The sequence below is a fragment of the Populus nigra genome, chromosome 4 (assembly GCF_951802175.1).
Source record: "Populus nigra chromosome 4, ddPopNigr1.1, whole genome shotgun sequence".
NCBI lineage: Eukaryota > Viridiplantae > Streptophyta > Magnoliopsida > Malpighiales > Salicaceae > Populus > Populus nigra.
In genome coordinates this window covers 23,067,449-23,354,191 of record NC_084855.1, presented here as the reverse complement: position 1 = coordinate 23,354,191, position 286,743 = coordinate 23,067,449, and the positions used below count along the sequence as shown (strand labels likewise).

General features: G+C 32.3%; 30 protein-coding genes across 37 annotated transcripts in view; 14 read left to right on the top strand and 16 right to left on the bottom strand.

Annotated features, from left to right (window-relative positions):
• The window catches only part of LOC133691247 (transcriptional corepressor LEUNIG_HOMOLOG-like), a 7,980-nt gene extending 5,492 nt beyond the window's left edge, over positions 1-2,488 (bottom strand). The window contains exons 1-8 of one of the 2 annotated variants that reach the window (XM_062111673.1): positions 2,262-2,488; positions 2,027-2,096; positions 1,858-1,955; positions 1,478-1,587; positions 1,084-1,376; positions 908-980; positions 685-796; positions 51-103 (exon numbers count right to left, since the gene is read on the bottom strand). In XM_062111673.1, the coding sequence (XP_061967657.1) occupies positions 51-103; positions 685-796; positions 908-980; positions 1,084-1,376; positions 1,478-1,587; positions 1,858-1,955; positions 2,027-2,061 (774 nt within the window). In that variant the 5' untranslated portion in view covers positions 2,062-2,096; positions 2,262-2,488. Of the gene's footprint in view, positions 1-50; positions 104-684; positions 797-907; positions 981-1,083; positions 1,377-1,477; positions 1,588-1,857; positions 1,956-2,026; positions 2,097-2,261 lie in introns of those variants that run through there. The other variant, XM_062111674.1, reaches the window with a different exon arrangement.
• Positions 2,489-15,743: 13,255 nt separating this feature from the next.
• LOC133692077 (uncharacterized) lies at positions 15,744-19,190 on the top strand. The gene is made up of 5 exons (XM_062112760.1): positions 15,744-15,896; positions 16,823-16,892; positions 17,017-17,114; positions 17,778-18,094; positions 18,514-19,190. The coding sequence occupies exons 2-5, from the start codon at positions 16,884-16,886 to the stop codon at positions 18,942-18,944; spliced, it is 855 nt and encodes a 284-aa protein (XP_061968744.1). The 5' UTR covers positions 15,744-15,896; positions 16,823-16,883; the 3' UTR covers positions 18,945-19,190.
• A 4,580-nt stretch (positions 19,191-23,770) lies between these two features.
• On the bottom strand, positions 23,771-26,042 carry LOC133690637 (probable serine/threonine-protein kinase PBL26). Its single transcript, XM_062110873.1, has 5 exons — positions 25,513-26,042; positions 25,127-25,341; positions 24,842-25,031; positions 24,372-24,763; positions 23,771-24,255 (listed from the first exon to the last, which is right to left on the bottom strand). The coding sequence occupies exons 1-5, from the start codon at positions 25,640-25,642 to the stop codon at positions 23,908-23,910; spliced, it is 1,275 nt and encodes a 424-aa protein (XP_061966857.1). The 5' UTR covers positions 25,643-26,042; the 3' UTR covers positions 23,771-23,907.
• Positions 26,043-29,941: 3,899 nt separating this feature from the next.
• Positions 29,942-30,686, top strand: LOC133692911 (basic blue protein-like). Its single transcript, XM_062114085.1, has 2 exons — positions 29,942-30,163; positions 30,263-30,686. Exons 1-2 carry the CDS (start codon positions 29,974-29,976, stop codon positions 30,463-30,465), a joined length of 393 nt encoding a protein of 130 aa, XP_061970069.1. The 5' UTR covers positions 29,942-29,973; the 3' UTR covers positions 30,466-30,686.
• A 635-nt stretch (positions 30,687-31,321) lies between these two features.
• On the bottom strand, positions 31,322-40,504 carry LOC133690986 (uncharacterized). Of its 3 annotated transcripts, none has more exons than XM_062111273.1 (15): positions 40,374-40,504; positions 39,823-39,954; positions 38,513-38,580; positions 38,136-38,229; positions 37,510-37,659; positions 36,942-37,042; positions 35,984-36,097; positions 35,209-35,432; positions 34,309-34,367; positions 34,039-34,224; positions 33,828-33,951; positions 33,546-33,592; positions 32,356-32,501; positions 32,061-32,225; positions 31,322-31,933 (listed from the first exon to the last, which is right to left on the bottom strand). In XM_062111273.1, exons 3-15 carry the CDS (start codon positions 38,549-38,551, stop codon positions 31,634-31,636), a joined length of 1,749 nt encoding a protein of 582 aa, XP_061967257.1. In that variant the 5' UTR covers positions 38,552-38,580; positions 39,823-39,954; positions 40,374-40,504; the 3' UTR covers positions 31,322-31,633. The 3 variants fall into 3 exon arrangements, with proteins under 3 accessions (XP_061967257.1, XP_061967258.1, XP_061967259.1); XM_062111274.1 differs by having other exon boundaries at positions 38,513-38,576; XM_062111275.1 differs by lacking the exon at positions 37,510-37,659.
• A 21,923-nt stretch (positions 40,505-62,427) lies between these two features.
• Positions 62,428-70,425, bottom strand: LOC133692503 (uncharacterized). The gene is made up of 9 exons (XM_062113504.1): positions 70,403-70,425; positions 70,057-70,223; positions 69,187-69,501; positions 68,803-69,025; positions 67,815-67,961; positions 67,614-67,738; positions 66,245-66,449; positions 65,562-65,812; positions 62,428-62,830 (listed from the first exon to the last, which is right to left on the bottom strand). The coding sequence occupies exons 2-9, from the start codon at positions 70,170-70,172 to the stop codon at positions 62,662-62,664; spliced, it is 1,551 nt and encodes a 516-aa protein (XP_061969488.1). The 5' UTR covers positions 70,173-70,223; positions 70,403-70,425; the 3' UTR covers positions 62,428-62,661.
• Positions 70,426-76,045: 5,620 nt separating this feature from the next.
• On the top strand, positions 76,046-80,519 carry LOC133692109 (guanine nucleotide-binding protein-like NSN1). Its single transcript, XM_062112814.1, has 10 exons — positions 76,046-76,168; positions 76,272-76,315; positions 76,405-76,649; positions 77,051-77,168; positions 77,239-77,412; positions 77,552-77,769; positions 78,032-78,296; positions 79,080-79,259; positions 79,369-79,580; positions 80,010-80,519. The coding sequence occupies exons 2-10, from the start codon at positions 76,297-76,299 to the stop codon at positions 80,379-80,381; spliced, it is 1,803 nt and encodes a 600-aa protein (XP_061968798.1). The 5' UTR covers positions 76,046-76,168; positions 76,272-76,296; the 3' UTR covers positions 80,382-80,519.
• Positions 80,520-81,276: 757 nt separating this feature from the next.
• On the bottom strand, positions 81,277-85,162 carry LOC133692113 (uncharacterized protein At4g13200, chloroplastic). The gene is made up of 3 exons (XM_062112817.1): positions 84,776-85,162; positions 83,629-83,783; positions 81,277-81,831 (listed from the first exon to the last, which is right to left on the bottom strand). The coding sequence occupies exons 1-3, from the start codon at positions 85,029-85,031 to the stop codon at positions 81,616-81,618; spliced, it is 627 nt and encodes a 208-aa protein (XP_061968801.1). The 5' UTR covers positions 85,032-85,162; the 3' UTR covers positions 81,277-81,615.
• Positions 85,163-88,810: 3,648 nt separating this feature from the next.
• Positions 88,811-91,717, top strand: LOC133692112 (vesicle-associated membrane protein 722-like). The gene is made up of 5 exons (XM_062112816.1): positions 88,811-89,164; positions 89,545-89,686; positions 90,336-90,456; positions 90,765-90,827; positions 91,362-91,717. The coding sequence occupies exons 1-5, from the start codon at positions 88,975-88,977 to the stop codon at positions 91,503-91,505; spliced, it is 660 nt and encodes a 219-aa protein (XP_061968800.1). The 5' UTR covers positions 88,811-88,974; the 3' UTR covers positions 91,506-91,717.
• A 556-nt stretch (positions 91,718-92,273) lies between these two features.
• Positions 92,274-95,324, bottom strand: LOC133692111 (pantoate--beta-alanine ligase). Its single transcript, XM_062112815.1, has 4 exons — positions 94,423-95,324; positions 93,569-93,682; positions 93,003-93,134; positions 92,274-92,718 (listed from the first exon to the last, which is right to left on the bottom strand). The coding sequence occupies exons 1-4, from the start codon at positions 95,017-95,019 to the stop codon at positions 92,602-92,604; spliced, it is 960 nt and encodes a 319-aa protein (XP_061968799.1). The 5' UTR covers positions 95,020-95,324; the 3' UTR covers positions 92,274-92,601.
• Positions 95,325-97,730: 2,406 nt separating this feature from the next.
• Positions 97,731-101,438, bottom strand: LOC133691954 (protein SULFUR DEFICIENCY-INDUCED 1). Its single transcript, XM_062112582.1, has 4 exons — positions 101,145-101,438; positions 99,821-100,033; positions 99,042-99,197; positions 97,731-98,330 (listed from the first exon to the last, which is right to left on the bottom strand). The coding sequence occupies exons 1-4, from the start codon at positions 101,280-101,282 to the stop codon at positions 97,917-97,919; spliced, it is 921 nt and encodes a 306-aa protein (XP_061968566.1). The 5' UTR covers positions 101,283-101,438; the 3' UTR covers positions 97,731-97,916.
• Positions 101,439-112,825: 11,387 nt separating this feature from the next.
• On the bottom strand, positions 112,826-116,420 carry LOC133691036 (uncharacterized). Of its 2 annotated transcripts, none has more exons than XM_062111343.1 (8): positions 116,142-116,420; positions 115,217-115,297; positions 115,018-115,106; positions 114,858-114,932; positions 114,415-114,542; positions 114,182-114,340; positions 114,016-114,078; positions 112,826-113,277 (listed from the first exon to the last, which is right to left on the bottom strand). In XM_062111343.1, the coding sequence occupies exons 1-8, from the start codon at positions 116,262-116,264 to the stop codon at positions 113,105-113,107; spliced, it is 891 nt and encodes a 296-aa protein (XP_061967327.1). In that variant the 5' UTR covers positions 116,265-116,420; the 3' UTR covers positions 112,826-113,104. The 2 variants fall into 2 exon arrangements, with proteins under 2 accessions (XP_061967327.1, XP_061967328.1); XM_062111344.1 differs by having other exon boundaries at positions 112,826-113,259.
• Positions 116,421-123,966: 7,546 nt separating this feature from the next.
• On the bottom strand, positions 123,967-125,717 carry LOC133691528 (uncharacterized). The gene is made up of 5 exons (XM_062112068.1): positions 125,537-125,717; positions 125,363-125,444; positions 124,771-125,249; positions 124,288-124,522; positions 123,967-124,199 (listed from the first exon to the last, which is right to left on the bottom strand). Exons 1-5 carry the CDS (start codon positions 125,540-125,542, stop codon positions 124,180-124,182), a joined length of 822 nt encoding a protein of 273 aa, XP_061968052.1. The 5' UTR covers positions 125,543-125,717; the 3' UTR covers positions 123,967-124,179.
• Positions 125,718-139,582: 13,865 nt separating this feature from the next.
• Positions 139,583-146,644, top strand: LOC133692908 (formin-like protein 1). The gene is made up of 4 exons (XM_062114080.1): positions 139,583-141,824; positions 143,962-144,155; positions 144,869-145,113; positions 145,509-146,644. Exons 1-4 carry the CDS (start codon positions 139,783-139,785, stop codon positions 146,334-146,336), a joined length of 3,309 nt encoding a protein of 1,102 aa, XP_061970064.1. The 5' UTR covers positions 139,583-139,782; the 3' UTR covers positions 146,337-146,644.
• A 644-nt stretch (positions 146,645-147,288) lies between these two features.
• Positions 147,289-150,734, bottom strand: LOC133690555 (acyl-coenzyme A thioesterase 2, chloroplastic-like). Its single transcript, XM_062110780.1, has 5 exons — positions 150,216-150,734; positions 149,328-149,505; positions 148,399-148,871; positions 147,868-147,996; positions 147,289-147,698 (listed from the first exon to the last, which is right to left on the bottom strand). The coding sequence occupies exons 1-5, from the start codon at positions 150,612-150,614 to the stop codon at positions 147,531-147,533; spliced, it is 1,347 nt and encodes a 448-aa protein (XP_061966764.1). The 5' UTR covers positions 150,615-150,734; the 3' UTR covers positions 147,289-147,530.
• Positions 150,735-155,475: 4,741 nt separating this feature from the next.
• On the bottom strand, positions 155,476-158,359 carry LOC133692424 (probably inactive leucine-rich repeat receptor-like protein kinase At5g48380). Its single transcript, XM_062113354.1, has 3 exons — positions 157,980-158,359; positions 156,792-157,773; positions 155,476-156,620 (listed from the first exon to the last, which is right to left on the bottom strand). Exons 2-3 carry the CDS (start codon positions 157,638-157,640, stop codon positions 155,604-155,606), a joined length of 1,866 nt encoding a protein of 621 aa, XP_061969338.1. The 5' UTR covers positions 157,641-157,773; positions 157,980-158,359; the 3' UTR covers positions 155,476-155,603.
• A 3,797-nt stretch (positions 158,360-162,156) lies between these two features.
• On the top strand, positions 162,157-167,057 carry LOC133692743 (FRIGIDA-like protein 3). Its single transcript, XM_062113877.1, has 5 exons — positions 162,157-162,358; positions 162,590-162,667; positions 164,382-165,432; positions 165,875-166,050; positions 166,454-167,057. The coding sequence occupies exons 3-5, from the start codon at positions 164,391-164,393 to the stop codon at positions 166,868-166,870; spliced, it is 1,635 nt and encodes a 544-aa protein (XP_061969861.1). The 5' UTR covers positions 162,157-162,358; positions 162,590-162,667; positions 164,382-164,390; the 3' UTR covers positions 166,871-167,057.
• A 971-nt stretch (positions 167,058-168,028) lies between these two features.
• Positions 168,029-171,284, top strand: LOC133692744 (rhodanese-like domain-containing protein 4A, chloroplastic). The gene is made up of 4 exons (XM_062113878.1): positions 168,029-168,700; positions 168,946-169,048; positions 169,905-170,150; positions 170,920-171,284. The coding sequence occupies exons 1-4, from the start codon at positions 168,075-168,077 to the stop codon at positions 170,965-170,967; spliced, it is 1,023 nt and encodes a 340-aa protein (XP_061969862.1). The 5' UTR covers positions 168,029-168,074; the 3' UTR covers positions 170,968-171,284.
• A 3,130-nt stretch (positions 171,285-174,414) lies between these two features.
• Positions 174,415-175,404, top strand: LOC133691141 (photosystem I reaction center subunit XI, chloroplastic-like). The gene is given in 2 exon segments (XM_062111494.1): positions 174,415-174,676; positions 174,802-175,404. Coding segments are annotated over 2 exon segments (651 nt in total). The 5' UTR covers positions 174,415-174,517; the 3' UTR covers positions 175,294-175,404.
• A 1,638-nt stretch (positions 175,405-177,042) lies between these two features.
• On the top strand, positions 177,043-179,522 carry LOC133691673 (putative pentatricopeptide repeat-containing protein At5g59200, chloroplastic). The gene has a single exon (XM_062112277.1). It carries the CDS (start codon positions 177,295-177,297, stop codon positions 179,197-179,199), a length of 1,905 nt encoding a protein of 634 aa, XP_061968261.1. The 5' UTR covers positions 177,043-177,294; the 3' UTR covers positions 179,200-179,522.
• Positions 179,523-182,801: 3,279 nt separating this feature from the next.
• Positions 182,802-183,936, top strand: LOC133691143 (uncharacterized). The gene is made up of 2 exons (XM_062111496.1): positions 182,802-183,126; positions 183,271-183,936. The coding sequence occupies exons 1-2, from the start codon at positions 183,119-183,121 to the stop codon at positions 183,839-183,841; spliced, it is 579 nt and encodes a 192-aa protein (XP_061967480.1). The 5' UTR covers positions 182,802-183,118; the 3' UTR covers positions 183,842-183,936.
• Positions 183,937-190,940: 7,004 nt separating this feature from the next.
• On the top strand, positions 190,941-193,518 carry LOC133692517 (protein FAR1-RELATED SEQUENCE 5-like). Its single transcript, XM_062113526.1, has 4 exons — positions 190,941-191,100; positions 191,270-191,652; positions 192,683-192,900; positions 193,105-193,518. Coding segments are annotated over exons 1-3 (588 nt in total). The 5' UTR covers positions 190,941-191,099; the 3' UTR covers positions 192,887-192,900; positions 193,105-193,518.
• Positions 193,519-193,691: 173 nt separating this feature from the next.
• On the top strand, positions 193,692-195,948 carry LOC133692516 (protein FAR1-RELATED SEQUENCE 8-like). The gene is made up of 3 exons (XM_062113525.1): positions 193,692-193,998; positions 194,419-195,024; positions 195,705-195,948. The coding sequence occupies exons 2-3, from the start codon at positions 194,470-194,472 to the stop codon at positions 195,921-195,923; spliced, it is 774 nt and encodes a 257-aa protein (XP_061969509.1). The 5' UTR covers positions 193,692-193,998; positions 194,419-194,469; the 3' UTR covers positions 195,924-195,948.
• Positions 195,949-198,046: 2,098 nt separating this feature from the next.
• On the bottom strand, positions 198,047-199,150 carry LOC133692966 (calmodulin-like protein 3). Its single transcript, XM_062114149.1, has one exon. The coding sequence runs from the start codon at positions 198,724-198,726 to the stop codon at positions 198,268-198,270; it is 459 nt and encodes a 152-aa protein (XP_061970133.1). The 5' UTR covers positions 198,727-199,150; the 3' UTR covers positions 198,047-198,267.
• Positions 199,151-205,044: 5,894 nt separating this feature from the next.
• LOC133690720 (uncharacterized) lies at positions 205,045-205,780 on the bottom strand. Its single transcript, XM_062110985.1, has one exon. It carries the CDS (start codon positions 205,715-205,717, stop codon positions 205,241-205,243), a length of 477 nt encoding a protein of 158 aa, XP_061966969.1. The 5' UTR covers positions 205,718-205,780; the 3' UTR covers positions 205,045-205,240.
• A 10,315-nt stretch (positions 205,781-216,095) lies between these two features.
• LOC133692456 (uncharacterized) lies at positions 216,096-218,078 on the top strand. 2 transcript variants are annotated; one of them, XR_009841893.1, is made up of 3 exons: positions 216,096-216,784; positions 217,061-217,403; positions 217,803-218,078. XR_009841893.1 is itself a non-coding variant. In XM_062113421.1 (2 exons), exons 1-2 carry the CDS (start codon positions 216,302-216,304, stop codon positions 217,121-217,123), a joined length of 546 nt encoding a protein of 181 aa, XP_061969405.1. In that variant the 5' UTR covers positions 216,096-216,301; the 3' UTR covers positions 217,124-217,581. The 2 variants fall into 2 exon arrangements, 1 of the variants encoding a protein (XP_061969405.1); XM_062113421.1 differs by lacking the exon at positions 217,803-218,078 and having other exon boundaries at positions 217,061-217,581.
• Positions 218,079-222,788: 4,710 nt separating this feature from the next.
• LOC133690854 (probable pectate lyase 8) lies at positions 222,789-228,261 on the bottom strand. The gene is made up of 7 exons (XM_062111122.1): positions 227,869-228,261; positions 227,547-227,600; positions 226,915-226,980; positions 224,260-224,902; positions 224,055-224,158; positions 223,818-223,956; positions 222,789-223,560 (listed from the first exon to the last, which is right to left on the bottom strand). Exons 1-7 carry the CDS (start codon positions 227,967-227,969, stop codon positions 223,339-223,341), a joined length of 1,329 nt encoding a protein of 442 aa, XP_061967106.1. The 5' UTR covers positions 227,970-228,261; the 3' UTR covers positions 222,789-223,338.
• Positions 228,262-241,231: 12,970 nt separating this feature from the next.
• Positions 241,232-243,252, bottom strand: LOC133691772 (uncharacterized). The gene is made up of 2 exons (XM_062112364.1): positions 242,935-243,252; positions 241,232-241,894 (listed from the first exon to the last, which is right to left on the bottom strand). The coding sequence occupies exons 1-2, from the start codon at positions 243,250-243,252 to the stop codon at positions 241,232-241,234; spliced, it is 981 nt and encodes a 326-aa protein (XP_061968348.1).
• A 2,705-nt stretch (positions 243,253-245,957) lies between these two features.
• On the bottom strand, positions 245,958-254,816 carry LOC133692862 (sterol 3-beta-glucosyltransferase UGT80A2-like). 3 transcript variants are annotated; one of them, XM_062114027.1, is made up of 14 exons: positions 254,455-254,816; positions 254,183-254,350; positions 253,646-253,888; positions 253,079-253,190; positions 252,245-252,415; positions 250,622-250,685; positions 250,395-250,452; positions 250,113-250,290; positions 248,410-248,540; positions 247,602-247,704; positions 247,381-247,457; positions 247,120-247,167; positions 246,886-247,035; positions 245,958-246,294 (listed from the first exon to the last, which is right to left on the bottom strand). In XM_062114027.1, the coding sequence occupies exons 1-14, from the start codon at positions 254,500-254,502 to the stop codon at positions 246,115-246,117; spliced, it is 1,731 nt and encodes a 576-aa protein (XP_061970011.1). In that variant the 5' UTR covers positions 254,503-254,816; the 3' UTR covers positions 245,958-246,114. The 3 variants fall into 3 exon arrangements, with proteins under 3 accessions (XP_061970011.1, XP_061970010.1, XP_061970009.1); XM_062114026.1 differs by having other exon boundaries at positions 253,106-253,190; positions 254,183-254,337; XM_062114025.1 differs by having other exon boundaries at positions 254,183-254,337; positions 254,455-254,815.
• Positions 254,817-264,003: 9,187 nt separating this feature from the next.
• LOC133691771 (protein transport protein SEC23 C-like) lies at positions 264,004-286,342 on the top strand. The gene is made up of 13 exons (XM_062112363.1): positions 264,004-264,084; positions 271,486-272,250; positions 272,368-272,541; positions 272,877-273,038; positions 274,133-274,275; positions 275,175-275,250; positions 275,336-275,535; positions 275,604-275,685; positions 277,279-277,356; positions 278,367-278,528; positions 278,637-278,900; positions 279,573-279,677; positions 285,988-286,342. The coding sequence occupies exons 1-13, from the start codon at positions 264,004-264,006 to the stop codon at positions 286,141-286,143; spliced, it is 2,448 nt and encodes an 815-aa protein (XP_061968347.1). The 3' UTR covers positions 286,144-286,342.
• Positions 286,343-286,743: the final 401 nt, after the last annotated feature.

The following is a 286,743-nucleotide window of genomic DNA, read 5'->3' as shown; positions in this document are numbered from 1 at the left end:
ATAAAAGGATGAATTGAATATCCAGCACAGGAAAACAAAAGAAAACTTACAGTTAGTGGCCAGCCCTTCAATGGAGGAAGACCAGTAACACCTTGATTTAGTCCTGAGTAAAGGAAGTAAAGGTAATCCATTTTAAGTAATGCAATAGCAATCTTTCCAGTTTGCTCAATAGTTATTTCATCTAAAGTTTTGAATGACCTTTATCAGAGCACATAACTTATTCAACATGTATTTCAGGACATCTTTTTTTTCTCTCTTTAATTTTTTTTTTTTGGGTGGGGTGCTATGATAGCACAGTAGGTGTGGTCCGCTCCCATCTATTTGTCAAACTGGTAAGCATTATTCAATCTAGGCCCACAAGGGGACACACAATAATAGTTTTACCAAGCTTGCACACCTGAAGGAAGGTATGATATTTCATGTGTTAAAACAAATAAATTAAACATTTAAGCTTCTACATCCAATGTTTCTAGAGATCCTGAGACATTTCAAATTAGGCATGTTGTGAAGCATCTTCAATTTCTAGCCATATAGGTCTTAAGTTCACTCCACCATGCCCCAGAAGCTTACAATATGATGAGATGAAAGATAATTGGCAAAAGAAAAAAACATGAATGCAAACGTGAATTGTACTTGCAATAACAAGGACAAAAGTTTTATATGAAAATCTCTTCTTGAAATTACCTGCTCCACCTAGACCAGACTTTGATTGCAAAATTGCTTGTCCATAGATGGATGAGGGATCCATAGGCAAACTTTTCTGAGTTGGGCCCAAATTAATCTCACTTTTGATGTCCTGAAAATTCAACATGTTAACAGGTAATGCATGGTAGAATGGAAATACTTGAAAGGAACAAGAAATTTGAGTAGCAAAAATGTAAGTGAAGGGTCAAGTCCAAGCAATTACAGTTATCAGTGGAGTTCGAGCCTGGATTTGCTGCAAAGCCGACATGTTCCCAGAATTACCCTGTGCTAGCTGGCTGAATCAGCAAGGACAAGAGAAATCCATTACCCACCTGAACCTTGTCAAGTGATTGTAAAATTAGAGATGAAATTCGCATTTAAAAATAGAAGGACATTTACCCTTGTTGAACAGTTGGTGATTTAAGCAGGGACAGCCTATTGGCATCAATTAGAGCTGGTGATGTCTCAGAGTCCATAGAGTGAGGGTGTTTCATACGTTCTTCATACATTTTCATAGCCAATACACTGGCTGATGGCTGCCCCATCATCCCTTCAGGGTTCATAGCATTTAGAGAACTAGAAAGAGCTGGATGACTAGGATCCCTTCGCTGCATCTGAGCATTGTGACGCTGCATGAGTTGCAATTGCTGCATTTGCATCTGTTGTTGCTCCCTTGTCTTACTTTGTTGTGCCTGTTTTTGATGGAAAGTTACATTCAGGTTAGTTGTTACATCTTCCCCACCCTTCAAAAAAAACCATTCAAATTACTCTAACTTGAACAACATGAAGGCACCTCTATATATGCCGCAGCAGCGTCAGAATGTTTTTCATTGGTCCTTGCTATAAAAATATCCCAGAAGACAGACCACCATTCAAACAGAAATCCTCCAGGTGCATCAATTGCTACAAAAAAAACACTCAAATACCTTGTACAACCTCTGCTTAAGCATACCGTTCAGTCTACTTCAAGTTACAAGAAGTTCAAAAAACCGGCAGAGCAAGATAAATTACGCAAATACAACAGCCATAGCACATACCGCGCGGTGCAATTTTTGCATTTTAAAAACAAAATAAGAATCAGTCAACAACAAAACAGCATATTGTTCTTTGAGGGTATATAAAGTATCAACAATTTGTTAAAATTACTGCAATTAATTAGCTAAACAACATTACCTACTGGATCAGTGGCAACCTTCCCTTCCGCCATAAAAGCTTTCGCAGAATTATGCAATTTTCTCTTCAGCAAATAATCATGAATATATACATCAAGCCTATACCAACAAAATAACATATATCAGCAAAAAAAAAAACAAAAAACAAATACTTATAAACCATCACATACATCTTATCTGCTTCCCAGTTACTCTGCTGCGCCATGTCTCTTCAATAAAACAACCGATCACTACTCCTTTCTGCAAGAATAGAATCGTTGCTTCAAATTCAATGCATCACAACTTGTTACAGGAAAAAACGAAGTTTGACACATAATCTTTGCCTTAATTTCCTAAAACAGAAAAATTAGATTAACCTAAAAGACTACGCAAACACAAAACCTAGCAAGACACATAGAGAAGAACCTGGAGATTCTGCACCGAATTTTGCTAGCAACCAAACAGACCTAATCCACACTTCCTTGAGCTCAAAATTTGAACAGCTACAAGAACCATCTCACAAGATCTCCGCACGAAAATCCTTAAATTCAAAGCAAAATTAACCAAAAACAAAAAAACCTCAATCACTAGAGAGAAAATATCGGTGCCTGGATTTTCTTTTTTGAGTGCAACTGAAGTAGACCGGCTTGCTCTAGTGAAATTCTCTGCATAATAAAGTTAGATGGTAGTTAGCCGGAATTTGTCCTTATATTATTTGGTGAGTATCTAGTATATCCCTATATTTTTAATTGTATATATTATGTCCTTATTTAATCAATTTTTTTATCTAAATTGACAAAATTATAATTTTATTCCAAAACTTCCCTTGAAATATTATATTTTAAAAAATAAATATTTTAAAATTACTCATCCAATTAACCTGGGTTTGTCCTTATTTATATAATTTAGTGATATATATATATATATATATATATATATAATTGTATCTATTATGTCCTTATTTAATAAATTTTTTATTGATAAAATTGTATTTTTTATTCTAAAATTACCCTTAAAGTATTATATAAAATTTTTTAAAAAATAAATTTTTAAAAAATTAATCAGTCAATTAACTTGAATTTGTCCTTATATAATTTATTGAGTATCTAACATACACTTGTATTTTTAATTATATCTATTATACCCTTATTTAAAAAACAAAAGGTTTCAAAATTGCCCTTAAGATATTATATAAAAATTTCTTAAAATATTTTAAAAAATAAAAAATTTCAAAACTAATTGGCCAATTAACTTGAATTTGTCCTTGTATAATTTAGTGAATATCTTGTCTTTATTATTTAGACAATTTTTTTTATCTAATTGACAAAATTATACTTTTATTTCAAGATTTCCCTTAAATATTATATAAAAAATTCTCAAAATATTTTAGAAATAAAAATTACTTGGCCATTGAGTTTTAAAAATATAAAAAATTCAATATTTTTGTGAAAAAATAAAATTATATTCTTGTATGTCTAAAGAAAATATTAAAAATAAAAAAATACAATTATATTAATATGGATAGAAAAAACTTGAGAAAAGTATATTGGAAAATTCTATATTGTTTAAGAGTATAATAGGTATAATTAAAAATACAGGGACTTATACTGAATATAGAAGAATTAGAGGACTGAACCGGGCAAACAGAGAGAAAGAAGCTTGTTATTAAAATATAAGAAGATTCCAGCCAGCTTACTTGGTCCCATGCGATATTTTTATTTTTATAGGTTTGGAGTTAGCCTCGGGTTGGGGAACAGTTCGGTAATTGATGGGCTTTCAGGTTTGGAACGCAATTACGGCGCCGGTTGACTGGATATGGGTCGACCAGGTTGTCGTGTGAACGGTGAAGAAAAACAGATCAGGCACACGCGCAATTTGTGGGCTGGCAGTTAGGTGATGTGACTTACGGATGTTTTGGAAATGCAGGAATTATTGTTTTTTAAAATATTTTTTATTTAAAAAATTATTAAATTATTTTTATTTTTAAAAATTATTTTTAATATTAATATATTAAAATTATCAAAAATCATTAATTTAAAATAAAAATAATATATAATTTTTTAAAAAATATTTTTAAAACATAAAAATAAATAACTTTGAGGGAGAGATATGTGTAGCTTTATAACATTTTTTTTAGGTTTTTAATACAGTTTGAAAACTAGGATAAATTATGTTTTATAAAATATAATTATTTAAAAATAATTTTTATATATATTTTTAGAATATTGAGATATGAGAATGTGAAAAATAAATTTTAAAAAATAAAAAAATATTATTTTAATATATTTTTAAATATAAAACATTAAAAAAAAACACTATACTATCTAATACTGCCTTTCTGGTAATGCTTCTGTGCTCTGCCGCTACATGGGCACTCGCGTAGAGCGCAAGTTATGTCAGGTGGGGTCCTTGCATTGATTTGGATCATACGGATATCGTTAAAGAAAAGCTGTGTAAATCGTGCATACATAAAATCATGGTTCTGATGAAAACAGAAAAACGATGATGATGGCGCCATTGTTTCTATTCAAAAAGCATGTATACTCCAAAAATGTATCCGTATCTGTATTGAACAAGTATCATATACGAATGTGTTGGGTATGGTATCGAGGGGATATGATAAAAAAATAAAATTAGTTGAAGATTTACAGGTGAATTGCTCGTGATTTATAAGTTTAATTTTTACATGAACTACCCTCCCTTTGATATATTAGCTAGAAAATAAGGTATAATTGAAACAATTATATATACAAGTACTTATTAAACACGATTTTTAAAATATAAAAACATGTGAAGGGTGTAACTTAATTGATCAGATTCTAAATTTGTTCCCTGGAGATCTCTAAATCGAGTCTCACAAACCTCAGAGTCAGAACCACTAGAAGCTTACATGATCGCTAACTTCAAAGCCCGTGAGATTAGTCGAGGTGCGCACAAGCTAACCCGGACACCTATGTTAATCTAAAAAAAAAAAGAACATGTGAGCTATTTATTCTATTTGGAATAAGAAGCATTTTCTACATCATATAACTTTTTTGTTCGGGGTTATTTGTTTTTGCGTTTTAAAAGTATTTTTAAAATTTTATGTTTTTTTTTAAATTAATATTTTTTGATGTTTTCCAATAATTTTGATGTGGTGATATCATAAATAATTTTTAAAAAATAAAAAAATATTATTTTAATGTATTTCCAAACAAAAAATACTTTGAAAAACAACTGTTATTATATTTCCAAACACCCTTTTAATAGAAAAAATAAACAAAATGACATATTGGAGAAATATCTTTTATTAAGAAATTAATTTATACAATTAGATATATAAGAATAGATTAAAAACTCACTCGTTATACAAGGACGAACCAAGCTATTTTCTCTTATATTGTTTTTTTTTTCTAAAATAGACCCAAATATTTATTTTTTATGAAAATGAGAATTAATGCAATCTTATGATACATTATGTCATAATATTTCACGAAAAAAGTTATTAGAAATCAAAACTTAAGCAACAAAATTTATTTGACTTTTATTACAAGAAGTGACAATTTTTTTATTATTAAAAACTATTTATTATCTTCATGTTAGGCAAGTCAATTATGAAGATCATCGTAAGATACCTCGTAGTCGATACATAAGATATCTCACAATAACAAACTTGAAAATCATGTCACCGTCTCATAACCTTGAATATCATGCTACGACTACATAGCATCTTTGAAAATTATAAAGCATTTGTATATTTAAAGTTATGTTATAATTTTAAATTCAAACTCCCCACGCCTACACATGTAGATAATTATTTTTAGTTCTTTTATAAAAAAGGTAACTAAATTGAAATTTTTTATATAAAAAACTGAAACTGATTCAAACCGATCGGTTTTGGTTTGATTTTTTTGGACAAAAACCGATTTAAACCGGTTTGGCTCGGTTTTTTTCCAGTTCGGTTTTTTCAGTTTCAGGCTTATAAAATCGAACCGGTTGATTTTTCCAAAATTTTAATCGATTTTTTTCACGATTTAGTTTTTTCAATTATTTTTTTTTAATTTTCTTGATTTAATCAATTTTTAAAATTTTTTACTCACCCATACACACATGGATCAATACAACACTATCTTGTTCATTTTCCTGTACATGACAAATTAAAAGAAAGACGGGTAGCGCTTATTAGATTTAAAAAAGAAAAAAAATGAAATTATGATTATCTTTCCATACTCGTATAATTATTTTAAAGATAATTTAATCTATAGACATCTAAATTTATTTAAAACTGCAAGGAAAACATAAATAACACAATCTCTTTATATATATATATATATACACACACACACTTTTATATATATTCTTAAATACAATTCACTGTATTGATTCTTTAATGTTCATTTTTATTTATTTTTCACCCCCAAACAAGCTTTGCTTCTTCTGTTTTTTTTTTTTTTTTTATCTCTATCTACATTCAGGAAACCTGGCACATGAAAAGTCTCTGGAAGGCATTGTTGCTTGAAAGGTGTTTATTATATAGCTTAAAATAGAGTTTTTATATATTTTTATAATGTTTTTGCACAACCAAGATTCATGGTAGAAGTTTTTTTCTTCTATATTAAAAAATAAAATTTTGGGGAATAATCCATGAAGATTTTACAAAAAAATCAACGAGTTATGTAAATTTTCTCAGCAATAATTATTTTTTTTCAAAAAGAAGTTCCAATTCGTTTGCACTTACCAAATACCCTATTGAAAAATGGAAAACATCCATGTAATTTTTTATTATTTTTACTTTACAAGGAGATTTAAACAATTAAAACTTGTTTTTATTCATTTTTTTTTATTAGATTCAACTGATGACACTAGAGCTCCCTATCGTATTGATTTTTGATAAAAATATCCCTGTGGTTTTTATTTGGACAATTGAAAAGTAAAAGCAAACATAAGCGACGAGACAAAAACTAAAGCTAATGGCAGGACAAGAACACTATTGAAAAAGTGAGTTTAATGACACTGTAATTTCTTATAGTTTCGATAGTTATTATCCTGGTTATTAAACCCATCTCGGTCTGACAGGTTGATTCAGGACCTGATTAAGACTTGATTTTTTTCTTTAAATATGGGATTTGAAACCCATTAGTATATATACCTTATATTTCCAAGAAAAAAGTTATGTTTTTTCAACGTGGGATAAAAAAACTTTTTGATTTAAATACTTCAACTTAAAGAGATAATATAATATCTTTTCAATGTGAGATTTGAAGCCCTTTCGTATATATACTATATGTTCTCATGAAAAAAGTTATGTTTTTTCAATGTGGGATTTGAAACACATTAGTATATATACTCTATGTTCATAAAAAAAATTATATTTTTTCAATGTAAGATTTGAAACCTATCAGTATATATATTTTATGTTCACAAGAAAAAAATATTGTTTTTTTAATGTGGGGTAAAAAAATTTTTGGTTTAAATACTTCAAATTAAAGGGATAACATAATATTTTTTCAATGTGGGATTTGAAACCCTTTCATATATATACTCTATGTTCCAAAAAAAAAAGTTATGTTTTTTCAATGTGGGATTTGAAACCCATTAGTATATATACTCTATGTTTCCAAGAAAAAAGTTATGTTTTCAATGTGAGATAAATAACTTTTTTTGTTTAAATACTTCAACTTAAAAGCTTAACATAATATCTTTTCAATATGGGATAATGTTTTTTAAAAATATTCTTTTAAACTTTATTATTTACAATATGTATAACTTATATTCACATGAATTTTTTTAAAAAAATTTCATCTGAAATATTAAAGCTTAAAATATATTTTTTTAATTTTTTTGGGTTGATCCGGGTTGACCCATGAAACCCAGGACCCTACCCCTTGGCTGGGTCAACCCCTGGACCAGGTTTAATAACTATGGTTATGATCACCAGGTAAAGAAGTCGAAGACAAATAACAGTAGGCACATAGCAAATATCGTTAGTTGGAACAACATTGTAGAGTTAATTAGTATGAAAACTAAGAAAACACTTGACTGCGAACAAACACATATTAACAGGTGATATGTATTAGTATTTAAATATTAAATTAAAAAAAAAAAGTTAAAACATGTGGAGGTTTCATTATAGCTCTATACATAAATTGCTGTGGATTGCTACAATAAAATTATCCTTTTACCCTTGAATGGAGAAAATATAAGCCTTTGAGCTGGGGTTTTTTTTATCTTTTTCTCTGGCCTAGTGGTCATTAAAAGATTATTTTGAGGTGTATGCGTATTTTTAAATTTTTTAACATGGTACAAATACTCTTTCACACCTTAGTCAACAAAATTTAGAATTGTTGACCAAGGACTTTATTGACTTTTTACAAGTTTCGTAACGGTGAAAATACTTCTTCACCCTTAAGATAAAAAAACATGTTGAGTTGCTGGACAAGGGTGTTTCAGGCTTTTTCACTTTCCATGTATAGTTAAAGAACATTTTTAACCTTAAAAAAAAGCTTTGCCTTTTGGGGTATTTTGGTATTTTCACACAGGTATTTTGTGTAATTAAAAGAGTTATGGAGTCATTTTGGTATTTTTCACATTTTGTTTTTAATTTTCTAATCAAAAAGTTGTTGGTGTGTGTTCTACTTTTTATGTTGGCGAGTGGGTGGCGTCTGCACCATTCAAGGGCGCGTGTGACGCCATCTAGTAGTCAAATCTAGTCATCCGCCATCTCTCTAAAAGCGCAGGAACAACATGGTGTAGCGTGTGTAGGCTTATAATAGTTGGATTACCACGAATGATTGATTGTTTTTGTTTTTTTTTCTTTTCTCTCTCCTAACAGCTAAAGTACATAATTATCCTATTTGTTTGTTGTTTTTCAATTTCAGTTATTGTTCTTTGAATTTTTTATTTCATCCTTTTTCTTTTTAATAAAAGTTTTTTTTTCAATTTTATCCTTCAATTATAATTTCTCATATGTTTTGCTTTTCATTTCAATCCTCATTCTTTTAATTTCTTATGTTGTTTTTATTTCTTTTATAGTTTCAGTCCTTATAAATTCATTCCTATTTTTTGTTAGTGTTTCAGAATCCATCCTCTTAGTTTTGATTTTTGATTTTTGTCTTTTTTCTCATTTGTTAAAGTTTTCTCTGTTTACAATTTAGTCCTTCAATTATAATTTGTGTATATGATGTTTTTTTATCCAGTCATTCTACTTTTGATTTCTTATTTTTCCCTTAACTCTTTTGTCAGAGTTTTTATAGTTTTTAATTTTACCCTTCAAATCAAATATATAGTTTTTTTTCAATGGTAATAATATTTATTTTAGTTTGGTCCCTTTTCATTTGATTTCTTATTTGTTTCATTTACTCTTTTGTCAAAGTTTTCATGATCTATGATTTTATCCTTCAAAACCAGTTTATGATTTTTGTTATTTCAATAATAATAATAATAATAATAATAATAATAATAATAATGATGATGCTAATTGTAGTGAATGTAATAACAATAACAATAACAATAACAATAACAATATTATTAATAATACTACTAATAGTGATTAGGGGTGAACAAAAAAACCGATTAAATCGAGAAAACCGGAAAATAAATAACCGAAAAAACCAAACCATGAAAAAAATCAATTAAAATTTTGAAAAAAACTGACCAGTTCGGTTCAGTTTCAGTTTTATAAGCCCAAAACTAAGCCAAACTTAAAAAACCAAGCCAAACCGGTTTGAACCGATTTTGTACTAAAAAACCGAACTGAACCGAACCAAAACCAGCCGATTTTGGTTTTTTTTAATTCAGTTTGGTTATTTTTTTTTATAAAAACCGAACCGAACCGAAAATGATCACCCCTAATAGTGATTATAATGTTAATGATAGTGATAATAACAATAGTTTATCATGATATTGACAATGGTGGTGGTGATTGTGATAATAATATTTATAATAATAATAACAGTGGTGGTGGTAATAGCAATAGTAGTAATAATAATAATGGTGGTGGTGATAATAATATTAGTGGAAGTAGTAATAGTGATAATGGTAGTAGAAGTAGAAGTAGTAGTAGTAGTAGTAGAAGTAGTAGTAGTAGTAGTAGTAGTAGTAGTAGTAGTTATTGTTGTTGTAATGACAATAATGATAATAATAGTTTATTATAATGATTGTAGTGGTTATGATATTAATAATTGTGGTGATGATAATAATAGTAGTAATAATTGTGATAATAATATTAATAATAATGAAAATAATATTAATAATAGTATAGTAGTAGTAATAATTGTGATAATAATATTAATAATAATGAAAATACTATTAATAATAGTATAGTAATAGTAATAATAATAAAACTAATAGTGATTGTGATTGTGATTGTGATAACAATAGTAATAATAATAATTATGGTTATAACAGAAATAATAATAATGATGAAGATAGTAATATGAATAAAAATAATGACAATATTAGTTATAGCAGTGGTGATAATAATTATAACAGTAATATAAACAACAACAACAACAATAATAATAACAACAATGATGATAATAACAACGATAATAATGACAATGACAGTGATCACGATAATAATAGTAACAATGATAGTTGTAATAATTATGATAATATTTGTAATGATAATAATAGTGATAATTCATCATTTGATGTTAGATTTATTGGAAATTGAGTTTCACTGCTTTTCCATGTATGATATTTTTGATATAATAGCTCGGGTTACTGGTTTGAAAAGTTTAAATGGCTAAACATTTTTTTTTATTTTTTACCTTATTTTTTTTAATTTTATCATTCAACATTAATTTTTAAAAATAAAAAAAAGGTCATCCAGGTTTCCTTTAAACCTATTAAAAAAACCAATTCACATCGAGTTATCAATTAAAGATTTAGCATCTTGCTTGAGTTTATAGCATTGCAACAAACTCTTCGCTCTCTTAATAACTTTTATTTTACATTTTTAAAAACATAGTTCGGACCGCGGTGGAGGGCGGACAAATAAACACTAAAAAAAGTACAAAGCTTAAAAAAATGACCCAAACAGATGACATGATAAAAACTAAAACGATCACAAAAAGAGATTTGTGATGACCATGATTTTTAAACCTCTAAACCCGGCCCGGTGGTCGACCCGACTTATGATCTGGATCACGAGTTTTGATCGAGACCAACCCCAATTTTTTTTATAAATCAAAATAACATCGTTTTTTGTTTAGAAAAACAAATAATTAATGGGTTGCAACCATGATTTTTGATCGGGTCACTTGAATTTTTTGCATTTTCTTATTTTTTCTTAAACCCCACTTGATTTTGGTTCCGAATCAACCAAGTCCCGGGTTGACCCACCAAACCAAACCAGTTTTAAAAACTATGGTGTCAACAAAAAAAAACAAACACCCATAAAACAAAGACATAATTAAAATATAAACATAACTTGATAATTTAGTGACTGGGTAAGGTGGTTGAAAACAAATAAAAGCAAGCACAAGACAAATATTATACTATACTTTAAAATACACGGAAAAAACACTGTGCATATATTGTGTACATAGACTCATTGCACTGTTGAAAACACTGTAGACATAGAGTGTTTGCACTGTGGACCACATTGTAAATGTTGTCTTTTCTACGTTTTATTCAAAAAGCACCGTGAACCACACTGTAGACATAGAGTGTTTGCATTGTGGACTACACTATAGATGTTCAAAGGAATATGGGGGGCGTTGTCTTTTCCATTTTTAATTTTAAAAGCTGCTGGTGCGTGTTGGGTCAAGGCATGACCGTCAGACCCAAGGCTCTTGGGTTTGGTTGCAATACTAGACCTCAGGCTATTTCGCTATTGGGTCTGCATGCCTGCCTTACCCAAAGCTATTGGAAGCTCTTAGGTCTGGCATGACCGTCAAATCTATTTTTTAAAAAAATAATTTATAAAAAAAATTATTTAGGATACTTCAAGGGTAGTTTAAATGTATTTTTTATAAAAATAAAAAACATTATAAAAAAATTAATAGCATTTCTGTTTAAAATACTTCAATGATAGTTTAAATGTTTTTTTATAACAAATAGAAACAATTCATAAAAAAATTATATAGGATATAAAAAATAAATAAATTATTAAAAAAAACTAATTAGCATTTATGTTTAGAATACATCAAAAGTAGTTTAAATATTTTTTTATTAAAAATAAAAAAAATTTATAAAAAACATTAATTAACATTTCTGTTTAAGATACTTCAATGATTGTTTAAATATTTTTTTTATAAGAAATAGAAAATATTTATAAAAAAATTATTTAGGATACTCCATGAGTAATTCAATTTTTTTTTATAAAATAAATTAATTAGCATTTCTGTTTAGAATACTTTAAGGGTAGTTTAAATGTTTTTTTATTAAAAATAAAAAAAAAGCATTTAGCATTTCTGTTTATGATACTTTAAGGGTAATTCAAATGTTTTTTTTTATAAAAAATAGAAAGTATTTATAAAAAAATTATTTAGGATACTTTAAAGGGTAGTTTATTTTTTATTATTAAAAATAAAAAAATAATAATTAGCATTTCTGTTTAGGATGCTTGAAGAGTAGTTTAAATGTTTTTTTATAAAAAAAATAATTGTGCTGGCACTGTGTACATAAAGTATTTGCACAGTGGACCTCACTGTTGATGTTTAGAGGACCACGAGGGGCTTTGTTTTTTCTATTTTTTATTTCAAAAATTATTGCAGCGTGCTGGGTCAAGGTACGGACATCTGACCCAAGTCTATTGGGTCTGGTCTGGCCGCTAGACCCAAGACACTTATAATATTCTCTGTATTTTTAATATTTTTTTTACATTTTAATTTATTCTTGTTATTGACCCGCTATGAAGCACGAGCAAATCTGCTAACTAAACTTAGAGGAGAAGTTATTGTAGTCCGAGACTCATCTTTCTATTCATTGTAATAATGTAATTTCTAATTTCCCTTTTTTTTAAAACAAAAAAGAAGAAGCAAAGAACTAGGTTTGGGAGGTGAGATTGTCTTCTTACCATTACACAAATATATCTAACATATTGAATAAGGTTATATTTGTTATTTTCTTTTTTAATGCATGGTAAAATTACAACTTTAGCATTGGAATAAATAATCCCGATGCTTTTGACTCGAGGGTGCTTTTGTTAGTTTACTTTTTCAAAATAATATAATTACTTTAGTGCTTTTGGAGACAAAAATGATGCAACTCTCTCATAAGATTTTTTTGATCATTTTACATTGACTTTGTTGTAGATCATGAGGTGTGACTTTTAAATATTAAATCAGGTTTAGAAGGTTTGTCTGAGTTTGTTTATTTGCTTTTATTTTTTTTTCGATGGAGTTTTCTTATATTGTATACTTTTTTTTTTGGGTTTTTCTGTTGTTATTTTTTGTGTTTTGCCTTTTATTGAGTTGACCCTTATAATTTTCTTTTAATTTCATCCATGTTATTTTTTAATCTATAAATTATTTATCAAAATGTCGCACGTGTGCGGCGTTACGACGAATATTCCACTTCATCGAGGTATCTATCTGGCAAATATGGAAAGACAATGAATTCTTATCTTTTATCAGTGAAAAGCGGAAAAAGAAGTCGCCACCTAGTATTTTTGTCATTAGAAACCCTAACTGATCTCAAAGATCGAATACGGGGGCTGGTTGCGTAAAGGAAATGTATTAACACCCCAAATACGCCCTACCTAAGGTAAGCTGCATTGTTTAATTGTTTGATAACAAACTAAGGTCGTGTTATATTTCTTAATTGTTGATCTATCTAAGGTTTAAGAAAAGTCTTCTCCGTAAGAAAATTTTTATCTTATCAAGTAAAAACCTATCCGTTCTAATATCTATATAAAAAAATTACCTTTTTAATATCAAAAATACGTTTTACATATAAATTCGTAATCCCAGATACTAAAAGAAAACAAAATATTTTTTTGGAATTTTTGAAATATTAGTCTAGTTCTCGTAACTCTAATAAGCTTGTTATTAAAGCCAAAATACATGCTAAAACATATTTTTGAATTTTTGTGTTTTCTGTATAAAAAAATGATATGATTTTTTTTTATCTTTAAGAGACTTGGGCCGTATGTATGAAAACAAAATATTTTTTTTGCAATGCTTTGATGAAAACCAGATATTTTAATACCAAATTTGTATCTTTATAATATAAAAATACAAGCCAATATTAAGCAAAATTAATAAAAAAATATGTGGGTAAATCATAAATTTTTGAAAGGATTTTTCAGAATTTTTGAATTTTTTAAATATATAATATCAAATATTATAATATTATAATATCATAAAATATATGGGTTGGTCCACCCAAGCTAACTAGGTCAGACTCAGCCTAAAAGGATTGGGTCGATCTCGGCCCAACAATCCTCTCTGCTTCTTTGGTCTGGGCCGGACCTAGCCCAGACATCAGGGTTGGGCCAGAACCGGCCCGACAAAGAAAAGGAAGGGGGGTTATTTTCCCCCTCCCGTCCTCCTGCATGCAGACGAATATATCGTTCTGCATGGAGGAGGAGATGAAGACGAAGGAGACGTTGGAGGGGAAAGAAAAGTTACTTGGCGTGGAGATGCTTTAGTCTTTTAATTTGTGACTTATCTCTAATTACACCCCTGATTGGCTTTAAACTTTCAATTCTGTTCAATTTCACACCTGAAGAACTTCAATTCAAGCCCGAGGTTTTAGCACCCATTTCCCTTTTGGTTATTGGTTTTGAATTTATTCAATTTGACTCTTAATTGATCAATAAACTTTTAATTTCTTTAATTTGACTTCTGATTTAGTTAATTTCAGTCTCTCTATTTATGCACATTTTCCAGTTTGGTTTCTGGTTTTGGATTTCTTCAATCAAGTCCCTAATTGGCTATAAAACTTCAATATTTATGCAATCAAGCCCCTGATTTGACCAAATCAACTCTAAAACAAAAATTCTAATTTAACCCCAGACTTTAATTTCTTCAAATTAAAAGCCCAAATTGACTTAAAAATTAAATTTTCTTGCAATAAAACCCTTCATAAATTCAATTAAACCTCAAATAGAATTTAATTGAGTCTATAAATATTTGTTTTTGGATATTTCTTCTTCAAATTGAATTTTTTTCGTCAACATGGCTCTTCATCTATAAAAAATATACTATCAAATTTTAATCTTTGAATTTTTGAGTCTCCTCAACCAATTTCAAACCATTTTCTGAGCACTCCGACATCCTCTTCTCACTGTTATTATTTTTTGGATTTTTTTTTTATTTTTAGTCCGAATATTTTTTTTTGATTTTTAGAAGAGAAAATGTGAATTTAGAGAATAATTCAAAAATAGATTATGACACAAACTATAATTTTCTTTCAGTTTCACCTCTCACGATTTTTTTATCTAACAAATTTGTTATCTATTTTGTTAATTACCATTTATTTTGTATAATTTTTTTTTTCAAATCTCATCATCCTTGCGCTTTTTTTTCTTATGAAGTTTTACCCCTATTCTTTTTGTTATTATCTTTTATCTTTGCAAGTCTTTTTATTAATATTTTTTCAGAATTTTATCATACAAAATTCAATATTAAAAATAAAAATAAAAATAAAAATAAAAATAAAAATCTAGTTTGATTAACTTAATATTTTATAATTTCTTTGTTATTTTTAATTTAAATTAAACAAAACCCTTATGTGCATTTTATAAAGTTTATATCTAATAAATACATTTCACTATTTTTTTTAATTGAAAAAACTTTAGAATTGATAAAAAAAAACTTTCGTCTAAAGTAAAAATGCTACACACATCATCGTTCCATATGTCAACTTCTAGTGTTTGAATTATATTTTTCATTTCATTTCGTTCTATAAAAAAAAAACGTGAGGAGGAAAAAACGAACCACCGACCGAATCCACGTGTCGAGCAAGAATTGGCGAGGGAGTTCTAGAAACTCATAGAAGAAGATGAAAAGAGAGGAAAGTTCTCGATTCGGAGGTCAATTGTATGGTATAAATTCCTTCCCCTGCCTTTCCTTGTATGCATCGTCGAGGCCAGGCAGAGAGGCTTTTCCTTAAAGTCGTACCTTTCATAAGGTAATCCTTCGGTGCCTTCTCTCCTCTCGCGTCTTCATTTTTCTTTGATTTATTTTGTTTCTTCTTTTAAGACTTGAATCTTAGGTTTAATTGTACGTAGATGCGTTTCTCTCCGTTGTTTTTGGCTCTTAGATTTTTATTTTTAATTATTTAATTTTTTCTTGTAGATCTGTGTAATTTTGAAGTGCTGCTGTTTAATCTTTTGTTCTAAATGACGATACGATTTTCTGTGTTTTTGTTTTCAATTTTTATTTCATTAATGAAATGAATTTAGGGTTATACTTTTATTTTTCTTCTTGTAAACTCTAGAATGTAGCATTGTGGGAACTGGGAAGTCCTCGTGCACTCGTTCGAGAAATTATTAGGTATACTGGGAGTTTAGGCTCTGTTTGCTTCTACGTTGCGGTGCCGCTGTGTTTTTTCCACCACAGATTTGAAAGTATTTAATATATAATATAATTTTGCTTTTAGAAACTCAGTGAGAAAAAGTTATAATTTGAAGTTATTTTTTTAAAGTTATAACCGTAATATCATAATGTCAAACATACACAAAAGAGCCGTTTGAAATTGTGTTTCAAATAGTATTTCTATAAAAATTGATTTTTTTTTTGTTAAAAATTAATTTATTTTTATATTTTTGGATTTTGGAGTGATGATATTAAAAATAAATTTTAAAAAATAAAAAAAATATTTGATGTATTTATGACCGAAAAATATTTTGAAAAACAATCACTACAATACTCTCAAATGCTATCAAGAATTCATGGCCCCATCTTCATTTGAGAGTATCGGGTGCAACTTTGGATATACCGAAGAAGTCTGACATTTCAAGTTATACCTTGAATTTTTTGTAAATTGGTATTGCTAATTTTGTATCATATTGGTTTTAAATGAATGCTTGTGCTGTTGGATTTTGACTGGAACAGATTATCATTCATTGGTTGACAGAACTTTTTGCTACTTATAGTCGGTGAAATATTGTGAGAGATGGCTGAGGTAAGATTTTGTCTGTCATGCTCTTTGTTTTTCATTGCATGTTGTATTAGAGGTATGCATGTGAGTTGTGGCAGTGGTTTTTTGCATTGGTTATTGAGTCAGAACTTTGATTTACTGATGGTAGGAGGGTTACAAAGTTACTTTGAATGTGTATGATCTCAGCCAAGGATTGGCACGGCAACTCTCGACAGCGTTTTTGGGGAAGGCTATTGATGGAATCTGGTAAGTTTCTCGAATGAGAATGATGTGTTGAAGATCTCGGATGCTTGAAATAACCTCCTCTGCAGTGAGCATGTATCTTGTACTTACTTTAATATAAAGTAGAATGCGAGTAGTGTAATTGGAATTTGAGCTAACCTCATTTTACGATACAAGTGTTGAGGTGGATAAGTGAAGACTAACTGTTTTGGTGGGTATTTGTGCTCTTTTTCCCCCTTATGGAATAATTTTAACAGTTTAGAAGTGAATTATGTGCATGCATCCCTTGCTGGGGAATGCCTAAGTGGCTTATTCAATTCATTTTTTAAATGGGCATTTATTTTTAATATATATATAGATGGAGAAGGTTTTGTTCTATCATTGGCATCTTCTGCCCTTAATCATTGATGACGTACCCAATTTAGCTGTATTTATATTTTAAAACTGTTTTGAGATATGAAGTAAATATGAACTTATTTTTTTCTTGAATTCTACTATGTATTTTTTGGAATTCCTTCTTTGATAACTTGTAAACAACATTTGGTACATTGTGCAGTCTATTATGCAGGGATGTAAAATGATCCTGAACTTCATTTTATTAAAGTCTTGCATGAGTTGTTATGAACCTTCAAGCTTTAGTGTTATGTGGCTTTGTATCTGACTTTATTGTTTTGTATTTCATCACAGGCACACAGGAGTTGTGGTGTACGGTAATGAATACTTCTTTGGGGGAGGTATACAACATTTGCCTTCTGGAACAACTCCATATGGAACGCCAATTAAAGTGGTTGATTTGGGTATCACACATGTACCCCAGGATGTATTTGAAGAGTATTTGCAGGAAATTAGTTCCCGTTACTCTGCTGAGACTTATAGTTTACTTACTCACAACTGCAACAACTTCAGCAATGAGGTTGCCCAGTTTTTGGTGGGTGTGACCATTCCAGAATATATTATTCAGCTACCCAATGAAGTCATGAACAGTCCAATGGGTGCTCTTATAAGTGAGTTGATCTAACTTAGTCTTGATTATGCAAGTCATTTACTTTCCTTATTCTGTTGAATCGAAATACAGATAGGGTGAGAGAGAGTTGTTCAATGAATTACCCTGATTCCTTTTCCTTTCCCTTTTTTTTGTTTTGTTTTGAATTTTGAATGAACTAGCGCAGGTCCATAGATGCTCTTTAACCCCTTTTCTTAATTCTCTAGGAGAAAAACCGTCTTTTGGGGTCATATAGCTGTAAATGACTTTCTTTTAGAGAACTTAGTAATGTGTTATGAAGTCTCAAATATCATGGTGGGTGGATTCAGACTAGATTTTGTCTGCCGACAAGGCTCATGCTAGTGGATAGCGATTGGGCATGCAAGTTTACTGCCCGTGGCATTTAACTCTTAACATACCATGCTTATTTTTATGTTGTAGTGCCCATGATACAAAATCTGGAGTCAACACTGAGAGCAGGGGCTGTCCCGCAAGTTCCACAATTCAGGCCTCCTTCTATGGCGCAGTCTTCACAGACTGCAACAGTTACTGTTGATAAATCCACGGCCAGTGGTCCTAGCCCTTCCACAAAAGTAATCGTTAAAGAGGCTGATGTCAAAGTCAAATCTGTTGATACCAAACCAAACGAGACATCGGACACTGTCAAATCTGCAGAAGCCAAGGGGAAGACTACAGTCAATGGAGGAGATCCTCTTGGGGATGCACGAAACAAAGTACAGGAGGAGATTGGCCGTGAATTTGCTGTGATCATGGCTACCGGCACATTTCGTGCAAGCGAGGCAGCAGCTTTAGCTACGAAGAGAGTAATGCAAAGATATGGTCATCTAAATGCTGCAATGCCACAAAGCTAGAAATTGTGAAAGGGGATAATTTTAGGTGGCGTGGTGGCTGTCATATGTTATAAGTCGCCACCACAATGATAACCTGATGATGAGATCTCATCTCTTGTGTAAGCAGATACTGTTAGGCCTGCACCTGATTGGAGGCCCGGGATCTGTTTTCCTAGTCAATATTTGTGGCTAAAACAACACGGCACATTGCCTGAACTTAACCATTGGATAATCTTTCTGCTGGTCAATATTTGTTACTTATTTCAATCATTGGTTTGGTTGGACTTCACCTGAATGTGACGGGTGCTGGTGTTTGTGGCTATTGCCAATGCGCTCGATGCTCAGGTGTTTGGTTGTGTAAACAGTTCCGTAGCGTCCGATTTGGCTCTAGGCTAAGCATGTTTTCAAATTAAAGCTGATGGGATTTGATAGGATAAATTCTAGTCGATTTGATGAAACAACTTAAGATCATCTAGGTACAATTTGAATATTTTCAACTCTGTTTTTTAGAGAGTTCAAAACAAAATCAGGTTGGGTGAAAATTTTTTGTGCTAGTATATTAGTCTGAGCGCAGTGTAAATGATATTTTTACCATACATCTTGAAACCTTGCGATCTATTTGTCTACTTTTAGGTAAAAACAATTATTAAAATAAAGACAATCTCAGTCTCTCAATATATATATATATATATATATATATTATAAAAATATATATTAAAAATAAAAATATACATTAACAATAATTCTATATAAATAAAAATAAATTATGTGGGTTATTTTCAAACTTTTCAAATATTAAATGATAAAATAAAAAAAAAACTAAAAACAATTATAGGATCATATTCAGTCAATAAGTGAACTTGTCAAACCTATGAATCGGGTAATTTAAGTAAGCACACCAAACTTGTAAATCGAGTTATGGATTCCATGAGATTATAATTTGTTTTTTTTTTCAAATATTATTTTTTATTTAATTAAATAATAACAAAAATATACAACCACAAAATCAAATACCAACATAATACTGAGATGTTAAAAAATAATTGAAAAATAAAAAAAAGTTAAACTCGTTAGATTTACGAATCATGTCAACCAGCCAAACCAATGAACATGTTCATTGATTTTATAAAATTTAATAATATAATTTTTCTCTCGAACTTTTTTTTTTACAATATAATAAAAGAAATACATGAAAAAAGTCAAGTTTAATAAAAAAAAGAGAGAAAAAAAACATACCAACAAACCGATTATGGCTATGTAGTTTTTTTTAAAACAAAAACAAAATTGAAAAAACTGAGAGACAAATATAAATTAAGATACTTAATATCGCATTACAGGTCATTTAATTGGTTGTGTTTAATGATTTTGTTAATTAAAATCAATTTAAAATAGAAATCGACACTATATAAGATTTATTGAATAAAATAAAAAGAAAAAAAATACCATGCAAAGCTACATATATTAAAAATATTATAAGAAATAAATAATTTTTATTTCTAAAAATATATTTAATATATAAGAAATATATAAAAATTATAATTGAATCATACTAATCTCTTAAAAAATTAAACATATCCAATATAATAAAAAATTATCACTATTTTAAAAAAGATAAATAAGAAAAAAAATCATAGAGAAGTGAAATACAAACTAAAAATTATTTTTTAAATATAAAAAAGTTATAAATTAAAAAAAAATCAAAACTAAAAAAAAAAGAAATGAATAAGGCCAGCCTAACCCGAGCCATCTTGGTAGACATGTAATATGAAAATTATGGGGCGACCTAGTCCGAACTAACATGACAAAGTTGTGTTTTAGGCCATGATATCAAGAAAATTCGATAGAAAAAGAAACTCAAGAAAACCACAAAACCATTTAAAAAAACAATATTGAATGACGATATTGAAAAAGAAAATAAAAAAAACGGATGTTAACCTTTTACCTGGGTCATCAGACTTGAAGCACTATACATGACATAATCATGAATCCTAATCCCTGGAAAATGAAAATTTGAAGCATGAAATCGAAAAAAAAAAATTACAAACAAAAACTCCAAAATTAAAAAAATAAAGGTTAAATTTGAAATAAAGAATAAATTAAAGGGCAACATTAAATTTTCATTTTGAGTTCTAAACTGAAAAGAACAAAAACATTAAGAAAAAGAAAACAAAAACCAAAAAAATAAGGATATAAATTAAAAAAAAAACAATACACTATCCACTTATATTGAAGATTGAAATTAAAAACATTTAACTTTTATAAAAAGGTTAATGAAAAAAAGAAATCATAAGAATAATAATTAAATTGAAAACACCTGAAAAAAAAAATTGAACAATATAATTTTTCAACGCATTTTTTTACATTAAAAAATCATAAATGTAAATTGAAAAATTTATGCATGCATCCAATTAAATAAATCATAAACTATTGTATAAAAAAATAAAATAAAAGTCATTAATGATAAATAAAATTATAAGTGGAAAAATTGAGAGACAAATCAAGATATTTAATATCGCAACACGAGTTATTTAGCTAGTTGTGTTTAATAAATTTGTTTATTAAAATTAATTTTTAATAGAGATCAACACACATATGAAATTTATTTAATAAAATTAAAAAATATATTATATAAGGCTGCAAATATTCAAACAATTATATAAAAAAACAATTAAATCTAAATAAAATACATTAAAAAAATTACAGATGAGTCATACTAATTTCTTAACAAATTAAATACATCCAATATAATTAAAAATAATTGCTATTTAACGATCTAGGTGGTGACCTGGTGGTAAGAGTTTGAGACCAAGATGTTTGCTCCCTCTGTGGTCTTAGGTTCGAGCCATGTTGTTGCTCATATGATGGTCACTGGAGGCTTACATGGTCGTTAACTTCAGAGCCCGTGGGATTAGTCGAGGTGCGCGCAAGCTGGCCCGGACACTCACGTTAAACTAAAAAAAATAAAAAATAATTGTTATTTTAAAAAAATCTAAATAAGAAAAAAACAATTTTAGAGAAGGGGTATTAATTAAAATATTAATTTATTTTTTTTAAAATACATATAAAAAAAATATTAATTAAAATTTTTTTTTTTAAAAATAAGGCCAAACCATGCTTCTGACCCAAATAGAAAGGGCATGTGCGCAGACCTGTATTATTTTTAGTTAAAGAGGCGGACAACATGCTTTGTTTTTAAAATGATGACATTTCGTTAAGGCTAAACCATGCTTCTGACCCAAATAGAAAGGGCCTGTGCGCATGCTTGTATTGTTTTTAGTTGAAAAGGCGAACAACATGCTTTGTTTTTAAAATGATGACATTTCGTCTAAGATCCTAGAAACCGACCTTTATGGTGGCTAGAAAAACAGGATCCATGGTTTTTTCCTTTCAAAAATCCATTTTAACCCGTTGTTAACCAAACACAATAAGTAAACACTCTAGTAAACCTGTTAACCAAACCATAGCCTTCAAAAAAGCAAAAAACCTGCCTAAAACCTGAAATAAAAAATCTTCCCGAGCTTCGATATGTTTTTAGGTGTTTTCAAGGTAAAAAAAACATCCAATCTTAACTTCTCTCATTATATGAAATATTTTGACATAAAAATTATACATTCTAATAGTTTAAATTTTTTTCAACAACAACTTTCTATCTCTAAGCCAGAATCCAGCGACCCTTTCCTCTCATCCACCCAAAAAAAAAGAAAAAAAAAAAAGTTTGATATGAGAATGTATTTTTTGAAAATTATAAAGATCTAATAACCTAATTGCTTTAAAAGATAGAAGATAAAAATAAAAATTTCAAACAAATTTCATACCTACCATCAATTTCACCGGTTTTTGTTCACTTTAGTTAATTTTTTTTTTAATTCAACCCTTACTCCTAAAAAATATGCAATTAAACTCTAATTTAGGCTCATAAAAACTTAATTATACAAAAAGAAAAACGGTTTAAGAATAAAAATTTTTCACTGCTCCAATCCAAATATTAAAAAGGATAAATAATAATTTAATAAACCACTAGTGAAAATACACACGTTTTAGCTTAATTGTTAATGAGCCTTTACAAGCACATGATTACATGCGGAAGGAGCTCCTTGTGTTTTCTGGTGTTGGTTAAGAAGCTCTTCCCTTCATTCACTAACTAGGAAGAGTAATTAAGACAATTTCAGTCGTGTTTCCATGTTCTAACTGAGCATTTCTCTCTAAAGGGCTGTTGTGTATCAACGGCGTAATGCCAACCGGAATATCTATATATTTTACCAGCAACTTGATGAATCAGTAGAATATCAAGACTCAGTTTTCTCTTAAACAAGAGTTCCTCTCTATACACCAGATCCCCTTACTTGATCGAGTGTATATTGTCTTTACCAAGATTTCTTTCCTTAATTAACACTGTTAATTCCATCTTTGAATCTCTTACATCAAAATCAAAATAAGTCAGCAACAGATGCGGGCAGAAGGCTTGCACTATTATTTGATGAATTTTCGTCTTTTATTCCCGTGTTTCTGGACAAAGACCACCAGAGACCTATACTATTCCCCAGGACGAAATTCAAGCCTGAGGTTGAAGAGAGTAGAAAAATGCAATAGACGTGTTAATAAAGTATAAGGATCATTCAATGATTAAATTGAACAATCACATCTCCTTGTATTGTCTCACAAGGGTGACATTATTATGCTTGCTCTGGAGATGGAGTGCAGTAACATGATGATGCATATTCTTGTATTGCATAACAGACAACAAGGTAGTTTAGTTACTGTCCTAAGATAAAAGAGATGGAAATGGCGAGGACATATCTCTGTGTACTTTATGTCAATCAAAGATGTTTCCATCTTTATCGGTAATTGTTCTTTCTGTCCCGAGACACTAATCAAACACAAACGAAAGAATAAAAGAATTGATGTCTTCCGAGTGAGAGTGAGAGAGAGGGGCATGAAGGAAAACAACCATATTGATTCATACAAAATCTAAACGGAAGAAAATCTACGACGCCGTAGCCCTTGGACTCTGCGACGCCATACGCCTTGAATTTGATCCCCATTCTATGGCTTCGTCCACAGCTAGTTGACGTTCTTTTGCACTGTCAAGGGTTTCCGTGGTTGGCGGGGAAGGAAAAGAAGCAGCTGGTTCTGCTCCTCCTTCTAGACCATCTCCAAGCAAACCAAGAGCAGAGACCACATCACTGATCAATGGACGAACCAATGGTTCCTCCTGGAGACACATGGCTGCAACTGCAACTGCTTGATTTAAGCCTCTAACAGGAAAATCACCCTGTAGAAGTGGATCGGCTAGTTCTGGGTATCTCCTTGGTTCCTTGAATACTGGTTGTGCCTGTGACAACGTTTTAGAAGCGAACATGTTGGCACACTTGACCCCCTTTCGAGATTATATGTTTAAGTTACTAGACTGACAGATTAAGAAGAGGAAAGGAGAGTGAGATTAGTTACCCAAGCAACTAGATTTTGCTCATTGTTTTGTCTTGTCGTGTCAATGACTCTCTTTCCAGTGATTAACTCCAGAAAAACGACTCCAAAACTGTACACATCTGACTTGACTGTAAGTTGCCCAGTTCTTTGATACTCTGGTGCACAATAACCGTATGTTCCCATCACCCTTGAAGATACGTGTAACTTTTCCCCAACAGGTCCAAGCTTTGCTAGCCCGAAATCAGAGAGTTTGGCATTAAAGAATTTGTCCAGCAAGATGTTTGATGATTTCAAATCACGATATATAACTGGGGGATTGGCCTTATCGTGCAAGTATTCTAAACCTTTTGCAGCTCCTAATGCTATTTTCATTCTTGAGAACCAATCTAATGGCTTTTGCTCAGGTGTAAGATCTGAAAATTGTACATATCCAAATAGTTATAGCATTCTGTGATGCAGAAAGAAACATGAACAAAAACTAGCTAGTGTACCTAGTAGATGGTCTTCAAGAGATCCCTTCGGCATGTACTCATACACCAGAAGTCTTTGATCCCCGTCTGCGCAGTATCCGACGAGATTTACTAGATTCTGATGGTGCAATAGACTCAACATTAACACCTCAACAAGAAACTCTCTGTTCCCTTGCAAACCATTCCTATCAAGTTGCTTCACAGCCACAACCTGGATAAAATAAAATGTCCCTCGAATCACTATTTATATTTGAAGCTAGCTAGAGAGTGTGCTGAGCTGACATCAATGGAAAAAAAACAACATACCTGGCCACCTTTGTCAAGTTTTCCCTTGTAAACTCTACCAAATCCACCTTCACCAATTAGACATTCCCGTCGGAAATTCTTCGTAGCCATGGCCAGCTCACGGAAAGTGAAGGTTTGTGCTGCAATGACATTACTGCTACCGTTGGCAGCTTCTTTATGATCACGAGCATCCTTGTTGTCATTAGATTCAGGTGGGGGTCTTGGCTTGCAATTCTCTGCTCAAGATATTAGAATTAGAGCTTTCAAAGGTCTATCTAATTGATTAATTCTTTCCAAAAGATAATTGATTTCATTGAACATGACATGATCATGCACTCGTCCTAAAATCCCATGATGTTTCAATATATATATAACGCATGTAGAGAGAGGTGTCCAAAAGAACCTACCCGGTTGTGGTGCAATATTATTGTGATCGTTCCGAGGAGGATAGGCAGGTGGCTGAGCTGATCTTCTTGAACCATTTCTCCTCCTATCTACATTATTCTCATTAGATGAAAAACAACAAAAGCAACCCATGTTTCAAAGCCAAATATGTCCTAAATTTATCAGCTTGAGCTCCAAGAAATATTTATGGTGGGCAATCACGTCGTCTCAAACTCTAAAGATATCAAAATTTTTTAATGGAGATAATCCTCACAAGAAATGATCATAATCCATAAGACTCGATCGATCAAGAAACCAAATTAACACCAAATTCTCAAAGAATACAATTAATTAACGCTGTTGTTTGATACACAAGATATCGAACATCATGGTATTTCAAGGATGTTGGGTGGTTAAAAACTCCAAACTTGATTAACTAAACCTAGGTTGCAACAACCTAAAATTTAACGATAAGAAAAATTTACCAAAGATAAAGGAAAATCCAAAGAGACAAGCCAGGCAATAGAAAATGACTTGGTTTTTTTTGGTGCCTCCGAGGAAAATGGATAGACAAGTACTGAATGATAGGTTTTGAAAGGTTTTTGTCCGTGCGTGGAGGGGAATGAGCTGGCCTGTGACGATTCTAGAAACCGTTGAAGTGGGATAGTTGTAAATTCTCTGGTTATGAAACCCGGCTTGGTTTGATGGGTTGCCCATCAACCCAAGGTTTTAATTGAACCGAGTTTTTTTCTAAACCATTTATATAGTTGATTTGGTGACTTAATTTGTAACCCAGTTCATCCAGTCAACCTTTTATTTTTGCCTAAAATAATGTTATTTATGTGTTTTTTTTTTAAAAAATTTGTCATGCATCCAACCTGTAACCTCTGCCTAGCTAGGATGAATGGACCATGCATATCAGGTTTTATATAATAGTGAATTGAATTTAAATAAGAAAACAAATTTATAGACAAAGGAGGCTAACTAGATAGATACTAGATTATTTTTGTCGGTGGAATTATTATTTTTTTGGACGAAAAAATATCTAGATGTTATTAATGTTTTTTTTTTATAAAATTTTTTAACTATTAACCTGATGTAACCTTGTCAACTCAGCAAATCCAAAGATAATTTTGATGACGAATAAAAATATAATTTGATTATAAAATTTTAAAACATTAAAATAACAATATATTAGATTGACTTAGATCAACTTGGGTTAACTTGCTAAATCTTCTTCACAGGTCATAAGACTTTGATAACCCTATAAAAATAATTTTTTTAAACCCAATTCAATATCAATCCAATGTTGATAGATGAATCGAAAACAAAATTCAACTTAAAAAATTAAGTCAACTCAGGTTAATTTGTCGAACATGAGTCATGAGATCATAATAATCCCATAAAAAACAGATCAAAATAAATTATGAAACTCAATTCCCAATCAACATAATATTAAAAGATGAAATTAAAAAAATCAATTAAAAAAAGATATAAAAAACCACTTGATTCAACTGTTCAAACTCGTGATTCGGGTCATGATACTGAGATAACATCATAGAATGTAAATTAAAACAAATAATGAAGTTTAATTCTCAATCAACAATCCAAAATTAAAGGATGAAATTGAAAATAAATTCAACTAAAAAAATAAAAAAAACCTGAGTCAAACGGCCTAACCCATGATTCGGATCATAAAATCATGATAATCTCATAAAAAACTAATATAATTTTTTTAATGAAGTTTATTTTTCAACCAACCGACTAACCTGTAAAACTCGCGATCCATGACATAAGATTATAATAATTTCATAGAAAATAAATCAATAAATTATGAAATCTAATATCCTATAAATCTAATATTAAAAGATAATATAAAAAAAACAAGTTTAAAATTAAAAAAATATATAAAAAAAACGTTAGCATTTCAGTGATGGCAACCAACGCAGAGTTAGGCACACACATTATTATTAACAATTATTAACATATACTGAAATTATTTGCATTTCACTGTTAACATTATTATTATTATTATTATTATTATTATTATTATTATGTGTGTGCCTAACTGTGCGGTGGCTGCCATCAGGCCATTTTAAACAAACCTTTGAGACATTAGCTGGCCATGGCCAGGCGATTCCCTGAGGAAAAAACAAAGAAGGGATCCCCATGCTCATGAATTGGCATGGCCTGCCCCGGTCTCCTTGTGTATTCGACGTGCATTGAACTATGTAGAGCATGATTACAAGAAGGGTCAATATTAATTATAATAAAATTGAAATGATAACTATAATATAGTTTTGGAGTGAATTTTTAACATTTTAAAATAAAAACAGAAAATATACAAGAATATATGCTCTTGATATAAACTCTTGGGCTCGAGATAGTAACCAAACACTATTTTAATCTCGATATCGTAAAAATCAATTTTACAACTATCAAAAACAAGGTTTTCAATATGATATTGTGAACTCAAATATGAATAATACTATGCAAATATAGGGCACAAGCAACATGATGCAAATTCTATGCTTTCTCATCGCTTCTTATATATGCTAAATGCAAGGATTTTTTTATTTTTTTTATTTTGTCTTGAGAAGAGATTCTCTTCCATCCATTTCCTTCTTCGGTTAGCATGTGAAGACACAGGAAGAAAAGGACGTTGTTGTAATTGGAATCTTGAGATTGTACTTAGTGATTGCAAAATTAAAATACTATGCTACTCCTGTCCTTGCCTTGCACTCATGCAATTTCAACCCACATTTATATAACAAAATAAATATTGCCTTAAAAAGGACAAGTATAGAAGGGATAAAAAATGTTAGGTAGGATGAATAAAAACAAAAATATAAAAATAAATATATTCTTAAAACAGTTTTGAAATGAATTTTTTTATTTTTTTAAAATAAAAAGATAAAATAGATAATATTTATATTTCAACTATTTCCGTATGTTTTGTCTCGAAAGAGTAACTAAATGCAATTTTATAAATAAAAATTTTGAAAATATTTAGCTAAGAAAGAGTGGAGGTAACCCATTGATTTTTCCAAATTCCTTTTCACTTGAGGGATGGGATCAAGAGAGCATGTGAAGGATGGTTTTGTTCATGAAGATATGAGTTATTATGAATGCCAAACACTCCCTTCATTCCTTAATGCATTACTTTCCAAATATAAGTAATAATTATATATTTTCACTTACTTTTCCTCGCTACTTTTTACCATTTTCAAAGTTTATTAATATAAATATAATTTTGGAAAAACAGAATAATATTTATAAAAAAATCGTAGAAAAATTCGAAGATTTTTTCATTTTAAAATAATAGAATCTGAACACAAATGAACTAAATTAGAAAAGAAACCACTTATATTTTCCCTGAACTTGCTATCATGCATATAGACTACCATTATAAATCTAAATTCAAAAATATATTTGTTAATATACAGTGATAAAGAAGAAATTACTTTACTTTTCCTCGTAGTTTTCTTGCTCTCTTTTTGCCATTGTTGTTGTGTTGCTTTGTCATTTGAAAAATAAAAAATAATAAATAAAATTTAATGGGTAACAAAAATACACTAATTTAGAGAACTAAATAAAAATCATAAGTGGTTTATTTACCCAAACTTCCTCGACTATATATGTCTTCACATGATGACATCGACCCACAAGCTATTAAAGAAATGGGGAAAGGTTCACGGGCGGGCATTTGATACCCAAAAACTGACCTTTCTTGCCTTTATGCAGCGTACAGCGGAAGAACAAAGTTTGAGTTTTTTAAGCCCTAATGTTACTTGTAATCATAAAGTATAGAGATAATTTTGTTTTTGGAGATTCTGACATTCAATCATTTATAAAATTAATATGAAAAATAACATACAAACTAGCTAGTTAAATCAACCTAATTAATTAAAATCAAATTAATTAAATATTTTAAAGCATATCTAGAAAAAAACAAAGATAACTAAAAAAAAAAAAAAATCCCTGGTTCAATTTAGGAATGTTTCTAATCTTGACTACCAAGATTTTACCCTTTTAAAGAGAATATAGTTAATAAAAATTAATTTTTATTATTATTGTTTTTTTTTTTTGTCAAAATTTACCAACGATAGGTGTGTCTTATATCTTGTTTGTTTTTGAGTTTTAAAAATATTTTAAAAAAAATTAAAATTTTTTATTTTTTTTCTTTACTACAAATTAATATTTGTTTTAGTATTTTAGATCATTTTGATATGTTGAAGTTAAAAATAATTTTTTTAAAATAAAAATATTATTATTTTAATATATTTATAAATAAAAAACACTTTAAAAAATAAACAACACGTACTTTCCAACAACCTAATCCAATTGATTTTAAAAAAAAAAACATAACATAATCAACAGTTCCTGTCTACAAAACTCTCTATAAAAATAACTCAAGCATGCACTTCAGGATTCACATAAAAATAACTCTTTCAAGAATCAATTAATTCTTGCTAATTGCTGAAATGGCTCGCCAGGGAAGATGCAGTGCGATCGGCGTAGTTCTGGCTAGTACTCTTCTTGTCATTCTATCACTCCAATTCAAGATCGCCATCGCCAAGGCAGCTACTTTCACCGTCGGTGACACCTCGGGCTGGACTTTCAACATCCAGAGTTGGACAGATGGGAAAAAGTTCAAGGCCGGCGACAGCCTGAGTAAAATGCTGAGAACCACCACATAATTATAATTATTTGTCTTCTATAATTGTTATGGTAACTATATTAACTTCAGTGCTGTGTTTTCTTGATGAACAGTTTTCAACTACGATCCTTCATTGCATGATGTGGCCACTGTAGATGTCGATGGCTACGATGGCTGCACAGTTTCTCCGAGCTCCAGCACTTACACAAGTGGAAAAGATACGATCAAGCTGAAGGAGGGACAAAACTATTTTATATGCAGTCTCCCCAGTCACTGTGACTGGGGGTTGAAAATTGCAGTCAATGCTTCCGCCTAGATAGAAATTGAATGTTGATGAATAAAAATATCATGGTGGCTTTCAGCTCATTGCAGCGCCGCCCCCTGTTCTTCATCTGAATCTTGAACGTGTAATTTGAGGTGAATTGAGTTGTGACTTTATGATGTGAAGATACTTTGATGAACATTTGTAGACGGATCAGAAGGGAAAATAACACATAATACCACCATCACTACATGGAAGCATGTTTTGAATAGTAACAGTAATTTGCAGGTTGCAGCAATGTTAACACAAATTGATAAATACCTTACTTGTAAAAACTGGCCTGGGTCGGAGAGGGCAAAACCACGTCATATTTATCATTTTTTAAGAAAAATTCAACCTGTTAAAGGTTAGATTTTGATCAGATCATTTCAGACTGATCAAATCAGCTGGTTAATCTGGTTTTTTAACCGACCAATCAATTTTTTTTCTTTCAAGCTAGACCAATTTAAGTTTAAAATCGGCTAGGTTTTAGGTTGACTTGTTGAGCTAATCCGGGTTTTTTTACAATGATTAATAAGATAAAAGCTTGTTGGTCTTGAACTGGATAATTAACCTGCGTGATCAAAAGCTTTTGCTAGCTTTCCAATCTCAATTCTCAATCACAAATTTCCACACAAAAACTGTCCAATTATTTCACATCCTCAATTTTACTACCATGGTCGACCTCCAAGTAGCCTGGTAAACTCCACTAGTGAGTTTGGCAGAGGATTCCGGGTCAACTCGTAACAGTAGCTTTCAACCCTCTCATATCACAATGTCAAACCAAGCTGCATCAAGCTTAACGAATCGACATCAACATTCCATTTGAAACATTAGGGTTTGACTAGAAACGATTTCAATTCTACAAGTGTTCACCAAATCCCATCTTTCTTTCTTTCTTTTCTTTCTATTTATGACCTGTTCTTCTCAGTACAACAATCAGATTGTGAACTTTGAATTCCTATCTATTGATTTTCCTTTTACATTTGAATTTATGACAAAAACACAACGACACAAGGACATGCCCTGCAATGGAGGATCCCTGCTAAGTGTTAATTTAATTTTTCCTCTTGCCCTCAGGAGGGTCTTGCTGTATGCATGAACGCAAGCTTTTGAGTGACAAAAGTCGAACCTTCCAAAATTTGTGACAAGGATATTCGCGTTTTCACAGCAGCAATCATGTCTAGAGAGATACATTGACTTCAATGGCAGAGTCTGTTAAGATGATATCTTTTGAATTATCAGCTTTTGGGTGATCCAGGGTATCCAAATTTATCCTCAAATGCAAGGGTTTCACAAAGATGAGGTCTCTCAAATTACAGTTCGATTTTAACAAGAGCTGAATGCATGAATCTTTTTCCAGTCCTTCACCTCTTCCAGGGTTCAAAATATCAGCTATCCTCGCGGCATGTTTCTGCTGTCCACCCTCTTCCAGATCAAGATGCCTTCTTAGTTTTAGATACAGTGCCGCATGTATAATAAGCTGTTATTGCAGATAAAATAAAGATATTAGTACTAATTTGAAACAATAAGTCAGCACAAAAAAAAAAAAATTAGAATGAAGGACATGTCGAAAGCAAGCGATCAAGCAAAGGACAAACCAAATATACCTCACTTGTCCCGGGACTAGTGTTGACTGCGCAATCAATATGGAGTCTCTCATCCTCGTAATTGACATCAGAGGTTGCACTATCCTCTTCAGTAGCCACCTCTAATCCAGGAGTTGAAAATGCCAGATTATCCAATTCATCATACCACTGTTGGGAAACACCAGCCTGAATACACCAAAAACTACTGAGGGACTGGAAGTAGAGGACTACTGCGCCAAAGGATCAAAAGCAAAAGCAAGATATGGAAGGTAAGGCAAGAAGAAGAAAACAAAAAAAAGGCTCTGCAACTAGGAACCTTCTCTGAGGATCCCACTACATCTTCTGCTCCTAAGATGACTGTAGCAGACCCTCTTGCCTGGCGCCATATACATCCTTCTTGTAATGGTTCAACAAGCTCGGTATCCATAGGGATGTCTATATTTAACCTTATGTCAACCCTTCCTGTTACATAAACCAGAAAACAAGCCATGGCAGATTATTTCGTGGTTTGTGGCATGAATATATAAAGGCACCAACTAGGGATGTAAATCAGTATAGCTCGCATGCAAGCAGCCTGCCTGCATGGTTTCCCTATCTTTATATGTTTGCGTGAGAACAACATAGCTGCCTAAACACAGCAGAGTTTTTTCGAAAAAAAGAAAAAGAAAAAACAAAACGAGTCTTCTTGTGATTGAAATATTTGTGGAATGGCAAACACAAAAGTGGCTCAGCTTCTTTGGATTTCAAAGCAAGCAAAGACATGTTTCATTTTTTAGGAGTGCAGAAGTATGCTGAAACAAAAATCAAACTGCCTACATCTTTGTTCCACCAAGATCATGATAAGTCAGTGGCTGAAAATTGAAACCTGAACCTTGCAAGCAGAAATTTATTTGATTTTCAAGTAAAATCAAGGTTGTGTCAAAGTGTGCACGTCATCCACAGAGCAGCTGTGGTTATATTATGTGTAATGCATTTCATTAGAAAATGTAGAAACAGTTCAACTATCATTTGTATTTTTAGTGTTAAGTTCAAGTTAAGTATTTTTAGTGTTGACGTATGACATGGAAAGCCAAGATGCCACATCATTTGAGAACTTTTATTCAAAACCAAATTCCTGAAGGAGATGTAGCGTGCACGGAAGCAAAATGAAACCTAGGGCAGTAGATACTCCAACTAAATTTTAGTCATGGAAAACTTTATTAACCCAAGATACGCTTATAAATGAACATATCTGGCAAAAGATCCTTGCAGCGCACATTGGAGATGGATGATAAAAGGGAAATTAAGATGGCTAAGCCAACAGAGGACCCTTGGTTTGGATAAGTGATGGTTTGACAGGAGGGAAGAGGGGAAGAGGAAGACCTAAAATAGCACAGATGGAAATGGTATCGAAGGATCTAAAATCTCTTGATATCGAGGTGGATATGTTTTATTATAGTGATGAATGGTGCAAAAGATTATTTCACATCATAAACACAGAAATTAATCAAACTAAACAGCAAATACCTGGTAACAAGCTGACGTGCTCAATATGATCGGCCGATGCTCCAGCACTAATCAGCCAAAAACATGGGCAAAAGAGGGGGGAAATATCAGTGGGGTGAAACAGGTCTACATGCAACTGGCATGTTAGCCAAAAAGGAACAAATATCACAGCATAAAAAATTGAAAGGAAATTCTCTTCAGCAAACTCACTGTCTTAAGGCAAGTGAAGTCACCATTTTTTAAGAAGAATTCAATTTGAATTCAGAAAGAAGCTACCTTGCAGAATACAGTACTCATACTCACACAGAATAAACTCTCTCCACAGGGAATGATAGCCAGAAAGGTAATCCAAGAATCCCAAAATTTGATAACTGGAAGTTCGAACAGGCACCGGATTCTCTACTTATTTTAAGAACTCTATGTGCAACTTCAAGAGATTAAGAGAGAAATGAGTAATAAACCAAAACCACAGCAGATGAACATCAAGATGAAGAAAATACAGAATTTGCTCTACCTGTGTCACACAAGACAATGTCATTCTCAAAGGTTGTTAAGTTTGATACGAGAGTAGCATATGGAAATTCCTTCAGTGAACAGTTGACATCAGTCTGCTGTTTCAAGTAATCAATTGGTAGCTGTTTCAAAAGGGATACTTTCCCTGTGATCAACTGTCCACAAGTCTCCAAAATGTTGGGAAATCCTTTACAGAATTTTGATAAGCAAATATTAGACATGAACATTAGAGTATTATGAAAAAATTAAAAAATCTAGAAAAACAACAAACCTTTGATGCATTCTTTCATCTCTCCTGACACTAAATCTATGACCCACAGAGCTTCAAAGCTGAAAATACAAACAAAACTTCATGATAGACTAGTTTACTTAAACAGAATCAAAATGATCATCCAACAAAAACTAAAGCTTCATATTTCTATTTAAGCAAAAATCAAACAGATAGAACCAACTTATAAAGTTGTGAATATTGTTCCCTGCAACGGTGAACCCTGAAACCTTCTAAAATTAGTTTCTATCAAGCACTAAAGTTTGGGATGGAAGTATGTGCTCTTTGGTTTGATGTGGTGCATCGACGGAGTACAATAAATAGATATGCTTTTGAAGACAATAAGATTCCAACTTGTAGAAATATTTTGCCCTCACCCCTCTGATCTGGCTAATGCATGAACTGTGGAGAGGGAATAACAAGGAAAGTGAGGCAACTTCCAAAAGCCCTAAAAGGGAAACCGAATAGTGCAGAGAGAGATCCAAGCAAACATTTATAATAATAGGGGTTTGCTTTGTTTCTCACTTCTTTTAGGACCTTTTTGACTGTTTTTCCTTAACCATGACACCTTGCATGTTCCCCCATAATGGTTTGTAAGCATCACACAGTCCCCTTGTAATTGGTCATTGCTTGTTTTGCTCAAATTAATTAGAAAACTTCACCACTTAGTTTCACATGTTTGGCTGAAAGAAAAATTTTGCATGGGCAAACAGAAGCATATTCCAAGGAACTACCAGTACATATCAGAGACACATTCCAAAGAAAAGCTTGCAGGAAAAAAAAAAGGCAAAACAAAATTTAAAGCAGACGGGGCAAATAAACCGAAAACGAAAGCAAAATTTTGAAAGAGGCATTTGTTGCTTATTATTAACAAGTAACCATAAGACAAACACCCTTCCTTACCTACGGCTGATGATTAAGAAAGTATTATCCACGGACTTCAACAGGTGCCAAGGGAACACCAGAGGCTGTGAATCAAATTCTTCAGATTTTGCATCAACATTAATTCTAGAACCCAGCTTATCCATAATCCAGGTCCAAATACTATTATTTTTCTTACTGAAGCTTTTTGGATAAACTGTCTCTAAAACCCGACTCTCCAGATCAGCTCTCCTGATGGCATGGTTCTTAACAGATAAGAACCAATTCAATTAAATAATAAGTGAAAAATCTAAAAATAACATAATTATATGTCAAACACTTTCTTGATAACATGTTGACAAATTTCGAGTCCGTTTATTTTGCGTAAAATATTTTATAGGAAAATGTTTAATAGATTTTCCCATGTTTGTTTCCAGAAAATATTTTCTAGTGTTTGTTCACATAAAATATTTTATAGAAAAACTAGTCAATTAGTTCGAATAGTAACTCATTTACAATATCATCCAATTATTTCAACCACCATCTAAATCTCACCACCACCACCACATCCTCTTTCACCACCACCACCACCACTAACAAATATTTTACATGGAAAACATTTTACAGGAATATATTTCTCAAGCCAAACATTGAAAAATATTTTAAGCAAAATAAAGGGGACCCTTAACGAGAAGTTATTATCTTTTCAAACCATGTTGATATTGAAATTCAATATTTAATTTAAACACCTATCCTGAAGGGCACATCAAACTTCACCATAGGATAAATCATGTTTCAAAAGCTTCTGAGTGCATACTTCTGAATCTACAATATACAGGCAATCCTCCTCATCATCATAAAAGGAAGCTGCAGGACGTGCTAGCTTGGCAGACTCAAATTCTCCATCCTCAAATCCTGGGCCAGAACCAATCTGGTGTATGAAAAATGTAAGTCTAAATTCAAGCTTTATCTTTACATTCATTTGAGCTTTTTACAAATCATAATGCAACTACAAAATAAGGATAAACAGGGTGCATTAGAGAAAGATGTGCAAGAAAATCACTAAAACTCTTGAGGTGATATCTTTTGAGTTCTGCAATGCCCAAATATCTACTGATGAAACTATTAAACCTTATCACTTGCATGACAGACACAGAAATGGGTTGAGTTATATATTGCCAGGTTTGGAAACCCTTGGGGATGGCTGATGAATATTATAATTTCCAACCAGTGAATAAATTCAAGTAGAATATCAGTCTTCAATCAACAAGATTTGTCAATCAATCAATATCAGTAATCAATAAAAATATGTAAAATGGAAACCTCGAGCATTGTAGAGCTTCCATTTTGCCAGTTAGACAGTTTTCCTCCTAGTAGATTTATGCCAGGTGTATCTTTTACAAGATATTCTTGCCATGTGTGCTCTAATTTTTCCCTCGTCCAAACAGATCAAAATTAGATTTATGTAAATCCATTAACAGTTTTTTTTTTTTTTGGTGGGGGGGGGGGGGGGTGTTGGTTTAGCAAAGTCTTATAACCATGAAAATATTTCACGATCTATTTGTTGCTATTTATTTTTACTTGAACTAAATGAAAATTCATGCTATAGGCTTTAGATTCAGATCCATATTGAATATATTTTATAAGTGTAAGACAACACAAGAAAGGAAAACAAGGGAAATGGATCAAATATCAGGTTAACCTATTTCAAGATCCCTTAGGTTATTTCACATTGCATCTATTTTTAACTCATTTGATGTAACAGTTATACATACCGAATCCAGAATCTTTCCATTGCCATCAGATACAATAATGCGATGATGATTGCTGTCAGAAAGGAACAGGCGGTTGCCACTTTCATCCGCAGAAACACATCCTATAGAAAAACAACATCAATTTTTAGAAAACAATAGTTTATTTTACAAAATCACTTTGACCTTTTTAATTTGCAAACAACTCAACAAATTATCATCTAAATTGTCTTATTATTCAGAATTAGCACCCTCTTGATTTGAACAAGTTTAATGGAGCAAATGACAAACATCACTTCTGTTATTTAAACATGTAAAATGTTTCTTGCATCTGAATGTAGTAGATTCCATGTCTTCCAACTTATAGCACTAATCTCATAAGCATCACTCCACTTAGCCCTCAATATTTAATCACTAATTTCATAAGGTCAAAGGGCACACACTTTGCTATTTGGGTCTTAAATCTAATAGATTTTCACCTTTTCCTACTTTGATATATATATATATAAGGGTACCTGAGTTATTAGATATATGGACACCATAATTAGAAATTGTGCTGAGGAAACAGAAACCATGCTAAGAAATGCTAAACCTGGGAAAAAAAGAAGTAGGTTCTGGAGAGGAGAGCACATGTAAGGTTCTTTGATAACTTCAGCTTGTTTTGCCCAGGTGGTTTTCAATTTGGGCCTAGAAATCCCTTTGTCAAAGTTCATGTTTTCTTGCACATTTAACTCCTCAATAACTACAAAAAAGAGCATCAAGTAAGTAAATTAACAATCAATTTACTTCTGAAAGCACTTGTGTATAAAAATGAACCACATATACATGTGTTTTTATATCAAACTGTGAAAAGAATATATCACAGCAAGGAATGAAGAAAGAAGAGGAAACGGTTAAAGAAGTCAAAACTTCCAACAACAACACCACACTTAACTTCCATTGAAAAATACTCCCTGCAACAACAAAAGACAAATCCAAATCCCTTAACATGCACTTCTCATTTGTCATCTTTTTATTCCTAAACCTCATCAGCCATTCACATTTTCTTACCAATTAAATTAAAATCTATAAATATCTATTCGTATAAAAAAAATTACGCATCTGAAGTGCAGCAGTAACTCTTGGCAGTCAAACAAAATCAGCAACTAAATAAAAATACTTGATCGCAACCATCACCAACAGATTTAAATGATTTCATGCTAGAGATTATTTACATACCATTTCTTTTACCACCGGAGACGTGAAAATCATTTGATAACCAACGCACCAATCCGGCATGCTCATGCCGCATTAAGCTGGAAACATTTCGTAACTGCCGAAACCACAAAAAATAAAAGTAAAAAATTATATATCATAAATTAATTAAAAACAGAAAAATCAGAAGGAAAATTCGAGTTTTCCACAAAATAAATACAGAAAATAAAAACTGAATCCTAAATTAAAAATCGAAAAAAAATTAAGAGAAAGGGAGGATGCATGCAATAAATTTTACACAAAAAAATAATCCAGAAATTCAATTTACTATTATTATTTAAAAATATAAAACATGAAACATTAAGCAAATTATAATAAAGAGATCTGATAAGAATAAATACCTTTTTTGAATGCTTAATTAGATGAGAAGCATACGCCATGACTGCTGCTTCTGCTTCTGGTTGGCTAACTTCAATTGACCAATCAATCAGTCAACTTCTTCAAAGCTCGAAAAGTTTAGGAAAATCATATGTTGATTTTTTAGGTTTTTTTTATGTTTTGTTCAGTTTGGGATGGATGGCATGGCTGGCAGAATAGAAATCACACTTGACTTTTTTTGTTTTTGAATTTCTTTTTTTTTTAATTTGTTGTAATAACAAATGAGTCATTTTTGTATATCAAAATGTATATATTAGCCCCTCAAATATTGAAACTGATTGAAAGGTTGTTTGAGCAGCGTTGATCATCCTCGATTTAAAGAGATGCCTAGGGATGACATTGGGTACCTAAGGGTCAAGTTTTGGAACTATCAATACCTGAACCCAAAACCACTATCTATACACAACCCAGAACCCGAAAGGTAGGGGTTTTGGATATCCAAACTCAACCTGATCAGTTTTGGTATCCATTTGGGTACCCATAGCCTGACCCAATACAAAAGTCTGCTTATGGCTCTTTTTTTTTTTTTTTTTTGATACAGATCCACTGATCACTTTGATGCACGGAACTGGGAATTAAAGTAGAGAAAAAAAGGAATGAATGGAACCTGAATAAAATTGCATGAAAGGATTAGGAAAAGAATCATCTAGCTTTGCCCTAAAGCCTTCCTAGAATGGACTAATGTTTTGGTTTTACTATCCCTCACTCCACATGTACTCTTCGCTACTCTACTTTATATGTTGGGTACATTTTAAATCTTCTACCTCCATAAAAAGAAACAAGCAAAGAAAGATGGCATGTCTCAATGTGCATCACTGCATTTACCGCTGCTGCTGATTCTACTTGTGATTTCATCAGGTAAATGCTTTCTAAATCTTTACCATTTTTACTTTTTATTTTGTTAATTAGTTAGTTAACTCTATTAATTAATTAGTTAACCAATAATATCATGTTATTATAAAAGAACAATACAAGCATAGCAAACATTCAAAGCACGGATGAAACACGATCAGCAGAAGCTAAGGCTGATTAAAAGAAAAACAAGATGACGAGCAACTGCAATCATTGATTATGAACAAACCATTATTCCTGGTCAAGTATAACAGTCATGGCTTCAAAAAGCTCCTGACATTGTCTCAAGGAGAGGAAGAAAGAGGAAGGTTACATGGGAGAAGTTGAATGACGATACTACCAATTTAAATTTAAATATGCAACAATAAAAGTTTAGCAAATCAACTAACAGAATTCATAGAATACGTGTATGAATTCTCACAGTTGAATTCTTGAAGAGAAGGAGATGCAACGGGACTTGTTAAGAAGTCTCGGGACTCCTTCGCTAGCTTATTTGTGATTCAAGCCTTTGAAAATTGATTTTCTGCCAGCAGCCACGTCGAATAGCCTTAAACTGGATATCAAAACAGAGGAAGAAACACTTATCAAGAAACTATTTTTTTTATATCAATCACCTGAAACAAAGCATAATGGATATCAAAAACCCACTCTAACAAACATTTCATCGAACATATCCTCTACATAATCCACTAAACAATAAGTTAGCGTACCCATTTCACTATTGACACCATATATGAATCTAACAATACATTCCACAAAGTGTTTCCATAAACAAACTACAAATCTAAGTTCAGAGGAATTAGGGAATGAAAATTCCAAATTAGAGAAGGAAAATAAAGAGCCAAACGCATCGTAGTTTTGGGTAATTGAAATAAGAATTCATTTTATTGTCAAATAGGCAATCGCAAGCACACAAAAACAAATGCAAAAAGGGCAGAGAAACAAAGCTAAGAGAAGAGATTAGTTTCCAACCTGGCTGGAAAGAATGCAGGTGCTACAATGGACTTTCCCTCTCGATTTCAAAAATCGAGACGAGAGAGTAAGAGACGGTCTGACAGCCGGCTGAAGAGTGAGAAGGGCGAAGGAGAAACCCTAAGCTTTCTATATATAATCTGTGGCATAAATGTAATTGTCTCAAACTTTAAAGATATTACTAAATTTTAGGTCAGGTACCGGAATTAACGTGGACGGGAATAATATTTTTATTATTTTATCCTTTAAAAAATTCATAAGTTAATATTTTAAAAGGTTTTGTTTTTTTTTGGATTTTCATATAAAATGCCAAAAAATTAACTCTTATATTATATCTTTATAATAAAGGATATTTTTATCTTTTTATTTTGGAAGGACGGTTTAAACACCTAATTACCCTTGAAGTCCAAATTCTTGTACCTTCAGTCTAAGGGTATTTTCTTTACTGCGCTGTTGATTTGTTGTGATTGTTGGGTTTAAATTGAGATAATTTAATATTTTAATAAATAAAAAATAATTAATTTTTTTTAACATGGATATAACAAGCATTGGTCATCTTGTTATTTTTGGATAGCACATCTGATTAATTTTGATGGCTAAAAAATCATTTCAGGGCGGCATTTAATTTATCTTAGCGTTAATTTCATGGCCTCGCGGACATCAAATGAATCTTTGGTTTGGTATCAATTCTTTTTTTTTCTTCTCTCTTCTCCTTAATTTTAACATCATGTCTTTTGATTTTTCAAATCAGCCCTTCAACTTCTCTTTTCTTTCAATTTAATCCATATTCTTTTCATTATTATTTATCTTATTTGAAATAATTCAAGAAATTAAAATTTTATTTCAATTTTTTCATTTGTCAAATTTGGTCTCTATTTTTTTAATTTCTATTTATGTAATTTGAGATGATTTTTACAATTGAATTTTTTTATATAATTTTATCATTCTTTATTTTTTTTACCTATCAGATTCTATCCTCATTCTTTTTATTAGTATTTTGTTTTTCTTTCGTAAATTTTTTAGATTGATATTTTTTTTATTTCATCTTTCAATATTAAATTGGTTGGAATTTAAGCTTCTTGATTAAGTCCGTGTATTCTCATATATTTTAAGTTTGAGAAATTAACTTAGCTATTAGAGATTTTCCCTGATTTTCACTGGATTTTTTTTTATCATTTAAGCTGATATTTTTTCAATTTCATCTTTCAAAGTTTATTTCATTGGAGGTTGGTCTTTTTTTTTTTTTTTGCTTTCTACGTCCTTTATTTTATTCTAGTGTCTTTCATATGTTTTTTTTATTTTTTTTAAAATAATAAAGTTCATTCTTGAATTAAATAGAATCAATTGATTGAATACAAGCATGAGATGCTCACTTCATTATGTTTTGTTCATTTTGCTTTTCCAAGTCGTTGCTCTAGTAGCCTATATGGTTTCTTACAGTGTCATCGTGTAGCCTTTTGTTGTGGGGTTTGAATTGTCTCGGTGAACTCTTATGGTGGTGAGCAATATCCACGGTGGAGTGACGATGAGTCTCCAGCAGACTTTTTTTTTCACCTCCCAGGTATGATATTGACAGTTCATTTTTTGTAGTTAATTATTGCCAAATATGTTTTTTTTTTTGCAGTTTATCTCTTGTCGTTGCCTACCTTTTAAATCAGATTATTGGATTACCTGATACTATTGCATCCAATCAAGTTAATTACTCGAGAAACAAGTTTTTTTTACTTCTTTAAAAACACTATTATTGCTTAAGCATCTTTTTTTCTGTTAAAAAAATTGGACTGATCCGCGTTGTAGCGCAGACCACCAATCTAGTTCATACCAAACTCGAAACCTGACTTTTTCCTTTCAAGTTTTACCCGAGACTGATTAGAACTCAAATTATCTATAAAATTCACTAACTATCCAGGTCAGTATCCAATGTGTTTGGGTGAAATTGTCATCCCTAATTAAAAGTAACCATGAAAAGGCTAAGTTATATTTTAAAAAAATCATTATAAGGATTAAATTGTGATTTTAATAAGATGTAAGTATCAAAAAATCTTATAAGGACCAATTTATAAATAAAAATAGAGACTAGATATTTTTTAAATTACAAGGACTGAAATGAAACCTTTTCAAATACTCCATTACATCATTAAATTTTTTACAAATGTAATAAATAATCTCATTGCATTACATTACATTAGTTATTTATTACATTACATTATATCATACCAATCACATCATAAGTTTAGTTTTAACCAAAGTTATTAATTTCAACCTATATTATATTATTGGTTGGGTTGATTGACCTCAATCAATCAAAACAATAAGGTATCAACTTAAAAAAAATTAACACGATATTATTTTTTAAAAAATAAAGAAGTTAATTTGGGTTTTGAACGGGTCAATTGAATTATGAGTTAACATATCAAGTTGCATGGATTTAACCGAATTAATTTTTATTTTTTTTAAATTCAGCTTAACAAGATAAGTTTTAGTTTAACTTGTGAAGTGGAGATAAGTTTAATAATATTAACACATTTTTCTTAAATGCCCTAGCTCCGGCACTGCAAGAGACAAATCTCCTGGACAAAGCTTTGATATGGTTCTTCAAGCCTGTTTAATATCATAATAATGATTATTTTTTAAAAGTACATCATCGTGAATATGATGCAAGCTTTTGCCGGTGATGATTCAGGCTATGTTTCCATGTCTGTGGGCCGTAAAAGGTGTTGCTTTCTTTAAACACAGCCTAACGAAAATAAATGAATAAAGATGGTCAATCATGCTGCATTTACACTGTAACCATGAACGAAGCCAGCATAATCATTCTGTGATATTTGTTCCTTCCACTTTATCGATATGTTTATCCAATAATACACTCTCCTTTATTGATTGGACAACTACACTAAATGCAGTAAATTTTGTTTGAAACTTGCAAGCTGTGCTCCAGCAAGGCCTTTGACATGACTTTCAAGTAGCCTCAATTGTGTGCGTTTTTTCTCTCTTTTTTAAAAATATTGCAATTAATTAAAATTTATTAAGTTGTGCTGTTTTCAAGCTTAGAAAATAATTAAAATAATTGCTATTAAGAAAAAAAAAACTACTAAATTGTTTGAAATCGTTAGCCATCATCCTCCTCGACCTCTACGATCTCTAGCTAGCTAGGGCAACGTCTGCTTCTGTGCTTTCCTTTACCCATTATTGCCTCTCCCTTCTGGTTGCCATTACTCCATCAATATGGATGCAAGCTGGAAATTTAAAATCCTCTCCAGTTTCATTAAACCTAAAGCTTAGGTTTTCATATTCAAGGCATAGAGGAGGGCCATATATCGCGTAGGGCAGTATTCGGACTGCAGTTTTTTCTTTCTAATTACTCCTAATTCACTATTAATGCAGAGTTGTTGCCTCGTCTCTCTGTGCCCCACGTAAGGTTTGTTTGTCCTTGAAGAAAATCTCGTGGGACAAGCTAATCTTCATCAACATGATTAATCAAGTCCACCGAGAAAAAAGTCTTTGCCTGTCATTAACCCAATATCATTATCAATGGAAGTTTTAATCTAAATGAGCAAGTTATACATTATCAAAATCTAGTAGCGTTTGGTTTAATTTGGGCAGTTCTGCTTCCAAAGTGGCCAATTTATGATGAAGAAAGTGATCATAGCCAACTTCAAATCTTCAACATGCTTAGTCCCAGCATGAAAATTAGATTAAAAGACAAATAAATAATTTCAATATTATCACATAAAAGCATAGATATTAATGAGATAAATAAAGATTAAATTTCTTTGACCGTGTCAAAGTAATTAAGTTTGACAGCCCCATCAACTGTATAGATTAAGCAGAATGACCCTTAATAGGGTTTCATTTTAAAAAAAATAAAAAAGTTAAAACGATTTTATTTTAATTTTTTATAAAAAAGGTTAAATTATATATTTTGATTAGGTCAACAAGGTTTAAATAAATTAACTTTTATATAGTCTAATTAAAAACTCGTTCGACCGAATCGGGTTTAATATTAACAATAGTATTTAATTAGATTCAGTACTGAAATGTTCACCAAAGTATGAAAACTACAATTATATTTCTAAGCACATTGCATCAATGTAGAGTTTGGTGTAAAAACCATTCAAAAACCCTAAAGCAGATTCTACAAAAACATGATGTAATGGAAAGATTGGTAAAATGGTCAATCAGGCTTGTGGAGTTTGACATTCATTACTTTCTTAGGATATTGGGATCCAAGCTTAAGAACTATAAAAACTACTGATTAAAGGTAAGGGATTGACTCAAGGAAAGGAAAAGGTTCTTCATCGAGAGGAGCCTATAATACAAAAGAATATATACTCATTAGCAAGCTTGTGTTGGATGTCAATGGTTTGAAGATTTGCACCGCAATTCGACAAAGACGCAATTCGACAAAGAAGCTGTGGAGGAAGTTTTGACCAATATCGATAATTAAGGTAAAGGAAGTTTGTGTTGGAGGTAGCTGCTACACTACTTCACTTGAAGGCTTGAGACAAAATTAAGCCTTTGACAGATATTATTACAGATCAACAAAAACGGGAAAATCTGTATGGAGAATCATAATCTGTTAGTTTGTATGGTATCCCACTGACTCTAATAATCGAAAATTTGACTACAATAGTTTTGCCTCTAATGGTCAAACAGAAGTTGCGAACAAGTTTATTTTAAAGGGAGTCAAAACTAAAATACTCGAAAAAATTGGTCTAATGATCTCCTTGGAGTCCTCTGTGGACATGTATAACCATAGCAAAATATGTGATAGGTAAAACTCTTTAGGCTTTGACTTATGAGACCGAAGCTTTTAATATTGTAGTTAATTTGTATGGAGTGTTTTTTAAAAGTATTTTTTACTTGAAAATATATTAAATAACTTATTTTTTTAATTTTTTACATCAGTACATCAAACCAATCGGGAATAAACACAAAAAAAATCAATTTAATCATCTTTGAAGCTAAATGTTTTTTTAAAAATACATACTTATATATAGTTTCAAACGCAAAAGCAAACGTAAGTCGGTCTTCCAAGCTCAAACATACTTTTACTCAAACAAGGCAAATAACGAGCGATTGGGTCCTCAATCTAGATACATTAATGTTGTTATGAAACTCGTTCAACCTATTAGTTTGATCTAGAAACTCTCCAACTCATGTTGGGTTTAATTAGTTTAAAACCAGATATGTAGTTGATTTAGGCAAACTTCGATAACTCAACACGTCAACTTTTTTTTTAATCTAAAATTAATGGCATTTTGAAATATATATATATATATATTTAAAAATAATTAGCTTTTCTAACTTTTAGCCTGAGTCCTGAGTCAAGTCATATATAAAGCGGGGTTTTTATAACTATGTTTACAATAGACACTAACAGATTTAATAATTTTATTGATGGAAATTTTTGTTGGTATGTTTTAAAAAATCAATCCTACATATTTAATTGAAATTGAACAACAAATTTGAAAAAAATAACAACAATTAAACAAAATAATGCAAAAATTATTTCAATAACAACTAAAATTTAACACATTTATTAATTCATAAAATTATTATGAACATAAAATCAAACAAAAATAATGAATAAAAAAATAAAAATAGTTAAAAAAAAAACACAAAAAAGGAAGAAAAATGAATGAAAAATTCTTACTTTAATGTTTAGCTGATAATTAAAAAAAAAAAAAGAAAAAAAAAAAAAGAGATTGTTAATAAACCAACAAAAAGAAAAATAAGAAGAAGAAAAAAGACAACAGACCTTATGATGAGAAGAGAAGAGAATGCTTGATTTTGGTTGAGAATGAGAGAAATAAATGACATTGTAAGAGAGGAACAAAGAATAAGAGAGAAAAAGAAAGAAGAAGATGAAGCCCTTTTTTTATGATCAGGTCTTTTAATTTAGTTTTACCAACAAAATTATTGATGGTGATTCTGTTTGTAAAGTCAAATGAAAAATTTTAACTTGCATGAAATTTTCAAAAAGCCCTCCAAATATTACCAATGACTTTTCATTTCGTCGATAATATCATTGGAAAAAAAGTGAGCAGTCAAAATAACATTAATTATTAGCTTATTGAAAAGTGAACAGTTTTTATAGTCACTGGAATATACTGTAAGACATATTATGTCGGTATACCTATATGTAATGAACACCATGAACAGTGCTAGAGAGAAAGGGAACAATTTCTATAGCCACTAAAATATACCGACGGACACATTCCATCAGTATTCCTGTATATAATGTACAATCCGTCAGTACTTTTATCAATGTAAAACAGTGTTTGATGCCAAATTATATTAGTATTTCCTATCTATCCATCTTGCAAATATTTAAATTCACAAAATCCATTGTTTACTTAGAAGGAAAGTCAAGTTGATTATTGCCTTCCTCCATGGAAAATGTGTACTTTGTATCGCCCGAAAGTTATATAGACAAAACCCGGATCAAATCAATAAGAACAAAAAATGTTTTGTACTTTGATAGGGTAAGCAACCCTTAAACCAAAAAAAAAATGGATGGAAGGCCATCTTCTCTATATATTTGTACATCTCATTCTCCATTGGACCTATGAACTTTTTCAAAAATATTGTATTGAAAGCAACATAAGAGTTTATCACTAGGTATATGACTAAATAGGACTGTATAATTTCTATAAAACCTATCACTAAGATATCCTTAGATGAGGAATAAGGTTAAGTGGAGCAAAAAGATTTTTTCATGTGATGAAAAATAAAAACAATTCACTCCAAACGAGGTTTGTGAATAAGTGATTGTTTGACAATATTCAAAAAAATGCCTATCTTTTTGCTAAACATGGTGTATTGAATTCATAATTCATTAGATTTTTTTTGTGAATGCCAACTAATATTATAAGTAAATTGCTCTTGGCTCTTCAATCATTTAATAACCATAGTCATTTGATAAATAATTACCATAGGTCAGACTTAATAAAATTTTATAAAAAAAATTTTGTCATTAAAATGAATAATTGAACCAAGAATCTTCTTTCTTTATCATCAATCAAATAATTTATAAGTAAACATCTTTTTTAAAATACAAGAAGCATAAAATCTCTCTAAAACCCAAACCTCAATTTCTTACTTGTTATCCCTCTTGTTTAGCCCTTTTTCTAGGGGCTATGGTGTAACAAGTGTATAATATCTATTAAAATATCTATGAATTTTATCAGCAACTTGATGAATTAATTTTAAGATATAAGGTTTTCTTATCATATCAGGATGCTAGCTCAAAAAAGATTTGTTTTTCTTCCATCAAATATTCTATTTTTGTTTTAGCATTTAGATTCAAATACTCATAGATTTGTTGTTGGTTTAAAATGCTATGTTGAGAGCCAACTACATAACATCTATATTGAAAATTGAAGTATTATATATGTAATTAGCTTGATCTTTTGTAGAAATCACTTTAAATAACAAGCTTTGTTTGTCATAAAAGATTTGTTATTCCCGCCTTGCATCCCCTAATTAATTGTTATTTGAACAGTTACCCTCTTAATTATTATTTGAACAGTTAAAAGTTATGTGTTGGTCCAAGTAGAGATGGCATTTCTCTCCTACACGTCGATGGAGTTTCAAAAAAATCCAAACGTACGTATACATATAAAAAAGGAAAAGGAAAAGCTTTGGCTAAAAAAGAATAAAAAATAAAAAAACACATAGAAGTTGCTGCCTGCCAATGGAACTTTCAACGATCATTGGTCAAAGTAAAATATTGAAAGCACAAAGGTATGCCAAATGCTACAATACTGCAAGTTTTGCCCGCTTTACAACCATAAATTGAGGTTGAAGATGGAAAAGCTTCGCTCTGGATAAAACAGCCTGACAAAAGTCAAAAGGAACGGTTTAAAGCCCTCTCTCTCTCTCAACAGGAACACCATCATAAAGCATATCATTGAATATGGCTCCTTAATCATTCAACAATATAGCCAATGATACTGTTATCATCGTCAAAGCATGGGGCTACCTAGTTCTGTGCCCCTCTCATGACTTATAATTAGTTGTTGATTTGGCCTCTCATCTCAGCTTTTTTGGATGGTGTAGTGTTTTAGAAGACAGTAGCTCAAGTCCAAAAGCAAATCAAACACTTTCTCAGGGAAAACAAAATGCCCTCTGTGCCTGTTGTGTCACACATCCGACACAACTATACCGCACATATATTCCTTTCTTATCTGCCTTTCCCAGCCTGGCATGAAACCCCGTTAGGTTGGAAAGGAAATCCATGCAACTATACGCCCATGCTAGCTAGCTAGATCTTCTTTCTGTTCTTATTTACTTCCTCTTGTTTAGCCTCTTCATCTTTTTAAGAACAAGTTTTTTTATCATCAATTGATCAGACTCAGCAAATTCTTGAGGATCTGAGACCTTTTTCTAGCAAAAATGGTTGAAATTAAGAAGTAATCCATTGACTATGAGAAGCATATGAACAAATTAACGACTGGATCGAGTTGAAATTTATATAGTTTCGATGACACTCATAAATTTCAACTTAAGAGATCTCCTCGATGATCATCCATGACCTTAATTTCTCAAGATTTTAGCAATAAATTATTAATCCTTTACCAAAATAAAAGGGCACCCACAAGATTATATATGTGACCTAAAGCACTCATCAGATCATGCATAATGCTTAAAAAAAAGGGACAAAATCACCACCACCACCATATATATATATATATGAATCAAATATATAGATGGGAACATACATATACCAAGATATATAATTATATAGAGTTTTCTCTCTTGCTATACATTAATTTCTAGTAAGGAAAAAAGAACCCTTCCCAGTTCCCACCTCAAAACAAACACCAAAAAAAGATAAGAGAAAAAAGGGTAAGGCTAAGGATGATGACACAACAAACACGGTAACAAACCTCTCACTGAGGACAAGCAGTATTAATGGTGCACGAAAACAATCAAAATAAAGATGACAAATTCATAATAACTTCACCGTTGCAATTCTCTAACTATCATCTTCAACAACAGGCTCTCATGGCAGTGCAAGTTTTCTGTGCTTCATCATGATCAACTTAATTAATTACCTGTTCGATATAGGGTTTGGACCGCTAGGAACTTCATGAGCCTGAGCTCCAAACTTCTTTCGCGTGGATTTTGATGATGGTGGTGATGATGAAGAAGAAGAAGTGCGCGTGCCTTGCGTATGTTTTGGATGCAAGTTCATGGTAGTAGAGGCTGGTTCTGAGGATTCTAATAGAAGCCTTTTGATGGAAATTGATGCAACCGTGTTTGTTGGGTTTATTGGCTTGCTAGGGCTAGTGAGTAAAATAAAAACGAAAAGAAGTGCAAGGAAGAGAAAGAAATGGTGTGATCTTTTGAAGGTTTCACTGACTGTTGACTGTGATTTTGGTGTTGCCATGCAAGTAATAGAAAAAAGAAACCACCCCCCAAGAGCCCACAAGGGTTCAATATCCATGAACCAGCACCAAGGCTAGCTGAAGAATTAGGAGAGAAAGAAAGACAGAGAGAAAGGGAGAGGAGGAGAAGCTTCAGCAAAAGTGAATGGAAAGGAGGATTTGAAATTCGATACACATTAATTTGTTGAGGAACCAAGGACCAACTCAACATTAAAGATGCTGCTAGCTACGAGTCTGTGCATTTACCAATAAACCCTTTTCGTGGATATGAATAATTTTTAGCTTAACCCTAGCTTCACAAAGGGATATATGATATATCATATAGTTTTTGAAATCCCACTAGTGTTTTTAGCATGACCAAAACGCCCTTCCAGGTTATAATTAAGACTGGGAAAGGCTGTTGCTAAATATATATAGGCAACTATTCTGCAATTAATATTAGCCCAACCGACTCATTTATTGATATTCTTCTGGGGTGTATTTGATTAAATATCATGTAATAAAAAGAAAAAATCGTGTTTGTTGGGAAAAAAATATTAAAACATAAAAATGAACTTGTTCTTATAACAATTTTAAAGTTGATTTTTGCTAGTAATTGTTGATGGAATTACAGGGATTGGTGCATTGGATAAGGGTGATGTAGTCTTATCCCAATTAAGACATTAATGCACTAAATTTAGTGATGGAGAACAAATATTAAAGAATCTTGAAAGGTAAAGCCAGCACAAAAATAGAAAGAAAGAGAAGTGGTGGAAGGAGGGGTGGTGGCTTTTCTCACTTGGCCGGTTCCCTAAGAAATATTTCTTTGACTTGGAGAGAGAGAGAACCCTAAAGGAAAATTATTTATTGTGATCTTCTTATTTCATCACTTTTTTTCCGCCAAGAATTGGACTGTCCCCCTTTATTTGGCGCGTAGATGATACCCTCAAATCATATAATTGTGTGTGTGTGTAGTGAAATCAATGGATTAATGCAATAATCGGTTTATAATTCACACTTCATCTTGAAATCAATGGATTAATGCAATAAAAAAATATAAAAAAATCATCTCAACTCAATAACTTAAACTATTAAACTTGATATTTGCATAGAACCACACTATTTTATACTTAATTGTTATCACATAAATAGAGATAATTAATGAAATTCGAACTCATGATCGCTTGGTCATCAAGGCTCTGATCAATATCATGTCAAATAATCATCTCAACCCAATAGTTTAAGCTACTAGGTGAGGTTCTAAAATATAATTTATATTATTCTCTAATAAAGAATATTAAAATATTATATATAAAATTGTATATTACAATGTTTGTTGATCATATCCTTTAGGTTTTTTTTGTTTAGTAATATAGATTTTAGGTGATTATTTTTGTTAGAATTATGCATCATATAAATAATTTTAATAATGTTCGGCAAAAATATCCCTTAGAACACAGAACAATTATATATTTGTGAAGGGTTCGGAACCGGATAAATTTGGAGAATATCATGTACAACGCCTATGAACGGCGTTAATTGTTTTTTTAACTTAAGGGGTGTTTTTTATTCATTTAAAACGGTATTTTTATTAATTATATTAAATTATCATGTGTTCCCTATGTGACCTTTAATTTTAATAAAAATAATTGATAGTGGGGTATATATATAATGGAAACAAATTAAAAAAGTATGATTGAAAAATCATGTAATGTATTTGTATTTTGAGTAAAGACGTACGTTATCTTTTTTTGAAAAGACATTATACTTTTTAAGAAGAAAAAATAGAAATTAATTCTACTATAAAATAAATTATTATTCTTGTACAACATTTAGAGAAATTAAAAAATATATATACTTGACAGCACCAACAATGCTTAATGATAAAAAAAAAATATTATGAAATTCTCAACTCTAGATTGCCTATATATAAAAATTGGTTGTATATATCCTATGCACATAGACTAATCTTGTGAAACTGCATCGCCTAGCCCTTCGATCGGTTGAAGTCAAAAGGAGTGAGAAAAATTTATATGCTGGGAATGATTTGTTCAAGGAGCCCGACTGCGTTATGGATTGATCGAATTAAATACATAACTGTGTTGGTAGAGAGGTTGCTGTTGACGGGAGGCATCCACGGCAGCTAAATACATAACTGTGTTGTAAGAAAAACTAGATTTCTAGGGTTTTTTTTTGTAGAGAGAAGGGAATTGTACAGTAGTCATGAGAATTCCTCTCGCAGATCTCGATCAAAGATAATAATAACGTCACGAGGATATTGAAACCATTTGTGACTTAACCTGGCCAAGTTCAGTGCTGATGACATTTCCAGGGTTTTTCTCTTTTATTTTTTGGAACACAATGTGTGATCATGGAGCTCAAGATCATCAGCCAAGGAGAGTAAGAGGAAGGGCTGCTTGGAAGGAGAGTGGGTCTAAATTTGGCAGCGCCTTCGAAAAACAGTCGTCGGAGGAGGCGTAATTGTCTTTGTTTTCAGGAAACAAAAATAGGGAAAAGGGGCAAACGGAAAGCAAAGCATCGAATTCTGTTCCAAGTGAACACGCTGCTGCTTCACTCATGCTTTGATAGTTCATAGTGAAAGGCCGATCGAGAAATGTGTCTCCCATAATGGGCGATGCATGGGTCCCTTCTGCCTCGGTAACTTTCAGGAGACGAGAGGGACTCTGCGTTTAAGGCCAATTTTGTGACTAGCTTTCCTCGATCACCCACCAAGCTTTACAGGGGAGTATGATTGAGTGAATCATTATCGTTCTATATGCTAAAACGTGTAAAAGCATCCCCTCAGCGATCTTTTTTTTGTTTATTGACATTTTTTGTTCTTTTAGATAATTCTAATGTGTTTGTGTTTGGATTATTTCTATATATTAGGTTTTGGTCAACATTAGTGATAATAATTTCTTGTTTATATAATTAAGTAATGATCAGAAGGCTTTCCATTGACATTTGTCTCATAATAACATTTTGTCTTCCTTCAAATTTGTTGAAATCTATGCCATTAATATAGAAGTAATTAGTGTGCCATACTTTCTCCTTGTAATTATTAACTACTTTTTTCTCACGAAAAACCAACGTGACCATTTTCAGCATCGTCCCTCATGAAGTCAATCCAATCTTTTGTACATTGTTTATATATATAACACATTGAAGTAGAAGAGTACATCATATAGCCATAATTTCACCTAAATTTAAGCTATTGTTTGTGATCAGGTTATTATCTCACATCAGCTAGGAGGCGAGGGTTAATTTAGTTATTTATATGATATCAAGAACATCTTTTTTATTATAAGATGTTTTTTAAAGAACAAAACTTATTGGAAGCCATGTGAGATAATATCTCATGACGGGTCTACCATGTTGTGGATATGAACACGCATCATTAGTTGGCATCGTCTATGAGAACGAGTCATGTGCTCTACCCAAGCCTCTCGTCTGGGGACTTTCTAATGAGGTCATTATCCCACATCGGTTAGGAGACGAGGATGTTGATTGCTTACATGGCACCAAAAACATATCTTTCATTGTCAGGCACCTTTTAAGGGACAAAACTCATTGAAAACCATGTGGGATAATATCTCGTGGTGGACCTATCATGCTGCGGATATGGACACACATCATCAGTTCAGTTATTGTTTTAAGATAAAATAAGTGAAAATAGCCAAGATAAAAAAAAATTCCACTTTAAAATAACAAAAACCCACTTTAAAATATTTATAAAAATAAATTTATTTTATGATTTTGTTTTTATTTTCTAACTAAATATATTTTTGTACGTGGTCGAGTAATGAAAGCCATCAAGCTATTTAATTACGCTAATCAACTTGCTAATTAATCTCTAGTCTTAAGAACAATGAACAATTTATTTTTTACTGGTTATTTGACGTGATCATTTTCTATTTACATCTGTGCGTGATGATAATCAGAGGTGCAGTGTAGTGCTTAGCTAGAAATTAATATATAAAATAAAGCATTTAATTAGCTAGCACGAGGCACCAACTATCAAGCGATTTGACCTTGTTGAGGTTAACTTTCTACCTGCCAATCTTGTCAGGCTAATCAAAGCCAAAAGTCATGGTTTTTGCTTCTCAAGAAATTAATGTAAAGGGATGACGAACCAATAATACTCCTTGCTTTAATTAATTATATATAATTGAAAGGAAAATCAATTCTATATTAATTTGTTGTTGGTGGTCGACAAAACCAGCTTCATCACCAATCTTGTGCTCTAATTGGGTCTTCAAAGCCAAAAAAAATCACAACATTACATAACTAGTTGTTTATAACATTCAATGAATTTCAGATAATATTTTCATGTGTTTTTAATTTTAAATAAATATAAATTTATTTAAAAATTATTTCATAAATATATTTATGTTTATATTTGTTTTCATCGTAGAACGAAACATGTTTTTTTTTAATTATTATTAGTGTATCTATTTTTTTATCCTAAAACATAAACAATTATTAATCCAATAAATTCCCTGATGCTCCATGTATTGGTTTGGTTTGACGAAGATTTATTTCTATAATCAATGAAGATAAAAGAACTATTTTTTTATGTATTTATCTTTATTCCTCTAATTAAATATATATTTAAAATACTGATCAAGTGCAATCTCAACTAGTATTCATCCAATAAATTTTACAACACTCCCATGTGGTGGTTCCACGACATTTTGCTAGCATAGTCAATGGAGACTACCCTACAAAAACTCAATTTAATTACTCCTTGTCTATTGTCGTCAAACCCCCAAAAAAAAAAAAAAAGAATCAGGAGTGATTTCACCGTCCTAAAGCAAGACAAGAGCTCTATAAATAAATAAATAAATAAATAAATGCATCTTTTCTTGTATTAGGTAAGCTGTGAGTTAGCAGCACAATCTCCACCATAATATATTGTGGGCCAAATTTGTCAACAGATTGACGTGAGCTCTCAATCTGTATAGTTAGGTTTCGTCAAGCTAAATTGGTGAGCAAGCCTCGTCATGCTCCTAGTTACTTCTTAATTACTAGGGGTGCGTGGAGAAGAAACTTACATGCTCCCCTAGTTTTAACTTCTTGATTAAGATGATATGGTGAGCATAATCCGATACTTCCAATTTCTTGATTGAGGCAAATGTCTTCTTAATTTGTCGAATAGTGAGAAAGAAAAAGTGTTTTGTTCTTCTTTTTATTCTTAATATAGAGCTTGTTTGGCAGTGTGGTTGCGAGTGTTTTTCAAATTACTTTTCATGCCAAAATGCATGTCAATGATTTTTTTTATTTTTTAGAAATTATTTTTGACATCAGCACATCAAAAAGATCCAAAACGTACAAACCATATTAAATTTTAACAAAAAAATTGATAATTTATTATTAAACTTAGTCCGACTGAGTACAGTAACTTGATAATTGATAATTTATCTTCTCATATTGAATTTTAAATTTATAAAACTTGACTTGACTAGACACGATTAATCATGAGAAGTCAATTTAAAACACGATTAACCCGATTAAAAATTAATTTGATTTATAAAAAAAAACTCAAAACTATATACATTATTTTAAAACATTTGAGCATGTGTTATTTTGAATTAACTTAAATCTAAATTAACTCATTTAAAACATTTAAAACATGAAACGGATTTAGTAACTTTATAATGTACACGCAAGGATTAAGTTCTCTTTTCTTTTAACAACTAGAATAAATTGAAAAAGGCATGGAACCGTGGTGCATTGGCATATGCGTTTTGCCGGTAATCATATATAGGCATGGTATGTTTGCCTATATATATATATATATATATATATATATATATATATATATATATATATATATATATATATTGACCCATCTCATTAGATCAAAAGCACAACAAATAAAAAAACTACAAATCTCAATCCCCAACAAATCAAATACCAAAAGATGAAACTGGAAAAAAAATCCATAACATAAAAAATTATAATTAAAAAAAATGAGAGAATCAAAAGTTTGAGAATGAAAATAAAAATTAACATTAGATTGTTAAATTGAAAAGAAAAGGAACTTTAACAAAAGAAAAGGAAAGTCAAAAGAATGACAGCTAAATTGAAAAAACAACATAAACTTTGATTAAAAGATGAAATTGAAAACAACAAAACTTTAAACAAAAGAGTCAAGGAAAAAAATCAGAAATTAAAAGAATAAGGATCAAATTGAAAACAATAATCCATGACAAATTGTAATTCAATGATGGAGTTAAAACATTAAAACTTTTGCAGAAGAGCCAAGGATAAAATTGAGAAATGAAAAGAAAAGAGGACGAGTGTACACTTTTGCTGGGAGAGAGAGAAAAGCAGGAAGGAAAGAAAATGACCACCGACAAAAAACCATCCATTGACCACCACCACGCGCCACACCATGAGAAAGAGAGCAAGGCGAAGCTTCTAATGATACATCAAAACACCATTTTTAGCCACAGCGATACACTGCATGCGCCGCCAGAAGATCGTCGACACATTCTTTGATTTAAAAATTAATTAAATCAGATCGAAAAGTATCAAGCACCTCTCGTGATTCTGGCATTCACAAGATAACATGAAAAGATGAAATCGCCCTTATACCTTTTTTTTATTTTTTCTCGAATGTAAAGGCAGAAATGTCCTTTCATAATCTTACAAAAAATATAAAGGCATAAACACCCTTTCTCGGCAGTTTATTTTTTTAGCTCGGGAGCAAATAAGTAATTATATTGTTTTGAAAAATTGAAAAGACAAAAGTAACCCCTGGGATCCTTTAATGATCAATTGGTGTTTTTAAAAAGATAAAATTACCCTCGACATTCTCTTCAAAGAAAAAATTCATCACTTATACTACCACAATTCATGATGTATTATCTTTACTTCTACAATAATTGATATAGTAAAAAAGGTAAAAGAGCAACACCATCTATATGTTTGTTAAATAAGTTTCCTTTACAAATTGATTCTCATTCAGAAGCCCTAACTAGAACAAACTAAATCACTAGAATTCTATTCATAGATTTACTCAATAAAATATTAACTCGAGCTCTATTATTAGGTAAACAAACCGAGCTTAATTAATCACAATTTTGAAACTTAATTATTTTCATGAACAAGCTCGAATAATTTACTATTCAATTCGAAATGCGAGTGAACATAAGATATTTTTTATAAAAGAATCTTTTGAAAAATATATTATTTAAAAAAAGATATTATTTTATAGTGAGTAGAAAGTAATTACATAACACACATAAAATGAAGTACAGTGTGAATTTGACATTCAAATTAGAATATAGTACTGAGATAATAGAGTTAATTTTTTTAAAAAAATGATATTAAAAATATTTATATCTATGAACAAGTTGGATTGAAAAAGGTAATTATCCAAGCTTAATTACTATTTTAGAGCTTGATATAGGTGTCAAGCTACAATAAACACACACACGAGTTTCAGTTAGTTTCCAATAATTGGTAGTATTTGAGAATGGTTGTTGAAATTATGTATTTTAAAATTTTAATTATTTTTTTAAAATAAATTTTTTATATTTTTATATCGTTTTAATGTGCTGATGTCAAAAATAATTTTTTAAAAAATAAAAAAAATATTATTTTATATATTTCCAAACAAAATACACTTTGAATCGCAATCGCTACTACACTCTCAAACACCCTCTTAAATCATACAGTTAGTGCTGCTAACAATCAAGTATGAACACTAAGATTTTCATCACGAGAAAGGGTCAAGAATTCATTCTTTGTTCTAGCTAGGGCATCAACGTACCTTACAGGTATATTTCAATCATGAAATTAAAATGATCGAGCTGCGTTCGAGAAGAAAAGCTGGGAATTTCAAGTTTTTGTTAAGGAATCACTTTGCAAAGCATATAATTATTGCTTTTGATCTCTCTCTGTATATATTCTTTTATCCACTTTCATGGCTGGTAATATAAAGCAGTCAAGCTGGTATAAAAAATATATTGTTGAGAGGAGGCATATAGCATATTAATTTTTTAAAACCATTTATTGCAAGGCCCCACTTGAAGCTAAATCAATTTATGGAATCGATAAAGCGTAGAAATGTTTTCAATTTTGGACCTTCAAATTATCCTCCTCCACGTTTAATTTCTAGGTTACCCTAATGGCTCCATTTTCCCATTTTGTCCTTACCAAAGAAATAAACACAACCCCAGGGGGGTATCTCAGTTCGTTAAATCTTGAATGTGCTCCGCAATGATCACCGGTTTAAATCTTTTCAGGGATGGTTAAAGGTTTATCTGGTCATTTATGGTAGGATTTAGTGAAATTAGTTAAAGTATTTGTAAACTAATTTAAACATTCATGATTATTATAAAAATATAATTATTTAACTTGGTCTAAAATCAGGATTATATATTTATTAGTTTAATTCTAAAATAATATTATTTTAATTTTTTTATTAAAATTATGTTAATTTAAATAAGAAGTTTTAAAAAAAATCTTTGAAATTAACCAAACTGAAATTAATTCAAATTTCACCGAGAATCTCTAAACTAATTTCAAATATAACTTAGATCACATTATATTTTGGATATACGAGTTATGTGATTAGTTTATTGGGTTAGTAACCCTACTATCTATCGGATCAAATTATGTTTTAGATATACGAGATATGTGATTAACTTGTTGGGTTAGCTGTTTGATATCACAATAATAATTATTTTTTAAATACATTCAAATAATATTTTTATTATTAATTTAAATTTATTTTTAATATGAATATATTAAAATAATTTAAAAATATTAAAAAAAAAGAGAGAAAAAGTTGCAAAAGTAAAACGGTCTAGTTTGAGTTAGCTGTACCCAGCAGCGCAGACCAGTTTGTAGGGTCACTTGTAAGATTAGTAATGGCTGACATCAAGAAGTGAGAGCCCAGTAACCCTGCTATTACTATCTACCTGATTTTTCATCAAATCTTTGCTGCTGTTACTGTTTCGGATATTCAGCTTCACTGTGTTATCCTCAAAACAATCCGCAACTAGCAGTCGATCCGTACATCTTTGAAACTCATGCTGTGTAACCCAGCAAATTTTACTTTATTTTTTCATATAAAATAATTGAAAATTCAATGGGGTATATCAAACAATTTATTTTCAATAAATTTATTTATTTATTTTTCCTTGCCTACCAGGCCAATCGACTACTATCAACTGCCTCCTCATAAACAAGATTGGAAGATATCCGTATTTGTAAAATTTGTTTCTATGAAAATCATTTTTTCTTTTGATTTTTGCATGATTATGCTGTTCATTGAGAAGGGTGAAGCATCAAGGCTGTTTTCTTTTGAATAGTTGCTTTGTTGAGAGTACGATTGTGATTGTTTTTTAAAGTATTTTTCACTTAGAAATGTATCAAAATAATATTTTTTTTATTTTTAAAAATTATTTTTGATATCAGCACATCAAAATAATCTAAAAGTATCAAAAAAAAAATATTAATTTGAAACAAAGAAAAAAATTAAAAAAAAATATTTTTTTCAAAAACGTTTTTAAAACGTAAAAACAAACAGGTTTTCCCTACTCCAAGCACAGCTGAAATAATATTAGAATTTTAACTCTCTAATCCAAGCTACAAATCTTTAAATTTTAAATCTTAAATGAGCCTAACTTTTGCAATTGTAATTTAAAAAATTTAATTTTTTTTTATTAGAGCGAACGACGAGGTTATATAACCAAGCCTTAATATCTTAACTTATTTAACCAAGTCAATTTAGAATCATAAGAGTATTTTATTTCATTTGCATTCAATATTAAAACAATAAAGGAGTACAACATTTCATACTACATGAAATTGTTGAACTCTTTGAGTCTTTTGTTAGACCAAGCTAATGAACCATGGAAGATGTTGTTCATATATTTTCAAGATCGGAACAATAAAAGAAGCACAAGATCCCGTTACAATTAAATATCTTGTAATTGATTGTGGATCTTCCTCGTCAAGAAACCAATAAATTCAAACATCTACACGAAATTGCTTGTCATACGTTGATATGATTTGTCATGGTATAATCTAGGAAAAGACATGTCAGTGATTCATTTTTCAATACAGAATACTAATATTTTGCCTCCGATTTACTATTGTATGTTGATTGATTTATACACTGTTGTGGAGCATGTAGCTATGCAAAGGACGGCTAAAATGCAAAAGCAAAATCAAGAGTTTATGCAAGATGTGTCTTCTAAGATGCTTTGGAAACATTTTTCAATCATTTCATTTACTGATTGGCTTTTGGATAGGTATGAATTATAGTGATTACTTTGGACAAGACAAGAATGTGATTTCTAATTATCATTTGAAAGGTAATGCTATGAAAAAGGTAAAAAACGAGTTTTAGGCTAGTGGGTGCCGTTCATGTGATAATTTTTTCAATCATAAATTTAAAAATATTTAATTAATCAACATACATCATAATTTTACATCTAAAAAAGATGTAGGTTACATGAAGAGTGGATGAGTTCTGTGGCATGGAGGGTATATAGAACACTAATCATATTCAGTTTTTAAAAAAAAAACAAAAAAAAACACTTTGGGAACTATCCATATGCATTCATACAATAATTCAAGCAATTTAGTTGAAGAAAACAAGTGACCCAGTACTTGTTTTGAACAAGACAGAATAAAGAAAGATTTCCCACTCAGGAGCCGCACAAAAGGGGGGTTAAAATTATAGCATAAACTTGCATGGGCGCCTAATAATTGAATCCATCAAAGGTCTTTCCTTCATTTCCCTATCTCAATAAAGTCATGATTAATTATCCATATCAAATCACTACAGTGCCATCTGCCCGGCTACTCTTTCCCGGAGGGTTACTCTCACTGCTGAGCAAAAATACAACAAAGAAAGAAAAGTCGACATGACCTTCGTGGCCCTCCCATTCCACACACACACACACACACACACACAAAAGAAATAATATCCAGCATCCTTCATAATTGTCCAATGATAGCATGTAAAAAGAAATAATAAATTTGTATGGTGAAAATATGCCACATGTGCGTATCCTATACTAATTACAGAGTGCCTTAAAATAGTTTTCTTTCTTTCTTTTGATTTTTGGACAGGGATGCATCATCAGCCCTCTAAGTATGACTTTATGTTTGTTGTATTTGTGTTTTTTCTGCCTGTCTTGTCCACTTCAGGTCATTGATGAGACATACTACCACGCCCATACAGAGACCAACCTTGGAGGAACCTCAAAAGAAGAAAGGAAGGAAGAAAAAACAAGGAGGAAGAAGAAAAGTTGGCATAAATCTCAGAAAATTTAGACATATAGAGCATGCAATTAGGGCATGCAATTCAAATAGGCAGCTCCGAAGTGGTAGAACTTGCTTTATAAAAAGGTGTGGACACCATGTATTGATTAATGTATAATAAGAAGTTTCTTACTAAAAGAGATAATCATGTAAAGATGGTAGGGCACAAGTATAATCTTCTGAAACGTACTTTTGCTTTTGAAATCTTTTGAAAAGAATTACTACCTACGTGCTTGTCACTTTCTCAATGTTTTGTGTGCCCACCATTTTCTCCATAGACATTGAAAACTAAATTATACATGCAAAACAAACATGCACAGCTCCAGGCAAAATATACTGATACGATCAACCTGAGAGAGATGGCTCCATGTTTAAGAAAATGTCCTCCCTCTTTAGCCCCACTCGAGGCCAAACCTCTAACCTGATTATAATATGCAAAATATTCATGAATCCCTCCTACACTTTCTGTTTTGAAAATACATATATTCACTCAAAAACATATTTATTTTTATGTTCTCGTGTCTGTCCATTCAACCAAACACGTTTATATCTTTTATGTATATGTTTCTTCTATCCTAGGACACTACAACCTATGTGAACAACCTGGTTTTAATTGAATCGGAAAGATGAACTTGGTCTTGGTGTGAAAAGACTGCCTCAAAGGATCCATCTAGCCATTAAACCAAGCTACTACAAAAACAGAAATATCAAACCAATTCACCATCACCATCTTAAGATAGCCGATGCATGTCATGTTTGCATGAAGGGAAGAATAAAGAATTTTCAGGCTGTTGCAATCTTAATTCGAACCACTATATAAGAGGGGCATTTTCCTTTGCAAATTTGGTTCAGGCCAAATACAATCTACCCCTCAATTGGACCACCCAGGCCCCTAAATGCCTAAGCTTCAGCAGCCATCTCACATGCCCATGTCCCCGCAGAGGACTAGAATTTCAATATTATTGCATGGGGGAGGTTTGTCCCTGGAGCTTGACAATCGAACATGTTCTTTGTGACTGGGAAATCCAAGACCTCATGCGTGAACAAATATTATCAAAAACACAATGCAAATAATGCTCCCTCTTCTCGCATGTGGGAAAGCACGTGGACCGAACCCAGTGCAGAGTGCAGACACCCCTTCCCCCACTCAATCAATTAAGTAAATGAAAAGAGAAGGAAAAGAAAGGACTCTGGGTTCAGCACTCCCTCCACTTGAGTTCAGAGGTTGCGTAACTACAGAGAAAGGAAAGCAAAGGGCATAAAAAAGGTACTAGTGTACAAGTACCTGTTGTTGTGACATGCACATCTTTCACAAAGGGACAGGTGCAGACATCCCATGCTTCCATGACTTGCATTTTCTAAATAATTATCATGAACTTGAAATGATACCCTTTGACCAGATGAAAGCCAGTTCTTTAAATGAAACTGGTGAAGATTCTGAGATTTATTAAGAAACGATTTAATAGAGGCCTCAAGTGGCCAAGCAAAAATTCCAAGGTTCTAATGACACGTCACTGTGATACTGATCTTCCAACAGCGACTGCTATATCCAAAAAATAATAATCCTAATGATAAAAGATGAGATGCAAAATTGTAATTAAAACAGAAAATGTACCATTAAAATCTCACTTCCATCGCAGGGACTGCCTAATTCCAGTGTAAATGAGTCCTAATGACCTCCCAATCAACGTAACTAGGAAGAATGAAATAGCATTGCTGACTTTGTCAATAACAGCTCTAACCAGTGGCATCATAATGTCAGATAACTCAAGGTATAGACTGAAGTAGTATCTCCTGCAAAATAACAGTTCCAGAATAGACTTTGAGAGCACATCAAAGATTGTTAAAACATACAAGCATGGATTAATCATACAGAATTGGAAACATCGACTTCCTACTGCTAGACTGGGAAGCAGGATGTTCCTACTGCCCATCATGTACGTGTTCAAGGTCTTAGTTAGCCAGGCATCACTGAAATTGCAATGAGTGCTAATAACATCGACTTCCTATGACTCCATAAATCTCCTACTGCTTGGTCTTCACAATAATATTTTTCCCTTTTGCAGAATGCAGAAAATAGGTGTTTAAGTGCATGCTACTGTAAGACACCATGTCACATGATAAGTGCTAATTGTAGTACAGTAGCGGGTTGGTTAGGAAGGAATCATCTGCCTAAAAGGAACCCAGGTGATTCTCCCAACTAGACCAAATCCATTATTAAAACACCCCATCAGAATTGAAACTGAAAACCTAGCAAGACTGCAAAAGAAGAAACAAACACAGAAAATGGTTAAGGGCATGATACATTTGAGCAAAACTGTAAGAGATAAAAGACAGCAGGGTTGGTCCACTCTCTTTGTCAAGGAGATTCACGGGATGAATGTGATTAATCTGAGGCTATTTTTCACAATATACCAGTACATCTTAAATGCAGATTGAGTGAAATCTCAGAATACACTTGGGTGCTTTGAGTTGATGAGTTGCACTAGCACATCGACTCACATTTTCACACCTTTTACTAGCTATATCCTAATTCAGCAATAGCCAATAAACTTTCTCAACAAGCACTTCAACTTATCACTTGCAGGGTTACCTCAAAACTTTCCCAGAAGCATCAGTTTCTATCTAACAATAACAGTTTCATCCGTTCCATCATCTATTCTACCGATCAAGGTTGTTAAAATGGCGAGTTGACTTGTAAATTAAGATTTTACAAGTCAATATATACTTATTGGCAAAATCACTTAAAAAATCAAAAAATGATAAAATCATACCGAAATCATGTAAAATCATGCAACATCGATAAAATAGGGTAAATTCACAATTTTACGACCAATTTTATGATTTTACAATAATTCCAAATTCCAAATTCTAAATTCTTATTGTCCTCATTGCATATCCTTGTGTTTACTCACTAACACACGAGCCCCACAAGCGCTTGTATCTATGAATTCTTTCTTTAATCAATAGTGCAAGGATGAAGGAAACATAGTCATGTGTAAACCCTTCTTGACAAATACAAAATTGTCTATTATAGGGCAAGACTTTGAAATATCTTATTGTATAGGGATATCTTTACGAACAAGAGTGATAGACTATACTCTAAAGTCTGATCCACCATGTGCTTATACCTAAATACCGAAGTTTTTTCAACAAGTTTACAGCATTGTGATTTCTCTATAGAAAATCTCATAACTTGTCAAAGATATGATCTAACAAGGAATTAGACTTCAAGATTAGAAAGACAAAGAGGTCTTAATTTGACTTGTTTGATTCATTTGTTTTAGTTTATACAAGCCTACAATTCTTTATTGGTCCACTTGTTGAGATTAATGGTGTGTAATAAACAATATCTTAAACTTATGAAAGAATAACAATAATTAAAAGAAAGCATAACAATATCAAAGAGTTATGTAATATTCATCAAGGCAAAAGACATCAGATAAGCTAAAACTATCACTACAGATGGTTATGCATTTGGAGAGAGCATTGGAAAGGGTGTTAGCCAACATAGGACCATAATTGTGAAGACATAGTTGTTTTCAAAGTTTTTCCTTTCAACGTAGAGTCTTACCAACAACTTTGAACTTTTTTTCCTGGAATCTTGCATGGTAGGATTTTATCATGCAAGAACAAGTACACTACATCTTTGTTGATGGAATTGCTTATTGTTTGTATGAAACATGTATGAAAAAAAAATTACTTATGATTTTACGATCCGAGTTTACAAAAAGTCAAAATGCATTTTTGACAACCTTGCTACCAATACACGGCAAATCTCATTTGCTATGGTCTGCTTGGTGTGCTAGTAAAAGTCTTGCATTTGCAATCATGAGGGCACAAACTCAACTCTTGAAAGCAGGCATTTTGTGCAACAACATAAAACAATAACGCTTTCTGAATTTCATCTCAAGACCACATTTCATTGGGATTGGGACCATAACTTGGTAATGGTTCCACATTCCCAATATAATCAACTCGCATGACAATGAGTTACCCTAGATAACATCCCTAGTTCAGCAACCTTCATGTTCTAACCCCATGAAAACATCTGATGCGGCCTAGGGATTTAGCTTTGGTTTGAGGCAAATATTTGAGCTCCAAGCTCTAATTATGTGGGGTATAGCCAATTCTTTGTGGGAGTTAGTTAAAGTTTTCCAGAATGCTAAACCGACTCCCAGAAAGAATGGACTAAAGCCTATATCCCACATAATTAGAGCTCAGAGCTCCAATATTTCTCTCAAGCCAAACCTTGAGGGTAGAATATTTGTCTCCTATTGTTCCTTGCTTTAATATTTTCCCGAAGTCAAAGCCAAATCCCTAGGCTGCATCAACATCATATACATGTTAAAGTGTCAAATCAGTGATATCGTCCAGGGAGTGAACTTGGGAGGTATAGAAAACAAAACAGAAACAACCACCTTCTAAATCTACCATAGAAAGGCATGCTTATGCTATATGCAGCCAAGTGTATGTGCGCTTGTCAAGGTGGGTGGAGGGGGGTTTAGAAAGCATAAAGACATACCACCCTGTCAAGGCCCTCAGTTCCTTTGTCCGCTTTACAGGCATAGAGAAGTGGCTTATGGCACTAAAACATGAAGATTGCATCATTATGGATTTTCTCAGAGTAAGCTTCTTCCACCAAGGATGCTTTTCAATCTGATTCTCACAGGGTTCTTCAATGAATTTTAATTGAAGAGTACACAGGTCAAATCGGTCCTCATACATTGATACAACTGCCTCCACATTTTGATACAGCCACTGATTCAGAGCTACCTGTTAACAATATTCTTTAGCGAAAATTCTGCATATTCAGTGGCAGCTTATAGTAAATAATCAGATAGAATTTCATTTTTTACTTCTTGGAAGAACTAAAACAACACAAAAGAAGAGAAAGAACGAAAGAGGAAAAGGTATAGAAATTGCAAATCTTTTCAAGAATTCAAAGGTGACATCCCTGACCGGCAACTGAAACAAAAGCATAAGCCAATGACAGAATAGACAAGAAAGTTAACTGAATCAGAAAAACAAGAAGCCAAAATTTTATGACAAGCATGCAGTTAGCCCTGTATCAGGGACAGGGAGTGTGAGGGGGGGGGGGGGGAGATTTTTTATATATAAAAAAAAAAAACATGACAACTATTCCAATTAATGAACCAGCTGTGCAATAATCATACTCTCAAGCTAACCCAAAAAAACTAAATATACCTCATTGCGTAATCTCTGGAGTGCTCGGGTTGACATATTACACATAAACATATCCAGGCTGTTCATTTCATTCGACAAACTACCATCAACAGAAATAATCTCCAAATAAACACTAGCAATCCCATCCGCTAAAGTTATCACCAAATCTTCCAATATGGAATCTCCATGCAAAATAAACAATCTACAATCATAACAGCAACTCTTCCTGCCAAACACAGATAACAAGTAAAGCAAATATCTCGCCATGCATAAATGAAGATAATTATACAGTGATCCAACAAATAGAGGTAAAACTAATTTGAAATCCCAGACAGGAAGTGCCAAAGGTTCTGCCAGAACACCATATGAAATGTAAATGTGATGCGGTTTGTAATTAATTAAGATTCACAAGCTTCTGTGAGAAGCTGATAATGATATGTCCTATCTTAGTAACACTGCCATTCGATAAGAAAATATATGTGATCCATGAACTTCAGGCAATTACATCAGAAATGCATATGTTGATTTTCCAATTACCTCTATGCTCAGGCAACCTCTCCCAACAATAAAAACAGCACACTGGAAGGAGATTTTGAAACCGCATCCTTTTCCTTTTAACTAATCAGTACACAATTTGCTGGGTCCACTGATACTGTGTATCAGTGCAGAGAAAACTCATAGAACACACCACCTCTGTAGCATTTGTCAGCGGGAGCTTATTTTAGAGGATTTTTTAACTCATTTTTTACACTTCAGGGCAATTTTAGGCTAACATGTAATAGGGGTTTAAAGAAAACAGGATATTTTGTTAGAGCAATAAACAAAATTTAGAAACAATGCTTTATCCTGGCCCTCGGAAATTATAGAAACAACTATTAATCAAGGTGACAGCAGTACATTCATTTGAAACTGAACACTATATGTTAAATATGGTTCTCAAGGATGAATCAAGCAAATATACATTAGGAGAGTTGATCAACACCATGGCTTTCAATTCTTTCTCGATCAGCCAACTTTAACAGAAGCTCTAGAAATGCACCAATGGGTATTTAGCCAAACAGTACTCTCGTCTTTGCAAAGAACGGGAGAGGAAAGTAATCATCAAAGAATCCTTCTGGATAAGACATATAAATTTGCTGTTTTTCCAGACTGGAAAAAAGAAAATTATGTTCCTTTCTTTATTTTTATTTTTAGAATAGTAACAAGATATCATGATTCTTAGTACTAAAACTGAAAATGGCAGAAAAATGTTATAACTGTCCCAATTAATTGCACTCAACTCAAATTCTAAAGGATTCAAAATCAAGTTTTGTGGAAGAATGAGATGAAAATTCTACAGTAGTTTAGAAGAGGAGAAGAAACAAGGCAAGAAAATCCTTGCAGGTTTTACCTGAGAGAACCAAATCTAAGAAAGTATAATAATTCTGCATAAAGATCCTCTTTGCCCGACTTTCTTATATTCTGTAAAACAATATCATCTCCTTTCAATTTCTCAATCATCAAAGAAACAAGCTCCTGAAAAAAGAGGAGTTATATCAGCAAGATAGGTGAAAAAAACTTCAAAACAATACTTCAAGTTTATCCAATCTACCTTGTCAGACTTCTTGTTTTCTAGCTGAAGCTCCTCTACCAGCCAAGCCATGCATACGGGGTGACAGGATTTTTCAATAATTTCAGGAAAGATTGCCAACCAATCATCCATGCTAACAGCCTCACTATCAGCAAATACGTTCTTTACCTGAAACCAAATTTATGAAACCCTAAATCATCAAAATGCAAAAATTATACAACAAATTAAAATCAGAGTTAGGTCTCTATACAGCAAGAGGCTGCAGATTCATTTAACGAAGTATGTTAACAAAATTTGTTTTTAATCATGCTGCGATGTAGTTTGCAGATAACTCCCAACCTCTCTATAGTAGTATCTGAATAACATCCTTAATTTGAACAACTTCCATAACTCAAACATGTTCAAATTAACCTAAGATTTGCAAGTTAGATACAAAAAATTCAAAAAAATCACAACAAAGAGTTAAGCAAAATCGTTATAAATAGGTCATTCCAGAAATGCCAGAGTGGCTTGCAACTACAAGGCTATGGTTTGAGTCTTGGGAGAAACCACTTCATCAAATGATGCTATGGGAAGGGGTATCTCCAAACTTTTTTCTCTTACAATCCTGGTAAGTGGGATAATGACTTTAAAAGAAAAATAGGTTCCCGGATGTTCAATCAGTAAAACAAATAGAGATTTTCACAAACCATTACTTTTAACTGGTAAGTAAAAGTTATACTAAGTTCATAAGTAAAGTAACTTTAGAATACCTAATGTAAAATGCCACACAATCTTCTTTTTTGTGGAAAATATGATTGATCACCTATCTTGCAATTAAAAATTGCCATTATATCAAACTTTTTTCTTGTTTTCCTTCCCCTGATAATGCCTTTTGAACTAGCTTAAGCCTTCATCTAGCTAAATGAAAAGCAATGATTTACTCAAAGATAACAAATTAAGCGAAAGCAATTCCTTTATCAGCTAATGGACAGTTATAGAATGAAGAGACAGTTGTGGCAGTGCCTGCCTCTTCCTCGAGCCACTGAAAAGAAGTCCACAGTAATCGCAACTTTGGGCTGTCGGGTATAGCAAACAAACTTAAAGGTCGCTTGGCATGTTGTTGCTCAAATTGAAGGAATTTGTTTCCCAAGTTGCTCCTGCGTTCTATAGCATCTAGAGAATCCAAAAGTTTTTCCTTCACTGCATCCCAAGCATGCTTTAAATTAACATGGTCATCTTTCTTCCTATAACTGCAAACAGAGAAAATATTTTCACTAGCTAAAAGAACTAAAGCATACATAAATAAGCGCATTGCAATCTTTTCTTCACTAATTAGAAAAGCAAAACAGCTTGTTACTATGCAGAGTAAAACATCTTTCAAAATTGAAATCTCCATTCTGCTTACCCTTACCTACCAGAAGACGTAGAGCCTTCAACAACCACATTGTCCTCCATAAAATTCTTCTGATGAGTGTGATTGGAGTTGTGTTGGGGAATTACTCCAGCCATATACGTAAGAAATATACTAGCCATCAGAAGTAACTGATCGCTGACAGAAACCCAGCCAGACACCATTGCACCATTAGGGTCCACCAACGATCCCAGGCAGCAGCACTTGACGGAATCCTTCCTAGTAACAGGGCTTGCTTTGAAACTTAATAGCCCATCAAAGCATGTTTTCAGCGTAGAGACCTGGACAACTTTACAGTTTCGGTGGGAATACTTTCTACAAACACAAGTAAGAGAACATTAACACACGACTCACAAAAAATCTAATTTTTACTTTAAAAAGAAAAGAAAAAAAGCACATTGTAACACAATTGCAGCCCACATTCTCAGTCAAAATCATTCGAAATCCATGAAAATACGCAGAAAACAGGGAAATAAAATCACAAATACAAATAGTATTTTGTGATCTCCTCGGAAACCAATTCTGCACAAAACAAGTTTACTGCCAAAATTGCAGCCCTAGGTAAAACCCTAAAAAGTCAAATTTGATGCTTCTTCTTAACATTGGCTGCCTGTCAGCTTCTCGAATCCAAAAATATTAAAAATACAGGGTGCAATAGCAGCAGCCCACATTCTCAATCAAAATGCATGAAAATACTCTGAAAATAGGGAAACAAAATCACAAATACTAATAGTATTTCCACCTTATCACCCTTGGCAAAACCCTAAAAAGTCAAATTCGATGCTTCTTGCCTATCATCTCCTCCAAGTTTCAAAAAAATCCAAAAATATTTAGAGAAAAAAAAAGACTGAGACAATAATGAATGAATACCTTTGTGAGAACAAATTGTTGGGGGTAAAAGAGGGCGTCGTCTCCTTGACACGGTTTCTCCTCCACATATGCAAATTGCTAAATGAAGGTGAGGAAGAAACTACATACTCTGCCATTGCTACTCCTCGGTCAACAACGCATGGCGTCCATGTAGTATTCCAAATTTTCTGCACTAAATAAATAAGATTAAATCCAACCGAAGATGATCGATTTTATATCATAACGACAGCGTATATTACTCTACCTACAGAGGAAAGGAAAATATTTTGATTATTATTCTTTTATTATTATTATTATTATTTTAAGATGATGAAAATGAAAGGTTTTGGATTGGAATTGTATGAACCTCGCTGTTGTTAACTAGTAGCCAGCCACTGGCTCCTGCCCGTTTCTATTTCTTTATTCTTTTTATTTTTTATTTTTTCTGCTCATGATCTAATCTAAGGTACAGGTGGTTGATTCGAATTTATGTTGTTTTTAAAAAAAAATTAAAAAAATATGTTGATCAAAGTATTGAATAGGTGTGGATTTTAGGTAAATTCTCTAATCATTTCAAAAGTAAACATGATTTAAGCTCCATGCCAAATTAACCAGTTATTTTTAATGAAAATATTGTGTTAAATAAAAATATTAAAAAAATAATATAATATAATTTTGGATAAAAAAAATTAAAAAAAATTGATGAGCAAGAGCATATTAAATCATATTATTGATATACATGATTATGGTTATCTTTTGAAAACAAACTTGACCTGAATTAAATTATAAATTAGTAAATAATTTGATTATATAAGCCTAAAAATATTTAAAAAAAAAAATTAGATTATTACTCTAATACTCTAGGAGTATATTTGATGTTTTGTCATAAAAAATGCTTAAAACAACTAAATAAGAGCCGGTGATTAAAATATGGAAAACAATATAGAAAAACTATTTGCATTTTAAATAATTTTACTTTTAAAACCAGAAAGAGCATTTGCAATGTAATATGTTTATGATTTTTTAAAAATAATTACGTGCATTCATGGTCATGGATTGTTCATACAAGTTAGTTTCCTTGGATTTTAATTAATTGCTATTTTTCTTTGATCCATAAATTATTTCTCAAATACTAAGCTAAAATACCAAGGTAATGAACAAATATTATATCACAAAAACATGAAAGGTATAACTTAATTGATTAAGTTCTAAATTTACTCTTAAATTATTATTAGTTTGAGTCTTACAAAACTCATAGCAACTAAAGACTTACATAGTCGTTAACTTCAGAGCTTGTGGGATTACTTGAGATACGCACAAGTTGGCTTAAACACCCACATTAATAAAAAAAAAATTGCATCACAAAAATACCAACTTTTAAAAACTTTCCATTACCTATTTGTATTTTAACACCACACAATAACTAAAAGCGAATGATATGGTTTGTTATAAATAAAAATCTTAAAAATCACTAACATTAACAAAAACTAAGTTTTTAGATTATTTTATTGTTTCAGTTTTACTATACACTTCAAATCACATTACAGATTGAAAAAAAAAAAATTTTAATTCTAAAATTGATCCTTAATGTTTTGTTATGTACAATTAAATCCTTTAAGGCTCAAATTAATAACCAATCATTTTTTTTCCAAAGAGATGGTGAAACTCAAAAATAATAGTCAAAATGAAAAACACAAGCAAAATAAATAGAAGATTATAATTTCATTCAAAAAAACTAGTTTAGCCCCTCATTTTTTTAACTTAATAGGTGACCAACCTCTATGATTATTCAAATTCAATTTTGATATCAAATTTTATTTTTATTATTTATCAATCATTTTTTTTTGTAAGGAGAGAGAGAGCTAGCCTGATTATGATGTAGAGAAAAAAAGCTCATCACTAACACCTATTCCGACTACTAAAATGATTAAAATTCACATCAAAAAGTTTCATAAGATAGAGAGAGTCCTATTGTGATTGTTTTAAGTCCCAATATAGCCTAAAAAACTAGATCTAAGTCAATGACGAAGTATTTCACTCGATTTGTTTTGTGGCTCATACTGTTTTTTTTGTTGATTAGGTTGACAGTTTTGTTTTAAAATGTTTTAAGGTGCTTGTAGGGTGTTATTATTGAGTTCAAATGAGTTAAAAAAAAATGTTTCTTTCAAGAAAAAAACCTCGTGACCTTGATTTTTTCGTCAACCATGATAGTGGCTAAAATATGGGCTAGCAAATGAGACGTCATCTACTGTAGCAGGTAACCTATTGTGTACTTATTTTTTTTATAAAAAAAGATATAAGTGATAATTTGTCTATCCTTTTAAAAAAATTACCAAACCCTTATTTTGAGCTTTTCCTTTCAAAGGCTCAGGGCACTAGATAATTGTGCCGTATTGATGGGCTTCTTTTCAATTATTATTTTAATATATTATGGTTAGGTATAAATTTATATAAAATTATCTTAAACCCAATTAAATCTTTAACTTAAATCACAGCTTTGATGTGTTAAGCTACATCAATCAGACTATTTTTTTTTGTATGATATTTTTTTTTTGTCCTTTATTTTTTTAAATGTAATTTTTCTCTTTGTTATCGATGAGCTAATTTTTGTATTTAATTTAAAACTAAACAAAAAGCATTTTCATCAATTGTTATTGATGTTCTGTTTTTGCTATCTTGATCTAATGTTCCTGTCATGTTCTTTTTTTCTTTATAAAAATGTTTCGTATAAAGAAATTAATAGGTACTTTATTGTCATGTAAATGTATTGAATGAAAAATAATATTTGGAAAGATAATTATTGAATTTAATGGCATGCATGATTTGCATCACAAGTTTGGTTGGTTCACTTGAATTCACATGGTATTTTTAAAAAAACCAAATATTATTTTTACTAGTTTCATCATTGAACATTTAGTTAACTAAATATCTAGCTTCATAGTTTATTTTTTTCAATATTATCCCTATAAGTTTTGTATGTCAACCCAGGTTGATCTAGGTAGATTCAGTATGTTTCTATCCTAATATCGAATAAAAACATTGTTCACCGCTCAATTGATTTTAAATTCATTATTAAAATTTATTTTTTGTATAAAAAAAATTGTTAACAACACCTATATTTTTTTAACACACTTCAAGAAAAATATTTACTATAATCTACGACGTAGTGCATGCTAATGAGCTAGTCATAACTATAACTATAGAGAGACATTTGAAATATTTAATTTTTTTTCGTTTATTTTCACTTGTCAAAAACTATTATAATATTTTATATATAAAATTAAAACTATAAAACCTATTTCTATCATATAGGAACTAAAAAATAGGAAATCTATTAATTTCAAACATTAAAACTAGGAAAGCTATTGACATTGAATAGAAGAATAAAAATAGAAAAGAATGAAATATTTGAATCGGAAAGGAAGAAAAAAAATAATCAAGGAAATTTTTTTTATTTTTCATGAAGCTCATGCACCAATCTCCATTGATTATAAGGAACGTGTCCTCAAGTTCAGCTTGTTTATAGAGTAAAACCTTCTTGTTTGAAATTTTTCAATCATTAAAACGTCCAATGTAATGTTTTTCAAATGTGACCTCCTTGACTAGAAAACCAATAACTTTTTCACATGCAACCCGCTCTATTATGAGTCTCTAATATCTTTGAACAAACCGCTCCATTATGGTTATCACCACTAAAATTTATAATAACATCGCACATCAACTAATTATCCGAAATCATTAGGCTTTTATACCGAATAACATAACTTCAACACAAACATAGTCGAGAGCCCATAACAATGGTGTTTGCTACAATTAAAAATCCTAGAAGATCAAAAAACACCATAACAATAAGTAGACACCTGAAATATCTAATTTTTACTCTTTAAAATCTCATTTTCCAAAATACTACTACAACATTTTTATAGGGAAAAAAATAGAAAATCAACTAACATCAAATAGAAAATAAAAATAGAAAAAATATTCCCTTTGGATGAAAAAGAAAAGAAAAGATGAATAATATTTAACATGGAAATAAAAATAGATAAAAATTCTACATTGAAAAAAATATAATTTTTTTGTTTTTTTTCAAATCAAAACTCATCTATAATCATGAAAAAAGACTAATGTTCATAGAATTCTTTTTTAAAAAATACCAATTCTTAAAGAAGATAGGATAATAATATATTTTTTCATATTCATACACCACATTATCTGTATACTAAAACGCGTGGGATTTTTATTGTGCATTTGTCACCGTGCAAGTTTTTTTTCAGTTTGGTTCTCAAACTTTGTTTTTTGACCAATCAAGTCCTTTTTAAGGAGTAATTGATTTCAAATTCTTATAAGGATGTGATTAGAAAAGGAAGGACCGAAATGAAAGACACAGTCCCTCAAAATTGTTCTAATTCTATTTTGGTATAGAGGTTTATTTTTGTTATTTTTGGTCTCTAATTGAGAGAAGAGAAAGAGGGGGGTCGTTGGATTCCAACAGTGAAAAGAAAAACTTGTTATTGGCACCGATTTAGGCCATCAAAATGAAATATTTTCGTGTCAAATTATTCCATTTGATGCAGGGAGTTTATATTATATGTTTTTATATCTTAAAATTTTGTGAAAAAACAAATCCAAACTTGGGTTGATTTTTTATTTCAGGTTGTGTTTGGGTTTTAGAGAGATATTTAGGGTTTTTCGAGGCCATAAATGAGTTCATGATAGTTTATAGGGTGTTTTGTGTAAAAAAATGTGTTGCAAAACAGGTTTTTGGGCCAAAAAAGTATAGACCCTATTTTTTTAGTCATTACAATGATCAGAATTTGGGCAAAATAGGTGACACGTCGTTTGCCTCGACAGGTGATGCATCGACTGTTGTTAGCATGACTATCAGACCCAAAATCCCTAAGTCTCGCATGGTTACCATAAAAATATAACTTAAAAGAATACAATTGAAAAGAGATAAAGTGTCGTGACAGGTTCAAAAACTAAAAGCAAAAAAAATAGATAAAACCTCGTCTCTTTTACTTTGTTCAGATGAACTCTTTTGAATAATATTGATTTTTTTGTTATGCATTTAATTTTCAAAGATATTTTTATGGTTCATCTATGGTTTTATTTTTATCTTTTATATAAATAAACTATGTTTTTTACAATAAAAAAATATTTATTTCAGATAATATTTTTAATACGTGTAGCCTTACATGTTATTTTTTTATTCAATTAATTTAATGTTATATTTTTCAAGATTAAATATCTTAATCTACATCTGTCTTCTGGTTTTTCAAGTTTTGTTTTTAAGTGTTATTAATGATTTATTTATTAACGCACATAACTCTTAGTTTATTTGATTACATGTGTGTATAAACTTTTTTATTTGTTAAATTTTTTTAATTATAAAAATACATTAAAAAATCAAAACCTTGCACATATATTTTTTATGAAAAATAAAAATATTTAACCTACGGCGAAGCATGGACAAGTAGCTAATAAAACCTTAACAATGTAAAATGAGCTTGTGGATCACTTTCAACCCATATAGTTTTATATTGACACCTTATTTTGAATATAGAACTTTAAAAATGCTTAAATAAGAAATTAAATAAAAATCAATAAAATCAAAATACAAAAATAAATTAGATCATGGTTGCTTTTTATTATACGATCTTGTATTTTTTACTTTTTTAGACAAGAGAATTCACTAGGCTTGCATTTTTTTTAAACATATTTTGCTAGTATTGAAAAAATTACTCAGAAAATAATAATAAATTTTTTATTCATTTTATATGTTATTAATTTATATTCATAACTTATCAAAACAAGTAGATTCATAAAGGATATATAATATTGGGAATTTATTTTATCTTAGATTTCTACTCGAACCAACCCGAACCTAATAAGATCTAAAAACTTCCTATTCACCCGGATTAATATCTACTGGGTTCGGGTGAATATATAACGCCGAAGCCACTACTTTGCCACCAGGTCCTCTCAGTTGGGCTTGGGCCTACATACGGTGCCGAATGGATTATCGTTTCATTTGACCCATATACAAGCCCCCCCTCTCAAAAACCCTAGCAACCTCTCCATTCTGCTGGCTGAACCCTAAACTCCAAAAGAAAACAAGCAGCTCCTCTTCCAGGTATTTCTCCATAACTCTCAACGCTTGCTCTTCTCTTTCTCTACCATCATCAAGGTCTGAAGATATTTCTTTCTCGGTTCTGCATCTTATGCTATAATTTCAGGGTATCAGACCTATAGCTATCAAACATGGTGAAGAAGAGCAAAAGTAAGCAAAACCCTTTTATCTAATGTCAATATCCGCACAAAAGATTTTATTTGTCTTGATTTTTTTTCGTGTGCTATGTTTTTCTGTAGAGAGTAAGAGTAAGAGGGTGTCGTTGAAACAGAAGTATAAGGTTATAAGGAAAGTGAAGGAGCATCACAAAAAGAAGGCCAAAGAAGCTAAGAAGTCTGGCTTGGATAAAAAACGCAAGGTTGAGAAGGACCCTGGTATTCCTAATGAATGGCCTTTCAAGGAACAGGAGCTAAAAGCTCTTGAAGCTCGCAGGGCTCGTGCTATTGAGGAGTTGGAGCAAAAAAAAGCTGCCCGCAAAGAGAGGGTATTGTTTCCATTGCCTTAATATTTGTTTAGTACTTTTTTTTTGCTGGTCTGGTGAATTCACATAGATGGTCTTTTAGTTTAGTCAACAAAGCGGTTTGTATCTGTAAAGATTTAGATAAATAAGCTGCTGCAGTCAGCTTCTTTGATGGGTTCGCTTGGCAAAGTTTCTACTGTTTGCAGTTCCAAAACCAGCTCTGAACATGCATACGTAGCCTTTTTTACTTTTCCAATTGCTTTAGGATCGACCTAGGCAGAATGGTTTGGTTCAGAATCGATTATAAGAGACATTTTAAATAGGATTGTTCATTTTCCAGGTTGCTATCTTTTTAAATAGGACTTGCAATTTTGTCTTGTACCTTTCATCCATTACTAGGAACACATCTTCTTATGTATTTTCAGGCTCAAAAGAGGAAGCTGGGGCTGTTAGAGAATGATGGCACTATGGATTCGGCAAAAGAACAAAATACTGGAGACCAAAATGGTGGTGTAGAATTCAAAGGAATCACGAGAAACCGAGGTAATGAAGAATCCAAGTTAACATGTGTAATTTTTGCTGTGCTTTTATTTTGACATTTATTCTCGCGCAGAAAATTCTGATAGGGCATTCTACAAGGAGCTGGTTAAAGTTGTTGAAGCATCGGATGTCATCCTGGAGGTCCTAGATGCACGAGATCCTCTTGGTACACGATGTGTTGATATGGAAAAGATGGTGATGAAATCGGGTTATGATAAGCACCTAGTGTTGCTTCTAAACAAAATTGGTAATTTCTCTCATTTTATTACAGTTTTGCGCGCTCCTTAAATATATTAAGAATGCGATGAGGCAGGTCGAATGCTCCATTTTCCCTAAACTTTTGCAGTTCCACTGGTTACTTATCTTTATTGATTCTTCTATTCTAGATCTTGTCCCTCGTGAAGCTGTTGAGAAATGGCTTAAGTATCTTAGAGAAGAATTCCCGGCAGTTGCATTTAAGTGCAATACGCAAGAGCAGAGATCAAACTTAGGGTGGAAATCTTCCTCAAAATCAGCCAAGACGAGCAATCTTCTACAAACAAGTGATTGTCTTGGAGCTGAAACTCTTATTAAATTGCTGAAAAATTACTCAAGAAGCCATGAGGTATGTTAGGGCAACTTTCTTTTTTAAGAGGGTGCTGAGGTTGAAGTTTAAGGAGTGCCTAGATACCTGCATGATATTTGGTTTTCCACTCATTTGAGCAGTGATTTATTTACAGTTTGTTTGGGAAAAAATGTGATAGGAGGGGAGGGGAGGGGATGGGAAATTTTTTATTTAATATATGCTAGAGTTTTAAGTTGGGTGTTGAAGCTGTAAAATCTTGTTCTGGCAAGTAGTAATCCCAGCTATACCTTGTATTTTTCAGATCAAGAAATCTATCACAGTTGGTGTAATTGGTCTGCCCAATGTTGGTAAGAGTAGTCTAATTAACAGCTTGAAGAGATCCCATGTTGTCAATGTTGGCTCTACTCCAGGATTAACTAGATCAATGCAAGAAGTTCAGCTAGACAAGAATGTTAAATTGTTGGACTGTCCTGGTGTTGTAATGCTTAAATCTGTGGAGAGTGATGCGTCTGTAGCTCTTCGAAACTGCAAAAGGATAGAGAAGTTGGATGATCCAGTTGGTCCAGGTAAATGATCCTTTCTTTCCTGTTAATATTTCAACAGTGTTGCCTTTGTCTGGGACCAGCTGCTTTATTGCTTAGTTTATTTTATTTTTATTTTTTAATGAGTGTTTACTTTGATGGAATTATGGATCTCGCAAGTCTGGTTAAACATGGCTGTTGTATTTCTGTAACATAAAGAGGACAAGGTAGATGAGCAAGCTGGAGTTAGGGGTTAAGAGGAGCTATATTAGCATTTTCAATCTTACTGATATGCTTATTTTGAAGGATTATTTTTCCTTGGAATGTTCCAGTCTTGCAGATACCATTTTGTTGCTGTATGCTTGCCTTTCTGAAAGGATCATGTTATTGATTTATTATAATCATTTACTGGCTAGAAAGCAATGCATGTTCATTGTAGATGACTGTCTAGCAAATAGCTTTTGATTTTCTTTGAATTTGAAATTTAATGTTGAGAGTTGTGTCCTTTTTCTCCTGTGGAAGATAAATGCAAGCATCCTGGCATTTCTTTGCTGCTTTCTTTGCTGCTTGTAGAGAATGTCTCATTGTGACTCTATTCCCTGGAAATGATTTTTAAACATGTGAAAAACGAGTGTATAATTTAAGTGATATGAGCACTAAAGTTTGTATGAGTTTATATCAGACTGCAGAATTACAAATCTGTAAATTTGAAATCCATGGCACTAACGTTAAAGAAAATTGAGATGCATTATTTGTTTAGTCAGAAACCTTCATGTTAGGAATATAATTAGCATACTAATGCATGTTACCTTTCTGTGGACAATGCAGTGAAAGAAATTCTCAAGCTGTGCCCAGATAGACTGTTGGTAACGCTATACAAGATCCCTAGTTTTGATTCAGTTGATGACTTTCTACAAAAGGTGGCTACTGTAAGGGGTAGACTAAAAAAGGGTGGTATTGTGGATGTTGATGCTGCTGCTAGAATTGTTCTGCATGACTGGAATGAAGGTACGCATTTTTAATGAAATTTTACAACAAACAAAGACATACCTCAAAGACACATTGCATATGTAAAAGAAAGAAATTCCTACTTAGGTATATATTTAATATTTTACAGGTAAGATACCATATTACACAATGCCCCCAGCCAGGAATCAAGGGGAGCCTTCAGAGGCAAAGATTGTTTCAGAGTTAGGGAAAGAATTTAACATTGATGAAGTTTACAATGGTGAATCCTCATTCATTGGAAGCCTCAAGTCTGCTGACGACTACAATCCTGTAGAAGTTCCTCCTAGTTGCCCTCTCAATTTTGATGAAAAGCTGATTGAGGTTTGTGTCTTTTTATTGGTCTCAGCATTTGAGAAGTGTTAACATTCTTAGGCTATGAAGCGAGCCAGTTTTGCTCTTTAAACTTTTTCATTGCAAATGGTTTCTGATGACTGCATTGTTGTTTTTGTGACTGGTTTATTCATCTCTTGATGTTTCACATGAAGCCTTCCCCAAAGAAAGAATTTATATAACCGTTGCTTTTGGCTTTACTGTATAAACCTTATCTTTTACAAGTTCAATATCCATATGGAGGGGAAAGTTGCAGTTTCCCATGTGAAAACTGTTTATAGTAAACTTGCTATTACTATGCTCTTCCTATAATTCAATGTTTATAAAAGATTTATTTCTCGAGACATCTAATTCTTCTATCTCAATTTTTTTTAGTTCTTTCAATATTTTCTTCTGATTACATTTTGGCACACACATCAGGGAGATGGAGATGAAGCTCAACCATCAACTAAAGGTGATGAAAGCTCCAAAGAACTGGTTAACAATGATGACGAGCCAATGGAGTCTGAAGATGACAATGCTAACAAGACTAAGGCAAAAACTGAAATTAGCAGGCAAAATGAGAAGCTCTATTCAGCAGAAGGTATACTGAATACAAAGATGAAAAGAGCAGAGAAGAAAAGGAGGAAAAAAGCAGCTAAAGTGGATACAATGGATGGTGATTATGACTTTAAAGTGGATTATAAGAAAGGTTCGGCCATGAATGTTGAAGACAGGAGTGGTAAGATGGATGATGATAGTCCAATTCCTGCTGTGGTGCCCATGTCTGGTATTCAATGTGATGATGAGTAATGAGTTAGGCTTTTTTTTTTTTTTTTTTGGGGGGGGGGGGGGGGACCGTGGAAATACAAACTCTTTCTGATTCAAGCAAATTGGAAATTTTGTTAAACAACAGAGCGAGATTAATTTATTTCATATGTGCTTGTACCATGCCTCGATATCATGAATTCCTTTTGGTGGTGGGTGGGGTGGGGAGAATTAGAAGAAAAGAAATGCCTTCTTTCTTCTTCCCCCATGCACAAAATTCTTTCTCAGATAAATTCCGTGTTTTTTTCTCTACCACATCTTGATGTAGCATAGAAATTATCCAAAAAAAAGAGAGATCTAAGCATTGTGTCAATGCTCAATCAGCTAACCAAACAGTGCTAGTGTTTGAACACAATCGAAGCTCACAATCAAGCTTTGATCTTTAATTTTTATTCTGGGTTTACATCTTTTTACAACAGCACAGTCAAGTGCAAAAAGCTGAATCAACCACATCTGATTGTGCAGCTTTGAAAATGAAAAATCTAGTTGTTAAAAATTAAAGATGAGACACTGAATTGTGAATTTTGATGTGGCTTAAGAACTTAAAATCGTGTTCTCTTCGTTCCTCTTGAGGCCCGACGAACTTGAACCTCCCAGTCTTGACAAAAAATTCTTGATGGCACCAAAAAAAGGATCCACTAGAGGCACCGTCACATCCGGACCATCTCTAAAACCACCTTCCTGCAATCAAGATGCCATGCCAGATGCAATACCCAAAAGGCTGCATGTAATTCTGCCTTTCACAGCCGCACCTCCAATCTTGAATAAAAATGAGCAACTGTTCTCTTTATTTTATCATTTAATTAAAATATGCATGAAAGGAGAAAATCATGATTGCACCTGTGGCAAAAAAAAATCAAAAGATTATAGACTCAACAACTTTATCAAATAGGATATTGAGTTTATAAACTTGTAAGTATTACATTCAAAGTGTCGAAGTATTAAAACACAGCTTCATTCGGGAGCTTGATGTTTGACAACGCAATCATCAGAGCATGCAAGATTTCCTAATTCCTAAACGACAACAACTGGTCACTAGATCTTATGGTGATGGTGGTAATGATTCTTGGAAGCATTGCAGTCCATTTGAACAGGTTCTGTGGTACTAAACGTTTAGCAACTAACTAATTAGCAACATGTATGCCATGCTGAGAGACAACCCATTAATCGCATGGAAATGTATTAACACTCAACACACATAGAACACAGAGATAGATGCTCAGTCATCACTTGACACCCCTAAAACAGGGCCCTTGGTGGCAGGATTTGAATCTGTCTTGACAGCGTTGGCTGTAGATGGTGAAGGTGTTTGGCTAACACCTTGGTTGACTGATGTTGTTTCTACTGTAGTAGGCTTGGGAATGATTCCTTGCCCTTCCATGGCTTCACGAGCTGCTTGCTCTTTGGCCTTTTTAGCCCTTCCCAACACATCTTCCTGCACATGATCAAATGGTTTACAGATACATGCACCAAAAAATTGGAAGGATAAGAGCAATAAAGCTAAAAATGTAAGGAGCAAATGACCATGACTGGTTCGAAGACTCAAATCTCTACTAAGGTCGAAAACACTGGCTGTAAGATGTATGTACACCATTCTAGGTTACATGGAAATAATTTCAACTACTTGAATGAACTAAATAACACACAGCCACTCATACAAAAGACAGCATGAGAAAGTTAATCCCAGCCCATATAATCTACATTGCCTTGAAAACAATTTAGCAAAAGGGAAAATATATAAATCAAGAACAAGAAAAAGATCTTGCAGCTATGCTATAGAATAGAAATAAAATGAATATACTCACAACTCAAGTACACTTGGCAAAAAAACATTTTAATAAGCTTAGGATAGGTGAGTTTCTTCATATAAGACAATATACTCTAACCTATATGTTCAAAAATAGAATCAATATCAAATGCACACAAATCATGCCTTAATCCTCTTTCTATAGCAATTGATCTATTTAAAAAAAATTTAAAAATCTTTGAATGTTATCACATTGGTAAAAATATGATCATGATAAAAAAACAACTTTTTCTATCAATGTTTAACTTCCATTTTCAAACGCTTTGAGATATAGTTGACGGGTACGAATAGAACACCATATTCCAGGTGCGAATACACACACACACACACTTCTCTAACTGTAACGTTAGCAAGAGAATCCAAACATGTATTATATACAAACTATTTTAAGAGCAAAATAACTTCAAAATCATCAATCCTTAATTATATATTTGTGCAATCAAACCTTCATACTACAAGAGTATACATTCTCATTATCACTACACTTAAACACTTTTTAGTCCTATATGTGCTATCTAGTGAGATATAGAGATACTAAAATTTTCAATTGTAACACCCATTCTATCAGGAAAGTAAATTCATGATTAAAAAAATCACATTTGTAAGCCCTTGAGATTTAGAAAAAAAAAACTATTGACATTGGTGAGGTGTTTTCACCAAGAGAAATCTTGAAAAGAACATATCTTCAAGTGAAATTTTTTTTGAAGAGGGAACATCTTTAAGTGGTGTAAAAATCTTGGTGTGAATTCATCAAGTGGTTATTGTACTCTACAACTTGGACAAGTAAAAGACTGCATTACTCAAGTATGGTTTGGTACTTACTTGAGGTGTGGATGTAGACTTGCCGAACCATGTTAAGAGTCGAGTTTGCAAATTCTCTGCCTTACCTATTTTTTTTAAACACTTTAATTATATTGTGTTTATTTGAGTTAATTTGCATTATTTGTTAATATTAGTGATACACCTATTTCACCTTTTTTTTAGGTGTTATAGTTACTTTAATCCTAGAACAGCACCTTCTTAGATTTCTTGATTGATTTCTTTATGAAATCCTTCGTGCTTGTTGATATAATCTTTGTATAAAACATGTTTAACACTTATTCTCAACAAAGCATATTATTTGTCCAATTTTCATTTTATTGTTATCATTAAAACAAATAAAAACACAAATATGTAACCTAAAATTCAACATGTAATGCCACTATAATTATAAAGCTAAGAGAAAGTTTTTAAAGAATATCTGCTGTGACAGTTCTTGAATCTGAATACAGGTGGAACACAATTAAACATCCTCCACCCTGAACACATCAGCACGAATTTGCTCAAAGAACCATCCATTAATAAAAGAAGGAACGTAAAAAGGAAGTACTCTTTGACTATAAATAAAATTAATATAGACTGATAAAAATACGTGTAGTTTACTACCTGGAAGTCCTGTATTTGCTTTTGTTGCTCTGCTTGGAGCCTGCCAATTGTACTTAAAAACTCCCCAACTGCAGATTCAACACGCTCATTAAGTGCTTCTGCTACAGCCTTTCCCAAGAAAAATGCATCCAGAACACTCCTGCTATCACTGTCACCTGCAAAATCAAGTATCTCAATTGTTTAGCAACGATGAAGCAACATCACATGATGCTACAGTTGGCATCCTGACACTTAATATTTCCAATATTTCATGATCTTGTAGGCCCGAAATTCATTAAGTGGTTTACACTTCACAATTCTCCAAAATGCCGTAATTCATAAAACCCAACAGTCTCTCTTTACATCATTCATTATCAAAGATTCAAAGAACTTTTAAGAGTTTAAGCATCAAATATAAATGCTTCTTAATTCCTACAGTAACTGCTTGTAGGAAATGTTTGCTAATAATCAATTTTTTCCACAACAGATGCGCCACGTTAAGGAGTCAATCACAATTTCAACAAATAAAAGATCAAGGGCAACATCTTCAGCAAAGTATTTGAAATCATAATGAAACTTGGCCACTAGACTATACATCCTCTTCAGCATTGACAAAGTCTCGTGATAAAATCACACAATACTTTCACATCCATACACAATCACTAAAAAAACTGTTGCACTTACGAGCCTAAGTGGCACAAAACTTGACATTCTAAAGTCATTGTTCACATTAGTTACACCGAGAGTCCCTTTATGTTTCAAGAAATTCTCTACGAAATCCTTAAACCACAACTGACCCTTTGTCAAAAATATTTTGGAGGACTGATTTCTTTCCAAATGGATTTGGGTAATCGGATTTATACACAGGCATTCTGACACCATTTGTTTCACATGATTAACAACAAATACAAACAACTATTCCGCATGCAATATTTTAACATGGGCACAGCAGTAGTATACACTATCTGGGAAGTGTTTGACCAGCAAATTTTTTGATACTAAAAACTAAGATCGTATCAGATTCAAAATAAGATAAAAATCCAAATTGATATTCACAAAATCCAAACAATAAGGAGCAAATAAAAAGATTTCTCTCAAATCACCACCAAACAATATAATATCTATCAATACATAGACCAAAAATAATGAGAAAAAGAAATCTATGTACCAGAAGCAGAACCAGGGCCACCAGGTCCACTGCTGCTACTGCATCGTACATTGATTTTTTGACAACCTCTCAAAGCTGTTTCAAACCTCAGACCTAGATGGGTTTTAAGCTTTATATGCGATGATGATGAAGAAGAACATGAGATAAGAGGAGGATTAACAAAACTAAGCTCTTGCTTGGTTTGGATTTTAGATTGAAGATTGTAGAAGCAATGAGATGGTGGGGAAGCTGAGGCAGAAGCAGAAACCCCATTCATGGCTAACGTTAAGCTAGTGTTGCTCTCACACAGTATCTGCCTCCGACCGTCTATCGGTTTCTCTCTGTTTCTACTTGGTTAATGATTTTGTAAGAAGGAAATGTTAGGATAATTAAATTTGTAGGATTATCTGATTTCGTTGGATTTGGGCCTAGCTTGGGTCATTAGTATTTTAGTTGCCTGCTTCGGTTTTTCATCTACCCTGTAGTGTTTCTTACTGTAATAATATTATTTTTTAAACTATTTTTTTATTTAAAAATATATTAAAATAATATATTTTTATTTTTTAAAATTTATTTTTAACAATAACACGTTAAAACCATACACAAATATCAAAATTTTTAATTTAAAACAAAAATATAAAAATTATTTAAAAACATGATTGAACTGCAAAAACAAGCATTACCTTATTAAAAACTTAACTTTGCTTGGTTTATTTTTGTTTTCATTAAAGCAAAATATGGCAATAAATTGTTAAAACATTTGAAAAAAAAAAGGTTTTCAAAAGCTTTCCTCGTGATTCAACTGGGATCAAATTCAAAACGCTGAGGTATCTGTGGTTTTTAGGGTTGTGTTTGGTATTGTGCATGGTTATGTTTTTTTTAAAAAAAATATTTTAAATTATTTTTGAATTATTTTGTTATGTTGATGTTAAAAATAAAATTTTAAAAAATATTATTTTGATGAATTTTTAAATAAAAAATACTTTTAAAAAATTATTATCATAATATTATACAAAATTCTTGGTGTCTAAAAGTTAAGTTAAAATCAAGTTCAAAATGCATATGACAATTAGAAAGGGAGCGTTCAAAAATTGGATCAAGATTGGGTTTGAATCGGGTTTAACATAACCAGAGGTCAAGATGATTTGGGTCTAGGACATCCAAAGTTAAGTCTAAAATGCTTGTAGTCAAGCAAATACTAGGTTTAGGGCTCCTCGAATCAAGAATGGCATGGTTGAGTGTTTGTAAGTATAGTAATAATTATTTTTTAAAGTGTTTTTTGTTTAGAAATATATTAAAATAATATTTTTTTAATATGTTTTAAAAATTATTTTTGATATCAACACATTAAAATAATTCAAAAATAAAAAAAATAATTTTAAACTAAAAGATCAAATAAAAAAAAACACAGTTACAGACAACCTAGAATTAATGCCCATACCATTTTTATCTTTAAGTATTGGCATATAGATGATATTGACATTCCTTGGTATTCTAAAAAATAACTCTCTTCCTAAGCCATTTAATGCCACCAATATTGTTCTTGGACCGAAAAGTTTATGCGATGTAATTCTGAAACTGGTGGCCAGATCATCTCTAATCACCATAAAAATTGTTAATTATCTAGGTAGTGGTTTAGTGATAAGAATTTAAAATCAAGAGATTTACTCGCTCTGTGGTCTTAGATTCGAATCCTGTGGTTGTTTATATGATGGCTACTAGAGGCTTACATAGTCGTTAACTTCAGGGTCTGTGGGATTAATCGAGGTGTGCGCAAACTGGCTCGAATGCATAATCTTTAGATACTAGAATAAAAAATATATTATTTTAAATGTTTATAAATTCGTTCAAGAACCAGTTATATATTAAGTGAATTTACTCAAGTAAATTTAATAATAATAATTTTAATATTATTTTAAAAATATTAAAATAATATTATTTTAGTTTTTTTTTTTAAATCAAACTAGATTTTGATTATGTCAAATAGATTTGATCTAATCAACTTTTATTTGATTTAATTTAAAATTCAGCTCAAGTTATATTCTGTATTGATGGTTACTGGGGTTGACTTGCGAAGCTAAATTTAATTACACTATTATAACTAAATAAATAAATAAAACTATATGAAAAACAACATGGTCTATCGAGATTATCTACAGAGCATTTGAACTAGAGAAAGTTTGTACTGGAATATCGATCCTGTTGTAACTCGGATTGTACTTTATACGTATAAATCCAATTTTCCATTCACAAAACACGTGTTCTAGCTAATTTTTTAACAAGTCACTTGCTATTTTTAAGGTATTATTTAGTTATTGTGTTTGAATAAAAAAAATAAAGACAAAAAAATTAAAAATTTATTTGATTGAAAAGACAAAAATATAAAATAAATATGTCTTTCAAATAATTTTAAAGCTATGTATTTTTAAAATAAAAGGTATAAAAAGATATGTCTTTTTATTTATGTTCAGAGATTACAATGGGTATCAACAATTAATTTTTTGATATCCATATCTACTCATTATCAATCGAGTAAAAAATTTAAATATTCATAAATTATTCATCGGATTCTGAGTATTTATTATCTACTATTATTTATTGATCAATAAAAATAAAATAGTTAGTGTGTGTATATGTGCGCGCACAAGTGTGTTTTATATCAATATTAAGGTATATATATATATCATATTGTATTAAAAAAATAAATATTCTACAAATATATATATATATATATAATTCGAGTTAGGTTCGGTCGGGTTTGCAATATTCATATTCTATTTATTATCCATCAGGTCCAAAAACTTTATCTATTCAGGTCAGTTCGATATCTATCATATTTAAATTTAAATTATTATACCTATCTATGTCTCAATTTGGAAGTTGACTAATATTTTGATAAATTAAAAATAAAAACAAATACTTTTGAAGTATTAATATGGTTGCATATGAAGAAAAATCCGATTTTTTTTTTTTTTTTGGAAAAAAACCCTTTATAACGAGCTAGTGGAAGAAAACAAAAATAGAATGAGTTTTGTTTTATAAACTTATAAGATAAATCTGCCATGATTTCTGTCGGAGGATTGAGATTTGGGGAAAGTATTGTTTTATTTTTTCAAACAGGTTGCATGGAATTAATTTCTAGTGAGTTTATTATAGTTTATTTGTGTATATTATAGATTTTGATGTAGGTGTTTTGTATTATAGTTGATAAATCTGATCTAATTTATTGGATTGATCTAAGATATTTATGATCTAAATTTTTATTTGAATTAAATTTTTAATTAAATTAGATTAAATATTAATTCAATAAAACCTAGTTAACTCAATCCAAAATTTATAAAAGACAATATTATTATTTATTTTTTAAATATAATATTTTAATAAAAATAGCTTATAGTGATCAAACTCTTTCTCAAGTTAATTGGATCCACTTTATATATAACTTTGTTGATTTTTTACCTTAATTAATTTTGTTTAAGATCAAATTTAATTTAATTTTTTTTTAATATTCTTAGCATAAGATTCCTTAGATTTTTTTAAGACGTGGATAAGAATCTTATTGAATCATGCTATAATAATAATAATAATAATAATAATAATAATCACAAAAGGTTTTGAATTCGTATTATAAACACTTAAACAATGATATTCTATTGAAGGCCGGGGATGGCATATTTACAGTGTAGTCCTTATAATTTTAGTTTGTATAATCTAGTCCTTATAACGGAAAATGAAAAAAATACCTCAACATATTTTCTAATTTATTAATTTTAAAAAATATTTTAATGCAAATATATTCCATTTCCTGATTTTCAATAAAAAAATGTAGAATGAAAAAATAGAGATGAATTTTCTTCTCTTCTAGAAGAGAAGAAAAACTCATAATAAACGACCTTGGTACCGCGGAGAGGAAAAACTCTTCTAGAAGAGAAGAAAAACTCTTCGTAAAATATCAAAATCAAATAAAAAAAAATTCAAAACCAAACTTCGTGGCGTTTTCCGAAAATAATAAAAAATTCAGAGGGTGGTTTTGCCGATAAATAAATAAACAAACAAAACAAAAGCTACGGTACGCTGCCTGCCTACCTTGAAGCTTTCTTCACCTCCAAGCGATAACGAAATCCTCCCTATTTCCTCTCTCGTCTTCGAAAATTCATCTCCGCTTCTGCTGCTACGAAACCTAGCTTCTCTCCCAGGGTTAGAGCTTATTTCTGCAGTAGATGGGGCAACAATCGTTGATCTACAGCTTCGTGGCTCGAGGCACGGTGATTTTGGCTGATTACACCGATTTCTCTGGTAACTTCGCGGGCATAGCCGCTCAGTGTCTCCAGAAACTTCCTGCAACTAACAATAAGTTCACTTACAACTGCGATGGCCACACCTTCAACTACCTCGTCGATAACGGCTTCAGTATCTCCCTCCCTCCCTCCCGTTGATTAATTAATTGATTTACCGCTCTTTATGATCTGATCCATACGTTTTGCTGTGATCTTTTTATGCCTTTGCGATTTTTGTAGATGATATTTGTTATTTATTTCATACAATTATAGATGATGGCTACGAAAGGAAACATTTGAGAAAAAAGAAATATTTAATTTACTAAACTAGAATTTTCTTAGCTTTTAATGATGATGTAGATAGTGATTATTGATGTTTTATGAGCGTATAATATATCTTTTTATTTTATTTTAAGCTTTAGAATTGTAGAAATGGATGTACATAAGTGATGGATTTAATTAATAGCAATTAAAAGTTTCCAAACTAACGGTGGCATCTCGGAACTTTTGCAGCTTACTGTTTAGTTGCAGTGGAGTCTGTGGGGCGACAGATTCCGATTGCCTATCTCGAGAGAATCAAGGAGGATTTTACCAACAGATATGGTGGGGGAAAAGCTGCAATAGCGGTTGCTAATAGTCTGAAGAAGGAATTTGGGTAATTTTTCTTGTCTTTTGTTTATTGGATGCAGTAATCATGCTTGTAAAAAGAAGAAGAAGAAGAAGAAGAAGCAGTGTCTCCTTGACAATGACGAAAATAACACGAGACAGTAGAAACACAATAATTACAGGAACATGAAATTTTCAAAATAAAGGATCACTAAGAAATTGTTTCTTTTCAGATACTTAAATAAACTTAAATGAACAAGGAAATCAAAATCTAGAACGGTAACTTCTAGATTTTATTAAAAGTCTCTCAAATTATTATAAAATTTTAACCCTGAATATATAAGATAATATTTGTTTTTGTGATTGTACTATGCCTTTAAAAATTTTTGAATTTTTTTAGCTTTAAATTATTATATTTTTGTTTTTGAATTGTTTTGATATGTTAATTTTAAAAATATATTTTTAAAAATAAAAAAAATTATTTTAATTCATTTCCAAACAAAAAAATACTTTAAAAAACAATTTTTACTATAATTCTAAACATACTCTAAATAGAGCCTGCAAAATTTTCTAACAAAATTTTAGCCCCATTCAACGATAATAGGATAAAAAATTAAACCTATTAATATAAAAAAAATCTCCTGCATCACTGTGCTATAAATCTATTTGTTGTCACAAAGCTGTCCTTTTTGACTTAGGCCGAAGTTGAAGGAGCAGATGCAGTATTGTATGGACCATCCAGAGGAAGTCAGCAAGCTTGCCAAAGTGAAAGCTCAGGTTTCTGAAGTGAAAGGAGTTATGATGGAAAACATAGAGAAGGTAAGGCATTGTTAATTCTTTTTTTTTATAACCACCAAAAGGGATTACGGAAATTTCTATTTTTTTTTTGGGGATTATGGTTTTACAGGGAAGATTCTGGTTTTATATTAGTGCAGATCATAAAAAATAAGAACAGAGTTGTGGAGCTATCATGTTGATTAATTAAGTTCATTTCATATTGTATGGTCTTGTCATTTTTAGTTTAATTTGTTTTTACTGGGAAGATTCTAGTTACATGTTAGTATATCATAATAATTAAAAACTGAGACATGGAGCTATGTTTAAGAGATTGAAGTTCGTTTCTGCAGGTTCTTGATCGGGGAGTGAAAATTGAACTTCTGGTGGACAAAACAGAAGACCTTCACTCTCAGGTAAGCGGGTAGATTTATCTTTTCTTATTTTCCCCACAAAGCAAAATTGACCATCCCCTTAACCATACTGGGAATAGATGTAAATGGATAGGTTTTTAGTGTGCCAATGGCTTACTGATTCAATTTCCTAGCTTCCAGCGAAGGGGTATGATATTTTCAGGCATTAGGCAACTTACCGAAGCTCATCTGCGGACATATAGTAATGAGATTGTAAAATATGCAGCTGTACGGTTTCTTTATACATCTAGTTATCATCTGTATCGAAGCATGGACTGGCATTAACATTTCAACACGCTAACAGAATCCATATTACAAAAAACATGAACATCGCTTGGTGGCTACTGGTCCTTTCATTCATTGCTAGCAAACTTACCCAGAATCAAAGGATTTCCATGCTAGGCTAGGCTAGGCTTGGTTTTGCATTTGTGTTTATTATACATAATTATGGTTTATAAATTGTATTTGATCATTGCTGTTGCCTTCTTTTTGTTGACCAATGAACGTATCCTTTGTTGTGTTGTCCCATTGTCCCAGGCACAAGTTTTCAGGCAGCAAGGGGGCCAGATAAAGAGGAAAATGTGGTGGCAGAACATGAAAATAAAGCTGATAGTGCTGGCGATCTTGATTGTCCTGATTCTCATCATAGTATTGTCTATTTGTGGTGGCTTCAAATGCTGAAGATGATCTACCTTCACTTTTTTGGGGGTTACACGTACCAGGTTCTGCTATATAGTTTTTGGCTTCAAATGACTGTATCATACGACAGTGCCTGTATAGTTTTTTCTTTTTGAATTATTTACAATTTCTTGACGTGTGCGGCCATTCCTTGTTATTCATTTACTACTCGATATGTTCTTGGTTAAATACAACGAATTTCATTACCTCAAGAAGTGGATAGTGGCAGAGTGGAGATAGCATCTTACCATATTTCCCATCTTTTTGGAGTGCTCTGAAAGACGTTCAAACATGGGGGTTTCAAATTTTCCTGATTATTCAGTGTACGCAGACCTGTTTACATTCAAAATAATTATTTTCAAAGATCTTGTTTAGGGATCACATCTGAATGTGCAAGGAACATAAACGGAAAAGAATTAAATCCAAAATCAACTAAAAATTCACCAATGTTTTCTCATTTATTTTGTCTATTTTAGTGAGAAACCAGAAAAACACACTTTAAATGCCATAAAATTTACATGGCTAGTGAATTTAGCTAGTTATAAACACCATCACGGTAACTTAAAACCTAGCCTGAACTAGGTTTTATTTTAGACTAGATTTTTGAAAATAAATTGAGTTAATTTATCTGATTCGTGGGTTAACTCAGGTTAAATTAAGATAAAAAAAGAAATTGTTAGGGACACAGTCAAGAATCTTATACAATTTGGGGGCATAGCTGAGGTACATATGTCGAAATATCTTTGTGATACACTTCAATAGTTCAATGCATTAGCCAAGAACATCATTTTGAATATTTTTGAAAGGTTGCTTTTGTCAGAATTGCAAGAGTATTCAATACATTCAAAAAGAGGTTCCGTTCCCGCCTCACAAATTCTACGCCCTTCTGAAACAATAGTGAAATCGCCAAAAAAAAGCGCCTAATGTTCATGGTTGTCAAGCACAGTGAGAAGAAAAACAAAAATCTTTCATTGATTGACTGATCTTAACGTTATCTATCAGCCTGACCTTCCCTAACCAGGCAGTATCAAGAAACACCCCAGGACTATTGATCTCTTCCAATAACTCCAAACTTTTGGTCTACAATGGCAACGGGAACTCACAGCTTGATTTCAATGTTATCTATCAGCCTGACCTTCCCAAACCAGGCAGCAATACAGAACACCACAGGACTACTGATCTCCTCCACTGCCTGCAAACTTTCTTGGTCTACAATCTAATAGAAAGAAACAATGCAATTAGAACGTGACGATTCGGATCGGATTGATATAACTAATAGTACAAGAAAACTCAGATTCCAATCAAGTCGAGACAATCTAACGTTCATGCATTTTATTCCACTTCGTATTTAAACAGACGGTGTCACTGTATTATCATCAGTTTCAGAAATACCTGCTGCTGTAATTAAGAGAATAGAAGAAAAAAAATGTTCTGTTTTTGGATCCATCAGAATAAAGTTCAAATTGCAGAGTTAGGGAACACAAACACTGCACCCCTCACCTCAGCGTAATCAATTCTTCCTCCAGCTTCACTTACAGCTTGGATAACTGAGTCTCTTAATTCTCTACAATTTACGTGGCCATTCTCTGCTGATGATTTAGCACCCAGCAATGACCTGCTTATGGACAAAGCCTGCACAAAGCATAAAAGCACGTCTACTCTTTAAAAATTTCTGCACAAAAAATATGATTGAACCATTTCAGCTAATATGCATATGCAGAAGTAAAACATCTACTCTTAAAAGTACATGTTGAAGTATCTGAAGCTAACAATTTTTCTTTTTTAATCTACTTACTAAGCAGCAAAAGGCCAGTGAGAGTTTTCTCCAGCAAAATGCAAATTTATTTGTGAACGCTGATCATCTATAATCGGAAGTTAGTGAAAGGGATTTTAACAATCAAAAGTATGCGACAGAGTTCTTGATGCTGACAATTCTTCTTTTCTTAACAAACCAAGGGATAGAGGTAATTTAAGTTTCCTCATGCTGAAAGTAGGACTGCATGCAATAAGCAAATCTACTTCTATCGAAATTGAAAATCAAAAGTTCCAAGGATCATTTGAAGAACCTTTCTCCTCTCTTCTGCAGAGAGGTGTACATTGCGAGAACTCATTGCAAGGCCATCATTATCGCGCAAGATCTCTGTACCTATTATTCTTATGGAAAAATCAAGATCACGAACCTGCAGGAAGTCAACCAAAAAATACACCAGTTGATGAAAATGTCACTAAAAACAAGAAGGCTGGGTTAACCTTCCAAATTAAGAAACCAAACCAGGTGTTTCAGAAGTATTATAAGGTGAATACTGAAAAAACAGATCAACTTGAAAACCAAACCAGGTCACTAATGCTAATGTGGTTCTGAATACTAATATCTGTCAAAAGAATAAGAAAAATGGCTCGATACTCTTCTTTTTTTTTTTTCTCGAACCGAGAGATCCATGAACTGGGATCCTAATTCAAGTTGAGATAGAACCATAAAATCATTTTTACAATGCATGAAGACATTGACATGTGTTGTTTTGTTCTACCATCCAGTTACAAGATACACTTGAAGCATTGAGTTGATGCAAGATTGCATAACACATCCGAAACTTTCTCTATTATAATAAATCCTAACAGTGAACGATAGAATCTCCTGCATTAAGAAAAGGCCATTGTCCCACTCAAATGGGGTCCGTGAGAGAGAGAACATCATCATCCTGTGCTAAACCTCATGAAATATTTGAAAAGATTATTGAGAAACGCACAAGTACTTGAGACAAAATTTCACAATCTTTGTCAGCAACCAGCAAAATTTTCTTGCAAACAAATGTTTTCAATCGATTCACCAAAGTTTACTTCTTTTCTGAGAAACGTGAAGGATTCCTATTTCTTAGTCAATCAAAAGAAAACCAATGGACAAAAAAAGGAAAAGTCTTACCATTCTTTGAACAATTCTCCACTGCTGGTAATCCTTCTTACCGAAAACAGCAACATCAGGCTCGACGATATTAAACAATTTAGTGACAACAGTAGCAACCCCTCTAAAGAACAGAGGCCTGCTCTTCCCACACAAACCGTTTTCCAATTTCTCCACTCTCACCCATGTTTCATGCCCCATCCCCGACTCCTCCAAACATGACACCTCCTCCCCTTTACCCTCTAAATTCTTGCAAGCGCCCTTATCATTCTTATTTCTTTTCGTGTCATTTTCGTAGTCATAAAGATTATGGGGGTGGAAAACAACATCAACACCACCAGGAACAGACATGAGCTTGCTAATATCACCATGGAAGTCAGATGGGTATGTGGAAAGATCCTCAGAGGGAGCGAACTGACCTGGGTTCACATAGATTGAGACGACAGTGAGGTTGGTGAGCTTTAGAGCTTCTTTGACGAGTGATATGTGGCCTTGATGAAGGTAACCCATTGTGGGCACAAGGCCAATGCTCTTGCCTTGAGATCTCATAGTTCTTGACCATTTCCTCATCTGTTCTTTATCTGTTATTATCAAAGGCTCTTTCTTTGACGCTTCCATTCGGACAAACTATCAGGGATTGTGAATATTTCAGCGGTGGAGATTTAGATAGAAAGACTTGAAGGGATGAGTTTTGGCAACTGGCGTGGCTATGTCAGAGGAATATTGGTATTAAGGTTGCAATCTGCAAGTGGCGGTTTGGTTCTTTCTGTTGATCTATTTTTTTAGTTGAAAGAAAGTGTCTTTCCAGAGCCTAACGGTGTTTGGTGGTTTGCTGTGTGCAAAAGGTCCATGCTTTTTAGCATATGATAGATCAAATTGTTGAGCTCCCTCCACCCATGCTAACATTCTCTGTATCCAGTCCAGTTAACTGCATAACATGGGTGTTAGAAAAATTGATTCAACAGTAATACTTGTATTATCAACATGAATATTATAAATGATAATGAATTAAAAATTAAAAAATAAATATCACAAATTAGGTAATAGTTTGAAATTTTTAAAACCCGATCAACCTCAACTAATCTGTATATTTTATACTTATTTTATCTTTATATCTGATAGCAGGTGAATATAACATTTATTTTTGTTTTATGTAAAAATATATCTACTTAAAAGTTATTGTTAACTAGTTTTTTATTAAGTTTATTTAATGTAATAAAAAATAATTAGTTTTTTATTAAGTTTATTTAATGTAATAAAAAATAATTTGTTTCTTTGTTGAAGGGAAAGAAGAGACCACTGTAATTTAATGATAGTATATCGTATAAAAATTAGATCTAATTTTAAAAATTAGGTTGAATATAATCTTGTACCCAAAACCAGGCCAGCCACATCCATCAATGCCCCTTCTACATAATCCTATTAATGAATTTTGTCAAATGCTAACTCCTCCATTGGTCCGCACAACTCATTACTAGTACTTAGTTGCGTGATTATTATCTTAGAGCAAGCCTAATAAAGTCAAACAAAGTTGACTAACAAAAACAAGTATAGTTTGGGCTGAAATTTCAGGAGGATGTTTTACTTTTCTTATTTTTTGATATTGGCTAGCGAGAGCCAATATCAAATCATGCCCAAATCAAGTTTAGAAATTGCTATTGGAATTTTCTTTTATTTTCCATAGCTATTTTACTTTTCTTATTTTTAGTTTAGATATTCTAATAAGATTAGTATTGGCTAAATCTGTGCTCGTGCTCCGCAAGCTGGCTAATTATTTTTACATAAAAAATAATATTTTTAAAAAAATAGTAAGAGTCTCGGGTCATTAATTTAATTGATGATTTAAATAATATAAATAAAAAAATACAATAATAGCAAATGAACTGACAAAAAAATTATAATGGAAAAAAAGATAAAAACAACTTGACATGAGCCCTTCTGAATTATTAAACAACCCAATGTTTACGAGTGAGACTATAAAAAATAATTTAGAAAATAAAAAAAAAACTAGTTAAATATGGTTAACTCGTAAACTTTGCTACCATAGACATAAGATTGAAATAATTTCACGAAAAGAAAAGCAGAAAAAAAAGTTTGAAAGTCAATTTCTAATAAATCAATTGAGAATGTGATAATTCTATAGAAAACAGAATGGAAAAGTTGAATCTCAATTTCTAACGAATAAAATATTGAAAGATAAAAATATTAAAAAGATTGAAAAAACTTGATTAGAATGCAATCTATAAAAAATAACAAAGTAAAACTCTAAAAAAAGAATTAAAAAATACCTGCTTAAAAGAAAGGGAAAAAAAACCAACAAAACATTGATGAATCTCTTAAACATAGTCTAATCTCTAAAACTCGTAACTCGTGAAGTCTTTGACTCAATTTCAATTAAGAAGTTTAATTCCCAACTAATTTAATTTTGAAGAATAAAATTATAAAAAGAAATATCAATTTTAAAATATTTCCAAAGCAAAAAATATTAAAAAAATAGGGATCAAATTGTAAAAAGAAATAATGTAAAAAATTATCTCAAACAAAACAAATAATAAAAAAAAGATCAAATTTGAAAGAATAAAATACAGGAGGTGGTGAAATTGAAAAACATTTGTATTTTTATATATTATTTAAAATAAAATAAAATAATAAAAAATATAAGAACCAAATGTAAATAAAAAATAAATTAAAAGAGTTGGTTTAAAATGTTGGAGGTTCTTACATGGAGCTCACGAGAAGAGAGAGAAAACCAAAAAAAAATAGTTGTTAATGCCACACAAGAGTTGCGTTTGGTGCGCCCATCGTCTTATTATAGAAGGGATGCTAAGACTTTTTAAACGATGTCGTAAAAGGCGGTGCTTAATGACCGGTAACCTGGGAAACACCTCTTAGCAAGTGGATGATAAAAACAATATAAACTAAGAAGCAGCCTCTCTCGGTCAAATGTTCAAACTTCAAACTCAAATAAAACCAAAACGCCGCCGCCGCCGCCTCCTCGATCAAGAAGTTGAGAAATTGGTTTTGCCCATATATCTAAACTGTTCACATATTTATTAATTACTTACAAAGAATTATCATTTTCGTAATTGGTATAGAAACAACATGAACATGAACACCTCACTCATATCTTCTAAAACACACGCACAACTAGAGATTAATTGAGTAATTTTTAAATTTATTTTCTAAAAATCACTAGTTTAAGTCTTATAAATTTTAGAGTCACTGAAGACTTATATAGTTATTAATTTCATGACCTGTAAGATTAGTCAAGATATACACAAGCTGACCCAAATATCCATGTTAATAAAAAAACACGCACAGCTAGAAAATTATTTGTACTAAAATAATATTTGGTTACTTGAAATAAAAAACAGATCTTGAAGACATATATTTTAAAAATACATTTCAGAACAATTTTATTTTACATTTTTATTCTTATCTTTTTAACCAAACAGGTTTTTTTTTTTTTTTTTCCTATCCTACATTAGCCAAAAAAGCTACCTAAATATACAAAATTAACAAGTCAACGGGTCCCTAAATGAAGAGATTTCTTCGAAGATTGGAAGCCTTTTGGATCTAGATGGGGCCCATTCACTCATCAATTTCTCTAGCCCTTTCACAAAATCATCATCCTCATCAAGATTAAAGCCCAGCATATCCGTTAACTCATCGGGGGTCTCCCTTGATTTCACTTCCATCAACAATTCCTCGGCCCGTGATCTTGACTTAACGTCACCGGAACCGGGAAGTCTTCCCTGTGAGACATCGAGGAGAACAGAACGAGCCTCGTCGTATCGAGCTTGCTTGATCAAGCAGAGGGCTAAGTTACAGGCCTTGTTAGCATCTGGGTCAATCATCTGGGCTTTCTGATACACTACCTCGGCTGCTATGTAGTTCGGCTTTTGCATATAGGCCCAGCCTAAGTTTCCCTGCGCCCATAGAAAACATCACTTAAAGCATCCATCTACTTCTAAGCTAATACCAATAATAATAATAAATTTGGGTTGTTTTTTTAAATATTTTTATTTAGATTTGTATTAAAATAATATATATTTTATATTGTTTAAAATTTATTTTTGATATTACCATATTAAAATGATCTAAAAATAATAATAATTTAAAACAAGAAAAAAATTTAATATTTTCAAAATCATGTTTTCATCACAAAAACATACATATCCTATAAAAAAAAACTTATGGTATCATTTATTTTTGCATTTGAAATTTATGATATCATTTATTTTTTCATTTGAAATTTATGATATCATTTATTTTTTCATTTGAAATTGTGTTTAAGTACATTTTAAAATGCATTTGACTTTAAAAAACATCAAATTAATATATTTTTAGTGGTTTTTTTTTTTATGGTTTTGATATGTTAATATTAAAAATAAAAAAAATCAAAAAAAATATTATTTTAATACAATCTTAAAGGAAAAAAATACATTTTAAAATCATCAAATTGATTGTTTTTAGAGTTTTTTTTAATGATTTTGATACGTTAATGTTAAAAAAATTTAAAAAATTATTTTAATACAATTTTAAAAAAAACACATTTAAAAAACATCAAGATTAATAAAAGTTGGAACCTATAAAATGTAAAGCCCAATAATAAATAAATAATATAACAGACACCATACCAGCAACCTGGAGGTCTCTTGCTTAACAGAAACTTGGAACTTCTTTCCATGGGAGCGTGCAGTTTTTGTGGGTTTGCCATTGAATGCCTCTCCTTGGTATATTAGTCTTAGCTTCCTTTTTATCAACTCTATCTGCTCCTCTACTTTCCCACATTTCTGCAAAGAAAATTATATATATTCGGATTAACCATTTTATATTTTTTAATAAAACCATGTTGTTTTGAAAAGAAAATATTAACCTTATATAAATCTCACTCGTGTTTTGGTAAGTCAATCAGATCAGTTTAATCAGGTAAGCCGATCAGATTTAATATCTATGCTAAAAAAATGTTTGAAAATGTGATAATTGTTGTTTCTTCAAAGTATTTTTTAATTAGAAATATAGTAAAATAATATTTTAAATTTTATTTTTGCTATTATCACATTAAAAATATTCAAAAACATTAAAAAACAATAATTTTAAATAAAAAAAAATTAAATTTTAATCAATCTCTATTTGGGCCACCCTCTTAGACGCAAACGCCAACGGGTCTTAGTCTAACCTTAATGTCATTTCTTTACTATATATATATATATATATATATATATATATATATATATATATATATATATATATATATATATATAAAAGGGATGAATTCTATAGGAAAAATACTTGAAAAAATAAATTATAAATTTGCAAAAGGGTAATTTTTCGTGCAAATTAATAAATTACATGATGATTGAACTGAGGACATGGCATGAAATTAAAAGTACAGTGAGTGGCATTTGAAGGGTACCTTATACAAGTCAATAAGAACGTTATCAAGAGATTCCTGGGCTTGCTTTGAGCAACGGCCTCTGAAAGACTTGACAGCTTCAATGGCTTCTTCAGTTCTGTCTATTTGCTTCATGACGACTGCCATGTCCTTCAGAGCACTATCCACTTTGTCTCCTGCATTTATCGCCTTCCAGAACCAAACTATGGCTGCTTCTGGGTCTCTTTGTACCAGCTGAAATATACACATATTACTGTATCAATATGCTGTCTTTTAAAATGTTTTCGAAAACAGTTTTTTTTTTAATTAATGTGCTATTTTACTTCTAGTATTGTCGAGAGAAAAAGCACGCTCTAATTCCTTCTAGTATAAATGTGTTATTTTACTTATCAATTAACTTAATCCAATAATTAAAATCTTTAAATGGTATGCGGATTCCACAAAATAATCAATTTAAATATGAAATTAAACCACTAATTCGTTGTTTTTTATCTAGTTTAATTAACAAAAAAGGAGTGAACACTTAATTAACACTGTTAATCTCAATTAATTATTAGATTGCTCTCAAATTAAATTTGAAGGAGAAGCAAGGGAAATTAACCTATCATGAAACAAAACACCTCCAAATTAAGAACAAAACATCAAGAGCTTGATTATCATGAAGAGTTTTCATAATTTCATCTATATGTTGTTGGACCACCTAAGCTAGCTAGACTCTGCGTAGGATCCAGTACTCTATCATTTTTATCAAATGGTATGTAAATAAGTTTGGAAAGTGTTACATAAAATCGATCCTAAAACAATAGCAGAAAAATCAATTAACTAAATAATTGGTATTTAGTGATAAATTTTATGGTGTTCACGCTGGAATTACTAAATATTTACGGTGTAAACATCTTAAGATTTTCTGCACCGTTTGATTAATTTTAGTTTGAAATTTTGTGGTTTTATACATGTGAGAAGAAGGTCTAGAATTACAATCAAAAGAGTTGTAGTGTTGAAGTTAATTACTTGTGATAATTAAGACTTGATTAGCTAATTACCCATTTATTACCTCTTAATGATTATCATAATTATCATTGGATTAATGGGTAATTAATGGAAAAAGGAACAGGTAGCTAGTCAACCATAACATTGCAAAATGCTTATCACGAAATATTTATATATATAATTGCATAGCAAATCACGGGAACAATTTAATAAGCTAATGTTTTGAATCTAGCTAGCTAGGGTTCCAAGCTGGGTAGATGGACTCGAGCTCATGGGTTGTAAAGAGCTTCATCGATCTGCATGGATGTATGAGGGAAAGAACAGCATGAATATGGGAAGGTGGGAATTAACAGACCTGAGCATGCTTGGCTTTAACATAAGGGCCATCACCAGCAGGAACCTTGTGAATAACATGGAACAGATCCTTCTCTTTTTTACCACCATTAGCACTGCACTTTCTTGAGCTTCCTGCTGCTGCTGCTGCTGCTTCCATGTCCTATCTTTCACTCCTTCACACGCTACTAAACTACACGCACTTCGATCATATGACAATCTTAGAGAACCGGAGGTCGGTTTCTTTCTCTAGAGATCGAGCAGACTGTCGCATAGAAAGTGGGTCCGAATTTATATGTACGAGAAAGGAAGTCTGGAATGAATGTAGACGTGTTTATGGATGTATACTGATCAACTTAAATTGTCAGACAAAATATTTTTACATCGATATATCACGTGTCGTTTTGTGGTTCATTGCTTCCTCTCCTCTCTCTCTCTCTCTCTCTCCCCCCTCCCCCCTCCCCCCTCCCCCCTCCTCTCGCCTTATCATCTTATTTGACAGACAAGCTCATGATTCAGAGAACTGTGTTCTAAATTTAACTAAAAGAGATATTGTTTAATGAAATTCAGTTAATTTGATAGAGTTTTAAGTGATACGTAAACCCCTGAATAAAATACATGAAATTAATAAATAAAAAAACTATTATATTAAATAAGTAAATTGAGTGCTGGAATTAAAAATGTGGTTTTGAATTTTGGGAATTTGACATAAATGTGATTTTAGTTTAGAAAATAAAAGTATGAAATAGTAGAAAAATAAAAGTAAATAAAAATAAAATGGAAGAGATAAAAGGAAAAAGCGATGTTCTGGGATAAAGTTTAATGAAATTCAATGTGATCAGCTTAAACTTGGTATAAAAAATATGTCTAAATCTAGAAAATATAACCCGACGAACATAAAAGATACAATATGAACCCATAACCCTAAAAATTTATAAAGTAGTGATTATTATGGAGATTTTATATATATATAAATATGAGATGAAAATACTTAGAAAAGTAATTTGGAATCTTTAAACAAATTAATGTATGGTTCTATGCACAATTAACTTTGACCGCCGATATAAGTTTGCGTACAATCGCGCGGTTTTAACCTGTTAATAGATGAAATTTGAGGAACAAATCTATTATAAGTTTGGATATAAGTCCCTAATGAATTAGTTTGTAAATACTGTGATTTAAGTAAGTAAAATAATACATAAATTCAGATTTTGGTGTAAAAATTAACTACTTGCTGGCTAGTTTCACGCTATCAAAAATAACTCTCAACGTGACTATTAGATCAAGTTATAATTTTACAAGTAATCTCCTGACATATCATTATAACCTGTGTTAAAATTTTAAGTTAATCAGAGTCTAAAAGACCTCATAATAGTGCTGGAGTTAGGGTAAAATAACATATAGCCAGTAAGTAAGGGTAAAATTGGAGTTTAACTATAAACTCTTCTCCTCCCCCTTTAAAAACTGATGTGCAACTATGAAGGGAGGGAGAGAGACTAAGAGTCTTCATCCTTTTTTTTCTTTTTAATTTCTTCTTTTTCTCTCTTGAGAGATGGTGTGAGGGGATGTTAAAGAAAGATTAAAGGGAGATGAGACATGCATGAAGGCTGAAAAAAAAGAACTTATTTTTTTATTCTGCCAATTGAATAGAATCATAAATGGAATCGGATTCTATCTAAGAAAAAAAAAGAGATAAAGAGAGAGAGACAACTGGAGATAAAGAAAGAGAGAGAAGATTGGAGGAGGAAAGAGAAATTGCAAACATTGATTTGCAAAGGAAAGGTAAGCATCCATCTTGGTTGGTAATGCATTTTTAAACCCCAACGCTCTTATTAATTTAAGTAGTTAGTATGTTAGTGTAGAATTTCAAATTTTTACCTAATTAGGGTTCTTGAATGATTTTGGAGGGAATTACAAATTACTTGTGAAATCATGTAAATAGGCTAGAATAACTTAAGAATTATGTGAAATCACTTGTTATTGAAGTAAGAAGCTTGTTGAATTAATGGGCAAAAGGGCCAACTAAGTAAGAAAAAATGGAATGATGAATTTAAGTGGGTTCAATCTTTATAATTATGTATTGTAGCATAATTCATATAATTATTGAAATAAAATTAAATATTGAAACTGAATATGATTGAATGATATATGTATTTTGATGAAGGAATGTTGTCATCACATAGTTATAATGTTAAATTTTAATATGATTGGGTTGTCATTTATGAAATATATAATTAGTGATAAGTTAAAGGAAATTGAGACAAATTATATATAAAAAAAACTTTATTTTTATTAAGTCAAGGGTCATGCTGAGATGAAAATGTGAAGTTGTAGAGTCAAGTGAAATGTTTTCCTATTCATATGTGTTTAGCAATGCATTGATGTTGTTCAATGAATTTAAGTATTTTATATAGTCACAGTTGAATTAATCTCTATTATATTTTGAGTTGGGATTTTAAGATGAATGGATGAGATAAATAAATTATAGTTATGTTTGGTTTGTGAAATGTATAATGAATATTGATGATGTGTTATGATTTTGACATAAATGAGTATTGTCACAACCTGAATGTCGAGTCTATGACGGGCAACACAAGAGCGGTGTTAAATGGACACCTCACCTACGCTAAATCTCAGAACGGACATATCAAAAGAACAAGTTATTTAAAAATACGCGGCATTTTATAATCTTCAGAAATATTATATTATTCAAAACAAATGAAACCAAATGATAGTTCAAAATTTTTCATCAGTAATTAAAACAAAACAATAATCCATAATATTCATTACATTGTCAAAATCCAAACTTAATTAAAACAAGGTAATAGTGGAGCGTCTGAGATATCAAATAAAAATTAAAAGGAAAGTCTCATGAAATAAACAGGACATATCGACCAAAACTGAAGAAACAAGAACTCTTAACAAAGTCCACTTGCTAACAGAAACTAAGAACCTGAAATAATATTAAAAATGAGGGGTGAGTTTAACCAACTCAATAAGAGAATAATATTTAATATATATTTTAGATATTAATGATTTGCAAGATAATATATATATATATATATATATATATATATATATATATATATTAAGCATATTATCATAAAGTAGTTGAATACATGTTAAAAATTAGATAACACCCGAAGGTGATCACTGTGAGAGAATTAGTCACCACAGGTTGATGTCTCTATCACCAACTAGGTATACATAATATTATGTGCACATATGCTAACTACTCTCTGTTAGTATGGACTCACTGACAAGTCCTATATCAAGGCATAATAAATATTCATAGAATTATCAAAGCAATGTATATCATATTGAATAGAATTTAGTTTAACAGAATGTGAGTGCAAATTCAAGAATAGATGAGTATTTGAAAAATAAAACAACATATATAAATATTCAAGAAATTAACTAGTCATACTCATCATATAATCAACATACATATTATATGTATGTATATTGCATGCATATTAAAGATTATTTCACTCACCCAAAAAATATAAAACTAAAAGGAATATCATATGAAAGACCCGAAAATCTCATTGAAGATCGTTAGGAGAACCTACAATAAATATATTAAATATACTAAAAAAAAACCTAAAACAACACAATTTAAAGATTTCAATGCATACAAGAAAACCAAGTTTAGTCTCCTAGATTTAGGTACTAAAATGATAATTTTCCAGAACAGGGATCAAAATTGGAGGATGAAACTGTAAATACATAACCATACTGAAATTTCATCCATAAACCATCCTCAATTCTGTCTAGAAAGAACTAGGGACCAAATTGTAATTTTTTTAAATTCCAGGGACTAAAATGTAAATTCCCAAGACTGGGGACCAAACTAAAAATATTCTAAATTAGTTATGAAACTGAGATTCATCATCCTTAATCTCATAATAACACTACCTAGAATCTCAAAATACATTTAGGGGTCAAATTATAATTTCTCCAAAGTTTAGGGACTAAACTGTAAATTTCATAAATCAAGGACCAAATAAAATTTTATCATGCTCAACCTTGAGACCATTCTATCCAGATTTTCCAACAAAGTTGAAATAAATTTCTTAACCTATAAAAATCAATTTAAACAAATAAACTCACAAATCCTTATTTCTAACAACACACCCAAAATCAATTACTTAATCTTAAACTCCTAATAATCATGAATCAATCTTAACAACATAAACTTTAAATTCTTATAAACTCTAATCTCTTCTTTAGTCTTTTCATAAGAAAATCATAATTAAAAGTAATTATGATATCTTCTTAACCCATAAAAATCAATTTAAATAAATAAACTCACAAATTCTTATTTCTAACAACACACTCAAAATCAATACCTTAATCTTAAACTCCTAATAATCATGAATCAATCTTAACAACATAAACTTCAAATTCTTATAAACTTTAATCTCTTCTTTAATCCTTTCATAAGCAAATCATAATTAAAAGTAATTAACCTAAGAGAGAACCACTTACTTGCTATTTCCACCTTTCTTGAACCCCAAAAACTCAAGATCAAAAAATAAAATCCTTGGTTTGATGAGAGGAGGGTCACAACGGCCATAAGAATTAGAAGAGAAAAAAAAAATCTCTTGCAACTTTTCCTTATATACCTAGGTTAACATAGGTTGGGTTTGGGCTGACTCAAGCTTGAATTTTGATAAAAAATTTAGGTCTTACAATTATTGTGAGAAATATTGAGAAATTGTATTGTTTAATTCAATGAAATTATGTATGGATTATTGACAAATCAAATTAATGGATAGCAAAATAAATGAAAATGGTGTGGATTTTTTATGGAATTGAAAAGTATAAGAAGTAGATGATATACATATAAGGTCGGCCATTTTGAGGAACTTGAATTGATTTTTAATTCGATACATATTAAATGGAATTTAGGTAGAGAGAATGGTTTTTTTTTACAATTTCATCTTATGAGTAAGTTGAATAAATAAAGTATGATTAGATGGAATGAAATTATAAATGAATAATAGTTAATGAATTAGTGGTGTGAAGAATAATGAAAGTAAGATATAGTAGCATGTTAATCTTATTAAGAAGCTATTGTTAAATTGGAGGTTGTGTTTAATGGTGTTATAAAATATATGTAATGAAAATGTTTGCTTTGAATGATGAAGAGATAAATGAAAATACCTGGTTGCATGTCAAAACCTTAAGCTAGAAAACTGGATAGTTTCATCACCTAAGTTCCAGACGAGTTTAGGACTTAAAAATAATAGAATTTGAAATACATTTCTTCACAAAAATTATATATAGGGATGTTAGCTTTTAAAAATAATTAACTTTGCTTAATTTGGAGTATTAAAACTCTAGATATGGATTAAGACCTAAAGGAGGTTGGACTGAACCTTACTAGATATATTTAAAATATTGCTATAACGGGTAGTTTTTGGTACATTAATGGTAGAACTCAGTTTTATTCCCTTTATAAAAGTTGTAGCTTCATATCTTAGATTCCATAAGAGACAATCCACTCTTAAAAGCAAATTATATAACTTTAGTTATGATTAAAATATTAAACAGTGTTCTTGAGTGATTAAGTTAATCGGCTAGAATTAGCTAACTTCTAATTTGTTTAGAATTGTTCTTGATGTAAGACATAAATTATGGAAGTTATAAGAATGAAATTTAAGTGTATTAGTGTATACGTATGTGTGGATCATAAGAAATTTCTCTTGTTAATTAAGTCAAGAATGTGGAGTGAATAGGAAGTTGAAATGGAATTTTCAACTTAGATTGAATGAGTATAAAAGAGGTCATGGTATCATAAAGGCATTAAAAAATCATGATTAAAGCTTAAACAATATGTAGGTGCTCCCACCTCATTTGAAATTAAATATCATTTAAGTATTTTATTTTTGAGTTATTATATATTGTTGATGTGATGTAAAAGTGAAGGAAATAATAATAGTATGAATTTGATAAATGCATTGATTAACAATCAAATGAGTTAGTCAGAGTTATGATACTCCTAAAAGATAGTCAGATTGATTAGCAATAAAGTGGGTTAGCTGAATTTATGATATATGTAAAGGATAACTAGATTGATTGGCAACCAATTGGGATAGAAGGAGTTATGATACCTATATGGGATAGCTAGATTGATTTAAAACCAAGTAGGTTCACCGAAGTTATGACATTTGTAAGGGATAGCCAGATTAATTGTCCAACCAATTGGGTTAACCTGAGTTGTGGCATCCATAAAAAATAGTCGGGTTGATTGGCAACTAGATGGGTTAGCTGGAGTTATGACATCTATAAAGAATAGCTTTATTGATTGGCAACCAGATGAGTTAGCTGAAGATATAAACATTTAAGTGGGATGGTTGAAATTAAGTGGACTTCAATTATGCAATCTGTAATTATTAAATTGTTGGATAAAAGTGATAGGTTGTATAAGAATAAGAATAAAAAAAAACTTTGGTTAGTTTATTATATATGTTTTAATACCTGTAATGGTATTCAGACATTTATGATATTGATTACTTTGGTTAGATAGAAGCAGGGGATCATTAATAGACTATCTTTTTATAGATGAAAGTAATGTCCATGTGTATATAATTATCTAATGAGTTAGTATACAACTGACTTTGTATGTTGTAACATGTATATTAAGTAATGTTATTTGGAGGTGTATACAAATTTGAATTGTAGTATTTAACTGTCATTTATTATTATAATTGTCTTGTATGTTAATTTTATCATTTAATATGAAATTGTATAGAATGTTGGAAGATTGATTATGATTAAGTGTTAATGAAGTAGTTGTGTGGTTGCCATAAAACCATGTTAGAATAAGATCTAGGATGATCAGATCATAAATACATCTTTGTGTGTGTGTGGTTTACAAGTTGAGGAAATTTAGGAATGATCTATTTAAGAGGAAACATTGCTGAAATTGTGGTAGAGATATTGATGATCTTAAAAGAGTATAAATATGTCACCTAGGTTTAAATTGAGATAGGGATTTTTTTAAAAGAATGAATATAGTTGTTGAAGTCAATGAATTATTCATGAATGCTGAGAGAATTAAATGAATTGAAGAATCTATAATTAGATTAGAGTACTATCCATCCAAAGGTATTATTGGATTATTACATCTATAGTTAAAGTCGACAACACTAAGTGAGTATAAAATGAATTGCAAAACATTGGATATGAAAGATATTAAGCCATTGTTATTAAGGGTGAATCAAGGGTTGATGTAAAACTATAAATGCGTAGCTGATTGTCAAATTAGAAAAATATAAATTGATTAGTTAGAATTTGAATGTGGTTATTGGATAGAGAAATTATGATAATTCCTTGAAATCAATTGAATTTTTAAGGATTTTAAAATAAGAAAATTATCAACATGTTTAATTACTAATGGATTTCTTTTTCAAATTAATTAACCATTTATCAGTATGATAAAACGAACTATAAAGCTCATAATTGAAGGAATTTGAGTTAGAAAAAATAAAGACTATGATGGTATATCATGATGGATGAAGATAGAAAAACATAATATTTTAGATAACTATTGAAAGAAATTGTGAAGTTGTATGGAAGAAATATATTTGAGAAAGGGTCACAAGGAAGTGATTATTTCTATAGTTGATTTAAGTATTCGGTCAATAAAGGTGCATATATATAACTTGATTTGTTGTGTTTAAGTTAATAAAGATTCTAGTAGTGAAATTTATGGATATTATTGAGTGGTGATTTATATTAATTATATGTTACATGTATTTTTTTCTTGAAGATCTCAATTTCTTTTAAATTGTCACCGAGCTAATTAGACTTTCATGTTGAAGGGATTCTTGTATTTTTAAATGATTACCTTAAGAACAATTTATATGTATGTAATTGAGTAAGTGTTGTAATTAAAAATGTGTGGAAATGAATTTTGTATCATTGTAGTAATTTTTGGATGGTGAGTTTAGATTGCTCTTCTTCTCATTATTATTATTACAAAAAAAATACTTGAATTTTATATCCATTATCAATGAACTTATGTATAAATGCATGAGAAAGTGTGGGGTGTTATACAGTCAAACTCAACCAGGTCAATATTAAGAATATCTTTTTTTTAATGAAACGATACCATTTTAATAAAAATAATTAATAAGGGTCAACCCAATGACCCACGGGTTAACTCGATTACCTAATAAACCATAACCTTTTTCAAGTAAGTTTATGAGCTCCGACAACTATGATTTCAATATCTTTTATAGCTAATCTTACCAAATTTATTTAACAAATCCTATTTGCAATCTTATTTTTTTATAAAAGAAAAAAATAAAAAGAAAAACTATAGACTAATGTCTACAAGAAAAATAATTATATATATTAATATTGTCTTTACAATATTACATTGATAATGTTATAAAAAATCCAAGTAGGTTAAAAATAAAGCTTATGTGTTAGATAATTAGTTAATCTCTTGGTTCTAGCAATCTAATCCATTCTTCTTACTTAAGATGGTCGATACATGGTACCTGTAAAAGGTCCTACTTGGTGGATTTGGGGATTCTCTTATGCTTAAGTATCTTTTTTAGAGAAAAAACAATGATATTTTAAAAAGAAACTCTGAAAATAGATACACAATAAAGAATGAAGATCGGTACCTAATAACTTTGAAGGATTCATAGGGTTTTTATAACCTATGAATCTTTTTTTTTTTTTTTTATGAAGATGAAGAGTTAGAATGTCATTTTACATAGATAGCTTTAAAGATGAATAAATATCATTTTTACTCTATTAATGAAAAAAAAATATTTTTTACACGTTATTAATAAAAAAATATATACCATTAGAGATGCACTATAAATTATTTTAAAGATTCTTATATATCTAAAAATACAGAGATAAGTATCGATTGACCTTGTAAATATTTTATGTTAATGATTTCTTAAAAAAAAAAAAAACAAGCGGGACAATAATTGATATTTCTCCTGAATACTTGACGTAATTTCAGGTCGATTCATTTAAATAGTGAACCTGGACGACAAAGCTGTCAGGTTCATTAAATTTTGATGCACCCACCACAGCGTTGGACACATTTGTGAGATTTGTCTCCATTTTTGCAAGAGAGCAGGACAATAATTGATGCTACTGTGGAAGAAATAAAACTCTCATAACTTAGAGTTTTTTATATTATTTAAAAAATAATCATTGATAATTACCCTACATGATAAATTTAGATACAAGGAAGAAGAGTTAAAAATCTTATTTGTGAATTTAGGTGGGAATCATGAAATCCATTGTAATTTTTTGTTGTATTTTTGTTTTTATTTTTTAAAAATTTATTAATAGAGTAATTATTGGTCATAATTAAAAAAAAAACATAAATTCCCTCAACTATTATTGGTCAATTTTTATTAATTTCATGCATCTTTTAAAAGAAAAAAGAACACATGTTAAATATTATTGATTCCAATTCAAGAAGAGAGAAAAGTTAATAAAAAAATAAAAATTTTAAAAACTATAATTATTTTTTTTCAATTATTTATTAATTTATCTATCATGCAATATAATTTCCGTTTGAGATTTTCATTCGCATTGAAAAAGGTTTTAGATTTTATACAAAGATGTGAAAAAAAACATAGATTTTATTCTTGAGGGATTTCTTTATTGATTTTTAACTTATTTTTATTTTCACAAATTCATTAGTTGATATTATAATGATTATTTGGATCATGTAAATTGAAAGATGATTTAACAATATCCAATGAAGGATAAATATATAAAAAAATAGCATTTTTCTAAATCATTTTAATTTTCTTAAATAAGGCAGCAAAATTTCACAAAATCAAATTAAAAATTAAAAAAAGATGAAAATACAATTTTTTAAAAAAAATTTGATTTCACAATGAAAACCAAACCAATACATGTCCCTTTCTTTGAAAAATAATTAAAATTGACTTGACCATGGATAGAGGAACTTCTATCCTCCAACAAACCAAACCTAACAAGGATGATCTTATGAAATATCCATATCATAAAATCTTTTATATCATAATCTTGATTAATTATTGAGGAGAGATTCAAATCAAAGACTTTTGCCCCTGCAATCCTTGTTTTTTATATGATTGAGAGCATTGTTGATTTCAAATTAAACATGCTTGAGTAATTAGGTTATTAAAATAATAAAATATTGTTTAATAAATTAATATTTTTTATATAATTGTTATCATTCATCAATCCATTAATTCTCTCCCCTCTTCATGGTAGGATCAATCCATAAAAACAAACAATTTGTCCAGAGTTTTATACAATTCATCAATCCATTAATTTTCTTTGAATTTTGCTTTTTACTTTTGATCTCTTCCCTTTATTGTAACTACTTTTTTAATGAGAGGTCAACTGTATTAAATATTTAATCTAGCGTTATTTAAGAAAATTAACGTAGACTAATCATTCTTCCCCTCCTCACTTTTTTTTTTTAAAAAGATTTAGCTTTTTTATTAGTTATAAGTTTTATCATTCAATATTATATTTGTTTATCCCATCTCATGATTTGACTCATAGATTTAAAGAGTTAATTCAAGTTATTTTATGTATTTTTTAAGTTAATTTTTTTTTAATTCAATCCTTCAACATTTGGTTGATTTGGAATTAGACTTCATAATTTTTTTTTGTTTTGTTTTCTATAAGATTATCACGAACTCATTGTCTTGGTCACAGGTTGGCAATTTAACATGGCTTGATTCAAGTTATTTTTTATCTTTTTTTAATTGATATTTTTTAAAATTTTATTTTTCAACACTGGATTGATTGAGAATTGAACTTCATAATTTGTTTCAATTTACTTTTTATAGGATTATCCTGGTAATATGACTTAGGTTGCGACTTTGACAAATTAACTGTGTTGACTCGAGTTGTTTTGTTTTTGAATTTTTTTTTCAATTTCATCCTTCAATATTAGTTTTATTGGTAATAGAGTTTTATAATTTGTCTCGATTTGTTTTCCATGAGATTATCCATATCTCATAATTCAGGTCGTGAATTTACAGGTTAACTTAGAGCGATCCAATATGTTTTTGTCTTGATATATTAAAAAAAAAGATATTGTCTTAAATCTTTATAGTCAAAATATATTTTTAATAATTATCTAGATTATTTTTTAATCTGTTAAGTTGATCAGGTCACATTATATCAATCTACACACATTTTTTTCTACTAGAAAACCTATTAATAATACTTAAATATTTTTTATATTAAAAATAAATAATCTGACCCGCGAAACAATCATCCTTATTTATTTTAAATAAAGTAATTTTAAAATAGCTAAATAGTTTAACCCTACTTTAAATAGGCTCGAAGCATAACCCAAACTGCCAATATTCTTCCGAGAATCTAAATATAACTAGGAAATTGCAGGCTGTCATTCCTGTCTGCTGCAGGGGCTGCAGGCAGTGGAATCGCAACAAACAACATGAGCACAGCACAACGTGTCTCCATGGTTGGTTCACTTCGAAGGTCTTTTTGCACGAACATTCTTTTGAGCAAAGTGAAAAGTTATCTTGCACGGCACCCCAGCCCTAAACCTAAAAAGATCATGAGTTGCTTAGCTAGGTCATCTTCCATCCAAGTTTTTTTTTTTAAAAAAAAGTTGAAAAACTGCCCCGGGCTAGTCATAAGTCACACAGATTTGGATATGAACATGAAGAGGAGCAAAAAGGCTTGGAAAGGAATAAAGAAATATAATAAGATAATATGAACAGGGTAACCACGAGGGCAAAATAATTACAGCATTATAATAAAACTCCTCTTGCTCATGGCTAAATGCAAAAACCAAACGGACAACCTCGCCCAAATCATATGATAGAGAAAATTCAAAACAACTGCCTGAGATCGCAAGCCACATTTCACGCCATTAACACAAGTATTGGGATTAAAATCCAGCCCACTGGCCTAGGCAAGCATTTCGCTGAAGCAAAAGGAGAGAACACCATTCTCTTTTTAAGCTTGGTTGCCGTTGCCGTTGCCACTGCCACCGCCACCACCACCTCCGCCGCCACCTCCGCCGCCGCCGCCCCTTGAGCGATTGGCCATCCTTCCACGACCTTGGCCATAGCCTCTGCCCCCTCCGCCTCTGCCTCTTTCATATCCAGTTCCTCTTTCATATCCAGTTCCTATAACAATCATGTCATCAGTACAAAGGCATATGAAGCACGTCTAAAGTTATACTGCAGGAATTAATTCCACCATCAAAGTGGAAGATTCACATTTAGCATTAACACGTGTCAATCAAATGCCTAAAACATTATGCTAGCATAAACACATTTGATGCCAGCTTGAGGCAGACAAAAAAACAAGCAAAATTTTAAAAAATAAAATTGCAGACTAGGGTATTGATGTAATTTCAAGATTTGCTAGAAAATCTGGAAAATTGTCTGGATCCAGGCTTTATTTCTGTTTAGTCTTTCAATATTTGCATTACTGTTTACGAATAGAATTCTAGTAACTTTCCTTTCGATATTTCGACTTGATCTTCCCACGTGACTCCTAAAAACCCTAGGCATGAAGCTTAGGTTTCTCTACCTCTAGGTGTCCTAGAAATCATATTAGTGTCTCTAATAGTTTCTACAATTTCTAGCAACTTATATCCTATTTTCCAACCATCAGACAACCTCCATTGAATTCCTAAACATCCACATGTTCAAGCCCCATCAATCTATAGATATTGACCATCAAAAGATCTACTCAAACTCTAAAAGTACCATTCACACCACTATTCATAGCCCTAAAAAGTCCCTGCAACTCAGTTCCAGAACAGCTTCCTAAGCTGTGCTGCATCACAACTCCTAGAATTCACAGCCAGTGTCAACATGATAGACAAGCATGGGTATTCTGTAAAAGAAGTAACTTACCACGATAACCCCAATTCCTGCCCCGACCCCCACCACGGCCCTGATTTGAGTAACCACCATTATCTATTGGAGAAAGTGTGAATTCAAGGTTATGATCTGCACTCACGGACAGGTAAGAGAAAATAAAAGCCATCACCATCAATAACTCGATGTTCATAACTAATACCTTGATAGTTTCCATGATAGTTCCCGTGATAATTTCCCCGATAGCTTCCTTGGTAGTAGTTACCCTGATTGTTTCCATATCCATATCCACCCCGGCCCCAGTTCCGTCCTCTCCCTCTACCACGTCCTCGGCCATACGAATCACCTCGGCCATATGAATCTGAAGTTTATAATTCATGTTAGTCTAAACCAGACACTTCAACATTGACAATAGTCCATTTGTTTTCAATTTACCTTCAGGAACAGCATTGTAGGAGCCACGTGCTTGTCTAGGTTGCTGCTGGTGCTGCTGCTGCTGCTGCTGCTGCTGCTGCTGCTGATCTTGCTGCTTTGGTTGTTTCATGGAGTGTGGAGCTTGGTACCTGGTAACAAAAGATATCCATTCATACAAAGGGCTACAGCAGTCCAGTAGAAAAATCAATATATGTGCACAGTATGCATCAGTTCATACATGCTACTACTGAGATATCCAAAAGGCAGGTCATGGACCCTTAACTGACTAAAAACATTTCTTTGATTGGTCTCCCTGAAAATAGCATATTCAGGCAGAACTTTGAAATCCCCATGCCATGAAAATTAGAAATGGAGAAAAATATTTTGCGTGGTTTTTTCTGGTCCATTGTAGTAGCTTCCCTAATCTCACTATAGCTAAAAACATGATGGATTAATGAGCTTACCCAGGAGACATTTTGTTTAGCTCTCTAAAAGATAAGGTGATAGTAATCATTGAGACCTGGCGCGTCTGTTCCACACTGTTACAGGTTTTTGCCACCACTGAAGCATCAAGTACACTCAAGCCAGGAACTGGATAGTATAAAACTGATTCAAAAAACTTACGGTACAAGGCCCTCTTCTAATGGTTCCCAAACATCAGTTATGCTCACTGAGCTGATGGCAGTATCTTGGTGCAAACGAGGATTTCTCCGCTGAGTTAGTATTAACAAGGCTAATTAGTTCTGCATGTTTCTTTACAGGGGGAGGGGAGCAGGGAAAAGTATTGGTGACTCAAAAATATCAGTCTGAAAGGCATACCCACCTTTATACCTTCTGCAACAGATACTGTCTTGCTGATTGCCTGTCCCATGGCTTTCAAGACAATCTCCTTAACATGTTTCTCCTGGTAAAATATCACAAACAACCATCATAAAGAAGTCAACAACATACCCTAACAACGATGCAATGAAAATAATTGGACCAAATTGTTATATTTATGGACGCATAGTACCTGAATGAAGAAAATAAAGACAAGTGCAGTGCAAGAACAAATCCCAGAAAAGGCCAATAAATTATACCAAAAACAAAAGAAAAGGACAAAGCCAAATCGTTATAACGAAAGTTATCAAATCATTTTCAACTCATGATTATTGCACTTTTCTATTTAAGGATCCAATTTGTTTAGCATTTTTCACTTGCAAATGATCAAGACAATGCCTATAATCGCTAGGTAACATTAGCATCAATTAGCCAAAAGTACCAATTTAGTACTAAAAGCATCAATATTTGAGCAAAATGAACCCACTCCGAGTTCTTAGAACTCTATCAAACATGTTATTGTGTATGATAGCAACTTATCATCAGGTCAGAAGATAACTAAATCCACAGCAGAAAATGCTCGGTGCTGCAAAAAAACATACAACCAGGCCCATTAAAGAGAAAACCAGAATGCACAAAAATCAAAACCCTCTTCAATGCTTGCTCAACTGGGGTTTCAACAAAATGATAATCATAAGAACCAACCTAAGAAAACACAAAAAGATTAGAGAGAAAACAGAAGGAAACAAGCAATAAAAATACTAAAAACCCTACACAGATACAAAATGCCCCAAAACCTAGAAACCCCATTAAACCAAATCAAGTAACAGCAACGAAATCATTATTATTACGACTAATCACAGCAGTCCATGTATAATTTTTTTTTAAAAAAATAAAAAACAAAAAGAGGGAGGAGGACGAGGTGGTACCTGGAGAAGAGAAGTGCCATAGCTGATATAGTTACGGAGGGGGCCACCGGAAGTGATACGGATCTCATTCTCGTTTATGGGAGACTCGGGCTTTGGCTTTTCGACTCGGGTGTATCTATCCATGGCTTGTCTTGTTCAGATTATACTAGTGCTCTAGTGGTGGTGGTGGCAGTAGTAGAGAGAGAAACCCTTTAAAACCCTAGGCAATTAGCAGAAAATGTTGCGTTTCTTACTGCTCTAATTCAACTCTACACCCAAAATAATATAATATAATATAGGGGAATCCTCTTAAAAAGCCCCTGATTTACATGGATAATTTAGGCCCCCCATGTATTTTTTATCTCAATTAAGTCCCTGAAATATCGATAGATGTTCAATCGAATCCTTCTATTAGTTTATATTAATATAATGGTTAAATAAAACATGTAATTTATATTTATACCATCACGAAATAAGACAGATTATATAAATAAATGTAAGAATATTATATATATATATATATATATATATATATATATATAATTTGGTGATTTTTGCAGATTATATAATAAGTCGTTATTTAATCTATTATTTTATTAAATATTCTTATTTAAATTGATAAAAATACTTTTACATGAGAAATCCAAATTCAAATGTAACCTAATTTATTATAAAATAACTATAAAAAATATTTGAATTTCAACACCATAAGGAGATTTATTTTCAGTTTTAATTTTTCTTTATAAATTAAATGGATTTTAGCATCTGGAGTCATTTGCATAAAAGATTTAATGAGGAGATAGATTAGAGAATAATCTAAGATATAAGGTTAGATTTATGAAAACAATCTAAGTATAAAATATAATAATTAGTCGAGATAATTCCTCTATTAATTTAAATTAAAATTAAAAGGAGAGTGAATGTAATATAATTTAATGTTACTATGCTGTATTACTGTTGACTAAAGGTAGGGGTGTGGTAAAAACCTCGAGGCCGCTTCTATTTACTACGTTGCCATCGGATCTTGCAGTTGCGGGAGATTGGGTTGCGTAGATCTTCCATTTGCGTAGCCCTGAAGCAGATGACGGGATGCTTTTTCTTTCTTTCTTTATTTTTTTTATTATTACACGGGATGCTTTAACAGGGAAAGAAATACTGTAGTCATGACTAGTTTATCCTAACAAAAGCTAAATATTATGGAGATATTATTATAGATTAAAAAATATTTTATTATGGATTATATAATAATTTCATTTTTAATTTTTTATATTTTCATGCGAGACTTTTCTTTTTCTTTATTTTTCTTCTCTAACAAGTAGGTGGTGTCTCTGCTATTAAGAAAGTGGTTATGACAAATAGGCTGCGTCTAAGCCAGTGACCCGGCTGTGCAAAGCAGCAATGGGTTAATAAAATTTGCAAAAGCAGGGGAAAGAAGACTTGCCTGGGCGTGCTGCTGGAGACGACAACGGGAGGTGATGGTCTCTTGGGCGATCAATGCTTCCCTCTCCCTGTTTCTATTCTTCCTTTTTTTTTTTCCTCTGATCTTTCTTCTCTCTGGTCTCTCTCTGTCTGTCCCTTGCATTCGTCGATCCCCTGCGCTCCCCTTTTGTTCTCTCTGTCTTTTCCTCTCTTTTTTTCTCCCGTCTCTCTCTCTCTCTCTCTCTACTAGTCTCGTTGTTGCTAGTGCTGAGGAGGGATGGCTGCAACCGTGGTCGAGGAGAAACAGCTGCTTTTGCTCACGATGGCTGCTGCTCAAGCTACTGAAGTCTATGCTGTCACTACTGAGAAGAGAAAGTCGTTGCTGGCAGTGCAGGGTGTAGCTAATGCCGGTGGTTGATGCTTTAGGCAAGGAGGAAAGGAAAGAAGGGTTCCCTCTGTTGCTTCTGGCTTGAACTTGCTCACGGTTGCTAGAGTTCTGGACGACGATGCTGCTATGGTTGGTGCATGCTCACGGTGCATAGAGGAACTGTGACTGTTGGTGATGGCTGCGTGTTGGTGCAGGACGCAGAGAAGACACATCGCTTGTATTGATCCTTCTCTTTTTTGGGTGAATGAGAGGAAGAGCAATGTCTATGGCCTGGATGATGTGGGGTGGCTCAGAGATGGTATTGGCTACACTATTGTGCCAAGGGGTTGCTGGAACCTTGTCGAAAAAATGGCGTCCCTTGTCTTGTGTGGGGTAAGTCTGGTAAGGGAAGGAGAAAATGAGGGTGTGCCTCCAAAAAGGGAGAAGGGAGGCGTACGGGTGCGAGTCACGATCTGTGACAGGGAGCCTTGTTCTCCTTTGGCAACAGGGAAAAAAAAATGAATGTGAGGAGTTATATAGCATATGAAAAACTGAGTTTCAAATAAATTCATATTTTTTTAAAATTTAAATTTGATTAAGAATCAACTTTTTGAAAAGAATAATTATTATTATCTTGGTAATAAGAAGAGGAAGATAAAAATAAATTATAGTCTTTAATTTTCCTATAAGTTAATAAATCACACTTTTTATCAAAATAAATCCATGATCTTTTAATTTCAAATTTTAATCCTCTTAAAATTAAATTAAAAGCAAATGGGTCAAAATTCCTGTTAATTTTTAGAACAATTATAAGTGAACTCTCATATTATAAAAAAGAGGCACTTTGGTCTGGCATAATTGCCAGACCCAAACGCTTTGGTTAAAAATAAAATTAAAAAATATTAAAAAAATAACAGTGCAAAAATGAATCTATATCTATGTTTTGAAATTTTAAGGAATCTATATCTATGTTTTGAAATTTTAAGGATCAATTAACTGGTTTAATTGAACAAGAGAAGAAGAGAATAAGTTATAATTAATGCTTTCAAGCTCATTTTTTGCTCTTTAAGCATAGATATCAGACTCAACCCAGCCCAACAATTCAATCCGGGGCTCGGGTGACCCAACAGAACTTGGTAGAGACCCTTTCTTTTTTAAATATGTTTTTCCCCCTAGCTAGAGACCCCCCTTTTTTTATCATTCTCAGTTGGTTACTAACTCACATCAAAGTCCACTATATAAATACTAAAAGAATGTTTTATTTTTACAATGTGAGATTTGAAACCCATTAATATATATATATACTCTATGTTCATAAGAAAAAAATTGTGTTTCTTCAATGTGGGATAAAAAAATATTTTTGATTTAAATATTTCAACTTAATAGGATAAGATAATATATTTTCAATGTAGGATAAAAAAAAACTTCTTGAAATAATCTTTTAGCTTATATCCATACGAATTGTTTCTTATTTTTTTTTCATATGAAATATTAAAACCTCAATTTTTTTTTTAATTTCCCGGGTTGACCCAAGCAGCTTGGGTCTGGCAACCCCATGCAAGTGTACTGTGGACCAAAACACATTCCATTATAAACTTGCACAGTGAATTTTCCGATCTAAAGGCTTGGGACGGGGCTAATGTTGTCTTTTCACATAAAGTTAAATTTTTATTTTGCACTTTGGTTGAAAAAAATTGAAGCTCTGGTTGTGGAAGTATTTCAGTATTTTTCATAGACTCATTGATCATTAAACGTTTCAACAAAGGTATGATAGTTTTTTCATGATTATATGCATAATAAAAATATTATTCTACTCCCAAAGTTAACAAAATTAAGACTTATTGCCTAGGGATTTTTTGACATTTCACAAACTGTTCAATGGTTAAAATACATCTTTAGTCTTGGAAAAGACAAAAAATAAGTTTTGCATGCGGGGGTATTTTTGTTTTTCCACACTATTTTTTGTTTAATTTTCTATAATCATGGGGGATATTTTGGTATGTTTTATTATTTTAAAATTTAAAAAGTTGGGCTGAACATTTATTTGAGTCCGATAAACAAGCAAGACCCAAATTACTTGGATACTAAACCCAAGTAATGTGGGTGTGGCATAGGTGCTAGATCCAAAAAAAAAATAGGTCTAACATGACTACCAGACCCAAAATGTTTGGGTTTGGAAAGGCTGGTAAACCCAAAAATTTTGATATTGTTTTATTATTTTGAAATTTAAAAAACTACGCTAGACCCACATTTACTTAGATTTAGCAAACAAATAAGACTCAAATTACTTGGGTGTCAGACCTAAGAAACGTGGGTCTGACATTTTTGCCAACGTGAGTCTGATATGTGTACCAAACACAAGGAAAATAGGAATGGCAGGTGCCCAGGATGCTTGGGTTTGATATGATTGTCAAACACTCTTAATATATTTTTTATATTAAAAAAAATGATATTGACCCGATGGAAGTGCAGGCCAATATGGTCTTAAGGTTTAGAATGGGCGCAGACCAAAACCCACGGGCCGGGCTTCTTGATAGGAGACCAGTACGAATGGGCAAAAAACAAATGTCCCAACCTTCCCTTTTTTTTTTTTTTCCCCCTTTCTTTCTAACCAAAAGGGATCTAAAACCCAAACCCATAAACAAAAGACGGGGAAGCTTTTTACATTTCAAGGATCAAAACCAAACATTGCATGAATTTTTCCTAGCACCTCGCTTTTTCCAGGACCCCAAAACATGCCTAAGATTCTTCTTTTAAAAAACCAAAAATCCTTGCACCTGTCGAATCATGCATGATAGAGAAAGATAAAAAACATGTTCATGGGTAGGCCGAAAACTATGCATAACTTAGAGCACTGTAGAAAAATCATGCATGATAGTCATCAATATTGAAGATTTCCAAGCATGGTTCAAGCATCATTTTTTAACAAGGGTTACAAAGCAAGGTAGTTATCATCTTATGTCAAAGAAACGCTTAAGCAAGATAAAAAATGCAGCCCAAACATGGCTTATGTAACAAACAAAGAACGCAGAATATTACCTTAACTCCTGCAATCAGCATGCATAAAAGACTTAGTCCCCCTACTCTCTCTAACCTTGGCTGTAGCCGACTCCAGAGAGATCAGAAACAAGAATGGCAGGACCAACGAGCTTGAAGCTTCAAATGGCAAAAAAAAAAGAGGCAATGCTTCTTGACTTCTCACGGTTGGTGAGAGCCTGCACTACTGCTATGTTCGGCTAGAAAAGGTCACGATGGCTGGACTAATTAGAACCAAGATGGAGCTGTGCCATGAAAGACGATTGACATTCTACAATAGAGGTCACGGTGCAGCTGCTGTGTTTGGCTTGAGATGCTGGTGCTCACGGTGCAACTGCTGAAACTTGCTGTTGGAGGATCTGAGATGCTGTTGATGGCTCACATGCAGCTGCACTGCTAGTGGAGATGGAACGTTGGAGGCTCATGGTTCTTGTGGAGGAAGAGTTACTGGAGCAGAGTGGCAGGAACGCTGCTGGATCTGGAGAGGCCGCGCTGCTGTCATTCGGCTTCAAGAGGGGCTGGACCGTCGGTGGGAGGTTGGCAGCTGTGGGTGGCTGTTTTACTCTGGTCTCTTTGGTTTTTGAGGGTGCAGTGGTGTTTATGGAGGCTGTACAGTGGGAGCTTTGATTTGGCTGAAAACAAAGTTGAGTTTTCAGGTTAAATGGTTATTGTCATGGCTGGAAGGCTTCGGGTTGTTGAGCGGGTTGTGATGATTTGAGGGATATTTGTGGGTTTGTTTCGTGCTGACAGTCTTGGGTTCATGACAGTGTTCATCTCCCTCTCCAGCTAGTTGGGGTCAAGGTTTTTGAACTATTTTATTATAGGACAAAGGAGAAGGATTTAGATCCTATAGGCTGGGTTATTTTAAACCATTGATATTTAGAAATATATCCTGGCCATTGATTGAATTTAAGAACAAATGCTTTTCTAGTTCTGTTGCTAGTAAGTGAGCACACCAGGCTGTCTTGACAGATTGAGCAGTGTTGGCTAGGGTTTTTGGGAGATAATCTGCAGGTCTTTCAGAGCAACAAGAATTTGCATTTTTGCTTAAAAGTGAAGTACAAGTCATAAGGTACAAGGTGGTGTGAAGTTTGTTTTGGTAAGTGAAGAGACGATGAAGAATCAATTTTCCTTTAATTAATTCTTTAAATAAGTTAAATAAACCTATTAAAAATTCAATTAAATCTTTAAATTCAATTAATTCTTCTAATTCTGATCAAATATAGTTTTCAATCTTAATTTCTTTTTATTAAGTCTTTCTTCATCATATCTTGTCAAAATATTTCAATTTAACTATTCTTTTAGCTTTTTAACATAATATAGCTCAAAAGCTTATTTTCTCGTGTTCTAAAAATATTTTTGAATTTTAAATTATATTTTTTTATATTTTTAAATAAAAAAGTATTTTTTATATAATAATTTTAGAATTTTAAAATTAGATTATGACAACTAGGATCCATTTGTAACTATCAATTTTGCCCAGGACAAAGAAGTCTTTTTAATATTTTTATAAGATAGTCGAATGATTTAACTACCTTTAAAGCATAATTAATTGAATTGTATATATAGCTAGGGCTTGTTTACTTTTCCAATTTTTTTAAACAACAAAATGATGTATTTTCTCATTGGATTAAATTTTTTTAAAGTGATGGTTAAGTGTTTTGGTCATTTTATATATATGGTCATTTTCTTGATAAAAATATATTATTTATAGAAAAAATTGGTTGGTGTGAGAGGTTTCAATCAATAGTTGTCAGGTGCATGTTCATAAATGAGAAATAGTTAGGTTCCGGTAGACTTTCCTCCCTTTCTCTTTCTCTCCTTGGAAAACTTCAAGGGTGTCCTACCATTTGTTTTTTATATTTAATTTGATCTTTATTCTTTTGATTTCTATTTATTTTGTTGTTTATCTTTTGTTGATTTTTTTTTCAATTTCATCTCTTAATATTTAGTTTAATTTGATTTTTATATGAAACTTGGTCCTCATTTTTTTTATTGTTATTTGGTTTTTTTTATCATTTTCATAATTGATTTTTTCTTTTAATTTCATCCATAAACATTTGATTTTAGTTTTTATATCCGATCCGATCCCCATTTTTTTTATCTTTTATTTTATTTTATTTTATTTAGTTTTATTTCTCGATATTTTATTAATTTATAATTTTGCTTCGTTATTTTTAAGAATTTATCTTCTATGGGGTTAGTTTAGGACTCATGACCTCCCACCGGTTCAGAGGTTAACATGGTATCACTTTAGTTTTTTTTTTTTGGTCATGTTTTAAAAACAATTTTTTCTAATTTTATCTTTTAGCATTTAATTGGCGGTTGGTCTTGAAGCTTTTTTTTTACCTTTCTTTTCCATGGGTTTAGCGGTTTATTTCGGGTTCACTCAAATCTTCTTTTTTTCATTGCTTTTTTTTTTTAAATTGTATGTTTTTTTTTTGACCTTCGAAGTTCTTTTTATTGATATTTTTTAATCCTTTTTTCATTACTTTTTATTTTTTTAATTTTATCCCTCAATAATTTATTGGTTTAAAATTTTGCTTTATCTCCTTGAATTTATTTTCTTTTTTAGGGGCACTTACGTCTACTTGGAGCCTTTTTTTTATATCGAAGAATCTAGACCAGCCCGCAGTGTAACGTGGCCCACCTATCTTAGGTGGCATATTGAGTTTCGTGATTTTCTTCGATTTCTTTTCTGTACTAACACACTCGAGACTTTTCTCATAGCAAATCCATCTCACGTCTAAACTGTTTTTTATTTTAAAAAAATATCGAATAAATATTTTTAATATTTTTTTTATAATTTTTACAGTACAAAATATTTTTATAAAAATAATTTGCACCACGTCACTAAATTAACATCCCACCCATAATGCACTACCTACCTAACCTAAGCATTTTTTGTGGTCTTCATTTCCTCCATTGAAGCTCCTTTTCTACTCATGTTCTTGCTCTAAAGACACCATCACTAGACTTCCTCACTTCATGCCACGCATTTATCTCACGCCAACAAATCTATAATTGAGTGGAACAAGACATAAGCTGATCGCATTTCAGATCATATTACATTGATATTTTACAAGGAATTGATCGACTGATATCTCAAAGGAAAAATAAAGGAAAGACAACGAAAGAAGGAAAGAAAAACAATCTAGCTGTGATACAAAGCCTAATCGAACAAGTTGATTCAATTCAATTTCCATGGAGAATGACCATCGATCCTTGGGCTTTTCTTCATAGCTCTAGCACGACAACTGTCCAATATCAGAATACCATTTGGAAGTGTTAGTAAATTTGAGGGGGGGTGTCAAGAAGGGATAGACTAGAGGGAGATGTTCTTACACTCGGAGTCTGTTGTGATCCAATTTCCTTTCCTGTCATGAACAGGAGTGGAACTCAGTGAAAGCATGTTGAGGTCCATATTCTTGGAAGAAGCCTTTGAAATGCCTGAGTAGGCAGAGGAAGTGGTTGAGCACCTTTCAACATCCCATCTAAAACTGATTTTGGGAGACTCGATGCTGAGTTCTTCATCATCTGGTACTGATTTAAGGCTTGCTCGGCTTCTAAGCTGTAGAACCTGAAATATCACAGAAAGAGATCATTTAAACAAGCTCGTATTGGCAGCTCGATTTTACAGTCTTGAGAGCAGTATTGTAAAATCCGTATCATGCAGCACCACCTGCTTGAACCCTTGTTTTAATATGGCCAGAGAATGATACTGCATGCACTTAATGAACTCAAACGTCCAAACATGCCGAGAGGAGAAATTTTAAATTTTCCGGTTCAGGGAGAAGATTAATGACTCAAATATGTTAAAAAATTTACCTTCCGGCCGATATACTTTCCTGCTTTCTCCGATTTTGCAGCGGCAGCCCATCTCAATAGTTCCTTCATTCTCGATATGGCTTTGGCTTTATCTCCTTTAACCTTGTCTTTCTTCTCCAACGTGCTACATTTTTCATTTGTGCTGGCTGAGGACGACAATGTCGTGTCACTTACTGGTAAAACTTTATTACCAGCATGAGCAGCTGGATCCACTTTGTTACTCGTGACTTGTCCTCGTGCAGCAGTCTCTTCTTGCTTCATCTTCCTAGAGCGTATGCAATGCTGCTGTCTAGTACTGTTGTAGCTACTAATCCTTTTCAGATCAAGTGTGCTGTAGAAGCAAGCTTTTGCAACATCTTTTCTGCATAAAAATGCAAATGGCCAGGAATATTTGAAACCAAATTTATCACTTTCTCTGACCCTTTCTGATCTTCGATGATTCCCACTATCCTTCAACAAAATTATCTCTCTCCCTTTAGCTGCATAAAACGAAATTTGTAAGGAAAAGAGCTATGCATATTTTATAAACAGATACTAATGTGCAAAATGTTTAAGAACTAGGTGCTATATATGTACTGATAGTATTTCTCACCATTACTGTTGTTTTTTGTGGCAGGGATGGATGTATGTTCTCTTGCTTGTTCATGTGTTACCCTGAAGAGCTTGTGGAATGTCTGCTACATTCATTCAAGAGTGAACATAAGCTTTGATGTGAACTCTACACATCTCATTATATGATATTAATGTCAAGTTCAACAAAGCTAACCTGCATGTTGTGCTTGATATTTTTTATACCCTTACTTATATAGGAACATGCCTCTGTGTTTTCTTGAGTGAGCTGAAGATTCCTGTCTGCAATAAAATAAGCCTTTTTGAGAAGATGAAGACAAAGAAATTAGTGAAATGGATCTAAAAGAGATAGTGAGACAACTAAGCAGTGAGTGGTGGAAGGTTGGCATGTGATTCCCCGTAACATGGAAACTGTTTATAAAGATGATCATGTGGTGGGTGTTAAGGAAAGATTTGAGTTAATGAAGAACCATGTTTAGCCACGTGGCATTTCTCTTGCCGAACACTTGTAAATCTGCATTTCATCGATCAAGGTGGACCCTTTGATTGACACCACTATTCAATATGTGTGACATGTAATCATCTAAGTAGTGGTCAAATGATAAGAGTTTGGGACTAAAAGGTTTGTTTTCTATATGATCTCATGTTCGAGTTCTATAGTTACTTATGTGATGGTCACTGGAGACTTACATGGTCGTTAATTTTAGAATCCGTGGAATTAGTCGAGATACACACAAGCTAAAGTTAAACTAAAAAAAAATATATATATTACATGCTTATAATATCTAGGGTTTGGCTAGAATTAAGTTAATGAAAAAAACTCATTTTTTATATTAAAAAAACTTTGACCGAGTATTAACCTGCTATGATTAGAGGCTGCTAGCTGCAAAAATCTGCTAAAGTAGTAATTTTAAGACTTATCTCTTGATTGTTATTGTGTTTTAAAAGGCATCGGTGTAAACTTGATTTATATATTTATTTAAAATTAATATTTTATATTTTTAAATTATTTTGATGTGTTGATATCAAAAATAATTTTTTAAAAATAAAAAATTATTATTTTAATATATTTTTAACAAAAAAATATTTTAAAAAATAACTACTACTAAAATCATAATTGATTTCAACAAGTTAAGTTGGGAAAAGAATAGCTTTGTATGTTTTGACAGATTGAAGAAAGCAAAAGAATATGCTTGGTGCAATCTAGTGGCGTTAATGGGTTTAAGTCAATCATTTTGCCACGAGGACTAGTCAACTGTTCATGATAATTAATAATTAATTAAGAATCGGTGATGCATTGAATATTTTAGATGCTGTACATCTCTACTCTCCTCTTCAGTGAACAAAGACTAATTATTCTGCCACTCAATGCTAGCTCAAGATGCATAAAAAATGGCTGCAATTATACATTTTAAGGAGGCACAGAGTTTCCATGACGATAAGACCATGTGTGACTTGGGAGAGCAGAGTGCAAGGGTTTTAGCTTGAACAGCAAAGACTGGAAAAAATAAAACACAAATATCCAGCAAAGTATGTTGCTAGCTAGAACTCCTCGCTCGAGCCAGCAAATAAAGACATATTGGGCAAGCTTTACCAACACCATTTCGACTAAACAAAGAGTTTATCATATTATTAATTGACTCTTTGTTATACAAATACTGATACACAGAAGAGCATGTGAAGAGGAAGATGCTCTCATTAATTGTTAAGAAATGAGAAATTCTGCAGTAACGTAGTGTCTCGATGTGTTTAAGATAATAATAAAACGCAACCCTAACTACCATGAACACTGGCCATACATGCTGGGCAAGCATGGAGCCGAGCCAGACACATGCTCTGATAGTTCTTATTCAAGATGTCCACTGGTTGTTTTGTCCTGTCGACTGTGTTAGAGCTTTCTCATACATTTCCTTCTGACCCACCGGCAATGATGGGAACCCAGGTGACCGACGTGTAACCCCTCCCTTCCACTGTATTTGATGATGACGTGTCGTTTTCCCGACGGTTTAATATCTGTGTCCCCGAGAGAATGGAGGAAGCTGTCCCCGTCGACGGAATAAGGCCAAGATAGTGAAGGGTGGGTGGTCTGTGATAAATTTCTCGAGGCCACTGTTTCCTACTTCCGACTCCATTTTTGGATGCTATTGTAGCCCTCGCACGTCCGTATGGCGTGATTCTTTTCTCTTGTGGAGTGCTTGTCGACAGTATCTTCACCGGTTTCGTTTGTTTGCGCTGTGCATCACAAAAAAACAATATTTTTTTTTTTGTTTTTTATGCGATGCACTGTACAAACAGACAAGCTCTTCCATCGGTATAACCTTGCCATCGTTTTATCCTTTATATCATTTATGACTAAAATATCCTTTTTTATGTCTTCAAGTATTTTCAATGTAAAAAGATTTCCATTCATTGCTAATTTTCTACTAATAAAAAATTAAATTATATCGAGGTTAATTTAATATAATAAAATTAATTTGATATAATCTAATTAACTTATTAAATTTAAATATAACTTAAATAATAGATAAAAATATAATTCAACTAAAAAAATTAAAATAACATCTTTTTTATTAAATATATGATGACAATTTGCTGGATTAACCATGTTAGTCAAGATTAATCTTTTAAATTCACGATCCGAGATATATAATTATGATAATTTTATATAAAATAAATTATAAAGTTTAATTTCAAATTAACTTGATGATGAAGGATAATTTTTTAAAAAATAATTAAAAAAATTAAGTAGAGTCAACACGAGTTAATTAACTTGTTAAAGCACTCACGAACCAAGTCATGAAATCAAGATAACCCTATAAAAATAATCTAAATAAATTATAAAGTTTAATTTCTAATAAACTTAATTTTGAGTGATGAAATTGAAAAAAAATTTCAATTGTTTTTTTTTTATATCAACACATTAAAATAATTAAAAATATGAATTTAAATTTTTTTAAAAAAAATTAATTTTTAAATTTTAAAAAATACTGTTAGATATAGATGCACGTTTTACAATTTCCCTTCTCGCTCTCTCCCTCCTTGTACAACCATACCTACCCTCCCTCTCCGTATCAAATCCCAGTTCATCACCTAACACATGGCCCAATGCCACAGAGAAAGTGTTGTTAATGTTTAATTATTTTTATGTTTTAAAAATATTTTTAAAAAAGTTTAAATTTTTTTATTTTTTTAAATTAATATTTTATAGTGTTTTTATATATATTGATATTAAAAATAAATTTTTAAAAATAAAAAAAATATTTTAATATATTTTTTTAATAAAAAATACTTAAAAAAATAAACATTCTAAAACAGAAAATTTATCTCATAGCAGAGCAGAATGCAGATTCGAATATGCGACGATGAATTTTATAGAATGTGAACTAGTAATACCTCCTCTTTTCAGCTTCAAGGGTATTTTTAGAAATTAAATCTTACATGCCCCTACTGTCTCATTTTTTTTTATTTAATGCTCATAAATTAACTCTAATTTTGTTTCAGAGATGAAGATAAAAATAAGTTTTTGCTCTCGTCTGTCTCTACTTGTAGTAGTCTATGTCCCTTCTATCCTATAACTAGAACAGAAATCAAACATTATCTAGCTAGGTAGTTTCACAATAATTTTAATGAGAATAAAAACTTGTAGATATAAATTTTAAATTCATAATTTATTTATCTAAAAAAAACTAATAAAATCCATCCTTTAAAGATTTATAAAACTCTATATTTACTAGAAAACAATTAGAAATATAAACCACCATGGGAATTAAAACAAAAAATTTAATTAAACAATAAATATAAAGAAACCTAGGTAAATTAATAAAATTAGCCCAAACAGTATCATCCGAACCAAGATTCTAATTTTAAAAGATCCAACGGTCGAATAAGCAATGCAATATCTTCCTACAAGAAAATTCTCCGTAGAATCACTAGGAAAACATTGAGCATGATCTAATAGCTAGATTTCTTGATATTTTTGTTTTAAGAAGCTAACTCATTTTAACACGATTAGACTTTTTTTTAGATCTAAACCTATTTCATTAGCTCATAAAAACATTTGTTATTCCATTTATATAGTTTATCTTGAATTATATTTTCATTTTCTCACTATCTTTTCATTAATATTTTATGTTGTACAGTGAGCTAGTTGCTATTATTAATATAATTTGTGTTAGAAAATGTTAGATCATGGACTGGCAAATGCTATTAGATTTTGAAGCAGTTATTACCATGCTGATAATTAAACGATTAATTTCGGTCTCAATATTTTTAGTAAAATATCTCCATATATAGTATTTTGCAAGGGTGTAGAAAACTAGCAAATGAACCAGGTTCATGCTATCGTGGACAGCTTCAGCAAGCCTAAAAAAATTAAGAAACAAGCAAGAGCATCACAGCATAATTACACTGCCTGAATGCTCTAGTGTGTCTATATATATATATATATGTGTGTGTGTGTGTGTGTGTGTGTGTGTGTGTGTGTGTGTGAAATAAGCCAAACCAGCATGAATATCGATCATTTTTTCTGACATAGTTGTAAATTTAATTCAGAGCAATTTTTTATTTAAAAAATAAAAAAATAATTAAAAAAACTCGAGCAAAGTTTATAAATATGCTCTTTAAAAAGGAAAAACATGGTCGACAAGTCATCTTTAGAGCCCGTTTGATTTTACATTTTAAAAGTGTTCTAAAAAAATTTTAAATTTTTATTATTATTTTTTTACTTTAAATTAAATTGTTTTTTGTATTTTCATATTGTTTTAAAATAATAATTTAAAAAATATAAAAAATATTATATTAATATATTTTTAATCAAAAATATTTTTAAAAACACCCGTGATCATGTAATAACAATTATACTCTTGAAAGTTGAAAGGAGAAGATTGTCAACTAATGATGCACGTTGGGTAGATGATGCAGTGGAAGTGAATCCTAACATCTTTAATTATGCTAAAATTTAGTAGTGGAATCAAATCGAACAAACCCAACATAATTAAGAACTTGAAAAACAAGCATGCCCTCCTCCCTCGCTAGTTTTTCCACCCACACCATAAGAAACTCAGAATCCAAAAGAAGCCATTAATTAAAGTGGAATTTATATCAAATTAATTACAGAAGAGTTTTTGTAATTATCCCTTCTTTTTTTTTATTGTACTTATGTTTTCCTGCTCAATCTATTTCCCGTATGATCTTGCCGGCTAATTAGTTGGAGCAAGCTTAATTTAGTATCAATTTTTTTACTTTTTATTTACAGATATAGACTGATCCACGATGAAGCAATTAAAGATAATCATTTTCGGTTTGGTTCAGTTTTTATATAAAAAAAAGGTAACGTAACCAAATTTTTTTTAAAAAAATTGAAACCGGTTCAAACCGACCGGTTTCAATTCGGTTCGGTTTGGTTTTTTAGGACAAAAACCGGTTTATACCGGTTTGGCTCAGTTTTGACTCGGTTTTTTCAGGTTTGGCTCGTTTTTTCTAGTTTTTTTTGTTTGGGTTCGGTTCGGTTTCAGGCTTATAAAACCAAAACCGAACCGGCCGGTTTTTTCAAAATTTTAATCAGTTTTTTTCACGGTTCAATTTTTTCAATTATTTTTTTTATTTTCTCGATTTAATCTATTTTTTTGTTTTTTTGTCCATCCTTAGAAGCAATAACTAAGAGCTTCCAATAATTGAGAAGGAAAAATTGCAGCATGGTTACGGAGATCAAGCTAGAAAACAAGAACTGAAGATCAACTAACAAGAATGTAAACTTCTTTGTTGAATTGAAAACAGGTTCTACAAACAAAATTGAAAAAGAATTGTTCGTTCATAGAGAAATCCAGGAGGAAAGATTACACAATATGCTAGACAGCCTCCTCTGCTAATTTGTTCCCTTCTTATTCCTAATTCACAATTATCGGCAACTTCATCCCTTTTGGATTGAATTCAATTCACCTGTTTGTACTTGCAGAGATCAACTTTCCAATAATTAAGAAAAAAATTATTCAATAATATAGGCTTGAGTTTAATTTCCCAATCAAAATGTGATAAGTTCGATTATTTTTCATCAGTATTTGATCATGTACTTGTGTGAACCGTGTCTTGAATTTGATGTTCTTGAGTTTGTATTTGGTGTTTGTTTTATTTAAAAATATATTAAATAATTTTTTTAAATTTATTTTTTATTTTTAATATCAACATATTAAAATTATCAAAAAAACATTAATTTAATATTTTGTTTTTATACGAAGACAAGCTCAACTTCTAAATCAAAGTGTTCCCTCCCTCCAATTCAAAGTACTATCACTGCTATTTGTTTCCATGGTTAAGTAGCGCTTTAAAAAAAATAATTTTTTTTATGTTTTAAAATTATTTTGATGTTTAAATATAAAAATAAAAAATATTATTTTAATATATTTTTAAATAAAAATATTTTAAAAAATAATTATTACCATAACATAACAACACCGTACCAAAATCATATTTGATATAAGAGATTTAACAAACAAGCATTGACAAATCATGCCTCGCACTCAAGTTAATAATTAAAGATATAGAGTCACAAATCGTACTATTTTTTTATATGATCATCAAAACTTTCATAAAATAATAAATTGAAAAGGCATGCTTATGAAAAAAATATACATTTACTCCATCAAGTGTGTCTCATTAATAAATTTTTATATATATTTTTTTTGCTTTCATCGAATATTATTGTACCTTTTGATTTACAAAACCCAAATGATCACGATCACATTTGCTAATTAGTTTGTTATAAAAAAATAATCAATTTTTTTATTTTTATTTTTAAAATTCAATATAATTTTTTATTAATCTTGATTCCGTACAAGTGATGATCTAAAAACATGATACATGTCATGAAAACACATGATTTGTTTTTATAAAAAAAAAATGAATGGAAGAACAAAAACCTGGATAGAAGGGTATATTTTTAATCAAAAAGTAGTCTATGATACTCAAACAAAAAAAAAACAAAGTTTAGGAGTTAAATTCTATTTAATTATTATTTGAAAAATAAAAATGAACAAATTTAAAATATATATATATATATAATTAAGATAATTATAAAATAGATCTTTTCATGGAAAAAAAAAAACCTAATTGACTAATATTTTGTCTGTAGTTGCCAGAAACCAGAAGACCAACAGGAGAAAAAGACAATAAACCATCATAAGCTTGATTGGGCAAATGGAAACAAAAAACCAACAGTACATTTGTTTGCCCTAAAAAACAAACAACAGTGCAACTTGTAATAATAAGCATCCATGATCCACCTCAATTTGGTCTTAAAATAATTAGGTCTGGTCCACTTCCTTTCTCAGAATTGCAGCCATGATCCTGATCGATTTGGTATTATAATAATTAGGATCCACTCCCTTTCTCAGACGTTCTTACGCATTAATCATCATACGAAGGAACTCATGGAGCCGTCTTGATCATTTTTGCAACAACTCCCTTCGACAATCATTGTTCCTGCAATCCAATCAGGTTTCCTTCTCTTTTTCTTTCCTTCTCGTCGAGAATCTAGCACCAGACACAGAACACTGATCCATGCCGCTTTCTGGCTGTGTAAATCCCCCATTACACAACAAGATCAACACACAACAACTCATGACATTGTCCAGGACTCGGATCATCGGTTAACTCGTCCAACCTAGCTCATAATCCGATCTAAAACTCGAGATTGCAGGTTAACTCACAAGTCACTAGCTTAACATGGGTTAATTTGTTTTTTTATTAAAACAGTGTTATTTTAAATAAAAATAATAAAAAAAAACAGAATAATATTATTTTAAAAAAATAAAAATAATAATTAGATTTTTGGTTGGTGGATCAACCCGTCTTGCCGGGTTTCATAGCTGCAATACCCAAACCTATATACAATGTTTTTGTATGTTTATGTATGCGTGGACAGTGACAGACATCTCTAGCAACTTGAGCACTGTACTGCTTTAGCAATCGAGCTACCGTTCACTCTTCTTTTCTCTTGTCAGGGGCATTCAAAAAAGTTGATTCCTTCAAGATGCTCTTTACCAAAAGCGAGGGAGTGAGACAGCAAGTCCACACCAATCACGAGTTCTTATCCAAGCTGCAAGCTTCAAGATCATACCATTTATGTGCAAGTAAAAAAATTAAAAAATTAATTAAATTAAAAAAATTAAATCATTCAAAAAATCGATTAAAACAATTAGAATATGTTAAAAAATATTTAATTCAGTTTGGTTTCAGTTTTATAAACCTGAAACTGAAAAACCAAACCAAACCGAAAAATAAAAAAACCAAACAAAAAAAATTGAACGAAACTGAAACCAAGTCCATTAGAAAATTTAAAAAAACCCAAAAAAATAATATAGTTTTTGATTTTTAATATCAAATAAATAAATAACCAAACCGAACCGCACTACACCAAAACTGAACAGAATAGAACCGGTCAATTGAATTTTGATTTTTAATATAAAATAACTTAACTGGTCGGTTTGAACCAATTTTATTTTTATGTTTTATATTTTATAAAATTTTAATTTGATTGTTTTTATAAATAAAAATAAAAAATCCAACTAAAAATAATTATCTCTAATATCATTGGAGTGTTATGTTAAACTTTACAGTAAAAACATCACGTTTGCTTCCCAGAAGCAGAGGGTATCCTATATATATATATATATATATATATATATATATATGCATGTTACTTAGAGCTTCCTTTTTGTTGTTTTCATGATCTGATTCTTCATTGAGAGATGCTGTGCCCAGAAGACAAAAAAGGGGTCAGAAAATAAAATAAAAATAAAGGCTCACTTTGTGAAATTCTAAAATCTAGCAGGAACTGTTCCGTTTTTCCTGCTGGAAATCCCACTTTGAAAGCTTATGGTGCTTTTATATAGTTTTTTTTGGGTGGTTACGGGTGTTTTTCAAATAACTTTTCGTGTTAAAATGTATGTTAATGATATTTTTTTATTTTTAAAAAATTATTTTTGATATCAACACATCAAAACGATTCAAAACGTACAAATCATATTAAATTTTAGAAAAAAAATAAAAAAACATTTTAAATTTTTTAAGAACATGGATTGAATCGTGTTTCCAAACATGATGCTCTGACTCCTGCAAAGACTACAGTATGAGTGGAAAATTCCTAAAGATTTGGAAAAAATAATTATCATTGATTGTTCGAAAGCTAATCCAAGAGAAAAGGAAGGGTTTTATTTGTAATTAATCAGTGAATGCGTAGGAGAAGCAGACGCAAAAGTCAATCCAGCATGCAGGCTCGCATGATGTGCTGGTAGCAGTGTAGCCATCTCATGTAACAGCCTGGGAGGCTGTTTGATATCGTTTTATTTTTTAAAATATTTTTTTATTTAAAAATAAATTAAAATAATATTTTTATTTTTTTAAATTTATTTTTCATATAAACATTTTAAAAATTCAAAAATATAAAAAAGAATTAATTTGAAGTTAAGAAAAAAAATAAAAAAAATTATTTTTTCCAATCTCTTTTCTGAAATACAAAAACAAATGAACTTTTAAATATGAAAATAATAATTACACCAAGTATTCTTCCTGCAGCTAGATCCAATCTCCTTATCCTTGCAAAAAAGAAAAAGAATTTCACGTTCTTTTTTTAAGGAAGGGAGGGTTAGGAAAATCCTATTGATTGCAGCTTTCTCCAGATATTTCGGAAAAGCATGAAAATAAAAAATTTTAGTTATAGTTTTTCTTGTGATATTTTGGCTTAGGAGGCAAGAAAATATATGTGATACAAATTTCTTTTTTGACCTATTCATTTGTTTTATTTTAAATTATTAATGGTTTAATCTGAATATGATAACTATTTCTTTTATGATGATAAAACGGAGTCCTTGCTATAAACTATAAAATGCTATTCAAATAATGATATCGAGATAAGCTATTTTTTAATTTAATGATTTTTTTATGAATCCATGGTACCTACAAGTCCAAAATAGAAATCAAGTATCCATTTAAGATTATGATAATTTTTGTTTTTTATGTTTTAAAAGTGTATTTCATATAAGAAAACATTAAATTAATTATTTATTTATTTTTTTTAATAATTTTTGAAAACCACTTTAAAAAAATACCATACAATACAATGCCAAATACAATTTTAATGTTGGACCCATAAATAAATGGACCTCCCATGGCCAAGTATGTATCAAATACATAATGATGACTGAGTGTCATAATCATGCAGCAGTACTATTTTGTTTGTAAAGGAAATGATGGAGCGTGAAGTTGGAAGTATTGAGACAGGGAGGGAACGGAGTGTTTTGTAATTAAAGAAAGAGATAAAATTAAAAGGTAAATACTGCATGAAACATTACTTTCAGGCGTGTTTGGAATATTAGTTCACGCTAATTTCTAAAATAGTTTTTTATTTTAATTATTTATATTAATATATTAAAATTATAAAAAAATATTAATTAAATATCATTTTTAATTAAAAATACTTTACGCATAAATATAAATATCTTTATATTACATTGTGCTTTTATCAATAAGCATCTTTATATATCATAATTATCTAATTTATCCTAATATTAAATGGATGGTGGGTATGGCTGAGACTTAGATCATGGATTTAAAACAATATCAGTCCTGAAATAAAATGTTTTGTTTTTTTTAATTAAAACATCGTTATTTTTAATGATTTTTTTTAAAATTGATTGAATGAGGTTTAAGGCTGATTAAGGCCTCTTTATTTTTACGTTTAAAAAATATATTTTTTTAGCTTTAAATAAATATTTATTGGTATTTTCATATTATTTTGATTATATGCTGATGTTAAAAATATTATTTCGATGCATTACAAAACGAAAAAACACTTTAAAAAATAACCGCTACCACGCTCCTGAACACCACTAATAAAAGTTTGAAATAAATGTTAATCAAAATAAGGTTTCAAATTGAGAAATTTTCAGAACAATTTATCGGGGCCAGATAGAATTTAATAAATATAATTTATGTGGTGTATCATGGTGTTGATATAAGTTTGAAATAAAACTCAACCATATTATAAAGTCCACAAATTAATATGTCAATGTACACACACGCATGTTCCTCCTCTTCTCCACGACATGTACAGCAGAGGCGTTGCAGGGAATCAGGAATCCAAGCAGAGTCTTTGTGGTGGCAAAGAACCCCAAAAGTCTATGGGTTTTAATGGACACGTATGTTCCTCTTCTCCGTGACACTTCACCTTTTTTAACTTCGTTGTTGCTGCCAGCGAACAGACAATAATGGAACACTGTCAGTCAGTATCAATATCAATATCAATGAACATACAACAATATCATGCAAAGAGTTATATTATCGTTTTTTTGTGTGCTAGTGGGTCGAGGAGGTAAGTTCGTAACAGTGAGAAGGTTTTTATTAAAAAAATATATTATTTATTTTTTAAAAATTTATTTTTGATATTTTCATATCAAAATGATTAAAATATATAAAAATATTCATTTAAAATAAAATATTCATTTAAAAAATATTTTTAACATCTACGCATTATATTTTTATTTTTTTAGCTTCTTGTAATGGTATGTTTGAAGGGATGCAGCCCCCATTTGGGATTGCAGCCCGAAAAATTTGATATTTTCAGTTTGTTTTGTTGTTTTAATATTAAAAATAAATTTTAAAAATAAAAAATATTTAAATTAAAATTATTTTAAAAATAACAATTATATACTCTATAGCACTAATATTTGTATTTGGGTGGGAGATTTGGTGAGTTTCAGTTATTTGATGATGTTTTTATAGGCTTCGACACTCTTAAAATCACATGTTTTTGATGTCAGAATGGAACAGAGTAAGCAATTTTTATGGTTAGGTAACGGGCTGTGACTGGCATTTATCGAGAGGTTTCCGGTGGATGGAGGAGGAAAATGGTAGCAAAAACGCATGGATGGAATCTTTTTTTTTTTTTTTAACCTGGGGTGTCCGGGTCAGTTTACGCGCACCACAACTAATCCCCGAACTGACTGAACACCCTGCAAGCCCAGTAGATAGGTAAAACACCGCTAGGATGACAAACGTGCACGCTAAGGCTAGAATCTAGGTGACAGAAGCAAGGAAACCTTGCCCTTGCCACTGGGCTACAAGTTTTGGTGCTGGATGGAATCTATTAATACTATGTATAATTGCATCATTGATTTTTATAATTGTATAAAAATTAAATTTTTTTAGAAAAAAGACTATCTGTAATATCTTAAAAATACAAAACAAATTATTCGAAATTTTATTTTAAATATGTATATTTATCATGTGATTTTTCTATTAGTTTAAATAAAAAAAAAGTAATAGAAATGTGTCGAGGAGGCACTAAAATGAGACAATTTCATGAAACAAAGCAAAATTTGACCGAATGTATTAATGTACTATATAATAAGCAAATTAATGAAGGGGGACTTGCTCTAGGTTGTGTGATGTAGTGAGAAGTGAACACGTGTACTTTTTCATATTTTACCACCGTCGGCTCAATCGTGCCGAGCAAGACAACCTCGTCTAAACAATAAACATATGTAATTACATAGTTCTTGTCATCTTGGTCCCAACAATATTTTGAAAAGATGGTTATGTAGACGAGTATACAATATAAAATTAAGGAATATCATTAGTGACATGCATCGACATGGGCCGTACACACTAATATATAGATTACATATTTCCAAAGTTTGGAAGTTACGATGATTTTTTTTAAAAAATATATTAAAATAATAATAATATTATTATTATATAAGATTTATTTATATTATTACTATATTAAAATAATTCAAAAAATTCAAAAATTAGCAAGACATACCTTCATGTCTTAACTTTACTATGTATTTACTATTCATTAATTTTCCATATTTTTTGAATTATTTCTAATTATAAAAAATCTAATAAAATATTCTACAAAGTTATTAAATCCAAACCAGTTCATGACTATTTATTTTTGTGTTTTAAAAATATTTTTTTAAAAATTAATATTTTTTTGGTGTTTTTAGATCATTTTAATACGCTAATATCAAAAATAATTTTTTAAAAATAAAAATAAAATTATTTTGATATATTTTCAAATAAAAAAACACTTTAAAAAACAACCGTAACTACACTCTAAACATATATTTAATTCAGAATTTAAATAAGAGTTGGGTAAATTAATTCTTAACTTGATCTAAAATTTGAAAAATTGATGTAAAATTATATTATTTGAAGATTTTTTTAAAAAAATATTAAAAAAACATTGTCACAAACTGACTCACGGAAAGCCAAGCAACGTTTAATATCACTATTACCAACTCCCACGATACACTTGCTATTCACTAATTTGCAACGTTTTTTGAATTATTTTTCAATGATAAAAAAACGCAATAAAGTGTCGGTGCGTCAAGGTCCATGCACATGTGCCAAATGGGGAAGGGAGCTGCTGTTTGACTTGTTGAAAAGGTTTACACCTACCAAAAAAAAAATCTATTTATACCATTCACACAGATGAGAGAAAATGGGATCATTATACCTTCCAAAACATATGATCATGGAAATGTTTTAATTAATTTTTAAAATACTTTTTATATTAAAATAATATTTTTTTATTTTTTAAAAATTATTTTTAAAATTAACATATTAAAATGATTTAAAATATATAAAAATTTAATTTTTAACAGAAAAAATTTTGAATTTTCATAAAACACGATTTAACTGCGTTTTCAAATGATATAGCAAAGACTCCATGTATTAAAATGAAGAATTCATGAAAAATATTGCAGCACTCTTCACACAGTGCATAGAAAAATTGAGGTTTATTATTATTTTTTAAAATAAATCTTAAAATAATACAGATCAAAGTTCCAGGAAAAAAAAAAACTTTAAGACTTTTATTATTTGTTAAACCTGTCTGATAAATTAAGTTTCAAATTAGACTCAAATCAAATTCTTACTTAAATTAAGCAAGATATTAATCTAATAAAATTTATTCTATTTAGTTAGAGGTTTAATGGTTTATTGTACCTACTACCTAATCAAATTTGATTAGATTAGTGGTAAAAAAATAAATATAAATAAATATTAATGTAATAAAAATAATTAATTTAGATTAATCTAATAATTTATAAATTAACCTGAAAATATGATGAAATAATTTTTTTTTAAGGTTAGTATTCAAAAAGCACTAGTGCATGGGAAAGAAACTAAAACCTTACAGTATTTACTTGTAACGTACAAAAAGCACGCAGTCTCATCATTTTGAGGCCATCCTCGAGTGTCGAGGGCCCCTTCGCACTTCACTAATAGCAGGAGCAAACAGAACACAAAACCTTCAACGGCAGAATCATAGCTGGATGCTCCTCCTCCTCCTCCTCCTCCTCCTCCTCCACTTTCCTTCTCTCGACCCTTTCCCTCTCCCTTTCTTCTCTTTCAAAAAGGCAAGCAGAGAGACGCCACAAAATGTCAACCTCCACCTCCATCACAATATTATTATTCTTCATCTTATCCTACGCACCCGCCCTCCACTTCTCCTCCACCTCTTCTCCTCATAACCGTAGGATCCTGCACCAACCATTCTTCCCTGAAGGCTCCATTCCTCCCACCGAACCTCCATCTTCCTCCCCACCTTCCCCGCCATCTTCAACAACTCCCCAAATCCCATTTTCCACTTCTACCCCTAACCCACCCCCCTTTTTCCCTTCCTACCCTTCTCCTCCACCCCCTCCTTCTCCTACCACATTTGCATCTTTCCCTGCCAACATCTCCTCTCTTATCCTCCCCCAGTCTTCCAAGCCCAAACCCACTTCCCAAAAACCCCTCCTCGTCGCCATCTCTGCAGTCATCTCAGCTCTCATTGTCTTGTCCATTACTATTATCGTTTACTACGCTCGTCGCCGGAGAAACCGCAGTAACTTCTCCGATGGCAAGACTTACACTGGATCCAATATCAGCAACAGAAATGCAGACACGAGAGTAATTGGGACTAGTAATAACAGCTATAAACTATCAATTACTTCAACTAGTTCCAACTTTCTCTACATGGGCACTTTAGTAAATTCAACGAGGCTAGACGAAAGCTCCGATGGGTCGGACCGTCGGAAACTGGAGTCCCCGGAGCTCCGGCCGCTTCCACCACTCAGCAAGGAGAATTCCACGCAGAAGTATGGAAATGGAGAAGTTGGGTATATTAGTACTACTACGACTAATAGCAGGGATGGGCGTGAGGAGGAGGAGGAGGAGGAGTTTTACTCACCGCGAGGATCTTTAGGCGGTAGAGACAGCCCCAGCGGGACAGGATCCGGGTCTAGAAGAGTGTTTGCTGCTGCTGTAGGTTTTGATGAAAAAAGTATTGATTCTTCGAGCTCGTATTCGTCTTCCACTTCAGCTTCTCCTTCTCGGTCCCAGTCTCTCAGTATATCACCGCCACTAAGTTTGACTTCCACACCAAAATCACACACTCTATTTGCTGCTCAATCACAGCCGCCGCCACCACCACCAATGATGGATGTTGATAATGAGAGGAAATCTCCTTCTTCGGCTTCATCTCCAGATGTTTCGCCTAGAAATGTGCTGTCTTCGGCTTCTACTTCTCCTAGAGTATCGCATCGAAACAATGTGCTTATGCGGTCTCCATCTTTATCTCCAGCTAGAATATTGAATAACAATTTGTCCCAAAATACACCGTCCAGTTCACCATCTTCAGTTTCTTCTTCACCTGGTAGAGCACTGAACGATTCAGCTCCATTTAACGCGCAGTCTCCGTCCTTGTCCTCTGTTTCTACATCACCTGGCAATGGAGTTTTGGAGAAGACCCCGCCCCTCATAATATCATTTGGTTTGGATCAAACTGCTCAGTCTCCTTCACTGTCCATTGCTTCTACTTCACCAGAAAGAGGTCTCGAGAAGAGCCCACCTCCATCTCCAATAGTTTCAAATGTTTTGGGTCGAATTCAGATGATGTTTCCTTCATTGTCAGCATCCAAGAGCTCATTTTCATCTACCAGAATTTCGTATGTTTCGGATCATGATAAGATGTCTCCTACATTATTATCTTCAGCTTCTTCTTCGCCAGATATAAAGAGCCCAGATGCATCACCAAGAATGACTTCTAGTGTTTTAGGTCTAAATGCAAGAATTAGTAATGTTTTGGAGCAGCCTACGTCAGGTCCTCCACCACCACCACCACCACCACCACCTCCTCCTCCTCCTCCTCTATCAATACTGCAACCACAGAGACAATGGGAAGCTCCCAGTGTTGATGCATCATCCACACCAACAGACCAACCAATTTCAAAGCCCCCAGCTCTTATACCGCCCTCAAGGCCTTTCGTATTACAAAGCACAACCAATTTGTCGCCAATTGAGTTGCCACCTAGTTCTAAAACAGTTGAGGATGCCGAGGAAACTCCTAAACCAAAGCTCAAGCCCTTGCATTGGGACAAAGTTAGAGCAAGCTCTGATCGCGAAATGGTGTGGGATCATCTCAAGTCTAGCTCTTTTAAGTAAGACGCTTAACCCTCTGTTACTTATTTTCTTATGTTTTTTTTTTTTTTTTAAGTTCTAACTAAATAGATGATCTATCATCGTGGGACTTTTTATCTTAGAAAAAAAATATTACAACAATGAAAATATTTAAAAAATGAAAAAAAATCTAAGATTATAGTCAAAGAGCAAATGAAATTAATAAATTCAGTTAATTTAATAATACAATTAATAAATAATACATCGGCAGCAAATAAAACGGAAAAAAAAAACGATGCAATGTAAAAAATAAATGCATATTAATATTATCAAAATATATCTTTATAATTTTCTTAAAATGTCTTAGTCAATTTATTTGTTAAAAAGTAAAAATTAAATTAGAATGAGATTATTGCATAAAAAAAAATGAATCTCAATTCCAACAAACAAAATGATGAATGACAAAATTAAAAAGAAAACAATTTAAAAAACGAAAAGAAATTGGCTCGAGTATTTCTGAGCTATGACATACATGAATTCTAAAAACTACATCCTTTGAAGGAACCAAACATGAAAATTTTTTATTATCCGATTTTAGCAAAAATCAAACCAAATCTATAATCTAGTCGTGAGATTGTGATAACTTCGTGGAAAGCAAACTAAATAGAATCATGAAGCTCAATTCTTAAACCAGCCTAACATTGAAGGGCCAAATTAAAAAAAAAAAACTAAAAAGCAATGAAAAAAAACCGAGTCAACCCTGACGAACCTGTTGTCAATGACTCGAGACATAATATCGGGATAACTCTATAAAAAGAAAAGGTAAAAAAACAAAGAATATCAATTTTCATCAAACCCAATGATGATGGATGAAATTAAAAATAAAATTAAAAATGATCGAAACCAATCCGGTCCAACTTTCAAAACTTGTGGCATGAATCATGTGGTCGGAACACAACATAAAATGCAAACAAAAAAAAAATATAAAATTCCTAACCAACCAAAATAATTAGGGGTAAATTTGAAAAAAACAAATTCAAAAAAGAAAGGATAAAAAAGAAAAAAATGTAGATTTGAAAAGAATGAGAACCACGTTTGACATAAAAAATCATAAGGAATGAAATTGAAAAACAATTTCAATTAAGAAAAGGATAAGAAAAACTAAAAATAACAATAAAAAAATAAGGACTAAATTTGATATAAAAATAAAATGTTAGGGGATAGAATTGAAAAAAATAATTTAATAAAGGACTCAATATTAAATACATTACAATTAAAAGAATGAGGATCAAATTTGATATAAAAATCAAACATTAATTCAATAAATGACTCAAGACCAAATACTTTGTAATTAAAAGAACGAGAACCTAATTTGAATGAACAAACAAATAACTAGACTTTTTTTTTTTTTTTGCAATGACTAGTATGTTTTTCTAGGAGGGGGGAGAGGAAAGAGGGAGGGAAGAAAAAACGTGTTGACGAAGCTTAATCGCCGATCTTTTTATTGCACGTGTCTCACCACCATAACGGGGGTGGTGAGGCGCATTGAATGTCGTACCTAACAGCAGTGTTCAGAGTTGTTTTGATGCAGTATGCGTCACCCGAAAGGCGTGGGCGACGTCCACTTGTTGGAGCGTGCTAGGCACGCATCAACCACTTTTTAATTAAAATATTATTTTATATATAAATATTAAAAGGCCTAATCACCCCTAAACCCTTTATAAGAATAACAAAAAAGCTATAACAAAATAACTAAAGTGTCCTTGTATTTAAAACCAAAAAAATTTATTTTTAGGAACATCTAAGTAATTTTACCCGACAAAAAATTCAAAAAACCCAAAAAACTTCTTGACCCAAGGAAAAACATTTTTTTTCCTTTTGGGTGATTAAGTAATTATATTGTGGATAAACGATGTAAAAATACTGATTAACCCCTTCTTTTCCTATAATGACTAATAGGTTCAATAAAAACAACCTTCCTATCCCTAAATTCAAGCTTTGTGAGTTTGCCGACTAAGGGTAAACTAGTAATTTTCTTATGTAAATCCACGGTGAAATATGAGTGTATGCACATTAAATATACGAGCTCTTTTAGTTTTTTCTTTTTTTTGGGTATAACATGTATTATATTCTCTCTTCTCCTGTATGAATTGGTTGGTTGAATTGGGTGTTTCGCAGATTGAACGAAGAAATGATTGAAACACTGTTTGTTGTCAAAACACCAAAACCAAAGGCAACTACTCCTAATTCAGCTAGTCCAACAACTAGCCGAGAGAACAGGGTACTTGATCCCAAAAAGGCACAGAACATTGCAATTTTGCTCAGGGCACTCAACGTGACAATTGAGGAAGTCTGTGAAGGCCTTTTAGAAGGTAAATGTCCATTGATATGGCAGACATGCTCCAACAGTCTGCTTATTGTTGTGCTGCTTATTGGTTTATTTCATTTATCCGGGTTCTATCTGGGAATGAATTCCTGGCATATCTCCTTTGTTGCAAGAAAATAACCTTTCTAGGCTGTTTTTCATAACATATCTGATAGTTCGGATGAACCAGTATTTTATTGCTGAAGTCTCCTTTGCCCTGCTGAACTTAGTAAAAGATGTTCAATTGTTTCTGGCCTCCGGAAGTACAAAGCATTGAATTTTGCTTCTGAAAGTCTAATTACAAATGACACTCAGGTTAAATTTAGTTGACAATGGTGGATAATAGAGTATTGAGTGCTATGAACTAGAGCCTGGGCATAAATACTGGTGGAGATGCTTATTCCTGCTTATAGATTTATTCATTCTCTGGCACTGCTTGATATAAAATAAACTTGTTACGGATATGTTAGACTGCCTAGAGCAATTTTCTTACCAGTCTATGCTCGACCGCATCTGGGATTTGCCAACTTGTGGTTCTAATTCAGTAAATGCCTCATTTTGTCATTTTGTGCTGGATATGTTTCTTCCACCCTCCACTACTGCTTCTGTTGGAGCTTCTTCTTTTTGTCTCTTTTATTTGTATATCATGAGCGTGCAGTGACATTTCCATTTTCTGAATTACTGTTCCAGCAACTAAAGCAAGTCCCGCTTGTTATGCAGGTAATGTTGATACTCTTGGAACCGAACTTCTAGAAAGTTTATTGAAGATGGCTCCTACCAAAGAAGAGGAGCGTAAACTGAAAGAATACAAAGATGGTTCTCCAACGAAGCTTGGTCATGCTGAGAAATTTTTGAAGGCAGTGCTTGATGTGCCTTTTGCATTTAAACGAGTGGATGCAATGCTTTACGTAGCCAATTTTGAGTCCGAGGTTGAGTACCTCAAGAAGTCCTTTGAAACTCTAGAGGTAAATATAGTATTCTAATCCTTTTCCTTCGATATTTTTGTTGCTTCTTTTTGCTTGTGGTATAATTGTAGTCATCAAGCCTACAATTTATGTGCTTGGAAATTCATCAAAACTTACAAACATTTAGTATCCATATGGCTCTTCACTTATCAGGATAGTCTGATTGAACTTATGGTGGATGATTGTCGAATCACCTAAAGTTGCTACCTTGTCAGCTATCCAATAGAAAATTCTGTGCACTACTTCACAAAGCAACCACCAGTCCCAGTGCTTCTTTCTTTACTCTAAATTATTCCCTGCGAATTCTTGTCATTATTGTTTGGTGAAGCTGGTCGTATGGTGTTGGTGGATCTGAGATGTCATAGGCCGCATCTCATTGATTTTTCCTTTTACAGGCAGCCTGTGAAGAGCTGAGAAATAGCAGGATGTTTTTTAAACTTTTAGAAGCCGTGCTCAAGACAGGGAACCGCATGAATGTTGGCACTAACCGGGGTGATGCCCATGCCTTCAAGCTTGACACGCTCCTTAAGCTTGTTGATGTCAAGGGTGCAGATGGAAAGACCACACTCTTGCATTTTGTTGTGCAGGAAATTATAAGAACGGAAGGTGCTCGTCTTTCTAGTACCAACCAAACTCCAAACTCCATTTCCAGTGAAGATGCCAGGTGGAGGAGGCTTGGCCTGCAAGTTGTTTCTGGTCTTAGTTTAGAGCTCACCCATGTGAAGAAAGCAGCTGCTATGGATTCTGATGTGCTTAGCAGTGATGTCTCCAAGCTTTCTAGAGGCACTGAGAATATCAGTGAGGTGGTGCGATTAATTGAAAAACTGGGGATGGTGGAAAACAATCAGAAATTTTCAGAGTCAATGACAATGTTCATGAAAATGGCTGAGGAGGAGATTATAAGGATTCAAGCCCAAGAAAGTGTTGCTTTATCGCTAGTAAAGGAGATCACAGAGTACTTCCATGGTAATTCAGCCAAGGAAGAGGCTCACCCTTTCAGAATCTTCATGGTGGTGAGAGACTTTCTAAGTGTCCTTGATCGTGTCTGCAAAGAAGTTGGCATGATAAATGAGCGAACAATTGTTAGTTCTGCCCTTAAATTTCCAGTTCCAGTAAATCCAATGCTTCCGGTTCCTGTAAATCCAACGCTGCCACAGGTTTTTTCTGGATCCAATGCAAGCAAACAGTATAATTCCTTTGATGACGAGAGTGAATCACCTTAATATTTGTGGCTCCGGTTCTATCAGGGTAAACTTATTGTTGCATTTAGCCAGAAAATGCCTATGGTAGGTGAACTGGGCGGGTTGGGGTCATCATGGACCGGAAGCTGCCTTGCCTGATTTCTGTAATTTATTTCTCTTCTGTGTATAAATCCATGACAAAGATTTTGTAACTTGCTTGTCATATAGATAGTATACGAGGAGGTTTTCTTGTGCAACAAGGCAATATGCTGACTCGCTGTCAACAATGGCAATATCATGTAAGCTTGTCAGAAAACTTCAATTATAGGAAAGCTGCTGAGTTTATACAAGTCATGACCACAAAATATATTCCTGTTACATAGAAGAAGCTCTACTGAACTGTATAACATTGTCTGTTTTAGTAATTTTGACCTCATTATACTTCATGTCAAATCTTCGGCAAAAGCATTATATTTACTTCAAATCTCATGCAGGCATAGTAATGAAACTTGGTCAGGCCAATTACCGGTTGAGTTATAGGTTGGCCGGGTTGATTTTAATCCAAATAATATTATTTTTATTTTTTAAAATTAAAATAATGTTATTTTAATTATTATTATTTTTTAAAAAAATCAATCAAATATTATTAAATTATTTATCAATTTGAATTTTTAATTAAATTATATTGAGTTAATTTCTAAATAATATTTTTTAAGCCCAATCTAGGTCTCGAGTCTACCTCTGGTTAATTACTGTGCTTACAAGACTAGCTAGGACAACCTCCAAAAAGCTTGAGAATGAATATAGTTAACAGCCTTACCCTCTTATGTAGCTTTTGTACTCCGTTTTTTTTTATAAAAAAAATCTTAATGGAATTCTACATTCAGTTGAAAGTAGAAAATGAGCTGCTATGCTTTGAAGTTAGAGCCAGATTTCCATGCAATTACTATCACATTTTCTTTCCCTTGCAAATAAGTAACAGTTAAAGCGAACATTAAATCAGGCAGGGGAAGCATTTCTTATTTTCCAGTAATGTACTGAAATACAGGCGGGTAAATTTCAACCCAGGAGTTCATATCCTCGTGACAGGAATACTATATTTATCAAGAAATCTTTACAAATAGCAAACTTGACTAATCTTTATATCAAGTGATATTGATTGCCCCTCCAATGCTTGGAACTGGACACCTGCCAAATACTTGGCAATTTATTGTCTTGAATTTGTAATATATATTCCTATTTGCTTTTGCCTTGGTTGGATTCCAAGGACTCCGCATCCATCCGCTTTAAAACACGGCGTGCTTCTTCCTCAGTTGCAGGAACCACTTTCCGGATCCTAAATCCATTATTCATGGCCTTTGCCTCTCGACGCACAGTGAAAGTGAAGTAAAACGTATTGGATACCTGTTTGAAATATGACAAATGCAAATGGAAACATACAAATCAAAAGGATAGGTAATGTGTAAGGAAAGTTTCACGTGTCAATTAAGTATCAAATTCATACTGTAAAAGTTTTAGCCAGGGGCCGTTTTTAAGGAGCAGCAATTACTCTGAAAGGAATATGGACACCTACCTCACTGGACCTCAACTCAGGCCTGGTAACATGGGCAACAACTTCAATGTTGATCAGTGGTTTTTCTGAGTCTTCATGTTCTGTGTAAAGAACACAAGATTTGATACGCAGGAAGTCTCCAACATCAACCTGTTCATCAAACATAATTTCTTGATGTAAACTATGACTTAAAATTGACTGCATGGACTATGGAGATGGCAGTTTGCATATGCAGCTTCTGTAGTTGATATATACCTATGAATTCTCTCTCTCTCTCTGAGACTTACCACACACGCACAAACTCAATCACAACCCATGCAAAGAAATCACCATCTGCATTTTAAATTTCAAATACTATGTAGAAAATTGGGTGTTTCAAATTCAAGACAAATATATGAACAAATCATGTCTTAGCTTCACATATAGCAAAAATTGACACTCTGTCAGTAATGTAAGGAAATGATACTAGAGGGGTTTGGAGCAGTTGCTAATATTTCATGAGAGAGAAGCAAAAAGCTTATAACTGGTGAAAGAAAAGATGCTGGCACTCACAGGTCTTAAGAAATCAACATGATCAACTTCAAGAAAGTAAGGAACCAATCCAGCAAAGGCATAAGCAGTTGAGAAAGCCAACTCAAAAGCCCGATGCATCAAGAAACCTCCAAAGATGCGACCATGGATGTTCCTTTGCTGTGGCTGGCAAATCAAAGAGTTTTCAAGGTGTGTATCCCTTAGAAGAATGCTGTCTCTATCTGCTAAGGCTGGCATGTCACAGAATATTCGTCCCTCAGCCAACAATGCTTCAAGTCTATTTACCTCCCCATTCTCAAATTCCTTCTTTTCTTCTACCTTCTTCTTCTTCTTTCTCAGCTTGCTCCTTGCTTCAGCTTCTTCAAAAAGTAACTTTTCTTGTTCAGTTTCAGGTGACAGCCGATTCACTGGAGCAGCTTTCCCAGTCTTAGAGTCACGGGCTACAAATATGAAGTTGGCTATCAAAGCTACTGAGTCTGAAGTGTCAGAGGTCTCTGCAAAACAACTGAGAAAATATAAAGAGCACAAAAACAAGACGTTTTATTGGATTGTCAAGAACACATTCAATAAGCAAGATCTTAAAACTTCCAGGTAGTTTGAGATAATAAAATATAATTGGCATCCTGAATGCATTTCTTCCTTCACTTCTTCAAAACATAAGCTGAAGTATTTTGATTGAATGATCACACAAAACATATTTTCGCTACAAGATTCATACTAATAGTATAACTAGAGGGCTTAACACTCAACCAACTTGAGAAAACTCCATCAGGATCAATTCTAACTTTACCCCTTTTTTCTCTGCCAGTCAAGGAATACTACATCTAGAGGGCTTGGCACCCACTTGAGAACACTCTATCGGCATCAGTTCTGCCTATTATTCTCTCTCTCTCTCTAAAAGTCAAGGAACATTACATCTTCAATCTAAAGCTAGTTCCAGAGTAGATTACCTTTAGCAGACTGAAGGACCTCCAGTTGAATGTCAATTGATGACCAGCCAACCCATATGGCAGAACCAACTATTTTAAGATCAATGTCAACACTAATTGGCTTCTTTAGGACAATCTTATCAACAGAAGCAGTGACCAGCAGCAGTGGCCTTGTTGTGTTATCATCATCGCAACAGTGCTAATACACCAATAAACATTCAAGCACAAAATGAAATGAAGATTTAGTGCATGGTTCACTACGATGAAAATTTCATCTAAATTACATGAACTAGCAATAAATTTCAAAATATTAAAGCATTGTAGGAAACAAGTTCCTTTTCTTTTCCCATAACTGAAATTATCAGGTTTGAAAGTTTACTCAACTAACAAATGCAATCATCCAAAAATATAATGTACAGATGGGGATTCCACATCAAATTTCTTTGCAAGTCAAAAACTATGATATAGAAGATTAATGCATCTACAGAAAATCAACAAACCAAGCATATGATACAGTCTATTATCCATTTTCCCCGTGTCCTAGCCAAAAACCAATTTACCCACACAACATTGCTAACTCTAAAATTATCAAAAAGATTAGGCATAATTTTGCTTTGCAGACTAATCAAATTATGGTCTATAGGTAGAGAAAAAGGTTGGAACTTTCACTACTGCCTAATCCACCTACAAGACCAACAAAAAGGGATATCTACAAAACGCTCCAAACCCATGATACATTACACCACTGAAACTCAAAATTCATCAAATAACATAGCAAGCAACAATTCAACAGCAGTGCTATTATTCCAGAAAAATTCAGAAAACCCAGTTCAGAAAATTAACTTTGAAGCACAACCCAGATATTATTTTTTATTGTTATTATAAAAAAGAAAGGAAGAATTGGAGTACCTTAACAGAGATGGTGCCAGCCAAAGCATCAAGATCCTCAAGCAATTTACCAATCCTGACCTCATTCCAAGGATCCCTATACTGCTCTCTTAGGATATGATCAGCAGAGAAACTATACAAGATACTAGTACGGCTCTGTTTTGGAGTTTTTGTCAACAATTCACTCTGTGGAGGTGCATCTTTAGGAGGGTCAAGAAATCTTTCAAAGGTCTTGGACCTTGTTTCCCACAGAGCATTGGTTACTGGTGAATGGTACATCCCTGGCCATAAAGCTATGGGCTTCCGTGTTTGGCCGTTGACACCAGTAAGGGAATTGGTGTCGTCGTAGTTGTTGTCAAAGGGGTTGGCAAATGTGGAGACTACAGGGATGGTTCTTGGAGAGGAGGAATTGAATTCCATTTCTTCCTTTCTTTCCTTCTAAATTTTGGGAATTGGATTCCTCAAATGGGTTCTTTGATTCTTAGATCAAATAAGACCAAAGGGTTTTGCTTTTGGTGTTATAGTTCGGTGAAAAACTACACGGTCTCCTCCACTAATTATGTAACTTCCAATCGGTCAAATATTTTTATTTTTCTTGAAAATAATTATATATACATATATTTTTAATTCAAAAAATTTAAATATAAATAAAACAATTTTTACATTCATATAATCAAATAAACTAAAAATTCGATATACTAATAAATAAATAAAAAATTATTACCGACACCTAAAAATAAAATTTAAAAAATCAAGAGATAGATGTAGATCAAAATATTTAATCTCGTAAGAGGATATATTTACCGAATCATGTTTGTTAATTATTTTTTATTAAGATATTTTTTTATTTAATTAAATGATAATAAAAATAGACAAATATATTAAATTGATTAAATAAAATAAAAAGAAAACAAGAATAATATGCAAGACTATACATATTAAAAATATCATCTGAAAATAAATATTTTTTATTTTAAAAAATATAGTTTATATATACAAAAGATAAAAAAATATCATAGATAAATTAGAAAAATCTCTTTGAAAATTAATTGCATAACCAAAATATCATCATCATTTAAAAGAGATTTTCTAACCAAAATAAAAGAGAAAATGGGGTATTAATATAAAAATAATTAAGTTTTTAAAATAAAAAAAAACAATAATTAATTTTTTTTTAAAAAAAGTCAGACGTTATTGGCCCCCATCTAGCCCATTTCATTAGGGCCTACATGAGGGCCTCCAAAATAATAATAATTAATGGACTTAACACATCGATAGAATGGATGAGTTCCATGTAAAGAGTGAGTTTTATAGCTTAAAAAATTTGATTGGAACATTGATTTTTTAAAAAATTTAAATTTGGTTTTTAATTCTTTTTTTTTTCACAAATCAGCTTTTTTGAGCCCAAATTAGAATACAATGGCAAGTTTTTTTTAAGAGATGATTGAAAGATAAAGAATCAAAGTGGAAAAAGCAGGTAAAATAGGTGGCGACTTTAAATTTTATACAAAAAGTGTTTTGGTTTACAGGTGATTGATTCTTTTAGCTTTTAAAAATTCAATTTCGGTATCAAAATTCATTTCCCTTAATCCTTTTTTGCAAGAAGAGAGAGAAGACCGCTGAATTCTGGAAAATAGAGAAAAAGTGATCATTGATGACGATTATAACCACTAAAATGGTTGACATTGATGTCAATAAGTCTCATTTCATAAGAGGAGTTTCACCTAGATGTTTTTATGCTTCTCCAGTTTTCCTTGCCTAAGGATGCAGTTATAAGTGCAGGAATATTTTTGGATTCAAGTTGGTTTTTTATTTTTGAGCTATTTTTTGAAGTTATAGATATGTTTATCAATGTGTTTAAGGTGTTTTTTAGGTGTTTAGAGTAAAAAAAATTGAGTTTTATACCAAAAAAATAAACACTTTTTTTTCTGATGACCTCTGGTCACTGGATTCTGCACAAAACAAACGATGCATCATCTGCTATCTTATTTTTTTTTTTAAAAAGTTGTCTACCCCACTTAAAAGTAAATCTAGGCATAGAAGCGCAGGCTGGATTGGTTTTTTTGGCCGAGTGTGCTTGGGTTTTTTTTTTTCTTCTTTTTTAAGTTTTGTTGGGTTAAAAAAATTAATAAAAGAAATCGTTGAATCTAGTAGAGTTTAAGAATCGGGTCGCAAGTTTAATGAGTTCATTCATAATATTCGAGCTATTATTTGTTTTTTTAGTACTTTTTTTGTTTCTTGATTTTTAAAAATATAATTTCACCATTTGTTATCGATGATTTATTTTTTTAATTTAACTCAAAACTAAAAAAAAAACAATTTCACCTTTTGTTATCAATGATCTACTTTTCCTATCTCAGCCACAAGCATCTATCACAATTTTTTCCTTTTAAGAAAATGTTTAATGCAAAACAATTCTCATGTTTTTTTATCTTTGTATAATTAAATAAAAAAGAATCTCTAATATAAAAAATTTTATTGAATCCGATGACATGCATAACTTACATCACTAGTTTATTTAATAGACTCGAGTTCACTTAATAATTTTTTAGTTAAGTTGCTATTTTTCAATACTTTTATCTTTTAATATTGAGTTGATTGAGAATTAAGTTTTTCATTTTGTTTTTTTCAAGATTATTTTTATGCTTTTGCATATCAGCCCAGGTCAAATATATTTACATTTTAATATTAAATAAAAATATAATTAAATAAAAACACGTCATCAATGCTTTGTTTTTTTCTTGTTGCATTTAGAATTTTTTTAAAAAATTGTTTTTCCTCCAACTCGCTACTTAGTGCAGACCAATTGAATACTAATTGCCTAAACGATGATAAACTGAATGCTCGTTATCTTTCCAACCAAAACATCCATGATTTAGAGTGTGTTGTTTTTTTAGGTATTTTTTTATGGTTATGATTTTAAAAAAATAAATTTTAAAAAATATGGTTAGCTGTGGTAGTTGAATTTATATACGTGTTTAGTAAAAATTATAGTTGAAGTTTATGTATAGCAAAAAATATGTATAAAATGTTTGGTGGAAGTGTGGTTACGGTTGTTTTTTAAAATGCTTTTTACTTGGAAATGCATCAAAATAATATATTTTTTTTATTTTTTTAAAATTATTTTTGTTATCAGCGCATCAAAATGATCTGAAAACATAAAAAATATATCAATTTGAAAGTAAAGAAAAAAATAAAAAAAAATTAATTTTTTTAAAAGTACTTTTTAAACACAAAAACAAATAAGATTTTACAAAAAACATGTAAAAACTGATGCATAAAAATTATGTTTCAATCTTAATTTTTTAAAGGACTCCGTAATACAAAAGACAATTTAATTGGTTACAAAAACCTTGTTATGTTTGTTTCACCGTAAATTTAAAAGGTAGTGTGGCCGACCGAATGCTTAAGGTTGTTTTATTTAACTAACTGTTGGGAGCTCGAGCTAATATCTTCGGGGATCACTTCTAACCTCCGTAGCTTTTGGCAATGGGGTGCTGAGTAGAAGGAGATTCAAGGAGAGGAGCAATGGCAGCGTTTCTGAGCAACAAGTCCTGTCTCGATTTCGTATCCTAATGAAATGCCCTTTCTAAACCTAACTAATTATGACATAGCAATAGCAGATATGTCTGATATAAAGGCTCAGTCATTCTCAAGAGCCCTGAGCCTCGAATTCATAGTTATCTAACTCGGTTAATCAATTCAGTCCGAGGTTAAGTTAACTTAGTCAAACTCGAATGATAAACCTAGGTGAAACTTGATCAATGATTTTAAAAAATTTATCTAAAATGATGTTTTAATTATTTTTTCCCAGCTCAAGACTGGGTCTCGAACCAGTTATCATAACCATGCTCGAATCTCCCACACGACACAAGAATTCCACTGCCGGGTTGCCTTAAGGACTTGGTACTGAGAGTTGGTAGTGTATATTTAATAGGGTTTTGCTGTATTGAAGGATATATCAATGAATCGAAGACTCGAAGTCTATATCCATGAGGGGTCGCTATGAGATGAAATACTTCCTTAACACATTGGAAAACGCACCTCAGGTGGTATTTTGCAGCTTAGAACACCTTTTCATCTGTGATTATCAGGAGTTATATCGATCAGTGGTTGCTATGTGATGAAATACTCCTTAACACGTTGTAAAACGCACCTCAGGAGCCATTTTGCAGTTTAGAACACCTTTTCATCTCTGATCATCTGGAGTTCAGGAATGCATGGTAAAGCAAGATGAAAATGCTACAGGTTGACAAGTGTTCCAAGCTGTTGAATATGGTGCCATCCCATCTGTTACAGAGTTTATAAAATCTCTGAAAACTTTATTGGCAGCTCATTGTGATTAACTGATTCATTCCTTTGAATTTGAAGAGCTAGATAAAATATTTACTTCCGGGGCGTGAACGTAACTGGCAACATAATACCATGTTTTCCACCAGATCAAAGTTTCACTTGCACTTCTAACATTCATGATTGAAAAGAGGGATCTAAAGAAGCACAACGCCAACTGTGAATAGTGAGAACCTAAACAAGGCATGCAGATCTGTGATCCCGGGTTTACTATTGCAACGGGTTTCATATTCTAAGGGAAGGATGAGTTCCTCACAGAGAACTGTTTACCAACTCGGTTACTGCAATTATGCGTGTTTAAGAGTGATTGTCACCATCCAACTAAATGCAGAACTCAACATAATATTTCAAATGCTATGAGCACAGCTAACATGAATCTGAGAAAGAAAAGAACACATATTTAATACACAAGATAGTAATTCCAAGAACAATTATGGAGTTATTACATCTTCCACGGGCTGTGGAACAACCTGTGATGAGAAATCCTATACTCAACCCATGAAAGTAAAGGACACTCTTAAAACAAAATTGCGATATTGAGAACTATTTTAATGTTACAGCAATGAAATGGAGCTAGATAGATATGTTGATGGCAAGAATGTGACTTCTTAATTGGAAGAGAAAAGGCCATTACTTAGTTAAGATCCCACAAAAGTGGAACTCCTCGTGATGATTATGAGATGATCATGTTTTCAGCACTTCTGCACAAAGTGGCCATTGGAAGACTCAAACTGGCAAACCCAAGGTATGACCCATTACTAAGGATGCGATTGGTTGGTATCCCAAGATAAAATAGACAAAAACATATTTAGTTGGAGAGACCAAGATTGTCTCTAACATGGTTTGGGAGTGAATTTTTTCAAAACAAATAGGAAGTACAAGAGACATGTCTCCACTGTATTCATCTATATAACCAAACACTACCACGCAATAGAGTGCAATAATAATAATAATAATAAAGCACATATGTAAATATTAGAATTTATTAAAACAGACAAAACAAAAGATAATTACATATAAATTATGCAAGAAGTATTACCCTATCTACCTCGTACCTTTCTAATAATTTTCCCTTCCTTCTCGAGAAACAATAAGTTCCTCCATATAATCAGCGCCACTAGCATCTGAAGGCATCAGAATCTCATCCTCAGTGGTAAAATGGTATTGCTCCCCAATTGCCCTTAGAAGCTGATATACTTCGAACATAGTGGGCCTCTCTTTGGGCGTTGGCAATACACAATTGCATGCAACTTTAAGGAACTGGAAAATCTCATTATCAACACCCATCCCCGCCAAAGATTTGTCTACAGCATCTTTAAGTTGAGAATTGCTTGAAAGCTGTGTGATCCATTCAACCAGACTCCCCTTGAAGCTTGCAGGAGCTTTAGCCACATGGGTAGGTTTCTCCCCTGTCACCAGCTCAAGCAGCACAGTTCCAAAGCTGTAGACATCCCCTTTTGGAGTGGCCACCAAAGTTCTTGCATACTCTGGAGCAACATAACCCAAATCCCCAAATTCTCCATTCACAAATGTACTCAAATGTGTATCAATTGGATTCATTAGCCTGGCCAGTCCAAAATCAGAAATTTTCGGCTCAAAATCAGCGTCCAACAAGATGCACTTGGAACTTATGTTTCGGTGGATGATGCGAGGGTTACAGTAATGATGGAGCCATGCAAATCCTTTTGCTGCCCTTATACCAATTTTGAGTCTCAGAGGCCATTCCATTGGCTTCCTGCTTTCATCTGCAATATGTATGTGATCATAGAGAGTGCCATTTGGCATATGCTTATAAACCAGAAACCTTTCCTTATCAGCCACGCAGTAACCTAAAAGAGGAACCAAATTAGAATGTTTCACACTCCCCAGAGTAGCCATTTCAGATACAAATTCTTTTTCCGAGTGCTGAGTATCCTGCAATCTCTTAACCATAAGAGGAGTCCCATCCTCTAGCACTGCTTTGTACACAGCCCCTGTTCTTCCTGTCCCGATGATATTCTCTTTGTGGAAGTTATTGGTAGCCTTCAAGAGATCACTCATTTTCATTTTAGAAACTGATTTCTCAAACATGGAAACCTGGAATCACAAAATCTTCTTAATCAACACATAGCAAGTCCACAAGTATGCCAAGAAGGAATATAGGGATGGTCATTGCATTTTTCAACATAGAACACAGGATCTCAACTGACTTGAAGAGATAAAATAAAAATAAAAAGAATGAAAGAAAAGTATGTTAGAATAACTTGCCTTGATGCCTTTTACTCCCTTTAAACTCTTAGCCCATTTATTCCCCTCGGGATCATCATCCTTCTTCAGCTTCCTCATCATAGACATTCTACGGTAATAAAAGAACATACCAATTGCCACACCTATTGCTGCAATGGTAACCCCGCCAATTGCTGCTCCAGCAATAATTCCAGTGTTGGTTTTCTTTGAAATGGACGGGCAAGGGCTAAGAGGCTTCCCACAGAGTCCTGGATTGTTTGCAAAATTTTCTTCGGTCAAGATAGTGGAACTGAAAGAACTTGGGATTGGCCCAGACAAAAGATTATTAGCTACACTAAAAGTTTTCAAGCGCTCTAGAAACCCAATTTGTCCAGGAATCTGGCCTGTCAACTTGTTGTGGTCGAGCTTAAGGATATTCAGAAAGGAACAGTTTGCAAGACCTGATGGAATTTCCCCCGAGAAATTGTTGGAAGAGAGGTCGAGAGACGTGGCAAAAGCAACTATTTTAGAGATATTTTGTGGAATTGATCCAAAGAGCTCGTTGCTAGAGAGATCTATGCCCGTCATGGAGGTGCAATTTGTAAGACCAAGAGGGAACCTGCCCTTGAGACCCATATCCGGAAGTCGGATGTTCAAGACCCTATTCTCATTAGGATGCCAACATTCCACCCCCAGAAAGGTACAGATGAATCCTTCGGTAGCGTTCTCAAAGTTCCATGAAGAGTTCAAGTAATTACGAGTATCTTTAAGAGAATCTTTTATGCTCTTCAAGCAAGCAATATCAGTGTCGGTGCCATAGCTCAGACTACAGCTAAGCAATAACCAAAGGCAACTAACAAGAACTACCTTAAAAACTCGACTGATCAACATCGTTTCAACGAAGATTTCCTCAAATTCTTGTCAAAAAGAGAATGATAAAAAACCCCAAATAGCTATAAGTTGCATATATCAGAGCTCCAAACCAACCGTATCCACAAAGTCCTAGCTCCCATAACAGTAATACCTAAAACAAAGTCAAGATCAATGCAAGGAAGAAGCAAAAATTCAGGGTCCACCCCACATAAAAAATTCAGCTTCCATAACAACAGATAGAGATATCAACAGCAGCAGCAGTAGCAACAAGAAGTAAAGCAGAGAAACTGAAAACCAACAGTGACCCAGATGGGTTGACTTGGATATATATGTCGATAAAAACAATAAAAGACGCACCTGATGATAAAGATATTCACGACCCCTCAACCCCAGAAGAGATCAAAGAAAAGGACAAGATTCTTCAAGCTTGAGAATTTTTTGCATGGCAGAAATATTGGAGCAGCGGTTTTTCCACGGAGAAAAAGAAGAAAAGGACAGTGACAATCAATCAGGTCTGTAAATATATGACAGGATTAAGAGAAGAGAGCAAGCAGGAAATGAATACGGATGGCTAAACGCGAAAGCAATGAATTTTAAGGCGTGTGAAACTGAGAAATGGAGGAGATTGTGAACTCGTTTTCTTGGGTCAACCAAGGACGGCCATTTTTTCCAAGCTTAATCCATGTAATTGCGAGTACAAGGACTAGGCGTTTTCAGTTTCTTTGACTTGATTACTTGATTTCTTTTTCCTCCTATTTAATATTGTATTTTTCATAAGCATTATTTCATGTAATTTCCTTTGCCATCGGATTCCTGCCGGTTTTTTTTTTCTCCTCTTATTAAATCCGATCCAATTAGGTCGATAAATTTAGTAATTTGTTAACTCAGAATCTGGCTTAAATTAAATTTATTTTTGAACTGAGTCCAGGTATTTTTTTAATTATTTAAAATAATATTATTTTAATTTTAAAAAAACATTAATTCATTAAAAAATTATTGAAAATGATTGCTATAACCATGCCATAAAAATTTATTTTCCTAAATTCATCAATATTGCAACCATGCCATTAAAATTATCTTTTAAAAAATAATTTTAATTAATGTTCAAACTTATTTAATAATATCTTTAATCGCTGGTAAAAAAAAAAAAAAAATTGCTGCAACATCATCGTGAGACACAAAATTGAAGTTGGAACCATCAACGGTCCGATTTTGGCCACGTGATAAATAATGCCTTGCAATGATCTTATATTTGTTCTTGCCATTTTCAAATTACTCCTCATGAAATAGTATAACTGAACTAGTTGAATAAACCTATTTGTGCTGGTAGAAAGCTCTTTCTTTCACATGGTTGGGTTTGAGGAACTTGTTAGTCATAAAGATATAATTGCATAAAATAAAATAATACAAATAAAAATGTATTTAGTTAAAAGATAAAAATAAATTTATATTTTAAACATTCATGTAGTAAAATTTTGTATTTTTAAAGTATAAAACATAGGAGTGATCATTTTTGATTTGGTTTGGTTTTTATAAAAAAAAAAAACCAAATTGAAATAATTTTTTTAAAAAAATGAAAACCGGTTCAAACCGACCGGGTTTGGTTTGGTTTTTTAGAACAAAAACCAGTTCAAACCGGTTTAACTTAATTTTTTCCGGTTTTTCTGGTTCGATTCAGTTTTTTAGGTTTCAGGTTTATAAAATCAAATCAGTTGGTTTTTTTAAAATTTTAATCGGTTTTTTTTCACGATTTGGTTTTTTCTATTATTTTTTTTTCAGTTTTCTCGTTTTAATCGGTTTTTCAGTTTTTTTCTAACCCTTAATAAAACATAAAAAAAAACATGACAAGTCTTTGTTATTCCTGGATAATAACTAGATGCTATATGGTAATCCATTGAAAAAAAAAATAGAAGAAAAATAGAAACAAAAAAGATACACTCTACTTCTTTCCTCCTCCACAAATAAGATGATAAATAAGATGGGACGAATACGTGTGTTTTTGTTGTGTGCGCGTGAAGTTTTCGTAAAAGTTCAATTGGTGTTTGAGAAAATTTTCAATAATTTATTTTAGTGCCTAATTTCTATTTTATGGCATTTATTTATTTATTTGTTTGTTTCTTATATGATATCTTCATTATTAATAAAGTGTTAATCTAGCGATTAAGATAATATATCTCTATAAAAGTGAGGATACAGATTCAATCATCAGAAAATACATTTATTGGAAGGGTAGCCACAATCCCCGAATGAAATTAGTCTCATTCTTTAAAAGGCTGTGAGGATATCCGGGTAAAAACAAAAAAATATGATATCTTCACTTGAATTTTTTTAAAAAATTAAGATCATGCTTAAAGATTTTAATTTTAATGAAAATATAGGTAAACTTGGTCAATTTTTATTCAGATAAATTAAAAAAATAAATGAGTGATAAATAGACAATTGGTAACGTAAGATGATTTCACAACTCGTTATTGTTTTGTTTTGTTTTGTTTTATTTTATCTCGGTGTATAAATACAATCTTAAAGGGATTTGATTAGAGAATTAATTTCACCCATCAACTCCTTAAAAAAAAAACGTGTATATTTTCTCATATAATTTTTAACTTCTCTATTGAATAATTTTATGTTACTAATTAATTTTTATTCTTTAAAGAAAAGACAATAACTACCCCGTATTTGTGTGCCATTGTGTGGAATAGTGGTTTAATTGTGCTTTTAAATTTTTTAGTTTTAAATTATTTTTTAGTGTTTTTTAGATTGTTTTTATATGTTGATATCAAAAATATTTTTTTAAAAATAAAAATATATTATTTTAATATATTTTTAAACAAAAAATATTTTTAAAAATAATTTTTATTACAATCATAAAAATAAAATGAAAAGTCTGTAAATCGAGAGGTTAAAATTGAACATAATATTCAAGGTTTTTAGATTAAAAAACTCATAAAACACCAAGGTTTTTCAATGGAAATTTTTTTTTTAAAAGCTAGACACTAAATTAAAAGCAAAAAAATATATATATAAAGAAAAGTCATGGGGAAAGCTAGAGAAAACAATAAAACTATGAAAGTAAATTGCATAAAAAATACAGCAGAAAGATGAAATGGAAGATATAGATCACACGAAACAAAAAGCAATAGGTTGTGAATAAAAATAAATTGTAAAAAATAGAGTTTAATAGAAATAACTTGAAATTTACAGATAATGGCCAAACAAACTTGGATAAAAAACTAAACTAATTAATAATATAGTTTTTGCTATAATATTATTTTCCTAAATAACGATCTACAATTTAAACTCCAATAAAAATGCCTAATTCCATGGAACATGATGCCAAAATACTTTCCAAAACTGTGAAGTTTGTCATGTCTTTCTACAAATTGATCCTTGTTGTCCTTCCAAGTGTTGAATTTAGTCCTATTCATAAAGCCTTTGGAAATTTTTAAATCCTGTTTGTTTTTACGTATTAAAAACATTTTTAAAAAACATTTACGTTCCAAAAGTATTTTTGAAAAAATTTAAATTTTTAAATTTTTTTCTTTACTTTAAATTAATATTTCTTTGGTGATTTTAGATTATTTTTATACACTGATTTTAAAAATAATTTTTAAAAAATAAAAAATATTATTTTAATACATAAGTGAAAAACATTTTGAAAAATAACTACAACCATAATTTCAAACATACTATTACGATTAGCCCAATCAACCATGTTCAATCAAAAAATATTTATTTTGGGCATCAACATTTAATTAGTTTATTTTGGTTGCTAAGAAAACTTTATTTAACAAAGTATCCTCACTCTATAATGTTGGTCCACGACTATTTTTTTATTAAAAAAAATTAAAAAATAGATTATCCAAATGTAGGAGCACTCTCCACTGTACGCTCACAGTAAAAACTTAAAATTAAATAACTAGCACAGTAAAAAAAGAAAAAGGTGAGAGTATAGTTGTTAAAATTGGCCTGTACAGGTTAAAAAACATAGTCTAAAATTGATCAGGCAGTGTTCGGGAATAGCGTCGGAAATGTTTTTTTTTTAATTTAAATTTTTTTATATTATTTTTATATGTTATATTAAAAATAATTTTTTAAAATAAAAAAATATTTTAATATATTTTCTAAAAACAAACTTTAAATCACAATCATAAACAAACTTCCAAACACCTTTAATCTTCATCTGAAAATATATCACCTAACTATAATTTAGTTGATTGGATCTAAATTTTAATAATTTATCTGACTTGATTAAATTTAATAGTGTTAATAATAAAAAATTATTTTAATTTATATAAATTAACCAAATAATTTATAAGTTAACTCCATAATCTAGATTTTTATTTGGGAGAGGCTAATGTTTGGTATTGTTATTTAATTATACTTTAAATTTTATTATATATATATATATAAAATTAAAAAATAATTTTTACCCAACTCTAAATATGTCTTTTTCCCGACATCGAGTTTGACAGCATTGTGTCCACTAGACGTGAAGACAAAGCACACATAGTAGTGCAAATAGCAAAAAAGGGAGTGGACAAGAAAAAGCGAAGGCTGCGATATCACACACTGCCTTTTTCCTGCCCCCTCCTCTCTTAACTTTCCTCTCTCTCATTTCTATTCTAGGGATTGAAGGGTTAGCAGCCAAAGCTAGCCTAGCCGTACCCACACCCAAAACAATCCAATCCAATCCAATCCGCCATGGATTGATTGCTTCGCTGCTCGATTTCACCCAGGCAAGTAACTCACTATTTCAACTCTCATCTCTCTCATCTCTCTAGATTGTTAGATACAATACTATTTCTAGATCGCCTTTGTTTATTTGCACCAAAATTAGCTCTGGAATTTCTCGAATTTCTATCCTTTCAGCTCAGATGTGCTTATACTTGGAAGACGATTAACTGTTACTCCATCAGGGTTTGAAGTTTCTGTTTGTTTTTCTGATGGTAAAGGCCTTTTTTCTTCAGGTTTCCAGGCGTCTTGTTAGTCTAATTTTGCACCATCTCTTACTTGTGGGTCGATTTCAGTGTGCAGCAGAATCAGCGGTAAGCCCTCTTGCTTGCCTGATATATTTTGAGCTGGCGTTTGCTTTCGCTTACTGTTACTATACTGGGAATCAAGTCTTAAACATTTCAGAGGTTTAACTTAATGCTGTTTAGAGTTTCGAGATATCTGGTGGTGTGTGTAGACATTTGTGTACTGAATTTAACTTAATCACACGCTAGACTACTGACCGATGTGTTAAACTTCTATTGTGGAGTTGTTTGGCATTCAAACTCATGAAAAATGAAATTGTGGGCAACATTTTCTTACTTCAATTTGATATGTAATTATAAGACCTTTACAATTTGTGCTAGACCATTAAAGCTCTGAAAAAAGTGATCCAAATATGGATTTTCCCTAATGTTTCAGGGTATGTCCGACCAAAGACTTTACTGGATCTTCACGTGTACTGTCAATTCTGGTTAGGAAGAGAAGTGTCAGAGATTGTAATGTTATTTTCGTGTGTCATCATTTTAGGTTACAGAAATTACTTTATGAACCTAGATTGGCCTGTAATTGTTTATATAATGTGTTAAAAAGTAATATAAAATCTTGGCACGGCATTATATTTCTTTCTAACAAAGCTTTTTGTGGGGTTGTTGTTACTTTCTATTCACTTGGATTTGTAGTCTCTAATGAAATTGACACCGAGTTAGCATGGCGGATCATTCGAAGGATTTTTGGTTTATCTCATTCAATAAATTCCTTGTAGTTCAAAGAGAATAAGAAATGAGGCTTAGCAAAGCACCTTAGATGGTTCCATCTACTATCTTGGTGCTTTAATGATTTTAAATTGTTAGTTTCAAATTAGTTTATAATAGTTTTGGAAAGCTATCTGTTTAAGTTTGTAGGCCTGTTCCTGCACAATGCCTCCAACCTCAAACTCAAATCAGCATTTGTTTAAGTTCTTTGATAATGATTTTTGTGCTGCCATTCTTCCGTTCCCTGGTCAAATAAAATGTCCTGAAAAATGATAATAGAAGAAAAAACTCCTTTGACAACAACTATATGCTCTGTTTGAGTCTGGTTCCCCTCTAGTGCATCAGAAGCAATGGTTGGAATGATGTATTCTGTCTTATTCTCTGTTTTTACTTCCTCAGATTGTTTGAGTCTGTCGATGGGAGAAAGCTGCTCTGTAAGGGGGACTTACATGTTATGACTATCATATATACACTTACCCAATGCATATTATAGCAAACCTGAAAGTCAATGTGCTGGCATTGGTTGTGTATGGAAGGTAGTTCTGATGCCAGTGTCCAGTTTACAGTGATTCATGAATTTAGCCATGGCATTTGTTGTACATGTTGTTTATTTCACATGACCGAGTAGGCATGTAACACCCTAGAGTAGAACTTAATACCCAAAACTTGCAGAATTCTGACATCAAATTTCATAATTTGGTCTTCAAAGATGTTAGAAAGAAATGTTGCTACTGTTTTAGTATGGTGACTGATGAGCAACTTTATGTAAGTGCCTGGCTTGTCATTTCATGTGAACCTTGATATATGTATTTCTTTTTCTCCAGTTTATTGTTTCCTTGTAGTTTGATTGGTTGTTTCTTCGGGCATTGCATTGATCTGTTCTGTTTATCAGAAAGCCATCTGCATCATCTAATGTGTATGATAGTTGTCATTATACGTCCTTTTTCCGAAAAAAAATATCATAAATAACCTTTCTTTTGTTTTCTAACATCATTTCTCTCATTTTCCTCCTCAGCTTTCTGCTATGGAAGATACTGAACCAGTTGCAACACTCATGGACTCTACAACGTCTAAGATACAGCAACTTCAGAAAGCATTTGCTGAACTTGAAAGTCACCGGGCTGTAACACTCAACCTGAAATGGAAAGAACTTGAGGAACATTTCCATGGGCTTGAAAGATCTTTGAAGAGGCGGTTTCATGAGTTGGAAGATCAAGAAAAGCAGTATCAAACCAAAACTAGGAGAGCCAGGGAAATATTAGAGAAGCGGGAAGCTGCTGTTATGGCCAAGGAACAAGCTTCATTGGAGAAGCTCCAAGAGAAACAAGATGCTGCTGTCTTTGCCATTGCGAATGCTCTACAGAAGCACAGGAAAGTATCATCTGCAGAACCTGCTGTGCTGCCTTATGATGGCCAATGTGAGTCACCAACTATTGATGACCAACCACCTGATGCCATGACTGCTGAAAGTAACCTAGGAGAAATAATAGATCCTTCTGAAAATGGAAATTTGGAGTATCCACAGTTAGTCAAACTATGTGAACAGATGGACTCAGAAGGACTGCACAAATTTATATCTGATAACCGTAAGAACCTTGCTGTCCTCAAGGAGGAAATCCCACTTGCTTTGAAGGCTGCAGTAAACCCAGCCCAGTTGGTGTTGGACTCTCTTGAAGATTTCTACCCCAAGGAAGTGGCAAATGTTGATGGAAAGAAAGATTCAACCTTATTGGGTCTCCGCCGAACCTGTATCATGTTGATGGAATGCCTTAGCATTTTGCTAATGTATACAGATCTCATTTCTGTATCTGACTTAATTTCAGAAGATGTTAAAGATCAGGCAAAGGCAATTGCTGAAGAGTGGAAGCCAAAATTGGACTCTTTGGATGTGGATGCTAACAACGGGAACTCCTTGGAGGCACATGCCTTTTTGCAACTTCTGGCCACATTTGGGATTGCTTCTGATTTTGATGTGGAAGAAATATCCAGGCTAATACCAATGGTTTCTCGTCGTCGCCAAGCAGCAGAACTATGTCGATTTCTTGGGCTATCAGAGAGAATGCCAGGTTTGTTGAAATCCTGCTGCACTTTAATCACTGTAGCAGGAAGCATATCATGGTTTAAGTTTGAAAATGTAGATGATGCACAGAAATTGTGGCACCGTCGTGTTAAAAACCTTATTACTGAAGAGAATATGAAATCTTCCCTTACAGAAAAAATATAAAACTGCCGTGTTAGATTAGAATTGTGATGATTCAATGACTTCACTTTGGTATTATTAACCTAAGCATCTAAATTTTCCTTTTTTGGATTCTTATATAAAGCAACCTTGCATGGATCTTCTTGGCCTTTGCTCAATTGTTAAGCTCATGACTTGGACAAATAATTTTTTTGCAAACTACAAGGAGTATAGAAGCTATTTGTTTCCTTTGTTTTGTCAATTCTTCTACTTCTTATTGCTCATTGACATTCTGTCATTTTAACTTCTCCTACACATCAATTCTTCAGGTGTAATTGAAGTACTGGTGAATAGTGGAAGGCAAATCGATGCAGTTAACTTGGCTTTTGCTTTTGACTTGATGGAACAGTTCTCACCAGTACCTCTACTGAAATCATACTTGAAGGAGGCGAGAAAAGTTGCTTCACCAGGCAAGCCTGGAAATGCATCTCCCACCACTGTGCAGGTGCGTGTTCTGTCTCAGCTACATTAATTGAATTGGCCTTTCCTTTCAACAATTATCTGTTGGCAATTTGATGTGTGCTGTTGTGTATTTTAAGTAAATTGTTGTTTCCTTTATAATTTGTTGTCTGATAATTCCAACTTATTGCTATATGATCGGTATAGATTGCTAATGCTAAGGCCTTTCCCCACCCAAATGAATTATAACAAATCTTATGCTTGCTACACATGAAAAATGGGCTTTATAGGTGGATGTCAGAAAAGGATAGATGATTTTGTTATGCATACATGTTGAAGAACAATTGCCATTGAAACCTTATCTTGGCTTTTGTTGTAAAACCACATTCATGCAACATCCCTTCTGGGCACTTTGGAGTTTTCTTTTAAGGATTTTTCTATCGCTTCAGAATGATGTCAATGAACGAGAGCTGACTGCCCTCAAGGCTGTGATCAAATGCATTGAAGAGCATAAACTTGAGGAGCAGTATCCTGTGGATCCCCTCCAAAAGCGCCTTCATCAGCTAGAGAAGGCCAAGGCAGACAAGAAGAGGGCAAATGAAGTTGCCAAGCCTCAACCCAAGAGACCTCGTGCCAGCGGTGTCGGATGTGGGCCCCGCGTCACTAACAATGCTCCTGAGAAGATTTTCTATCCCAGAGTACCTGATAGGTACCCACAGTACGTGTATGACAGACCATATATTTACTCTGGACCCGCTGACAACCATGTTCCCCCACTCATGAGTTCTGCGACTTACAACTTCTCTCCCAGTCATGGCAACTACTTTGGAAATGGCTACCAGTATCAGACCCCGTATCTTCACTAGTTAGTAAAGATGGCGAAAAGGTGACCTTGATCCTCATTTTAACTGCTAGCCTTAACCCTTCAGCTCGTTGATGTTGTATGAATGAATTTAGTATCTAAAAAAACCCAAAAAAAAAAACCCTGCTCTGTTAATTTGCTGTGCTAGAGATAATTTGATCCTCTAATATATGCACTCTGTTTTCTGTGTATTTTCTGTTTACAATTTTCTGTCTTGTTTTGTTCTCTCCAGCTCTCTTTTTTTTACGAAAAAATTCATTTGAACACATCAATTTGGGGATGACTATGGTGTGCATGAAGTGGAGCAATCTGGGAGACAAATGAGTAGAAAAGGGATAGAGCGATGAGCTCCATTGTATAACTTCAATGGAGAAAAAGCAGCAACCAGCTGTTGCTTCTCCTAGCTAATATCGTGAATGACGAAGCCCATCTAGATTCCAGCCCCCCACTTCACTCTTCAACTTGAGGGAAGCTTACTCGCCTCTCTCAGCTCCCTTCTTTCTCTAACTCACCCGAGCTCCTGGGATCTAACCCGGATAATAGTTCAGGTCACTAAGAAAAGTGTTTGTTTTTTTATTTAAATAGTGTTTTTGAAGATTTTTATTTTATTTTTTGTTTTAAATTATTATTTTTTTAATGATTTTATATCAAATTTATGAATTTTTAAAAATAAAAATATATAAAAAAACACTTTTCCATAACAAACATAACAATTTAATTGGATTAAAATCTATTTGAAAAAAAAAAATTGGCCAAACCAATTTTGAATCAACAAATCACTATTAGTTACCAACATGATTAAGGTTAAGATTAAAGATAAGAATATGTTTAATATTATGGTAGTGGTTATGATTTAAAATAATTTTTGTTTACAAATATATTAAAATAATATATATTTTTTTATTTTTTAAAAATTATTTTAATATTAATATATCAAAATAATTTGAAAATATTAAAAAAAATTTAATAATTTTTTTTTTTTAAATTTAAAAAAACATGACAAACTCTTATCTCGATAGAAAGTGACACTATAAAACCCCAATCAAGATTTAAGAACATGGTTTGTTGTGTCGATTTGTTCATTACCAAGTCCAGCCCATAAACCACAGCCCATTTCAGAATCTCAAGTCGTAGCACCGGTCCTTTATCCTTGTTGGCCCAATCCATTGGCAATCGCCCTTATCTCATCTCTCTTCCTCTGTCCTCTCATGGCGATCATGGAGTCTCTTTCCATTTTACTATCTTCTTCTCCACCCATCCAAAACAACCCTAAAACCCTAAAACCTGCTACCAACTCCAAACCCAATTCTCATCTAAGCAAATTCACTTTTTCCAAAGAGTCTTCTCTCCAAAATCGTCTCTCACTTGTGTCAAATAAGACCACTTTCTCTTTCACTACCATTCAGCTCTTCACTTCTCTTCCTTGCCTAGCTTCTGAAACTCTAACCTCCCAAACTGAGCAAGTCTCAGACAAAATAAACTTGGAATCAATCTTGGTCTCCATTGATGACTTCTTCAACAAAAACCCATTTTTTGTTGCTGGCTGTACATTCATTTGGCTTGTAGTTATACCTCTTACTGAAGAGTACTTGAGAAAGTACAAGTTTGTCTCTGCCATTGATGCATTTAGGAAACTACGGGATAACCCGGATGCTCAGCTTTTGGATATTCGGGACAGGAGGAGCGTGGTCGCGCTGGGGTCTCCCAATTTGAAGATGTTCGATAAGAGTGTCGTTCAGGTTGAGTTCCCTGAGGGAGATGATGGCGGGTTTGTGAAGAATGTTTTGAAGAATTTTCAAGACCCAGCAAATACCAGCTTGTGTATTTTGGACAAGTAAGTGCTATAATCAATGCCATGGTAGTTCTTTAACTTGAACTTGAATTTACTGCTTTATGTAGATACAATGGCAAGATTGGTGTAGCATTAAATTCTGCTTTGCGTCTTTATTATTCTACTCTTCTGAATGTCGACTGAATTATAGAGCTAAGCACTGGAGTTTCTGATTTAGTCTCTTTTTTCTTTTGCATAAAGCATGTCTTTAATGTGTCTTTTGTTTCCGCTTCTTGCGTGTAAGGTAGTTTTGATGGTGATTCAATGAGAGTGGCTGAGTTGCTGTTCAAGAACGGATTCAAAGAGGCTTATGCAATCAGGGGCGGTGTCAGGGGCAAAAAGGGCTGGTTGGTATGGTTCTTTTGTTATTTTTTCCTCTAATGTTTTCTTATATTTTAGCTTTGAATGCTTACATCATAGTTTCTGCTCATAGAGCTCTGTTTTTATTTAGATTTAGATGATTTTATATTTGTTACCTGTTAACCCGTAATTATAGATTTCTTGTAGCCTATGAAACATTACCTTGGATTAACATTGGGGTCACTGTATCTTTATCTCCCTATAATTGGAGAGACTGGCTTGGATTACATGCATCTGCATGGCATTTACAAGCTTTCAGCTCTTCGAGACAGCACTCGGAAAATACCTAAGATACAAGAGTTTTTTGCTTATTGAATTTATGGCATCAATTTCAAGCCAATTCATAATAGTAGTCTGTGAGCATGAAAAGGAAACAATTGTTATTTTGCTGAGGATTTATTGTCCGGACAACACTTAGGTGTTTGAATTTTACATATTATTGTTGGAATCCTACTTGGAAAACTTGAGAACCACATAAAAGGTTGCCCCTGTGAGGTGAACAAAAGAGAGTTGACACTTGACAGAGAGCAATTTTATCACTTGGTATATAGGTTTGACAAACCTGTCCTTCGATGACATTTTTCTGGCAAACCTGATACTTGCTTCCAGTTTGTTTATTGTTTCCCTCAGAGTGAAGCCTTAAAGATTTCTCATTTAATTTAGTGCACAAAGGCGTGTGTATGAAGGCCTTCTTTTTCTTTGTATGAGCAGATGCGAATGTTTGTTCTGTGCATGTATTTCTTTAGTAGTCCTTATTTATGTGGAAGAAGATGAAGAGAAGGATGGAGAAATCTGCCTTTGGAAATTGCTTGTTCTTCTATTCATAGATTTGTGTTGATTTATATAGGAAATACAGGAAACCCTTTTGCCACCTTCTGTACATATGAAGCCTAAGAAGAAGAAAAAGAAGGCTAAAGTTTCACAACTTGGAGTTAATGGAGGAGTTACTCAGCGAAATGATGGTGAGGATGGCATGCCCTCTTCTACTAGTTTCCCTCTGGAAGGAAGCCAAAGTGTGGACAATGGGCATGTAAACAAGCCCATGACATCCACACCTCATGTGGAAATCGATTTCAGATCTCCTTACCCTAAGGTAAGACACCCTCCCTCCCTCCCTCACCCACACACACACACACACATGTGCAAACACACATGGAAATTGATTTCAGGTTATCTAACCCTTATGTACGATTGCATAAGAACATGAGATGAGCATCACAACCCTGTTTAAAGTGAAAAATTAGCATCCGTAAATCATGTTGGAGCCAGTGGTTTGTAAGCATAAATGGTGATTTTCTAGCTGGAGTCCTGACTTGATACATTACATGGTATGACTAGTTGGAGTGAGAATTGGAGAAAAATAACAAAATTTTATCAGAATTTGGCCTTGAAAATAAAATAAAATAAAAAAGTAAAGGAGGAAGTATCTGATATTCCTGTTGCCAATTTTCGCACTAGTTCCAATATCCAAACAGACCTAATACAAATATGATCTTACAAAATAGCAGGGAATTCAAATGTCTAAATAGGGTGTTTCTTTTCTATAGTTTTAAATGAGTAGCACTCAAGGCAAATATAGTATCCTAGTAAAACAGCAATTCAGCAACCCATGTCTCACTCCAGTTTGATCACATTTTGAACCTCGTAAAAGTGTATTTAAATCTCATGAATTCTGATGTGGTGCCCATATCCACAGTGACACAGTTGTCAATTGTCCTTTCAAAAAGGGTGAAAGAAACAGGTGGAGAATGCCTGCAAATGTTGCCAAGAAGCAATATAACCATCAGGCAACTGCTTTTGCGTTTAGAAGCAATACTCTTTCTAGTGATCACTAATGTTTCTTTTTAATTTTTTCTGTGCAGTACCCAGATTTGAAACCTCCATCTTCCCCAACGCCGTCAAAGCCATGAGATTGATGCAGCAAGTTCGTTGCTTTGAACTGCCTCCTCCTTTTAGGCTGGAACTCATTTTAGATCTACGAGGGCAACTCTTTGTATCTGGTATTGTTGTCAATGCATTTAATTTTTTTTTTCTCAATTTTGGCAGCCATTGATTCTGTACTCTGTAAAAGCATGAGGAGACCATTTTCCCCCTCTTCAGTGACAAGTCAACATTTCATTATGCACTCCATCGTCTCGCACCAAGAAATTTTATCACGTTGATAGTGTCATATTGATACAACAATGGGATTTGAATTTTGATTCCAATATCTCCTTTTCTTATGTTATTGTTAATGTGCTATGATCCCTCATGTATTTGATATGATTATAGGACCTCTGTGTTACTGTTTGTCCAATGGCATAGGTTTGAAATATCAGTAGCATGTATTAGAGTGGGAGGTTGAACCACATTCTCCCCCACTGCTTCGTCTGTATACTTCCATGGCAGCTTCAGAAATTGTCTCGAGTCATTACCAATGATATGGGTTGTAAAAAGCATCATATTGCCATTTTTGGTTCTTTCACCGGGTAATATTTCTCGTGCACAATGTGCAAACAAAAATGATTGACATGGATTTACCTGTTGATCTAGTGACGTAGGCTTTTTTTTGAGTGAGTCCTCGAATGAGTATGACAGCTAACCTCTTGATAAAGCTAGGGGATCACAAGTTCTCGATTGTTAGCATGTGCTAGGATCACTTCACCACCCTTGTTGGTGCAGCCATCGCCGTGGCCACCACCTTCCTTCCCATCATGGTAAAAAAGTAGTTTATGGTTTTTAAATTAAAAAATATTTATTTTAATTTTATAGATATTTTGTTGAAATGAATGAAATCGAAATGAAAATGAAGAGTGAGAATGTGATCGAAAATTAAACGTTTATTCCATTTCTAGAGGGATGATAATAAAAATAAAGAAGGTAAATGTTTTTTCTTAAAAAATGATATATTATTTTTATTTATTGTGTATCAAGTATTTCTATCACCATCATCGTTGGTGGCGATGATTTTTTTTTTATTTCATCTATACTTCGTAATTGTAAATTACAATGTCCATTTTATCTATGCTTTTTATATCCATTATTTTTTATTGGAAAAAACAAGACACGGATGTGAAAAAATAAAAAAATAATTAAGTTCATTTTTTTTACAAGAATTAATCAATCAGATTCTATTTTCCCATAAAACATTATTTAATTTCCTAAGATCTTTGTTTTGAATCTCATGAACTTGATGTGATAGACAAAATTATATATATAAAAAATACATAAAACCCTTGTGTATTTTTCACGACATAATTTATTAAGCATTGCTATATTGAAATTATTTATTTGCCCTTGAGTGAAGAAAAAAAAGCTTTGGGGGATGAGGTTGTTTTGGTCTTTTACATTAGCTAATTGATTATTAAAAAATTGTTCAAGAATATCTAGATTTTGTTTTAGTACAGTAAAAATACTCTTATTCTAAGAGTTAACAAAATTTAGAGCTGCTAACTAAAATGTCTTTTGACTTTTCATAAACTTTTAACCAATAAAAATATTTCTTTATCTTTGGGGTCAAAAAATTATTAGGCTATTAGTCAAGAGTTTTTTTGGTTTTTTCATTATTCATGTACACTTAAAGTATGATTTCAGCATTAGAAAAGATCAAAAATCAAGTTTGTATTTGAGAGTATTTTTGTACTTGTACATGGTTTTTTTGGGTAATTACCAAGGTTATGGAGGTATTTTACTATTTTCACATTGACTTTTTAATAAAAAAAAGTTGTTGGCGCATGAGTGACGTCTGTGTCATTCAAGCGGTGCGTGTGACACCATTTAGTGGCCAAACTTGACTTTTTGCCATTTTTTACGATACACCACCATGTCCTCTTCCACTTAATATAGCGTGTAACGACGTTTGATGTCCGGATTGTCATCGGTGGTTATTCCTTTTCTCCTCCTTCTTTTCTCTTTTTTGCAAAATAAAATACACGATTGTCCTCTTTTTTTGGTTCTTTCAATTTCAGTCCTCATTCTTTTAATTTTTAATTTTGTTCTTATTTTTTTATAAAAGTTTTATTTTCAATTTAGTCCTTCAATTACAATTTCTTATTTGCTTTATTTTTCATTCTAGTCCTTATTTTTTTGATTTTTTTTCATGGCTCTTTTGTTAAAAGTTTTTTTAGCTTTCAATTTCATCATTCAATCAAAGTTTTTGTTGTTTTATTTTTTTCAATTTAACCCTCATTCTTTTGATTTTTTTTCCTTTTGTTAAAGCTATTATCAATTAAATTTAACCCTCCAATTGAAAATTCTTGTTTGTTCTTTGATTAATTTTTTCAGATCATTTTGTGTGATTTTTTTTTTACTATGGTTTCATCTTTCAATATTTTATTTGTTAGTGATTTAATTTCGTGCGATCTTATCATTTTGCATTAGTTTTTTTTTAATATTAGTTTTGTGGTTTTCTTCAATTTTTTTCTATGAGTTTATCTCGGTCTCATAATCTAAGTCACGGGTTTTGCATGCCTTTTTAGAATATAAATGTTTTTCAAAATTGTTTTGTTTGTGTTTGATTTTTCAAGATATTATTCTAAATCATCTATAATTTTTTTTGTTTTACACAAATGAACTTTGTTTTTTAAAATAAAAAATATTATTTTTTAAAATAATATTTCTGATGTGTTTAACCTTGAGTAATATTTTTTTAGGATGTGAGTCTATTTATTCAGTTTCATTTGTCTTTATCTTTTAGGTCACAAGTTTTTTACGATGTAAATTTATCTTTTATTGATTTAAATAAATAAGTTCAGTAAACACATTCCGGTGAATGTTTATTTTGTGTGATTAAATATCTTGATTCGTATTCATCTCTCAATTTCTTCGATCTCTCTTTTGGTTATTGTTAATGATTTTTTTTGTTTTATTTAAATAGATGGTTATCGATTTATTTAATTAGATGATTGTATAGGCTTTGAATCTTTTTCATGTAAAAAAACACATCGAAGTAATTTGTATACTTTTTTTTATAACTTATAGCAGAACGCGGGTTGAATAGCTCATGGGTATACAAGTATGTTTGTGTGTGTGTGTGTGTGTATATATATATATATATATTACATGAGTACTTAACAATCTTGTAGATCAAAACTACCAAAAAAAATCTAAATGATAATTCATTAATTTGTTGAAGACCTAATCGAGATTGCCCCATACATTAGGGACTTTGTTGTGGTGTGCCCAAGATATTTCCTCCATCCAAAAAATAAAAGGAAGAAAAATAAATAAAGCAATCTCCTTTTGCCTTGCCACGTCAACAAGTTTTGCAACTGCCGATAGGATAAGGTCACAAACGAAATCCCTCCAATGGAAATCGAACACGTTTGACACCTCACCAACAACAGCCACAAGTTTGTAAGCAAACGACACTCTTTTAGCCTAGTCAGAAAATCAGATTCCTTCCTTCCCCCTCGATACTTGCATAACTGAACGCTCTATTCTCCAAGCTCTTTTAACACAGGAAGAAGAAGGGGCCATCAGATGGCTACTGCTGCTTCTCCAATGGCCAGCCAGCTCAAGAGCAGCTTTGCCTCATCTTTAGCAAGGAGGCTTGTCATTCCCACGGCCATAGCTGGAGCTCCATTTAGAGTTTCACCCAGCAAGAGAAGCTTCACTGTCAAAGCCATTCAATCAGAAAAGGTGACAAATTCTGTTTTTCTTGCCTGCCTGCCTTTCTTGGTGACCATGTCTAGCTTACTGTTGTTGTTGTTTAGACAAGCTCATGTGAAATCATGATAAATATTTCCCTTGTTCAAATCTTGCAGCCAACATACCAAGTGATATAACCAATCAATGGCGATCCCTTCATTGGAAGCCTTGAGACTCCCATCACATCAAGCCCACTGATTGCATGGTACCTGTCAAATCTGCCCGCCTACAGGACAGCAGTCAGCCCACTTCTCCGAGGAATCGAGGTTGGACTGGCCCATGGCTTCCTCCTGGTAGGACCATTTGTCAAGGCTGGTCCACTGAGGAACACAGAGTATGCAGGTGCAGCTGGATCTTTGGCTGCAGGTGGTCTAGTTGCGATACTAAGCATTTGCTTGACCATGTATGGAGTCGCATCATTCACTGAAGGAGAGCCATCCACTGCCCCGGGTCTAACCTTGACCGGAAGGAAGAAGGAGCCTGACCAGTTGCAAACTTCGGATGGATGGGCCAAGTTCAGTGGAGGATTCTTCTTTGGTGGAATTTCTGGTGTCATCTGGGCATATTTCCTTCTCTATGTCATTAACCTTCCTTACTATGTTAAGTAGAGAAAAACCCGACCTTTTGCTCTGTTTGTTGTTACTTCTTTCTGTCAATGTAAATTTATTTACTCAGGATCTTGTTCATTTGTAAAAATATATTCCATATTTGTATGTGAATCTCTGTTTTAAAACCCGGTCTGCCGGTGGGTTGATCGGGACCCGGTAGACCTGAGCTTTGGCTACGTTAGTTTCAATAAAAATAAAGAAAAAATTAATTTAATGCTGCGATGGTTTCAATAAAAATAAATAAAAAATTGATTTAATATTATCCGATAAAAATTAGGGTTGATTGATCGACCAGGAAAAAACCCTGTAAAAACTGAGTTTTTTTTTTCTTTTCCAAATCAATATAGTTTTGATTTAAAAAAATAAGTTAATTTAAGTCAACTCATCCTATTTATGACTTAGGTTAAAAAAAAACGATATAATACTTTTCAATAAAATTAGTTGTTTTCAATTTTAATTTTAGCAATTAATTTATGAATAATTATATATTAATTTAATATATGTATTTTTTAAATATTCAATGAGAATAGAATATCTAATTTTTTATTATAAAATTCTTATATAGTTTTTATAAATTAAATATTCCTTTATTTTCACATACAATTATGAAAGCATGGATTTTTTCTCCCTTTTTTATTGTTCTTGCCGGCATCTCATTGGGCCTTTACGGGAAGCAAGTGTAGGAACTTCGGCTTACTCAAACTTTACAGAACAGCTCTCTAACAACAATATATTCATGACTGTATATCATATTTCCAATTCCAATTTTATGCCAGGTTTACACCAGAGGCCATAAATCTGCAGTTTGTTAAAGGAATGGTAGGCTGGTTTTCGGAAGTGATGCTGCTGAAAGTTTCAGTTCCCTCGCCGGGAGGTGGGGAGGCACTTCTGCTGGACATTGGTAGCATTGCTGTGCAGGGGACGATCACATCGGGCTATGCATACTATTTGATAATTTCGTGGACATGTTTTTGCATGGGTATTTTCTTGGTGAAGACTGTGAAGCGAACTGATCTGTTGTCTGAGGTTACGAGTTATGGCTCCAGCAAGCATCGCTATATATCTCTTGCGCTGCATTGCTTTGACGCATTTCTCACTGATGTTTTGCCTCCGCCCCAAGATTGCTTCGATACTTGCCGTCATTTCCCTAACAAAATTCGAATCATCCAACTGCTCCACCGTTGTCAATGGTGGCGGTTGAAAGTTAAAAGCATCTCACCAATGTAGCGAAGCGGATACTGAGCGCAAACAAAACCTATGTTCATAATAGCATAGTTATTAAACATAACTTGATAGTGTAATTCGGTGATTTGCCGATCTAGAACCCGTTCCAATTTGATTTTCATTTTAAATCGGTTTAGAAGTTAATTTCGTCGAACAATTAACTATTAATATAAAAATATGTTTAAGAATGTGTGTGGTCGGATAATAGTTTTTTTCATGTACAACTTATTATTTAATGGTAGTGTTTTGTCCATTAAAAACATGTTTTTTTTTTGTTTTTTTATATAATTTTTTTTTAAAATAGTATTACACCAAACACTATAATTTTAAATATATACTAAGGCATCAAATGATATTTTATAAAAAATTATTTTTTAAATATTTTTAAATTATTCTGATATATTGATATTCAATATAATTTTTTAAAAATAAAAAAATATAATTTTAATATAATTTCTTAAAAAAACTTCCAAATATTATTTAATTCTATGGATATTTCATTAGTTTTTATTCAAAACAGGTCCGTCGATGTTGTTTCAAAGTGGAGATGACAAAACAACTATCCTTGCCTTGAATTGGATCAGCCTGCGACTGGTCTGATTACTATTTAGAAGAGAGTTTCTCTGATATCCGAAACCAGCAATACAATTTAGCAGTCCCGAGCCATTGGAGTACTGGAATTTATTACCCAAAACTACAAAAACCTTGTCTCACACTGGCATGGCTGGCTCACTCAGAAAATGAGAAGACGAAACGTCTGTTAAGTACGAGGTACCGATGAATCATTCCAGTTCCATGTTATCTCCTGTTGCAGGGTGCTCAGCTTTGCCGCCAAACTCGGGTACGAAGCCCAAAAACACTCCAAACAGAAGAAGACACTTCATCTCTCTTCTACAAAATTGCAGACATAATAACGAAATCCCACCAATCCATGCTAAAATCATAAGGAACCACCATCACCAAGACCCCTTTGTTGTGTTCGAGCTGCTTCGTGTTTGCTCCAATCTAAACTCCATTGGTTACGCGTCCAAGATCTTCTCTCACACTCAAAACCCAAACGTCTATCTTTACACTGCTCTTATTGATGGGCTGGTGTTATCTTGCTATTACACTGACGGGATTCATTTATATTATCAAATGATCAATTCATCACTTGTGCCCGATAGCTATGCGCTCACTTCGGTTTTAAAAGCTTGTGGGTGCCACTTGGCTTTGAAAGAAGGTAGAGAGGTTCATTCCCAGGTCTTGAAACTGGGTTTAAGTTCAAATAGATCGATAAGAATTAAACTAATTGAACTTTATGGGAAATGCGGAGCTTTTGAAGACGCAAGGCGGGTTTTCGATGAAATGCCCGAAAGAGATGTTGTTGCGTCGACTGTCATGATAAACTATTACTTTGATCATGGGTTGGTTCATGACGCCACTAGTGTGTTTAGTTTGATCAGGATTAAGGATACGGTTTGTTGGACTGCGATGATTAATGGGCTGGTTAGGAATGGAGAGAGCAATAGAGCTCTAGAGGTGTTTAGAAATATGCAAAGGGAGGATGTCATGCCTAATGAAGTTACTATCGTTTGTGTTTTATCTGCTTGTTCGGAATTGGGTGCTTTGCAGCTTGGAAGATGGGTGCGCTCTTATATGGACAAGCATCGCATTGAGCTCAACCATTTTGTTGGGGGTGCTTTAATCAATATGTATTCCAGGTGCGGTGATATAGATGAGGCGCAAAGGGTTTTTGAACAAATGAAGGAGAAAAATGTCATCACATATAATTCTATGATAATGGGGTTTGCGCTGCACGGGAAGAGCGTTGAAGCCATTGAGTTGTTTAGGGGATTGATAAAGCAAGGTTTTACCCCAAGTAGTGTCACTTTTGTTGGAGTGTTGAATGCTTGTAGTCATGGGGGTTTGGCTGAGTTGGGATTCGAAATCTTCCACTCTATGACTAAAGATTATGGGATTGAACCACAAATTGAGCATTATGGGTGTATGGTTGATCTTCTTGGTCGCCTAGGTCGGCTTGAAGAGGCATACAGTTTTATTAGAATGATGAAAGTAGCACCTGATCATGTCATGCTAGGAGCTTTATTAAGTGCTTGTAAGATTCACGGGAACCTGGAATTAGCAGAACGGGTTGCAAAAAGTTTGGTGGCTTGCAAAAATGCAGATTCTGGAACTTATATTTTGCTATCAAATGCGTACTCTTCATCAGGGAAATGGAAAGAGGCTGCTGAAGTAAGAACAAATATGAGGGAGGAGGGAATAGAAAAGGAACCAGGGTGTAGTTCCATTGAAGTGAACAATGAAATTCACGAGTTCCTTCTGGGAGACCTCAGACACCCCCAAAAGGAAAAGATCTACAAAAAGTTGGAGGAGTTGAACCAAATATTAAGATTAGAAGGATATACTCCAGCAACAGAGGTTGTGCTGCATGATATTGAGAAATCAGAAAAAGAATGGGCTTTAGCAATACATAGTGAGAGGCTTGCTATCTGTTACGGACTAATCTCAACCAAACCATTGACTACAATAAGAGTTGTGAAAAATTTGAGGGTATGCAATGACTGTCACTTAACGATCAAGCTCATTTCAAATATTACAAGGAGAAAAATAGTGGTGAGGGATCGCAATAGATTTCACCATTTTGAAAATGGGGTTTGTTCTTGTGGGGACTATTGGTGAGATGAAGATTATAAAGGTCTATAAATGATGTTATTATGCATTGTAACTTTTTCATTCTCCTCCTCCTCCTCCGGAAAGGAAAAAAAAAAGAATTCTTGTCCTAAAATGTTAGTTTATTTGGTTAATGATTACTATAATTCCTGAGAATGAGAAAGGGTGATGCAGATTCGAGTTTTATTCTGAACTTTCAGCCATGCCTCCTGGTTTCTTGTGTAGGATTGCTCATAACTAGACTTTTTGGATTACCAGAGTTTTCTCCTTATTTGGATGTGCCATTTGTAAAAAAAAATTGGTTTGTGTTAGTCAAGAACATGTTCTCCGTAGTAATGTTGTTCAATGTAGGATTTGAGTTTGGAAAATGATGAGTACATGTTCCTTTGGAACAGTGAACTTTGAAAATTATAAATGCAAATGGTGATAATGAAATGATCACAGATTCTACTAATGTGAAGCCTGATTCAGATATGGACAGCAAAATGATACAAAAAGTTCAATAGGAAGGGAAATATGTATGGCTCAAGGTGGATAGATGACTGATTTATATGATGGAAGAGATTTAATTGAGCATGAGCGAGGTGGAAATGTGGCACCGTATACTGGAATGGGGTCTGAATCTGAAGAAGCTGCTATGGTATACTATGATATGCACGCCATTCAGTCAGGCTTAATTATCATCCGTGTGGTAATCTCCATCGTTTAGGTCCTGATGGTTCTGTTATTAGTTGCTGATTTCTTTGTGAGAAGGAAGGTTTTCGTGTAAATAACGAGAAGATAAAAAGGCTCGAGGTAAGGAAGCCAAAGCAATAATTATGGTGACGAAGGAGAAGTCTGATGGGTTATCACGAACATGAAACATAGCACAGTCATCCTTCGGGGATACCTGCTGCGAGCTTCGCTGAGGTACAGTTCAGACACAACCACAGGTTAGTACACATAATTTTCCCATCTGCAGACGAATGGGTTATGACAAAACTTGAAACACAGCACCGTCATCCTTTGGGGATACCTGCCGGCTTGCTTCGCCGAGGTGTCCAGGCACACTGTAGACTAATTGCATTTCATCCAAATAAATATCATGGTTATTTGCCGTATTTTCCTTGAAAATCAATGTCCTTCTTGATTTATATATACATTGAATGAATGCCAAACCCTGAAGTGGTTCGCATGATTCAGATTTTCAAATCTTGATTAAAAACCTAAATACAGAGAGGTTTGAAGTGTCTTTTTGTAGCTTGAGAAAGGCTTCATGCTTTCATGGATGAATGAAAGAGAGAACACAGATGAAGCGGCTTTAATTGGGTATCCTATAAGGTAATGTCTCTTGGTGATTAAGAAAAGTACAAGAAAATCTGAGTGCTTATCTGCAGAACTTCACCGTGCGAACCAGCAAATGGCAGAGTGGAAACAGCAGCTAGAATTGCAGCTTTGGCGTTTGCGGTTGCAAACGTAATAAAATGTTTGATAAATCATTAAATTTTTTTTTACTGTAAAGTAGTTTTTACATGTTTTTTATAACTGTTATTTTTATATTTTAAAAATATTTTTAACAAAATTTAAATTTTTTTACTTTAAATTATTATATTTCTTTATATTTTTAAATCATTTTAATATATTAATATCAAAAATAATTTTTAAAAAATAAAAAAATTATTTTGATGTATTTCTAAGTAAAAAGCATTTGAAAAGCAACAGCAATCACACAACCACTAAATATTTTATACATATTTTTTTGCTAGACATAAACCTTAACCATAATTTTTATTAAATATATATCTAAATCCAACTAATTATATTTTTTTAAAATATAATTTTTAAAATTATAACCACAAAACTACCTTAAAAACAAAGAAACTAACAAACCCACCCACTCGTAGAAGGGCACAACAAACCTCCTTACGCAAAGTGTCCGAAACATAATTGAGAATGTGAAAGAAGCTGAAGCCGAGTATGGTGAGCAATCACACTGATGATCCTAGTCAGCTGTTTCTTCAGTTCTTCGCCAACTTCTCAAATACCTACCTGGTCATCTGTCACTGAGTCTTCTGAACATCCATAATCAAGAGAAGTGTATATAGTTGTTCTAACTTGTTACTACTGCACCTCTGAAGATTGATACGTGCCGAAACCTGATTGGTGATCAGATCGAAACATTTTCCTTTACCTCTAGTCAAATACGAGCATTACTGATCGAGACTTTAGGTTGCAAGGTGGGGATTAAAAAGTCAACATTGTGCCTCTTTTACGTCATTTTTTGGGTTGAAAATGTTCCTGGAGATCATCCAAGTCAACTATACAATGATCTTACAAGACTGAGGGAATTACATAGGGACAGGTTTACGAGACCGTTTTACATCAATAACTTTTTATTTTTTTAAATTTATTTTTATATAGTACAACAAAACAATTTAATATACATAAAATAATTAATTTAAAAAATAATTAATTTTTTTTAAAATATTTTCCAACCACATGAACAAATAAAGTTAAGTTGATTGTACTGGTCCTACTGCTTTAAATGTAACTTCATGTACCCCAGCTAACTTGTAGGCTCTACTAGTATATATTAAAAATATTTTTAAAAAAAATTTAATTTTTTTATTATAATTTTTTATTTTAAATTAATATTTTTTATGTTGGTAAATGATTTTAATGACTAATGTAAAAAATATTTTTTAAAAAAATAATAAAATATTTTTTTAATATATTTTTAAATAATAAATATTTTAAAAAATAATTATTATTATTCTCTTGAATATTTTTTTTAGATATTTATATATAAAAAAGTCAACAATATAACTCTTTTACGTAATTTTTCGATTTGAAATCATTGTGTATCATCCATGTTAATTATTCAATGACGTTACAAGTTGAGGGAATTACAATAATAAAAAAGAGTATTTTTTATATTATAATAGTGATTATTTTTTAAAAAAATATTTTTACTTGAAAACTTATTGAAATAATAATTTTTTTTATTTTTTAAAATCTATTTTTAATACTATATAACAAATCAATCTAAAAACACAAAAAACACTAATTCAAAAAATAAAAATTTAATTTATTTCAAAAATATTTTTCAACTATAAAAACAAATAAAATCTAAAATCTTGATTTAATTTATTTTGCTTGAGATGACACCAACATTACATCATTATTAAACTTGGCTAGGTCTACCAAGTCACCCTAAAACTTAGTTTTTTAGGTTGAGTTTTTTTCTAATTAGAGTGTATGTTAACTCGGTTAAATTCAAATGAATATCTATTTAGATTCGAGTGGACTCGGTTGACTTAACTTCGAGAAATTTGTGTTTAAAATGATGTTTTATTTTATAAAAATAATTAAAATAATATTATTCAGGATTTACTTGTACCTTAAATCGCAAGTATGCCCAGTGTTTCGCATTTATTTTCTTTATTAGGTTCGAAGGGAAGGAATTAGTTCGAATTTTGGCTGCATGCGGAAACAAATCATCTTTCACCCTACCTAACCCACATGACACATGTAACTTGCTAGATCAACAAACAGGCAATCCAGTCATTTTGAATTTATTGACGCCATCATCAATCTCCAGCGCAAGATCAAGACACAGATCCTTTTGAAGCCAAACCCACTTAATTGTTTTGTCGATTGTTTTGTCGTGTGTGCTTCCAGGCGGCCTCCTCGTATCCGTATCCACCTCTCGTACACGTTTAAACCTTTGAAAAAACCTCACATAAAGAAAACTGAAAAGGAAAGAAAAAAGCTGAGAAAAAGCAAGGCATCTCTCCCTCTTTCTCCTCGAAGAAAACAAACTCATGCCCCACAAGCAAAGTTCAACACAAGAAAAGGAAGGGAAATTTCATTCTCAACCATAAAGAGCAGTGAAGCAGAGCTCCATTAGGAACATAAAGTTACAAGCTGCATCAAGGATTATTAAGCAATGGATGAGTTACTCATTTCCTTCATGATCATCTCTGTCTTTCTTGCTTTCATATATTAGTCTTGAACTCATTTTTTTCTTCTCGGTTTTCTAAGCTCTTTCATGATATTAATCTATCTTTCTATAACCCGTTTTTTGTCTTGTTTTGCTAGATGTAGCCCATGTCCAAAAGACTCGTATCACAGCGAAAACACCAGTCCAGGAGTGTCCTCTTCAACAACCAGCGTGCATGTGACGGCCCTTGATGGCATAGTGAACGTCAACTCTCTTTTTACAGTCGCTGTCTTTGTTGGTCTCTCCCTTACAACCCCAAATCAACGCAGCCTCGAAAACCGCATCTCCTGCGATGCAGGCATTGACATGGCCAAGAATCTACTAGTCTTCGAGGTTGTGTCCTTCAGTTTCTTCCTCTTCTCTTCTCTGGTCGCACAAGGCCTGAAACTGGCTATCAATTTGTTGAACAGTAAAGACGTGGATGACGCTTTTAGAGCACACATTAATTTGAAGGTTTTGAGGTTCGGGATGATGGGATCGGCTATAGGGTCGGTCATGGGTTGTGTGTTCTTGATGCTGTCAATGGTTAATGTGATTCAGATTCGGCTGGGGCTGTTGTCTTGTGGGAGTAAGAGTACTGTCCATGCTGTGACTGCTCTGGTTCTTTTAGTCTCTTCTGCTCTCTTGGTCTATATTTCTACTGCTTTTTATGCTTTTCTCCACGGATAGATTGTTTAGCTTTATGAAAGTCGTATCAAGTTGTCAACTTCTAAGACACAAAGAGTATATGTTTTTGGTTGATGAGAATTTCTCCATTTCTAGCACTTGCTTTGCCATGCTTTGGATTCTTTGATGAATAGCCTCTTTAGCATCATAGGTATTTAGTATTATAGGTATAGGGTTCCTTTATAAAATGCTGTTTTTAATTTAAATAATATTTTTTATTATTTTTTAAAATTTATTTTTAACATCAATTTATTAAAATAATACAATATATATATATATATATATTAATTTAAAATAAAAAATAAAAAAAATCATTTTTTTTAAAATACTTTTAAAATAAAAAATAAAGAGACTCGTATTATACGACCTGTTCAAACCAATGGCTTATATAGATCTTGATAGCTTGGGAATTTTGCATCCATTTGAGGAATGGTATCCCCTCCACTAGCTGCTACTAGTTTTCCCATTTTAATTTCTTTGTTAACTTGTTTTGTTTTTGTTACATGTTAATATAAAATTATTTTTAAAATTTCATTTAATAACCTATGCTTTTGGGCTAATAATAATTTTTTAACATGGTATTGAAGATATAGTGACTGAGTGATTAAGAAAATTAAGTATAAAATAGGGATGAATTTGTAAAAGTTTTTATCTATTAGAAAGTAATATAAAAGTATTATATTTGAGGCTTCATTTGGATTGAGATAGTTATGGTTAACTAGATTTGATAATTTATTTAATCTTTTCGAGAATATGAAATCTAAACCCTATACCTTAAGAGGTGTGGTACTGGTTAGACTAATGGTTTGCCCACTTTTGAACTGATTTTCGTCTATGTCACAGCTATACTCACTTCATCTATTAAATCTTTCTATTGCTTTGCATATGGATAATGTGGAAAATTCAGTGCCTGCTGAATGGCCTGTCTTGTAGTCTCTGCAGGTGTGTTGATTTCGCCAGTATGAGGACAGAGGAGCAACCCTTGCTACCGGCAAGATGAGTTAGATGACAGTTATATTTCTCAAAGATTTGTGTTGATATTGCTTCTGTTGCTTAATTATCTATATACATTCCAAGAACCTTGTTATTGTTTGATTGCGACGATCCTGGCAGCTTCCAGGAACTAGCAAGGCCTTATATATGGGCATGCAATGTCTTCAAATCTTTTTCTTCTCTGTTTATTTCAGAAACAAAATCCGGGGAGTGATCAGGAAAGAATCGCATTGTATGAAAAACTGAGTGTGTGATTGCACCTGCTGCTAAGTCATGTGAGAAACTTCGAGCCCTGACTTGTATGTATTTCTTTCTATAGACTAGCGGTGTTCCAAATTCCCTTGCAAGGGAAGGGATGATTATTTGTCTTACCCTTCGTTTCTGCAACTTGCACAACTCTTCCTTAACTTCGTTGTCTATGATGACTTGCGATGTGGGCTATGAATGCTTATCTAAATTCAGCATCCTAGCTTGTTTCAACCTTAGATATTGAAAGAAAAACAAAATCGTATCTTCTGTTCTTGAACATTGCCATCACCATGTTTCCTTATAGAATCGGGTCTGCAGAATGAGTTTGGAAAAATTTCAATCTGATCGAACTATTAGATTAAGAATTATGTATGTCCGTTTTCTTTAGAAAGCTCCCTTGACATATCCAGATTATTTTTAGACTTAAAACTTGTCTATATACATGCATGGTGGGGTGTTGGAGTTCAATATCAACTAGGATATAGGTTCATAGGAATAAAGAGAAAGTGTTAGCTGCCATGTTTTTTTAGAGCAAAACCAATGTGAGTTTTGTTCAACAATTGGTATCAGATCCTATAGTTGAAAAGAAGGACCAATACCAATAGGTTGGGAAGAAGAAAAGGCACACGCGAATTAGCAGCAGTGTCTTTGGAAAATCTCCCAAAAAAAACAAATGCAGCAGCAAGAAGAAAAAATGCACGCGAAGCAGCCACGTCTTTGATAGCACAAGTCGTAGCAACATCTACGTTGTGAAGGAAACGATCCAGCAACGATCAGAATTTTTTTCAGCTAGCAGGGACAGCATCTCCCTTGGACAAATAAGACCTCAGCAGCTGTTTGAAGAAGAAACACCAATTAGCAGCAGTTGTCCAGCAGCACGTGATTGGAGCAGTTTTCACGCCAGCAGCAGCCCGTAGCAAATCACAATAGCAGACGCAGCGCTAGTGAGTAGATCATAGGCAATTATTTTTTTATTCCAACAACAAATGAAGCAGCTTGTAGCAGTCCTCCCAACAGCATCCAGCACCTGTAGTAGCAGCAGATCCTTCACTTAACAGCTGGCTTTCATCACAATGGTAGATCATATATATTAGCAACACAATAGTAGTGTCCACAACAGTTCCAGCTTTAGTTCCAGCAAAATACATCAGACAAAGCACTTAACAGTAGCTTGTTTTTGCAGCAGCAAATATGAGAGATACTCAAATTGTTGGAGGGATCAAAAAGCTTAACAATCAGAATTACAGCACATGGTCAACATGCATGATGCCAGAAAAGACAACGACAGTGAAGACACACAACCAGCCGAAGAAATGAATGAAGATTTATGCAAGTGGAAGATTAAAACCGGTAAAGCAATGTTTGCCTTGAAAACCATGATTGAAGAGGATATGTTGGAGCACATCTAGAATGCTACTACGCCAAAAGGAGTATGGAACACCCTTGCTTGTCTCTTCTTAAAGAAGAATGATGCTAAATTGCAACTTCTGGAGAGCGAGTTGTTCTTGATGACACAACGAGACATGATGATTCTTCGGTAATTTAATAAGATGAAATCAACATTTTGTGAGATTTTCAAATTAGAACGTGAAACAACTATTGGTGAAACAAGGATAAAAAAAATAACCATCCATGGTTTGAAACCTGAATATCAGAGTTTTGTTGTTGTAGTACAAAGATGAATATCAGAGTTTTGTTGTTGTACTACAAAGATGACCTACTCAACGAGTTTGAAAATTTTCTTGCAAGTGAAGAAAATATGGCAAAGCAAATGGCAGGAGTCTCGTTGAAGAGTGAAGAGGAAACACTCTACACCAACAATGATAGAAGTAAGCAGTAGTGTACTCGCAAAGATATAAACCACAGTTGACACACTAATGGTGAATTTAATAAGGATAGTGATAAGAAGAATTATCAAAAGGAAGCTTTCATTAAGGGGAGCTTCAAAGAATTATGGCAATAACAAAAGATTTGAAGACATATTTTATAGTTGTGGAAAAAACATAGTTTTAAAATCCAGCCCGGCGGGTCAACTCGGGACCCGGGGCCAGAACCAGATCGGGTTTGTGAAAAAATAAGGGAAGTAAAAAATCTGGCTGACCCAATCAAAAACCCGATTGTAACCCATTGATTATTTATCTTTTTTAACCAAAATGATATCGTTTTGATTTATAAAAAAAGGATTGTCCCGGTAAAAACTCGTGACCTATGCCTTGAGTCGGGCCAACCACCGAGTTGGATTTGAAAACACTGCAAAAAAGTGGTCATGTGTAGAAAAACTATTGGTTTAAGAGAAGCCAACAGAAAACAATGTTGTTATTTCAAGTTCAGAAAAACTGGTTGAAGATGAATTGGATGCTGAGGCATCATTTACCATAAAAAAATAAAAAGGATAGAATTAGCATTGATAATGATAGTTGAAGATCAAATCAATTTAAGAGTGATTGATTTTTTACTCTAGGTGTTCTCATCACATGACAGGTGATAATTAAAGGCTATAACATCTGACATAGTATAAAGAAAATCGTATAGTGGTGATAGTTAACAACTCAAGATTACCAATAACTCATTTTGATAAGATAACAATCATGCATCATTATAACTCTGATAAGATACATCTTCAAGATGTTAATCATGTCTCATGTATGAAGGAATGTTTGGTGTCCATAGCACAATTAATATTAATAGATAATTATGTCTTGTTTGGTCCACATGATGTTTAAGTATATTAGAATCGTGATTTTAACCAAGATTGTGACCATAATCTTGATCATGATGAGGAGTCATATCAACAAAAATTCTCTTCTATTAATCTTTAGGAAAAGAAGGTCATATTACAAATTCAAAGTTTAAACAGTTGTATGCTTCCATACAAAAAAAAAGACATAGAAGAAAAGCTTATTGATTTTGATGATTTTGATAAATCTGAAGTAGTTAAAGCATCAATCACAAGGATGTCTGTATGTAATGAAAGTGTCTCATTGGGTTATATAGAAGAAAGTAGCAATATGTTTGATCCTGATGAAGAAAATAATTCTGAATCTTCAATGTTTTTAAAGAACTTTTCAAACAATGTATAAGAATAAAAGTTGGATGCAAAGCTAGAACAATCATCTATAAATATGAATGTTGTTATTCTAGCTAAATATTTTGTTCAAAAGAGTTATCCTTCTAGGAAAAGAGTTTCAGCAGTTAGAGACTTTACTCCACTTTATAGATCCAATGCTCCATCTCTTAACTAGGAAGAAATTGTTGTGCAGAAGAAGTGTTTTGGTCAAAAGAAAGAAAATTTAATCGCTAATGATGTTAAGGGTAAAAGCTCCAAGAGAAAGATTTTAGATCTTTATGGTATCACTCTTATTGAAGAGGCAGAACTAAAAGATTTAGCTGATAATATTGGAGGTAAGCTACAAGAAATTAAAGATGTGTAAGCCCAAAAGCCAATTTCAGTTGGAAAAGTTACGAATCTAGTTGAAGGATTGGAAACACAAACATTGTTTGGAAGAATCCAATTGATGTTGAGCACAATGGTGAAACTACCTTTGTCAATGTCAAAGAAATCCATGTTTGGCAATGATAGAATACGAAGGACATCAACACTGATAAGACTGGACGTCATGAAGAAAAGAAAAGGATGGAAGAATGATAACAATTGATATTGAGAGGGAATGTTAGAGTTCAATATTAACTAGGATTTAGATTCATAGAAATTTAGAGTTTGCAAGAGTTCTAAGATTATTAAAATTCTGCAATACTAGATTATCATCTATTATCATAGTTAGGAGTTAGCTAGTTGATTAGTTTCCGTCTTAGTTAAATAAGAATAAAAATCTTAGTCTAAGTAGAACTTATAAGACTATATATAGATATCTTAAACATTCATATTATGCATATGAATAAGAAAGCATAAGAAAATAATAAAGAAAAAGTATTAGTTATTGTGTTCATTTTTTTAAAACAAAATCAATATGAGTTTTGTTCAATAGGGAGTGTCACCCTTTTGGTAGCGTGCTATTCTAAAACAATTAGTTAATCTACACATTCTCAATTCAATGAATGTTTTATTTTGCAATTTTCTTTTATTTATATTGTTTTCAAACAAATATTTTTGTTTTTTTTATATTTATCTCTTTTATCTTGAAATAATTTTTTATTAATATTTTATGTTTTCAAATAAATTAACAAGTTTATGTCTTTTTGTGTCTTAAAAAAGACACCCATATAATCTTGTGTCTTAAAAAAAAAAAGCTAGCACAAGAAGTTTCTTTCACTTGAAGGTTGTGGCAATGGGTTCTTCCTTTACGCCTATGGCTTGCCCGGTGTTACTCTGCGAGGGCCTGTAGAGGAGGCAGCAAGGTTTTCACAAAATAATTCGTAAAGTTCAAACAATAGAGCAATGGTTTCCTAAAATCCATTTGGATGAGGGAAGAACAGCATAAACTACAAGTGGCATGGTTTAAAGAGATCAGCCTGTCAAGGACTTGCATTGGCAGGGATATGCATGGAGAGATTGCATCAGATTCTCCCTCAGTCTCTTGGCAAGAGTACTGAAAAAAGAATCAAGATCTTTTTCAGGATTTTTGAGTTCACATCTGACTCTGCTCCATAGATGTGTCTCAAATGGTAAAAGTAGGTGGGGTATCGGTCTCATGGTGAGAAAAATTAGAAAATTAAGGCCAGACTGATAACAGAGAAAGATCAGAAAGCCGGCCAATTTCATTGATTTTCCATGAAATAGAGGATAATTCAGCTCAACCTACAGGTTCAGGCCACATTGTAGAAGAAGGTAACAGCATCTCCAAGACATTGTTACAGAGACAAGCCAACTAGAATATCAAACAAGGCCAGCAGAAGCTACCTGATCTTCGATTCGGGTTCTCTTACACCTTGAACAATGTTTCTTGGTCGGTGATGGAGAGCTCCTCCATATCTCTCAAACCCATAACAAGCTGTTCTTGATAAGCTGCAGATCGCTTTCGATCTCGTTGTAGCTCAGCAGTCAATTCTCGAATCTTTACATCTTTCTCCAGGTTTTATATACATCAGAAATGCCCAAAACCCCTTGGCTGTAACTTTTTGGCTATTGGAAGAATTGGCCTCTGTGAAGTAATTCAGAAAGACATGCATGCCTGAGTTGAAGTTTTGATTCTTTTCGTGCTATCTCGAAATTGTTCATGGCTATGAAATGCATGCTTCAGATTTGAGAGGATAACCATCTCAATCAAATTTTAAATTTCTCGTTAGCCGGTTATAGGAACTAGAAAAGCAAAATGAGGCTTCAACAAAATGACCTAAACAAAGAGAACTAATTGCCATAAAAATCACAATTACAATTTAGTTCCGCTGCAACATGTAATTGACTAATAACTTTTTATATGGTTTAATTACTCAAATTTTAAATTTATTATTTAATAATTATGAGTTTAGATTCTTATATAATTATTAAAAATTTATATAAAAATTAATTTTAAAACCGTGAAATTAATTAAAAAATAACAAGCTAACCCAGATATTTAAGTTAATAAAAAAAAAATATTGACCAACATGGTAGGCTAACTCAAGATCTTAAATAATTAGATTAAAAAAATAAAAAGAATTTTTTTTTAATATAATTAAAAATCTAGATTAATTCATTATCATAATCGACCCTATTATGACCATGCTAAAACTAATCCTTCCCTAATTGATTTAGAAAAAAAATTATTTATTTTAAATTAATTTTAGGATTATTTTTTTTTAATTCGTGACTCGAAGTTTGGCTAAGGTACACCTGGGTTTTAAAGCGGGATGTGTTGGTCCGGTTTCTCAATCATACCCTTGTATAGAAAAATTAATGAGGTATAACTTTTCATTTGTTATTATTCTTTAATCTCTCAGTCAATTAATTTTGTAAAAATTAATGGACGCGTGGTAATTTTAATATAAATGGAACACATACACTACTGCTGATTTCACAAGAAGATCGCTTGGCTACTCTCAATTTGGATGCCTCAACTCCGCTCTCTCTCTTTCGATTCTCAGTAAGTTGCCTCTCTCTCTCCTCTACCCAACTGCCCAATTTCGACCCATCGATCGATGGAGCTTACCATTAATGCCGGATATCATATGAGTTTTATCTTTTTAAAAGATTTTTAGTCTTTTTTTTTAATAAGAGATTTTTGCTGCTGTTTTAATTAATTATCGTTGCAGTGGATGTCGAAGAAGAAGAAGAAGCTGGAATTGTAGAACCTTGTGTTGGTATGGAGTTTGAATCTGAAGATGCTGCCAGGAAGTTCTACTCAGAGTATGCTAGACGGCTAGGATTTGTTGTGCGTGTTATGCAGCGTCGTCGTTCTGGGATTGATGGGAGAACTCTTGCTCGTCGTCTTGGATGTAACAAACAGGGTTTTTCTCCAAATAATAGGACTATAGCTGGTCCTGGTCCGGACAAGAAGCCAAGGCCCAGTGCGCGAGAAGGTTGCAAAGCAACCATCTTGGTTAAAATGGACAAGTCTGGTAAATGGGTCGTTACTAGATTTGAAAAGGATCATAATCATCCTTTGGTTGTTACTGCTTCTGGGTTCTCTTCATCGGTTAGTATCTCTACCATACCTTGTTTGATTGTTCATAATTTGTGTTTTCAACAGTCATTAAGTTTGTTTATATATTAGAAATATGTTCTTGTTTGTATCCCTTGTAGTGTGCTAAATGCGAATACATGAATTACTTTTTATAGCGGTGCTAAATGGGAATACATGAATTGCATATATGTAATTAATAACTCTAGTTGTTTCCGGAATTTCTTTGAAATCCCAATCGCTGCTAGAGTATGTACATTTCTATTGCTTCAATTACGGATCTCGCTGTGGAGACAGCTCTTGCTTTCTCTATTTAGCTGCTCCTAAGAGTGTTTAGTGGGGAGGGTTACGTTTTGGCATACATGTATATAATGATTATCCCATCATGTAGTGGTTCCGTGATTGCATTTTTCTATCGTTCTCAATGCTTAAAGAAACCGGAAAACTACTTGCGTGTGTAAAAAGACTCCTTTTCTTTCTGAATCAAGTACTGTTAAAAGTTTTGACTGGTATATGGTGGCCTTAGGCTTACCATCATCTCAGTATGACAGGACGTTCTATTTACAGTCATTGCTCCAAAAGGCCGTGTTGTTGTATTGCATTTTACTCTTAGCCATGCCATTAACTATATCTAAAACTCTTATTTGCTGTTCTTACATCCGTTAATTATCACTCACTTTGTTGGATGCAGCTCTTAATTGTACTACACCCACTGCCTTTATTGAGTGTTTCAGGCTTTCAGCAGCTGTATGCACTAATCTATGCTCTGTGTTTTCGTGAAATTAAATCATTGCATCAGGATAAATGAAAGCTAGACGATTTGCAGAGTTTTTAACCATTTTTGCTTTATGTGTGCGATCATTGCTGGGATGTCTCTAGTTGGCCACCACATTTGTAGTATGGTGGACAGTCTATTGATCCTTCACTGGTGGCTCCTTGTGTTGGCAGAACTAGCAATCACAAAACATTTATATAGAGTTTCACATTCTTACTGTGATTTGATTCAGTTTCCTTAGCAAATTGTTTGCTTTTTTCGAGCATGTAGGGTGACAAGGATAAGAAAATTGAAGAGCTTACGAAAGAGTTGGAGCATCAGAACCATTTATGTGCAACTTATCGTGAAAAACTAGTCAGTTTTATGAATAGCATTGAGGAGCAAACAGAAGAACTGGCTTCAAAAATTCAACTTATTGTTGACAACGTCAGGAAAGTTGAATCAGAAGTGCAAAACTTTTCCCGCCGTAGATAGTCCTGGCATTTAACGTTAGTATTTACTTCTGGTCATGAAAGCTTTTGATCATTCAGAATATGCCACAGAATCACTTTATTTTGCTCAAGATGTTTTAGGATTCGGCCTTGTAGCATTATTCATTATATGCAATGTAAAGCACACTGTCTAAGGCATATCCACTCACACAATCGCATGTATGCTGGTTATGATATCTAAATTCTCTCTTTCTCTGTCAGCTGGTAGATAACAAAATGAAGCTAGGCCCTCAAGCCATGCTTTGGAACTTCGTGGCTATTGCCATTATGCCTGCCCAGAGCTGAAATGTACACTTCTGGACACAGCTCTATGTTGGTGCTCAAAATAACCTTAATTGATGAACCAGCATGAATTGATTGTTGGGATTCTTCCAGTTGTATAGTAATCTTCTCCAGTAAGCTCTTAGAGATATGTTGGCTCAGCCATCGCATGATTTCTGTAATGTTTGTGTGATAACTTAACACTATAGGTGCTTAGGATCAATGCTGGAATAGTGATGAGCCATGTCATGGTTAGCGGCACAGAAGAAACGATCATAATTTCTACGGTCCTGGAGGCAAAAAAGAATATGTTTTACCTGCTTTTATGGTCAAATAATGTACTACTTTCGGTTATATACTAGCTGCAATGCATCTCAGGTTCAACCACACAGCAACTTTCTTCAATGCACTGCAGGGGAAGGAATAAGAATACAGTGGGTTATATGGTATTTTTTAAAGTGTTTTTTATTTAAAAATATATTAAAATAATATTTTTTTATTTTTAAAAAATTATTTTTGATATTAATATGTTTTGATATAAAAATATTTAAAAAAATCTAATTTTAATAAAAAAAATTTAAATAAAAAAAGATTTAATCCATGCCAAATGCACTAGAACTTGGAAGTGATTTTAGAAAGAAACGTTATTTATTTTTTCTGTGAGTTGGGCTAGGGCAAGTGAAATTAAAATTGAAGGTGACGGTGGCCCCAAGAAGCCCAGCCCGCTAGATAAAAAGACAAAAGGAGGTGATCGATAGCATACACCAGCGGTGCATCATGTTGGAGCTGCCTCTTCAACACTCTGCCATCCTAGGGTTTCTACTGCTTCTGCTGGTAAGCTCATCAACGCCTTCATTTTCATCCCTTTTTTTCTTAAAAAATAAGTTATTTACAAACCTTTTCCGTTTGGTTACCGAGAAAAGAAAGAGGGAATTTTCTAGATTAGAAAATTAGCTAGAATGTAACCATAGGTTATTTCACTGTGTTTTCAATATATATATATATATATATATATATATATTGGCTTAAGAAATATATTGTTTAGCCTTTGCCTTTAAAATGAAAGCTGAGTATAGGATGGATTGTTCTATACTAAGTATTGTGTTTCTTTTTGTTCTATACTAAGTATTGTGTTTCTTTTACTTCTTTTTTTCTTCTCTTTTTTCAGCTGAAAGGCTGAATTTTATAAATTATTTATCCTCCAAAATAATTTAGTAATTGGAGTGATTTTATTTTGGTTTCATCTGTATGTAGTTGATGGATGGATGGATGGATGGATAGATTTGTCTAAATTTGAAGAGTACAATGGACAGCACTTCTAAGCAAGCATTTGATTTGGACGAAACCGAAAGTTGTTTTGTTGTTGAAAATTATGATGAAAATGAGTTTGTGGACGATGAACTTTCAGAAAATATTGAATTATGCATGGACGAGGTTGACAAGATTATAGAACAGTCTAGTGAAACTTTAGGTTCAATAAATGATGCTATGGAACCCTGCATTGGCATGGAGTTCAAGTCAAGAGATGATGCACGAGAATTTTATATTGCTTATGGAAGGCGGACAGGATTTACTGTGCGTATCCATCATAACCGGCGTTCTCGAATAAATAATATGGTCATTGGTCAGGATTTTGTTTGTTCGAAAGAAGGATTTCGTGAAAAGAAATATGTATACAGGAAAGATAGAGTTCTTCCTCCACCACCTGTAACCCGTGAAGGCTGTCAAGCAATGTTAAGACTTGCTTTAAAAGATGGGATTACGTGGGTTGTTACCAAATTCATTGCAGAGCACAATCATGAATTGATGTCTCCTAGTAAAGTACCATGGCGAGGGTCTGCAAAAAGTTTGGTCAGTGAGGTATGTTTTCTCTAAAGGCACTTTCCATGCAGCATTCTTCTGCCTGCTTACGCCTGTGACACCATACCACCATATCTCCAGTTTTTCTTAACCTCAATGTTTGCTTGAATATATTCTGTATTCAACCATAGTATTGAAGACACCCCCCTTAGTTAGAACCTCACTAGCTCTGTCATTGCAAGTGCAAAGACCTCATAAGATGTTTAGACTATAGAGTAAAGCTGTATACAACATTTATATGATTGAACTATTTGTTGTAATTTGTCACAAGCAATTCGATTCAGTGCTATAGTCCTAAAATTATGTGCTTCAGTGGTGATTAAGCTTATAAAGTTGATGTCCAATCTTTCAGCAGACTAACTTAGAGTAGTCTCAGCTTGGTATTTGGGCTTTTTAGGCACGGTCAATCAGGGGGGCATGTGTTTGATAAGAACTGGATGTTGTAGTGGATGCATACTGTTGTTTTAACTATTGTGTAAATACCTAGGTTAGAAGATGAATTTTGAACAAAGATTGGTGAACATTCATCGTTTTCCTTTTATCATAACCTTCAGTGCTAGGAAGATGAGTTATTGCCTGAGCATATGAACCACTGAAGGCAAATACTTCCCTTGCTTATTTAGCATTTTTCTCTTGCCTATTTGATTTGTCTCCTGTTTAAAAGATATTTTGTTTCCCAGGATGAAAAGGATCGAAGAATACGAGAACTTACTATTGAGCTAAACAATGAGAAGCAACGATGTAAACGTAGGTGTGCCGCTTACCAGGAACAATTACGCATGGTGTTGTCATATGTTGAGGAACATACTATTCATTTGTCAAATAAAGTTCAGGATATTGTTAACAATGTGAGAGAACTTGAAAATGATATGGAGGATTCGGATTGCAAATATGTCTAGAATAAACAGTTTGCTCATTCTTTTCCTTGTTGCTTTTTTACCAGTACGTTTACTCAAATTTAACTTGGATAATTAAGAATACCATGCACTTTGATTTTCAACCTTGGCAAACCACTAAACCGAGTCTAGTTCGAGAGTAGTTATTATCTTTTGATAATTGACAGTTCCTCTGTGTGGACTGCCATTCCTAGAATATCCAAGGGCCAAGGCTATCCACTGGTCCATGCAACTAACAGGCGAAGACTCACTCTGTTACGGTAGCTAGCACATTTTTTATATATAGCAGGACACCAAAAGCACTGAATCCATCATGATGTGCAAGTGTAGGTAACTCTGCAAGCCAGACGAGAGTGTTAACCGTTCTGACCAATGCTTCTTGGCTACAAGGTTTTGACATACCGGAGAAGATGCCACGGTGGTGATGGATGCATTTGGAGGCTCGAAAAGAATTTTGGTTACAGAGGTAATAATTGTAAGAATACTGGAAGATCAGCAAATGCGTTGGAGTAAAACATCCTGAACTCTGTTTCAATTTAACAGCAGGAAATGTGTAAGAGGCAAACATTAGCTCGAAATTGCTGGACTTAGCCTGGTATTTCTATTATTTAGGGTGTTATTGTGAATATAGGTTGCATTTCAAAGTTCAAAATATTTTTTATTTAGAAATGTATTAAAATAATATTTTTTATTTTTAATTATTTTTAACCTAAACATATTAAAATAAAATTTAATTTTAAACAAAAAAAAATGTAAATTTTTTGAAAAATCACCCTTACAAGGTGAACTTTACATTTAAGGCAAGCAAGAAAACCAACTCAATGACAATCCTGAACCAGAGCAGGTCTTTCTGAAGTTTGAAATTCTGCTTCTACTCAAATCAGAAAAGCTACAACATCATGTTCGCACAAATTTCTAAACCAGAAAGAAAAAAATGACACCCATCAAATATTGCTAGGTCACTGTTTGTATTTCCATTATAATTTATTTTTTAATGTGCATTTTAAATTACTTTTTATTTGAAAAGCTATTAAATTGATTATTTTGTTGTTGTTTTTGAATGACTTTCATGTGTTTATATTAAAAACGAATAAAAAAAACAAATTTAATGTATTTTCAATTGAAAAAGTATTTTTGAAAAACACTATGAACTATAATACTACAAACATGATTTTTTCATGTATGAACTAGAACTATAAAAATGTCTGATAGATCTTCAAATCTGATGGCCATCCAGACCACGACAATCTTCAGAGCCTTCCTCTTTCCTGTCAATGATTTCTTTCAACTTTTCTGAATTCTTCAATAGCTGCTTGGAATGCTCCTAGATTCTGCACCATCAATGCCAGTCTCAGGGGTTTCTTTGGCAGCTCCAGTACTTCTGTTTCCAACTTTTCCTTCAGCCCGTGCTTGAATCAACTCAAGGTCCTGTTGGAGTGCTGGTATGTACCTCTTGACAGCCCTTAGACCATCTCTGCATTTTGACATATCCAAAGCCTGCATATAGGGCTCAAGAGGAGAGAAAAAATTAGCATAGGGAAGGCAAGATGTGAGGTCTTTTAAGCTCTGCTGGGGTGTGTGCCTTTGCGTGGTTTCTACATGAAGACCTGATGAAATGACAATGGATATTCATCCAAGCACAGTTTCATAATCTTTCATGAAAGCCTTGGAAAATTAAATGAAAAGGGAAAACAACCTTCTTTATGGAGAGAGTGGCCCTTGGTGACATAATCTCTGCTGGTGCCTGGGAATAGTTCTTCCCTCTGTACATGATTATTGTGCTCTCTTCATGGATATCTAGCACATTCCCTCTAGTCTATCGCGCCATACATTGAAGGCAGATCACAAGAGCTTGCTCTAAACAGACTGTTTTGGTAGCCATCTGAATATTATTACAACTCCCATATTTCTTACTTTTTTTCTTAATTTAAGAACAACCACATGAAAAAAAGGCAACAAAATTATTCTAGCAGTATTGTTCATCTATAGCAAGAATTCTTGCTGGTTCTCTGCTTTAGGGTTCATTTTCTTTTTTAAAAATAAAATTCTACTAATTCTATCATGAAATTGAACCTATATTTTCAATCATATTGGAGAGATGAATATAATCTTATTCTGTAAAAAAAATTAATAATTTAACATCAACAAAAGAAAGAACATCACATAAAACAAACAAAAATAAAAAGGGTATACATACTCCATATGGAAAACCCATGGAAGAGACACATATAGTGTATATTCTTTCAAATAAAATCATACAAGAGGTAACAGTTGTGTCCTGCAAATTAAAGGGTCTCCTATATAATAATAATAATCATGATAATAACACATTCTATGAATATTAATATTAACTTGAACCTAGGGCAGCAAATCCACCACCTTTCATCATTTGCTTGAACTCCCTGAAGTTAACCATGCCATCTCCATCCACATCCACCTTTTTTATCATTCTCTTGCAATCCTCTAAAGTTCTTCCTTGTTTTAGCCCCAAGGATGACAAAACTGACTTCAACTCCTCCACTGTGATAAAACCATCTCCATTTTGATCGAACACGTTGAATGCTTCTCTCATGTCCTCCTCCTCGTCCCTCTCGTCCATTATCGTTTGATACAATGCCCCGAACTCTTCAATGTCTACGTAACCATCTCCATTGACATCTATCTTCTCGATCATTTGGATCAAATCCTTATCGGGTATATAGATACCCAAGTTTTTTAGCGAGTCACTTAGTTCCTTCTTTGTGATCTGCCCATCTCCATTCTTATCAAACATTTGAAATACCCGACGTAGCTCTGCCGGATCCATATTTTCTCGATACAGACACCTAAAACCTTGAGCAACAACAGATGGGAAATCCCTTTTGTTTTCCAATCCTAGCTAGCTAGCTAGCTAGCTGGAGAGAATTACTTCAAAGAAAAATCAAGAGGAGAGGAAAAAGAAAAAAGACAGGACTAAAAGAGAGGTGATGAGATCTTAAGCAATTGGTGCAGGGTTCATAAATTAAACAAAGGAAAATTTAACGTTAGAGAAATTAAGGAGACAAACAGAAACGTACGTAGAGTAGTTACATAGAATGAATGAGAAAGCAAGAGGGGTCTAAAAAACAGGAGAAACTCTCCTCTACCATCGTTGGATCATTGCCTGTTTGATAAGTTCGAGCTATTTTTGTTGCTTTCTATGATTTTGTATATAGAAGTTGTTGATTACCTTCTAAATAGCAAAGTTGTGTGGTGGCATTACTATTATTGGGGTAGACCTGGTTTCTTGTCTTAAGTTATTAATAGCGTAACAAAACCTAGTCTGTCGTCTTAGGTTATTAATAGTGTAATAAAATTTAGGTCAGATAATAGCTAGCTTGTTTCTAGAGGTTAGGTAATAGTAAGCTTGTTTCTAGACTATATTTAGCAGGTATTTGGAAGTATAATAATAGTTATTTTAAAAAATTTATTTTTAATATTAATATATTAAAATAATTAAAAATATATATATAAATTAATTTTAAACATTTTTTTTTCAAAATTTAACCACCCTCTATTTAAAAGCAAAACCAATCAATAGCTTAGTAACGATCGTGAGTGTAGTTGTACCTGCATTTTTCAAGTAAAAAGCATCATTTTATTTGACAACATGGGTGCATCCACAGCCATAATTTTAAAATTCAGCTCGGTCCAGTGGGTTATCAGGAAATAAAATCAGATCGAGTTGAAAAAAAAAACTCGGTATGACCTGACAGATTGACCGACGACCCGATTGACTCGGTAATACTCGATCAAAAATCTGGTTATAACCCATTAACTTTTATTTTTTTAACTAAAACGACGTCGTTTTAATTTAAAAAATAAATAAATTGACTCGAGCGATCCGGTCAAAATCCAAAACCTAAACCTTGAATCGAGCCGGATCTAAAAACTATGCCCGCAACACTCGTACTAGTATATAAGGTTTTTTAGTTTAAGACGGTTGACCGTTTTAGGTTGTGTTTTGTTGGGGTTAAAAATTGAATATTCAAGTGTTAAGAGAAGAATAAAGTATCGAGTATGTTCGGTAGATATTAAAAAGTGCGTGTGTGTGTGTAGAGCTTAATGAATTTTAAATCAATATTTAAATTAAATATAATAAAAATATATATATAAAATGCTTACATATAGATATGATATTATATAGTTGAATATGGCAATGAGTGTCTATGGATGAAGTTTTTATTATATAATAAAAAATTTATTCATTATCTGTTTTGTAAAAACATTAGATATTAATGTTTTATTTATTGAGTTTCAGATAATTATTTGGATAAAATATTATTTAATATTTAATATAATATATATGGGCACGGGCGCGTATTATATCAATATTGGAGTATTTATATATTATATTAAATTTACAAATATATTTATATTGTACTAATCAAGAAACAGTTCAACGCAATTAGCCATTGTACTCACGTGATGTTGTGGAGCTTTTTAAAATCTATTTTTATTTATGTTTGTGATCATTAGAATAGATATTAGTAAAAATATAATGATTTGAATTTTGAAGGAAAACTATATTTGAAGTCAAAATCTCATTTTTCTCATTCAAGTATGTCTTTTTTATTTTGACAAAAATATATCTTGTGTATAATTAGCAACATGATTTTTTTTTAATAAAAAAGCAATTAAAATAAATGTTCATGAGAAATAATTTAATGGTTTAAATTAAGGAGGAAAATATTTATCTTTTTATTCAAAACTCTCATCCTTATTCATGAATTGTTTTTTTGACAAAAACATATCTTCGCTAGTCTTTTGAAAATGAAAACTTATCATAATTTTAATAGCAAGTTTCAATCAAGGAAACAAAAAAACCATGTCTCGATAATTCTTGAATTTCTTATGACAAATAAAATTAATTTGATAAAATTATATAAAAGAATTTAAAATAAATATTTAATTCTTATTAAATATTCATGTGTAATTTTTTTTAATATGCATATTATGTTCATATAGAATTATTAATAGAATAATTATTAATATTATCATAATAAAATTATTTAAAAATCATGATATAAGCAGATAATATTTTTTAAATATCATCGAATCAAGTCTAGGTGTACATGAGCTTCAAAGAACAACTTATGAGCGCAGGTTTGCAAGATCATGCTTGCACACCTAATCTTTGAAAAAAGACCATATGATGCTGAGCCTGGAAGTCCAGGCGGGCTTTTTTTTAATAAGCAAACAATATATTATCTACTAAAACATAAAAAAAAAAAAAAAAAAGTTTATGCCACTCAAAACCGAGATTTTAACCCATCTTTATCTAAATTAGGGGTAATTATTTTTTGTTTGATTCGGTTTTTATCCAAACAAATAATCAAACTAAATTTTTTTAAAAAAAACCAAAACCGGTTTAAACCAGCCGGTTTCGGTTCAGTTTGGTTTTTTAGGACAAAAACCGGTTCAAACCGGTTTGGCTCGGTTTTTTTATGATTTTGGCTCGATTTTTTCGATTTGGCTTGGTTCACCTAAACTAGGGGTGATTATTTTCGGTTCGATTCATTTTTTATCAAAAAAAAGTAATCAAACCGAAATTTAAAAAAAAACCAAAACCGGTTCAAACTGGCCGGTTTCGGTTCGGTTTGGTTTTTTAGGATAAAAACTGATTCAAACCGGTTTGGCTCAGTTTGGTTTTTTCAGTTTTAAGCTTATAAAACCAAAACCAAACCGAACCGGTCAGTTTTTTCAAAATTTTAATATGTTTAATTGGTTTTTTTCACGGTTCGGTTTTTTCGGTTATTTTTTTCCCCGGTTTTCTCAGTTTTCCGATTTTTTCTCACCCCTAACCTAAACAATCCAAATAAAACATAATAAAAACCTCAATATTCCTATTTTCACCATCAAAACACCCTCTATTTAGCTTAAAAAAAAACTAAATCAATTAAATAAAAATTTATTGACCAGAAAAGAATCACCTTTATCGAGCTATCCTGTTCACAACAAATTTATTAATATCAAAATTGATCTTTTTAAGTCCTTTAGCTAATTAGATAAGTTTTATGAGCTTAGGCATGAAAAGAAAAGGATTCATCTGAGTAAATTTTTTCTATAGTATTTAAGGGATAAAAAATATAATCAAAGTGCAAAATTATATCTGAAAAAACCTTTAGCCATAATTAAAACACACAAACTAGTTTTTAATTCCATCTTGACAAGACTTTAATTATGCTTTTCATACGGCCCAACATAGTTTAAAACACGGTTAAACAAACAAAAAGAAAAAGAAAAAGAAAAGAAAAGCTCTCTTGTATACTCAAGAATCTTATGCAACATTCATTCTATGTATGTGCATGATGCCATTGTGTGTGTGTGTGTGTGTGTGTGTGTGTGTGTGTGTGTGTGTGTGTGAGAGAGAGAGAGAGAGAGAGAGAGAGAGAGAGAGAGAGAGAGAGAGATAGTACATCTACATTCTGCACAATTATAGGTAAATCCAATTAAGCATATTCTCCTGATGTGCGTAGAGTTTTGAGCCCTAAGTAAAATCTATATTATGGTATGTGTCATAATTTTAGTGTTTTTTTTCTCTTTTTTATGCTATAATTTTTCTCTCAAATCTAAAACTTAGATTCATCTTATTAAAAGATATTTGAGTTACATAATTTTTATTTCAAAAATCTTATTTAAAATTGCATCTAAATCAAGATAACGTTATTGAAATCTTGAGAGTTATATTGCAAATATCATAATTCCATCAATGATGAACAATAAAAGCTTTAATAATAAAGGATTCATCATTAACAATAATAAAATATTAATTACTTGAAAGTACTTCAATAAAGTAAGTACTCTTCTTGTTTTAATTTAAGGATAGTTAATTTTATTATTAGTATGCATGCTAGGTTTTTTTTTATTTTATATCTATTACAAGTTTGAATATATACTTAATATGAATATGAATATTTTATTATTATTTTTGTGTTGAAAGCATATCTACTATTAATTATACTTTTACATACTTATAGATTTAAACTTGTATGAACTCCATGTTTTACTTGCAAAACATTCTTATTATATATATATATATACATATATATATATATATATACATACACCTTTTATTTACAATCTTAAGGCTTTATTCTTCTTATATTAGACTTTATTTAGTTTATTTTGTGAGAAGAAAAATTAATAATATAGATTAATTGTGAAAAATATTTTTAGCATCTTTAAAATTTAAATTGTTATTTAACTTTCTTTTAAGTTAATGTATTCTAGCGTACAGATTTAATTTTAATTATATATGTTTTAATCTATAATCTTTTGGTTTGTTATAAATTTTTTTTTTCTTTAATTTTAGAGGGTGGCTATATATCTTTATTATAAAGTTATAGTTTATTTTCTAAAACTATTTTTCATGTTATTTGGATGTTTTAATGCATGTCATATATTTTATTGATTTATATTTTCTAATATGTCAATCATTGATTTGTTTATAATAGTTTATGTTATCTTACTTATACTTTATAAGATTGACATCAAAGTTATTTGGTCAGTTTTGTTCATGCAAATCCCAGTGTAAAATCCCAACGAGTACTGAAAACCCAAGATAAAAAAGAATAGATAATAATAATAATAATAAATGAATTGAATAGAATGTGTAATAGATGGGATGACCTCCATAGATAAGGACGTTCTTCCTATTCATACCTAAAACATTCTTAATTACCTTTCTTTTCTGTGTGATAAAATTAAGATTTCCTGTAAGTAAACTGGCAATTTATGGTTCTTGGACATCCCAAACTGATTCTCACAAAACGATCAACCTTTCCAAAATCAACACGCAAGTTCATCCAATTGTACTGCCATAACTTGAAGATCATAATATCTCCATTATATAGAGAATTGGCAACTGGGATTTACCATTGTATCTTCACCAACTTAAAAATACAGGCAACCTAGGAACCTGCAACAGCACAAGCAACCAAGATGGAAACTTCCTAGACTGGATTGTGCTGAGTGACTTTGGTGCTCGCCCGAGGTAGGCCTTAATAAGGAGATAATCCCACAAATTTGAAATTTACAATTTTTCTTTTACCCTCAACTGCATAGGAAATATGCTCATGGTTAAACCCATCCAGTGTTCTCTCCAAGAGAAACCCCGGCAAGTGCATGCTTGAAGTTACTTGATGTGAATTCCCATGATTTACAACTCCATGTTGTCTAGGACTTCTTTGGCAGCAGACGCCATAGCATAAAAAACATTGGCCCATCTTCAAAGAAGTGCACACAACCAGAATTTCCAATGCTAAACTAAGAATTATGATATCTCAAACTTTTTATGAATCTTGAACTTCTCAATTAATCTCAAAACACCACTTAGAAGTTAGAATCTCAATTAATTCCATAACCCTTTCAATGGATAAAAATCATAAAAAATTCTAAAATTTACTTTAGTTGATTAAGATCACAAACTTTAGAAGCAGCAATCAGGTCTTAAGAAATAATTCAATACATACTAGTTTCTCTTTGAAAAGTTTGGTCATTTAACTCAGTATGGAGCACTTCTCTTGAATACAACCTACTTTACCTCCATTTGCTGACTATTCTAACAGACACCTCATAATCCAACACTACAAGTAAAAGTCTCACTCCAAAGTAGGAATTTCTATCAAGTTGCTCTTTAAAGATATAAAAAACTCAAGAGTCCCAAGCTCTGCAACTGTATAAGATGGAACCTGATTAGAAAACCATTGCCAGAGCTTCTATGGCATTTTTAAACCAAAATGTCATTTCAAGATTTAAGGATATTGTAAAAGAAACCTGATTAAACAGACAAACAGGGCCCTTCAATAAATCTACTTCCAACCAATATGCTAAATGATCAAAGTTGAACCAATTTATAATCCAGATGACAGGTGATTCTAAATTTTCCTACCTCTTTCTCTACTTCATGGTAACTCGGTAAGTTTACAAACCCAACCAGCGTTGCTCATCAACATTTTCGATAAATATCAATGCCTAAAACTTACAGCTGAGTTTTCTCATATCCGCAACAACAAATAACATTCACCAGATATCCTTTACTATCCAACAGTTTCTAAGCAATCAAAAGAAAACACAAGCCTTAACTGAATCAGAACAGCAGAAATAAATTCAAAGGACGCCCAATTGAAGGGAAATATCCCAAATATCCAACTGAATCAAAACAAGAATTCATTTCAATTGTGCACATTATTCATCATTTAATCCCAAACAAGCTGTCAGGCCCCACTAAATCAGCATTATTCATCATTTAATCCCAAACAAACAAGCCGTGAAGCCCCGCTAAATCAGCATTATTCTAATTATGGAATATCCCAAGGCTTAGGCTCAGGGACAGCAACAACCATACCTTGGAGATCCTTGGTAAGCACAACCTGGCAACCCAACCTTGAATGCTTGTTCAAAACCCTAGCTCTCGAATTCCTCTTCAACACATATTCCTCGTCATAAGATCTCGGGGGCAGCTTCTCGAGCCACTCCTGGGCGATGTTGACCTCGCACTCAGCGGAGCAAGCCTCGATCTCCTCCAGGCGATGCGAGGCTGGGTCAATTAGGCCGTTATTTGTTAGGGCTTTGAGGAGAGTATGACCTGAAAGACCCACGATCTCTCGCTTCTGGCCGTCCGGATCGATCGCAGAGAGCTTCACGATTCTATCGGCGACTTTGGCGGCGGCGGTGGTGGTGGCGGAGGAGCGGGTGAGGATGGATTTGGTGAAGGGAGAGAGAGAAGGAATGCGGTTGATTTGAGAGGAGAGTCTGTGTAGAGATGATGTTGCCATTTCTCTGTGCTCTTCTTCTCTTTTAAAAAGTAAGTACACTGTATTTATTATATCGGAGACTCTCCAAATCATAGTTTATATACCCACCCGCCTGGTTCAAGATATGAGTTTTAAAAAAAAATAAAATTAAAACAACATTATTTCAATAAAAGATCAAAATAAAAACCAATAGGTCACAATCGGGTTTTGTTGGATCAACCCGTCGAGTCAATTTAAATTTTTCTTTTCTCTATTTTTTCTTCAACCTAATCCGCTTTCAATCTCGAATTAACCAAGTCTCAGATCAACCCGTTCTGGGTTTTAAAACAATGCTCCAAACAGTCTCCATGCCTTTCACTACAGTGAATTGCGCGGTTGGTTTTTTCAATGCGGATCAAGTCACCAGTCACCTTCCCCACTATCATGCCTTTTGTCTAGCCTAACGAGTTAACTTGATAAATCATTCACTCGATCAATATCATAATGAAACTCGATTTATTTTTTTAAAAAAAATTAAAATATCATCATTTTAACTTAATAATTTTAAAATAAATATTGTTTAAAATTAATATAAATCAATTCAGGTTAATCCATCTAATCTATAATATGAACATTAAGTTAAGTTATAGGTTAGATTAAATTAAATTATGAGCTCTATCGAGTTTTATAGTTATGTATTTTTATTATTATTATTATTATTATTATATCTTTTTTATATTGCAAAGGAAATTTATATTGCCTATTATTAATTAAGTATTAAACCTTTTAATTTTAGCAATTTTACCGTAAACACAATGAGTATCATACAATATTACCCTTGATCTATTTACTTTTAGTGATTGTTAAATATTTTATGTAATTTGCACATATTTTTTAAGCGTCTTTTTTAAAATGTTAAGATAGAGAGAGAGAGGGAGAAAAGCTTTACCACAACACTTTTGCACTTTACGCCACTCCCTGCTTTTATACAAGGAAGTATTATCATTTTAGTGTAAAGTAGTATATTGGCTCGTGTTTTATCACGAGATTGGTCAATTTAAAAAAAATATTAAAAGTATAAAGATTTTTTTAATAATATTAAATTTAATCAAGTGGGTTATTTTTGAAATTTCCCGACTCAATTCTTTATCTAACTCAAATTTTTAATTAAATCGTGTGAGAGTTAACTCGACTTAAATCGATTAATTTCATATTTTTAAATACAAAATTGATGATCAATAAAATCATGATTTAGTTTTTAAAAAAACTTCAAAATGATAATTTTTTTAAAAAAAATATTGAGATAAAAATAGACTTCGTCCCTCCACGACCCGGGTCATGAACTCTATTAATTTAATAACTTTTTTATAATTTTTTTATTTAATTATATGATAAAAACAGATGCTCATAAAATTGAGCACCAACCTAAAAATAAACACTTATTTGAGATAATTATTCCTAGAAAGAAAACAAAAATAAATAATGCAGTCTATTTCCTAACCAATATTAAACGATGAAATCAAAAATGAATTAATTAAAAATAATTAAAAGACCAAAAACAAAAAAAAAAAGCATATCCTATCAGTGGGTAAACTCGTCAAACATTTTAATCGGATAAACCGGGCTAGTACGTCAAACCATTGAACTGGGTTATGGACTCCATTGAGATTATAATTTTGTTTTTTTTCGAATCTAATTTTATTTAACTATATGATAACAAAAATAGATAATTGCGAAATTAAACATCAACTCAATACCGAGATTTTTTTTAGATCACGATAATCTCATAAAAGGAGAAATAAAACAAATTATGAAACTGAATTCTCAATTAACCCAATATTTAGCGATGGAAAAAAAACTAATTTAAAAAATTTAAACTTGTCAGACCTGCAAACCAAGTTAACCAGTCAAACATGTAAATAGGTCCATGGACTTTATAAAGTTTAATAACATAACTTTTTTTCTGAAACTATTTTTTTTAACTGTATGAGAAAAAAAATAAACGATAAAAAAATCAGGTTCAATTAAAAAAAGACACCACACCAAACTCGTAAACCAGGGTAATCCAGGTTATTCTAGCAAACTCACAAACCACGCTAACCTTATAGAAAGGGAAAATAAAACAAAACAAATTATGAAGCTAAATTTTCAATCATCCCAATATTAAAAGATGAAATCGACAAAAACAAATTTGAAAAAAAATCATAACAAAAATTAAAAAACATAAAGAAAAAAAAAAAGCAAAACACTATGAATTACTATTGTCATTCACAATGCAATATGCGTGGATGAACAATGGTTTCCACACATCTTTTATTTTTTGTTACTTTATAAATTTTAATAACATGATTTTTTTCTAAAAATATTTTTTAACTATATAAGAAAAAATAAACTATAAAAAAAAGTCAAGTTCAATTAAAAAATATAAAAAATCAACCCACCAAAATCGTAAACCGGGGCAACCTGAGTTCCCTTGGTAAACTCGTAAACCACATTAACCTCATATAAAAGAAAAATAAAAAGAAGTAAATTACAAAACTAAATTCTCAACGGTCTCAATTTTAAAAGATGAGATCAATAAAAATAGATTTGAAAAAAAATTCATAACAAAAAAGAAAGAAAAAAAAGAAAAAAGGAAAACATTGTGGATTATGTAATCCACGGTGCAATGGATGTTGGGTGAACAATGGTTTCCCTCACATCCTTTAATTTTTGTTACATCATAAAGTTTAATAACATGAATTTTCTCTAAAATTATTTTTTTAATAATATGAGAAAAAAATAAACTATAAAAAAGCTAAATTTAATTAAAAAACCCACCACATCCATAAACTGGGGTAACTTGGGTTACCTCAACAAACTCACAAACCATGCTAACTTTATAAAAAGACAAGAAAAAAATTACAAACTAAATTCTCAACCATCTTAATATTAAAAAATAAAATCAACAAAAATAATTTTGTAAAAAATCATAACAAAAAAAAATCATGTGTAAAATGTTTTTCAATAGTGTAATTATTATCTTGCCCCTTGGTTATTTTCTCTTTTATCTTTGTTTCAAGGATAGGATGGTCTTTTCATAGGACGTGAAAATCTTTTAGGAATTGAGTAGGGTTATTTTAGTAATTGTGTTTGTAAATGCACAATAAAATAATGAATTTAACCCTGAAATAAAATAATTCAATGCTTTCTGCACATGAGTGATTTTGTATTTTCATGTTTGGTCAAACAACGAAATTATGACATTACCCATGTCATTCCAATTTTTTAGCCTTGCATTCAAGGGCTTTGTGGTAATTTTCTCATGGTAAAAAACATAACAAAAATTAAAAAACAAGAAAAAAAAAAGAAAAAGAAAAAAAAAAGAAAAAAAAACACTATGGATTATGAAATCCACAGTGCAATGAGTGTTGGACAAACAATGGTTTCCCCCACATCCTTTAATTTTTGTTACCGTATAAAATTTAATAACATGGTTTTTTTTAAACTATTTATTTTAACAATACAAGAAAAAAAATAGACTATAAAAAAACCAAGTTCAATTAAAAACAATTTATCACATCCATAAAACTAGAGCAACCTGGGTTACCTCGATAAACCTGCAAACCATGTTAACCTCATAAAAAAAAAATTACAAAACAAAATTCTCAACCATCTCAGTATTAAAAATAAAAGTAACAAAAATAATTTTGAAAAAAAATCATAACAAAAAAAAACTATATGTAAAACAAATATGAAAAGACACTATAGCAATCCACAATGTTCTGTAAAAAAAGTTAATAGTGTTTTCCCTACTTTATTTAGCTTTTTTCATAATTATATTTAGGTACATAATATTTATTTATTTAAGTGTTATTGTATTGTTGCATGTTTTCATCAATGTTTTTCCTTGAATAAAAATTCCAAACCCCAATTTAGGGAAGACACGTTATTCTCCTTTATTTTATTATATATAAAAACAATAGCTATTATATTTAATTATATTATACAAGCACTAAGCACGCTACTTTGGAGAAAATGATGTAAATATTTTAAATTAAAATTATAAACTATTTTTAACTAGAATTTAAGATTTCATATTTTTGCTAAAAGATAATATTTTTAAAACTAGAGCGGTTTGATTTGTTCAATATTCGCCTTCTTCAATTCAACAATTGAGTTTTAGTTTTGATTTAGTCTTTTTTTTTTAATTTATTTTTGAAAAATAAATTAAAAATATAAATATTGACTCCAAAAAAAAAAAACCGGACCCAAATATTTAGGCTTTAAGCCAAGCCCAACAAACTAAAATTGAAGTAAAGAAACCGATTGGACGACCATCCACCTTAACATAAGAATCCATGTCGCACGTATCTTGTGGCCATGTTGTTATCTCAATGCTCGATAATATTCACTTCCATAGCCTTCTACTTATGGCTGGGTAACGCTATTAAAAATAGATTTTATTTGAAAAAAATATTAAATTAATATTATTTTTAGTTTTTTTATGATTTTGATATTATGTTAAAAAGTAAAAGAAGCAATCTGAAAAAAAATATTTTAATATTTTTTCAAGTAAAAAAATATTTTTAAAAAGCATAATGCGGAGACTCCTATCAAATAATCTACCATTTAAACCATCATTCTTTTTTTGTTATATAATTTATTTATCCTTGTTGATTTTTATATTTTTTAAAAGTATATTATGGCAAACATTATACATTAAATATTTTCCAACTTAGCAAGGAAAATTTGAAATTGCAAGGGTTTCATTGGTTTTGGTACCAAAAAAAATCAGTATATTCTGAAAAATCTTATGGCTAAAAGTAATAATCGAGTACTATAGGTCATATGAAATATGTACTAGGTTAGTGTATGGTCCACATATCTATATAAGATTATGGTCAGCATAAACCGGGTTCCAAAAAATCATTAAGAGTGATATAAGGGATTGGTGGGTTTTCGATACATGATTTTGGAAGCAAAAGATTTATGAAACAAGAAAAAGGAGCCATGATCATATTAAATAGTTATTATTACTGAGTTTTTTCATGAATGTAAAGAGGTTATAAATTCAAATTTAATGGACAAAAAAACCTTTCAAAAAGCTTAAACCCTATCCTAAAAAAATCTAAAAACATCCCTATAAGCTCAGGCTGTTACACCCGAGCCCAGTTTTCACCAAGGTGCATAGGCTCAAGAATGATAGCCCACCATCTGGGCATACACCCCGGTATCCCCTTGGGATTGGGCTACCATGCCCGAGCCTAGCATGCTTGGATCCTAGCATCTTGTTTAGATTTATTTTTTTATTTTTAATAGGCTCGAGTAAGGCATTTCTTTAAGAGTTTTTTCAGAACCTCACGTGAATCTCTTAATATTTTATAATGATCCAATATATATTGTTTTGAATATAATACAATTTAAAATGTCACAAGAATGAAATTACACTTTAACATCTCCCTTCTACAAAATAACAAAATTCATAGGCTATAAATGCATTATGAATCTTTCAAGCTCAAAGTTCATAATCTCTTCATTCTGAACACTTTTAGCATATATATTTTCAGAGTCTATCTCTCTAAATTATCATTGCACTTTCTCTCTCTACAAAGTAACTGACTTAGAGCGTGTTTGGCAGTGTGGTTGCGGGTGCTTTTCAAATAACTTTTCGTGCCAAAATGCATGCCAACGATGTTTTTTCATTTTTTAAAAATCATTTTTGACATCAGCACATCAAAACGATCCAAAACGTATAAACCATATTAAATTTTAACAAAAAAAAAAATTTCAAATTTTTTGGGAACGCAGCCGCAGCCGCGTTCTCAAACGGTGCCTTAAACATTTGAAAGTCCTTATATCCATTAAATGAGACTTTTTGCAAGTATCAGTTACCAGTCACCTTGATTTTCCAGACACCACTAATTATTAACCACCTAAACTTTTCATATCAAGTCATTAAGTACCTTATATAGGAAGAACGAATCAGATTGCTTGAACTAAGATATTAACTGATTACCCAGCACGTTAGCCTTATTTCTAACTATCTTGGATTTTAAGACTCATCAATTGGCACCGTCTGTGAGGGTATTAATAAAAAAACCATTAGTTTCTAAAGCTTGTTTTTAACATTTTCAGGTCATTTCATGACACACAATTAAGACATACTTGGGTAAGGACGCAAGACAAATCTACATGTTACCACAAACACTTCTACCCAACCGAACCTTCAACAACTCACCAGTCAAGTGCAACTTCTCATTCGAGCTGTATTGGCAATTTGAGGGCAAAATCAAACATTGTTATCCTAACAAGTCTTGACACACTCAACAACACACAACGTCTTAGCGCCACGGCCACCGGCTGCACCAGATACTCATAGACGATTACACTATTCAGAGGAGACTAAATAGAGTGACATTCTTAAGAGTCCCGAGTGAAACTCAATTTAACTTTTCTTTTAAAAAATAAAATGTCATTATTTTAACATAATGATTTTGAAATATAGATTAGCCCGAGTCAACTCAGATTAATTTATATAACCAATGATCCGAGCCTTGAGTCGGGTCATAGATTGGGTCAGGTAATTTCATAACTATGCTTTTTTTTTTACCTTTTTTTTATATCTTTTTTATATTGCAAAGGAAACTTATATTGCCTATTAATAATTAAGTATCAAACCTTTTAATTTTATCAATTTTACCAAAAACACTGAGTATCATACAATGTTACCGCTTAATTTATTTACTGTTAGTGATTGTTAAATATTTTATGTAATTTGCACATGTTTGTTAAACCTTTTTTTTAAAAAAAATGTTAAGATAAACTCTAATTTACCATAACAAGTAATTTTAATGTTAAATCACTGTAAATTAATTATAAAAGTTAATGAGGTGGAGGAGGAGAAAAAAGAAAGAAAACTTTACCATAACACTTGTGCACTTTACGCCACTCCCTCCTTTTATACAAGAAAGTATTATCATTTTAGTTTAAATTATATTCAGGTAGATAATATTTATTTATTTATTTAAGTATTATAGTGTTGTTGCGTGTTTTCATCAATTTCTTTTTGTTGAATAAAAATTCCAAACCCTAATTTTGTAGGTAAGACACGTCATTCTCTTTTATTTTATTATATATATAAAACAAGAGCGATTTTATTTAATTATATTACACATCAAAATAATTAGTAAATATTAAAAAAAACAATTTAATATTTTTTTTTTCAAATAAAACATATTTCAATAACTTGAGTATTATGGATCTGTAGGGCCTAGCAATATACATTTCTACAAACAAACGAAGTTGGTAAAGCAAAACATGATACGTTTGTCGAACCAACATGACAAGAATACAATTATTCATGGAGACATGCTTAGGAATAAATCCTCTATCATTAATAGTAACGAAATTATTGTTTATTATTACATGTGAAGACAAAATCATAATCATACTTCATGCCCAACCTTCACATGCTATGTCTCGCCCTTCCTTTCCCTATTGATAGATTACTTTCAACTTGATCAAGTCAAAGGTTAAATTATTATTATTATTATTATTATTATTCTTTTTTGTTGTATTTTTTTTTTACCGATGGGAGTGAAGTTAATAAATCATTATAAAATAGCATCCAAACAGTGATCCGGTGGTAGAAGTTTTTTGTCAAGTTGTTATCTTATTTACTATTATGTTTATCCGTATTTCACTACGAGTCAGATTATTTTTTAAAATTAAAAAATATTAAAAGCATGAAATTTTTTTTGACATTATTATTAAATTCAATCAAGTAGTTCGATCTTTGAGTTTCGAATTAAACCGCGTGGAAGTTAATCCAAAGTGAATCATTCAATTTAATGAGTTCAAAGAAAATTTAGAAGGCAAGTAAAAACATGACATAATTTTGAAAAAAAAATTAAGACAATATTTTTTTAATATTAAGATGATGTTAGATTTGATCGACCTCGGTCACCCCGTGACTTGGGTAATGGATTTTAATAGGTTTAATAACTTTGTTTTTTATTAAAATATATTTTTATTTAATTTTATGGTAAAATTAGATACTTGCAAAATTGAACATCAACCCTAAAAAGATGTTTATTTGAGATCTTAATAACCCTATACAAAGTAGAAAAAAATAAACCATGAATTTTATTTTTCAATCAATCCAACATTGAAGAAGAATGAAATAAAACAACAATTAGAAAAATTAAAGAACCAAAAACTAAAAAAAAACATATTAGGTTTGATGGTTAAACCTGTAAATCGGGTAACTCAGGTCAACCTGTAAACCCGCAAACTGTGTAATGGACTTAATTGGGATTAATAACTTTTTTTTGTAAACTATTTTTTATTTAATTATATGATAATAAAAATGGACGATTGCAAAATCAAGCATCAAATCAATATTGAGACTTTTTTAAGACTATGATAACCTTATAGAAATAAAAACAAAACAAATTATGAAACTCAATTCTCAATTAGCCCAATATCGAAGGATGAAATCGAAACAAATATTTTTTTTAAAAGTTAAACTCGCTGAACTCGTCAACAGGCCCATGAACTTTCAAAATTTTAATTATATTATTTTTTCTGAAACTATTTTTTTAAATATATGATAAAGAGAAAAATAAACAATTAAATAATCAAGTTCAATTAGTAAAAAGTAAAACCACTACTAAACTTGTGAACCGGAACAACCAATGTTACATCACAAAACTCGCAAACCAAGTCATTAACTTCACAAAGTTTAATAACCTAATTTATTTAAATTATTTTTTATTTAACTAAACTATTTAAAAATTAGACCATACCACAATCTTAAGATATTTTTTTGATACCAACCCAACATTGAGATGTTTTATTGATACCGCAACAATCATATAAAAAGCAAATTAAAATAATTTATCAACTCTAAATCCATATAAGCGCATCATATAAGGACTAAATTAAAAAAAAACAAATGAAAAAAGGGCTTAAAATGAAATTTTTTTGTCAATTACTGTTATAATCCATAATACTAATGGGCGTAGGGAAACAATATTTTCCTCGTACCTTTTAGTTTTATACTTTATAAAACCTTGTTTATCTTACAAGTTCATCCATGCTTATTGAGTTTGACGTGGACAAGATTTTTTTATTGAACTATTTTTTCTTAAAATAATCTAAATCAATGTTGTTATATTGAAAAAAGAAATTGAATTTACCTGTGTAAAACGAGAATTTTTAAAACAATTGTGATGTTTACCCAAAGCAATTTTTTTCACCACTTGTTAAATTACGTTCTTTATATGTACGGATAATAATTTAATCCAAAATAGATGTATATCAACCCAATTCGAATGAATGAATATTTTTTATATAATTATTTTACTTGATAGGTAATGGGCAAGGTATGATTATTGTCAAACACAACTCAAAACGTACCTGAAATATATATTTATATTATATTGATATATTTGTAAAACATCTAGATTTGTTTTAATACAATATGATATATATATATATATATATATATATATATATATATATATATTTCAATATTAATATAAAACATGCATGTATAATATTTATAATTTTTTCATTTAATATATATATATATATATATATATAGTATTTTTTAATACAATATTATTATTTTTAGCTTCAAATTAATTTTTTTGGTATTTTTGGATCATTTTGATTTGTTGATGTCAAAAATAAATTTTTAAAAATAATAAACAAATTATTTTGATGTATTTTTAAGTAAAAAATATTTTAAAAAACAATTTTCACCATACTTCTAAATAGACCCTAAACACCCACTCTTCGATCCGCATTCCAAATGTGTTTTGATGACACATGACAACTTTCTATTAGTTGAAGGGAATAAATAGAAAAATTGGTTTATAATGCAAATCTACCAATCTTTTCATCCTGAAACCTAAAATCTAGATCGGCTTGAGACCTAGCCGACTTAAAACCTAAATCTATCTAGGTTAAAAATATAAAAGAAAAAATATAATTGTTTTGATAAAAAATATAAATTAATTCAATTGATTCAGGCTTCATCTTGTTAAAACACAATCTTTAATATGTTGGTTTTTATTTTTATTTTTTATTTTATCAAAAGAATGCTATTTTAATTTTTAAATTTTTTTTGAAGTTGACCTCCTGACATTAGTGTTATCCCGAGTCAATTTCTATGTTAGATTTTACAACCAATTATGGTGTAACCTAGATCTTAGGTTGGATTGACTGCATCTTGGTTCTTATAAAATAGTGTTTATTTTTACAGTGATATTATATTTTTGAAAAAAATATTTTTAATATTGTTAAATTATTTTAATATGATAATAATAAAAATAAATTTTAAAAAATAAAAAAATATTATTTTAATATATTAAAAAAAACTTTAAAAAAACAATAACTTTCACATTACCAAACAGTACCGAATCAATGCCAATAATTGATCATCCTCCTAATCATTGCTGGATGCAAGCTGGCACCGCTGTCTTGTTCTTCTCCTCCGACTACTTCTCCAAGTTCCTCCATCCCTCCACCATTCTCTCTCCAAAACAAATCCTTAAACCCTAACCCTAATTCACATTCCCCAAACTGTAAATAACCATTAAATTAAATTCATGCTCTAACCACAGGAAGAAAAATAAAATGCTTCGTTTAATTTGTTACCTTTCATTTCTTGTAATATCTATCACAACCGTCTATTCCGATCAGGAAAAATCGATATACGATGTCTTAAAAGCGCACGGGCTCCCCATAGGGTTGCTACCGAAGGGAGTGAAGGAATTCAAGATCGATGAAACGGGGCGTTTCGAGGTACACTTGGATCAGGCTTGCAATGCGAAGTTTGAGAGTGAATTGCATTACGATATGAATGTTACGGGCAGTTTGAGTTACGGGCAGATCGGAGCTTTATCGGGGATTTCGTCGCAGGAGTTGTTTCTGTGGTTTCCTGTTAAAGGGATTCGAGTTGATGTGCCGAGTTCAGGTCTTATTTATTTCGATGTTGGTGTTGTTTTTAAGCAATTTTCACTTTCCTTGTTTGAGATGCCCAGAGATTGTGTTGCTGTTCGTAATGGGGACATTGTAGCTCTTCGGCATCGAAAGTTTATTGCTGATACTGTTGCCAAGGTTTAGTTTCATTGCTTTTACTAGTTATTAATTTGATTTTCTAAGATTAGCTGAGTTGATTTGGTTACGATAAGATTTAATCAAAAAAAATTTGGTGTTTTGAGCTTCATTTTTTCATGGAAATTCAGCAAAGTTGAACGGAATACTGTGGATTACAAATTCATTTTTTCTTAAATGGAGTTATTTTTTAAGGGCTGAGAGGGATCTTTACGTTGATTTGATGTGATGTTTTTGACAATTGTGTTTTTGGTTTAATGTTTTGTAATTTTCATGCAGAGTCAACCTGGGAAGGTAAGATATGAACTTGAACAGGAGAATTTTGGTAGGGATTTCCTGTAGCGTGCGGCTAAGGTTACTTGTGGGTTATCCATTTCATCTTGTAAATTTCATCAGCAGAGAATCTGTTTAGCAGGTCTGATGCTTCCATCCAGTGTGTTTGCTTGGGTTCTTTTATTATGGAGAGTAGTGGAGAGCAGAAAATTTCTCGTGTGGCATGGACGCTGTTTGGATTTGATTGAGTCGAAAGGGGAAATTTGAGGAGGCAGTGGTATGATGAAAATTGGCGTCCTGCCTACAGAAGATAAGGGAGACAGGAGTAATTCGGTTGAGGTGATTTCAGGTGATACATTCGATATAAGTTCAATTTAAATGTTAATTTGTTGTACTATGAATACAAAATATGTGTGCTATCCATATCCATATCGGGTCGCTTTTTGTGGTGTAAGTTTCTTAGATTGATGAGAGTTATATACTTCCATGATATTAAAGTTCGGGAATAAAAGGATTAAGCTTCATTATACGATGAGAGTTATTTCAGCTTCATTATACGTTTCCATTTACAATTGTTATGGAGTTTTTACTACTTCACAGTTCTTCTCAGCTTGGTTTTTTTAAATTTCTCTCTGTATTTTCTTGGGATTCCATCCTACAGTCTTGCCTTTAGCTGATGGTTAATCCATCAATTAACTGGTAATCTCCATTTTCTTTAACTGGCTTGTATTCATGTTGTTATGCTCAGGTGTAAATCTCGAGAGTCACTACTGTCAAAGAATTTGAGCTGAGGATTTGACTCCATTATTTATGAAAATAGAATCCTGCAACAAGATATATCTTCCCTACTCCTAGGCTTTTTTCAGGGTTTGGGTGGTTGGCTAGGCAAAATGAGCTGGGCTTTTAGTTTCGGGTTTTAGAATTTGGTTCAGGAATTATGAATTTATGATATTCAACTGTACTATATTTCCATGCACCGCTAAGTCTAGCGAGACTTGTATGACAGGTAAAGTTTCAGGTGTCATTTCTATACTTACTTATCCTCCATGACCCTTTACTTACCTGTTCCCTGATAATCTGTCCTTCTCTCATCATGAAAGGGCTGACCTCTGACATGATTACTAACTGTTAACCTATCTTCTGTGTAGAAACATTAGCCCTTTTCCCTTTCTTTAAGCCAAGAGACTAGTTCGAAATTTAGAATGTTCTGATTCAAGGGTGACTGATTTTTAGGTTGGAGAATCTAGCCTGTTTTAGAAGCATACAAAAACTTCGGATCATAGAAACAGTCTGATTAGGACCTTGAGTTTCTTGATAATCATATTCAACCAGCATAAGCTGGCCTTACTTACCACACGGGAAGTGATGGTCTGCCCTATGTTGGTTCACGACCCCAAATTGCACAATGCAAATTAGTCTATACCCTTGGTTATCTATGCGTCAAGTAAACGTACAGCCTTATTGCCATGAAATTCTTCTCGGCCGGTGATCTGGCATCAATAACCTAGAGGACCTATGGAGTTGCTGCAATGTTTGCACAGAAGGAGATTTGCGGTTGAGGTAGTAAATAAAACTAGACTGCCTATATTTTTTTCTCTCTTTACTTATTTAGGTGGATGTTTAATCTTAACATTCTTATATGCTACAATTTTTGTGAAAAAGCGTTGTGTTTGAACCAGATAGACCAGGGATCTAGTTTCTCTCAGTTTTGATTGCTTGGCAATTTGTCCGACATGGTTTCTGGACACTGCCTTGCATATTCTTGAACAGCTATTCATTTGTTTTATCATGTGCTTCATCGATGTCATAAAATTATTGTATAGAACATAGTCCTGTCACTTGGAGGCATAGACAGGACAATATGGGATAAACTCGGTTGCCTTCCTTTGGCTTGTTCTGTGCATAGTTAAAAGACACTGATATGGCTGTGGTCCTGCTTTTCCATGTTTGATCTGCATTTCAAGACTGATATGCGCATTTGATCCCTAAACATCCCACATGCAGTGCTAGCTACATATTGTTTTGACCAGCATGCATGTGGCAGTGGTCCTGCTTTTCCATGTTTGATCTGCTTTTCAAGCCTGATATGCGCACCCTGTAAACCGTGTCCTGTATGACAAGATTTGTTTGAACTCTGTGTGCTATGGGAAAATACCATGACCCACCCTCTCTAATGGGAATCATGCCAATGGTTCATAGTCATACAATTATTTATGTGCCCTGTGTCGCACTACAATTATTGGCCAAGATGGTCCTGTTCTTTGTTTCTTGTGCTCGTTCCATCACTATGATCAAAAGGTGAAATGTGCCTGTGGACAGACTGTATTAACTATATTTGTTTCTATTTATTAATTAGACTCGAGCGTTATTGAATAATGAATTTGAGACAAATGAAATGGCATGGTAGGTGCATGTAACTTGAGAGGCAAGTATTCAAAGTCAGATTATTATTCATCCTTGACTTCGTCTAATGATGAGTTGTTAGCTTCTGTTTTTTTTTTTTATTCTCAGAACAATAATTAAGATTTGTATTCATGTTTTGTGTATTACTCAATTCTACATTACTGTAATCATTGATGCGTTTTTCCTCAATAAATTTCACACGCCACGGCTGCTCAATAACATTATAATTAATATCTAGCGATTTCACCGGTTTACTTCCTGTGCTATGTTGCGTGAAAAAAAAGAGAGAGCAAGTTGTGAGGAATTTTATATATATATATATATTAAATCTTGTTTAATGAGTCAAATTCAAAACTTTCAAATTGAGTTTTTATTAAATTCAAGTTTTTAATTAGATTATGTTGGAGTTTTTATGATGCGTTTTTCCTCAATAAATTTCACACGCCACGACTCCACAATAACATTATAATTAACATCTAGCAATTTACTTCCTGTGCTATGCTGCGTGAAAAAAAAAACAAGTTGTGAGGAATTTTTTTATATATAGTTATTAAATCTTGTTTAATGAGTCAAATTTAAAACTCCCTAGTAGAGTCTTTATTAAATCTTAATTTTTAATTAAATTATTTAAGAGTTGTTTTGATATAATTTAATCTACTAAATAGATTTCAAGATAAAAATTAAAAAATTAAAAAATAATATAAAAAACAAAGATTAAACATGAAAGTTTAAAGGCATTTTGAATAATTGTTAAAAAGGAGATTGACATAAAAAAAAATTAAAGCTCACAATTTTTTTTTAAAAAACATTTAGATAAAGTATTAGATTGATTTTGATTAACTTAGTTAACTTATTAAATTCGTTATGAGTTCAATGAGTTTAATTTTATTTTTTTATTTTAATTATATGATAAAGAAATAAAAACAAATTCAAATTCAATTCAACCTAATATTAAAAAATAAAATTAAGAAAACTAAAAAGATTAATCAAAAACCCATTATTAAAGGTTTTTTTGTTAAAAAAAGTTATGGGTCGAAGCAATTCAGCATACTAAAGTCTTACAGAAAATTATTATCATCAAACTTTTCTTGTTGAATGAAACCGTCAACACCAAATTTAACTATTTTTATTGTTAGTATTGCAACAACGAACTATTTTTTCTTTTTCTTATATAGTTTTTAGATAACTTTTTTTTTTTTTAATTTAGTGATTGAAAAATAAATAAAATAAATTTTTATATTAAAATTAAAATTATAGTGAAGTTGAAGAGCCATGTATTTTCTTTACATTTTAATTTGATGCTTAATTTCATATAATTAGAATGCAATTAAAAAAAAACTTGACGGAAGGTTCCAGTGGTCATCTTATACTTTTTTTATTTTTTTGTTAATAAGTTTTTGGATATAGAACTAAAGTTATTGTTGCTTGGACTTCATTCCATCCCGTGCTTTATATGAATACGTTTTAGTCCTTTTCTTTTCATGTATTCTATTACTAACACGACAAACTACTAATAATATTTTTTTCTCAAATTTAATTGAGAATTATGACATTAACCATCCTTGTCAAGATGGCAAGATATGCTTTAAGTTTGCAACTTTTTGAAAAAATAAATAAAATTGTTAGCATATTTACGAACTCGGTTCAAACGCCACCCATCTTCTTACAATGTTTAAGAACCTGTTTTTCTTCTTCTTATCCAACAGTGTCTGACTTTCTATTTAATTTTGAATTGTGTTTTGACACATTGAAGAAACTGTGAAAAATAGATGAAAATCTTTGCAGCCGGGTCCTGAGCTTCCAGTTTAGCATGGCTCCACGAAGGAAGAGGGTGTTTTTTTTTTTCCATGTCAAAAGGTGTTTTTGAAAATTTTTGAGTCTTTTTTATATTTTTTTTATTGTTTTTATATGTTAATTAGGTGAATTACGCCCAGATTTTCAAAGATACTATAGAACTTTTGAATTTTCTCTAGCATTTATCATCACATACAACTCATATATACGGAATAGCCGTCTTGCACACCCAATTGCTCTTGCCGTCCTCTTTTCTTCCTCTAATATTTAACCTGAAGGAGCCGAGCCTTTTTGGGTTTTTGATTTATTTTTTATTTGATGACTTGAAGTGAGCATTATTTCAATCAGATGTACCTTTATCTTCTTTAACTAAATTAAAGAAATAAAAGCAATTAACTTATTTTTAGATAATATAAAAAATAAATAATCTCATTAATTTAGTCAATTTTTTTTATATATTTTAAAAGTGTTTTTAAAAAGATTGAATTTTTTTTATTTACTTTAAATTAATTTTTATTTTGTGTTTTTAGATTGTTTTGATATGCTGATATCAAAAATAAATTTTAAAAAATTAAAAATTTATTTTAATACATTTCTAAAAAAATAATACCATGAAAAACAACTCTCAAACACCACACCACCTAAATGAGCTACAATTACACAAAAAAAGAATGCATGGATTGTAACATAGTAATTAAACTCGATTTAGCTTAGAAAACTCATGATTTTAAATTTGGCATGAATTTGATTTCAAGTTGAATAGAAAGATATCAGTAAAATCCTAGTTAATCCAACTAAATTTAAGTTAAAAAAATTAAAAAAATAATATTATTTAAATAAAAATTACTGATCAATAATTCAATCCAATAATTCAATGATTTAGATCTAAGAGTTAGAGTTACGATCTTTTTGTTAAAAAAATTATTTGGCAGCTTGTTGGGTCCCAGGTTCAATTGTGTTTTAAACTAGTGGGGCGGGACTATGTTATTTTTTTTCATTAAGGATTCTTTCGAAACTAATCAATAACAAACTATATTTAGCATGCTTCAAGATTGTCCTGTTTCCATATTTTATTTTGCTTCATTGAATTTTCTAATATGTCTCACATGGAGTTTGTCTTATATAGCACTTCTTAAATTGCCAATGATTTATTTATTAAAGATAAACATGGTCAACACTTATGCTTTTTTTTTCATGAAATATTTTTACTATGATGGTTCATGTTATATTGATATTTTTTTTACCAATTTAGTTTGTAATTTCAGTTTTAAAACTTGTTTAGAGTATGATTAAACTTTGTTCAAAGTATTCAAGGAGTTAAAACTATACAAAGAGACATAAAAAATAACTTGAAGCTAAATATAAAATTAATTTATTTTAAAAGCACAATTAGACTACAATACCAAATAAGTTTTTAGATTGATTTAGATTGACATACCTAATCCACGACCCGAGCTTTGGATCAGGTTGATCCCGAATTAACTATCATCCAAAGGAGGATAGGATTCAACAATATGATCTAAAAAAAGGACTAGAATTTAACAAATGTAATAAATCATGTTGATGCATTTTCGTTAACCAAGAGTCATTTATGGATCAACCAATAGGTAATTACGTTTCACAGCGAAGAGCTAAATGCATCATTGCATCGTGTGCCATCTATGGGCAATTGGCGTGTCAATAATTACAGGGGTGAGAAGAAGGACAATCCATAATTACAAGACCAGGTGATTAAAGCAAGGAACCTTGATGCTAATTAATCAGACAATATCAGCGACATGGTTGATCCAATAGGGGATTGAATTATACAATAGAGAAGCAAATGGACTAACTCTATGAGGAATAGAGATGTCGAACAACAATGCAGCATTTAAAGCAGGCCGAGGTCGATCAATATAATGCACACTGCCAAATATTTGGGCGGGCATTGGGGAGAAATACTGAGAAGGAAATACTGTAAAACGGAACAGCTGCAAACTCACTGGATAGTGCTATAGCAATAATAGGGGAAGGAAGAATTTTGACCTTTTTTGTTTGTACTCAACTTTTGTATTCTCGTTTCTTAGTGTTGATGGGATTAATGAGAATTAACATCGGCGGCCCCTGCGGCAGGAAAGGGCACCGGCATTTGAAGTAATGTCCCCGACCATCGATGAGGACTTTGCCCCTAAGCTTGAGGCCCTGGCATAGCTGGCTGCAGCTCCGGCTCCTGATGCAGTGAAGTAGGCTCCATTTAGCAGCAGGTCTCCCTCTGATCTCCAATTCCAATGCTTCCATACTCCAGCATCCGTCTCCACCCTTTTTGTCACCTGCCAATATCAATTTTCCCATGATTGTTATAATCTAGTCATCACATGAATAATGTGATTATCATTATCACGAGCTCAATCCACCAACCCGGAGTCTAGCCTGTTTATTTTTTTTTTACCAAAAGAATGTGGTTTCAAACTTTTTTTATTAAAAGAAGGTCAAATTTAAGTTACTCGTGTCAATTTATCTAACCAGAACTTAGGCCTCGGGAGTCTTATAACTATGATCATAAGAAGTAATATTTATTTACGGGTACCTCTTTGGCAAAAGCGTTGGCAGGGGCAAGATATCTGTTGCCCTGGCTGTTAATGGTGGGATCAGCACTTCCTCCAATGGCATACATTTCCCAGTGGGTGTAGTCATTGTTCACTACATGGAAATACCCATGCCTGCACCTGCAAGGTTTATGAATTGGCCGCGTTGATTAAAATTATTCTGTAAATCCTACGAGAAAACCGTGCAAGGGCTACGATGGTCATCTTATATCAGTTACCTTGGCATCCTCTGGATAAGACCCTCACCAAAATGGTTGTAGGCAATGGTCACTTGCATCTGCTTATCTCTGTGGTAGGAGTCACTATGGCCCAATAGCATAACCTGTTAATCATATTCGAAGAGAAATTTAGGCATCATGTAGAGTCACAAGATCAAATAAACCATGCAATAAAAAACATTGATGGATTGGAAATTTAACTGACCTCGTTATGGTGAGTGAAATAGTTGTTCGAAATGGTAATGGCTGTTGACCCTATTATAGCATCAATGAGGCCATCTGCGCAGTTTGAAAGAGAATTGTGATCAATCCAAATGTGGCTTGATCCAAAAATGGAAATACCATCTCCGTCAGCTATTGTTCTCCACCCATAATGGCTAGGCGAGCTACGAACCATTGCGTTCCCTGTAGGCTTACAATCATGTACGTGGAGACCATGAATTATGACATTTGTGATGAACTGGATGGTGATGCAAGCCCCATTGGCAATGTGGACATTGGTTCCACGAGCATCGATGGTCTTGAAGCTGTTCATGATGAGCTCTTGCTTGAGGGTAATCACCATGTCCCTCTTGAACACAATCCACAAAGGCTCGTCTTGAATGACAGCATGGCGTAGTGTGCCTGGTTTTGGGTTAACAGGATCATCATCGCCGGGGTTACTAACAACATAGAATCTTCCATCGCGACCACCTACGGCATTGCGTCCAAAACCAATGCCACAGTTAGCAAGGCGCTTTCTGTGGAGTTGCCAATGGGGATCACATCGCCAACAATCATCAATAGGATTGCCAGTTACGCATGAGAAAAATCCCAATTTCCTCCTTTCTGTGCTGTTGCGTATGCTCCTGGTAAAATCAGAAATCACATTTATGAAACTGCTATAACCATCCTATAATCAATCAAATTATTCCTTTCTTTTTTCAATCAACTGACATGTGGGTTACTAATATACCGAGTAACTAGCGGTGACCAGGCCCTGGTGACTGTTTACGAAAATGCAAACAGTCATGTATACTTACTGTAACAACATTAATGTGTTCAAAGTCACAAAACCAACGTAGTGTCAAAATTTAATCAGTCACTCGGAAGTTAACTCTTGCTGTCACACTTCAACATGTAGGCCATGTGATGGGAAATGTATACGGAGCATACGGAAAAGTTTGTGATTTTCTCTCCCTCATTGTGCTGTGTAAGAAATAAATGCAAAATTGGGGAACCTAATTCCTGTCGGGTACCTACTGTGTCGGTGGACAGTAAAAATGTGGTCATTTATTGAGTTCGTGGTGGCCCTATTGAATAAAGGGAGCAGCTACTGGAACTACAAAAAGACTTGGATAAAAACATATGGTATGAAACCAGATCTGTGCTATGTGCTTTGTATCTACTGCCAGGCTGGACAATGGGAGTAAAATTTAAGTTGTCTCCCCCCACCTGATTTTCTTACAAGGCTGCGAAATTATTACAGTCGAGTAAACCGTGAGTTTTGCCCTAATTGGAAAGATTTATGGATTTATAATGGCGTGAAAGAATACAAACAGCATTCTATCTCTGAAGTTTGACAGAGAACTTGAGCGACATTGATTTTAGAATTTAGTGGCAGGTAGCACTGGAAGTGGAATCCAAATATCCAATATATAAATAATGCGAAGTAGCACTCACAATTTGATTCAAGAAACTAGCTTATTAGTAAAATCAGAGGACTCAATACAAAAGATATGCACTCTATCATCAAAAGGGATTGGTGTGCTAGATATCCTGCAATCTAGTACAGCAAAAGGCAGTGTGCTAAATGGCATCTTCTATAGATTTTTTTTTTATCATATAGAATATAAAACAACTTGGGTTTTTTTTTAAAAAAAATAAAAACCAACACGGCGAGTTGCGAGTTTAATGCACACTCGAACTCAAAAAAATTAGAAGACCACTTTATTATCCGGAGATAAGAATCACATTACGTAGTCACTTGATATAGGCACATAAAGCTAGTGTACTTGCGAATGAGATTTGGATAGGGAAAGAAGAGGCAGGAAATAAATTAAGGGCGTGATGCTCGGATCTGATCAGGACATAGGCATGTGCATAAACTGGCAGCAAGATTAAAAGGTGGAAAGATTGCAACAGTAGAGAACATGGTGGTTGATTAATCATCAAGCCATAAATGGTATGTATATTCATTAAAAATAATTTAGAGCCTCTTGTAGTTATCATAAAGTACCAAACAAGTTGAAGCCAGCAAGCTATAAGTAGCATAGATGAAGCCAAACAAGTTGCCAATACAAGGTTGGATTCAACATATTGTTTTTTTTTAGAAATATATTAAAATAATTTTTTATTTTTAAAATTTATTTTAGTATCAACATGTTAAAATAATTTAAAAAAAAACACTAAAAAATTAATTTAAAAAAACAAATACTTTTTTTAAAAATGTTTTTAATGTTGATTTGATTGGATCAATAAAACCCTGAAAATATTAACTGATTCAATGCCTTTTTTATATTTAACCTGAGATTTAGCTTGGGTTAGGCTTTGAGTTCCAAGTTTTCTGTATCAACCCATCAGTTTAGCAAAGATGATGAAGCCTATATTGACTACTTATTCATTGACTCTTTTGTGTTTGACTGGAATTTCAACACCAGTGGGTGAAAATGACATCCGCATGTGTTCTCTTTAAATATGCACAGTCATGTGATCTCTTTCTAGCTCTCTAATAAGAATTATTCAATGAAATCACGAGATTCATGGAAATGGAATGCCATGTTCCCAATAAATTAATAGCTTAGCAGGCTTTAGATTGGCTCGTAATAATTCTCATAGAAGAGGGGATCGAATAAAAAAGAACAGAGAAACACACACTCACTCGTCAACCATTGCCGCAACTTCCTCCGGATCCTCCATAGTATGCTCGTTCCATGCATCATCATACCTGGAAAAAAAAAATAAGACAGAATTTTAATTCAAAATATATATTTTTAACTTCTTAGTTACTAATTAATTTAACGAGAGATTCTACGGTGCTAAAAATATAAATACTTACAATACAGAAAAAGATATGTTAAAAAATAAAAATAAAATGATTTTTAAGAATAAGATATTATTATCATGTTTTATGAATTCAAATATAATTTATTTTTTAATATTTATCTCTTCTATATAGTTACAGCTTGATCAATGGATTTCGTAGTAAATTTACATTACATGACCGTGAATGAGGTCATTTTCGTAAATTGAAAAAATCCAATGACCAATAAATTATGCAGCGAACTTAATTAGTTTCTCGAGAATTGGGAAAAGAAGGCGTGCGATTCTAACAAATCTAACTAAGTAATATAACAAAATCAACGAACGGTCCAGATTTATTTTCAAAAAACGATCTCAATGGTTTAAATTTATGGAAGTCAGATAAATTCAGCGCGAAATTCATCCAACGGCCCAAGTTCCACCATTTTCAACGTGGATCCTGATGAAATTTTAACCGCTCTGTCAACTCACCAGTCCGCCATTGACGAGTTCTTTGAGCTCAACAACTCTTGCGTTTCCTTCAACCTGATAGAATAAATAAACAAATCATAAATCTGCATTGATTAACGAATTAACCCTACACCACTCACATTTTTCTTATTAATTAATTCAATGCACAAGACAGATAAGCAAAGAGGAAATTCTCATCTATGGAGAACAATTTGGAGCTAGAAATGAAGAACTAAGGAGAATTCTATTGCTTTAAGCAAGCGATCGATCAACCTTTGAGAAAACATGCACCTCTGTTTTCCATTAATCACTACTACTAGAACGAATTCTCATCAAAATTTACCTCAATTTTTGCTCGTCTTTCTCCTCCGCAGCGTTTACACTGATAAGCACAACCAGAACCAGCATTGTCCGTACACAAAAGCTTCTCAGCGAAACCTCCATTGTTGAATCAAAATACACAAACGCGGACTCTCTCTCTCTCTGTCTCTATAGCTTTCTTCCTCCTACTGTCTACTGATGAGGAAGAATAAATGAAGACAGGGAAGAAGTGCAGCTCAGCCCTTTTTTTATAGCAAAAAATTCAAGCGTAAAATCACTCTAGCCTAACTTCATTTAACCATCTATTTTAACTCTAGTTAAGTCAATTAACCTTCTAATATTAACCACCCCCACATCTATAACCGCTATTAACTGATTCCATATTTTCTCTCACTGTATTCCGTGTTGCAAAACAGAGAGAGTGGGAGAGCTTTTAAGGCTCACAGTAGGGTGATTACTGTGTAAATAGTTGTTTTTTAAATTATTTTTTGTTTAAAAATATATTAAAATAATATTTTTTATTTTAAAAAAGTTATTTTTAATATTATATATAAAAATAATATAAACATAATTAATTTTAAATAAATTGTTTTTAAAAAAATCATGTAATGCGCCCTCCTCTTCTCTTGTCGGTCGGTCTGTCACGTGCCTGACCACCTTCCTATCTGACACATCAGCTAGCATTCACCGGGGATCACCGTGGCCATGTCAGCATATTTATTTCGATGTGCTGGAATTTGGGACTAGCTCTTGACGGTGAGTTATTATACTTGCTGTTGCTGTTTGCCACGTGGGAGGTCTTCTTTGTAATCGGTTTCGTACGAATTTGTCCGTGGATTGTAATAGGGACCTCGTTGACAGCTGTCCTACTCAAGAGTACGGTAAAATGACTCGTCTTCGTAATTATTAAATGGCTCGGCGGGTTGAATCATCAAACTCACGGGTTTCGTTAGAATCTAAGCAGGTCAAAATCAATAATATTTTTTTAAAGAATAAAATAATGTTTATATATATATATATATATATATATATATATATATATATTGATATCGTAATTCAAGCCTTACACAGGATCGGATCCCAAACTAAGTTTAACAAACTCTTATAGGTTCTTGGTTCTTATTGTTTGTGTCCCTATGCAAATATTTGCTCATATTCTTGTAAAACCAAGCCCGACATGTGCGTGCTGACATAGGAAATTTGGAGCATGATTTGAGCTGAAATTTTAATTAAACTAGATAAAATGTTGATTTGGTTGATCAGATTTCTCCAGTTTAATATTAAAAAAATATTTTTTTAATAAAAATAATTATTATGGATTAACAATGATTTAGGTATATTTTAAAATTAATTCTCGAATTAGATTTTAATATTAAAAAAATATTTTTTTAATACAAATAATTAATATGGATTAACAATGATTTAGGTATATTTTAAAATTAATTCTCGAACTATAATAACATTTTTAGAGATAAATTTGACAATAACTTGGAAAAACTTTGAGATTAATATTGTACCAATATTCTGTATCTTAATTATATTCTAGTTTAATCATTTATAAGTGAATGTTCACTACTATAATTTTCATAACAAGTTATGGAGTTTCCTACAGAATGCTAACAAATTTCTAATGAGGATTTAGTGTAATTCATTTTTTTCTTATTTCTTCTGGAATTCATAATTAAAATTAAAATCATTTTTTTTCTACAAAAAATAAGATATATTTATTATTTGATTTTTTAATGAAAATTCTGATGAGATTTAAAAAAATCATTGAAATATTTTGCCAAGGTGTGGGTACGTATATTGAAGTAATTCAATCTGTTTCATTTTTACTGACTTGGGTAGATATGAACATAGTTGTTGTATCATTACAAATCAAAGAGAAACCAACTACTAGTGGTTGTCCTAACATAATGGACCTCGTAACTAAACTTTGAACTGAAAAAAAAAATTACTATGAAATTATTTAAATGTTAGTTGGTCTCAATGTCAAATATGGTAGGCCTCCAAACCTCGTTACAAAAATAATAGTTACAGAGGAGTTTGAAGTGCTGAAGTAAAAAGCAAAATAATAATAATAATAATAAGTATGAAATAAATATTTTTTCATAATAGCTTTTCATCATAAAGTTGAGAATTTTACCCGATTCATTGTTATTAGCAAAGTTGTTAAAAATATATTTTTGATACGGCATAAAAAATACAAAATAAACTCAGATCGTAAAAATAAATTATAAAATTATAAAATCATAAATAATTTTAAAATACATTATAAAAAATCATACTTCAAATAAAAATTCATACAAAGTTTGGTAATCTTATTACTTATTTTTAGAGCAATTACTTTATAGGCAGTATATATTTACAGTCCTCTACCCGATTCATTGTCATTAGTGCTTATTAAAATTAATTTCTCAACAAAATAAACTGATTTTTAACGTGATTTTCCATTGAGTTGACCTTTCATACAATTATTTTTTAAAACTTGATTTCAAATCTAATTTTTAATTAAAAAATCTCTCAATTTTTAACTAGATTAGGTTTTGGGTGATTACCCGAGCTAATGTTCGAGTTTAAATTGCTTGCCAAAGTTCATGCTTGAGATATTGATTATGCTTTGTTTTTGCCACGTATACTATCTCTTTAATCATTAAACTCTGCGCTTCCTAGAGCATTTATCTCTAACCCTTCATTTCTTCTGCGTCCATGTAATTTTTATATTAGTTTTTTTTTTTTAGTTTCATCTTAAAGCTTTATTTCTTAACTTTTATTATTGCTCCGACTACTGTCAAGTCTCAAAGTCTGTTGGCTTTACTAGTGAAGCATGACATCTAATATAATTTATATAAAAAAAATTTTAAAAATTAAAAAATCAAGCTTGATAAAAATAGAATACAAAATATTAATATTATTGAAATGAACACGCACCCAAACAAGTATTAATTCATGAACAAAAAATATAAAGAAGATAATACAAAGTTAATTATATTTTGATAAGTCAAATTTATTTATTTTTCAATAAAAAAAAAGTGTTGCATCTCCTTACTTGTATAGCAAGACTTTTTTTAACTCCAACTAACATGAAATTATTAAAAAAAAATTAAAAATATGTTTAGAAACTTCTAGTAAAATTTATTATTGATATTAATACATCAAATTAAATGATACAAAATAAAAAAAAATAATTTTTAACAAATTTATTTTGTAAAATAATCATAAAACACAATTTTAACTATAAAAACAGACCACTCCTAAATATCCCAAGTTACAGGGTAATGCTACCATTTATATACGGTCATGATTAGCCCTTAGTTTTTAAAAACATAATAATTTTGAAAAACTCATGCTTTCACTAAAATAAAAATAAACTTAAATGTATTTCATATAATTTTAATCTTGAATTCATCAAAGCTATTATTTTGTATCACAACTGAATTTGAGTAGAAAAAAGTTTCAATCCGAAATCTGGCTTGGATTAAATAAAAATCAAATCATTTTATTCTTCTTCTTCTTCTTCTTCTTAGCAACCCATGTGACTAGACATCCAATGTACAGTGCCCAGGACATGCTATGGACTTACGGGTCTACATTTGTCTTTCCCAGTTACATGGTACGTACGTGGATTCAAACGGTTCAGTTCGATAGCGTGTCCTCCATGCTATCCAATTATTATTGAAGTAAACAAGCAAGCAAGCTGGTTCGAGCAAAATGCCTTATCATCCAACAATATTTCGTGAGGTTTGAGTCTGGATCTCTCTCTAATTTTTAATTTTTTTTGTTTAAAATTAAGTTTTTTATATTTTTAAATTGTTTTGAAATGAAAAATAATTTTTAATAAGTAAAAAATTATTATTTTAATATATTTTCAAATAAAAAATATTTTAAAAATAATTTTTAATACAGTTATAAACACCTGATATCATAGATCATAATCTAGCTAAGCCCGGAATATAGAAAAAATTTTCACCCCCTTCCTTTTCCTGGTCAAAATTGGGGGAGACAACGATTACCTGGCTCCAGTCACCGCTTGTGTTCATAATCATGAGAATTTTTGCCCTTGATTACTGTAATAATGGCTGTATTTTGTTCAAAAAAGTAATGATGCTATAATCATCAACATTAAGGAGTGATTACCTCAACTTTTCTTTTACTACACTGTTGAAATTTCAGCGTATTAATTAATCATGCATAGATCATAATCTAAACGCAAATTATCCCTTTTTAGACTGAAAAAGGTCACCTCTTTTCACATTTTTATGTCCCCAAGTCTGGTCCAATGAATTAATTCGGTGATCCATGAACTGATATTATTGAATTTCATGTCAAGTTGGGTTAAAAGTTACTTGACAAATTAACTTGTAACTCGATTAAAATTTAATAAAATCTAGTTTAATTTGAATTTTTTTAAAAAAATTAAAATCATAGCATTTAAAATTTAGAAATGCTTTATAACTGCTATAAAGGCAGCTCCAACAAGCTACAAGCAAAGCCGGTGGTCACCCCACCTTTGTTCTGTTTTGCCTTTCTTCACTGAAGATTGTTAGTCTACCAAACGTCAACGATGATTGCAAGATTTAAATGGAACCCCACATATTACCCAATCTCTTGAAATGCAAGCCAGGTTAATTAGATTGTCCCAACAAAGGTCTGATCTTTTGCTTGACCACCTTTTTTTTCTTTTTTTTTTGGTAAATTTGCTTGCCCACCTTTTACTCACTTTGATGTGCTTGTATCTCTATGTTATTGTTTCTGGCCATAGAGTAATAGTAAAGGGCTTCTGATCTGCACAGCAGGTTTTGAGTTCGAGTCAGGACGTGTACCTCTTATAAGAACCTGGGACATCCGAGGTTTTACTCGCTCATCTGGGTCCATAAATTACACTTTCTAGGGGTGGAGTTTCCTCGAATCCAAAAAAATAGTAGAAAATATTAAAGAATAATATAAATTATATCTTGAGATTTTATCTAACAATTTAAATTATTAGATTGGATTGATTTTTTAATATGATATCAAAGTTTTGATAACTAAGCGGTCACAAAACAATCACGAGTTCAAATTTCATCATTTCTATTTATTTGATAAAAATTAAGTATAAAGTAACGCGGAACTATGTAAGTTTTAAGTTCAAATAGCTTTTATTTAAAAATTTATTTAGAAATTTTTTCCCGCCGGACAACTTGAGAAGAAAGTGTGTTAAGAGGTGAGAACATCCTTTAGAAAATGTATTAAAAAATAATATAAATTATATTACCGAATATATATTTTTTTAAAAAAAAAAAACTCCAAGCCTATAAATTATAAATTATAGAAGCAATTGATGCCGGTTTTGCTGTCGGAAATTAAGCTGGCTGGTTTCACTCTTAAGTTGCTTCTACGTAAGCTTGATCATGAATTAGTCGGCTTCCTTGATCACCGAGGAATTCAGATACAATTCTGGAGCTTGTCTTGGACTCACACGGCGCCGTTGACCTCAAGTTCTTATTTCAATTCTGGAGCTTGGTGAAAAAGACTTTTAGACTTTTAACTCTACTACTGCTGCTGTGTTAATTTAATTAGCTTTCATGATGACTGGCATTAGAAATTCTGTTCTAAGTCGTGACTTATCGTTCTGTCGACTTGTCGTGATGTGGCGGTGCGAGAGGACCAGCTTTATACACGGTTTTGTACTGCGTTGAAATTTGCTTTTATAAATTTTTTAATTTATTTTAGATTTAAATTAGTTTTTTATATTTTTCTATAATGATATTTTGATTTTAAAAATAAATTTTAAAAAATAAAAAATATTTCAATATATTTTCAATAAAAATATTTTAAAAAACAACATCTATCAAACAAACACTTAATATTAATTTGGTAAAGTGATAGATTCTACTTTTTAAATTTTTTTTACTGGTAAAAAATCAAATTAATATTTTTTTAATAGTTTTAATATAATAATATCAAAAATAAAAATATTATAAAAAAATAATTTTAATATAATTTTAATTAAAAAGTAACGTGCACCATCTTACTAAATACATAATTGGTATTATAATAGATTTTGCAATTATAGTTTTAAAAATAGGTTTAATTAAGAAAAATATTTTTAATTGTTGTATTTTAAAAAAAATTGTTGTGAGGTGGATTTTTACATAAAAAATAAAATAAAAAAATATTATTTTAAATTCTACAAAACTAAAATTTAAAAAACAATTATATATGAAATTCATATAAAAAAGCAGTAACTATTTAATTGCTTTTTTTTTTTGTCTATACAGTTGGGTAAACGTTTTGGTTGAAATTGTAAAGCCACCATGGAAAAAACAGTACCCACTATTAAAAAAAATTAGATTAAGCTGACCAAACTTTGATGGATGTGACATGTTTGAAATATAGTCCACCGTTTAATTCAATTCAAAGTTCACACGAACAAACAAGTTTTTTAACAAAAAAAAAAAAATGTATAATTTTTAATCTATTGTTGAGTTTGACTAAAATTTTATTAGTGTTTTCTAAAATCTCTTTTTCTATAATATTAGTCAGCTAGCACTGAGCTAAATCGGGATCATGCCCAAATGAGTTCCAAACGATATTGCTTTGAATTTTTTATTTTATTTTTCTAGTTACATTCATTTTCTGGTTTTGTTTCAAGATTTTATTTTATTTAAATTTTAATTAGTTAGTTCAGTGTATTTTATTTTTAAATAAAGATTAAAAATTTAAAAATTATTGATATTTAAAACTTATCAAATCAGACTATGTTTGTACAAATAAAAAACAACTATACGGGTACATGAATGTTTGTACAAAAATATCGTTTGAAGCATCTTGTAAAAATATGTTGCCGGAGGTTTCAAGTTAATGCTTCCGACCAACTTCACTTATAAAATTGAATAACTCAAGAAATTGGTTCTTAATTTGGACATCAGCTGGGTTTGGTCCGACGAGGTTAGCAGCCGGTCTGCTGTCTATTAGGTGTGTGTTCTTGATTACGACAGCGAGCAAAAAAGATCGCCTGCCTGTTCCCCGCTAGTTAGGGCAGCTAGAGCTAACACGAAATGCTAATCCCACCATGTTTCTTAAATCTCTAAATTGTAAGTGTGAGTGTTTTTTTTTTCTTTTTTCTTTTTTTTTTTATGTATGTATTATAGGTTAATTAATTTTAAGTATCTTGTGATGTCTTATGCTTAGCAATTGACATGGAATATTATTTGTGGATAATATCGATAAAATATAGTAAAATAAGCTTTTAAACAAAACTCTCTCTCTCTCTATATATATATATATATAATTGTTAAATTGAGCTGAAATTTTATAAACATGTTATAAAAGGCTTTGTTCTCTCTAGAATAAATCGGCTAGCTCCTTCCGAGACCAAAAACATGATAAAATTAAGTTTAGAAGATATTTTTTGAGATTTTTTGAGATTTTTCTATTTATTTTTGGATTCCTTTCCTATTTAGGTTTTAAAATTTTACTAGATTTGAATTTCATTAACTAACTAGGCCGCTTAAATAATTTGTAAATTAAATATTTCATAAAAGTTTTTGTGAATTATTAAATTTCAGAATGTATATTAATTAAGGCTATGATCTTAAAATTGAGAAGTCCTATTTATTTTTTTCATATTTTATTTAACAAAACAAAAACCAATTGCGGGATCCCATAGTTTAAGATTCAAAAACCCGTTTTGAGAAGCTATATTTTAAAAGCTGTTAGAACGCGCTGCAAATATTGTTTTTAAAAAATTCAAATTTTTATTTTTGTTAAAAATAAATATTTTTTGTATGTTTTGGATCGTTTTGATGTGTTGATCTCAAAAATAATTTTTAAAAAATAAAAAAACATCATTTTGATACATTTTAGCATAAAAACACTTTAAAGTTTGAAAAACAACCACTAATTTTTTGATTTTTGGTGGCATTTTATTCATATGATTTGTGCCTAAATCCCTTTTAATCAACCATTTTTGTTTCTAAGCATTGTCACAACCACAACCATGTCTATTGTCATAGAAGTTATAGAGCCGCCATTACATTCCAGTTTCTAAGCCAGAAGACACCACAACATCTTCTTCCTCCCTAATCCCTAACCATTAATTGAGAATAATATATTGATTTCCAATTTTCAAAAAATTATTAAATAATCTCATTAATTATAACTCTTTGATATTATTTCTGGCTTATGTTTTCTATATTTGTTTTCATGGTTTTAGAAACATAAACAAATTTTAGATTTCTGTTTGAAACTAACCACCACCTACCAACATAACTTGTGAAAACTTTATGTTGTTTTCAAAAAAATTAGCAAGTAGTTGTTGCTTTTTAAAACAAAACAAACAAATTGGCGTTTTATGTTTTTCTTTTAATTTTTTTAAAATAAAAACAGATGATAGAAAATCACAAGAGAAATCAAACACTTAGCTGACAATTTTTTTTTAAGATTAATGTGGGTGTTCGGGTTAGATTACATGTATCTCAACTAATTCCACGGACCCTAAAATTAACGATTATATAAGTTTCTAATGACCCTGAGGTTTATAGATCTCAAATTGATGATCTCTACAAAATAAATTTAAAATTTAATCAGTTAAATTACACATATCAAGATTAGTTAACTGATACTTTCTTTCTAAGTATATCAATACACCAACATGCATCTAGGAATATGTTATTATAATTTGCAGATTCAGGCTAATTATTTTTTATCAAAACAGTTTTGTTTTTTTTTTTAATTTTTTGAAGTTAACTTAATATACTAAATTTGATTCCACAAAAAAGGAGAATCTCGTATCTCTATCTTTAAAACTTTGACAAGTCATGTTAAACCAATTAATTATTGAATAAAAAATTTTCCTTGTTCAAATTTAAAACCTAACCTGAATTAAATTTTTAATAATAAATGTTAAAAGTTAACTCAGAACAGATTTAATAATTATACTAATAGATGATGTTGGTTGGTATTGTAATTTGTGCTGATAGGTTTTGGCAATGATAGTGATCGGAAGCTTATCTCCACCAACTCATGGCCAAATTAGTCGCTTCTCCGTGCGTATACACAGTGAGCACAGTACCAAGCACAGTACTTTATCATTCTATAATATAAATCATACGTTAATTTTTCCTCCTTCCTTCTAAATAAATATTAAAATTTACGGATTTATTTCTTAAAAATTATCAGTTTAAATTTTATAAATTTTAAAATTATTAAAAATTTATATGATCATTAACTTTAAAATTAGTAGAATTTATCAAGATATACATAAACTAATCCAAACAACCATATTAATAATAATAAAAAAATCCTTGCAAAGATCGATGGAGTTCACATTAAATGAACACATTAATGAGTTAAAGCGTTGGGAGAGAGATGGAAAGGGGGAGATAACACCTTACTAAGCCAGCCATCGGAAAGAAGAGAATGGCTTGCAAGTATGATCTTGGAACTATTTTTTGTAAAGAGATTACATTTTATTTAAGTCTCTATATTAGTTATTTTCTTAGTATAATAAATTATTTTTTATTCTGTTGTTCATTCTTATCAAAGAAAACCAACAATAAAAAACGACGAAAATGATCATGACTTGAACAACTCAAGATTCAAGATAAACCCAACAAAAAACTGTGTTTTTTTTTTTCGACCCTCTATGTGCACGTCTGTCACCCCCACGGTGCCTTACTTGCTCCTGAGCTTGCAGGATGTCCAATGGACCATGGGGAATAGTCGTGGTGCGCGCAAGCTGGCCCAGACACCCCACGCAAATCAAAAAAAAAAAAAAAACTGTGTTCTTCTTTCCCAGCCAAGTGGTGTATCATGTTCTTCCATGCAGCAGTTGGAAGTGACCTAGGGCAAAAGGTTTATAAGACTTCCTTGTGTCGTTAGGTTTATCAAATCATCATAGTTATAGAGTAATCGATCGTTTTACTAACGCCAACCTAACTTAACTGCTATAAGCACCAAACACTTTGCATGCTACGAACATATTGCTCTTGTGAAGCATTTTGGAACCCTAATGTCATGGTTGATAACTAGCCAAGTAGTAGTTTGATTTAAATTTATTCCTTGCGATAGGGAGTGAAACCAAACGCTGTGCCCTGGGATCCTTTCCTTGGTGCCAAGTGTTGGAGTAACGGGTTGTTGGGACATATAAAAAAAAAAAGATTAAGACCCGTTTGTTTGTTTATTTTAAAAGTGTTTTTTTTTAAAAAAATAATTTTTTTATTATTTTTTTTGCTTCAGATTATTTTTTTGTGTTTTTAAATAGTTTTGATATACTGATATTAAAAATAATTTTTTAAAAATAAAAAATATATATATTATTTTAATATATTTCTAAGTAAAAAGTACTTTGAAAATCAACCGCTACTACATTCTCAAACATCCCCTAAATAAATTAGCTTAGAAGTGGAAGAATTTTTTTAAAAAAATTTATTTATTTGTTACACAAAAAAAGAACACCTTTTATGATACAACCAAATATCTAATTCTTTCCAAAAAAAAAAAAAGTAAAAAAAGAGATTGGAAATAGAAAAGGTTATGTTCTATATAATAAAAGAATTTATTAACTCGTAGAATTAAAACACACCTTGTAATAATACGATTGTTAAGAAAAAAAATAATTGTTCGTTTTTAGTTAAATTGAGAATTACCACTTTAGTTTCATTGAAATTGAATAAGACTTTAGATATAGGGAGAGAATAATTGTGAATAGTAAGAGAAGAAAATGGAAAAAAAGTATCACAATTCAATATTAAACATTATCAGTACAATTTTTAGATTTACTGACGGAATTTTCTGTTATTATTTACAATATCATTCCGTTGGTAATTAATTCACAAATAAAATCATCGACGGAAATGCTTTGTCGGTGAATCTTGTATCGGTAATTTTTATCTGTCGGTAAGTCCGCTGGTAATAAAAAAATATTATTACCAACGGAAAAAATGAGCAAAAAAAAAATTACCCGCTTCATTCCATCGGTATTTCCCTTGGAAAATACCGTATGTAATTCTGTCGGTAATTATTTAAAAATATTAAAAAAAATCTATCTTAAAAAACTATAAAATAATTAAATTAATATAAATCAACACTCTATAATACTCAAAATACTTGGAAAAAAGAAGAATAAAATCAATTCAAACAAATTTGCAACAAATAAATTCAACTAAAAAAATTCATATGAAAAAAATTTAAAAATCCTATAAATAAATCAACTAAAAATTGATCTCATATGAAAAAAAAAAATTCCTACAACAACATTCATACAATTATTAAGAACAAAAACAATTAAAAATAAAATAAAAACAAATATAGTGAAAAAAACATGAAAAAAAAAAAGAAATCTTACCTTAATGTAGTTGCAAGTGAAGCTAAGAAGAGAAAAAAACAAATTCATAAAGTATACTAATTAAAAAAAAATTGAGAAGAAAAAAGAAGAAAGGACAAGAAGACATATATGAGCATGAAGTAGAAGAGAAGAAAAAGAAATGGATATTGATGTTTTTTACATATGGGAAGAAGAAGAAAAAGAAATGGATATTGATGTTTTTTACATATGGGGAGAAGAAGAAGAAGAAAGGAGACGGGTCTATTATAAAATTAGAGATTCTAGACTTTTTATTGGGGCGTTTTACTGATGGATAATTAAATATTAATACTTTTAATTATTTCGTCAGTGATTCCGTCTGAAATATTTAATTTAATCTAAATTTTTCAAAAACCCGTCAAATAACACCAACGACTTTTCAATTCGTCAGTGATTTTGTCTGTAAAGAACGGTAATTAATAGTACAATTAAGAAGTGAATAGTTCCAGGGCTCTATAGAAAATACCAAATTGACATGATGAACAATATTCACAGTTTACCAACGGATTTTACTGATGGAATTTATTCTGTCGGTAATTCCGTTGGTAAAATCGTCACGTCATTATTTTTTTGCTTTGTTTTAATTATTTTGTTTCCCACTGTAATTCCCTCAGTATGTAGCGAGGGAATATTGCCGCCAGTAAAATCCGTCGGTATATTTTTGATGGAAATATTTTCTCAGTATTTCCGTTTGTATTTATCAATTTTCTAATAATAAACCTATTATTTTGGTAATAATTAAGTCTATAAGGAAAAGATAACAATTTAATAATTTTAATATGTAAAAGGTTTTAAAATTCATGTTTTAGTTAATTAAGTCAACAGTTAAGTTTATAGGGAAAAAGTATTACTGTTTTAGTTAATTAATTTAAGAAGTTAATACTTTTAATATGGAAAAGGTATTAAAACAGGCATCAAAGTTTCTATTTTATTTAATTAATTTAACAATTAAGTTTATATGTAGAAACTGTAAAATCCCTGTTATAATTGTTAAGTTAATAAAAAAATTTAAGGATATTTTAATTTAATCAAATGTTTTCGAACAGAATTGATATATATATATATATATATATATATATATATATGCGAATTATAAAATTATGGATAACAAAACAAGCAACTTGATGATACGGACTTTTAAGTTGAGCCCATTGAATTTTTCAGCCCGGCCCTACCATTCTAGTGTTTGCCGCTTGGTCATGCATGTAAAGCTAGGGAAAAGAAACATGCGTGTCTACCAATGTCGGGAATTTTTTTTTTTACACTTAATTTTTATTTGTAAAATTATCAGTAATTTTTATTTACCAACCAACTTAGCAATGAAATTAGATATTACCAATGAAAAATAATCCGATGGATATTGTCTCTTGATAAAAAAAATACTGACAAACTCTAAATTATAGACCGATAAAATATTTTTCTCGGTAAAACTGTAAAATTAAATCTAAAATGGTAAGTTTTTTTTTTATCAATCTTTATTTCAATAAATTTTAAGTATTAAAGTAATTAATATCTACTAATAGTGATTTTAATTATATATCCATTTTAAAGAGAGAAGTACACAAAAAAAATCATATCAAATATTTCATTTAAACTTTTTTCTTTTTTTTACATTCTGAACACGCTTCTAGACATCATCCACATATGAGCAATCACTTTTAAGAGTTAAACTATGAAGAGAGTTCATCAACTCGAGATTTATCAATAAACATATTTGCGCGTGGATTGAAAATATAAAGAGGTAAGATTCAAATTATAAACATTCTTGCACCGTGAAATGATCACTCCATGCATGTCCTTGATCATAAACTTGAAAATAATTTTTAATTTTTATTTCTCATAATTCTATTTCTTCTTTAACTACCTCTCACCTATAATAATAATCATGATAATTGTTCCTTCAATACTCCAAAGTTAATAATTCAACCTTTAGGCCATTGGAGATCTTTTATTGTACAAGAAGACATGTAATTTTGTAAAACACCCCCTCCCTCCCTCCCTCTCTCAAATTGAGACTATTCTCTTACCATATTTTTCTTCATAAATGGAGAGACAAATCAAGTTTCTGATCTTTATCGTTCCTGATCTCCATATTGTGATTGCCATTCGCCATTGAAGGATGGTGTTTGGGACCACCTCCATTGAAACCAGGGCATCTTATGCTCCTTTGCCAATTCAACAAACTCTGCTCATCTTCTTGGTCATATTGGTGATGATCATACCTATCGCTTGAACAACTCCCGCCATAAAACAGCACCCCACTGTCAAACCTGGCTGCACCACTGGATCTAAGACGGTCAGAGAACTGATCATGAGTAGGATGACAGTGGAGGTTGGCTGCATGGGCAGTACTTGTGTACATTGAAGGGTGCAACAGGCCTAAATGATGACTTGGGGAAAAAATCACTGGAAATGTTGGTGGTGGGGATGGTGCATATTCCGATACTCTTCTTGTCTTCCTTGCTGCATTTCTCTCCTTCTTGTGAGCATTTTGGTGGCCTCCTAAGGCTTGAGAACTGTAGAACTTTCGTGAACAGAATAAACAAGGAAATACCCTTGCTGTGGTGTCTTCTTCTGCATGGATTGGAGAAACCTTTTCTCCAGGTTCCATGTCTGCTAGGAGATAAAATGCTTGAAAAGAATGGCAGAAGTAGAGAAACAGGATGGAGTACCCAAATGGGCTGACTTGGTGTTCGATACTCTGATATGATAACAGTAGAAAAGAGAGTTCAGAAGAGTTGGAAAATGTGAAGAGTCTCTCTGTAACATTATTAAATAGGGGTCTTGACACAAGGTGCTGTATGGGCTTGGGAACAGAAGAGATGAGAGAGAGAGAGAGAGAGAGAAGCTTCTGCGTTGCTAAGGTGAAGAGTGAAGACAGTTATCGGTGGAAAGCGAAGCTTGGATTGGGAAGTGGAACCTCTGTTTCTGACAAATATCAGTTTCATGGGCAAATGGGTTTCATCTTGTAGGAGTACGAAGTTTCTTGTCATAACTGAAGCCCATTGATTTATGTTTCCCTCTGTTTGGCCTCATGCATTGTGGTCTCCCCATTATTTAAAAAAAACATTTAATATTTTTTTAAAAAATAGATTATTTTAATATAATAATATCAAAAATAAATTTTAAAAAATAAAATATTTATTTTAATATATTTTCAAGAAAAAAAATATTTTAAAAAACAATTTCTACCACACTCTCAAATATATTCTTAGATTATGTTTGTTTTTACGATCCAATCATATTTTTAAAAAAATTTAATTTTTTTTAAAGTTATTTATTTTAGTGTTTTTGAATGATTTTGATGTCATAATATCAAAAATATTTTTTTAAAAAAAATATTATTTTAATGTATATCCAAATAAAAATAATTTTAAAAAATAATCCCCACTACAATCTGAATATATTTTTAATCCACTTTGTTTAGTTTTTTTAAATCCTAAGATATTCAAGTTATAATTATATAACTAATTTAATAAAAAAGACTAGATATTATAAAAAAAATTCGATCCATCTCCCATGAATTTCGAATTTCAACACTCCTTATCACGTAAAACCTACAGGACGATTGGAACTTTGTTTTTTATATTCCAAACAACGTTTTATTAAATTAAAAAAATATTTAAAAATATTTTGATAAGTCAATAAATAAAAAAATATTATTTTAATATATTTTAAAAACATTAACTAGCTTCGACCCTCCAATAAGGAGCTTTCAATAAAGAGAGATGCTATTTTTACCAAAAATTTGAAGTGAGCAAGAGAGGTGAACAGAGAGAGGGAAATCAGATTTGTCAGAGAAGCTAAGCTTAGACGATCAGGTTTGTGATCTTCAATGGCCAATGTGGAAGGATTGGGTGCTTGAAAGCCAAAACCAGTCCCCACATGGTCTGAAGCACAGTAAGTGGTTGTGTCAGCTCTCTCTGCCCCTATGTCTGTGCAAACCGCTGTTTTTTCTGCCGCCTTCCTCTGCCTTCTATAAATAGTTATGGGGCTAACAGCCACCAGTCCTGCGTTCTCCACCGCCAAATCCATGCCATTTGTCACTTCTTCGCCCATTCCTATCATGCACCGAAGCCTCTTTGTCGTGCCCCGACCAGAGACAACCCAATGCTTGCCCCCAATGCATGGGTTGGGTTTCGCACACGTGGCAACCATTAAAAGCTTCGATTTAAGATCATTACAAAAAACTAAAAGGTTCGGTGATTGCATGTAATACTGTGAATTCAGATACTGTATTAATCCTTTTGCTCCGCACTGTACCGAACAACTACTTTACCAGCAGGGGTAGAGTTGTTTATTTTTTCTAGGGTATGAAAATGTTATTTGTTAATTGATGAGGAATAATTTGGTCATTTAATATTTTTATATACAGCAAAATTACTTTATTGCCATTAAAAACTAAAACATAAGCTTTTTATCCAGTCTTTTATGTATATTTAATTTTATTTACACAGTTAAAAGGACAATGATACATTTAAATGCTCAAAAGAATTGACGCTGCGGAGAGGTTTTTTTATCTTTACATATGTTTTGTACAATTAAATAACATGTCTAACCTGACTTCAAAAAATCTAATCCTGTCTTGGGAGGGCATTTTCATCTTTGCAACATGGCTTTTTTTTATATAATATTGAGATACCTTTAAGGGCTTTTTAGTAATTTAAATTAATAAAATATTAATAAATCAATATAAAAGATTGGTATGTGCTTCAAAAATATCGACGCGTCGTATCCCTTGTGCCAAACTGAAGACGCGTGGAGTGCTTCGACGGCCAAAACCTACCGACTGCCATTTCATTCAACATGACACAACTATTGAAGTGGCTTGTTTGGTCTGGTAAACAACAGTTCAGAGGCGATGAAAGTTTTTCCTCCTCGCTTTCTTTTCTCTCTCCTGTGCTTTGATAGTTACGTCAAGCCTGTAAAAATTCAACCATGTCCTCTTGTTTATATTTGTTTTAAAGTTGGTTTTTTTTTGTTTTGATTTTTTTTTTGTTTTGATTTTAGTGCTTCTTGAATTATTATTTTTTTCAATTTCATTTCCCTACATTTATTTTATTTAATTTTTGTATCTAATTTAGTTTTTATTTTTTTATTGCTATTTTTTATCCTTTGCATTATTTTTTTTTTATTTTTTCATTTATTTTTGTTTGATTTTTAATTTTGTCCTTGTTTTTTTTATTGTTTTTTTTTATCATTTTTTTTATTTTTTTTCAATTATTTTTTGTGTAGGATTTAGTCATCATTGTTTTCATTTTTTGACTTCTTTTTATTTTTTATGATTGAAAATTTTGCTTCGTTATTTTTTTGTATTTGTCTTCTACAATTATGACTCAGTCCACTAGTTTTGATGATTAACCCGATTTAAGTTCGGTTTTTTTTTAAATACCTTTTAAAAATTGATTTTTTTTTATTTTCATAATTTGACATTAACTTATTGAGCCTTGAATTTTATGATTTGTTATGCTTTTTTTTTTTGTGAGGTTATCCATATTTCATATCTTGGATCGTGGGTTATTAGAGTTAAGGTGGGTTGACTTAGTTTTTTTTTTCATCATCCTATTTTTTTCTCACTTTTGATGGGACTTTTCTGACTTTTTGAGAGTAAAACGGATTGTCTCGATTTTTTCTTGTCTTTGCTAGATCTACCTCTTTTAGAATGAATTGTTTTTTATTTGATTAAATTAATTTATTTTATTTTTTAATATTAAATTGATTTGGTATTGCCTCGGTTTTTTTGGTGCTCTTTATTGAGTCTTGCTCTTTAAAAAAAAATTATAATTAAATTAATTTATCTCATCCTTTAGCATTAAATTGGTTTGGTATTGCCTCGGGTTTTTTAGTGCTCTTTATTAGATTTGTTTTAAAAAAAGTAATTAAATTAATTTATCTCACTCCAGCATCAAATTTGTTTTATATTTGTTTTATATTAAGCTTCTTAATTGAGTTTAGGTTTGGAATTTAACGATTTGCGGCTTTGAAAGATTAACCTGAGTTTATAAGTTTCACCGAGATTCACTTATCCCCCCTCCCCTTTTCTAGCTCTTTTGTTTTTTTTAATCCTAGACGTTTTTTTTTCACTTCTTATGAGATTCTCCACTTTTTTTGAAAAACAAAAGTGCTACCTAATGTTTTTTTTTTAGCTTTGTTCAGTTTAGTTTTTTTTATGAGAAATTTTGCTTTAAATTAAATATAAACATCAAGGTTTTTTTGTGTTTTGCTTCAATTACTTTTAAAACTTGAGTTAGCCTAGTCCCGAGTTCCTGGATCACTAATCAATCTCGGGTTCCTGGATCACTAGTCAATTTATTAGGTCAAGCATTTAAAGCATATCAAATGATATATTTTCGTTTTGATTTTTTTTTCAAATTTAATCCTTACTCATTTAATTTTTATTTTTATTGTTGACTGATTTTTACTTTTTATTTGTATTCTTCTATGAATTTATTGACTTCAAAATTTTTAATTTTACTCTTCCATTCAATATTTAAAATTTTAGCTCTCAATGTTCTAATTTTTATTCTTCTTTTATCAAATTTATCGTCATTAGTTCTGGTTTAATGATATTTATTATTCATTAATATTTTTTTTAATTTTATCTTTTATCATTAAATTATTATTTTCAATTCTCTGTTAATATTTTTTTTAAATACACTATCGTTTTTTTGCACTTAAAAAAAATCAACTCAGCCCATTGCGGAGAACGGGCAAACTATCTAGATTTGGTCAAGCAGAAATTAGCATATTGATCGCACACGATATAGGGTCAACCGCGGCCCAAACTATAGATTGCAAGTTCATAAAACAGGTATATACCCCGGTTAGTATTCGGTGGGCACACCACTACCGAGGAATATGATCATGCTATACAGTTAGATGAGCACACCGCCACAAATAGCAAATGGATCCGGCTGAGATTCACGCGCCACCAAAGCATTTACGGCAGCAGGAAAAACTTGATGGTGCTGGTGACGGCTCGGGCTCGGGCTCGGGCTCGGGCTTTTTTAGAGGGAGATGCTTAAAGAATGCTTTTACTGCTCCAGTGGCACCATCCTCATTCTCCATGGCCTTAGCGAGATCCACGGCACGCTCCTTGACCTAAAATGTTAAAAGTTCATCAGGTAAATTCTCGGCCCAGAATTTGTTGCAAATAATACAAGTTTATTTTAGTTCTAGATGATAGTGATTATCATTTCGTAGCCACTGGAATCAATGTGGAGGCAAGTCCCAACATTGTTTTGAGAAGCTTACTGTTTGCTTTTCACCTGAAAATAACTATAAATGTTTTTAAACTCATTGGTTCTCTCTCCAAATAAATGCATATCGAATCTTTAGCTCCTAGTGCCAGCACCCACAAACTGTAGCATTCGGCCCAAACTAGAAAGATCACTGCTGGTTTATGGTTTTCGAAATCTATAATAATGAACTACTGAGTTTTAATTCCAGGTTAGATGATCTAAACAGAATATATGGTCTAGCTGACTGCTAGGAGATAAGCCCAAGTTCGAACTCCCTTGATGTCCATATAGGACGTCGTGCCAGAAAGGAAAAGGAGCCGACTGCATGTGGATTGTAGATCTTGACATTATTTTCTTTGTTATCCTCAGCTAACATACATCGAGTGATTTGACATTAACTTGGGATCTAGCATGAAGATAATTGCATCAACCTTGAGTGATTTGACATTACCTTGGGATCTAGCATGAAGTTTATTGCATCAATTAGCTTGGTACGGGAGAACTCATCAACAGGTATGGGCGGAGGACCTACTCCTCTCGCATGCACCCGCTCACCCCAGAAAGGTTGGTCGCCAAAGAAAGGCACGATGGTTGTAGGGCACTACATCACAGAAGAAGGATAAAGAAAAAAGATGGGCAGGACATCACACGGAAATATATGATACAAACAAGCTGCAGCTATTACCGCAGCTTTAAGACCAGCAGCTGTTGTTCCAGCACCTCCATGATGAACCTGACAGTAAAGTGCAAACTAATAACAATGGGACACCAAGATCGAAAAGAAAACACAAAAATTGAAGAACAAATAATATACTCAATCAACATCATCATCAATTACTCAAACTTTTCCACTTCCAAATCTTTCATGTTTTATGGATTTTGATGAAGTGACAGTTGTTTCTCAAGCATTATATCCAACTGACAAAGCTATAAAATTAAGCCTTACCACTGCCTTGCATTGCAAGAATAGCCAATCATGAGGGCAGTTATCCAGTAAGTATATAAAGTCCTTCGGTTCTGCCACTAAAGAGGAACCAAAATAAGCTAAATAGATGGCATGCAAGACCCTGAAGATGCATATACCGTGCACAGAATACAACAGGAAAAGGAAATAGCAAGAATTTTTAGTGAACATACAAAAGTTTCAAGGGGGAACCAGAAACTTACAGTTACCCAGGCCGCCCCAGCCTTTATTAATGATGCCCCTCTGCCCAGTTTGTTCCACCGCTTCAACAATTGTTTGGGTCATTTTTTCTGGTTCTTCCACAGGCTGACATGAATACAGAGAATGTGAGGAGAAAGAAATCATGTAAAAAGATACAGAGAATTGAGAGAGGGGGGGGGGTGGTGTGGTTTCGACTAGTGAAATCCTTTTATATAGTCAACCTTCTTGGTATCAATTCAAGACTCAATTATTGGCACTGACTTCGATGCAGACCGAATACACAAATGCAATTTACATTTCAAGCCACATACTAGTCCACACATAATGGAAACCTAAGTACGGACAAACTATTGCACATAAGGTCATTTAATTAAAAACCCAGGGAGGAAACAGCACATTTCAAATCCTATAACAACAGTATGTAATATGTACTACTTCTATTGCATGAGACGCCCAACAGATTACATCAAATGGGATTATCTGACCAGGAAAAGGTTTCTCCATTGGTGATCTTTATTGAACTGCAGTTGCCTAAATTTGCATATTCACTTCAAACAAACCAAATATAAATGAAAAGGTATAATCTTAACCAGCAAACACATAGGTACTCTTTAGTGTTCAAGAATCTCTATCATACCCCTGACAAAACAGCATAAAAGGAATATATAACAATTATGTTCAAGATTCCATAATGCCCACGTCAGAACATACATTTACAATTCTAAAGTAAGCTTCAATCAATTACAGACCTTATATTTCCTTTCAATAACCAAACAAAAAATCAAAGAAAGAAAGAGGAAATGAACTCACAAGGCTACCAAATCCAATATAAATAGGTTTCTGACCAGCCTCAAGCCATTTCAAAAGTGATTCCGGAGGTTCATAATTTGATGCTAGATCAAGAAAGCAGAAGCCAACCACATCAATTTTAGGCCCCCAATCTGCACACCAAGAAAAAAAAACACAAACTAGGATTAGCATCCTTCCAATAAAAGTCATGACTGCTCGAATACCAGGTTGTTTCATATAACATAGTAAAACTACACTTTCTTTAACAAAAAGGGATGAGAGATAAGCAGAGAATTTGTACATAATATGAATAAACCATCTGTAAACATCATGAATCATGGCTGATAAAAGCTTGTTTGTCATCACTTACGAATATTAACAAACTAACTCAAACTTGACCACAAACTCATTCAATAAAGGAACCAAGCTAGGATAAGACTAAGCTCTACTGATTTATATTAGCAAGGAGGATCAGAAACAAACTATATGGTCACTATCAGGCTCATTTTACAGATCGCTGTTTGAACTTTGATTTATCTTATTTATATCCATTACAACCCTTTGAGTCAAAACCAGAACAGGGAAAAACTCACCACTGCAGAAGGAACCATCCTCAAAACATTCTATGATTTGTTATATTAGGTAGCTGCATTTGCAAGTCTTCTATTTTAGAGTTCACGACTCCTAACTATTTAATAAGCCTGTACGAGTTTGAGTTTAGCTATTAAAATATAGATTATTTCAAATAGAACGAACTTGGGTCAGCTCTTGGAAACTCAAGTGGAGATTGGTTCAAGCTCAGACTTGATAAAAAGTTTACCAAACCAAGTGCGAGCTGCCCAAAGCTTGACTCTGTTCACAGCCTTACCAAGAAAAAAGGGTACCTTAAAGCTTGGATAATAGAACATGTTTTTTGTTTCAAAAATTTATAAAAGGCAAAGCATTTAGTGATGAAAAAAAAATCATTACAAGAATATGTTCAAGCTTGTCAAGACACTGGAAGCTCCAAGCATAGTGAAGAAAGTAGAAGCTAGCTAGACATAAGCACTCCAGTTCAATTACCTAAGGGGATAGAATTAACTGCAACAAACAAAACATTTTAAGGTTCCAGTGCTGTCAATTAATCATCCTTTTGTCTAGAACAATAACCCTGATTGTGTAATATTAAGAAAGACATAGAAGTGGGCATCGTAGAAAACAGTTTATGGTCTACTAAAGGGATAAGACGAGAGAGATATTCAAGCCACAAGCCTTAATTCAACGGGATAAAGGAGAGGAAGAAGACTCCTAGTAGAAGTTGGCTTGAGTTTTTACCGCTGTTTAGTTCCAGCAGAGCCTGGTAGAGAAATTTTTTATTGAATAAATTGCAGCTTTTTCTAATATGGCTTTCAGTCTAGGAGTGAATCCACTAGAAGATTTTTAGGGAGAAATGTTTTTCTTGAATAAATTTAGTGTGAAGGTAGAAGTTTTTTTTTTCCCCTCAATTCCTTTACTATCTATTCTGTTTTTCAATTCCTCAAAGTCCTAAAACTTCATATTCTACAAAACTAAACTAAACAGTCAGCTACAAACATTCTCCTAGAGTTGCCCTGCATCAGGACAACCACCCAATATGAAGAGGATAACATTATGAATGATAGCTGTAATTACTTAGTATTGCAGAAGAACAGCACAAGCTGGTAAGCTATAATATAAGATTTTGACATTCTCACAGTATGCAGCACCTTTTGGTTTAGGGACAAGGTGAGGACTCCATAAGTATCCATGTGGGACATCAGAGTCGGATCCCTGTGAACCACTGAGATACGTGACAGGTCGTAGCTTCAACTTTTTTTTCCTAAGATCATTTATCATGTCCCGTATTCCAAGCCAAATCATCGAATCAACTATTTGATATGAAAGCTACAGAAATTGAACATGGACAGAGTAAGTCAGAAATAACCAAGATATTCTAAAGAAATCAAAGCTACAACAAGAACCAAAAGGGAAAAAATTCAATGGCTCACTCGATATCCAGCCGGTTGCTTGACACGGGACAAGGGATGTGGAAATTCACTAGTTGGCCTGGCAAGAGAAGATAAAAAAAATTGCTTAAAACAATTTAGGATTTACCCATCAAATGATGTATAGAAGTAAACACTGATAGAAACAGGGAGAAAAAGAAAATCTGATGAACAGTAACAATGAAGCTACATTTAACTCAGCAAGATTCCATTACCAAGGGGAGACTTACGTCCACGGCATGGTGAAAAATATATGAAGCGGAACTTTTAGTGCCTCTGCCACATGAGTATGCCCTAAAGAAACATTTTAAGTGTAAGTTGTATAATATCAAACACGAAAATATAAGGACAGGTTGAAAATCTCCATGTAAGAAACAGCCAGGTATGTTCACATACTCAAGAAAAAGAACATGGTACAATCTGGATGATTTGGTGAGAGCAGACACACAAGAGGGAGATGAAGAGAGGGAAGAGAAAACGACGCAAAACAATAAAGAATAGTAATATAAAGGCTAAAACTTGAAGAAAACTGAGAGGGGGGGATGCACATCCAAGGAATTTACAAATAATTACTACAGGAGGAACAAGAGCAAGAGGATTGCAGATTATCTTTCCCATAAAACAAAAATGAGCAAACAGAGAGAAATATAAGTCATTTACAAATATAAAAAAAACTTCCTTTCCTCAACCCCAATTCAAATGGGGTTCGCATACTAAAGAAAAACAACATGGTACAATGTGGATAATTTGGTGAGAGCAGACACACGAGGGAGATGAAGAGAGGGAAGAGAAAACGACGCAAAACAATAAAGAATAGTAATGTAATGGCTAAAACTTGAAGAAAACTGAGAGGGGGGATGCACATCCAAGGAATTTACAAATAATTACTACAGGAGGAACAAGAGCACGAGGATTGCAGATTGTCTTTCCCATAAAACAAAAATGAGCAAACAGAGAGAAATATAAGTCATTTACAAATATAAAAAAAAGCTTCCTTTCCTCAACCACACTTCAAAAGAAAAGGGAGAACAATGCCAAATGAGGGAGCTATCAATATCTTGATCTTCATGCATTAGGAAAGGACTTCTCAAAAAAAAAAAAAGGAAAGGAAAGCAATTTTAGACATTCAAGTTAAATGCCAGATATGAAACTGAAAATCACTACCAAAGAACAACTTTAAAATCATTAAGAAGAACTCAAAATTATCATAGAAGCAACATTTCAAACATCTACAAGGAAGACGACCAGCATTCCGTGGAAAAATCTATTAGGTGTGACAGTCATTCGAGATGTTGCAGAGAATTATCCAGGAAGAAGTACAATAAAGCTACAAAAAGTCACCCTCCAAGTAGTGTTTGTAGCGGGATAGGTACTTCAAAGTTGAGAAAAATTGGATTTAAAGTTTATGAAAGTCTGGGCGTCTTGTAAACTATGATTGAAAGAAATAAGTTTCCTTGGGCACTTGCAGACTACAAATTAGACTGGCAACAACATAGGTTGGCGTTTAAGAACTCTTGAATGGTTTAATTTGATGGTAAAGGCTAGGGAGTTATGTTGGTTTTTAAAGTTCAAGAATGGAGAAAATTTGAGGTTGAATAACCAAAGGAAGGAAAATGGAGTAATTTATCCTGAGGTACAGTGACAGCAACATTTGGAAATCATGATCCCATTTGACAGAAGAACAAGTACAAATAAGGGTTTTACGTTGAACGGTTGGTTGATTATTGTAAGGAAAAATTGCGGACATGCTGGAAACTCAGCAGATAATTAAGAAAAAAGGTAATGCAAGAACATTACAGCAGATTACAACAGAAGCACAAAACATATGGCAGATTCAAAGTAAGAAGTCTTACCATATGCTGGAGGATTGGCAATGATGGCATCTGCCTTAAAAGGGACGCCTGAATCAATATCAGGTTCCTTGCAGGCTGGTAGCAATGAGTATATAATTTCTTTTATTTGATTTCGTTGAACGGATATCTCAGAAGGCCCTGATGGCAAGAAGCCTTTATTTTTTACCATGTCTGCTCATTAAAGCCAAAAAAAAAAAACAATGAAAGTTACTGAAGGAGCTATTAATCTGAATTTGAAAAAATCCAATAAAGCATAAACTCTAGTAAATCAGACTCGCATATCAACAAAGTTATTTTTCGGACAATTACAGTCTCAAATATATTTTAAGAAATTCTTAACAGAGGCTTGTGCTCAAAGCAACTTACTGGGGCTAGAAAGCTGTCTAGTTTTAAAAAAAAAGATATTTCAGATAAATCCCCAAGATTCTCGAGTCAAACTCTCGCAACAAAAAATTTGTCTGCATTCTTTCATAATATATACAGAAATGAATATAAAAACAAAAGCATGCATTATCTGTTGCCAGTGGTACTGGGTTACTACTATTGTTTTAGTATAACTTAAACTTTTTTGTCCATGCTGATTAATTCACAAGTAGAATTCTATAACTTCGGCAAAAGATTACAGAAATTTCGATTTGTTATAGTGAATCAGCAATGCATATTTGCCCCAAAAGTACCATTGACAGGCTGCAACGTGATTAATGCAAACCATTTTGCAAGAACTCTATCGATGACATAAGAAATACGGAACCATTTCAAAAGACTAAAACATAAAGATTAGAGAGAGAGAGGATCAATAAATTTTAAAAGAAAGTGGCATTTCTTGATACATACAACCAGCAAGAACTTTAGGATCTCCACCTAAAGGAAAAAACTCCAACCCAGCTGTCTCGACAAATTCTTTGAAATTTGAATGAGTTGCTAGTCTAACACGATGGCCATAATCCTGCGCAAAAAGTGCTCGTTAATGAACCAATATTTGCAAACGAAAAGTCCTAAAAATATATTCTGCAACAATTCAGCCTTATATATACAAACTCTTTCATTGTAAATAATCATGGTGTTAACAAAGAAAATGCAACTTCATATTTTCTTGTTTACATAACAAAACAAGAAGCAAGCTTTTTCTACAACTAATACTTAAGAAAGCACACAACGAGGCACTGTATATAAGACAGACAATTAGAAAGGGAAGCCAAAAATGATGAGGGTGACAAACTGCAGCAACAGAGTGGTCAACGGTGAATTGTATCATCCTTCATATTTTATTCAAAGCTTCTGCCAAACAAATAGCAAACATCTTACACATGATTAAATTTGAAAATCAAACATTCAAACACATGTTCATGGATAGAGCTCAGAATGAAAAGCTGAAAATAGAAAATAAGCATCACAACTAACCTGTAGACGTTTACCAATTGCAATAAACGGTTGCACATCTCCTCGTGTGCCAACAATAAGCATTACTATTTGCAGTGGTGGTATATATTGAAGGTCCGTTGCATCAAGAGGCTCATCATCAACTACTGTATTATATACATCATCATATCCAACACCAGGAGCTTGGGGTTCTACATCCCCTGGAACCTCAAATTCTACAGTTCCATCATGTTTGACACTAGCTATTCTTCTCAACAATTTACGCTGCATAGTTTTAAAAAATCAAATAAAAACATTAAGCAAAGCTCCATCATCTTCAACAACCTAAACACCGCAGTTTTAGGAAATAAAATCCTAAACCAACTAGGAAAAACTAATCACTCTCCAAAAATTTTAGTTATAAGGAAGAAATTTAACTAAAATTATATACACATCTAGTGATAGTACCAGTTAAAGTTCGAATCCGGTGCCTCAAAGCTTGCTAAATACACTAGCGATATTTAGAATATTCATCGTAATTAGGATAATGAAGAGCTCAAGCAGAGTCAAGATCAATACCTTCTGCCGAACAGGAATCTTGTCATTGCAAATTTGCGCAGCCTCCTCAGGAAGTATATTTTGATGTCTTTGCCCCTTCGTTTTGGTTTTGGATCTTTCTAGCTTGGAGAGCTGACTCGGAGTTGGTTCCGTCGTAGTGTCGCCCCCTCTGATTCCTAACAAAGAAATCTATAAGCTCATAAAACCAACAGCTTTTTTCACACAATGCTCAACAATGTTAACGGAATCAGAAACTAACACAGTTAAAACAAACCGATTTAAACTCGGATTACCGTTACTAACTGAAGCAACACCAGCTGCCTCTCTGCTCTCCGATTCATCACCGACGCCGATTTCGCCTTCGATTCTCACAGACGAAAAGGAAGAAGAAGACGAGCTCTGTCGCCGTGACTCCGCCATCGCCGCAGCAGACTCCAGCGAGTTCTGCTTGTTCTGATCCAGATCTGACGGTAGTTTCTAACGTGAGAGTTCAGTGCGAGAAAATGTTTGGATTCCGAGAAAAAAGCACGTTAGGAGGGAATTTTTTTAATTTTCTTTTTCTTTTGAGAGGTGAGGAATCCTAGAATGCTCGAGGAGGGAAGGAGAGAGTGGAGTGGGTGATGTGTCGAGGAGAGGTTAGGGGGTGACACGTATGCATTTTTTTTGCCTGCCAGCATGCTTTTGATCGCTGTTAATTACGATTTTTTCTGTTGGAAAGAGGGGATGACGTGGAATGGTATCCGATTCTGTTATTTGTCTTTACTTGCTTTTGTTTTTGCTGGAGTTTTACGGGAACTTAGCAAGAAAAAAAATCCTAAAAAATATTTAGGAATCTTGTATATTTAGCTATTATTTAGTATTTTGTTTTACACGGGGTTGGGTAAATTAAAAAAAAATATATATATATATATTTTTATTTTTTTAATGTGCTGGTATTAAAAATAATTTTTAAAAAATAAAAAAATATATTATTTTGATGTATTTTCAAGCAAAAAAACACTTTAAAAAATAACTGTTACCTCACTCTTAAACACCCCCTTAATCAATTTGAGGTGTAGCTCAACTAATCAGGCCCTAGGTTCGCTCCTTAGAGGTCACTGGTTTGAGTCTCGCAACCTCAGGACCACTGGAGGCTTACATGATCGTTAACTTTAGAGCTCATGAGATTAGTCGATGTGCACGCAAGCTGACCCAAACACCAACGTTAATATAAAAAAGAGAATTGTGGACAACATTTGAGACTTGTTTGTATAGCATTTATGAGTCAATAAAGAAACACAGATCGGTTTCTTCAATTATTAACTTCTTATCTAAAAAACCACAATTCAAATAATTAATTTTTCAATCTCAAAACACAATTCATATAAACAACACATAATATCTTCAATCATAACTAATAAAATTAGACCGATCATTAATATAACATAATATTTTATTAACAAATAATTAACTACGCATCTATTTATAATTCTCATAACATGTTATTATATCTAATAATAGTCACAACTCATGAAAGGGCCTAGAGCATTCGTGGAGGGGTATGGAGCACCACCACAAATCATCCAACTCGAAGATGAATTTGTAACATTCATGTAGGGATAAAGAGGACTAATATCACCCAAGCTCGTAGACAGACTCGGGACATTTATGAAAATACTTGCACCACCACCCCAACTAGTCCAACTCGAAGACAGGTCTGTGTAGGTGCTAACACCAATATCACCTTAACTTATGGACAGTCCTGATATGCTTGTGGACTGATCACCATCCCCAACACTTTTATAATAAGCAATCTCATCTTACGTTAGGGTGATATTGGTGTTAACACCTACACAGACCTGTCTTCAAGGTATCTACATCAATCATCGAATATCACTCCTAAAAAACACAATTTTTCATAGCATCCCAAAGATTTAAGTAGGATGCATGAAACCAATTCCCCTCGCGTTTACTCTGACAACTAATATTATGTAGCTTGTCATTAATATCAACATAATTTGGTATATTATGAGATAGTACAAACTGTCACATTATCCAATCTAGACAATACATTTAAACAATGTCGAAGTAATGCAACGAGACCCGTGTTAGACAGAGGCCAGATCCATTGCGACATATAGGCGAAGTTTAAAGTACTAAGCTAAATAATTGATGTTTAAATAACAAAAAAAAAACATTTGTAACTCATACCTAATGTGGTTTTCATGCGTTCAACTCATCCCGGTAGAACTCATTATATATATATATATATATATATATACCCCAACTCTCTTAGACATCCAACATGAATATGCTCTCATGACTATAGCTATATTAATAAACATTGACAATTTTAAGTTGGTATTTAAAATCCCATAAATTTTAACAATAATTTTTTTTAAAATAATCATACCTAGAGAAATAGTAGACACCCAATAATTTGTCTTCTTTTTTCTAGACATGTTTTACATAGTTGCCGGTATGGATATGCAAGCATGACCCACTAACTATAATTGGAAATGGCATAAAAGTCCTCGAGCTGTGTCAGAAAGAACATTGGTATTTCATTACCTACAATACTCGTGAAAATAAGATATGTAATACGATGTCTGATCATACATAACCATCTAGTCCTCCATCGCATCTACTAGGGGTTTTAAAATTTATGTCCAACCATGTTAATTTGATGTATATAAGACTGGTTGTAGGCACCCCTCCTAATAGACGATCACATAAAGCATCTCTATCAACTAACCATCCATGTCCTATCATAAGAGCTCCATATATTAGAAGGCTAGTCAATATGGTTACATCCTGCAGTGTGGTTGTCATCTCACCACCACGTAGATGGAAGGTGTATGTGTCTCGTGCCTCCATCACTCAACCAAAGTTGCAATTAATATGTGGTTAAGATGTATGCCATATAACTGATTGATCTCATAAAAAATTGCCTCGTTAACAGATAGGTGAACGTGCTCGTGCAACTCTATTAATATATACCATCAGGGTGTTACAAGATCACTATACTAAAAATCAAGCAATTTAGTTAATTCAAACAGTTATTTAAAAATATTATTAATCTAGAGATCTTACCTTTTCGCTCTAAATATTATTGGAACGATGTTGATCCTACATATATAGAACCAACCTATCATTAGGACTTGTCTCAACAACTAAGTGGTAATATTTGTCTACATTCTTAGAAGCAATAGAACCTTCTCTAGTCAAAACCATGCCTCATTTGAGGTTCTATATCAAAAAATTATTAGCCATTATAATACAATTGAACATCTATATAGTTGAATTAAAAGCAATAATTGATGTTTACATAATTTAGAACAAATACAACAATTAACATATGTTGTTTAGTTTCAAGTTTTCCTAGTATGACCTCTTTAACCGCATATACCATATTTATTCAGTGAATGTCCATTTCTAGCATCCATCTTATTATGTAGATGAGTGGATTTTCTTCGACCCTTATCTGCTCACCATTTAGTTGGACATCCATTTACATCTGGACCGGTATGTGCAGGTCACAATGACATATTAAGCAATGATTGAAAATGAGGACTATATGCATTTTTATACTACAAGTTGGAGTAGGAATAATCAACAAATTTCACATAATCCATGTTTTAGGAGTAGGAGATGACATATATTGATCAACAAACTCAACTAACTGAACATCCCCATTTTCCCCATATTTTTTTTTATCTTTCTCTTTAACCTCAACTCTATCAACGTGATGGTCATTTTTGTCATCACTTGGTTCAGATTCTCCATGGTAATATGGAGCAAATATCATACCTAACTTGATGTGAACCTTGTGATGACGCCACCCACAATCAAGATTGAGATCTAATCCCGGAAAGCCGAAATAGCCTGATAGAAGTGTGACACAATGAAAATTTACTTCAAGGCACTAACACTATTGGAATGAAGTAGAATGACATCATGAAGCCAGTTAATCTTCGATAAGTCAAATTCAATTCGTTCAAGAACTGAAGAATGCAAGAATCACTCTCACACGTTAAAACTGAAAAATTCAAAAGTAATATTCATCAATGACTACCAAAATTTTGGTTACATGTGTTTAAATAATTCTTAAAAATTAACCATAATGGATTTACTCTTATGGGTTGAACTGACACACATACAAAACTGACTCAAAAACTCTAAACTGAAAAGCCAAATCCTGATCCAAATAAGTCTTGGATCCTAACTGAAAACAAAATATTAATTAAGCTCGAACAAGCCTTGGGTTGTAACTAACAAAAATAAAAATAAAGTTCATAATATTAAATCCATGTTCTGTTATGAGATGAAGAGAAATAAATAAAATATTACAGAACTGATTTTAGGCTTATTTATAGCCTTCTATGCAACCCATTAATCCTAGAAATAAAAGGAAAAGGTAGTCACCCATGTTATTTCCAAATTGTAGTAGGATTCTTTTGTTTTCTTTGTTGTCCTCACTTTATGGCCCAAATAAGGTTGGATTGGGCCCTTATTGCACATAGATAAGATGTATTAGGGCCTCCTCTTGATACTCCAATTGACCCTTCAAATTTAACTTGGTTGAAACTATAACACCCTACCCCACTAGTAAGATATTGTTCGTTTTAGCCCGCGGGCCTCACAGATTTGTTCTTGGCAGCCACATATGGCTTCAAAACGCGTCTTACTAGTTAAGGTGAGTATGCTCATATAAGACCCTCCCCCAAGTCCTCACCCGTTGATGTGATATATTATAATCCACCCCCCTTAAGGAGCCCAACGACCTCGTCGGCACCATCAGACAGCTAGTGAGCTGAGCTCTAATACCAAATGTAACACCCCACCCCACTAGCAAGATATTATCCGTTTTGGCCTACAAGCCTCACAGATTTGTTCTTGGCAGCCACATATGACTCCAAAACACGTCTTACTAGTCAAGGTGAGCATGCTCATATAAGGCCCTCTCCCAAGTCCTCACCCGCCGATGTGGGATATTACAAAAACCTTCAAAATCAATACATTGAATGCCTCTTTTAATGCCTTTGACTTGGACCGCGTCATTGAACCATTTGGAACATGTAATGGGTCTTTGCTGGTGTTTCTAGGCTAGTCCATATCATCTCCTCTCTCCTTGAAAGGATTCGACCTCGAATCAAAACCTCTGTCAAACAAAGTAAGATTAACAACATTAAAGATAGAACTAACACTATACTTACCTGGAAGATCAATTTTATATGCATTGTCATTGGTCCTCTCTAAAACTTGAAATAGACCATCACCACAAGGCTGTAACTTTGATTTTCTTCGGTTAGGAAATCGTTCCTTACGCATGTGCACCGAAACCCAATCACCGGGTTGGAAAACAACTTATTTACACCCTTTATTTGCTTTAGAAATGTACAGTTTGTTCTTTTTCTCTATTTGCAGTTGAACTCTCTCATAGAGTTATCTCACCATCTTTGCCTTCTTTTCACAATCTAACCCTTTCTTCAAAAGGTAAAGGAATTAAATCCATAGAAGTTAATGGATTAAACCCATAAACAATTTTAAAAGAAGAAAAGTCAGTGGTCGAATGCACAATTATATTATAAGCAAACTCAACATAAATCAAACATTCTTCCTAACTTTTTAGATTCTTGTGAATAACAACACGTAAAAGTTGGGATAAAGTTCTATTCACTACCTTAGTTTATCCATCTGTTTAAAGATGACATGTTGTAAAAAATAAGAGTTTAGTTTTTAACTTTTCCCATAAAGTCTTTCAAAAGTAGTTAAGGAACTTAATATCGTGATCTAACACTATACTCCTAGGAATGCCATACAAATGTACAATCTCTCTAAAGAACAAGTCTGCGATATGAGATGCATCATCTATTTTATGGCACATTAAATGCGTCATTTTAGAAAACCTATCAACCACAACAAATATAGAGTCTCTACCTTTCTTTGACCTGGGTAAATTTAAACTAAAGTCTATAGAGAGATCCACCTAAGGTTCACTAGGCATAAACAATAGTGCATACAATCCATGCAATTGTACTCTAGATTTTACCTTTCTACAAGCAATGCACTATTCACAGAATCGTTGCACATTCTTTTTCATCTTTGGCCAATAGAATTGCTCATGCAATATATCTAAGGTTTTCACAACCCCAAAGTGACCCATTAAACCACCCCTATGTGTTTCACGAACAAACAATTCACACAAAGAACTAGCAGGAACACAATTAATTCTCTTTGAATAAGTAACCATCCATCAAATAAAACTTACCAAAAGCTGAATGTCTATATACATTATAAATCTTAGCAAAGCCAGAATCATTATCATACAATTCCTTTACATATTCAAAGCCTAACAATCTAGTATTCATGGTGTTTAGAAGAACATACATGCACCAAAGTACATCAGCTACTATGTTCACTTTACCTTGTTTGTACTTGATTACGTAAGGAAAAGTTTCAATGAATTCAACTCATTTTGCATGTCTCCTATTCAACTTACCTTATCCTTTTAGATGCTTCAAAGACTCGTGATCTGAATGAATTACAAACTCATTTGGCCACAAGTAATGCTGCAATGTCTCAAGTGCTCTTACTAGCGCATAGAGTTTTAGTCGAAAGTGCGCATGTCTCCTATTCAACTTACCTTATCCTTTCAGATGCTTCAAAGACTCGTAATATGAATGGATTACAAACTCATTTGGCAACAAGTAATGCTTCAATGTCTCAAGTGCTCTTACCAGCGCATAAAGTTCTTTGTTAAAAGTGAGATAGTTCAAGGTCGCTCCACTTAACTTATTGAAATGTAAAATAGGTCTCCAATCCTTTATCAAAACAGCACATATTCATATTCCATATGCATCACATTCTATTTCAAATGCTTTCGTAAAGTCAAGTAAAACCAAAACAGGTGCAGAGCATAATTTCTCTTTCAAAAGAACAAAAACCAATTCTTGTTCCTCCTCCATTTAAACCCAATTGAATTTTTAACAATTTCATTCAAGGGTGCAACCATTGTACTGAAATCTTTCATAAAACACCTATAAAAACTAGTTAACCCATGAAAACTCCTTACCTCACTTCTCGATTTAGGTGCATGTCAATCTCAAATGGCCTTAACCTTCTCTTTATCCATCTCAATACCCTGTGTAGTTACAACATAACCAAGAAATACAACCTTCTCCATATAAAAGGTACATTTTTAAGATTAACATATAATTTCTCACTACGCAACACACTAAGTACATTACGCAAATGATCAAGATTCTCAGTTAAGTTCTTGTTATAGATCAAAATGTCATAAAAATACACAACCACAAACTTACCTATGAATGTACGCAACACATGATTCATTAAACGCATAAACATACTATGTGCATTTGTAAGTCCAAACGGCATTACTAACCATTCATACAAATCATATTTCATCTTAAATGTTGTTTTCCATTCATCATATTCTTTCATCCTAATCTAATGGTACCTACTTTTCAAGTCAATTTTATAAAAAATACAGGATCCATGTAACTCATCTAACATGTCATCAAGTTTAGGAATAGGATGTCTATACTTTACTGTTATGTTATTGATGGCTCGACAATCAACACACATCCTTCATGTTCCATCCTTCTTAGGCACAAGTATCATGGGGATAACACATGGCTTTATACTCTTACGAATGTACCCTTTTTCCATCAACTCATCAACTTGCCTATGAAGCTCCTTTATCTCCTCAAGATTGCTTCTATAGGCTGGTCAATTACGAATTGAAGCTCCAAGTACGAAATCAATCTAATGTTCTATCCCCCTCAATGGTGGCAATCCGCTATGAATATCATTGGGGAACAAATTATCAAACTCTTGCAATAAATAAATAGCAACACTAGGCACAATATGATCAAAATAGCTAGTATTATAGTAAGCTTTTTTTTACAAAAGTAAAATCATTAGCTTGTTAGTGAAAAATACAGATCTGACCTGACCCTTTCTAGCATAAAAATTGGGTTATTTCTTTAATTTTTCCACATAATTCTCATCACCCTTTTTTACTTTCTTCACTCCTCTTGTCTTACCTCCACTCTCGGCCAGATTTGGGTGTTTTTGAATAGTGGTTGGATGGTCTGATTTGTTTGAAGTGTTGGCCAAATATTTGTTTGTAAATGGATGTGTGGCCGAATGGATTGTAGTGGTGTTTTGGGTTCTGGCCAAATGTGATGGTCTTCTCTCCCCTTATTCCTCATCTTGATTTTCTCTCCTCATAGCCTCATACTCACTTTTTAGCTTTATTTGATCATCATACACTTGTTTGAGTAAAAGAGGTACAAGAGTGATGGTTTTACCATCTCTTACAATGGTATATTTATTTTTAACTCCATCATGAATTGTCTTCTATCATATTGTCATGGTCTCCCCAACAAGATGTGACTTGCTTGCATTGTTATCACATCACACAAAACTTCATCAACATACTTCCCAATAAAAAATGGAACCGTAACCTGTTTAGTCACTTTCATTTCACCACTATCATTTAGCCATTATAATCTATATGGTTTAGCATGCTTAAAAGCACACAAATTCAATTTACTAACAAGGGTGGTACTACAAAAATTAACACAACTTCCACTATCTATAATTAAACTACACACCTTAGTTTATACATAGCAACGTGTACAGAAGATGTTCACCTTTTATTGATTAGTTTCATCTTTCTTGATTTAAACCTGGAGTGTTCGCCTTATAACCAAGAACTCCTCAACCGGTAATGCTAACTCATCCCCATCACTATCCTTTAATGGTGGCATGCCTTTACAATTAAATTTATCACTTTCAGATTCGATATCACTATTATCTCTAATCATCATGATTCTTTTGTTTAGACACTCCAAAACATAATGTCTATGTCCTTGACATTTGTAACATTTAACATCATAAGTACATTTATGTTGAGTTTTAAATTTACCTTTGGCACTAGTAGGGACATCAACTTTAGCCTTTGGTGAATCAGCTTTTGAAGGAATAAAAGACCTCGACCGAACAATACCCTCTCTTCTTAAATTCAACTTCCAAGATGATGAAGAACCCGAATTAAACACTGGCCAAATATGTCCCTTCCTAAGTTGTCTCTCCACCTTCATAGCTACATGAACCATATCCTCTAGCTCCATATAGTGTTGTAGCTCAACAATATTGGCAATGTCCCAATTTAACCCATTAAAAAATCTAGTTATGATGACTTATCTATCCTCAACAACATTGGCCCAAACCATTATTATCTTCATCTCTTTATAATATTCATCTACTAACTTATAACATTGATTCAAACCTTGTAGCTTCATATATAAGTCTCTATAATAGTGGTTTGGCATAAATCATTTCCTTATCAAGACTTTCATCTCCCTTCAAGTTTGAATGGATTGCCCTTTATTCCTCCTCCTTTTGATTACAATATGATCCCATCAAATCAATGCATACTTCGTAAAATTTATGACCATCAATTTCACCTTTTTTTTTTGTTCAGAATAGTCATGGCAATAAAAAATCCAATTACAACAAGAGAAACACAAGAAGTTGTTTTTATTTTATTTTTCTCCTTTTCATATATGGTTCTTTCGGGTCTGTTTTTCTTTGTTTTTCTTCTTGTTTCTGGTGGCTGATGGCTCTAAGGTGATTGTGGAAGTTGTTGTGCTAGGCTAAAGTCAGTTACAAAGAGGCGGAGGGTCGTGGCTTGTTAGATCTTCGGTGAGGATGGTGCTACTGCACGAGGAGAGGGAAGAATGACTATTTGGTCTGTGGGGGGGCTTTGTGTTTTATGATTGAAGAAGATGAGGGAAAGACGACTGGTTTAAGAGGTTATGGTAATGACAGGGATGGCTAGAGAAGAGATGGGGGCAGTGTGGCCTTTTGTGGGTCAGGAGATTGTAGTGGCGGTGAAGATGGAAATGTTTGTGGTTGACTAGGAGAGGGAAGGTCTGGCAAGGCTAGGACAAAGGGAAATTAGGGAAAACCAAAGAGGGGGAAAGAGGAATGTGAGCGGTGCTTGGTGAAGTAGGTGAAGGGGCCATCTGGTTTTGGCCTAAAAGGAAGGGGGCATTAGTTTTGGAAGAGAAGGGAGTCTAAAAAGGAGAGTGAGGGAGTGCAGTAGCGAGGCCAAAAATCAAAAGCCAGGGGGCGGCTTGTTTTCTTTACGAAGAGAAAGGGGGGCGGCACCCTCTAGAAAAGATTGGTTTTTATTAGGGTTTTTTTTATGGATACCTAATTTTCTGCCCAAAATTGCCCTCTCATTTATAGGTGTTGTGACCTTTATTTATAGGTAAAAATGTTACTAAGTCATCAAACTTGGTCCCTTAATTTTCTTTCTTTTTTGCAAACTTTGATTTTTTTTTTGTATTTTGATTTTTTTAAAAAAATGAGTAATATCAATATCGATTAAATGAGAAAAATCAATGATTTTAAAAAACAACGCGTTAAAAGTCGAACACGTTCAAAAGACCTTTGAAAAATTAAATTCTTTTGAGATGATGCTGAAAATGCTAAAAAAGATGCAAATATATCAAAAACATATTTTTTTGGGTTTTTGCTGTTTTTTGTTATTTTTTTCTCGACAATATTGTGTCAAAAATTAGGTAGCAACAACGGTGGCAAGGCATGTTTTCACATCTAGAACTTAGTGAAGCTCCGACAAAAAGTTTTTCCTTCGCTCCCCCTCCTAGAAAAATGTGTTGGCTATTGCAAAAAAAAAACAAAAAAACAAAAAAATCTTGCTATTTGTTTGTCCCAATTCTTTTGATTACAATGTATTTGGTCTTAAATCATTTATTGAGTTAATTTTTTTTCAGTTTCATCCTTCGACATTTGATTTTTTTATTAGATTTGATATTAATTCTTTTAATTGCAATATATTTGATCTTTAATCATTTATTGAGTTATTTTTTTTAATTTCATCCATTGACACTTGATTTTTATATTAGATTTGATTCTCATTCTTTTAATTATAATTAATCTTGAATCCTTTATTAAATTAATTTATCTTTCAATTTCATTCATTAACATTTGATTTTTATATCAAATATGATACTCATTTTTTTTCATTGTTATTTTTAGTTGTTCTTATCATTTTTTTAATTGGAATTGTTTTTCAATTTCATCCATTATGATTTGGTTTTATTTTCTTTTTTGTGTCAAATTTGGTTCTCTTTCTTTTCCAAATCTACATTTTTTAAATCACTTTTTTTAAAAACAATTCTGTTTATCCCTAGTTATTTTTTTTTGGGTTTTCCTTTTATGATGTGATCTGGCCTCGTAGTTTGTGTCAAAAGTTTTGAATGTTTAACTGGATTGGCTTCAGACATTTTCAATTATTTTTTGTCCCTCAACATTTAATTTCATTAGATTTTTTATCAAATTTTGGTTTTATTCTTTCAATTATTTTTTTTAATCTTTTTTTTAGTTTTTTTTTTAATTTAGCCCCTAATTATTTTCTTTTATTTTGTTTTTATACCATATTTGGTATGCATTGCTTGGATTTTAAATTGTTTTATGGTTAGATATTTTACTTTATTATTTTTTCATGGTTGCCTTTCAACAGGGCAATCCTTTATTGAAAATTGAATTTTTTTTTCAAATTCATCATTTGGTTATTAAACTCTTAGCTTCATTGTTTGTTGCACTTTCCTTTTTGTTGCGTTATCCTGATTTCATATCTCAGGTAATAGGTTAGTCAAGTTAACTATGACTGCCTTATAGATTTTTTTTCTCAGTTTTTTTTATGAAATTGATTTTTTTTTACAATTTCAACTTTGGTATTAAATTATTGGCCTTTGAGCTATGCGATTTTTTCATTTTTTTTTCTATTGAGTTTTCCCGAATGCGTGTTAGTCAAGTTAACCTGGGTCAGCTAGCATTTTCTTACTTAATGTTTTTTTATTTAACTTTGGTATTTTTGCTAGGTCCTTCTTTTAGATATATATATATTTTTTATCTCGATCCCATGTTGCGAGTGGCGGGTTAGTCGAGTTAACCTGGGTTGACTCATTTTGTTTCCTTAAATTTTTTATGACTTATTTTTTTTTAATTTCATCATTTTGCATTAAATCATTTGTGCTTGAGCTTTGTCATTTTTCCACTTCTCTTTCTATTTTGTTATTTCAAAAGCGGGTTAGTCAAGCTAACTTAGGCCAACTTGCATTTCCTTTCGCAATGTTTTTTTTAATTTAGGTCTTTTTTGTTAGGTCCTTCTTTTGGAAGTTTATTTTTTTTATTCTGATCTCATGTCATGGGTGGCGGGTTAATATAGCTAAACCAGATTGACTCATATTTTTTTTTCCTTAATTTTTATGAATATTTTTTTTCTAATTTTATCATTCTACATTAAATTATTTTCCCTTGAGTTTTGTTATTTTTTTACTTTTCTTTCTGTTTGGTTATTCCGAGAGTGGGATGGTAAATTTAACCTGAGTTGGCTTGGGTTTTTTTTGACTTTTTTTTTTATTGAACTTTGGTTTTTTTACTAGGTCATTCTTTTGAAATTCTTTTTTTTGTATCTCGATCTCATATTACAGGTTGTGAGTTTGTTAAGTTACCTCAAATTGACTCGGGTTTTTTTCCTTTGCTGTCACTCAATTTTGGGCCCCACGTGCTAATGGAGATGGTGTACATCCCTCTTGAATCAAAGGCAAGAATTTTAGTTCAGGGCTGCTGGGAAATTGACAAAAGAAAAGAAGAAAGAAATATTTTTCGAACCCTATTTCAGCTGTTTTCTGCTCTCTTTATCCTTCCCCTTTGCTGCCGAAATTGTTAGGATTCTTAGGCTAATTATGAGTCTTTATAATGCTAAATTCATTCCTTTTTTATATGGTTTTTAAGGTTGGATAAATCCCTCAGAAATTGCACTAAAAAAAATTGATTCTACTGTTGTTGCAATGTTTTGTTCCAACTTAGGTTTTGATTCTGACTTGGTTTCGTGCAATAACTAACCATCCCAGCTATATTCTGTCACTCATTACATGTTAAATAATTGACCTACATCTTAATTGGGTCCCAGGGCTCACTGTTCTTATGGCAGACTCTCAGTCAAATTGGGATGCTTGACATTGTCAGTTTCTTGAATTAGATCAAAAGACCATTTTTGACCAACCAGATTGCAGCAAGATTCTGTTATTCAAAACGAATTTATCTCATTTTAAATCCTTCATGAAAGTTGTAGTCCTGTACGCGTAGATGAATTTGGGTTTTTGAATCGCTTGATTTCGATATCAGAAGCTTAAGATATTCCCATTTGAATATCTAAACGTGAAAGCATAGAATTTTGCCGCAAGAAGGATTCTGACCCGAGTTTTGCACTAAAGACTCTGGTTCAATCAAATTTTGTTGGTCGTTATTCTTAGGTCATACTATCATTCATATTGGGATGCTCAGCATTGTTAGTTCTGAATCAGATCAGGAGACCTTTTTTTTTACCAACCAGATTGCTGTCAGATTCTGTTCTTTAAAACGATTTTACCTCACTTTGAATCCTTCATCAAAGTTGTAGTCCTAGATGCATAGATGAATTTGGGCTTTTGAATCGCTTGATTTCGATATCAAAAACTGAAGACATTCCCGTTTGAATATCTAATGTGAAAGTAAAGAATTCTGTTGTGAGAAGGTTTGGTCCGAGTTTGCAGGTTTGATTCAAAGGACCTAATTACAAGATATTTAAAGTTTGAAGACTAATTACGGGCCAATATGAAGGACTTTTTTGGACCAAGGGTTGAGTTAAAAAAAATATTGAAATAAGTAAAGTGCAGATGAAATCGGAAGAAACTTGGTTGGATTTGAAAAAAAACAGAAAACAGGGACAGGATTAATTTGCAGACCAATTACCTTTGCCTTGCGTTTCAGCAATAAACAACACCGTCATTCTTTTACACATTAATGCGCGTTGTTTTTCCTTTCTTCAACTGAGGAGACAAGATGATGCCGTTTTAAAACAGCCCCATTTTGAATTAAAGAGCATGGTAATATACCCCCATCTGCAACCTTTTCCCACATTTACAACCGTTTCCTGCTATTTTCTTTTTTGCATTTGTCCCGTCCTTGCATTTTACAAGACAACCCCTTTTTTACGCTAGGATCACAGCTGCGAGAGGGAACGGTTTTGTACCTCACAGTGCTAGCTGGGGAAGAGGACACAGAGGGAGCCTCACCATCATCTAATGGTTGGAATTCCATCCCTAACACAAATGGTTGGGATGAGAGGGTGTTAGGTTAGTCTCAAAGTTTTTGCTTGGCTATATAAACGAGCTGTTGAAGAAAAGAGAGGAGGAGAATGAAAAAAACAGAAGAGGCAAAACAAAAGAGAGAGACAGAAAGAAAACAGTAGGGAAGAAAGAAAAGAGAGAGCAGAGACACAAAAAGAGAGGGAAGGCTGAGAGAGGAAAAACAAAGATATCAAGAAGAGAGTAGAGGGAGACAAAGAGAATTAAACACGTAGAGAAAAGATAGAGACAAAGGAGAAAAGGAAAATAGAAAGGAAATGGAAAATAAAGAACCGAGAGAACAAGAAGAAGTTTGAGTAGAAAATAGAAGGAAACAACAAAAGGGAAGGGAGGTTAAATTCAATCTATTCTACCTTGCCGAAAAGGAATTTAACAAAGCTCTAAAGAGTTTTGAAAAAGTTCCTAACGGTAAAAGAGGAAGGTTTTCTTCGGGTCATCAAAGGTAAACACGCAGGGATTGCCCATCGATTTGCTCTTCCTTTCTGCAAGCAAGATCTACAGGTATAAGCTTCGACCCCTTTGTTTTTCCTACTATATTCAAACTCTTGCATCTGTGTTTCGTTATGTTCCAGAATTGTTTCTTCCTTTGCTCTAGATGTTTGTTTTCTGTTGGGACAAAAGGTGGTATGCTTACCCATTGTTCCATCCATGGCTCTGAGTTGGTTTCCTTTTGCTTATGTTAAAGCTGCATATTCTTTTTTGGTTCTTTTGTCGTGAGGGACCATGAGTTTTAAAGGCCTTCATCATCCTTGCCCTCCTCGACTTAGTGCCTCTTTGACTGGGATTTGTATAGGAATGTATTCCACATAGATTTAGTTTTATCCATAAAGAAAAACGCGAGAGGGGTTCCTTTGCATTCGAGGGGTTTCTTTTAGGCAGGTTTTGTTGATCGTTTTTTCCCCTTCTTTCTTTGAAGATGATTTAGTCGGCCATTTGCTTCTTCTTTTTTATCTAGTTCAGTCTTGAATATACGGAGTATAGAGGCATGCTTCCCAGGTTTCTTTCCTCTTGCATGAAACTAGCATGGTAGCGTCAGAGATTAGGAAAAGATGATAGGCGTGAGACCCGGTTTCTGTTTCTGTTCTAAGGCTTTGAGTTCAACTTTGTATTTTTTGTGCATGCGAACAGGTGCTTTTCTTTTGAGAATAATGGGCAGACTTATATTCAAGCTTCAAGTTTAAGTTGCTATGTCAGGCTTTGCTTGATTTGAATTGTTTTAAGCTTCCAGTGAATTTTGAAATATATATGTGTACAACTTGTTTCTTTAATTGTGATACTTGATTTAATTGTGTTGTTTATGTTTCGACAAAACATAAAATTTTCCTTGTATGTTGCATATGGCTAATACCCTAACATATTTTGAACATTTCTCTTAAAAAAAACAAATATTCAAAGTTTAAAAGAAAATGTGTTTTAGCATGGATTTCTTAAACACAAAAATTATTTTCTTGCATTTTAGATTTTACAACATGTTTGTAAAGTCCAAAGGGTGTTGACCAATATTCCTAAAATATAAAAATCTTATTTTAGGGAATTCATCTTTATTCACCATTAATAGTTGGATATAGAATTCCCAAATGTGTTAATATCTAAAATATTATCGGGAATAATTTTATTCACCATTAATATTTGGATAAAGAAATCCCAAATGGATTAATATCCAAAATATTATTGAGAATAATTTGCTATTATTCACTGTTAATATTTGGATAAAGAAACCCTCAAGTGCTTAATATCCAAAATACTTTTCTAGAAATAATAAGTCATTATCCCTTAATAATATAAGGGCAAAGAAACCTATGAAAGGTAAATGTCTGAAATATTGTTAAGAGCAATCTAACTTGTTTATTTTTAATATAAGGGCAGATTTATACCCAAAATGTTATTTAGAACAATTTAATTACACATCCTTGAAAGAAGCCTCAATTATAATTGGGGACATTTTAAATTTTGATTCCACGATTTATGAGCCATGAAAGCATGAAATACTAAGACAAAAAGGGGCTTTTTTTAAAGCACCTTGAATTTTCTTAGATTTCTAACTTAGTTTTTTGTTTCTCTTCCTTACGATTTACGAGTTACGAACACTTGAAATACTAAGAAAAAAATGAGCTTTTAAGCACATTGAATCTCATTAGATTTCTATTTTAGCTGTCTCTTAATTCATAGATTGTAAATTTATTTCAAATCAAACATAGATTTCAAGAGATCTGCACCGGTTCTTCTTTGCACTTTATAGACATATCTAAAGGTATGATCTATATTGGCCAATGGTTATTTCTTTTAGACTTTGAACCCAAGTTCATTCATCATAGAAAGCTCATCCTAGGAAAACTGATTAGAGAACACCAATACTATAATAATTATAAGGCAAACCAAACACTAAGCAGCTTACCTTAAGTAGGGCGTACCAGGGGTGCTAAAACATTCCCTTTACACACCCAGTCCCTTGCCTTAGAATATTTGAAAGACCAGTTAGGTTTTCTAGTGACTATAATACTAGGTAGCAACTTCCTTTTTAACAAAACAAAGACCCCGACAATCAACTTCCTATCCGGGAAGGATCGCCGTGACGTCGCGCTTTCGATAGGGTACGACATCCTTGACTTTATTTTTTTGTTTTTATATTTGATATTAGGTTATTAGGCCTTGAACTTTACAATTTTTTTTGCTTTTCTTTTTACGGGTTCTTTCCGTCTCATATTCCAGGTCGCGTTTTAGTTAATTACACCTGAGTTATCTTGAATTATTGTTGTCTAAATATTTTTTTAGTGTTTGAAATTTTTTTAGTGTTTGAAAAATTTAGTCCACCCTGCAATATAACACAGACAACCTGTCTAGTGTTGACGAAAAGGATCATAAACATTGTAATATGCGAGTTTGGGATGGAAATAAATAAATCTAATTTGTTTAGGACAAAATTGATAATAAGTTAAAACATCAGTGACGAAAAGGAGCTTACACACACACACAATTTATTTGGTTTTCAAGGAAAAGTAGAACTTGTGTTGGATGCAAAAGAAAGAAATAATGATAATAATAATAAGAGAGGAAGGAGGAGGAAGCAGGCGAGAACTGAGTATTGATACGTAGAATTTTCCGAATCGATTTGGAATTAACTGTGCGACGGGGGAATTTGTGGAGCTGGAAGCTCAGGACGGCGTGAGAATGCCTTGGAACGTGTTGCCGGGCACCAAGCAAGAATCAAGCAACTGTGTGGTACCTGTGTCCGTCATTTACACTCCGATCAAGCCCTTCCCAAACATGCCCGTTCTCCCATATTCTCCACTGCGTTGCCGAAACTGTCGCTCCGTCCTCAATCGATTCTGCACCGTCGATTTCTCTGCCAAGCTTTGGATCTGCCCCTTCTGCTTTCAACGGAACCAGTTTCCCCTTCACTATACCGCCATCTCTGACGACAACCTCCCTGTCGAGCTTTTCTCTCAGTATACGACCATCGAGTACGAGGAACCTCAGATGATCTCATCCTCCTCTCCATCACCGATGATATTCATGTTCGTGGTGGACACTTGCATGATCGAGGAGGAGATGGCCTTCCTCAAGTCTGCCCTGTCCCAGGCCATCGAACTCCTCCCTGATAACTCCTTGGTGGGCCTCATTACCTTTGGTACTCTTGTCCACGTTCACGAACTTGGCTTTGGTGAAACCCCTAAGACCTACGTTTTCAAGGGCTCCAAGGACGTCTCCAAGGACCAGCTTCTCGAGCAGATGGGCTTCTTTCTCAAGAAGCCCAAGCCCCCCACCAGTGTCATTGCCGGCGCCAAGGATGGCCTCTCTTCTGATAGCATTTCCCGCTTCCTCTTGCCTGCCTCCCAATGCGAATTTACACTCAACTCTGTAATTTCTCATTTCCCTTTTTCTTCTTACTTCATTTTATGATAAGTACAATGTAACTATTTTTCATCGCGTTGTTTAATTAATCAGCCAAATTTACTAAATGAATAAAAAAAAAAGGTCCTGGAGGAGCTGCAGAAAGATCCTTGGCCGGTCCCACCCCATCAGCGGGCTAGCAGGTGCACCGGCACTGCACTCAGTGTGGCTGCTTGTCTGTTAGGAGCTTGTGTTCCTGGTTCTGGTGCTAGAATTATGGCTTTCATTGGAGGTCCATCCACTGAAGGACTTGGTTCTGTAAGGACTTCGTTTTCTTTGATATGCTGTTTATTTGAAGTATTATTTAACTCACTATGCTTGTTGGTTCTAATTCTAAACTGGACTCTGCTTGCTTACATGAATCCTACATGACTAAGCTGCATCTAAACTCGTGTTTCTAAGTTCTAACTCTTACAGCATAATCAATCACCAAGATGATGAACGCTTCCATGTTTGCACTGTATTGTTTCTACATCATCTCTTGTCACTTTTATGTGTATACTCATGTAATGACTTTTCTTATACAGTATCCTCTATTTCTTTTTATTTTTATGTTTTTTTTACTGGAATTTTTTTTCCCGTGTTTCTTCTAGATTGTGTCAAAGAATCTCTCCGAACCAATTCGTTCTCACAAGGACATCGATAAGGACTCTGCTAATCATTATCATAAAGCTGTCAAGTTCTACGAGAGACTTGCTAAGCAGCTTGTACATCAAGGTCATGTGCTCAATCTGTTTGCTTGTGCCCTAGACCAGGTAATATCCAACTCTTACAACAAGCACATACTGACCAGCATGCAGTGTGTGTTTAACTTTGAGTACCCAGTATCTATATGTGTATTGATGGAATAAAAGGGGAAATTTAATGAAATTTTACATTCCGTCTGATGCTATATGTATATCTTTTTTTTTTTTAAAAAAAAAATTCCTTTTGCAAATATCTTGACAAAGGGCACTCCCATAGTAAAGGTCAAACTTCTAACTTGCTTGTTTACTGAAACTTGGGTTTTGTAGTTTTAGAAATATTTTGTGATTGGAGAGCTCTATAGCATGTAAAAAAAAATTAATTTCATTAATGGGGCTATGCTCTTTTTTGTGTCAATTACATATATAATTCTTGAATACTACAATTGCTTCATGTTTGACTGCTTTTTCGTTGGACATCCATTGACTGAGCCTTTATCCATCGTTTTTGGTCTGACTTTTCTGGATAGCTTGGTAATGATTAGCTTTCTTTGTGTCTCTCTCTTTGGGTCTCTAATGATTTTTGTTCTCTACATCTGGGACACAGAAGTCAATAAGATGTTAAGTATTTTGTCAGTCCCTACCTACATTTAATACGCTGCTTTCCTATTTTTAAATATGTATTCATCATAAACTGCTGTTATAGTTACTTTCAGCATGATTGAAAACTCTTTAAATTGAATTCAATTAAGAGGTTTTAATGAAATTTTATGTTTGAAATCATTTTAAGTTTCAAGAATTGAATTTCAAATGAAATTCAATCTCAAAAAATGGTACAAAGTAAATCAAAAGTCAACCCCTCTAAATTACATTTCCAAAGAGAAGAATTTTAATATTAAAAATAGCTTTTCCAAAATACACATCTCGTTTTTTAAGAGATATTTGAAGAAATAAAATGAAGATTATAAAGGTAATATAGAAAATAAAATGAATTGAATTCTATCTCTTACAAGCATCAATTCAACTTATTTATCAATTGAGGTAAATTTAAATACTATAATTGAATTAATTTACAATAGAGAATTGATTCCAAATAACCTGATTCTTGAATGCTTAATATGGGTTGAAAATCAAGAGGTGCTTCTTTTGCTCGACTGTTTTCCTAGGTGGGGGTTGCTGAACTTAAAGTTGCAATTGAAAGAACTGGTGGGCTTGTCGTGCTTGCAGAAAGCTTTGGCCATTTAGTCTTTAAGGATTCTCTGAGACGCGTTCTCCAGTTGGGTGATTATGATCATGGACTATCATCAAAGTAAGATTTATTCAATCTCCTTTTATGTTGGTCTATGAAGTCTCCCACTATCCTTTTGAGTTTTTTTATACCCCGCAATGGTCCTGTCACTTGCCAAGCTTTCAGCTTTACTGAAAAGAAATTGTCAATCTATTCATTGTGAGTATTGCCATCAATCTATTTATAAATGATAAACCGAGGTAGCTGTGAATATAACATACTGTAGCAACGTAATTTGTAGTGGTAGCAATAGTATGGACATTAATAAACTGCAAAAACTCAAGTAACTCACATTCAAAGATGTACAATTCTTCTATATATAATTTTTTTTTTAATTTTGCTTTTCCTTGGGTTTGTTTTTGGAAATATGATGTAGATCTGGAAGCAAAAATGAAGATAGACCTCAAAATCAATTAGGGGTTTCTTAAATTCATCAGGGGATATATAATTTTTCTAACAGTACGAAGCAATAGATATTTACTAGGTTGTAGCATTGCTCTCCATAAAAAACAAAGATGTGTACTGTGAAACAAGTGTTGATATTGGTCTCACTTGGTTTGAATTTTGTTATAGTTCTTATGGCATTGGTGTCACTTGATGGTTTTGAATTTGTTTTTCTTAGTTTGTAGCTTAGATAGACCTGTATTATGGAACAATTTTTTATTGCTTGTGCTTGGTGGTTTACACTTTATTATATTGCTTTATCAAATACAGCAGCTGATACCATTGTTGTTTCCCCAACACAATTTTGTACTTCCTCATAAAACATGTTATATTTCTTTAGTTCATGGATGCCTTGAACCTCATGTGATTTGTTCAAAAGTTCCCTTATTTGTTTCCTTATATGTGATATAATTGTATATTTTTGATTACCTGGACTAGAACTATTAAGAAATTGTTTTTTCACACTTGCAATATAGTGGTATCTTTGAGGTAAACTGCTCGAAGGATATCAGAGTTCAAGGCATTATTGGTCCTTGTGCATCGCTTGAAAAGGTATGATCCAATGGATTTTTTAGTGGTTTTCTTTTTCTTCTTGGCTTTCTTCAATGTAAATTTACTTGTCCATGAATTTGTGCAGAAAGGTCCTTTGTGCTCTGACACAGTTGTAGGCCAGGGAACTACTAGTGCATGGAAGATATGTGGCCTGGACAAAGCTACAACTTTATGTCTAATATTTGAAATTGCAAAGGACAGCACAGATACTACTGTTCAACAACCCTCAAGCTATCAATTCTACTTCCAATTTCTGACTTATGCTTATGCTTTTTTGAGTGGTTAGTTTCCTGTTACTTTTTTCTTGGAAAAGATGGATGGGTCTCTGACTTATTAATAATAATTTGCTACAGCTATCAGCATAGTGGTGGTCATATGAGGCTTCGCGTAACAACCCTCTCAAGAAGATGGGTTGCTGGACTTGGAAGTGCTCAGGCAAGCTCCGCTGTGCTCTTGTATGTGATGGCTATTAGAGCTTAAACAAACATGGATGTTCGTCATCTAATAAAACACGATCTCATTATTAATCGGGACTCATTTAGGAAATAAAAAAGTAACTAACATATTTATGGGTGTATGACTAGAAAGTCTACGTAGCCAGGAGTTTTAGTCACCGATCTAAGAGGCATCGTATACTGAAGGGGGTGTTTGGCATGGGGGTGGAACTTGTTTTTCATCAAAATTTGAATTGTTTTTTTTGCTTCAAATTAATTTTTTTTAGTGTTTTTGAATCGTTTTGATGTGCTGATGTTAAAAATAAATTTAAAAAAATAAAAATATTATTTTAATGCATTTCCAAATGAAAAATACTTTGAAAAACAACCTCTATTACACTCCTAAACACCCTCTTAATATCCTTACCTTGCACATTTTTAAAAACTTTTTAATATTTTTCATTTATGTTCATGTTGCTTTATTAAGACAATATCAATGGTATTTATGAAAAAAACACTTTGAAAAACAATTTCTACCACACTCCCAAACACCCTCATATCATTACCCTGCACATTATTACAAGCTTTTTAATATTTTTCACTTATGTTCATGTTGCTTTATTGAGAGAATATCAATTGTATTTATGAAAAATCTGAGTCCAAAAATTGTTTTAGATCTTCTACTTCTCATTTGTATTGTTTTCTCATTTCCTGCTAGTCCAATAGAACTGGGATATATTTGGTAGAAAAATAGAAGTGAAGACATCATGTAACGAACTTATTTAACATGCCACACCTGTCTTGTTTCTTGCATGATGAGTAGTCATATATCAAATCCATGAATAGCAGAAAAAAAAGTTGCCCTAATGAAAATATGACCTTCTAAGCTACTCTCACCATGGCATACCCATTCCTCTGTTGCAGGAAAAAAAACCGCATTAATCTGACATGGGGGCATGGGTTTTTCTAATCTGTCTTTGAATATTGTAGCTATTTTTTTTTTCATATTTGTTATCAGGAGCTTGAAATTTCTCATACGAGTGTAGTGAATTCCAGTGATGCTCTCATTTTATATATAAGCAACAAAGTGCCACCTAGACTTGATGTACTGATGAAAGGTGATATCATGGCAGCATAGGAGATCAGGGTGTTGACAGGCAGTATGTCGTGCAGAATAAAATACTGTCAAGCTTCTCAACCTTTTGTCCCTAATTTTATAGTTTATTAAATATATATCCTGTGATCTTCCAGAACAACTTGGGCTTTGCAATGATGCATGTCAATATTGTGTGTGAAAAGGCATAATAGGAGGATAGATAGACTTTGCACATATTAATTTAGTTACTAAAAGTTTGGTCAGGTAATATACATATTGACCACACACGCACACAGATCTATCTGTTGGTGCTTGGAATCGTATTCAATATTTGGTTTACTGTTTGCACTTTCCACAAATTAATAAAATAGAAAATAGTGGTCAGATCATTCTTTCATCTGATGCAGGGTATGGATCAATTTTTCTTCCTTCCTTTTCTTCTTTTGGGTGCTAGTGAATTTTTATTTGTAATTCTCAATCTATTTTAATATGCTTTAGGACTTGATTGCTGGATTCGACCAAGAAGCAGCTGCTGTAGCTATGGCACGCCTAGTGTCTTTCAAAATGGAAAATGAGGTAACCATCAAATCTTCGATGGCTTTTGTAAATTCTTGGATATGGAATAGTGAGGGTTATCAATGAGATTTATTCTGAGAAGCTCTCTGTTGTGCTGAAAGACACGCACCACCACATTTACAAACAAACAGTGAGTAATCAATTGAGTCCAGTAACCCCTCTTTGTTTTAGAAAGTACCTCTAATTGATGGTTTGCGAAGATAAGAATGAGTGTCTAGGAACAAGCCACTTTTCAGTTTTAGGGAATTTTCAAACAGATTTTTGGGGTTTTTTTCCCCTTGAAGAAGTAATTTTACGGAACTCCCTGACTTATTAGATTCAAAAGGAAAAATATTTTTATGGAAGACCTAGAAACATTTTTATATTTTGATTTTCAAGATAAAAAACCTTGTAACCTTTCTAAGCAAGTGGATAACCAAGAGAAACACATTGTCATGCTTGAGGTTCAAATTTTAAATTTTGAGCGATTGTATGTGTCAGTGCTGGCATAGCAAAGACATCCAAAAATTCATAATTTGAATATGAATATGAATATGAAGGTTTTGCATGAAACAGTGCTTCATATGGACTCTGACCACATTATAAAAGGGGTGGGCCCATGATTGACACTATAAGTTGCTGTAGCCCCCCCCCCCCTAAAAAAAAAAGAAAATAAAGTAAGGAGGTAAATTGACTTCAAATCTTTAACATTCAAAATATGTCAAAGCTTTCTTCTCTCCACAGCCCCATTTTGTTGTGGAGTGACACACTGTTTTGGAAGAACCTTCAAACTTTGAAAATCAGGGGCTCTTTTTCCATGAAATTGTTTTGCTTTTGCTTTATTGCTAGCATAGTTTGAGGGGTAATGAAACAGTTGTCTAGAAAATACTGATATATGCCCAAGTTATTACAGATTTGGAAAAACGGTCTCTTTGTTAAGTAGGCTTGTGTCACTTTATTAGAATAATAATAGGTATTTGGCATTTTAACCATTTTTGCCATTGTGTTGTTTGATGATACCTGTCAAGAAGGCTGAGTTTGACCCCATAAGATGGCTAGACAAAGCTTTGATACATCTATGTGCTCGATTTGGAGACTATCAGAAGGGTAGTTCATCTTCTTTCAGCCTATCTTCACGGCTTTCAATATTTCCTCAATTTATGTTTCATTTACGACGTTCTCAGTTTGTCCAGGTAATATAATGAATTCGAGATTTATTTCTTAAGCACTTATTCTTAACAAAAATTAATCAGTTAGGTCCTTTGAAATCTTTATAAGCTCCAGTTAATGTTATTCTACAGGTCTTCAACAACAGCCCAGATGAGACAGCATACTTCAGACTTATACTGAATCGTGAAAATGTTGCCAATTCAGTTGTGATGATACAGCCTTCATTGATTTCTTATTCGTTTCATTCAGGACCAGAACCAGCACTTCTTGATGTTGCTGCCATTGCAGCTGATAGAATTCTGCTTCTAGACTCTTATTTCACTGTTGTCATTTTTCATGGGGCAACAATTGCTCAATGGCGGAAAGCTGGATATCATAATCAACCTGAACATCAGGTACTCTGTTCTGTTAAGATGACATGATATGAGCTATATGAAAAAAACATGTCTTTTAAGTTATAGGCCGCCTCCATTCCTGAAACTGACATATAATCAAGGACATTCTTAATAGTGAGAGATTCTAAATCCTTGACTTAATTGACATGGTTGCTAACTTCAGAAAATGAACTTCACTCCCATGACATCAGCATGGTGATCACTATTTTGACCAGTTCATTGTGATATGGTATACACTTGCTTGGTCTCCCAAAGTATACAAAGTGACATAAATGTTTAGTAGCCGTTTCTTGTTCTCTTTTTTTCTTATTTATTGCAGTTCTATCTCATTATATCACATTGTGTTCTGAGCTTAGTTTTTCAGTCTTAGCTCTATGTTAGAGGTGCAGAGAATCACCATTAAGTTACAAAAATTGTTCTTGATGACAAATCATGTTAATATACAATCCAACAAGTAGGTGGCATCAGATATTACTCGCAGATTATCACACAATATATACTCCCATAAAATATCTTCAGATGTTTTTTTTTTCCAGTCAGTGGTTGCATTTTGGTTTACGGTGAAAGAGGCATGTGGTTCTGGAACCTAGTGGCAGTGGTGATGCTGCCTCCATCATCTCTCTTTTATTGCCCCGCTTCCTCTTTTTATGATATCATTTTAGTCCTTTGCAGGCATTTGCCCAGCTGCTGCAAGCTCCTCGAGATGACACAGATGAAATAATCAAGGAAAGGTTTCCAGTTCCTCGCTTGGTCATTTGTGATCAGCATGGTTCACAGGTGCTCTCTTATTTATAAAACTTCTGAACTGAAAATAAGCATTCAATTATGGATAACATGAGTTTGCTTTTTTTTTTTTCTTTTGATAAGCAGCTTGGGTTTGCTCTTATTCATTGTTCCTCTTTCTTAAAAGATTGACCTCTGAATTTTACCCCTGCTTGTTGATTGTGACTGGAATTTGCACCACAATTTACATATTGTAGTACCAGTGTTGTTAACATGAACCATAGGCACTGGGCAAAAGGCTTTGCGGCTAAACACTTTCAAGCTAGCAAGGCACTACACCAGCTACCAAGGCACACAAGGCTCTTTTCCAAGAGCCTACACAAGGGATGAGTGTGTGCCTAGGTGAACAAGATGCTATCATCATTATCATCTGTCTCTTTATTGTTATTTATAAAGTGATGTGCCGTGAATGATTTGAAAATCAACAACAATGAATCTGATGAAAATAGATGAAGGATAAGTTTGGTTGGTTGTCTTTCTTTTGGTGTTTAGGCTGGATTATAGTGATTTTAAAGTAAATAAGATGGAGGATAGACTAGAATGGTACTTTGATAAGTCGATCTGGACGCCACAAAGATCAATCTAAGATTTCGACGCCACACTCTTTGTGATTGAAGAGTGATAACTCAGGTAGGATTCTTCACAAAATCAATTTGGAAGAACAAAACTTAATTTCAAATCTTGGCCAAAGTGTTTATTACATATTCTGATACTATATTTATAATTGGAACATCCCTCCATAATTACCAAAATTCAACATGATAGAAGTCAAGCCCAAAAATTAGACTTTGACAAAGTAACTAGACAAATTTAACTAGCACACGTTTTCTGACCTTAATTGAAATATAAACAAACCAAATTTAAAACGGCTATAACTTCTTGCACAAAAGTCCAATGCAATCATGGTTGGACAATCTAGAAAGATCACGTTCTGAACTTGAAATCCACCTAGATTAGTCTTGTCTTCACATGCAATTGATGACTTCAAAATCGGGTTCAAATTCACCTACTATTCTGACCGTAAACAACATCAATTTCGTCACTTATTTGCATTATCAATCCAAACTCAAGTAGCCCAACATCAAAAGAACCATTAAAGGTTTTTTCCTTGTCCAAGTTTCAATTATAGGCAAATAAGAACCTTTGAACCAATTCCAAACAGATTGCTAGTTTTTAACTCCGAAGCAGCTTCAATCATTCCAATTTGACTCGTCAAGGCCCTTTGCAATTGTTTCGCTCTCGCTCTTGTTATTGGGTCATCTGAATCTTCTTGTAGATTAGATTCAGCTTTACGAGATGGATTATAACTTTTGTCAAACCGAGTGTTCACAATGCCTTTTCTTTGCACTAAGTTTATTTCTAAAAGATCACCCTAGCTTCGATTGCTCTAACAACATTCCTACTGTCATGCTTTCGCTGTCACCTATTTTGTTCTTCAAGGATTAGGACAGCAACAGAAAGAGGTGAGTTTCCGCTGATACAGTAACCCCTCTACAAGTTATTCTTAGTGGAAGGACGTGCAATCTAGAGTAAAGGCCCTCACCTTTAATTTAGTTTAGACGCAACTTACAATCCATCTTGTAAAGCTGAACCTAATCTACAAGATGATTCAAATGACCCAATAACAAGAGCGAGAGCGAAACAACTGCAAAGGGCCTTGACAAGTCAAATTGGAATGATTGAAGCTGCTTCGGAGTTAAAAGCTAGCAATCTGTTTGGAATTGGTTCAAAGGTTCTTATTTGCCTACAATTGAAACTTGGACATGGAAAAAGCCTTTAATAGTTCTTTTGATGTTGGGCTACTTGAGTTTGGATTAATAATGCATATAAGTGATGAAATTGATGTTGTTTACGGTTAGAATAGTAGATGAATTTGAACCCGATTTTGAAGTCATCAATTGCATGTGAAGACAAGACTAATCTAGGTGGATTTCAAGTTTAGAACGTGATCTTTCTAGATTGTCCAACCATGATTGCATTGGACTTTTGTGCAAGAAGTTATAGCCGTTTTAAATTTGGTCTTTATATTTCAATTAAGGTCAGAAAACGTGTGCTAATTAAATTTGTCTAGTTACTTTATCAAAGTCTAATTTTTGGGCTTGATTTTTGTCATGTTGAATTTTCCTAACTATGGAGGGATGTTCCAATTATAAATATAGTATCAGAATATGTAATAAATACTTTGGCCACGATTTGAAACTTAATTCAAAGAATTAAGAGTTCTTCCAAATTGATTTTGAGAAGAATCCTACCTGACTTATCACTCTTCAATCACAAAGAGTGTGGCGTCAAAATCCTAGATTGATCTTTGTAGCGTCCAGATCGACTTATCAAAGTATCATTCTAGTTTATCCGCTATCTTATTTACCTTAAAATCACTATAATTCAGCCTAAACACCAAAAGAAAGACAACCAACCAGACCTATCCTTCATCCATTTTTGTCAGATTCATTGTTGCTGATTTTCAAATCATTCACGGCACATCATCTGGTATCAGAGCATCAGTTGCGATCTAAGGCAGGAGCAAAAAATAGAAGAAAGGCTTGCTGGAATTGAGGTTGATAAACTTAATTATGGCTGGAGATAAAGAAGATTTGCCAAGAGGGTTAAGTTTGGAACAGGTTATGGGCTTACAACGATCTCATGCTGAGATTCAGGATGAAATGACTGGTATTTGTGAACTGTTGAATACCCTTATGCAAATGATGCAAAGAAATAATTTGCAACCCCAACAGAGGCAAGCACTTAGGGTTCCACGAAATGATATTATAGAAGCTGACGAAGATCTAAATGGGGATGATGAGGCCGACGATAGGGGCAGACCAAGAAGGCAGAATTATAATCCTCCTAATGGTCTCAAACTTAAGATTCCACCGTTTAGAGGAAGTAGTTCACCCGAGGAATACTTGGAGTAGATTCAAAAGGTTGAAAAGGTGTTTGAATGGTATGAATATTCTAAAGAAAGGAAGTGCAAGGTGGCAGCACTTGAGCTTACGAATTATGCTCTTTTATGGTGGGAAAACTTAAAGATTCAGAGGAGAAGGGATGGAGAAGAGGAGATTACAATGTGGGCAACTATGAAAAGAGTGATGGAGAAGAGATTTGTTCCTAACTACTATAAACAGGAGCTATACTTCAGACTTTACGACAAGGATCTTTGAGCGTGGAAGAGTATGTGAAAGAGTTTGAGTTTCTGCTGATTCGATGTGAATTGATGGAACCCCAAGAGCAAACAATAGCTAGATATGTTGGAGGGTTGAGGAAGGATATAACTAATACTGTTGAATTACAGCTGTACATCTTCCTTGAGGAAGTTATAAAGCTTGCAACTCGAGTAGAGAGGCAGCAGAAACGAGGAGGTGTCCGAACTGGTGTAACTACGTTAAGCACGACAATGGTTGTTTCTACACCTATACAAACATGGAGCACACCTAAACGAGATGAGAAGGTGGAGTTTAGTAAGGGGAATACTAGTTTTGATTCTTTGAAGGGAAAAGAGAAGGTGACAGAACCTCAACATCCTAGGAGGTCTCAGGACATCAAGTGCTTAGGACATGGGCACATTGCTTCGGAATGTCCAAATAAAAGGGTGATGATTTTGCATGGGGATCATGGAGAGCTGATCAGTGGAGATGAGGTTGAAACTGAAGATGAAGATGAGGTACAAGTGGCTGAACAAGAAGCGGATTTCAAACCAGTGAATGGAGATTTGTTGGTTGTGCAACGAGTTCTGAATGCACAAATTGACGTTAGTAATGAGCAATGCGAGAACATCTTTTATACTCGATGTTAGATTCAAGATAAGGTATTTGGGATGATCATTGATAATGGAAGTTGCACTAATGTTGCGTCAACTACCTTGGTGGAGAAATTGGGTTTAACTACCATTCCACATCCCAGGCCGTATAGTTTGCTATGGCTGAATGAGAATGGGGAGATTTGGGTGACAAAGCAAGTCCGTGTACCCTTTTCCATTAAAACCTATCATGACAAGGTTTTGTGTGACGCACCGATGTCAGCTAGTCATTTGTTGTTGGGTCGTCCATGGTAGTTTGATAAGGATGTGACCTACAATGGACGAAAGAACACTTATTCTTTTATGATGAATGGAAATAAGGTGAACTTGTTACCATTGAGTTCTCAACATGTTAGAGAGGATCAGTTACGAAGCCAATAAAAGGAGGTGAAATCACGTAAGGGGCTGTTGTTAACCAAAAAAGAAGACATCAAACAGGCATTAGCTTCGGTGTGGGCTGTTTTCATGATTTAGGCAAAGCAATTACTAAAAGTAGAAGGATTGGACTTACCAAGACAGATTAAAGAATTACTTGAAGAATTTAAAGATGTGTTTCCAGATGAATTACCTAAATGGTTACCAACTATTCATGGAATTGAGCATCAAATTAATTTGGTGCCGGGAGCTTCACTTCCTAATAGACCAGCATACAGATGTAATATAGAGGAAGCAGAAGAGATTCAAAGGCAGGTTGGTGAGCTCTTAAAGAAGGGCTATGTGCGAGAATCACTTAGTCTATGTTCTGTACCTACTTTGCTTGTACCGAAGAAAAATGGTATCATGAGGATGTGTATGGACAGTCGCGCTATCAACAAATAACAGTTAAGTATTGATTTCCTATACCCAGACTTTATGATGAGTTGTATGGTGCTGCATTGTTTTCTAAATTCAATTTGATGAGTGGTTATCACCAAATTAGAATGAAATCGAGATGAATGGAAAACAACATTTAAAACTAAGCAGGGGTTATATAAATGGATGGTAATGCCGTTTGGGTTATCTAATCCGCCTAGTACATTTATGAGGCTCATGAATCATGTTTTGAGAAAGTATATTGGGCTGTTTGTTGAAGTATATTTTGACGATATCCTGGTGTATAGCAAGACCTTTGATGATCATGTGAAGTATCTTAGAGTTGTGTTTGAAACTTTGCGAGATTTTAAAATTGTATGGGACACTCACAAAGTGTTACTTCTGTAAAGAAAGTCGTGTTTCTTGGATATATTATCTCTAGCAGGCGAGTTAAGATTGATGAGGAGAAAATTGAGGCAATTCGGGACTGGCCAAAACCTGCCAGTATCGCTGATGTGAAGAGTTTTCATGGTTTAGCTTCTTTCTACAGGTGATTTGTAAAAGACTTCAGCTCTATTGTTGCTCCTATGACATAATGATGTGCATCATGGGAATTATGATGTGAAAAGTGTGTCTAGGCACACAATTATCCTCTTGCATCATTTGAATTTTTCCAACTTTGAAGAGATGTTTCAATTATGATGTGCATTATGATAATTATAATCCATCTCGTAAAGCTAAATCTAAAATGTAAGAGGATTCATATGGTCTAATTCCTTCTAAAAACTTTCAAGCTACCAAGGCACACAAGGCTCTTTTCCAAGAGCCAACACAAGGGATAAGTGTGTGCCTAGGTGAACAAGGTGCTATCATCACTATCATTTATCTCTTTATTGTTATTTATGAAGGCTACTGCGTTTATGTAGTTGTTTTTGTTAGGCCCATAACAGTTTCCTGAAGCAAGCTGAAAAGGGAGAAACATTTGAAGAGAGATGTTTGCCAGTCTTATGCTTTACAGGGATAATGTTTCTATCCTTCTCAGAATGGGATAGTGGTAGATTCATTGTTTGAACAATTTTCTTATCATTTAATAGTTTTATGTTATTGATAATTCTTTTAGCCTGTTTGTAAACAGAATTTTCAAACCTATGTAGAATTTGAGCAGAACCTTTATCAACAACATTTGAGAGGCCATTTGAGCTAATAGGCTAATTAAATTGTCATTGTTATGACTGTTGTTTCTTCTTCTCCCATTTTCTAGAAGAGCTTTCTTCCGTTGTCTTACAAATAGTATTATTACACATTTTACATATTGAAAGTACATGCATATGCTTGCGTTTTGCACCTTGTGGCTAGGCTCTAGGGCTTTTAGTACCCATGTGCTTCTTGTGCATGTAGGCAACACTTTGTAGAAGCTGACAACTAACCCTTCAAAGCAAACGCATCTACTTAATGCCAGTTCTCTGAATGTTTTGAACATATGTTTTGCCTTTTCCTATTATCCTCAGCTGAATAAAGACAGGTTTGCTGCATATGCTTTGCTAGAGGGCCTATGCATCCAAACTGAAACTATTTATGTAAGTGTCATATGTCTTGGATGATTGGCCGAATGTCTTGGTATTAGATGCATGGTTACCTGCCCTGTTGTAATCACATTATTTAATACATGTGTTTAATTTGATACTCCGTGTCAGCTAACATTGTTATTCGATGCAGGCCCGTTTTCTTCTGGCAAAATTGAACCCTTCTGCTTCATACAACTCCGATTCTCCTCTTCCCGGTGAAGATGTCTTGTTTACCGATGACGCGAGCTTTGAGGTCTTCTTGGATTATCTTCAAAGACTAGTAGTTCAAAGAGACCATTTTTACTAGCAATCTTGTAAAATTTATCACCTCAGAGTTCTGTACAGTTGTTCTAGGATTTTTATAGGCTACCTAATTTTCTGATTTTACTTTCTTGCAAAAATCTTGTCATAACTTGATTTGCTAAAACAGCAAATTCAGGTTCTTTTTGACAAATAGACAGTGCAATGATAAATTCATTTATTTACACTAAAAGTGGCATTCTCAAGCTGGTTTGTGCATCGCAAGACTGATCTACCTCCTCTCTGATCTGGTAAAAGGTGTTCAGTCATACCGAATCAATGGTATCAGAGAAACTCCCCTATCCATGGCTAGACCTAGAGTGTGAACATATGTTTAGCTCTTACTACACAAAACGTCTTCAGCCCTAGCTTCCCTGTTATATTTTCTATAGGAAAACAAAGGCCTAACAGGGAGCTTAATCGGGAAATTCAACAACACCAACATCTGCACTTACAGTTCACTTCTAATAGAAATCAGATGCTTCATGAGTGAAGGTCAAGAGTTGCATTCGAGAAGGTAGTGTTGCATTGTAATTTCTTATCTGCGTTAAAGGGAAGTAGTGCATGAAATTATGATCGTTTTTTGTAACATGAAATTCCTACTGAC

Bases quoted from the DNA above. Each gene is read 5' to 3' on its own strand.
- LOC133692077 (XM_062112760.1), top strand. The intron at 17,115-17,777 runs GTAAGTTTCTCG...ATTTCATCACAG, and splicing joins AAGGCTATTGATGGAATCTG to GCACACAGGAGTTGTGGTGT. The intron at 18,095-18,513 runs GTGAGTTGATCT...TTTATGTTGTAG, and splicing joins TCCAATGGGTGCTCTTATAA to TGCCCATGATACAAAATCTG.
- LOC133690637 (XM_062110873.1), bottom strand. From the start codon at position 25,642: ATGGGTTGCTTTTGTTGTTTTTCATCTAATGAGAATAATGTAGATAGG. The intron at 25,342-25,512 runs GTAGGTTCTTTT...TATCTTGAGCAG, and splicing joins TAATATTGCACCACAACCGG to AGAATTGCAAGCCAAGACCC. The intron at 25,032-25,126 runs GTATGTTGTTTT...TATTTTATCCAG, and splicing joins AACTTGACAAAGGTGGCCAG to GTTGTGGCTGTGAAGCAACT.
- LOC133692911 (XM_062114085.1), top strand. From the start codon at position 29,974: ATGGCTCGCCAGGGAAGATGCAGTGCGATCGGCGTAGTTCTGGCTAGT. The intron at 30,164-30,262 runs GTAAAATGCTGA...CTTGATGAACAG, and splicing joins CAAGGCCGGCGACAGCCTGA to TTTTCAACTACGATCCTTCA.
- LOC133690986 (XM_062111273.1), bottom strand. From the start codon at position 38,551: ATGGCGTATGCTTCTCATCTAATTAAGCATTCAAAAAAG. The intron at 37,660-38,135 runs GTATGTAAATAA...TCTTTTTTGTAG, and splicing joins CTCCGGTGGTAAAAGAAATG to TTATTGAGGAGTTAAATGTG. The intron at 37,043-37,509 runs GTTTAGCATTTC...GTTTTTCTATAG, and splicing joins CCTACTTCTTTTTTTCCCAG to GATGTGTTTCTGCGGATGAA.
- LOC133692503 (XM_062113504.1), bottom strand. From the start codon at position 70,172: ATGGCAGAGTATGTAGTTTCTTCCTCACCTTCATTTAGCAATTTGCAT. The intron at 69,026-69,186 runs GTAAGGGTAAGC...CTCTGTTTGCAG, and splicing joins GGCTCTACGTCTTCTGGTAG to TTATAGGAAGAAAGATGACC. The intron at 65,813-66,244 runs GTATATTTAGTT...TATTGTTAACAG, and splicing joins TCCAGAGATTACGCAATGAG to GTAGCTCTGAATCAGTGGCT.
- LOC133692109 (XM_062112814.1), top strand. The intron at 79,260-79,368 runs GTACGCATTTTT...AATATTTTACAG, and splicing joins TCTGCATGACTGGAATGAAG to GTAAGATACCATATTACACA. The intron at 79,581-80,009 runs GTTTGTGTCTTT...CACACACATCAG, and splicing joins TTGATGAAAAGCTGATTGAG to GGAGATGGAGATGAAGCTCA.
- LOC133692113 (XM_062112817.1), bottom strand. From the start codon at position 85,031: ATGAATGGGGTTTCTGCTTCTGCCTCAGCTTCCCCACCATCTCATTGC. The intron at 83,784-84,775 runs GTACATAGATTT...TTGATTTTGCAG, and splicing joins TGGCCCTGGTTCTGCTTCTG to GTGACAGTGATAGCAGGAGT. The intron at 81,832-83,628 runs GTAGTAAACTAC...GATCATGTGCAG, and splicing joins AGCAAATACAGGACTTCCAG to GAAGATGTGTTGGGAAGGGC.
- LOC133692112 (XM_062112816.1), top strand. From the start codon at position 88,975: ATGGGGCAACAATCGTTGATCTACAGCTTCGTGGCTCGAGGCACGGTG. The intron at 89,165-89,544 runs GTATCTCCCTCC...GAACTTTTGCAG, and splicing joins CCTCGTCGATAACGGCTTCA to CTTACTGTTTAGTTGCAGTG. The intron at 90,828-91,361 runs GTAAGCGGGTAG...CCATTGTCCCAG, and splicing joins CAGAAGACCTTCACTCTCAG to GCACAAGTTTTCAGGCAGCA.
- LOC133692111 (XM_062112815.1), bottom strand. From the start codon at position 95,019: ATGGAAGCGTCAAAGAAAGAGCCTTTGATAATAACAGATAAAGAACAG. The intron at 93,135-93,568 runs GTTCTTCAAATG...TGCTTTGTGCAG, and splicing joins CTGCAGAAGAGAGGAGAAAG to GCTTTGTCCATAAGCAGGTC. The intron at 92,719-93,002 runs GTGAGGGGTGCA...TCTTTCTATTAG, and splicing joins GAAGAATTGATTACGCTGAG to ATTGTAGACCAAGAAAGTTT.
- LOC133691954 (XM_062112582.1), bottom strand. From the start codon at position 101,282: ATGGAAGCAGCAGCAGCAGCAGCAGGAAGCTCAAGAAAGTGCAGTGCT. The intron at 100,034-101,144 runs GTCTGTTAATTC...TGTATATTTCAG, and splicing joins TTAAAGCCAAGCATGCTCAG to CTGGTACAAAGAGACCCAGA. The intron at 98,331-99,041 runs GTATGGTGTCTG...CTATGGGCGCAG, and splicing joins AAGAGACCTCCAGGTTGCTG to GGAAACTTAGGCTGGGCCTA.
- LOC133691036 (XM_062111343.1), bottom strand. From the start codon at position 116,264: ATGGATAGATACACCCGAGTCGAAAAGCCAAAGCCCGAGTCTCCCATA. The intron at 114,933-115,017 runs GTAAGTTTTTTG...AACCTGTAACAG, and splicing joins TTAGAAGAGGGCCTTGTACC to TGTGGAACAGACGCGCCAGG. The intron at 113,278-114,015 runs GTAAGTTACTTC...TGATTGTTATAG, and splicing joins CAGGAATTGGGGTTATCGTG to GAACTGGATATGAAAGAGGA.
- LOC133691528 (XM_062112068.1), bottom strand. The intron at 125,250-125,362 runs GTGAGAAATACT...CGTTTTATGCAG, and splicing joins CACAAAAAACAACAGTAATG to CTAAAGGGAGAGAGATAATT. The intron at 124,200-124,287 runs GTAAGAACATCT...GATATTGGACAG, and splicing joins GATCACAACAGACTCCGAGT to TTGTCGTGCTAGAGCTATGA.
- LOC133692908 (XM_062114080.1), top strand. From the start codon at position 139,783: ATGTCAACCTCCACCTCCATCACAATATTATTATTCTTCATCTTATCC. The intron at 141,825-143,961 runs GTAAGACGCTTA...GGTGTTTCGCAG, and splicing joins CTCAAGTCTAGCTCTTTTAA to ATTGAACGAAGAAATGATTG. The intron at 144,156-144,868 runs GTAAATGTCCAT...CTTGTTATGCAG, and splicing joins CTGTGAAGGCCTTTTAGAAG to GTAATGTTGATACTCTTGGA.
- LOC133690555 (XM_062110780.1), bottom strand. From the start codon at position 150,614: ATGGAATTCAATTCCTCCTCTCCAAGAACCATCCCTGTAGTCTCCACA. The intron at 149,506-150,215 runs GTACTCCAATTC...TTGGTGTATTAG, and splicing joins CTGGCACCATCTCTGTTAAG to CACTGTTGCGATGATGATAA. The intron at 147,699-147,867 runs GTAGGTGTCCAT...TATTTCAAACAG, and splicing joins CTGAGTTGAGGTCCAGTGAG to GTATCCAATACGTTTTACTT.
- LOC133692424 (XM_062113354.1), bottom strand. From the start codon at position 157,640: ATGTTGATCAGTCGAGTTTTTAAGGTAGTTCTTGTTAGTTGCCTTTGG. The intron at 156,621-156,791 runs GCAAGTTATTCT...TTGTGATTCCAG, and splicing joins AGGGAGTAAAAGGCATCAAG to GTTTCCATGTTTGAGAAATC.
- LOC133692743 (XM_062113877.1), top strand. From the start codon at position 164,391: ATGGAAGATACTGAACCAGTTGCAACACTCATGGACTCTACAACGTCT. The intron at 165,433-165,874 runs GTTTGTTGAAAT...TCAATTCTTCAG, and splicing joins GCTATCAGAGAGAATGCCAG to GTGTAATTGAAGTACTGGTG. The intron at 166,051-166,453 runs GTGCGTGTTCTG...CTATCGCTTCAG, and splicing joins CATCTCCCACCACTGTGCAG to AATGATGTCAATGAACGAGA.
- LOC133692744 (XM_062113878.1), top strand. From the start codon at position 168,075: ATGGCGATCATGGAGTCTCTTTCCATTTTACTATCTTCTTCTCCACCC. The intron at 169,049-169,904 runs GTATGGTTCTTT...TGATTTATATAG, and splicing joins GGGGCAAAAAGGGCTGGTTG to GAAATACAGGAAACCCTTTT. The intron at 170,151-170,919 runs GTAAGACACCCT...TTTTCTGTGCAG, and splicing joins TCAGATCTCCTTACCCTAAG to TACCCAGATTTGAAACCTCC.
- LOC133691673 (XM_062112277.1), top strand. From the start codon at position 177,295: ATGAATCATTCCAGTTCCATGTTATCTCCTGTTGCAGGGTGCTCAGCT.
- LOC133692517 (XM_062113526.1), top strand. The intron at 191,653-192,682 runs GTTAGTATCTCT...TCGAGCATGTAG, and splicing joins CTTCTGGGTTCTCTTCATCG to GGTGACAAGGATAAGAAAAT.
- LOC133692516 (XM_062113525.1), top strand. From the start codon at position 194,470: ATGGACAGCACTTCTAAGCAAGCATTTGATTTGGACGAAACCGAAAGT. The intron at 195,025-195,704 runs GTATGTTTTCTC...TTTGTTTCCCAG, and splicing joins CAAAAAGTTTGGTCAGTGAG to GATGAAAAGGATCGAAGAAT.
- LOC133692966 (XM_062114149.1), bottom strand. From the start codon at position 198,726: ATGGATCCGGCAGAGCTACGTCGGGTATTTCAAATGTTTGATAAGAAT.
- LOC133690720 (XM_062110985.1), bottom strand. From the start codon at position 205,717: ATGGCAACATCATCTCTACACAGACTCTCCTCTCAAATCAACCGCATT.
- LOC133692456 (XM_062113421.1), top strand. From the start codon at position 216,302: ATGCTTCGTTTAATTTGTTACCTTTCATTTCTTGTAATATCTATCACA. The intron at 216,785-217,060 runs GTTTAGTTTCAT...ATTTTCATGCAG, and splicing joins TTGCTGATACTGTTGCCAAG to AGTCAACCTGGGAAGGTAAG.
- LOC133690854 (XM_062111122.1), bottom strand. From the start codon at position 227,969: ATGGAGGTTTCGCTGAGAAGCTTTTGTGTACGGACAATGCTGGTTCTG. The intron at 227,601-227,868 runs GTAAATTTTGAT...TTATTCTATCAG, and splicing joins AAAGACGAGCAAAAATTGAG to GTTGAAGGAAACGCAAGAGT. The intron at 224,903-226,914 runs GTGAGTGTGTGT...TGATTTTACCAG, and splicing joins GTTGCGGCAATGGTTGACGA to GAGCATACGCAACAGCACAG.
- LOC133691772 (XM_062112364.1), bottom strand. From the start codon at position 243,252: ATGGGCGAAGAAGTGACAAATGGCATGGATTTGGCGGTGGAGAACGCA. The intron at 241,895-242,934 runs GTAAAAATAGCA...TTATCATATCAG, and splicing joins TTGCTCACTTCAAATTTTTG to AGTATCGAACACCAAGTCAG.
- LOC133692862 (XM_062114025.1), bottom strand. From the start codon at position 254,581: ATGGCGGAGTCACGGCGACAGAGCTCGTCTTCTTCTTCCTTTTCGTCT. The intron at 253,889-254,182 runs GTATTGATCTTG...AAAACTATGCAG, and splicing joins AGATTCCTGTTCGGCAGAAG to CGTAAATTGTTGAGAAGAAT. The intron at 250,686-252,244 runs GTAAGACTTCTT...ATGTTTCTTTAG, and splicing joins TGCCAATCCTCCAGCATATG to GGCATACTCATGTGGCAGAG.
- LOC133691771 (XM_062112363.1), top strand. From the start codon at position 264,004: ATGGCTAGAGAAGAGATGGGGGCAGTGTGGCCTTTTGTGGGTCAGGAG. The intron at 272,251-272,367 runs GTAATTTCTCAT...TAAAAAAAAAAG, and splicing joins GCGAATTTACACTCAACTCT to GTCCTGGAGGAGCTGCAGAA. The intron at 278,529-278,636 runs GTAATATAATGA...GTTATTCTACAG, and splicing joins GACGTTCTCAGTTTGTCCAG to GTCTTCAACAACAGCCCAGA.